This window comes from Megascapheus bottae, chromosome 19 (assembly GCF_031878675.1).
Source record: "Megascapheus bottae isolate mThoBot1 chromosome 19, mThoBot2.hap1, whole genome shotgun sequence".
NCBI lineage: Eukaryota > Metazoa > Chordata > Mammalia > Rodentia > Geomyidae > Megascapheus > Megascapheus bottae.
In genome coordinates, this window is record NC_143527.1 from 19,333,636 (window position 1) to 19,621,993 (window position 288,358).

The 288,358-nt window shown below is 44.4% G+C and overlaps 3 protein-coding genes across 7 annotated transcripts in view; 2 read left to right on the forward strand and 1 right to left on the reverse strand.

The window, feature by feature from the left end:
- The first annotated feature begins 15,412 nt into the window (after nt 1–15,412).
- Nucleotides 15,413–63,152, forward strand: St8sia5 (ST8 alpha-N-acetyl-neuraminide alpha-2,8-sialyltransferase 5). Of its 3 annotated transcripts, XM_090353159.1 has the most exons (8): nt 15,413–15,640; nt 25,737–25,850; nt 41,201–41,293; nt 50,873–50,959; nt 53,897–54,041; nt 55,740–55,852; nt 59,682–59,774; nt 61,135–63,152. In XM_090353159.1, exons 1-8 carry the CDS (start codon nt 15,510–15,512, stop codon nt 61,601–61,603), a joined length of 1,245 nt encoding a protein of 414 aa, XP_090209285.1. In that variant the 5' UTR covers nt 15,413–15,509; the 3' UTR covers nt 61,604–63,152. The 3 variants fall into 3 exon arrangements, with proteins under 3 accessions (XP_090209285.1, XP_090209286.1, XP_090209287.1); XM_090353160.1 differs by lacking the exon at nt 59,682–59,774; XM_090353161.1 differs by lacking the exon at nt 25,737–25,850.
- A 15,445-nt stretch (nt 63,153–78,597) lies between these two features.
- On the forward strand, nt 78,598–206,943 carry Loxhd1 (lipoxygenase homology PLAT domains 1). 3 transcript variants are annotated; one of them, XM_090353573.1, is made up of 41 exons: nt 78,598–78,727; nt 82,114–82,228; nt 89,185–89,265; nt 90,643–90,827; nt 102,106–102,204; nt 110,551–110,699; nt 112,173–112,296; nt 114,454–114,704; nt 117,669–117,804; nt 118,906–119,066; nt 120,363–120,449; nt 120,949–121,084; nt 129,508–129,662; nt 131,566–131,726; nt 135,890–135,966; nt 138,553–138,749; nt 142,843–143,035; nt 150,358–150,518; nt 152,559–153,033; nt 153,449–153,603; nt 155,837–155,970; nt 160,946–161,112; nt 162,100–162,204; nt 163,854–163,982; nt 165,041–165,205; nt 166,639–166,820; nt 169,769–169,885; nt 170,512–170,674; nt 174,194–174,348; nt 175,425–175,634; nt 175,749–175,884; nt 178,491–178,699; nt 179,503–179,688; nt 182,140–182,267; nt 184,989–185,106; nt 185,577–185,751; nt 187,949–188,134; nt 198,206–198,376; nt 202,613–202,745; nt 203,891–204,049; nt 206,318–206,943. In XM_090353573.1, exons 1-41 carry the CDS (start codon nt 78,598–78,600, stop codon nt 206,796–206,798), a joined length of 6,837 nt encoding a protein of 2,278 aa, XP_090209699.1. In that variant the 3' UTR covers nt 206,799–206,943. The 3 variants fall into 3 exon arrangements, with proteins under 3 accessions (XP_090209699.1, XP_090209700.1, XP_090209701.1); XM_090353574.1 differs by lacking the exon at nt 179,503–179,688; XM_090353575.1 differs by lacking the exons at nt 152,559–153,033; nt 153,449–153,603.
- Nucleotides 206,944–215,580: 8,637 nt separating this feature from the next.
- The window catches only part of Ark2c (arkadia (RNF111) C-terminal like ring finger ubiquitin ligase 2C), a 94,052-nt gene continuing 21,274 nt past the window's right edge, over nt 215,581–288,358 (reverse strand). Inside the window, exons 2-8 of the mRNA XM_090353162.1 lie at nt 233,153–233,468; nt 232,461–232,571; nt 224,906–225,035; nt 223,266–223,370; nt 222,920–223,015; nt 221,183–221,289; nt 215,581–220,759 (exon numbers count right to left, since the gene is read on the reverse strand). Of these exons, the coding sequence (XP_090209288.1) occupies nt 220,642–220,759; nt 221,183–221,289; nt 222,920–223,015; nt 223,266–223,370; nt 224,906–225,035; nt 232,461–232,571; nt 233,153–233,468 (983 nt within the window). The 3' untranslated portion in view covers nt 215,581–220,641. The remainder of the gene's footprint in view (nt 220,760–221,182; nt 221,290–222,919; nt 223,016–223,265; nt 223,371–224,905; nt 225,036–232,460; nt 232,572–233,152; nt 233,469–288,358) is intronic.

Genomic DNA, 288,358 nt, shown 5'->3' on the forward strand with positions numbered 1-288,358 from the left:
GCAGGAGATTCTTACATCCAGTTAACCACCTAAAAATCCAAAAGTGGAGAAGGGTCTCAATTGGTAAAGTGCTAGGGTTGAACACAAAAGCTCAGGGACAGTGTTCAGATCCTGAGTTCAAGCTCCAGGACTCACTCACTCTCTCACACAAATTATAAACATTTCTATCTTATGACCCATCAGCCATGTTCTTCAGTATTTACCCAAATGAATTAAAAACTTACAGCCTACAAAACCTGCATGTGGATATTTATAACAGCTTTACTAGGAATTGCCAAAACTTGAATGCGATTAAGATGTCCTTCAGGAGGACAGTGGATGAATAGTGGTACATTCAGATGATGGGGAACTATTCAGCATTTAAAAGAAGTGAACTATTATGCTACAAAAAGGCAGTATGAGGGAAAGAAGCCAAACTCCAAAGGGCGCATAGAGTAGGATTCCAATGATATGACATTCAGGAAAAGATAAAACTATGGTGACAGTAAAAAAGTTAGTGCTTGCCAGGGGTTAGTGCAAGGAAGGGATGAAAAGGCAGAATGCAGAGGATTGTTAAGGTGGATATTGTAATGTTGGATACAGGGCATTATACATCTGTCAGAAACCCACTGGACACAACACGAAGAGTAAACAAACCCTGATGGAAACTGGACTTGAGGTGTGTGATATGTCATCATATTTGTGATTTATGTAGCATTTGAAGAGTCTGAGGCCCCGAGACTGAAAGCAATATAATCATTACCACATGGCGTGCTGACTATTGAATAAAATTTACGTCCTGTCTCTGATCAGATGCTGTCTCCATGTCAGCTTACCTGCATTCCTCTTACTACTAACCAGGCTTGTCCTCTGCAATAGCCAATATTATCCAGGAAAAGTCCCCATATATCCCCTCTCAGCACTATCTGTAACTGCTGCTGGCCAGCTGACAATGGACAGACAGGACATGGAGGCTTCACTCAGGCTCATCCATGCCCTAGAACAGCTTTCTACTGCACATGGCTGTCAGGCTGACTCTGAGAGACAGCATAAGTTTGATCCTAAGTACTATGGGGCAAGTTTCGTGTCGAATAGTCAACATCCTGTGTCAGATCTCTAGAGCTGCACCTTGAAATCTTCTGTTGCCTAAACCTGCAGTGGTCTTGGATTCCAGGAATAACACGCCTACATGTAGATTTTCCGTGATGCCACTGCTCCCTTAAAGAGAGACAATTACCTCAGGATGAGAGCTGGGGCTCTACCACTGAGCTACATAGTTATTCTTCAGTGGGTGCCTTCAACTATAAGTAGAGATGAGAGACCAGGTGAATTTAGGGCTATTAACATATTACTAGTTTTTACACGGATACTACTTAAATGATTAATATGTCTATGTTCCAAATTGAGCAGCACTCTGCTACAAAGTTTTAAGGCAAAGGGGACAGCTATCCATTGGGTATCTGCAGGAACCAGCGAAGAATCAGTACTATTTAGCAAAGAGCCTCTACATCCTTGTTATACTGTTTGGAATGCAGACTTTGTGGCTGGAGCTCATGCTGTCATTTTGGACAAGTCAGTGTGCTAAGAATGGTCAAACAGCAAGAGTCTAGGAGCGTGGGTCCCTGGCAGACTTAGAGCTGATGCAAAATCCCTGGGTTCACTACCTCTGGGTTTGTTTTATTTGAAATAAACTCTCAAGAGTTTAAGAATTACTATTTTGAATAATCTGTTATATGCTTCTGAATCACGCCCAGACACCAGCAGACCAAGTGTGAGGGAACTATAGATAATTATAGTGTCAGATTACCATGAGGTCTCTACAAAATAATTGAGACAGAAAGCCAGGAAGCAAATCATTCACTGAAGAATGGAGACTTTGGGATGGGCGGGACAAATACAACAGAGTAGAAGGTCTTTTAAAGTAGAAAACTGGAAGTGTGATTTTAGGAGGTAGAATCCTTGATTTTAAGGTTGCAGATTTGCTTCGACAATATGTGAATTTAGTCCCTAAACTCCTTCTGTGTAGCCAGCTTCTTCTATCCTTTTTGGTTTTTGGTGGAACTGGGATTTGAACTCATGTCCCAGCACTTGGTATTTACCTTTTCTGTGCTGGCTGTTTTTTGACATATGGTCTCAGTTTGTGCCTGGGCTATTTGAGGCTTCTTCCCATAGCTGAGATGTCAAGTGACTACTATGTCCCACTACTTCCACTGAGGTCAACTCTGGGGACTGTTCAGCCTGGCCTGAAAACACAGTCCTCCTGATCTCAATCTTCCATGATGCTAGGATAAAAGAAACACATCACTGTGTCTAGCTAGGAGCTGAGAAGGTGGTCTCATGAACATTTTGCCTGGACTGGTCTTGAACTGCATTCCTCCTGTCTTTAGCATCTCAAGAAGCTAGGTGTCAGTAGTTTCTTTTATTGACATATTCCATAAATGAAGGGATGGAGGTTCAGAGTGGCCAAGAAACTTATCCTCGGGGACAAAACTGGTAACTAAGAAGGTTAACATTAGATTTCTCAGTGTGATTTTGCAGCCCAAATTCTTTACCATGCTGGCTTCTCTGTCCTGCAATCACCAGGTATGGCTAGGGACAAGGAGCCAATGACAGGCTCAGAGGAAGAGGAGACTAGTAAGGCTAGCCACTGGCTGCAGCTTCCAGGTGAGTGGAACCTCTAGAATGCTCAAACCCCTAGAAGGGAAATAGAACGTATAGAACCACAACATACTCTGAGTGCAAAGTCTGGGGCAAGCATGGAGTATCAAGTTGCATGACAGAGCCCTTCAGGGGGATACAAAATAGATCTTGCCATTCAGATCAGCGCATCAAAGCCACCCCAGGCCCTGAGATGACCTTGGCCTGTAAAAATGACCTCGAGCGCAAGGAAGCAATGTCTGCAAGGTGGACAAAACCCTGACTAAAGCAGAAGCATGTAGGTTTTGAATTCAGATCACATTTCCCGCTCTTACTCACTGGGTCATCTTGGCTAAATGACACGTAAGCTTTTGTGCCTCCATTTCCACATGTATGGGGGCATAATTGTAACGCTACCTCACCAAATTATGCGCACCATATGAACTGAGCAAGGGAGTTGGGCAGGAGTGGTCAGTCCATAGGGAGCCCTCAGTGCTGTTGTGTGTGCATTCCCAGAGCTCCATAGAGCAGACAGGGAGCTAAGCCAAGGGGAGCAAGAAAGTGGGGGGCAGTTGAACAGGAGAAGCTGCTGGAGGGGACACCAAATGCAGTACTGTGCCTCCCTTCCCTCAGCCAGCCTCTCCAGACTCTCTCCAGGACCCACCTCCAGACCTCCCTTCCAGGGTTATCCCATTGTCAGTTTGTGTATTTAAGAAAGGACTTAACCTGCATCTTAATATCTAAACTCCTTGGGAAGAGGTAAGGAACTCTCAACTCCCAAATGACACATAGCCATTTTACTGAGTGCCTGTTTCAGGGTAATTGTCTGGTAATATTTACTGAGTGCCTGTTTCAGGGTGATGGTCTGGTAACATTTACTGAGTGCCTGTTTCAGGGTGATGGTCTGGTAACATTTCCTGGACAGTGACATGAACTGTGAGGTGCTCATTTATAGCTCGAAGCTTGTCTACCACCAGTACTGATTGAAGACCCTGCCTTTGATGGTGGCTGCCTCAACCTTCCATTAGGCCTGTGCTCTCTTTGCATTCCCAGCTGTGACTTCATGCATGTCTGCAACTATTATTAGGCCTCACTGGAACCCAATCCTGCTGAGATAGTTGGTTTTTATTAGCAAGTGTCGTAAGACTGGCATTTGTGTGCTTATTTAGGAAGCATTGCAAGGGTATGCAGGTAAATATTAGTGAGGATGATGGTGAATCTTCTAAGGAACCAGGCAGTCTGGCCCCAAACCAGCATGCGGACAGCCAGGGGAACTGGGGGTGAATCTGAATCCCCTTGCTTCCATGGTAGCACCTTGGATCATACAGGTAAGTCTCAGAACCCAGCAACAGTCTCTGCTCTGCCATGACCACTGGATGATGCTGGGGGAGTTGTGGCATCTCTGTGAATGATGCAGTGGGCACGGTGAAGATTCCCAACAAGGGTGAGGGGTTCACACAAAGGCATATGTCACACTGTAGTGACTGTACAGGGGTGTGAAAAAGGCCAAAATGGATCTGCAGGTGAAGTGGCAGCCTTGAACAACAAGAAAAATATTCAGGGACAGAACCCAGGCCCAGTGCTGCACAACACATGTGCAAAGGCGCATGCTCTTATCTTCAATTAACTACTTGAAAAAGGCCAAAAGGGTTCTATAGCTAAAGTGGTACTCTTCAACAATAAGAACAAGTACTTAGGGACAGGACACAGGGCCAATACTTCTGATGCGTGGGCAAAGGCACAGGCCCAAAGGTGCATGCTCTTATCTCCAATTAACTATTTTAAAAAGGCCCAGAGGATCTGTAGCTCAATTGGTAGTCGTGAATAGCAACAAGGAAAAATATTCAGGGACAGCACCCAGGCCCAGTACTACACGGCAAATGCGCAAAGGCAAGAGGTCGTATCTACAATTAAATATTTGAAAAAGGCCAAAATGGATTGGTAGTTCAAGTGGTAGTCGTAAACAACAACAAAAAAAATAAGGACAGCACCCAGGCCCAGTACTGCATGGCGAGTGCACAAAGGCGTGAGCTTTTATCTCCAACTATCTGAAAAAGACCAAAGTGGATCTGTAGCTCCAGTGGTAGACTTCAACAACAACAAGAACAAATATGTAGGGACAGCACCTAGGCCCCGTATTGCACGGCGCACGCTCTTATCTCCAAATAACTATCTGAATAAGCTCCAAATGCTTCTATAGCTCGAGTGGTAGTCTTGAACAACAGTAAGAGCAAATATTCATTGACAGCACCCAGGCTCACAGTGTGTTCAAGACTACCACTTGAGGTACAGATCCATTTTGGGCATTTTCAAATAATTACTTAAAGATAAGAGCTTGAGCCTTTGCCCTCATACCTTTGGGCCCACACTAAGGAGTACTGGCCCTGGGTGCTGTCTGTGAATATTTTTTCTTGTTATTTAATATTACCACTTGAGCTCCAGATCCATTTTGGGCTTTTTTCAAATATTTAATTGGAGATAAGAACACCCGCTTTTGCACATGCTCGTTTTTGCATGGGCAGGGCAGTATTGGGCCTGGGTGCTGTCCCTGAATATTTTGTGTTGTTGTTTTCAAGACTACCATTTGAGCTACAGATCCATTTTGGCCTTTTTCAAATAGTTAATTGGAGATAAGAGCACATGCCTTTGCTAACACGACAAGCAGTTCTCAGCCTGGGTGCTGTCGCTGAATTTTTTTTTTTCTTGTTGTTCTAGACTACCACTTGTGCGCAGACTCCTGCCATGGTTCAGGCCCTATGGGAAGTACACATAAGGCCAGATACACAGGATAGTAGCTGGTGTTACTGAGAAGGTGGCCTGCATTGCCCTGAGCCCCAAAGCTAGAAAGAAGCTGCGGTTAAAGGCAGGTCTTAGGAACTGTGGCTCCAGTGTATATCCTTTTCCTATTGTACCAGACTACAGTCAGCCTCTGGGAAGCAGCCCTGGTTGGGATCAGGTGCATACAGGACTGAGATAGTCTTGGAGAGTTTGATGAAGAAGAGGAAAGGACTCATGATGGCACCAGAAACTGGGGAGATGGGAGGTGGTGGGGGGCTCCAGGAGCTGCTGGTTCCTTTCTTGTTTTCCTTCCATGGATGGCTTTACTTCATGATAATTCATGGAGAGGGTACGCTGTGATTTATGTGCTTTGTTGAACATACGTTATACTTTTATTTTTACAAAGGTTATAAAGGAAGAGAACTTTGTAACATATAGTTATTGCATCCTTATGTATTTTTGAAGTTCACTTATGCAGCTCTCATTTGCATCTATGCAAATGTCACTAAAGGTTATGTTTAAGCATCTGAAGACAGGTACAATTCCAAAGTTGAAAAAAAAAATCCAAAGCTAATCAGTCCTTATTCAGATGACCAGTCAATGCCAGCCATAGCATTCAGGCTTATTTTGGCTCTACTGTTCTGTCTTTCCTAGGTTAGCTCTAGACATGTGTTAAGGAGATGAGAAAGTGAGACTCAAGGTAGGAAGGTGTTGATGGCAGAGGGAAAGCCACGGACTGAGCTTCATTTAGGACATTGGAGTATCATACTGGGTGACAGGTTAGGACAAGTTTTCATGACCAGTGCCACGGGCTGGTTGCCAAGTCTGTGAAATTTCAGCCCCTTTCTAAGGTCATAGGAAATAATCAGGTTTAGGAGATGGATGCAGTGGTTCATGCCTATAATACCAGTAGCTTAGGTCATGGAGATGGGCAGGATCAAAGTTTGAGATCAGCGCTTGAAAAAAGTTATCAAGACCCCATGTCAACTTAGAGTTGGCATAGATAGTGGTATACACCTATCATCCCAGCTATGGAGGAAATGTAAATAGGATTGTGGTCTAGAGTGATGAGGCAAAAGCATGAAACTCTATTTGAAAAATAACTAAAGGAAGAAGAGTTGAGGTGCCTGCCTAACAAATGTGAGGCCCTTAGTTTAAGCCCCAGTACTGCCAAAAAATAAAATATGTGGTTTCCTTAGGGGCTGTATCGCATCTTTAGTTGCAAACGGCTGTGACATTTGATACTCACACATTCATACTTGGAGAGCTAGCTTACATGTGAGAAAGTCAGCAGGTGACAGCAGGTGTCTTTCCTGTCCTCTATCAGGCTCTGAAGCACTGCTACTTACCTCCTTCATGGTGTCACAGTTTTGTGCCAAACATCAAGGCATCGAAACAAAAAACCCAAAGTTGGTTCCATACCTGTTACCTGTTTTATTTTACTATGAATTTGGTGATTATACTCACAGTGTGTATATGTGTGTGTTGGACAGGAGACAGGGCCACAGGTGATGCTATTCATGGTTCTGAACCATGTTTGTGGGATGCTGGAGGCATCATTCTCCCCATTGTCTTATTTCTGTGCCATCAGCGCTCCTCCTCGGCACAGCACCAGGGTTCCATGGGAAGGAGGAGAGGAGGAAAGATGGGGGATAATGTGATTCTCCTGACGTGGACCTGGGGGTGACACTCCAGTACCCACTCCACTGCCATCTGTATAGCAGCCTGTGGTAACTGCATTTGTCTTAGCACTTGAGCCAATTCTGCCCTCTCATCCCAGTTGAAGCCAGAAAGTTGTTGGCCCCAGATTGGAGCAGGTCAGAGTTAGTACCTCTCCCCACTCAGTCTTCCCATCTCTTCTCTCTTGTACTGTTGTGTCCTAGTTATTTCTGTAGTCATCATGACTCCGAGGTCAGTTCCCTTAGGGAGAAGTCATCCCAGAGATGGAAAGATCTTGGGTCCTAGGAATTTTGAGAAGCCCATGTGTGACTCTTGGCCAGACTTCCTCGACTTCCTCGTGTGTGAGACAATAATGAATGCCTCAATAGTTCCTCTTCCTTTAGTTACAAGCTCTTTAGTTACTGACCTTCAAAACAATAATTTGTTGTCTGTAGAAGTAGAGATGAAGTCTTACCAAGCAACCCAACAAATCTATGCTCCATGACCCAAGATGGCCAGGGACATGCCCTTATGGGTGACTTATGCACTGAAAGGGTCTCCAGTTCTGCTTCAAGGACAGTCGAGTCTAGGCTGATATGTTGGACAAAATATCATGTAATAATCTATCTTTGTAGATGTTGTGCCTAAGGGCAGAGGAAGTCTCTTGTAGAGACCCATTAGGTCCCTGGTGTGGAACTGCGTGCATGGGCCCTGAATACCACACAGTGTGTGGACTATATGTTAGCAACACAGCCTGTGGGCCAACTCTGGCCACACCCACTGGCTTCCATAGCCCTTCTGCAGAAAGGGCAGAAACTGTATGATCCACAAACCCTGCTGCATTTACTGCCTGGCCTTTCAGGAACTTTGCTGGTTTTGGTGGCCCCCTTGTTCTCTTGGCCTATGAGTAATGACAATCTGAGATCCCCTGTAGACAGTGGGCTCTCCTCACATCCTTAGGCAGAATATAACAATTGTGTTTTATGTCTGTAATCATGAATAAGTATTGATGTAGTTAAATGGCAATAAATCTGTACAAATCCTATTTATTCTGTTATAAAAGCATATATATATGTATACATATATATATATATATGTATGTATGTATTCCTTAGGAAAACCATTCCCCAGCACATTGAATTTGAAATATTTGAGGATGTGGTTGAGATGACTGCCACTTATCTGTTTCTTGCAGTACACTGAACACAGTTTTAATAAGATACCACATCTATTCAGGATACTTCAGGTTAAATTTTTCTCTATCAAGTACAACAAAGCTTAAATGAAAGCCAGAAAAGCCTTTTCCAAGAGCAGAGATTATAAAGAGAAGGGAAAAATGTGGATTTGCATCAGGAGCCTGGAGGGCTCAGGGGGCCCAAGAATATGTGAAATGTCTGTACCAAAGACATGCTCTGCCAAGTACACAAATTTGCAGTGGACGGGCTCTAACCATGCTTAACCTATTTCCACGAATCTCAAATGAATTGAATAATGAGGCACTTAATATGGTGACAGCTTTTATAAAGTAGTGATCATATTTCTCTTTCTCTGCTCCTCTGGAAAGAAGCAGAGAATTGTCTCAAATTGGTACAAAAATGAGAGCTCAGTGGCAGAGCCACGTGACAGTGCGTTGGGGGTGGGAGTCTGACGCCTACAGGGAAAAGAAAATGAAGCCAGTCCATCCATACCCATCAGGCATCACTCCCTCAGGCACTTTTCTACCAGCTTGCAGATTAGTAAAGATGCAGAGACAATCATATCATTCTCTATCTGAAACCTTGCAATGGTTCCATGGAAGAAATTCCAAGTCCCTGGCCTCTGCTCCCCTACCTACCCCTCAGCCTTAGCCACATTGAGTGTCATGCACATCTCTTGCCCAGAGCCTCCCTGTATACCATCTCTACCTGGCTGATCATCCTTATGCATCACAGTGCAGGCCAAACTTCACTTACCAGACTACCTACCCACTACCCTCTCTGTCACCTCTGATTGGATCAGAGGCATACTTTTCTCCATAGTCTATCTTCCTCAATGAATTCCTGTTAGGGCACAACTGAATCACTGGACCTTGTTTTCCTCCCGCATTGTATAATGTCTACCACACAGTGGTCATTCTTTTCCTGCCTGCCAAATGCATAGAGCTTTCACTTAAGCTGGTGTTGAAAATGACACATATCATTAGTGAACCTGGCATCAGGATTGGGACCATTCCTTGGTGACTTAGAACCCTCATCCTTTTCCTCTCATACACTAGAGGAACAATAAGCATTCCAGGAAGCTATATTTATAGATCATGCTCTTGAAAGCCATATACAGATTACCAGGAAAAATGAGTCTAGAGGCCTGTATTGGCTTTGAGATGAAAACCTGTCAGCTGAATTCCTTCCTCTAAGGATAGACCTGGATCCCCATGTTTCTCCCCAAGGGAAAACATGATGAAGCACTTACTATAGAGAGAGCTTTTATTAAGGAGCATTTAAGGAGACTCAGGATCCATTTTGGTCACCATGTCATCTAAATGTGGAGACCTTGTGATAGTGATGTAGTTTCTGCCTCTCTGTGGGGTACAGCTCACCCAAAGTGGAACAGAATCTGTACTCTGGTGCCTTTGGTTTATGGAATATTGATGATGTCTCCACCCTTTGAAACAAATTAAGTTGGAAGAAATTCAGGGGAGACTTGCCTAGCAGGAAGTCCTAGGACAGAGGAGGGTGCTCTCAGATTGGAGATTTGAGGGCCAAGAGTTCAAAAGATGATAAAGAACTTATCATAAATTTTATGAACTACAACTCATCCTTCATAAGGAAATGGAACAAGGGGTTGAAACTGCCATGCCATTATTGTTTAAGTTAATAAAAACAGGACTGGTGCAGTGAAGTCCAGTCTCTGTAGGTACCATACAGGGCAGACCCCAATACTTGGATTGCAAGACTATAATGAGGGCATTTCTACTCACCAGGCAATGCATTGCTTTTTGCCACAGTGTCTCAAAGTTGCAAGTCAGCCTTCTGAAGGCCTGGCTGGTTAACACAAATGTAAAGTGGTCCAGAACAGCATGTACTTATCACACACTTCTTGAACACATGGGTGGAATGCCGCTTACATAATCTGGCAGGCTGCAGTTGTGCTGTATGAAGCAACAGCAACAAAAAAGCTGCCTTAAAGCCGAAAAAAAAAACCCTCTAAATTCTTTTTCCTTTCTTTCTTTTAAAGCCTTTCTATTTTATATTGGGAGACAATGCTCACAGTATGGTAATGCCCATCAGTTATCAGTAATTTAGCAGATTGTGTGCCAGTGTTGACATTTGTTCTTGGCTTAATTGCGCGTGAGTGTGTGTTTTAAACAATGATACAGCTGTCCCCACTCCTGGCAATTACAGCATAAAAATGGTGCTCACTGAATCTGGCATCTTGATCACTTAGCCATGTGTTTTACTCTTTTGTTTGCAAGGCCTCGTGAGTGTTTGCTACAGTTCTATGATCAGAATATAAATTCAGCTTGGAATAGAACCTGGCTCAATCCTGATAGCAAAAGCAAGCACTACAGACTGTGTTTCACTGCCTTTGCTACATCTCTGACTCTACCACAGAGACTTCGCGAGTTAAAGATACCTCTTTGAGGAATGTTCCATGGATTCCTAGCTTCTTGATTGGATAGGAAGAAGTCAGGTTTAAAACATCATCAGGATAAAAGAACAATGTCAGCAAAGTCACCTGGAGTTGTTGCTGGTCATTTCCAGAGTGTCAAAAGATGAAGACACATCCTTGACAGAGGCAGAGTGTTGCTATAAAGCCCCATCATTGGTTCTATTCTCTGCTAATTCATGCAACCGAGGAGAGGAAGTACCACCTCCACAGAGAGTAAGGATCTCTGGGGTTGTTTTTTTCCTTCAAGTATGTTGCTTTTGGCTTTGTGGGCTTTTGCTATTAGCCAATTCATGTTTATGTCACCTAAGATGGGGGACTAATTCCTTATTTAGCCATGGCAAGTCTGAACAAAATGTCTATGAAAAATGGAAAACTCTGGCAGTAGCCTCTAAAGCTGAACATACATACACCATGGTCTGAGTTGGTAGCTTCCCTTCCAGATACAGATGCCCACCAGTATGCAGCAGTGTGTATGCATTTATTCACCAAAGAAGCACGTGACTAAACGGAGCATGGTGGCAGCAATGCCCACATGTCCAGTAGGAAAGATAAATACATGGTTCTATAGCCATACAAGAGGAGTACAATTGAGAAAACTCTCACTTTACATGAGGCATTAGTTTTCTATGAAACAAACGACTACACACTTAGTAGCCTGAGTAATACTTGTGAACTCCTAGTTGTGTAGTTTTTTTTTTTTTTTTTTGGTTGGTTGTGGGGCTTGAACTTGGGCCTGGGCAATATCGCTGAGCTCTTCAGCTCAAGGCTATTACCCTACCCCTTGAGCCACAGTACCACTTCCAGTTTTCTAGTGGTTAATTGGAGATAAGAGTCTCATGGACTTTAATGCTTGGGCTAGCTTTGAACCCTGATCCTCAGATTTTAGCCTCCTGAGTAGTTAGGATTACAGGCGTGATCCACTGTACCTGGTTAGTTGTATGGCTTTTTTGTTGTTGTTGTTTTGTTTTATTTTGCTAGTCCTGGGGCATGAACTGTTTTCTCAAGGCTAGAGCTCTACCACATGAGCCACAGCACCACTTCCAGCTTTTTTTCTCTATATATGTGGTACTGAGGAATCAAACCTGGGTCTTCATGCATACTAGGCAAACATTCTACCATTAGGCCAAACTCCCAGCCCCTAGTTGTTTGGGTTTTAAATCTGGGTGCAATTTTATTTGGAGTTTCTGCTGAGGGAGTCTCAAAGGTCAAAATCAAGTATGAAGCAATTGGAGCTCAAGACTTTCCTGGAAGGTCATTGGTGTTGGTAGACTTCAGGGTCTTTCTTGTGATTGGTACATTGGGTCCCTCATTTCCTTACTGGCTGTCATTCAGAAGCCAGTATCTGAGAGGCCATCTGCATCCTTCACCAATTGGTCTCTTCTGTTTCCAAAGTCTATAATGAAGAGCCCATCATATCAATCCCTCTTATACTTCCTTTACAAGAATCCTGGTCTTCCTTCTAGCTTATTTCCAACTAATTACAACTTCCTTACCCAGAAGCACCTAGATTAACACCTATTGAATGGATGGGTAAAGATGGATGAATAAGAGAGGATGAGGATCATGGGGGTCATTGAGAAGTCTACCCACTACGTACGATGGCATGGAGACTTTCACAATACACTGAGTTGAAGAAGCTACACATAAAGACTATATACCATATGATTTCATTTAAGGGAACTAGAAGAGCAGGAAGTACATTTACCTTTGGTGTTGGAAGTCAGAATGGTTGTTAACCTTGACGACTTAGTAACTAGAAAAGAGCCTGGCAAAGAGGTTGAACAAGTTTTCCTTCCTTCCTTCCTTCCTTCCTTCCTTCCTTCCTTCCTTCCTTCCTTTCTTCCCTCCTCCTATTCTCCCTCCATCCCTTTCCTCCTGTCCCTTTCAAAGTGCTGGGGTTTAAGCTCAGGACCTGGCACTAGCTAGGCTACAGTTCTACTATTTTGTCCATGTCCACCCATAAGCCATTGTTTTTGTTTGTTTGTTTTTTGCCAGTCCTGGGGCTTGGACTCAAGGCCTTGAGCACTGTCCTTGGATACTTTTTGCTCAAGGCTAGCATTCTACCACTTGAGCCATAGCACCACTTCAAGCTTTTTCTGTGTATGTTGCACCAAGGAATTGAACCCTCATCTTTGTAAATGCTAGGCAAGCACTCTACCACTAGGCTATGCTCCTGGCCCAGCCCACATTTCTTGTTTCTGAAGTATGTGCTGGCCACATGATTGTACTCAGTTTCTGAAAACACAGCCAGCTGGACATTTTTGACTCGTACTTTTTGTAATTGCATTATACTAAAATTATAAAGTTCTGAAAATAAGCCAAGGTGGGGGCTGAGGCCTGGAATGCCAGCTACTTGGGAAACAAAGACCCTAGACCAAGGTCTAGGCTGGCCTAGGAAACTCAAGAACCCACTTGAAAACTCTAGCAAATTTTTAAAAGGGAGGGGGCAATGGGTTGAAGATCACGTGGTGGAACACTTGTCAAGCAAATTCAAGGCCCCGAGTTCAAACTCCAGTACTGTAAAAAAAAAAAAAAGAATTCTTAGCCTTTAACTGGATTACTCTTAAGAGTTGGTAGGACCTGACAGGAGGAAGACTGAAAAGGAAATGACAGGGTCTTGCATGCAGTGGAGAAAACAGATCCTAACTGATTCTACAAGTGAGTGCCAACTACGTGAAAAGTAGAACTTCTCTCATCAACTTGGGACCTGTATGCAGAAACTGCAACATAACTTATGTGGCCCAGTGCAAAGTGACATGCAGGATGTGTCTCCCTGTTAACAGTCTGAAGACAGATGTGGCTGCACACATCTATAATTCCAACATTCAGGGGGCAAGGGCAGGCTTGTGAGCTACAATTGTGAGCTACTGTGGGCCACAAAGGAAAATGTCTCAAGATGCAAAACAACAATAACAAGTCCCCCCCCCCACTGAAATTTGAAGATAACCAGGAGTGGAGCAATAAAACCAGTAGTGTGGGTGAAGGAGTGCGCATGCACACAACAGATCACTCAGAACACTCGCTCTGAGAAGTCTGTCCTTGCCTGAGTGTATGAGAGAAAACTGCAGCTCAGACTCCAAGGATTCCTTGGTAGGTGAATTGCTTTGAACAACTAGCTCTTTGGTACACACATCTGTAAAGAAGGTTAGTCAACAACAAGAATCGTCACATTACAACGATAGATTTTTCCAACTGTCTGGATTATTTTAGTTTAATCAATTAATTGTTTTAAAATTCCACACTCGTGGCCTTTCGGATAATTAAATACACAAATTCTCCAAATACAGCGCAAGATCTACTTTGGCTTTGCGAATTAACAAATTACGGATGGAGTCCGAAGGAATGTGCTGTGCGTTCTTTGTTTTTCTCCAATTCCAGGAGAAAAATTCCAAATGGCAGGTACGAGTTGATTGGAAGCTGGGTATTTCCCAGTAAAGTTGTTCTTGATGAGGTCTGGAGTTGGAGCACAATTCTAGTTTGACTCTGAGACCTCCCAGAGTGTGTGGAAGGCCTGGGGTAGGGTGCCTGGAATCATCCGGCTGGGGATGAGGGGCGAAGGCCCCAAAACACCTGATTCCAGGCGCTGCATTTGGTGTGAGGGTGGCAGGGCTGGAGCAGGGTAGGGGGTGGCATTTTTTCCTGGTGAGGATTTCTGCAGAAGCCAGGCCTTCTCCTGTGGTTATCTTCCTTGCCGCACACTCTGAAGCACAGAGTACTTCCAGACGTGGTGACTTACTAAAGCTTTCGGGGACCAACGTACCCTGAGGCAGCAGGCTGCCTGACCTGTGATTCAAGAGTGGCTCCAAGGATGAGACTGGGATCCTGTCTTGGTGGTGGGCAGCAGAGGGGGGACAGCCAGGAGCTGTAGGGGAGAAGGAAGAGGCCTGTGGTGGGAGGCAAGCAAATCCCTGAATGTCTAGTTAGCTGAACTTGGGCGCCAGGGGACACAGGACGGCCAGCGCCGCAAGGCCATTAGCTTGCCAGAGCGATGCGCGCCGTCCTTGAAGGGCCGCTGGGTTGACCTTGCTCCCCGATTTCTCCATTGAAATCTCTAGGAGCGCGCGAGGACGCGGCGGCGGCGGTGACTCAGTTCCCCGCTCGCGGCATGCAAATACACGCTCCTCTCCGGCAGGCCCAGGGCGGCAGCCTGGGCTACCCCGTCCCGCCCTCCTTTCCAGCCCACCCTTTTAGCCCGCTGTCCCCTCCCCCTCTCCACGGGCCACCCGTCATTAGACCATCCCGGAGCTTTTGTCCCTCACCTCGCCAACTGCCAGACCCCGAAGCCACCCTTCCCCAGCCGCAGGCCGGAAGATCTGAATCTGAGTCTCCCCGGGCGAGCCCCTGGCGCCCGCTCGCCCGCCCGGACACCGCGATCTGGAGCACGCCTGGAGAGGGCGGTGCGCGCCGCCGGAGCGCACCCGCGGGGCGAGCCCGGCCCGGCTCCCCATTGGCCGCCACCTTAGCGGGAGGAGCCGGGGCCCCGGGTCGGGGGCACCTGCCGTCGTCCTTCCGCGGGGACATTGGCTGCTGCCGGGCAGTGGCGCCCGGAGGTAAAAGCTGAGGGAAGGCCTGGCACCGCGGCGAGCTTCCCCTGGCCGCCCGTGCCCAGCTGCCGCCGCGGCTCCACCAACGTGTGGATGCGGCTTGCTTTGGCTGCGCCAGCCGGAAACTTTGCCCCGCGAAGTCCTCCGCCCGCTTAACCGCACCGTGACACGTCTGAACCGCCGTGCGCCCCCCGGGGTCCCCGAACCCAGCGCGTGATTGCCGGGCCGCCCCGCGTCCCGCCTCCGCGGCGACCAGCCGCCAGGATGCGCTACGCAGACCCCTCGGCCAACCGAGATTTGTTGGGGAACCGAACTTTGCTCTTCATCTTCATCTGCGCTTTTGCCTTGGTGACCTTGCTGCAACAGATCCTGTATGGCAGGAACTACATCAAGAGGTAAGAAAGTCTGAGAGGGAGAGTGGGATATGCGGAGCCCACGGAGCCCACGGGCGGTCGCGCAAGTGGCCAACGCTGCGGCTGCAGCGCCCACAGCAGTGAGGAGCTGGGAGGGGGGGGTCTCCACTTAGCCACAAGCACCGCTGCGTTAGGCTAGAGTTCCCCCGCCCTCCCCATCTCTGCTGCTAGGAAAAGGAGAGCCCCTGCTTCATGCCGCTGGGGACAGGGAAGGGTTGGGGGAGACAACTTTGATCTGCTGTGAAAAATGGGGAGCAGTTTGGAATTCTAAACAGCCACGTTGACTGGAAACTCACGTGAATGCCCTGAATATCTATATCTATATCTATATCTATCTATCTATCTATCTATCTATCTATCTATCTATCTGTATTAGCCTGATGTGTCTTAAATGATTGTAGGGACCCTTGGTAGAGATGCCTTTTTCAACCCACAGGAATGTTGGGTTAGTGTGTGGGAGGTAGTGGTAGTGGATTGTGATGCAGAGGGAATAATGAGTTGTTGTAATCACACAGCCACTGGATCTGTGAAACTCACAACCTGGTTCCTTCAGAAGCCAGGGCAACCTTAGTACCAAAGGGCAGAGATGCAGCAGAAGTTGGGCCCTTCTCACCTTGCCCCCAGCCAGAGGAAAACTCCATAACAGAAAGGGCACAGTAAGAGTTGTTATTCAGAAATCCAGGCAGAGCTTGTCTATTGTGTGAAGAAGATACAGGGAAATGCCTAATGCATCCTTAAGGGTAACACTGGGTTTCTCTGTTTGGTTGGGGACCTTGGGGTTAGGCTTTCTGCTGATGTGGTATTAGAACCTCTGGTGCTCAGAGAGTCGGTCCTTCCTGGCTCCTTGCTGGAGGCCCTTTTTTGCTGACAGCATCTCCCCGGCTTCACAGTCCTTTCCCCAGTCAGGAAAGAAAATGTATCTCCAGCATCCTATAATCTTTTCAAAATTTCCAAAATAGTGGAACAGTTTTGTTTCCATCTTCTGGGGTCTGTATCTTTCATGTGCTCACAGCCTGGGCTGCTGCTGCTGGTCTTGCTCCTGGCAGGAAATCTATTTCCCACCTATAAACTGCCCCCCAGCTGCCGAGTATGAGACCTCTCATCCCAAACATTTATTTCCAGCCACTTGTTACCCTTGACTTTTCCAGAGAGCTTTTTCTTCCTCGGAGCTTATGTGCTAGATGTGGCACTGGAAGCTTTAAAGGATATTTTCAGAGCCTCTTATCTTCTTGGATCCTATCAGGTCTGTCTCCTCTTTCTGTGACTATTGTTCCCTCTCCCCTACCTCTAAATTATACCTTAGATATCAATACCAGGGAAAAAGACAGCTGCAGTAACCTGCTTATTCTGGCAAGACTGCCTGGGCATGGGTAGATGGGCTGTCTTACCTTTACCAGTTGTTTTCCATTCTCCTTCTTTCAGAGACCCTGTTTCTAAATTATCTAGATGCCCCCTTGCAGGCTTCACTCTAGGGACTAGGTGTAATCCAACCAAGAAACTAAAATCTACCTATAGCCAATTTCTGAAGGAAGCCTGGAGTGCTATAAAGAAGCCAATGATGAACTGGGCACTGGTGGCACATGCCTGTAATCCTAGCTACTAAAGAGGCTGAGATCTGAGGATCATGGTTTGAAGCCAGCCTTGTCAGGAAAGTCTGTGAGATTCTTACCTCCAATAAATCACTCAGAAAAGGCTGCAAGTGGCACTGTGTAGAGTGCTAGCCTTGAGCAAAAGGAGCTCAGCAACAGTGCCAAAGCCCTGAGTTCAGGCCTTGGAACAGGCAAAACAAAAACAAAACAAAAAGTAAACAAGAAGCCAATGAGTGGTCCTAGTGTTAGGGTGGGGACGGGGCGGGGGAGGGATGTTGAAGTCAATTTGTAGAAATAAAAGGCCACAAATGAGATAAGAATTAAGTGTTGAGGTAGTGATGAGCTGCAGAAAGAGTGCCAGGAGGAGGCATACCTTTAGTGGGCCTTGAAGGAGGATTAAGATTTGGCTAGAAGAGGGAACTTGCATATCCAGAACTGAAGAAACCAAGTAATGTGGCTTGGATCCTTTCATCTTTCCCATGCCTGACTATCAGTCCAGACTGGCATATGCTTTCCACATCAGTTGCATTTTGTCACAGTGCTTATACACAGCTCTTGCTCACCAATCCTGTTTCTCACACACATCATTAATCATCATGAGCTGACCTTAGGAATGTGTGACATGATTGCAACACTGGACCAGGATTTCTGTACCCTGGAGGCCTTAAGATTGGCCTTTATAGGGTGTGATCTAGCAGGGCCCCTAAAATGGATTGTAGCAACAGGTTTCCCTGGACATGTCAGTTGGTTGGTTCCCCTAGGCAATGAGAAGAGACATTTTTGGTTGTCACATAGGCCTTACTGGCATCCAGTCGAAGGTGGTACAGATGCTGGGAAGATCCCCCGTGAGCAGTCTACCTCCTGCAACAAAGAATGATTCGCCCTAGATGTCATGGGCCAAGGCTGAGAAATCCTGTTCTCAGTGTCAAGCTCTGAGACTGCTTGCTTTCTAGCTGTACCCTGGGGGACATCTATGTGTCTGGCCTATAATATATATAAATATAAATAGAGATAGTGGAGAACTGACTGAAGGTGAGGGAAGATGCATGTGTGCAGGGCTAGTAATTGGAAGAAAGAAAGAAATGGATCTTGGAGTGTAAGAAAGAATGTAGGAAAGCAGCAGTCATATGCAACGGTGGCCAGAGCCTTCAATGAAATGCTTGAGTGACTGGAAAGGAACTTGTTTATTCTACCATAGGGAGCCACATGTGGTTCTTGAGCAGGATACTGACTTGACAGAAGCCACTGGGAAGGAAAGTTATGTGGACTTCATACAAGAGAGTCTGGGAGGTATTTTTCAAGTCCAGTCAAAAGTGAGGAGAACTTGACTCAGGAAATAGAGCCACTTTAGAGTCCAGGGATTTCTGAAGGCTGCACCTCTGAGCTGCTGCAGAAGCGAAGCCATCAAGGACATAGAAATAGTGGGTTCTTCCAATAAGCATTTGTCTGGACCCTTGGCCTCTACCTTGAGTTGTGCAGTGAGGCATATCTGAGAAGGCCCATTTTGAGTTGTCAGAACTCTGGGAACCAACCTTAGTCAGGATGGAAGAAGGAAGCACACTACAATGTCCTAGGAAGTTCTGTGCCTCTCCTGGAGAAAGCACAGGCGGTGTGGTTTAGGAAAAAAGGGAGGAACAAAGCTGGGACATTTGTCTGGATCGTCTGCTTCCCTTGTCTGGTTCATACTTGATGAAGATTTACTATGCTGAGCACTACTGGAAATGCAAGATGATTCAGGTCAAGGTATTGGGACTGTTGGAAAGACAGGAAGGCACAAAACCGAAATGTGGTCTATGTCTAGAGGAGTAGGCAAAGGAGGGAGCCACAGGGAGGTATGGTTCAGCGTTCATGGAGGTGTTTGAAGGAGAACATAAAGAGGAATATCGCACAGAACGGATGGAGGTAGAAGGAAAGAGTTGTGAGTGGGGAAGGTGTGAGGAGCTCAGGGAGGAGGTAAGTGCAGGATTCAAGTTGTTCAGCAAAGTACAGGGGTGAAGGGGACAGGAATACAAAGTAGAAATGTGTTGAGTAGGGGCATGATCTCCGTGAACAGAGGATCTCAAGGTTGAGTCTGAATCTGCTCATATCTAGAAAGCTGTCCACATAGAACCATCCAGCAGCTCTTTGGAAGTGAATTCCAGCTCTGGAATTCATTAACAAAGAGCTGCCCAAGGACAAGACCCAGGATAGCAGAACCAGCTTTCGAATCACCAATGATCAAAATTGGTGGGTTTTAAACGTTTGTGATTTAAGTCTGTTACATCTGGGGAATAGAAAACCATTCCTATTCCATAGTATATCCTAAGGAGAAGTATGTAGTACATAATAGCTCAAAAAGTGTTATATTAATTGAATGAAAAATAACTTTTCTATTGTTATTGCAGAGGGGCTTTACAGTTAAATGAGTAAGGTAATAAGTACAATTCTTCTTGAACCATGTCTTCCTTTCCCTTGCTCTCTTAGTTTTCCTTCCCATCCCATCCATAATCCATTTTCCACCTCATGTCTAGTGAGTACCACAGTTGTGTGTTTTCACCCTTTGTCCCACCTTTTCTGTATTCCCCTTACCCTCCAAACAAAGACAAACAAGACAAAAGGAAAGCAAAAGCAGCAACTTTAAAAAAATCTTGTGTTTCCTTTTCTTGGAGTTCATTTCATAAAATATTATTTTATATGATCATATGCACATAGCATATGTGCCTTGAGCCTTTGTCATCCACTCCTATTCGTGTCCTCCTTTGGCTTCAGTGTATAAATATATATACATATATACATATATAACTTATTATGTCTGTGTGTGTATACAAATATGTAAATTCATAGATTAAAAAAAATAGCTGGAATTGGGCCAGGGGAGTTTGGCCTAGTGGTAGAGAGCTTGGCTAGTATACCTGAATATCTGGGTTCAATTCCTCGGCACTACATACACACAAAAAGCTGGAAGTGGTGCTGTGGCCCAGGTAGTAGGGCTCTAGCCCTGAGAAAGCCCAGGGACAGTGCTCAGACCATGAGTTCAAGCCCCAGGACTGGCAGAAAAAAATACCTGGAATCATCTCACTATATTTGACTGTATAAACAATTTATGTCAACCCTTAGGAGAATACTGGTCTATGGGACTCAGAATGTAGCTCAGTGGTAGAGTGCTTGCCTACTATGGGGTAAGGCCCTGGTTTGGGTCTTCAGCTTTACACACACACACACACACACACACATACACAAATACAATCACACAAATTGCTGACCTGTGTGATGGGGTTGGATAAGACAGGGAGCAGAGTGGAAAATGACAGTGGATAGAGCATGAGGGAAAGTTGAGGGATGTCTACACCCATAGGGGAGGAGAGGCACTGGCTATGAAGTCTCAGGCTGTGTGAAGTGGAAGGGAATTAGGAGGCTTCATTCATTCATTCATTTATCATTTCATGGACATTGGGGTTATTTCTATATTTTTGCTGTCCTGAATGACATTGTGATGAGCATTTCTGTGTGAGCATTTGCATAGACATATGCTTCCATTTCTCTTGGGTTTTTATCTGTGAGTAGAGTTGCTGGGTCATTTGGCAACCCTGTTTTTATCATCTGATCATTTTCCAGAGTGTTTTTGAAAGTGGCTACATCCTTGTACACTCTTTCTGCAGTATATAAAGGTTCTAATTTCTCCACAATATTCATGATTGGCAATATTCACTATTACCTGTCTTTTTGACCTATCATTATGACCTATCTGGTGGTATCTCATTATGGTTTTGTTGTGCATCTCACTGATGACTAATTATGTGTATCATCTTCATTACTTTCATTCTTTGGGCAGTACTGGATTTGAAGCTGGGCCCTCAATTGCTAAGCAGGCTCAGTTGCTAGAGTTATGCCTCCAGCTGATGTACACTATATTTCTTATGTTCTCTTTTAGTGGTATCAAAGTTTGAGTTTAGGACCTTCTACTTGCTGGCTTTGTCATTTGAAGCATTCACTAGCCCTTCTGCCTGTAGTTTGTTTTAGATAGCGTTGTATGTTTCTCCTTGAAATAGGATTTTTGTTACCACTGCATAGCTGGGATTACAGGCATGTACCACTGTGTGGCCCTGGAATATCCTTTTCCCTCCTGTACTGGGCTTTCAATTCAGGGTCTCACACTTGCTGTGCAGGTACTCTGCTGGTAAGTCATGCCTGTAGCCTGTAGTACCTTTTATATGCTTATTGTCTTATCCCTTCTTTGGAAAAAATGCCTATTTCAATCATTTGTCTGTACTTGAATTATCTTTTTTTCTTATCTACTTGTGAGAACTCGTTATGGATTCTAAATTTAAGTGTCACCAGATATATGATGAACAAAACATGTCTCTTGTTCTGTGACTTATCCCCCTCCTTTGTGTGGTGTTAATTATCAAACTCAGGACTTCACGCATGCTAATCAGGTGCTCTACTGCATAGTTGTATTTCTAGCCCATTCTTTTACTTTCTTTTTGGTATTTTTGAAGTACAAAAAGTCTAAAAATGTGATGAAGTACAGTTTATCTATTTTTGTTGTTTGGCTGGTTGTCTGTACTTTAGATTTCATATTTAAGGAACCATTGCCTCATCCAAGATCATGATTCACACCTATGCTTTTTTTTTCTGAGAGTGTTATTTTTCTCCCCTTCCCTTCCCTTTCCTTCCCTTTCTTTCTCCCCACCCCTCCCTTCCCCTCCCCTCCCTTCCCTTCCCCTCCCCTCCCTTCCCTTCCCCTCCTCTCTCTTCCTTTCTTCCCTTCTTTTTCTTTTTCTTGTCCTGGGACATGAATTCTGGCCCTGGGTGTTGTCCATGAGCTCCTTTTGTTCAAGGTTAACTCTTTACCACTTAAAGCACAACTCCACTTACAGTTTTTTTTCTGTGACTAATTAGAGGGAAGAGATAAGTCTCTAATTAGAGTCTAACTAGAGACTTCCTTCCTCTGGGCTGGCTTCAAACTGTGATCCTCAGATCTCAGCCTCCCGAGTAGCTAGGATCACAGGTATGAGCCACTGTGCCTGGCTTGTTTTATTTCTTTAATTTTTTTTTTGCTTGTCCTTTAATTTTTTTTTTGAACTCAGGACCTGAACACTTGCCTTTGGCTTTCTCAAAGCTAGAGCTCTATAGCACCATTTCTGACCTTTTCTATGTTTGTGGTACCCAGGAATTAAACCCTGGTCTTCGTGCATGCTAGGCAGTCACTGTACCATTAGGCCAAACTTCCAGCCCCTAAAATTATTTTTATTAACTTAATCAAGCTGGGTGCCAGTGGCTCATGCCTGTGATCCTACCTACCAAAGAGGCTGAGCTCTAAGGATCATAGTTCAAAGCCGGCACAGGCAGAAAAGTCAGTTACTGTGAGACTTATCTCCAATTAACCACTCAAAAACCAGAAATGGCAGTGTGGCTAAAGTGGTAGAGCACTAGTCTTGAACATAAAAAGGCTCCAGGACAGTGCCCCAGGCCCTGAGTTCAAGTCCCACAACCACTACTACCACCCATAACAACAAAAATTTACTCAATTTTTTAGTAACTCAAAAGTTGATATTGGTCTTCCATCATAACCAGAATATAGTTACAGTTTTTACCTACTTACCTGGAGAATTTAGAACATTTATTGTGATTATTTATTTCTACCTCTGTGTGTCATCATGCCTTTCCTCCCTTTTTTCTTTTTGATTATTAGTGTTTTCCTGGCTTTAGTGGCAGATTTCTACTGTGACCTTGGAGAGGTCCTGTGACCTCCCTTACAAAGGGAGCAGAAATATGTGGGATTGGCTGATGCCCCTTGAACAGCCTCAGGCTTTAGGTTTTTCCCACTTCTATCGTCACCAGTTTTTGGAAGATGCTTTAGTTGTTATTTTAGTGTTTTTGTAGTGAGAAGGTAATGCAAATTGGGTTCTCTGGAAAACAACTCTGAGCCAGAGATTAGAGTGAAGGATGTTAAAATAAGAAGCTCTGTAGTGATAAACAACTGGAAAAGGGAGGGAAATGTAATTGGGCAGAGGGTGACATTGAGCGGTAATATAATCCCAGAGAACGCTTCAGCGATCCCATAGATAGCCCTGGAATTGCTTGCCCTCCAGACTTGCCCAAAGTTAGGATAGCAGTTAAACTAGGAGTTCTAGATTGTTCATTCATTGGATGAGGTATGGGGGCTACCCAGAAAGGGTTATGACTTTGGGGAAGGTGTCTTTCCTTATCTAGTTGAAAGCTGAAGTCTCTCAGCATATGGTATCCCCAACAAGTCAGAAAGAAGGCCTTCATTTCTGAAGGGAGGGGAGATGTAGGGTGCATAGCGCCTGTCACAGAGGGATTCTCAGTCTTCCATGTTGTCAGAAATAGAAATTCTTGAATGACTGTGATCCCCTCCCCAGACCAAAAGGAAAAAAGAAAAGAAAAGAAATCTCACTGCAAATATTCAGCCTGAAGCCCACGCTCAAGCTGAGCATTTCTTCTGTCAGCCCAGGGTCGTTTTCATATGTGACATCTGTCTAAACACTGTGCTTGTCCTCATGCTGTTGTTTGTGCCTGCTGTTTCTTCCTGCCTGCCCTTCAGTCCAAATCCTGCCTCTCTGTATCCAGCCTATAGACTTCTTTCTTTCCCCTGAATTCCTAGCAAGCTCTCTGCACTTAGCCAGCACTGTCCTATTGCTTTCTATGAGAAGCTGGGCCTGTTCTATTCTGTACCAAGTACAAAGGACTCCTGTACTCTGTCTCTCTGCTGCCTTCCTCCTCCCACACCTCCAGGGTCTAGATCTGGGTTGCTTTGTGTGAGTGGTACAAGCCTGAGATTTGAGGATTTGAAATTGGGTCAAGGAAAAGGAGAGCCTGACTTTGTGCTGTCTTCATATGTGCATTTGAAGGCTCTCATCACTGAGCCAGAGCTCCTCCCTCCCCCCAGGGGACCAAGCCTACTATTCCAGTGCCCTGAGAAATTGAGAGCTCCTGGAAATTGAAAGCATGGGAAGCTGAAGATCCTCTTCTCTAGAGCGTGGCTCTTGGGAAAGGGGCCTAGAAAGGAGACAGGGTGCTGGGGTGTCTGCAGCTTGGGGTGTCACCAGTTCTGCTGGAAGATAAGCTTGATAGCCTTGCTGGTCCTGGCCAGCAGCTGTTGAGCACCTGCTGCAGGGTTGGGATAAAGATGAGATACATAAAGGATCCAAGGAACAGAATTTAAGAGACCCTCACTCGCTTGTGCCAATCCTAGACTTGCATGAGGGCTGAGGGCCTCCTTAAATGTGCCTTTAGACCTGTCCTTCCCTGTATGCCCATTTCTGCTTTAGGCAAAGGGTAGTTGTTTCTTGCCCCTCTTCTAAGGTCTCAGATATTTCTTCACTCCTAGATGTTTCTAATTCCCTGCTTGCCCTTCCTCTACCATCAGATTTTAAGATGAATCAACAAACCTTGCTAAAACAAAAGAAAGAATAAACTCTAGTTCCATATATAAATATAACTGCCTTTTTGGTCTAAAACCGTATAAAAGTATAGCTACTAATGCATATCTCTTTTTGTTGACTGCTTTTATAGACTAATGCATATTTCTTTCTGTAGCTTTGAACTCAGGGCCAGGGCACTATCCTTGGGTTTCTCAAGGCTAGCACTTTTACAACTAGGCTATGCCCCGGGCCCCTAGACTGCTTTTTTAAGTTTTATTTTTTAATGAGCACCTTTCTACACCATAACATTTCCTTCTCAAAGACTGTGATGCATGCTTAGTGATTCCCTACTTTTGCCACACACTGTGTGTGTGTGTGTGTGTGTGTAAAGGGTGTCTAACTGCCCCCTTGCCCAGTCTTAACACAGTTCTGCTTTTGATACAGTCTTGCACACTCATTTGACATGTCTTTGGCTCTTCTCATGCCCAAGTCTTTGGTGTGCTCCCTTTGTTTCTTGGAGGCTGTTATGATTCCACTCTCTTTGTTCTAAATCAATTATCCATCAGCTTGTCATCTTCCAAAATGTTGTTGCTAATCCCTTCTATTACTTCCTTACTTATTGCTTTGTGGTTATTTTCATCAAGTTTGGGGAAGGAGTAGAGATAAATGTGGGTTAAAGTCCATCATCTTAAACCAGAAATAGTATCATGTGTTGGATAAAAATCCTTGAAATGTGCCTGGCCTTGGAGAAAGAGAAAGTGCTGGCTGCTAGAGATCTTAGCTTAACTTTCTAGAAACCAGAATTGGGGGCTGGCCACACATAGGAGTCAGAAGAGCCCGATGGCCTTACTCTCCCGAAGCCTTGGCTTCCCTGAGTGTCAAGGGTGTGATCTCAACAGGGGTGAAGATGAAGCGAAGGGCGGTTACAGGAGGGCGAGTCCCAGGAGAGGGCTGTGGTTTGCGATTGCAATCCTTTGGCTAGGACCATCACCATCATCTCCCTCAGGAAAGTAAAATCGAGGTTACATATCGTATGGGTGCAGTGATAGTCTGTGGCTCTCTGGTAGACTGGCTTCACCCAGCAGATGAGCGTGTATACCGACTGCCTCATTTTCTTGCCAGAGGCCTCCAGTTTGGTTGGCAGAATGGTGATCCGCTGGCCAATTGGACGGGGTTCTTTAATGTCACCGACGACCCAGCAGTGGCAGTGCAGAGCGGCAGTGACTCCAACTCCAGGTACAGACCCCAGGAAATGGCTTGAGGGGGGGAGCCCCATCTGGGAATCATTCAGTTCCTGCCCATGGCCTGCCCTTAGAGGTGTAATACCTTGGTCCAGTAACTCATAGCTGCTGTGTTTTGGAATCCCACCTATCTCCTTTAACTGGAAGGGTGAGTGGATGTGAAGTGGGAAGATTAGGTCCCAGCCTCAATAATGTAGTGACTCTCTGGCTCCTTCTGGGTAAGGTAGCCTAGGGCTTTTGGGTCTCAAATTTACCTTGGAAGGTGGAAGCTACAGCAGGGAATTCAGATGTCAGCTGGAATGTGGATGGTACCAGGGGTGAGTGTTGTCTGCTCCTCTGAAGTGTAGCACCTAGTGAGACTGCTGTTGGCTGGGACAAAACCACTCCCATCTAGATGTGACATTTATACCATTACACAGTTATTTCCTCTGGTTCTGTAATAGCATTTTTGAGTTCCAATCCATAATAAAGGAAGGACATACTGCCTACTCAGAAACTGGAGCTCAGTGATGTTTGTTGGATGAGTGAAGATGGACTATCCTTAGGTAAAACCACTTGCAGGAATGGACTGTGGACAATTTCTGTGGACAAGCAGGATTTTCTAGTTACTTCGAGTTAGAGATGGCTGGAACTAGCTAGCTAAGGGTTTTTAGGGGCTGATTAGCTATTAACTTCTCTAATTTTTTATTCCTAAGGATGGGCTAACTTTCAGGTTCACTTTCTGAGCATGAAGCTTGGGTTTTCCTATAGGTTGCTTTTGATGTTTAAGCTAGATTTTTCAGGAAAGAAGTAATATCAGGGGCTCCCTAATAAGTGTGTTTTTTGCTTACTGTCTTCAAAGAGTAAGAAGTGACTATAATGTCAGAAAGTAGAGCATACAGAAGGCCCTGTAAGGGTGGCGGGGTGGTGGTGAGATGGCTCAAGGTTCTGATTGTGGCCTCTTGGGAGCATCTTACTATATATGAGCTTTTAAGTATGGCTAGTCACATGACAGGCCTGAATATCATGGGAAGAGTGATTTGTCCTCCAGATGTTGAGCAGCCTATATTGGCTTGTCTGCTATGTGTGTTACCTGCCAGATGGAAGGTGGTCTAAGCAACTGAGCCAAGTGTCCACCTTCACGGGAACCGGGATTAAATAGATACCTGAGAAGCCATGGTTAGAAAATGTTAGAGCAGGTAGAACAAAGGCCCCTGAAAGGCTGTTTCTGGACATACATCCTGGTCAGTGGCTGATGCCGTTGCATGGGCTCTGTCTCCAGCTTTCTGTGCCATCAGTATCTCCCTCTTCTTCCTCAATATTGCCTCTTGTTCTTTTCCCTCCTTACTCTACCTGTCTTCCTCTTCCTTTCTCTTGCCACTTTTCTTGACTCACTTTTCATTCTCCTTTCCATTCTCACCTCTTAATTTTCTCTTCTTCTCCTCCTCCTCATAACTGACTGAAGCTAGCCTCCCCTTTCCTGTCACTGGGATCCCTCAGGGTCAGAGATACCACTGGCTTCTATCCCTTTGGTTTTGGAATTCAAGTGTGCCCTCTATCCAAAGTCATTACTAGCTGACTTGACTTCCTTCTGGAGTGCTGCCATTTGACCAAGAATTCCCTTAGTCACAGAATAAATGTCATGACCATACATCCTAAATTTCTCTTAAGGACAATTTCCATTTCAAATATCAATTGCTTGTTAGCCCCCAGAGTACCTGCATTTGGGGAAAACTGTACTATGTATTGTTTCCATGTGTGGGCAGTGAAGGGTAAAGGAACCAAAATGGAGCTACATGTGGGAGATTATTTGATCTTGGTGAGTGAACAGCTTGTGCCTTCTTTAAAATGGGTTGGACAGCTCCTGGCAGGAGATTTTTCAGGGCCTGGGGGAGGATCTTAATGAGGATATCATGTACATCATTCCAGTTAACAACTCTCCATGTTGGGGATATAGAATGCTCTTTATGGTATTATTCACCTATTGAATAATTCAGTGTATGCCATATTTTTCTATCTATAGTTGTGTGGTATGTGGAAGTGTGGTACAACCTGTTATCATTTATTATTAACTGGGCCGGAAGGGAAGTCAGGAGATACCAAATATAACCAAAGGATAAAGCGGGGCAAAACAGCAAATAATTCATATAGCTTATGCTCAAGCAGGAGCCACAAGGGGAAGGAGTCAGTCCAAATGATTAGTCTGAAACTCCCAATGGGACCGCAAGGAAAGTCCAGGCAAGATAGTACACTTTATGGCTGTGGTCAGATCTTCTCATTCAGTTCATACTTGGGGAAAGGCCAGGCTGAATTGCACAATATGTGAGTTAGAAAATGAACATTGATGTATAGCTTTGTGAAGTCAAATCTAGTTCTACAAAGTATTGTCTAATAAGCATACTTAAGGGAATTACTTTATTGAGCAGATTGGAACAATTTTTGATCAGCAAATGTTTCTATTTAAGTGACTGCTTTGAACAGTAGGAAGGTCTTTGAAGACAGTTCTTGGCAAGTTCAGCTTTAGGGTTTTTGTTTGTATCACCTCAGTGAGACGGTGATTATGCCTCATCTTTAAGTTCTTAGCACTCAGGATGGCATCTGCCATGTAAGAGATGCTCAATACATTTTAGTTGAATGAAAGAATGAATTAATTAGCGAACTAGAAAAGTATCGGTAATAAAAACCTCAGTGCTTCCAAATCTTCCCTTAGAGATTTATTCTTTTGGAATCAACCTTGCCTTCTGGCACTATCACTGAAAAACTGTCTCTGGAAAGGAGAAACACTTTAGAGTCATCAACTTACTCATGACTTGCAACAGTTAGAGAATTTTCTCTTGGGAAGAGCAGATGGCAGTGCAACCTGAGTTCTGGACCACTAGGCAAAGAACAGGAAACTGGAAGATGGGAGTGGGAGAGTGAGTAAAATGCAGAAGGTGTAGAAAGGGAGAAATGTAGTTCTTTGGTAACAAAGGAGATACCGAAATAACCTGCACAGCCCGGGCATGGCAGTTGTGAGAAGCAGACAGAGTACATGTCTTCCCTAATCAGCTCAGTGTCTTCCAGCCTACCCCGGGGGCCTGTCTTCTAGGGACTGCTCTGAAGTGGAAGCAACTGCCCCCTCAATGGTCTCAGTCTTACAAAGTGAACACATATTCCTTGAGATTCTGCATTGGGAAAGTGCAGCCCCAGATTCCATAGTGGATTCCATAGTGGGATTCCAGCTATGGTGGTGAGGTGGGCATTGGGCCCCATGATGTGAGCCCAACGTGACAGAAGTGACGGAGCTCCGTCCATCTGAGAAGAATTTGTAGAGTCAGGTCTGGCAGAAGATTCTAGATAGGGTGCTAGAAAAAGAAGCGCAATTAAAACAGTGGCTTCTCCTTTTCCTCCTATTCACCTGGTAGGGGCAAGACTTCAGGAAGATTTGGTTGTTTGAAGTAGAGCTTGATATGGGGAGATTTCAGATGTTTGCTTCATGAGTAACCTAAACTGTGATATATGGAGACTTCACTTGAATCTTAATGAGTTGAAATCTTCTGGGCAAATAACTGCCTACATGAACTTTCTGTGTCTCTGTTTCTTCATCTGTAAACTGGGGATATAAAATCATCTCAGGCTGATATGCTCTGTAGCTAGCATTATCACAGGTCACTGCCATTCAGTCCCCTGAATAAGGTCCCCTGTCTGGGCCTTCTAGGTAGAGCCTGCTTTCAGACTTGCTTCACACACTGGGCATTGTCGTGGGGAAGTGGCATCACTTCTCTAGGTTTTGTCTCTTGGAAACAAAAGGAAGGACTGAGTTAAACTCTCAACTTCACTTGCCTTTTGTTGACTATAAAATTACTAATTTTGGAGGTCACCTAGCTGAATAATATATTCTTAGTTTCCTGCTAGCTTTGTTGTAGATAGCACCTCTGAGGTGTGGGTCATGGTGATAATGGTTGCCTCGGTTACTTTTCAGGTTCTTGAAGGCTGCTTTTGTGAAAACCACCAGCTCTTCACTTGGGCCTGCACAGTTGTCTCATGGGTGACTTTTTGACATCAGGAGGCCAAAATCTCCGATCATAGGAACACTGCTATTTTCTAAAGCTTCATCTTAAGAAGGGCCATTATGTATTCACAGATCACTGATTACTTTCCTTCCATCACTTTCCTCCTTGCCTTAAATTACACTCCATCATCCATAAATATGCCCAAACTCTATCCTTGAGCAAGGTGGATTTTTAATCCGTCATCTCCATTTTTCATATTTGGCTGCCTTACAAACAAAGTCTTTTGGAAAAATTCATCATTTCAGGATTGGCATGTTCTGTGATGTGAGCAATAGTGCAGGTGTGGTAGCATCCTCCGTTAAAGGGAGGAGGTCAGCTCATCGTCCTCACTCTACCTAGCTGTCTTAACCTTTCTGCCATTAGTCACCATCACCCACTCTCTGGCTTCCCCTTTCTCATATTTTGGACTTCCTGTCTCTTCCACTGTTGTTCAGAGCATTGTACCAGGCATTTGGCAAGGTAAAGGCTTTGAGAGGGAGTTAGGATTAAAATAAATAGAGAATGGAAAGAAGGAATGATGTTTGGGTTTGAGAAAACCAGTAGCTTGGAGAACTCTTGGAATTTCCACTAGAAACTAGAAGTTCTAGAAGCACCTAGTATCACATAACTGGCATAGCACTGCCACCTCTCCAATCAGTGGTCACTAAGTGTCTTAGGATAGAAGGTGATGGAGGCTCACAAAGCCATCTTTTACCTTGTGGATGGACCGCCTTGTTAGAATGTGCTTTCTTAGACTGAGTGTGGACTTTCCTCCTTAATGCTTGCCTGGACTTGGACTTGGAACTTTTGAGAATTTAAGTCTGTCTTCTTTCTCCCACTGGCCTTCCGTATATTGAAGCACATCTTCTTCCCCCGACTCTCCTGGAGTTCTCTACTTCCCTGCAGGGCCTCAGTTCTCTTTCTCTTGGAGACTACAAGGTCACCATTGCCTTGCGTCAGTTTGTGCCAATGGACCCACTTTTGTCAAGGTTACTGATGGCCTTTGCGTCACTAAGTCAGTTGTGCCTGTCTTTCTTTCTTAACCTTGATGCCTTTCTTGGATGGAGTTTATCTTCGTATCCTGGAAAACGTTCCCCTTTGAGTTTCCCATCTCTGGGCAGTATGCCTGGGATTTCCTGAAGGCCTCCTTCTCAGTTCCTTCTTAGTTTCTACTGTCTGAATGTCAGAGCTAATCTCAGGCCTGTCCCCCACACCCATTTCTTTTATCTCATGGAGAGGACAGCCTCTCCATTGAGTTCTTGGTATTTTGACTCTGGAACATCTGGTCTCTAGCCTCATCCTCTGCTCTGTCATTTCACTCACTTATGTAATTTTTACCTATTACTTCTTGGATATCTGTCCCACAGCTACCTCCTTTTCCATTCACACCCAAGACTATCACTCTACTCCTTTGTGTGGCTTCATTGCCCGAGTCATTGTTTAAGCTGGAGTTCTAAAATTTCCCATGGATTGTTCCCTCTTTTACTTACTAAACCTTAGCAATCCCCACATGCTGCAGGCTCCATCTCCCAGGTGTTTCTTTGTCTCCTTCTCCACACTTGCTTTGCTACCTTTTTTTTACCTCTTTGACATCCTCAATCCTCACGATTTCCTTTCCAACCTTCAGAATTCCTTTTTCAGACAAGGTAAAATGTGGAGTGCCTAAGTGCTCAGTGAGTCCCCATCCTGCTGGGTAGCCCATAAGTCCATAATGGTGGGTGGCACATGTCCCTCTGGCTTCCACTGCTCTCTGCCTCAGCAGCCCTGGCAGGGGCCGTGTCTGCAGCTACAGGTGCTTGTCCTCAGATCATTTGTATCTCCTCACTGTTCTCTCTCTGGAAAGTTCTTCTTGCACATCTGTTGTCTGGAGTCTAGATCGTGCACCCCTTTCCTCATGTCTCCTGTCCAGAAAGGCCTTCTTTGGCTATCCTACCACATTCAGTTTCGCTGTAGTCTCCCGCACTGAATTATTTTGTTTGTTTTGTAGTGCTCATGGTTACTTGGCACTGTGGTAAATGAAAATGTTATTGTCTCCTCGCATGGAAGCTGGATGAGGGTGGGAAATTTTGCCCAGAAACGTCACTACTGTGTTCTGCCTAAAACCTGGCACAGCACACAGTAACAGATCAGAAAATTGTCAGTGAGTGGAAGAGAGAAAAGCCCTCTGGCACAGGATGGCTGTGGAGCTCTGTGAGAGTAGGTGCCAACAGGCCAAGCAGTTGCTGACTAGTGCAGGCCACAGCTGCAGGAGGGACAGAGGACAAGAAGGAAAGAGGGAGAGAAGACAGGAAGCTGAGAAAGCTGACACCGGGCTGACCTCTGATGAGTGAATCAGTAGTAATTAGGAAGACACATGGAAGAAGAATATCCCAGTCTCAGACATTAATGCAGGAGATACAGGAAGATCAAATCATCACCTTGTATTAGGATGGAGATAGGGGTGACTAAGCAGGTACAAGTGGGGAGATTTTATGGGAGATGAAGGAGAAAAAGATGCTGCTGTGGGCTTGAGCCCTGGGGGAATCGTCAGAATCCACCAGGAGCAGATGGGGCACAAACCAGTACCTGGATGTAGTGTATCAAGCTGAGATGATTTTTTTTTTCTGGTGCTGGAACTGTAAGCCTAAGCACTGTCCCAGAGCTCCTTTTGCTCAGGTCTGGCACTCTACCATTTGAGCCATAGTGCCATTTCTGTGATTAATTGGTGATAAGAGTCTCATAGACTTTCCTGCCTGGCCTGGCTTCGGACCAAGATCCACAGATTTCAGCTTCCTGAGTAGCTATGATTAGAGGTGTGAGCCACTAGCACCTGATTTCTGAGATAAATTTGACAAAGGTCATTGCTGGCAACAGATGAGAAAATGGTGATCCTGAAAGGTCAGGTAAAATCTGAGGCTGTTGAGCAAGGCCAGTCCATCAGGGCTTCCTAGCAGTATGACAGTGTCCCTTCCTGCAGCTATGGCCTCACTAGTTAACAATTGAGTCCTTCTGCCATCTCTGGACTTATTTAGGAAGATACTCCATCCTTGGACTTGTTAGGCTGTGATTTTCCAATTCTGATTCTTAAACGTTTGCTGATGGGTGGTGTGCTAACTCCAGACAGCAGCTGTTCTGGCTCCAGGAATAGCGCTGAGCTCACTGAAGGGCTGCCACTCTTGGGAAGAGAAGGGGGCTGCTTGCTTAGAAAACCCCCAGGAAACTATGGATACCGCAGTTGGAGGGGGAAGAATTCACAAATATGATGAAGACCCTGGCTCTGGGCTTTTGAAAGCCTCACTTTTCTTTTCCAGTGCCACCGCTTATTGGCTGAATGACCTTGGGCAAGTTGCCCAATCTGAGTTTCAGATGAATGAGTACTTCTCAGAGCTATTGGGAGGATTAAATGAGATGCAGTTCAGTGGTCTGGGATCAGGCTAACTTGTGGACCTGTACAGGATGGGAAGTGCACAAAGATAGAGGAGTAAAAGAAAGCTGAAATTCAGCTTGCCTTCACTCCATCAGCATTATTCACTGGCAAAAAAGTATTTTTTTCCCTCATTTACCCAAAGGCATCATATGAGCTCATGGCATTCTTACCAATGTCCAATAAACCAGTCACTGTGAGGGTCATTGAGACTGCCTCAGGCATGACAGGAGCGCAGGGGTTCAGACTGCTCAGCTGGCACGGCTTCCCTTCTCCCTGCACCTGCCTAGACAGGTGGCTACGCCTACCACGTGTGCTCTTGCATGGTCCAGAGGTCTCTGGATGATATCAGACACTGGGTAGGGTAAGGGCATGAATGGAGAGTGGAACATGGACCCTCATCTCTTGCCAGCTAGTGATCTCTGGGGCCCAGAAGCTTGTGTCCCCGAGGAAGACACACTGACCCCTGAGAGATCCCGGAGATGGAACAGGGCCACCTCTGCAGGTGGCTTCTGGGAAAGGGCTGGTGGGACTTGCTCAGGGGCGCATAGCAGGCTCCTTGTAGGCCAGCTTGAAGCCTGCTGAGAATGGCTTCCTCAGCTCTCAGAGCTTGTGCCCATGTGTGGGTGGGAAGTGGGCCACTCTACCCAGGACCACCAGCCTTCAGCATTTGTCTCCATGGGTTGCAGAGGCTGCTGACCAGGCAGCTGTAGCTACCCTAACCCACTCCCTTTCCCTTCACCTCAGTGACCACAAGGGCAGGATAGAGGCGGCCTGGCATCAGCATCACATTTGGCTCCTGGAAGCCAAATGGTATCAGAGAGGAACTGGGCTCCTGATATCGCCTACTGGCCAGGACTATTTATACCTGCAGAAGCCTAGTGTAGTGCCAGGTTCCCTCCCTCCCTTTGAGCTGGGTATATTCTTTCCAGAGTTGAAAGAAGAGATGGTAATGATATGTAAGAAGATTAGAGAGATGTTCTCTCAGACTCCTTTCGGATAAAAGAGAAGCATTCGAAGGGGAATCCATAATGCACATTTATCAGTGATTTCCAGCAATGAAAGAGTGCTAACTCTACAGAAAGCACAGAAAAAAATGTTTTTGTTCCAAGACTCTTAAGAAGTCCCTGTAAACACCTCATCCTCCTTCTCTGCTTTCTTCAGGCTTGGCTTTATGTTTTTGAAGTTCCTTCTGAGGATTGTAGTTTTTTACCTTGTATTTTGCGATTCACAACATCATGTTAGCGTCTTGTAATGTCATCACGCACAGCTATGTGAGATCCTTTTCCTGGCTGTCTTCAAGGTGGGTTGTTTTGGACCACACAAAGATTTATGTAATTTTACCTAGGCCCAGTCTCTTGGGTGTCTCCTCAGAGGCAGGATCTTGGAGAGACCCACTGCAGCAGTGCTTCTCATAATTGAAAGTTCCCCAAAGCCCAGGAAAGATGGAGAAGGAACAAGGGTTATTAAAACTGTGATTTCCAGATGGGCAAACTGAGGTATTAAACCCAGGTATAGAGCAGTTTTGATGAACTGGTTGAGTGTATTTTCGGGAATGTGGGGTTTGAGTTAGTTGGGTGATGACAGTCCATGGATGTGGAGATGGCTGATGTGAATCAAATGTGTGTAGTGGTGTGGGGCAGGGAGGGTGTTGTTCATAGTTCCTTGAAGACAAGAGGCTTGGCACAGGGCCATATGGGAAGTACCAGAGCCAGTCAGGAGGCAGTAGAAATGTGTATGTTGGGAAGGAAGGGAAGAGTTTTTCAAGGGCAAGAATGGTGAGGTAAGGTTGGCAGGAATGATGGACTTCTTTGGATCTTTCTATAGGCTCTGGGGTGTTGGGACCAGTCTGGTAACCTAGTACCCAGCCCTCAGGTAATAAGGACAGGGGATAGTAGACCAGAGTGGGGAAGCCAGAGGGCGAAGGGGATCTTGGCTCAGCTCTGTATTGGTTGGGCTGCATATGATAGGTAGGCTCCTGTGCTCTTTGTTACTGTCTGTAGGACCCAGCAGGCCAGAGCCTCAGGAATACATGCTTTGTAGACTACATGCTGTAGTCTACAAAAGGGGATAGGTTGATCAAGGACATCCTCATACCCATGCAAGACTTCATATTGACTCTATCTGCAGGGCGGTGGATGGGAAGGGGGCTGGTTTACTAAACTCAGCAGAAGCAAGTCACTGGAACAGATGGTAGAGACTTCCAGAGTTATTCATCCCTGACTCAACTCTGCCATCATCCAGCTGAGGGACTCGGTGCAACTATCTGAATCCCAGTGGCATCTGCTGGCAATACTTGCCCTTTAGTTATAGGAGAAAGGAGCCGGTGGGAGTGAACCTGTTTTGTATTTCCCGTGTGCTAGTGCTTTCCTGGGAATGACTATGACTGCTGTCAGAGAAATGACTGTGTTGGTTCACTTGGGCTGCTTTCATCGAATACCATAGTCTAGGTAACCCAGACAAAATGTTAATTTCTCACAGTTCTGGATGCTGAGAGTCCATCGTTCAGGTGAAGGCTACTTCCTGGTTCATAGATAGCACTTTCTTGCTGTATTTTCACATGATTGGAGGGGCAAAAGGTCTTTCCTTTCCCAGGCCTTATACAAAAATAAAGGATACTAATTCCATTTTTGAGGGTTCTGTTCCATCACCTCTCAAAGGCCCCATCCCCTAATAAGTATAACACCATTGGGTGCTAGGATTTCAATGTAGGAAGTGAGGGGCACAAACAAATCAGTGGCTAATGAGATATGTGAGCCCAATTCTGAAATTAACTTCAGCTAATAACCATTAGACATATGTCTTGAAACCATTTGGAATCACTGACCTGACTGGTTGGTATGTGACTGATGCTAGGATTCACAAGAAAGGAAGGCCAAGTGGTGGCTGATGGGGCAAGGCCGGGTGATTTTGTGGAAGCAATGGAAGGGCTGCTGGACAGAGGGAGGATACGGCCCTTAAAGAGAGAAAAAAGAAACAGAGAAAGGGGAAGTTATAGGAGACTTATCCAAAGTCACACAAAGCTATTTTATAGCCACACAGAAGATATGTCTACAAGTCTCCCAGCTCCCAAAGGATGTTAGTTTTCTAATTATCTCCAGCATCTCTTGCATCTGGAGCTTTTCTTAGTAACAGCCTGGGTCTGTGACTTCACTGAACCCAGTGGATTCCAGAGGCTTGGTTGCAAACCAGGCTATTTGTAACAAAACACTAGATCACACATACTGCTCTGTGAGAACTAAGTGAGCTAGCGCCAAGGTCATGGACTTGTGTGGTAGCCCCGGGACGATCCCTGGTTCTTAGTTGGATAACATGGGTAACAGAATCCAAGTCAGTTAGTTGAAGGAGAAAGGGATTTATGAAGGGCAGAGCTAGCTCAGAATCTTTAGGAAAGCTGAAGAAATGACTGAACAAGCACACTGTCAAGTGGGGCCCCTGATACAATCACACAAATACTACCACGGCTGCCGTTTACAAAAGCCGTGCGGCCTGTGCTATATGCATTCTGCACCAGTGAAACCAGGCCTTTGACTCTGCCATCCTTCTCATAGAACAGCTTGGAATTTGCTCCTGTGAATGATTCTGATTGGTTGAACCAAAATTGCATCCCAAACCGTTGCTGCAAAGTCGTCTGGGAAATGTAGTCTTTTGCTTTCTTACAGCTGTAGTGTAGAAGGTAAAGAAATAACAAGGACATAGACTCTGTCCAAGAAACTCATAAGAGCCACAGATGCATAAAAGGCTTGTAGTACAGTGTTATTTGCCCTATGATAGAATACAGAGGAGACCCAGAGCTAGGGATCAGAGAAAGATCCCAGAAGTGTAGGCAGTAAAGCTAAGTACCAAAGGATCAATTTGAGTTTTCCAGGTGAGAAGGATGAAGAAAGTAGTTCCAAAACATAGGAGAAACAAGGGATAGAAGACATGTTTGATACCTCAAGAGTCCTTGGTTGTATGAATGCTATCTGAATTATTTGATGATAACACCAAAGAGCCAATTTATTTTGTGAAGAGGAACCAGTTTGCTGGACAAGTATTTTTTGTTGTTGTTGTTTGTTTGTTTTGTTTTTTGTTTTTTGCCAGTCCAGGGGCTTGAACTCAGGGCCGAAGCACTGTCCTTGGACAGTTTTTGCTCAAGGCTAGCTAGCGCTCTACCCCTTGAGTCACAGCACCACTTCCAGCTTTTTCTGTGTATGTGGTACTGAGGACTTGAACCCAGGCCTTCATGCATGCTAGGTGAGCAGTCTTACCACTAGGCCAAACTCTGGGCCCTGGATAAGTTTTTTTTTTTTTTTAAGGAAGAATGTGTTTGAGTTATTTTATTATTGGAGAGGTCAAACCGAGCAATTTCTTTCAGCTTCTTGTTTTTGTTTCTACACAAAAACATATTCCATTCTCTCTGAGGCAATTCTGATTCCCTTGGGACAATATTAGTATGCACATTTCTTCCCTGGGAAGTACATAGTCTTGCATTTCACATGCAGAACCATACATCAATTCATGGGTCACACGTACCACACCCACAAAATTTTAACAGAATCAGAATTCCAAGGAAAGTCTTATAATGTAACAAATACTGGGTTGATCCCCAGCACCACAACCCCTCCCCCCAAAACTGATACAATGAAAACTCAAGGCATGTGGATTATATCTGTAATCCTAGCTACTCAGGAAGCTGAGATCAGAGGATCGAGGTTTGAAGCCAGTTTGGGTAGCCAGACGAATCTGAGACATTCTTATCTCTGGATAAGAATCAATATAAAATTGGGGTGTGTGTGTGTGGGGGAAATGGGTACCAAGACATGTGAAAGGGTATCAATGTATGTGAATTAATGCACCTTCTATCTGGCAAATATCATGTAACCCTTTTACTAATTACAATAAAAAAATAAAATAAAATAAAAATAAATAAATTAAAAAAAATCAATGTAAAATTATATTAATGTGTGATTGTATTACTTAAAATCGAGTATTAGGCTATAGTAGAATTACTCAATGAAATTTTAAGATATAACTTTGAAAGTATTAAATATGTAATTACATTTTTTTGTACTGGTCCTGGGGCTTGATCTCAAGTCCTAGAGCTGTTGCTTGGCTCTTTTGCTCAAGGTGGGATCTACCACTTGAGCCATATCTTCACTGATAGCTTTTTGCTAGGTTATTGGAGGTAAGAGTCTTGTGGATTTGTCTGTATGGGCTGACTTTGAACTGCAGTCCTCAGATCTTAGTCTCTGGAATAGCCAGGAATACAGGTGTAAGCCACTGACATCTGGCTTGAAATTATATTCTTAAAATTATTTAAAAATATAAATATTTTGAAATAGAAGCTGACACTAGGTAAAATGTTTTGAGGCCTCTGTCTGTGTCTCCCCTATGATGCTGGCATGGAACCCATGGTCTGTGCATGCTAGGCAAGTCTTCCACCACCAAGAGCCTATGTTTTCGGATCTCTTGTTATTATAACTATTATTTCTATTACACTTATTGATGGTTTTTATTATTTTAACTAGTGTACAAAGGTGTACAAATTCAACCTGTCAGTTTATGTGAACAGTATGTCTTGACCACCATCAGCCCTTCCATCATTCTCCCTGTCATGTTTTAGGAGTTCTGATGCAGCATGTGCACACAGATCTATCAGCTCATTGTGTAAGGAAACAGGCAATGACTGCTCTCGTGTGTTGGGGATGTACTGGTACATTTCCATCTTGGTCCTGGCCCTAGGACACCTCTCTCATTTCTGATTCTTGAACACTACCTGTCCTAAGACAACCAACTCTGCCTTTACAGGAGAGCCTCAGTAGCATTCTTGGTTCAGAGTGGGGGTGGTCCATCAGTATCAACTGCTGTCCACCTTGGGAGAAAGAGGCCATGGGGAGTCTTCTACCCAAGGAGACCGTGTCTTCTACCCAAGGAGACCGTTTCTTACTCGGTGGCTGTGTAAGATACCAGCTGTCCTTTGTAGGCAAGTGAGAAGTTGGAAAAAGGCAAGAGAAGTCTGGAGCCAAGGCAGGTTCACATCCCCGATTTGCCACTTGGCAGTTACTGGGACTCTGGACAAGTCAGCTCATTTCCAGGGCCCTTGCCGGCTCCTACCTTCTTTAGAAGGTAGTTGGAAAGATTAAAAGCTATCTGGGAATCATGACTACACTTGTAATCCCAGGTACTTGAGAGGTGGAAATAGGAAGATTGTGGTTTGAGGCTAATGAGGACAAAAGAGTTGGCAAGACTCTGTCACGAAAACAAGTCAGTCTGCTTACAGTAAAGACATACTCATACCTCTGTTTCCTGCAACCTTATTTATAAGGAATCAGCCTCACTGTCCATCAGTTCATGAATGGGTTAAAAATGTGATATATATATATATGTACAATAGGGTATTATTTGTCTGTAAAAAATATTGTGTAGTTATGCCATTTGCAGGAAAATGAATGGATGGGAAGATCCTCACGTTAAGTGAAATAAGCCAGACTGAAAAGACAAGTATCACATACGTTTTGTCACATACAGAATCTAGACCTAACAAACAAACAAACCAACAACCCAAGTGAATGACACAAGTATAAAACAGGGAGACTGCTTGGGAATGGAGGCCAATGGGAGTAGAGAGAATGAAAGTAGAGGACAAAAGGGCAAAATGATTGAAGTACGTCATATACATGTATGAAAATAGAAAAAATGAAACTGTTGAAAAAGAGGTAAGGGAGAAGAAACAATAGCAGAAGTGAATTTGATCGAAGTGCATGCATGATAATATGAAAATGAAACTCCTTTGTACAATCAATGTACTACAAAAAGAAAGAGTGTGTGTGGGGGGAGGGGGTGGGTAACAAGCCAGACATAATGACGCATACCTATAATCTCAGCTATGTAAGAAGTATAGATAGGAGGGTTGGGATCTGAGCCCAGGGTAAAAATGTGAGATACTATAGAGATTCTCTTCTTGAATACTTGTTTGTTAAATACGTCATTTGAAATATGATGTAAAAATCAATGTTAATAAATTCTTTAATAAAAAATGTGAGATACTATCTGAAAAATAAAAGGGCTAGAGGTATGACTTATATGTAGAATACCTTTTAATCAGATAAAAGGCCTTTATTCAAACTCAGTACTTAAAATAAAAGAAGGAAGGAAGGAAGAAAAAAAAGGAAAGAAGAAATGTGAATGCTTGACTGAGTATGTGGCCCATAGTAAGAACTCAGAGCTCAGTGAGTGTTGGCTGATAATGGTATTGTTATTCTGCATGATATTGGCCAAGGGACTGCATAGAGGCTCTGAGCACCTGGGGCTGGCGATAGCCCATTTTCTAGACCAATATCTCCTCTTGCTGCTTATTTTGCCCCACACTGACACTGACTCCAGTGTCTGTCTTAACTGCAGTTCTCAACTGCAAAGTAGAAAGATGTTCTGTCTCAGGACATCAGAACATGAGTAGCAAGAGAGCTTATGGGAATGGAAATGGTTTGTGAATAGAAAAGGCAGCGGATGTCTCTGCTTTGCTGTGGCTGTTGCAGGACATCTTCCCAAGGATGGGAGACAAGAGGAAAAGACAGGAAAGGGCGAGCAGCCTGGAGGCCTCTAGGCTCATTGCCTCTTCCCAATGCTGCTGCTTCTAGCCTCTCTCCCCCACTTTGTCTGCTCACAGTTCACAGAGCATCTCTCTGACCTCGTCCCCTTCACCACCACACACTGGGACCCAAGGCTACATCTGCATGTCCCTGTTGGATGAAGCGAACTCCTGCTCTTGTAGTTGCTCCTGGTCCCTGGGTTGCTCACACATGGAGCCTCCACAAGGCTTTCTGCTGGGGTGGGGTTAGTTGGCTTCATTTGTTGGACTGGGATGAACCCTTTTCCCCAATGGGACCCTTGTCAGACTTTGGGGAACCTGAGCTGCTTCTCCATGTAACCTCTGTCCCTGTTGGTTCTCAGGTACTTTGAATTTTACGAGGGGCCTTTTGAATATAACTCCACGAGATGCCTGGAGCTGAGGCACGAGATCCTGGAGGTGAAGGTGCTGTCCATGTGAGTAGAGCTGGGCTAGATGGAGGTGGGCGGGCCAGGGACAGGGGGGAGCCCGACATAGGCAGATAGATCTCTGGGAGTGAGAATATCTCCAGTCTGCTGGCATCTGAAAGTCCTGGGAGCTGTTTTATGACAGAAGGCCAGGTTGCAAGGTCACCTCTGATAACTTAGGTGTTAATGTCCTGGGTTCAGTTTCTAGTCTTCTTGATTATCATCTTTGGGCTCTCCTCATGTAGAAATCGTAGAGGGCATGGGAGAGTCTGTTCTGAAATTCAGTACTTTGCACTTCAGGAGTATACATTGCCCTCCTGTTATTGCCTTTAACATTTTAATGTCATTAGAAGTTTTGATTTTTAAAATATTTAAACGATATGCTATTCAACTGGTACTAAAGGATATACAGTGAAGTGTTTTATTGTTACAGCTACTGGTTTTTCCTTCTGGAGGCCCACTTGTCCTTATGTGTCCTTCTAGAGTACATCTAGACATAAACCATCATCTGTGTCTGGAGATTCTTCAAATAGATTTCTCACACACAGGGCAAAAGAACAGGGCTGAGGAGGGTGATAGTGGCTCACACTTATAATCCTAAATATTCAGGAGGCTGAGATCTGAGGATCCGGGCTCGAAGCCAGATCAGGCAGGAAATTCCATGAGACTCTTATCTCCAGTCAATTACTCAATAAAGCCAGAAGTGGAGCTGTGGTTCAAGTGATAGAGTGTTAACCTTGAGCAAAAAAGTTCAGGGACAGCACTCAGACTCTGAGTTTAAGCTCCAGGACTGGCAAAAGAAATAACAACAACAACAAAACAGACTTCTTCAGTAGCACATCACCTAGGCTCATATCTCACCAGTAGGAGGAAAAACTGAACAGTTTAGCATGTCTGTGCCCACCTCAGTTTCCCCCTCCTGCATAGAACTGGCATGAATTCAGCAGAGGAATTCTTTAGAAGAATGTATATTACAGTATCATTGTAGCATCTGTATTGGTTTGAGAGCAGTAGATGTTAATGTGGAAAATAGCGTTTATTCAGAAGTAGCTATGTTAGGAACTCATATGAACTCATGGCCTCTTTACTCTACCACATGACCGACAGGCAAGACCAAAGTCTTTGGTAGCCATGTGATGTGATGCCAGGTGGCGCAGGCCATGTGAACAGAATGGGCCCAGGCAGATCTGAGGTTCTGAAGCTGGCCTTATTAGCTCTGAATTGCTAGGAAAATTACCTGATCTTTTTGAGCCTTTTATTCCCTCTAAAAATAGACATAATATTGCAAACCCTTAAGGGCTACTATTAACTAGCTGAAATCATATATGTGAAGTGGGCAGCCCAGCAGTTTGCATACACAGTGACTGGAAATATGAATGCCTGGCTCTCTTTCATGCTATTTCTTTCTTGCCTTTCTGGAAGCAGCAGCTGCAGGGATTGTTGCTGAGATGTCATGCCTAGAGTCTTGTTAGCCAGCTGTCACTCTAACGAGCAAACACCTGAGATCATTAACTCACAGAAAGAAAAGGTTTATTTTGGTTCATTGTTTTAGAAGTTTCAGTCCTTGGTCGGTTTGCCCTGTTGCTTTTGGGCCTGTGGAGAGGCAGTGTATCATGGCAGGGAGCAAATGCTCACTTCATGGTCAGGATATGAAGGGAGAAAGAACAAAAGACTAGGCTACCAAAATCCCCTTCAAGGTCAGACTGCCAGTGACCTTGGCAGACTTGGAGTTCCACTAGGACCTGCCTCTTAAAGGTTCTGAAGCTGCTCACTAACACCACTCTTGGATCCTGTGTTGGCCAGTGGTCTGTGGACTCCCTAGAGATGGACATAGGAAGCAGCTCACCTCTTATGCAGTCTGTCCATCCCTGGGCCAAGCACATAATACTGTGGTCCGAGCCTTCATGGAGCTCTCAGCTCAGCAGATGAAAGAGACATGAGTAACTAATTTCCCTAGAGGAAACAATGGCTGATGGGCAACTTGACCCAGGCTGGGTAGGAAGGGGTTTGCCAGGCAAGGGACAGTGGAGCTACCGTCTGCAGAGCAACAGACATTAACTAGGTTAGGATGATCCCAGATTGAACAGTTTTTCCAAGGCCCCTAGCCAAGATGGAGCCTGCTGTGTCTGGGCTCTGAAGAACCAGAGCAGCTTGATGGGCAGCTTGAGCAGAAGGCACAGGAACTGTGCCATGAAAAGTGCCTCTTAATGCAGACCCACATTGGGATTTTTGTCTTCTTCCAAGGATCAGGAAACACAGGGAGGGCATGGAAGTGTGATCTGTTTGGTGTTTTGAAACACTGCTGAGGAATTATGTGACAGAGACCTCCCTGACCTCAGTCTGGAGCCAAATTCACAGCCCATACACGGAGAGTCTCTTGTCTTTTCTCACAATTCAATTAGTTTAGATCCTACACGTTTGACTCCTACATGTTTGACTAGAAATTTAGAGTATACCTTAGAGTTTTGAAAAGGAAAATAGTTCTGTTTTGTTTTTCCCAGTCTTGGGGCTTGAACTCAGGGTCTGAGCACTATCCTTGGCTTTCTCAAGGCCAAGTGGTCTGCCACTTGAGCCACAGCACCACTTTCAGCTTTTTTCTCTGTATGTGGTATGAAGGAATCGAACCCAGGTTTTCATGCATGCTACCACTCTACCACTAGGTCAGATTCCCAGCCCCAGGAAAATAGTTTTTTTTTAAATATATATATATTTTAAAAAATTTATTAATGTTGATTTTTACATCATATTTTAAATGACAAGTTTAACAAACAAGTGTTCAAGGAGGGAATTTCTATTTACAATCACTGGGACTTAGTATTTAGAACTTAATCAAAATTAGGCTTAGGGTTTGTATGTCATAGAAACATATTAATTTAAGAAATAAAACATGTCTATAGAGTCATAGGTTTTTATGTCTATATAGTTATGTTTATATTTCCATTACCATGTCCATAGCTTTGGGTATGTAGTTATTGAGTCCTCGCTCTTGTACTCTTTGGATTTAATAGCCACATATTAAGGATACCATGCGCCTTTTGTTCCTTAGGTCTTGACTTGTCTCACTCAATATGATTCGCTCTAGATTCATCCATTTCCCTGTGAATGCTATTATTTTATCTTGTCTGTTGGCTAAGTAGAATTCCATTGTGTATATATTCCACATTTTCAGTATCCATTCATCTGCAGTAGGGCATCTGGCTTGTTTCCATTGCCTAGCTATTGTAAATAGTGCAGAGATGAACATAGCTGAACAGGTGTCCTTATCATATCTTGGGTCATGATATTCAGGATAGATGCCCAGAAGTGGTATGGTGGGATCGTAGGGAAGGTCTATTTTCAGCTCCTTAAGAAACCTCCACACTGCTTTCCAGAGTGGCTGAACTAGTTTACATTCCCACCAGCAGTGCAGTAGGGTTCCTTTTTCTCCACAACCCTGCCAGCAACTGTAATTGTCTGAGTTCAAAATCTTGGCCATTCTTGTTGGGGTAAGGTGGTATCTTAGGGTTGTTTTTATTTGCATTTCCTTTATGACCATAGATGATGAACATTTTCTCATATGTTTTTTTTGCCATTTTAATCTCTTCTTCTGATAAGTCTCTCTTTAGTTCCCTTGCCCATTTAGTGAATGATTTATTGGGTTTGGGGGGATTAGTTTCTTGAGTTCCCTGTAGATACTGGATATTAAGCATTTGTCAGATGTATTGTTGGTGAATATCTTTTCCCAGTTGGTTGGCTGTCTCTCTATTTTTGCAACTATGTTTTTATCTGTACAGAAACTTTTTATTTTTAGGTAGTCCCATTTATCAAGTCTCTCTCCAATCTGTTGTGACCCTGGGATTCTGTTTAGGAATCTTTTGCCTGTGCCTGTGAGTTCCAGTGTCTCTCCTACTTTATCATGTACCAGTTTCACGGTTTCCGGTCTGACGTTGAGGTCTTTGGTCCACTTTGAGTTAATGCTTGTGCATGGCGACAGGCTAGGGTCAATTTTTAGTTTTCTGCATGTGGCTGCCCAGTTTTGCCAGCACCAATAATTGAATAGACTGTGTTTGTTCCACTGTATATCTTTGGCTCCTTTGTCAAATACAAGTTGATTGTAGGTATGTGGTTCTAGGAAAATAGCTTTTTAAGAAATATATACTATTTCTTCCTTAGCTTGCTGATGGTCATCTTTTCATTGGATCCCTACATGGCTGGTCTTTGGTTTGTGCCTTTTGTCCAATCTCCTCCTCTTATTAGGACATCAGTCATACAATGGCTTCACTTTATTTAATTACCTCTTTAAAGATTCTCAGAATATAGTCACACTATGAAGTACTGGAGGTTCAAATGGTAACATATAAGTTTGGGGGAGACACAATTTAGCTAGTGACAGTGCCCATCTCGGCTTCTGTTTGGGGATCAGATGAGAAATTACTCAGGCCCTGTAGTTGGATCCTAAACACAAACACCATAAGAAGGAACCGACAACTGCACAAATAATATGTGCCAATTACCATGGCTAGACATGTCTTATTTAGCCTTATCCAGGGGGTCTAGTGTGAGAAGAAAGGTGAGGACTGGTCCTCAGGGGTCATTATGAGTCAGTTTCGAGGATGTTGGGGGATAGCAGCCTCATGCCTCCGTTCAGAGCTGATGATCCATGAACCCTCAAGTGATGAAATCAAGCCCATCAGAGGCTGATCCCTGATTCAAGTGGCCTTGACATCATCTAGGAACCTGCAGGCTTGGCTGTGCTCCAGCTCAGTACCGTGACTGGGCTCATGGCATGTCCAGCCTTGAGTCAGGGGGAGAAGGTCAAATCTCCATTTGTGGATGGAGGCGGCTAGATGGAAGCGCTCCTGTCCCTTCAGGCACACAGAATGTCAGCTGGTGTTCTGTCTGAGGAAACAGGGAGGCGTGTGATTCATCTGGGAATAATTGTGATCCAACATTGCTCGAATCAATGGTAAAAATCAGTCAGCCAGAAAATTCCCACATGGAAAGCGCCTCTCTTTCTGACATTGTCAGCTACATGAGGAATTATTCTATGGTGATTTGCTATGAAAATGCATTGTTCCTGATTCTTGTTAAAAGTATTTACACTTGATTTTAGTCATTCTAAAGCATGTACTTAAAATCTTTGTTTCTGCCTGTGCATGTAACCAGATAAGGATATGCCTGAGAAGTCCCTAGCTGAAGCCCTTAGAAAATCCCTGGTTGCCTCTTCCAGGAACCCCCACCCCTGCCACTTTTCCATGGCTAGGAACCCAGAATGTGGCTCAACAGTGAAACCAAGAGAGAACTAAGCTGGGAGGCCTAGCAGCTGGGCAGATGTCCACTCTGAGCCTAGATGCCCTTTGTGTGTCTTGAACCTGAAGTCTAGGACAGCATTCACAACTCTGTGTCCTCCTGGGCTGGAGCTCCTTGAGGGCAGACCCTGGATTTAGATCTCTGTGTCTTGCCATGCATGGGCTCGGGACATAATTGTGCAGTGAATGAGTAGGCAGACAGTGTGGGTGGGACTTGGGTACAAGCAGAGGACATGGAAGAAAAGGGAACAAAGGAGGAGGCTGAGTAAGTCATTGTCTCTCCCGTGATCACTGTGTCTCACGCATGAAAAGCAAGTAGATCACAAAAGCTTATCATAATAAAAAGCTAGTCCTCTGCCCCATGCCCTCTCACACTAGCTTGATTCCTTTGATTCTTAACTATTTCTTGTAATTTCCTCCACTCCTCTCAGTAAGACATGCCTGCTGCTGCCTCAGTTCACCACTTCTCTCTAGTTTAAGGTGTCTTGCCTTGGTAGATGCAGTTTCCCCCATCCTTACAACAGTCTTGGCCTTCAACCTATATTTTCCCATTTGAAGGTTTGGACATAGTTTGCTCTAGAGTGCTTAATACTGGAGGCTTGGCCCCAATATTAAGTTGGAAACTTGTAAGGGGGTAGGAGTTTAGTGGGTCATTTAGATCATTTAGGTCATTGGAGGTATCACTGTTGGAAGAGCTTTAGGCTGGTTTTGTGCAGCGAGTTCATTACTGTGAGGGCAGGTTGTTTTAAAAGAGTGAGCTTAGCTCCTAAGTCTGCTTTCCTAATTTGTCATATGATCTTTGTGTTTTTGTTTTTTGTTTTGCCAATCCTGGGACTTAAACTCAAGGCCTGGGCACTATACAGCACCAATTCCGGCTTTTTCTGTGTATGTATCAAGGAATCAAACCCAGGGTTTCGTGCATGTTAGGCAATCATTCTGCTACTAGGCCACTCTCCCAGCCCATATGATCTTTTTGGATATGGCCCTTTTCACTGGGTCCACACACGGCTGGTCTTTGAGCTGTGCCTTTTGTCCAATCTCCTTCTCTTAGAAGGGCATCAGTCATGTTTATTATTCACTCCAATGGCTTCACTTTACTTAATTACCTCTCTGAAGACCCTTGGAACACAGTCACACTATGAAGTATGTCTGGGGACACGGAGTAGAATAGTTTTGAGTCTCTTTTGTTCTTTCCCCTTGTTTGTGGTCTTCTCATCTGATGGTTTATCTTGGTCTGGCTCTCATAGGTAGACCAAGTGACCCTTAGTTGCCTATCTATATTTAAACTGGAAATAATTAAAGGCTGATCAGAGTTGTAGGTATGAAGTTATTCAAGATACTGCTTACCTGTTTGCTGCTATAATGTTTAGGTCTTTTACCTGGGAACACCAGTTTTGAGGAGGAATAGATGTTTGATTTATCCTTCCTCTTCTGCTGGGTGTGAAGTATTGGTTGGAGCAGGTGGTAGGATGAACTTGATGGTTCTTCTCACATACTTACAACTGGTTTTGTTTTGGAGGGCCATAACCTTCCACTCCTTAGCCCCCTTTTGGAATTTTTCTCTGGGTGGTGTTAATTCCCATTTGTCAAGATCTCTCTTCCACTGAGACACCTGTCCTGTCATTCTAATAATCTGGTAGGTGTATACCATTTTTATTCCTCTACTGGACTGTTAGTAATGCCTTGGAGAAAGGAGTCACGGGGCTAGAGACAACTCTGCATCCTTTAAGCAAAGGTGACCTCTGAAGTTATAGAGCAATCTATAAAGTATTTTTACATATATGAGTCTGTTGATCTCTCAGATAGTCCTTGAGATTGGCTATGCTATCCATGTTACAGCTGAGTCCCAGAAAGATTAAATGACTTTCCCAGGTCATATTGCAAAGCTGGAGATGGAGCCAGGAATCAAGTCTGGTTGTCCAGGCTCTAACTGTGGTTCAGGGTGTAGCAAGGTCACTGGAAGCAAAGAAGATAGGATCCTGTGAACTACTGAGTCAAGACTCTGGCCTAGAGCATTGGCTGGGCAGTGTTCCCAAAGGTATTTGAGGCAGCAGATATTTAGGATGCTACTCTAGGGGTCTGTGAAATACAGGGAGGTGCAGGGAAGGGGAGCAGTGAGTAAGCCAGGGTACTGCTGTGCAATGGCACCTCTCTTCTGATGTGCTATTAGCTCCTGAGAGGGGGAACTTAAGAAGCTCCTCCAAAGTTTGTGGAATCCAGAGAAAGGCTTCTGTGCTGAGGATGAGAAGAAGGACTCCTTCCAGTTCCTTAACTGCACAGAAATCCCCTTCACCAAAGCCTTTGCAGCGTGGTGAAACAAGATAGGTAAAAGGGGCTAATCAAGCTGTGTTACCAGTTTGCAGAAATGATTAACATGACAAAGTGCTCAGCTGAGTAGAAATCTCTCCTGAAGTTTAAGACTAGGGAGACAGATATAAAATGAAGTCAGGAATGACAAGTTTTGTCCTGTTTAGTTACCCATTGGGCATCTGCCTATCCAAATAGAGTCAGAGCAATTTTTTTTAAAACAAAAGCAGCCCCTCAGTCTTTATGACATAGAATTTATATGATTTGTTACTGTTAGCATTGCTATACTAGGGACCAAACCCAAAGCCTGTATATGCTCAGCAAGTGTTATACTGCTGAATTGTCTCCCCAGCCACATTTTTCACTTTTTTATTTCTAAATTTTCTTTTTTAAAGGTGATATACAGAGGTGATATAAAGTTAAATAAGGTAATAAATAAGGTAATGAGTATATACATATGTAATTTTGAATGTGTTACCCCCTACTCTGATTTCTCTCACTTTCTCTTAAACGGTATCTTGCTATATAGTTCAGGCTATCTTCTAACGCTGAACCTTCTCAGCCTCTTCAGTGTTGGTATTATAGGTGTATACACTTATGCTAGGGTCTGGAATTTATACATTATTGTTGGCAATACTGAGGTTTGAATTCTAGGGACTCATACTTACTAGAAAGGTACCCTGAGCCATCAGTCTTCCTATTTACACTTCTCACTGCAGCTGAGATGACATACATATACAACCATAGCTTATTCTGTTGAGATGGAGGAATATCACAGCTGTTTTTGATCAAGCTGACTTGAAACAATGTTTCACCATATTCAAGTGGATGACAGGCATGTATGTGCCCAGCTATTGGTTGAGACATTTTGCTTCAAACTGTTATCTTTCTGATCTGTGCCTCTTGAGTAACCAGGATTACAGACATGAGCCACCAACACCCAGCTGGAATTTGTATTTTTAATTTGATTCATTCATTCGTTCATTCAATGGTACTTATCAAGTATCTATATTTTTCTAGGCATTGTTCTGGGAGCTTGAGATCTTGCATGGAATATAAGAATACATGACTATAAATATATAATTGCAAATTTAGATGCTGGTTCTTTTTATAGAGCTTCAGTTGAAGAGAGAATTGTCCATGATTTTGAGACTCCCCTTTTTGAGAGTGCTTGGGCACGTCCCACTGCTGAGATCTGCCTGGCAGGTGATGCTTAGAGGGAAGAAGAGACCCTTAAGTTTCTCTTCTTTGCTTGCCTGATACTGGAAACTCACAATTTCCTATTGGATGTGCCACGGTACTGAGACCTACTGTGTGCCCTAGCCAGTGTGGAGGGTTCTAACGGCATTCTGCTAGGCAGTCCTGTTCCCTCTGGAGAAAGATATTTCCGAGAGAACTATGCTAGCCACGGAGAATAGGCTAGCATAGCATGGTTTGAGTCAGGTCTGATAGGACATGCAGACTTGGAGAGATATCCTGAGTAAGAACATGGGTTTGTTTGTTTGGTTTTTGGAAGTACTGGCATTTGAACTCAGTGCCACTTGAGTCACTCTTACAGGCCTTTTTTACTTTTGTTCTTTCTCAGGAAGGATCCTGCATTTTTTTCCCCCTGGACTGCTTCAAATAACAATCCTCCTCCCACATGCCTGAGATAATAGGTATTCTCCACCAAGCTGAACTTGTTGGTTGAGATATGGTCTTGCTAACTTTTGCCCCAGCTGAGCTCAAGCTATGATCTTTCCAGGCTGTTCCTCCTGCATGGTTGTTTTGGTTTTGGTGGGAGAACAGCATCTTGCCATGTAATCCAGGCTTACCTTGAATTCCTCATCCTACAGCTTCTGCCTCCCAAATGCTGGATTACCGGCATTCGCTACCAGGTCTGACAATAAGAAGATTTTATACGTACACACTCCTAGAAACGAGAAACCATTCACTGTGTGCAGGGCCACTTGGTCAAGTGACTCCTCATTTGCTCTGTCCTCCCCTCCCACAGGGTGAAGCAATCAGAGCTGTTTGACAGGTGGAAAAGCCTCCAGACATGCAAGTGGGCGATGAACATCTCTGAAGCCAACCAGTTCAAGTATTTATCGCTCATATGTCCTCCTTCCTCCTGGTGTGGGGCCCCCACTGCTACCTCTGCAGGTCTCAATTGTCCTGCAAAGCCCTTGTCTTAGTGGGCATCTGCTTCAGAGCTGCCCCAATGGGCTTAGGCATCTGGTAAGAGGCATAATTGGAACCTGGCTGACCACTGCCCTTCATGCTCTCCCCAAATCCTTGCCACAGCTCTGAGAGGCCACTGCTGTCATCTCCAATCATGCTGAGAATCCTAGCAGCAAGGCACTTGTTCCAGGTGTCCTTGCAGTGAGGCCCGCATGGCCTCACTGTCCTCCCCTTCTGCTCCTGGGGCAGTGCAGCCTTATGCTGGCACTCTGACAGCTTGTAATAGACTCCTGAGCCTAAGCACTTTGGCTACTCAGGTTCAAGTTTAAATATGCTGAAGAACTACCAGAAAAAAAATAAAAGAAATTCTGTACTGGAGATTGTGTGTATGTGTAGGGGAGAAGAAGGTCACCAGCAGTTTGTACTTTCTTTATAAGTCATTTGTTCCCATTTATGGCAATTCCAGGCCAAGGCCAAGAACAGCATCTTGAAGTGGCTCATGTTAAGCCCTGAAGACCACAGAAATGCAGCGTGGGCCTGCTAGCGGTTTGCAGATAGCCTAGAAGCCAGATGATAAAACAGCACGGATGACGAATGAACCCAGTGAGATAAGAGGATGTGGTGTAGGAAGAGATGGAACATGGGTCTCATTAATGAGACTCATTTGTCTAAAGCAATAGTGAAGAATGGAAAAAATGAGGCAGCAAGAGAAACTTACTCAGTGCAAGAGTCTGGGGAAGCGATAGAGAAGCACTATCCACGGGGGAGGTAGGGGGATGGAAGGGGATAGGGAAGGTAGTGTGGTTTCAGGTGTAGGAAAGGCAGATGACATCAGGCCTTGCCGAACTCTAAATGGAAAAACCTTGAGAGCCAATCAGTTGCCTCCTCTGCTCTCATTTCAAGTTCTTGGAACAGTGATGAGCTTCTTCCTTTAGTTGGCGGGAACCTGGTGCAGAGAGGAGACAGGCACAAGCATTTCAGTGACAGGAAATGAGCCCTGTAACAGGGGCCTTTCCTACCCTGCTGCCTACAAATAAGACACGTTGGCGTTCTCATTTAAATATCAGTTACTTGTAAGGTTGATTCATGTGAGTCCATGTTCCTCGATGGAAATACTCTTCAGTGGGCCAGCAGGATTGAGTTCCTGCACCAGCAAAGCTCAAAGTTCTGGAGGCTAGCTAGTTCATGGTGCTGATCTTTGCCTTCTTTGCCAAGCTTCTGTCCCCCCACCCCCCCGGTTGGAAGCCTCAGTCATGCTCCAGTGTTCAACTGTTCATAGAAAAAGATTGCTCTGAAACTAGCAGCCAGTTGAGCTCCTAAGTAAAGCCCTTGAAAGAGACAGAATCTTGAAAAAGAAAAAAATCCTATGTCTTAATTTTCTATCTTTTGGCAGGCTAGAGGGTCAATAGTAGAGGATCCATCCTTGCATTTTACATACAAGGAAACAAAGGTCCAGAGAGGAAAATAATCTGCCTGGAGCCCCATAACTGTGGGAGAATCCAGGGCACTTTTTTTGTTTTTGCCAGTCCTGGGGCTTGAACTCAGGGCCTGAGCACTGTTCCTGGACCTTCCTCAAGGCTAGAGCTCTACCACTTGAGCCATAGCACCACTTCTGGCTTTTTTCTATGTATATGGTATGGAGGAATGGAACCCAGGTCTTTGTGCATGCTAGGCAAGCACTCTACCACTAGGCCAAACTCCTGGCTGCAAATCTAGGATTCTTGATACCAAGCTGTCAATCTGTTCCCACCCTGACGGAGCTATCAAAACCTTTGTTAGTGGTCACTTCAGGGTTTTGTGGGGAAAGTGATCTGGACCCTAGAGAGCAGCCAGCAACTTTGGGAGGGGTAGATCTCATAGGCTCAGAGTCCCGAGTGAGAGGGGCAGTGAACTGTACCCCTGGTCAATTCCAGTACTCTCTGTGGCCTGGCTTTTTGGTCCCCAGGAAGAGGGAACAAGATGAGCCAGGATCTGACCCTACCCCACAACCCCCTCATTCCCAGTAGCATGCACTGCCAGGTGAAGCACCTGCTGCAGAGAAAATCACCTGCCTTGCCTGGTTGGTTCTGTGGCTGCCTCATCAGTCCTATTTTCTCTGGCAACTAAACTTCATCCTATCTGAAGCTCAGCTTTCTGAGATGAAAACCAAAGGGATTAAAGAAATAATGAACTTCTGAAAACTTTCTGTAGCCAGATCCCACTTTCTATAGGCAGCCAGCTAGCCAGGATTAATTCCCTATTTGATGTTGGAGTCTGCCTCATCCTTAAATCTGTTTCTCGAAGATTGAAATGACATCTTTTGTTGATTCCATGAATTTTGAGTTTGGGGAGCCCACAGTCAGCATCCGTGGCAAGTAGGCTATGGGACTGAGACCTCCAGGAGGAGTTTGCTCCCTCGTCTTCAGCTGTGACCAGCAAATGAAGCATAGAATGCATCCACGCTTAAAGATCCTGATCAAGCTGGGTAGAATGGTCGATCCCTTATGCAGTAGGCACAGGCTGGCTGAACCCACATGAATGCCAAGCACTGTTCAGGAGAGGCAGAAGTCCCGCCCTCTGGGCTGACTCCCAGCCAGTGCCACAACCTTTGAGACAAATACATTTGGGAGGGGGGGTGCACGAAGCTGGGGCAGCTGGGACTTCCCGGGGTTCTGGCTGGGGGGAAACTTGGCCTGGGCCCTGGAAGAGTATGGAGGCCTAGAAATAGGAGGACAACCGAAGTGGGCAGGGAAGCACTGGCAGAGGAGGGGATGGTTGGGTGGCTAGATGGGAACGAGAGGTTCTATCTCTGTGACCCTTCTGTTCTAGCTGAGGCTGTACTTTACCTCACATACCTCCCTGTCTCCCTACCCCACAGGTCTACTCTATCCAGGTGCTGCAATGCCCCCGCCTTTCTCTTCACCACCCAGAAGAACACTCCACTGGGGACGAAGCTCAAGTATGAGGTAGAGACCAGCGGCATCTACCACATCAACCAGGAGATCTTCCGCATGTTCCCCAAGGTGAGACTCTGTCCAGGGCGGTCTGGGTGGGCCTGGGAGCTGCCCTAGCTTGGTCTGTGGGGCAGCACCCTGGGGACGGCAGATTCATAACCACATTGTGGAGAGATCTAGGCCCAGGGAAGGACTTTGTTCTCCAGTTTGCAGCCATGCTGAGTGGAGGTGTGCACAGATCTTTCTGCATGAACCCTAGGTCTGCACCATGAGGCAAAGCCAGCATCTCCTTGCTTTCTGTTACTGGTACTGGAGCCCTCTGATAAGATTCAGCCTCCTGGGGGCTTCCGCAAGTCACTAAAGGTCACAGGTCCCCACATGTGTCCTCCCACATCACAATGATGGAAAGAATGGCACTGAGCCTCCTTTAACAAGGTGTGTCTTTCAGGCCCTGAAGCATCACACAGATGATAGATGAGTTTGCACTTCCCCCCATAACACTGGCTCTGTGAAACAGCCTGGCCTGGCCTATGGCTCCAAAGAAAGCCAGGGTACACACTGCTGAGACTCCAGAAAGTAGAACAGGGTCAGCTGATGTTCCCTGGAAAGGGCCAGGTAATGTTTTGTGCCTTTTCTCTGTCGAAACTCCTCACCACTTGTCATCTCAGCACAAAAGCAGCCATAGGTGTGAGTAGACCATAGGTGTAAGTCTCCATGACCTAGAAATCTGAATTTCATATGATCTTCATATGTCCTAAAATAGTGTCCTTTGGGGTGTTGTATGTGTGGGTATGTGCATGCATGCATGCACACAGAGGAAGGGGCTGATATTGTGGGGCTTGAACACAGGGCCTGGGGCTGGGCTTTTGTGGTAGTGCTCTGTCAGTTGAGGCACAGCTCCATTTCTGGCTTGTGGGAGTTAATTGGATGTAAGCGTGTCAGGGTCTTTCTTGCTTTGGCTGCCTTTGAACCATTATTTTCAGGTATTCATCTCCCTAGTAGCTAGGTTTACAGGCATGAGTTACCACTCCCAGCTAGTTTCCACTCATTTAAAAATATAAAACCCATCCTCAGCGTACAGGCGTATTAAAACAGATGGTAGGCCAGTTGTGCTGGTTCCTAAATAAGAACATGTGGTATAGGGTGGCATTTCCTCAATTTTTCCTAAGTGAACTATTTATTGAGGTTTGTAAAGTGTTTTCAGCTACCCAGCCCTGTAGATCCTGATTCCATGGTTCTTGGGTGAAGCCTAGCAATGGCTATTTTCATGTAGTTCCTGATTTACAGGAGTCTGGGAAATAACTCATACAATTGTAAGTCTTTGATGATTTTTTTCCCAAATATAATGTTGGCTTTTCACCTTCTTCCTCTGGTAAAAGCTGAGCCCTGCAGCTTCCCCCAGACTGTGAGTTGCCTGTGCTCTCTCTGTCCTGGCCCTGTGAGCCTGTCCCTGAAGGGAAAATGGACCATGGATATGCTCAGAATCCCACAGAGGAGCACAGCATTATTTCTGACAGTCCCATTGCAGTGTAGTCTCCATGGGACCCCCACATGGAAGCTGCCCACTGGAATGTGGATGTACCCTAGTAGCCTCCTGGGTGGCAGAGATGGAAGAGACTAATAACAGGTCTCTTGATCACACTTCTTGTCTGTTCGGTGGAAACCACTCTCCCCCCACCTTTCCTATGTGGCTGTCTTGTGGGGCCCACCCAGGTGCGGGCTCCCGAGGAAGGCGCTGGCTTTGACTCTGGGCTTGTGTCTCCCCAGGACATGCCCTATTACCGGTCCCAGTTTAAGAAGTGTGCGGTGGTGGGCAATGGAGGAATCTTGAAGAACAGTCGCTGTGGGAAGGAGATCAACAGTGCCGACTTTGTCTTCCGGTAAGAGAGCCACCTGGGCCTGCACCTGCCATTTGCCTCATGATTCTCCCTCTGTGCACCTGCCCTGGGGAGCCCTGCCCCGTGCCTTGCTGCTGCCTTCAAGTGCTTCCTCCACTACTCCCTGCCCCTGCGTACACTCAGGACCCCAGGAATCCCTTCCTCTCCCGTCCCATGCCTTTGAGAAGGGTATGTTGCACTCTCATATATACCCTCAGTTTCCACATCTGTACAATGGGAGGCATGTAAAGAGAAAATAGCACTCTGGATGTAAGGCCCTGAGGACTTGTAGGTCATCAGATGATAAAGGAGTCCTTGGGGTATCACATCCTTGGATGAGTTGTCCCCTTCCATAAGCACTGATGTGAACTAGTGGCTTCAGTCTTGCTCCCACTCAGCTTGAGATGGATCCTTGTATTTCTTTCTCCTATTGGAAGCCTTCTTTATCTCTTTGGGAATCTTTGCTTTCCTTTTTAGCCTGGGTAAAGAAGAAGGGTTGAAAATAAAAGCAACAGAAGGGTTGATATTGTTTAAAAAGAAATGTACTTTTACCTGACTTACATAGCTGTAACCCCTCTATATTTCACCATTATAATTAATATTTTTTAAAAGCTTCAGTTGAACCCATAGCGTGGGTCCACTGACGATTGGTGACCAGTCAGTGGTGAGAATGAGAGGGCAGAGGAAGTTTGATGTCACTAGCAGTATTAAAAATGTCTACATATTTTGGGTTCTTGGCAGTGCCACCCCCAGGCTTCTAGAAGAAGGAAGTCAACAGTGCCCAGCTCTAAGCTTGAAAGTAGATGGGTGGGTACTTATAGTGTCACACCCATGTGTGACAAAACCACCCTCTGCTGGCTAAGTCATTGCTTGTGCTCCCTGTGGCTGCCCTGTGCATCAGGAGTTAAGAATCCTCTGGCCTCAAAGCCGCCTTACCTGACTCTAGCTATACCTCTGAGATAGGAGGCAGGAAACCTTTTGTAAGATAGGGAGCTTCACAGGTCCTGGGATTTACCCAAACTTTCATCCAGGCAATGGCTTCAAGAAATTCACCTTACCCATCTGCAAAATGGGTTTTCCTCAGAATTTGAGGATTAAATGAGATAATCCCTCAAAGCTGTCAGTGCCTATTACATTGGACATACTATAGAACCTTGTACGGCATTTGACACCTACCCCTATAGCCAAAACCAGATGGGTTGGCTTGCTGTATTACAGTAAGTAAGATATCCTAGGCATCCAGACAGTGAGTGTGACATGAAAAGGCAAAAGAGCAGGCAGGAGGATGGTTTGCAGGACCCTCAGGAAGCAGCAGCAGGTGGGAGAGTGGTAGGAGCCCCAGGCTGAGCAGCCAGGCAGCCTGACTTTGAATAAGGGGCTGAGTTGCCTTCAATGAGTGACCCAATCATTCTTCTTTTGCTTTCTCAAATGTAAGGTAAAGTGACAAGATGATATTGTTTATTTTGGGTGAGTGGAATAAACAATGTAGAGCACACTAAGTTCTGCTATAGTTTTTTTGAATACCTTTATCTTTCTTTCTTTTTTTTTTGTGGGTCATGGGGCTTGGACTTTGGGCCTGGGTGCTGTCCCTGAGCTCTTTAGCTCAAGGTTATTGCCCTACCCCTTGAGCCACAGCCACACTTCCCATTTTCTAGAGATTAATTGGAAATAAGAGTCTCATGGCTTTGTAGTGCCTGGGCTGGCTTTGAACTGTGATCTTCAGATCTCCGCCTCCTGAGAAGCTAGGATAGCAGGTGTGAGCCACCATGCCCGGCTCACCTTTAAGTGTCTTTTTTATAAATAAAACAAATTTGTGGGGAAAGGATGACATTCTATGCCAAGATCATGTGGCTGGTCACAGTCAGAAATGAGGACACAGGCCTGGATTTGACTTCTTCCTGTTAGTCCACATTATCTCTTTCTTAAGGCTATATCAATGAACTTTTATCTTGGGAACTCACGGTCCTTCCACCCCACACCTGTTATAGCACATCACATTTTTCACTAGTTTTGGAGCCTCCATGAATCTTTCATCACTGTCACTGTCTTTTTGTCCCAGAAGTGTAGCAGTGACAAATCTCATAGAATACCCACCCTGCGTCCTCAAGATGCAGGGATCTCAACTGGATTCCAGGAAGTGTCTCTACTCTATTGGGAAAGAGCCCTAGGCTCAAGGTCAGACAGGTCTGTCCTTTGCCCTACTTCCACCACTCCAAACCATCAGGTCCCTTGACCTTTCCAAATTCTTGATTTCTCCATTACAAGTCAGGGGCTTTAATATCTGTCCCTAAAGGTTATTGATATTGTATATAATGCTATGAGAAATGTTGGCACATCATAGCAGCTCACTAAATGCCACCTCTCACCCACTCCCACCTTTAAAGAAAACATAAAACTTGCCCTCCCTAGCGTGTTGATTTAAGAGGTATGGCAGACCTGGTTCTGTTATAAAGATTTCTTCTCTGTAGTTATTTCTTGTATCCATGCACTTCTGGATGAGGGACAGAGCCTTCCCAGGGCCTGCATCCTTTAGCGTCTAGCTTCCTCTTCCCTCTCTACTCTTACCTGTGCCACTCTTCTCCTGAGCTTTAGTCCCTAGGCTTTAGTCATCCTCACTGCTACCTGGTTCCTTCCTCTATGGCCTTTGCCTAAGACTTCTACCAAAAATGTACAGTAGCCTCCTGATTCACCAGGTAACATTCTCCTTCTCAAAGTTATTATTTGTTATGTAATGTTTGCTACGAAGAAATATTTATATGAAGCAGAACAATCTAGCTATTGTATCAGCTGATTTGCTTTTTCCCTTCAAACTAATCCACACCTTTAATTTTTTTACCGATTCCTTTCTCATTCTTTTATATGTGTCTCTCTCTATATATGCATATATATATATATATCTTACGCTTTATTGTTCAACTTGACTTCTTTGGGTCTGTATTAGTTTCCTATTTCTGTTGTAACAAATGACCACAAAAATCTGTGGCTTAATGTATCACAAGTTATACCATCTTATATCAAAAGTCTCAGGTAAGGTATTAATAGGATTGTGTTCCTTACTGGAGGGTCTAAGAAAGAATTTTTTTTCTCCCCAAAGCTGTCTACATTCCTGAGCTCATGACCCCCCTCAATGCCAGTAGTTTAGCATCATCTGTATTCTCTCTGGTTCTAATTCTGGTGCCATGTGTTATCTCTTTCCTTTACTGTTCCATAATTGCCCTGGGTCCACCTTGATAATCTAGAATAATATCCCCATCTCAAGATCCTTAAGTTAATGTTCACTTTCTGTTTGGGAAGGCACCTATTCAGAAACACTCTCTTTCTCTCCCTCCTTCCCCCCCCTTCTTCTCTCCTCCCCTCCCCCTTCCTGTCAGTCTTGATCTCAGAGTATGATCCCTGTGGGTTTTTTGCCCAAGGTTAATAACACTCTACCACTTGGAGCCACAGTTCCATTTCTGATTTTTAGGTGGTTAATTGGAGATAAAAGTCTCACTGCCTTCCCAGCCTGAGCTGGCTTCAAATCAGGATCCTCAAATCTCAGCCTCCTGAATAGCTAGGATCACAGGTGTCACAGGATTTCAGAGCCACCAGAGCCCAGCTGTACAGAGCCATCTCTTAACAGAGTAGAATTATTTAAGCAAACACTATACTTTGTTAAAGTAGAAGTGACTATAAAGTGCATGCCAAGAGAAAACTAAGAGTGGTGGCTTGACCATCAAGGCCTCAATCTTAGATATTTTTATGAGTAGGGTTTCATGATTATGCTAATGATTGTTTTAAGAAGATGTACATAATTGTAGAGCCGAGGGGCTATCCTATCTTATCTCTTCCTCAGGTGTAACCTGCCCCCCATCTCAGAGAAGTATACTGTGGATGTGGGGGTGAAGACAGATGTGGTCACTGTGAACCCCAGCATCATCACTGAGAGGTCAGTGGCCCTCGTTCTAGAACTTGTGTTGGTCTTTGTTGGCCAGCAGTGACCAGCAGCCACTGGACACTGCAAATGTGGCTGGTCCAGATCAGGTCGTGCTGGCTGTTCACCAAAGAAACTAGACATACCAGGTTTCAAAGACATACTGGGAACATGATGGTGAAACATATCTCATTTATGTTTTTATAATTGTACATTGAAATGATAGCATTTTAATATATTGGGTTAAATATTAAAAATTATGTTCATCATTTCTACTTTTCAAAATGTGCTTATTAGGAAACTTTGTCAAGCTTTTATTAGCATACACTGTATAAGAGAGTTACTTTGTGATATTTCCAAATATGAATATGCTGTACCCCACGCTCACCCTATTTCTCTCATCTTTTCTTAAAACAATTCCAATGAGTTTCATTATTCCATTTTCCTATGTGCATATAAAACACATCTACCCCACCCATCCTCCTTCATCCTCTCCATTTTCCCTCTCCCTCCTGCTGATACTTATCCCTCGACAGAGTCTGTTTTACTTTATTATATTTTGCCAGTACTGAGCCTTGAATTCAAGCCTTGCACTCTTGCCTGGCTTTTTCCCTCAAGGCTGGCTCTCTGCCACTTGAGCCACACGCTGCCATCCAGCATTTCCCAGGCAGAGAAACATAAGGGTTGTGAGTTTAAGGCCAGCCTGTGGCTGCATCGTGAGATCTTATCTCAAAACAAAAACAAGCAAAGCCCCAAAACAGAAACCCTCCACTCTGGCTTCAGGGGGAGGGGAGGAGAGTGTGTGGAATGTCTTAGGGGAGGGCACTTCCAAGGCAGGTGACTGGCAGGATGAGTTGTTCAGTTGCATCTGATGCCCAACAGAGAGAGCCATGGTGTGAAGGAGGTCCAGAGAGGAGTGAGAGGCCATCAGGGGGGAGGCTGTTCCCTGTGTGTGAGATAGGCCAAGAGGCCAGGGGCGGGATGGAGCCAGGCCAGGTGGCTGTTGTGTTGAGCCATGATTGGGGGGAAGATTGAGAGTAATGGCTAGACTCTTCAACTCCCTCCCATACAATGCCTGCTCTGGGCAGGCTCTGGGTTGCCCTTTGGGGTTAAGCTCTCTCCAAGCAGCCACACCATCAGTATGCACCCACTCACAAAAACACAATTATTGCAGAGAAAGGCCCCTACCTCCCTCTGCTAAGTTGCAAGAGGCGGAGAAAGAAGGGACAGGTGGCTTCGTGAGCCCCATCTCATCTCTTGGAAAGCTCCCTGGATGTGGGAGTGGGGAAGCAGAGGACCTTGAGACTTGGGGGCAGGGTACCTCCTGAGCCACTCACTCTGTGACTCCCTCCCCCCCCCCGCCTGCTTTGCACAGGTTCCACAAGCTGGAGAAGTGGCGGCGACCTTTCTACCGTGTGCTGCAGGTTTACGAGAACGCGTCTGTGCTGCTGCCCGCCTTCTACAACACGCGCAACACCGATGTGTCCATCCGTGTCAAGTACGTGCTGGACGACTTCGAGTCCTCACAGGCCGTCTACTATTTCCATCCGCAGTACCTGGTCAACGTGTCTCGGTACTGGCTCAGCCTGGGGGTGCGGGCCAAGCGCATCAGCACGGGCCTCATTCTGGTCACGGCTGCCCTGGAGCTCTGTGAGGAGGTGCACCTGTTCGGCTTCTGGGCTTTCCCCATGAACCCCTCAGGTCTCTATATCACTCACCATTACTATGACAACGTCAAGCCCCGCCCCGGCTTCCACGCCATGCCCTCTGAGATCTTCAACTTCCTGCACTTGCACAGCCGGGGCATCCTCCGTGTGCACACTGGCATCTGCAGCTGCTGCTGATGCTGGAGGCAGGCAGACCAGCTGTGCATCTCAAGGGCCCCCACTCCTTCTCCATCTCCTGGTGCAACTGGGGGTCTCTGGTTGGACAGGCATTCAAGCTGTGTCTCCTTCCATAGTTTGGCTTCGTGCTTAGGTCCTGGGGCAGCCCAGGAAGGATGGAGCCTGAATAGGGACAGCTCTGTCCTAAGTCTCCTAGGGCCCTTCCCCATTTCTCTTCTCTCCCCGCCCCCCAAGGACATACAGCTGGTCCATGCCCCAAGATCATGGGGCCTGGACATTGCAAGTGAATAAGCACATTTCCATTCAATTCTGGCTTCTGAGAGAGCACAAACTGTCCAAAAGGCAGGCCTGCTGGAGAACGGCCTGGAGGGAGGAGACAGACACTTGACCTTGGAACACAGTCAAGACTGAATTCAGGACTCAGCTGTGAATTACTGTCCAGATCCTCAGAGCTGAGAGGCCAGACCAGTGGCCAGACCTCCAGTGAAGTGTGGCTCAGAGCCTCTGGGGACTTCATCTTGTTACACCATCCAGTTAAGCTCAAAATGCCCCAGTGGCATCTGATGAAGACTTGTGTTTGCGTCTCCCTGAGATGCTCACTGCTGAGATCCACACCCTTTCAAACCACCCTCTGACACACAGCCTTGGTGCCTCTAGGTTCCATCCTGCATTTGACCTTTTGACAAGAAGGAAATAAACCAGACCAGCCATTTGCACTCAAGTTTCCAAGCCAATGTTATCGACTCGATAAGTGCTTAGCAATTTGCTTCCTTTTCTGTCTCCCTATTTTCAGCTCCATTTTAACCAGGAGTTATTTATAAAGATCTGTTCCTCTTTATGTTATTGAGTACTGCAGAATTCTGCTAAATTGTGTTCCCAAATGGGAACTGAAAGCTGGAAGGCACTGACTTGTTATGTGAGCTTAGCAGCAGAAGCCAGTTGGAGCCTCTGACACTAACCTAGCGGAGGTTTCTACGCTGTGGAGGGATCCCCAGCCCCCAGCATCTCCAGGCTGGGGCTCACTAGGCCTGGACTTTTGGAATTTACTACACCTGGGCTGAGAAGACTTATGTGTCATTTCCATATCTGAAGTTCCCTCCCTTTGTTTTCCCATGTGTGTGTTCCTGTCCTCAGAGTGACTGCTTGGTTGTTATTGTTGATGACTTAGATTTAGTTGTGTGGCATTGTAGGAAATTAACACGGGGAGGTCTTCAACCTGCCAGCTCTCCTTTTCTTGTTCTCTCCTTCCTTTCTTTATTCTCTCCTTCAAACATTTCTGAAATGCCTATCCTGCTCTGCTCTATGGTCGGACTGGGGAAGATATGGTGTCAGAGTTACTATCTCTGTCTTCTAGGATAGAGGCAGATCTGTTCCTTGTGCCAAATAGGTGTCTTAGAAAGACCTTCGTGTCCATGCCCAGTGCTGTGCTAGCTAAGTTTTAAAAAGATCTCTAGCATATCTCCAGTATCCATTTGTTGAGGCATTCATGATGTATGGATCTAAGCCATAAATAATACTTATTAAAGTAGCTGAGATTTGTTTGCTTTCATTCTGTCAAGCCCTGCGTGGATCATTTTCCGTACTCAACTCCCATCATTTCCCTAAGACCCCTTCAAGAAAGAAGTTCTGATGACCAAAATAGGAGATTGAGGCTCAGAGTGACTCAGGAACTCACCCAGGGTCAGGTACCCCGTGGAGGGCACTGTCCTACAGTGACAGAACCCTGGTACTGCCCCAGGTCTACACAGCCTAAGTGTTCAACCTCTCTCTATCAGCGAGCATCAACAGGGCCGGAGCAGAAGAGATTCTAACCAAAATGTCTCCACAACATGGTACTGGGCCCTGCCCAATGGAAAAACACTGAGAGAGATATCCTGGGTCCTTCTCCCAGCATTACCCCTTACCTCAGTACTAACCCGCTCACAGTGGTCCCTGGTAGGAACCAAGGTCCCTAGTGAGGAGAGATGCACCAAAAGGGTACATGTTAAGTGGTGACATGAGTACTTTTCCCAATTTCACATGGTTAGCTAGAGGCTGACATTAAGACCACATGCTTGTTCCTGCAGCCAGCATTTGTAATAGTTTTTCCAAAGCCTCGAGAGACCTTGGTACTTACTTCAGAAGCTCTCATGTTCTTCTGCAATCCTGTCACTGTCCTGTGTACTGCAGACTAGCAGTTAAATTTGTATGTAAGTGACATTGATTCCCCACAAACAAAACTGCCATTTGTGCTGAAACCACAGCTTCAAGCTGGAAAAGCAGCAGGAGCAAGTACACAATTCAGCACTTAGCCAAGCAGGAAGGAGGGTGGTTTGAAGTCAGGCTGGCCTGTGGGACCATTCATCTACCTAGAGTTGAAGAGAACAGATAGGTATCTGCTGTTGTTCAGTGTTGGGAGGGAGCGCAGGGAGTGCTCCCTCCCAACCAGGGAGAGTAGATGGAGGGTTTCAGCTAGCCATTGCCTGTGTGCTCATGTTGTGCCAGACATTGCAGTAATATAAGGGAAAAGGTGATGAAGAAAACATAATCCCTGTTCTCCTGGCATTAGGTATATACAGTCATTAACACAGAGCTCGCTGTGTACAGGGTTGTCAAGTTCAGGTTCAGGGACAGTTAGCAAGGAGAAGCTGGTGCAGAAGTTGATTCTGGATCCTCAAGGTTGGCAGCATAAGGGTTGTAACTGCCAAAGCAGAAGCGACTTCTCAGATCTTCTTGACAAATAGAACATTTGACAGGGCTGGCCTTTCGGCTCTTGCATTTCTGTTCTCCAGCTCCTAACAAGCTGTTTCTTCCTGACATGCCTCTTGTCTCTCGGATGCACCTCCTCAGGCTCCTTCATGACTCATCTTCCGTGAAGCTTCCTCAGGGTTTCCTTTCTTACTAGGAGCACTCAAGTTGAAATCCCTTTTCCCAGCCTCCTGTACCTCCTGTCCTTATCTCAGAGTCCTCACTTGCAGCCCAGCACCCCTACTTGCAGCCTAGCGCTTGCCAGGAACAGGAGCATGAATGCCAGTCTCTAGTGGGACTGCCTCAGCACTGCCTCTCAGACCTCAGCCTCAACTCAGAGAGATAAATGAATAATCTGGATCTAGACTCTCCTACTACTGCTTAGTAGTGATGGGACCTTGCAGAGCCTCTATAGGCCCCAAAGGGCTCTGACTAATCCTCTGAAAAATAAGGAAGAGACAGTAAGCTCAGGTTTCCTCTGTCCAGCCTCAGGTCACTCCTGCCTCCCAACTTACTCATTCTCTGTGTTTATGCACTAAATCTGGAGAACTCCAACTCATAAATATCTCCTGAGTTCATTTCCTCCTCTGCTTATCTGAATGACCTGAGCATTAACAACTGAAAATATCTTGGGGGGGGGGTCCTATCGCATACCTGGCGCCATGAACTTCAGGCTCTTTACCAAGTCATACAAGCCATGTCTCAAGTAGGCCCTTTTATCTCCCCAGAGCCCTTCTGTCACCCATCCTCCTGCACTTCTTCAGGCTCTGTGCCTTTGTTCAAGTGATTCCAAAGGCCTGGGATGGCTCCACACTCCTCTTTCCCCCACTCCTTCCTCTCATCTGACCAATTTTGCAGATGATGAAAAATTAAGGCTCCTACTCTCTCCCTCTGAACCCAGGCTGGGAACCCGCTTCTCTGGACTTCTCTAGTCACCATCACGTTCCTGACTTTTGCTAGGATACATTCAGAGCACACAGCATAAATGCCTCTCTGTCTTTGGTGGGTGGTCTGTCTTTAACTCAGGAAAGGCCCAGAATCTAGGTCATTTCTGTGCCACTAACACTGACACCGAGCTGGAGGATGTTGTGTGTTTACTCCATCAGCGAGGTCTTCGGTTACCTAGTGGGTTCCAGCAGTTCAGGAAAGCCTATTAATTAAGCACCACCAAAGGGATATTGTTAACTGCTATTGATTATTTTTTCCCCAAGACAGGCCAAGACTCCCCACTGAATATTCTTGGTGAACTTTGGGCCCCAGAGTGAGTGGTGGCCTGGAGCCTCTATTCCCCAGTCTCTGCCATCCTCTTCTTGTTGTTGATTCTCCCATTATAATCTTCTTGCTCATCTACTTCCTTGCTAACTAATCTGCTTTCTCTAACTTAAACAAAAGAATGGAATGACACACTCTGTTTTTCTTCCTTTCCCTCTCTCAGCACCCTGCCATTCTATTAGGATCTTGCATCTCTATAGCTAGAGTGAATGGTGGGCCATAGCACATGAGGGGTTCACCAACAGCACCTCAAAATCCATAAGAAAAATGCTTAATTTTTTTGACTGGGACACCAATGAGATAGACTTATAATGTCCACTGGAAACCTGGGAGTGGGGGCGGTTCTGCAGAGTGGTAGGTAGGTGCTTCTTTTGGGTCCCACACACCTGCTTGCTACATCTCTGCAACCAGGACACCCTGTAGGTTCAGGTGAAGTCAGGCTAGGGATGTACCCACAGCTAGCTTGTGCCTTCTATTCCTGAGAAGTCTAATCCAATGAAGCTAGTTTGTGACAGTTATATCTTCAGAGCTTCTTAGTAAAGTAGCGTGTTTCTCAATGGCAGCCTGTAAACCACTTACATCAGAACTAACTGGGTACTTATTAAAATGGTGGACTGCAGAGAAATAGTGTTTCTTGGCCACTGGCCCATGTGACATTCCACCAGAGCCTTGAACGCACAACTGCTGTGGCTCAGCGACTGCCCCACTTCATTAGCCACAGCTACCTTGAAGTGCACATTGCAATCTTGAGTAGAGAGAGAGGGAGAAAAGAATCTGGCATACAACCCAATTTCTGTGTGTTCTGCAAATACAAAATATAATCAATTGTTAACCTAGAAACAAAAGTAAATGTTTGGCAATCTGTAATATTGCAAAATCTTTTACTCAACATCAAAGATATATTTTTTAAAAAACATGAATGCTTGTTTATGTTTTATTTTTAATTATGGCAAAATCCATATAACATGAAATTTACCACCTTAACTCTTTTCAAGGGATGTTAAGAACATTTATGGCTGGGCATAAAGCTTATGTCTGTAATCCCAGCACTAAAGAAGATGAGGCAGTTTGAGTGTAGCTAGAACTATATAGCAACTTAAAGGGTAGCCTGGATTCTCCCCAGCCAAGTGTGATAAAGGTCAGACTTTTTAAAAGTACCAAGCAGCTTTTCTTCCTAATTTAAATACTTAAACATCCTGTAATGTTTTGATTTTTTTTTAAAAAAAAAAACAGAGTAACAGATTTCTTCTCCAGTGTTCAGAGGCCTAAATAAAGAATTCATCTGTTTCCAGGAGAAGGGTACATTTTGTGAACATAGCTAAGGAGTTGGTGTTTCTGGAGGTTGAGACTCAGGTGAGAAATTTGTGGCAAGGGCTGAGGCTCCGAGTACCACATTGCACTCTGAAGTACAGGAAGGACCTACCTGACACACTTGTGTGAAACAGACTGCACTACCACAGCCGAGGCCACCACAGCTATTTCAGTATGCTTTCCTCCCTTTCTACTTGTCTTTGGAAAAGGCTTAGGTTGAAGGTAGCTAGCGAGTGTCTGGTTTTCTGCTTGAGCTTTTCTCCCTCCAGCCAAATTTCCTAATCTTCTTTCTAAAGATGTCTCTAAAAAAGTTAAACATTATGGCAGCTCATATAATCATGAACATGGTTTCCAATAATAAACTCAAAAGAACGATAACAGGTGCTAGACAGAGCAAGAAACGGCAGCTAATAGTCTAATAATAGTGAGGGCATCACAAATACCACATCCATGTACCTCAGAAACCAGCCAGGGAGTCGTGGCCATCTGGTGGAAGAGCAACTGTCTTGTAGTGAACTTGAGGACCAAAAGAATTTGCTCTTACTTCACCCTGTGATGTCTACAGCTGGACAGAGATGAATGAAAACCTGTCAAACACTGATGTACTGTCTTTAAGAGAGACATCTCATGAACTTCAGAATTATTTCTGACTTCAAACACACAGAATGATTTATTAACCTTGGTTTCTTAAGTAATTAGTCCTCAGTTTCCAACATTTATGTGAATGAAATAGTTCAAATCTTAATGCTGTTGAATACTTAAAGGGGAACTCTCTATTTCCAACTTGCTTTTCCTTTTGACTTGGACAGTTCTGTCCTGTGACCTCTACCCCAAGAATAAAGGCCAGGAGGACAGGGAGACAGCCTTCCCACTCCAAAAGGACTTGATAAGCGGTTGGTAGCACGGTCAGGGCATCCTCTCTGCACCTACCACTACATGGCATCCCTAATGTGTACAGAGGTGCCAGGACCTGAGCTGGAGCTGCAGCTGGCTCTGCAGTGACCAGCCCAAGTTAATTTCCAAATTTAAGCATATGAGTGAATGTGTCTGTTTTCTAATACCTTTACCATCCATTTCTCCCTTCCCCTCCACTGGGATTCACTGTTCCCTACGAAGAGGCTAGGGCAGAACAAACTTGTGTGAGGGAAGACCAGGAAGATGGTAGTGGCATATCCCAAGTCACGGTGATGGGTGTTGGAGGGCTTATGTTGGGTGTCTTGAGCAGAGGTGAGGAGAGGGGTTGGGATATGCCCTTGCTCTAGCCCTCTGAGGTACTTATTTCTTCCTACTAGGGTTATCTGGCTGGTGTGGAGTCTAGTCGGGGCCTCAGCTTTACCCCTGGCCTCACACTCTGCCCAGCATCTGTGTGGAGAGGCCTGTTTGATATTTGTTCCTGTCTGAGAGCCCAGCTTAGCACACCAGAACCAGCAGCACTGAGGGCATATATGTGGTGGGGAGAGGGGAAGCAGTTTTACATGGCCATCCCCCAGGCTGGAGGTCCAAACAAAATGAGAGTGTGCAAAGAGCCATAACAGGTCTGTGGTCTTATGGAAGAGGCTGGTGGGATAACAGTTCTTGCAAGCTTCCTACTCCGCCCCACCCCCTTCAGCTAGCCCTCCTGTACACTTTTCCCAAGGACACGAGATCCTTACTGTGGCTGATTTCTGAGCAGATTGCTCTGTGACAGTTTTCCCTGGGACTCCTGGGACTCCCACATCCTGTATGTTGGCCTGAAGCTTTTCTTTCTGGACCAAACTGACTTCCCTGCAGAAAGAACTTATACAATGCCACATGGCTGGGACTGTGAAATAATGTGTTTTCTTTTAATGGACATGTCATCTCAGTAAGCAGGTACTTGCTTAGTGGTTTGTCTGGAGTCACTCTGTTTCCCCCTTCCCCAAGTAAAGTCAAGACAGAAGGGAGGGGAGCAGCAGTGGAGCCATGGAAGCTGCTTGCCCTGGGCCAAGTGCACATTGAATCTGGTGTGGCTGCAATTCAACATGGAACCCTTTCCCAAAGGGAATCCCCAGGGGATCACTGTCTAGATTAGGAGAAGGCAAAGGAGTTTGCCCCTCAGAGGTTAGTGGCAGGAACTAAACCTTTAGTAGCCCTTGTTGTTCCTGCAACCCATCCTTCCTTGCCTTGCAAGTTATGCTCCATGGAGCTTCCTTGACTGAGAGAGAAAGGGAGTCTGAGGCCCAGAGGTGGGGATGTGGACACACGCTTTGTGTCATAATCACTTCTCTTGTTCTGTTGAATTGCTTTCCCTGGCCCCAGAGAGAGATGCTGTGCCATTCTGAGAGATGTGGGGGAGGAGAAACTACAGTGGCCCTTCATTTTATGAAAATACTTCTCTGGAATTCTAGGCATAATTCTAGTTGCCTGTAGCTGTCCTGGAGTAGTGATTCTGCAGTGTCGGCTGGGACTCTAGATGTAAAAACATCATTATGTTTTATGTCTATCATTATTTGAAAAGTCCTCAATTTCTACCAATAAAACCAATCAAATGTTCATCTGGCAAAAGACTCTGGCTGCACATCTCTGTGTGTGCGTGCATGTGTGTTCATTTCCATGTGGATGGGGCTGGACTGATACCACTTCCCAATGTGGGGAGATTGGAAGATATTCCAAGGACTTCAATGCCACTTTGGGCCTGTGTTTGAGCAACATAGGGGTACATAAAGATCATAAGACCTGTGGGTGTCTGATGAGCTGCAGCCCAACCAGGGGAGGAAGTGGTATCACAGGAAATGCTTAAAGACTATATGAGGACAATTTCAAGCAGATTGTAACTTGACATTGTACAGTGACATAGGAGAGAGGCCTCAATAGGAGAAGGATAACCTCGTAGGGACTGGAGTTGCCTGAAGCAAGTGAGGTGTGCAAAGGGCTCATGTCTAGAAAGGTTACCAAAGTCCTACAGCATAGGCGATCTGGCTTCAGGGAATCTCGGCAAATCTGATCCAGCTATTCACCCCAGAAATCAAGTGGAAAAGTGTAGTTACAAAACTGAAAGGCAGGGAAAGAATGTAATCATCTTGGGGAAATGGAGGAGATCATCTCAGCTCTATGCTTTGTAGGCACTGACCTGAGCTCTTAGATTATAAAGGGAAGGGACAGGGATATGGGCATCCATACTTTATTAGTCTTGGTAAGATGGTGGTCTGGCTTCCATTTCAGTTGTGAGGTGGCTCTGGAGAAGTTATCCAAGTCATTAGCACGGTCATCACTTGAAGGGACAATCTGGTTTCCTTGAGAGATGACTATTTTTTTGGAGGTTGTGCTGAGTTTTGCTCAGAGGAAGTCATGAGGTGATCTGCCTGTAGCCATAGGACTTTTGAAATACAAGGTGATGTCAGGTTTAATGTAATAATTGCAGACTTTCAGTCTCTCTTACTGGTGTATGGAACACAACTCTAAATGGCTTATGTTGATATTTGTCTTGAAGGAAGATTACAGAAATTAGGTAAAATGAGAGCTAACCAACCTTTATTACCAGTTTTTAGACTTCTTAAATGATTAACATGGCTCTATGTAGAGAGCTAGGCAGGAATCTGGCCTGAAGGAAAGTAGAAAGATAAAAAGACACAAATAAAAACAAAGGTGTCACGATTTATCCTTTCTGTTATCATTCAGATATCCACAAGTCCAAGTAAAGAATCAGTACTTTTGGAAAAGTCAGCCTTGAAGTCCCTGTTACAGAAACAGATCCTACAGCTCCTCAGGTTTGCTTCTCCTTAAGCAAAGCACTCTATTGAGGCTGGGAGTCACATCAAAGTGCTGGATGTGAGCAGTAGGAACCTTCTTAGAAGAAAGTGAAAAGTGTAAATTCCAACCTCTGGAGTGCACTTATGATACACACACACACACACACACACACACATATGGAGAGAGAGAGAGAGAGAGAGAGAGAGAGAGAGAGAGAGAGAGAGAGAGAGAGAGAGAGAGAGAGAGAGAGAGAGGCACATACCCGTTTCCAGCTAGGCAGAAGGAAGGAATAAGAAAATGATGGTCCCAATCGTCCAGAAACAAGGACATACTAAACCCACTAGCACAACAATGTTCATTGCAGCACTATTTACCATAGCAAAGATATGGAACCAACCCAGATGCCCCTCAGTTGATGAGTGGTTCAACAAGTTGTGGTATTTATACACAATGGAATTCTATGCTGCTGTCAGAATGACATTGCCCCATTTGTTAGGAAATGGAAAGACTTAGGAAAAAATTATATTAAGTGAAGTAAGCCAGACTCAAAGGAACATAGGCTCAATGGTTTCCCTCATTTGTCATAATCAGTAGAAACCTTGGGCTCTCCTAGCAGAGATTTACAATAGAGCAAAACCTAGATACATAAGGCCATATAGAATGACACTAAATGAAAGGACCTCCAGGATATAGAAACATAAGCCATACAATGAGTGATTGTTGTCCTTAATGTACTATGTTATCTCTCATCTCTTTTGCTGCCCTTTGGTTATCTCATATTGTTACAGTATTTCACCTTGTTATCTGATATATTGTATATATGCATATTTGAAATTGGATAGGGAAGGGGGGAAAACAAGATGAGGGACAGGGATGGGGGGAGGGAAACGTGGACCAAGACATGAGAAAGGGTATCAATGTTTATGAAGTAATGCACCTTCTATCTGGTGAATATAATGCAACCCTTCTATTAATTACAATAAAAATATATGGAAAAAAGAAAATAATGGTCCCAAGCTGGCACCAGACCTTATCTGAAAAATAAAACTGAAAGCAAAAGGGTTTTGGGGTATGATTCAAGTGGTAGAGTGCCTGCCTAGCAAGCACAAGGCCCTAACTTCATACTTATACTGAAAATAAATGATTAATTCATGTATAAAGCATCTGGTTATGGCCTGTCTGCCTTGTAACATGTAGATAATATGGCTTTTGTTCTCTAAATCTGTTCTTTGGAATGATGGAAACCTTCCCCATGAAAACACTCAACAACGAACATTTTCCATGTCCCTTGTTGCCTTCAGAGTCCTGCTGTAGAGCTTGGGTTTTCTATAGGATGTGTTAGACACAGTCCTATTCTTGCTGTCAATGGTCACGCAATGGGTTCTAGGGTTTGGTGAGTAGTGATAGGGAGTGCCAGAACCACTTCCAAAGGAGAAGTCTTCCAGTGGAGACACTGTAGCCATTGGCCAGTGCCTCATAATGCAGCCCCATCCTACTTCTCTGGCCTCTGCCTTCCACCCCTACTTTCTCTGACTTCCTGTGCTCATTTCCACAACTCCCTCTCAAAGCAGAAAAGATCACTCCATTTTCTCCTGTTGCCATGTATAAATCCTTCAAGCTGGGGCCTTAACTCACAATCTTGCACTTTCCAAAGATGTATACACAATCACTGCACTTATGGAACACAGTATCTGGAGAAATGGAGGTTTAAAAACAAGCAAGCAAGCAAACAAACAAACAAACAATTCCCCCCCCCCCCAAGCAAATGCTCAGCTAGGCAGAGCAAACCTGGAGTTCAGCACCACGGAGAGCTCCATGCACAGTGGCCATTTGGGGATGGGAAATGCAAGCCTTGCGAAAGGAGAGCTGAAGACTCTTAAGGAAGGTCTATGAGACTCTGCTAAGAAAAGGATGGGACCACAGCCAGCCAGATGGAGATACAGCTGAAGGCTGGAAAGGTACACTAACATGTTGATTTAAAATCCCTTTGTACTTCTTCTTAAAGATAACATATATATGTACTATCTATCCATCTATCTATCTATCTATCTATCTATCTATCTATCTATCTACCTACCTACCTACCTACAGGCAGAGGGCTTAGCTGAACACAGGGTGACCCATTAGGAAGCTTCTGATGGTAGTTAGGACCAGGATGATGGGTGCCTTGAGGATGGGATAACAAGGGCAGAGCTCCACAGGAGATACTGGAATGAATGGATAAATCCAGAAGGTCTGCTGATTGGGACAGAGTAAGAAAGGGCAGAGTCAAGGATGAAGGCACTACAAGATATCCAGCAAGTTTCAGCAAGGCTTATCGAGTCTCAGCTCTGGTGGCAGTGGGGCCCTCACAGAACCAGCACAATTTTTGAGGCTTAGGGGCCTTAGTTGCTTATGATCTAGAATCCTGGCTGCTAAAATGCAGTTGCATTAGACTGTAGGGGAATGTTTCTGAATCTAACATATATATATATATATATATATATATACACATATATTCAAAGTCATTCAGAAGGTGGAGAAGACTGAGGAATGAGATTATTTTGTACATTTGTGTTTGTATGCATGTGCACAACTGAGAATGGTCCATGAGATAAACAGATCTTTATTATTATTAACCTCTCTTAGTAGAGGTTTTATTTCAGCAATCACATGATCTGCCCACTGAGTCTTATCAGGGCACAAAGCTGGCTGGAAATCCAGGATTCAGAGTTAGTGACAAGGACTCCTAAACAGGTTGTGCAGTTCAGAACCTTGTGTCAAGTAAATCTAGATGAGAGCATGTGGCTGGTGCCGCATCTAGTCATTGGCTTTGCCTGGGATAAAGTGGGTCTATAAGACAGGCCCTGAGCATCCTTTCCTTCTAACCATTTGCAAGATCCTTACACCAAAGAGCCTCAGATGGAGGTATAGTCCATGGCCATGCCTGTATTACAGCCTGAACCCAGCTAGGGTGTCACAGCTACAGGAAAATGTGAGAGTAACAAATGGAATCCAGTCCTGTTACTGGGCTCACCACCTCTTCATACTTCCTGGTCACCCATTCTTGCTCCAACCAGCCTTTGGTCACCACTGGCCTGTTTTCTGATCCAATAGTTTTGTTTTTTAAAGAATATTATGTGGTCAATTCTACAGTGTGAAGGTTCTTATGCCTATTTTCCTTCATGTAATTTAATTCTTTTGAGACTCATCTATGTAGAAGTGTGTGTGTCCTTACTTCCTTTTTGTTGACAAGTGTTCTTCTGTATATATGTACCTTGATTTGTTCAGTTACCACTGGCTAGTTGGTGGGATTCTGAGTTATTTCTGCTTTGGGTCTATTATGAATAAAACCTCCATGAACACTCACATGCAGGTCTTGTATGGACCCAGGGATGAAATTCTGGGTTGTGGGGGACGTGTTAGTTTAGTTAGATAAGAAAATCTTGCCCCCACAGCAAGTGGCTGGACCACTGTGCATGCTCATGTCCTTGTCAGTGTCTGGTTTTAATTCACATCTTGCTTTTATTGTTGTTGTTCATGTGTTCTTATGCCATGGGATTCTCTAAAAAATTTTAACTGCTATTTCTTGAAAAGCATTCCAATTAATATTTTTACTTGGATGGGACTTCATTAAAATTAAAGTTTTATTATTATTTTATCTCAGCGGATCCTCAGGCAAAATATTTCTTCAGGCCATAATTTTTTTTTCTAGTAATTTCCTAGTTATCATCAAGATCCCGAGGTCAAACCACATGGTGCCAGCAGGGGGCGTATGTCACCTACCATTAAACTTCATTTCTGTTTCTCAGCTCCTGCTCAGTAAGTTCTTTTCAGTGAGGCAGAGGAGGAAATGGAGTTGGTCTTTCCTGAGTGAGGATGTTCGGGATCACAGATGCTCTTCCCCCTTGATTGGAGCCAAGGAGGAGTTTCTGGTTGTTCCAAAATGCAAGTAGAAGCAAAACTGCCCCCAAAGTGCTTCTACTCCGATGCTCCCTCTATTCAGAAGTGGCCCTCTCTTCTGTTCCCTATGAAATCCTCTTTTACTGGCCCTCTTTTGGCTTAATGCTCCTATTAACTTACACACTTCTGTTTCTTGAGGACAGGTGCAGTGATACTCAGTATGGCACATTTGCATCACTGGGAGCTTTGGAGTTTGTGCCTTAGACTACGAAAAGTCTGTCTCCCAATCTGGGACCCATGCCTTCACATTTACAAGGCTTGGCTGAGCAGAGTTTGACTAGAAGGCTATCAGTTACTGATATTTCCTAATTTCAGTATAAATGAAAATGACAGAGGCAGGGCAGGGCATAGGAGTCACTGAAAAGGCTTAATCCTGTGTTACCTGCAGAAGATATGATTCAATAGGCCTGCAATGAGGACTTCCACATCTTTATTTTGATAAGCCTCATCCAGCTGGCCCTGGCCTCACACTTCAGAAATTACTGACCAGGACAGATGTGCTATGCTAAGAATTGGAAGACCCAGAGAAGGGAGGTGCTGGCTGGGGTCCTAGCCACCTAAGCCCAGAGACAAGAATATGGTTATCCAGTTCGGGGCAGATAGGCAGTGGGGAAGAAGGCAGAAATGAAGTACTAGAGAAGTCTTGTGTTAGTGACAGATCAGCTTCCTCCTGCCTTCTGAACTCTGCCATAGGCTTACAGAGGCTTCTCGGTCCACATTCTGACCCTCAGAGTGGCCACCAAGGGCATAGCAGGCCTTACAGCGGTGCCTGTAGCTGGTTAGTATTCTTCCTCAGCCCTGACTAATTATAGGGGCTACTGGGTGAGTGAACTGTCCCACTCTCACCATAGTCTGCCTGTACCTGCAATCTGGAAACATAGATGTCCAAGTGAATGGGCAAAGAGGGGACCACATCCAAACTCGAGATTGCCCCTGGAGTGTGTCCTTCTGTAGGCCGGTGAGCAAGGCCATTCTGCTGTCTGAATGCCTATGACACTCTGACCTAGCAGCATGCTATGTCCAAGCGTCCTACCTAGATTGAGAGGAAGTCTTCCTTTCTGACATCACCCCCAGTTACAGGAGTGTTCTTAAAGGCTAGTGCAGCTCTTGCTCTACACACCAAGCATTACGTGTGTGAAGGCAGCTTGCACAGACTCCCAAACACCTATTTCTCCAGGCCAAAGGTGTTAAAAAAAAGTGTCTGTTCTAGAACATTTACTTCACCTTAAAGTGTGGTTCAGCCTGTACTGCTCTCCTTCAGGACTCTGGACTTTGAATCCAATGGCTTTATGGACTGGCCTGCAATTTCTACACAAACATACACACATTCATTCATTCATCCATTTATTGAACAAATGTTTTTACTGAGGTCTCTGCATGCCACATCCAGGGAATGTGAGAATAAACAGCTGATATAATCCTTGCCATCCCAGAGCTCACAGCTGCAGATGACCAGGGAGGGACAGACAGTTTAGCAAGCCCTTCCTGGATAGTGCATCCAGAAAACTGAGAGGAAGCAGCAGCTCAGCCTTTGGGCTGCTGTGGCACACCAGTAGGAGAACGTATGTCTGACCCAAAGGAAGTCTTCTGAAACAATTTACAATGGCAATAAGTCATGAAACTCTCCAGAGGAAAATAAGAAAGAGAAAAATCCTGACGAGAAGCAGTCTTGGTCTATTCAGTTCCCAATAACAAATACCAGAGGCTGCATGGCTTACAAGCAAGAGAAATGCATTTTTCCCAGTTCTGGAGGCTGGAAGTCCAAGTTCAGGGTGTCAGCAGGTTTAAGTGGACAAGAGTCCTCTTTTTTTTTTTTTTTGCCAGTCCTGGGCTTGGGCTCAGGGCTTGAGCACTGTCCTTGGATTTTCTCAAGGCTAGCAATCTACCACTTGAGCCTCAGCACCACTTCCGGCTTTTTGCTATGTATCTGGTACCAAGGAATCGAACCCGGGTCTTCATGCATGCTGGGCAAGCACTCTATGACTAGGCCAAACTCCCGGCCCCACAAGAGTCCTCTTTCTTTCCATAGGTAGCTGTTTTCCTTTGTATCTTTGCAAAGCAGGAAGGGAAAGACAACTCTCTGGAATCTCTGAGGCGCTAATTCCACCCATTCAAGACCTAATCACCCCCAAAGGCTCTATTACCTTGATATAGGATTGAGCCAAGCCCACTTCCTATTTTCTAGAGGTTAATTGGAGATAAGAGTCTCAGGTCCTTTTGTGCCCAGGCTGGCTTTGAACCTTGATGCTCAGATCTCAGGCTCCTGAGTAGCTAGGATTACAGGTTGTTGGGGACCGACTGTGGGGTCAATGACCTTGGACCTGACCTTGGACCTACACAACTGTATACACAAGGAAGTAACTCTTATCATGATGACTTTAAGCAATGTCAATCAGTTCTTATCATGATGACTTTAAGCAATGTCAGTTCTTATCATGATGACTTTAAGCAATGTTAATCCTTTCTCATTTATCCTATATGTGATTTGTTTACTATTTTGTATGAATGTAGCCTCTGGCAACTCCCTAGTTTTAAGAAGAGTATTTAAGGTCGGAACTTAAAATAAACGACAGAGTCTCTTAGGCGGCAGTCTGGAGCTCACAGTCTTCTTGGACTGCTGACTTGAGCTGTAGTCCTCCCGAACTCCATCTGTTTGTCTCTCTTCTATTTTTTCCTAGTCCTTGCCCCTATTTCAGGAATCCCAATCCGCGAACCCTGGTTTGCTGCCGGCTGGCCCCGGCAACAGGTGTGAGCCACCATGCCCAGCTAAGAAATATTAATAAAAATTCTTCAGTGCCTTAATGCAATCTTTATGAAATAAGCTACAGGCCAGGAGCATATCCTAGTGGTAAAGTGCTTGCCTACCATGCATAAATCCCTGGGTTCGATTCCTTGGTACCACATACACAGAAAAGGCCAGAAATGGTGCTGTGGCTCAAGTGGTAGAGTGCTAGCCTTGAGAAAGTCCAAGGACAGTGCCCAGGATCTGAGTTCAAGCCCCAGGACTGGCAATAAATTAAATAAATAAGCTATTGGGAACTCTCCTAGCTGATTGATAGCCCATCAGCTGATGGATAGCAGCCTCTAGGGACAGAGTTGGACTGAAGGATGCTGAAGAGTGGACCATTTCATTTAAATATACAGAGATCCATACGAGGTGAATAAAACTTTTTTACTAGGGTAAGTGAATCCTGGGTATTGTTGGGGGTCACCTGAACATAAGTGAGCTTCCCCAAGCTCCTGGGCTTTGGCCTAGCAAGGCCAGTAACTCAGTAACTGCCATGGAGATCTGCATGCCTACAAAGGGCATCCATTCTCCCCTGGTGAAAGTAGCAGTCTTGCAGGGAGGGAGGTCAAGAGAGACTGAGAAAGATCCGGTAAGAACCTTGCCTGCTGCATGGTAAGATGATCAGAGTTCATGAATAATGGAGAGAAATGGATCCTCGAACTGAGAGCTAGGCTGATTCCAGGGCTCTGCCCTGCTCAGGAGGGACCCAGGCTTGGGGTGTTATTCAGAGACCTTGTTGGGTACGTGGCTTGGATGTCTCCTTGGTAGAGGGCCCCTACTTGACCCAAGAGTGACCTGGAGGGGTTGCAGGTTGCTTCTCCTGTTCTAAGTTCAGGTGGGAAATGGATGCCAAGAACTTTGCGTCACCTGAGTCTCCATGAAGGGAGGAGAGGAGCTGGAGCTGGGGCAAGAGGAAGGAGTCAGCCTTTCTCCTCTTCATAAATAAGTGAGAAGGCCCAAGGAGAACCCCGGGGCAGGTGCAGAGCGGGAGGGGGTAGGGAAGAAGGAAAAGACAGCAACAGCAGGGGCAAAGAAGAAGTATTCACACTGGCTCAGGAGCTGGAGACGAGAAAGAAGAGTGGAGCCATTTGGGCCAAGGTGACAGGAAAGAGACCCAGTGTGACCCAGCTGGACCTGAAGCCATAGGAGAATTCTAGCACTCTGAGAAGTGAGGATCACAGGTCCAAGGAGGCCTGAGATGGTGGGTGCATGAGTCTTTGAGCACTGGGCAAGGGAAGCTGGCAAGATGATGCCCCAGAAGAAGAAGAGGAGGAAAAAAGACATTGACTTCCTGCGCCTGTATGAGGAGGAGCTTCTCAACTACGCCTCGGAGGATGATGAGGATGAACTGCAACATGAATACTACAAGGCTAAGGGTAGGTGGCTCTGCAAGGCCAGGGTGGAGCTCGTGGCTGCCAGATCTGCCCCTCTCTCTGGGTAGTGATTTTAGGATTCTGGCCCACAGGTCACTCTGTGTGTCTGTTCTTTATCTCTATGGAAGAAGCAGGGTGGGCATCATGCCACAAACTCTATGGCACTGCAGAGAAGGTGATATACCCTTAGGTAGAGTTCTAGTGGGGCACAATAGACCAGGAGCTCGGTTCCTGAAGATTCCAAGTGCAGCCTGTCCCCCAGAAACATCATCTTTACTATGATTGTTCAAAGAAGAAATGTCCATTTCATGGATGAGAAAACTTAGACTTAATAAGAAATTCAGTTGAGATGATAGGGTGACGCAATTGCGTCATAGCACGATGACCATCCAGGCCCACTCGGTTCTGGGGTCTTATTTACTTCAGTGATTCCTTTAGCCATTTATTGGTGCTCTGTAGCTAACTCTTCATCCAGGTAAACCTTCGCTGAGTCCCTCCTGTGTTCCAGGCTGTGTGCTAAGAGCAATACTACATGGCCTTTGACAATTCATTTCAAAGGACTTTATGAGTTGGGGTTCTCCTTTGGTAGTCAAACAGAATTTTGCATTTTCTGCAACTTACCAGATTTTTATCAGATTGTTCTTCAGCCGCCCAAATTGCATTTTATTTAGAATTTTTACATCAAGGAATAGTGTATCTATGGTGGAAAATTCACAAGGGTACAGCATGATAGATTGTTATCTCATGGCTGGCTGTGCTTTTAGGATCCTGTTCTACAAAATCCTTCACATCACTTCCCAGAGCTAACGGCTATCCTGGATCTACCATCAGAATTCAGTTGTTTCTGTTTTTGAACTTCATACAAATGAAATTGTGTAGTGTGTACTTTTTTTGTGGCTATCTTCTCTTTCATTCAACAATACAACAGAGAGATTTAATCATGATGTGGATGTGTTTATTATATAGCTTGTTCCTTTTATTGCCACTATGGGGGCTTCCATCTAGAGCTTCACTCTCTTGCTTAGCTCCCTCCCCTCACCTCCTGCCTGACTTTCCCACAAGGCTGTGCTCTACCACATGAAAACACCTTCATTTTCAGCTTTTTGTGGGTCAACTGGAGATAAGAGTCTCTTGGATTTGTCTGCCTAGACTGACTTTCAACTGTGATTCTTACATCTAGCTTCCTAATTATCTAGGATTATAAGCCACGGGCATCCAGCTTAGTTTATTCTTTTTAGGTTGTTCAGCACTGCATTTATAAACATATCATTTACTTAATTTTTTGTTGATAGACATTTGATTATTTCTCCTTTTTTCCACTGTATGGATAGACCATGATTTATTTATCCATTCACCTGTTGATAGACATTTACATTGTTTTCAATTTGGCTCTATTAGAGATAAAGTTACTATGAACATTTGTGTTCAGAGGTCTTTGTGTGAACATATTTTCACCTTTTGAGTCAACATCTAAAAGTGGAAAGTTTAGAGCTTACAGTAAGTGTATATTTATCTTTTTATTGTTGGGAATATATAGAGGGGTAACAGTTACATTCGTCAGGTAGTAGGTACATTACTTCTCACACATTGAGACCTCCCCTCGTTATATTTATCTTTTAAAGAAATTTTATTTAAAACTTATAGGACTTCCATTTTTCTTATGTTTGTATGAATTCTCTTTTTTGTGTGAGCAGGGTCTTGCTATACTGTAGCCTATATTGTCCTTGAACTCGAGATCCTCCTGCCTTACCTTGGGATTATAGATGTGTGCCACCATGTCTGGCTATTTTTTGTCAATTCTTTATATCTTCTAGGCATTAGTCCTTTGTTGGCGATGAGTTGCAAATGCCATTTCATACTCTAAGGCTCCCCTTGCCATTCTCTTAGCTATAATTAAATCCAATGGATCAGTTTAATTAAGGTCCATGCCCTATTTCAAAAGCAGCTATCTACTCCTTATTGAGATAGATTTATCATTCCTCTCTTATGGCACCAGAGTCTCTTCTTCTCCAAACTAGCCCACTCAGGCTTCTTCATCTTCACTCATGTGATATGGTCTTAGAATTTCCATCAGACTTGGCTATTCTCCTGTGGACATTTAATTTGGAAATTCCCTGTGTACATACAAGCCTGGTAGCCACACTCCAAGCCCAAGAGTTGTCCATAGAGGATCAGAAGAGAGCTTCAGGGGGCATTAGTAGATCAGGCTTCTCTTTGGCGTAGACTATGAAGAATCAAGGCTCTGGTTCAAGAGATGGGGACTTATACACACGTCCTGCTATCCTTTATGATTTGGGAGTTGGTTAGATACAGTGACATCCCAAGGTCCACTCACCCCTAAATACTATAGTTACTGAGCGTCCCAGGCCTAGAAGGGAACATGTTAGGATTAGAGATGCTCCTCACAGGCTCTGGAGTACCATGCAGCATGTGCTTGTCAGTTGAGCTACCACCATGTCTGCCAAAGGAACTGGCTGGTAGCTCCTAGAATTGAAATAGGCTATTGAAACAACAATAGTTTTTTTTTAAAAAAAAAAAGAAAGAAAAGCTATTTATTGAGTATCTTCTGCATGCCAGAGCCTTTAGATCTATCATCTTCACTCTTCAGAGCAGCCTGGCAAAGTAAGCATTCTTGTCCAGTGTTACAGGCAGGTTGATTCTTGCCCAAGGTCATTGTGCATCTATGTGATGAGTCAGTGGCACTGAGGTCCAGCACTTTTGCTCAACCATGCACATGTTGTAGGATGAGGAAGTAATGCCTGCATCATATCTTCCACAGACCTGCCACACAGAAGTTGCTCAAAGGTGTTCAGGTGTTCATATCTCCATCCTCTGGCACCAAACATTGCCATTTTCACCTGCAACTGCCCCCCCCCCCCAGCCCCGGGAGAGATGCTGAGTTGATAGGTTTGAATAGTCACTCAATTTTTTCAGTAGATTTGATTGTCTCCAAGAATCCAAATGGATTCTTGTCCTCATTCTCCATAAGATAGGCAGGGCTGTCATGAGTCTGATGCCCCGGCAGGAAATATAAACAAGGAAGATGAACAAGTTCCAAGAAAATCAAGAGAGGAAGCTCAGCATCCCTGCAAAGTGCTTTACAACCAGTGCTGCCTTGACTTATCTTGGGTAGGGTGTGACCAGATTCCCCTTCCATTCCTGTTTCAGAGTCCTCCCCCATAAAGGGGTGTTTGGTATTAAGGGTGAGGTTTAGATCTTTCAAAAGGAAGTGTTAAGGTATCTGATCCTGGCCTGAAACTTTGTAGCGGGTTCCCAGAGTCCTCTGAAATGAACATCCCTGTAGGGCAGACAGGAGCCCTTTTTTCTCCAAGCCCACACAGGGTTCTGGATTCTCTTTGGAGCTTACATCCTGTCTTCTCTCTCCTCAGTGTATGAGGTGGTCATAGCCACCGGGGATGTGCGTGGTGCAGGGACAGATGCCAATGTCTTCATCACGATATTTGGAGAGAATGGGCTTTCTCCCAAGCTCCATCTCACCAGCAAGTGAGTAGCACCTAGGCCCTGGTGGGGAACTGGGACACTAATTGGGTTGATGCAGTTCTGGGGCAGCACAGGGATGGCCTTCTGCTATGTGAAGAAGACGCTACTGACCACAGGGCTTTTTAAGTGGTGAGGATTCTAACAACACACTATGTATCAGCTAGGGATTGTCCCACAATCTCCTTCAACTTTCCTCTGTCCCTTTCTCAATTTTTCAAGCAGTAATATTTTATCATACACCTGTCCCTTGATATAGGAGAATAAATGCCATGCAACTTTGGTGAAACTCACCAGATCCAAGGCCTTCTTTTCCTCATATACCACTGCAGTCACCATAGCCATATGATGGTATATATCGCTAACAGTCATTGGGAGAAGGAATGTTGGGAAAATTGTGAATGCAAAGGATCATAGAACTGCTTTATGCTCTCAATTATGCCAGGCACTGGTGATTGACACCTGCAATCCTAGCTACTTAGAAAGCTGGGATCAGAAGACTGCAGTTTGAAACCAGTCCATTCAGGAAAGTCTGTGGTGTTCTCATCTCCAGTTAACCACAAAAAAGCCAGAAGTAGAGCTGTGGCTTAAGTGGTAAAGCACTAGCCTTGAGAGAAAAAACTTAGAGATAGCACCCACATCCTGAGTTCAAGTCCCAGGACTAATGCACAGGCACACATACACACACACACACACACACACACACACACACACACGCACGTGCACACACACACACAAACACGCACACACACACACATACCAGCTTTATGGAGATCAATATTGTGAACACAGCCATGTGGATCATGGTGTATGAACACATCATGTCCTCCACTTTGTTGTAAGCCCCTGAGGGTGGGGTCTGCCATCTAAGCTTTGATCCCCCCCTTCTACACAAACATACACAAGCATACATAACAAAGCCAGGGGACAAGTTAGCACACAGAATTTCAGAGATGGCTAAAGACCTTGGGAGCAGTGCAGTTCCCCGCTTTTCAGTCTTCGCTGTGAGTACAAGGACTTGACCAGTTGGTTCTCAGACGACCAGGCCTCCACCTTTCAGAGCAGCTCTACTTAGAATTATTTTACTCTCTGAGTTTCTGGGTAAGATTCTGCGTTAGCCAACATTTCCATAGCCATGAAACATGAAACCTTTGGTCTATTTTAACCTGGTTGGGGGAAACTGAGGCCTAGAGAGGAGCAGCGAGTAGTTCAGAGTCCTGGGAGAGCTGGTCCTCCATCCAGGTAAACCTTTAAATGGACTGTGTGGCCCCAGTATATTGAGGAGCCTGTGCTTGAGGCCCACTGGGTCCCTAGCCTATGACCTGAAAGGTTTATGTCCTGGCACTTCCAGGGGAGATGAGTGAAGCTATAGAGGGGTGGATGACCAAGCCACAAGGCTGTAGACTCTGCCTTGCAGGCTTACAAGGACTATGACATGTGCTGGCTCCTACTGGGGGCCTATGAGGTAGTGGTAAAGCAGGCATAACATGCTCTTTTATCCGTTTCTACAGAACAGGGTACCTGGCTCTTTGCACTGCGTGTGACATGGAAGTTTTTTCCCTCCAGTGATGTGGGCACGGTAAAGGGAATACATGAAATGCCCATCCTCCTTGCCATGTGTCCTCCCAGAATGCACGAGGGGAGGGAGATGCCACCAGTACAGGGGAGATGGCTAAATGGAATCTCAAAGTACCTTTTTAAGAAACAAGCAAGCAAACTATTTCTACTTCTGTGGTAGATCCTCACTGTCCTTCCTTCTGTTATGCACCCATCATCCTCAGATCCTTCTCCTTGACCTTAGATTCCTCCCCTTAGCCCTGTTTGTTTGTCCCATCTCAGGTAGGCCCCTACGGTTACTGATATGGTATGGTATGAAGGATGCTACTTAGTCTTCATCTCAGCCATCTGGGTGTCAGCCTTCCCACCAATGGAAAAAGAAAGACTGCATCCTGAAGAGGAGTGGCTAGGAGTCAACAGCCCACAGCTTCTCAGGAGGTTGCTGATAGGGAGTCTGGTTGGGTCTGTTATGCTCTAGATTGGGAAGCAAGGGTACAAGTCTAGCCAAGACTCTCATCAGGCTGGTTAGGAGGCTCAACCTTAGCCATTTAGGCATAGAGTAACAGCTGGGCCCTAAGAGGTAATGGAGAATGCTGTGACAGGAGGTGATAGAGCTGCCAGCTAAGGGGCCCAGGGCTAGGGCTACTTGAGCTTCCAGCATCTACCTTGGTTCACAGTGAATAGTTAAAGCTCAGCAAATGTTGGAAATTTCATGTGACCAAGATTGAGCCATCATAGGGAAGGAAAGGATTTCTTTTTTTACCTCCAGTGGTGAAAAAAAATGGTCTTAGGTAAGAGAGGGGCATGAAAGGATCAGTGAGTCCAAGGGAAGCAACTTATAAAACTTTGTAAATAGTTGAGACACCACATGTAGACATGGAGGAGGCCTGTAGCTGGTTGTGCTGGTTGTGATTTAGGGGAAAAGGGGAGGCAGATGGGAAAGCAATAGATGCCAAATTTGCAATGGTGGCCAAGATCATCTGACTGTAGTAGGCACCACAGATGGGGAAGAAGGAGCCCGAGTCTGGTGGACTCATCTGAGAGCCCTTCAGATCAGTACGGAAACTCTGGGTCTGGAAGGTGAACACTGCTTTGTTCACTGCTGAAGCAGTTCAGTCACCTTGCTGTGAGACACAGATGCAGTTCAGGTCTGTGCCACCTCCACCCTGTTCCTGGGTTTCACAATCTTCATATACCTCACTATCTGCAGTTCCTTCCTCTCACACCCAAACCTACCCTAAACCCAAACCACATGTCAGATAAAGCCCCCTCCCCACATTTTTGTGTGTAACAGACCTGATTGATATCTTTAGGCCCTAGAAATTCACCCTTAGCAACATCAACAGCTTAGGATAGATACTAGATCCCTTGTCTTCAAATTCAGCCCCTGCACTTCCTGGAATTTTCCTACTCTTTTCTTTGCCACCTTTAGCTGTATCTCTTGTTCATTTCTGTACTTTGTCTTCTGGGATGCTACAGGATTTCACCTTCTATTTCTAAATGTCTTAGCAGGATGTTTTTCCTAATATAGCATAACTGCTATTTCAAGAAGAATACTGGTGTCTAATATTAAAATGCTGATTGTCAGCTAGGCACTGGTGGTTCATGCTTGTAATCCTAGCTACTCAGGAAGCTGGGATGTGAAGATCATGATCTGAAGCTAGCTTGGTTAGGAAAATCTGTGAGACTCTTATTTTCAGTTAAACAAAAAGCCAGACATGGAACTGTGTCTCAAGTGGTAGAGCTTCAACCTTAAGCAAAAAAGCCACGCAAGAGTGCTAGGTCCTGATTTCAAACTCCACTACAGACACAAAAGAAAAAATGCTGATTCTGGCCACTGTAATGGACATGGTACCCACTGGACCTTCTCCTAGGTTGAAAGTTGGTGATACTTTCTTAGACTTTCCTATTAGTGAACCTCCACTCAGACCCCCTCCTAATAAGATATGGCTCTCAGTAATATCTCCCAGAGGAAGCCCAGAGGGGAACCCAGGGGGGTTCCTTTCTCTTGTCCTATTAGATAGGGCCACCCCAACAGAGAGTGTGCACAATATGGCAAAAGGATGGGATCTCATGTATTTTCTGGAACACAATTTCCTGCTGAGAACTCACAACCTGAGAGTGTCACAGAGTGTCTGGCATTTTAGCCCAATGGCTCTGCCTGATTGGTTGCTAAAATGTCCTCCGCAGCCTCTAGAGACTATTCTTCCAGTAAGAACCCTGCTGCATGGTGGGTATGGGCCAGGCTGTGCACTGTATTAACCTTCAGCTTGATGATGAGGAGCCATGACGAGACCTGGCTTTCTACAAGATGAGAAGAGCCTGCTTTGGCAATGTTTCCACTCCCCATTTGCTAATTCCTCTCCAGATCCAAATTTCTGAGACCCATAAGCATTTGTACATGACTTATCAGAAATGGGTATTCTGGGATGAGATCTCAGGGTGGGTGGGGGTAAGAGATTATTTAGGATGATCTCAGTTTGCAGAGAGTAGGTGGAGCCTGTCTCTGCAACCTTCTCAGGAGGGGCATGGGGCACTTCCTGTCTTTCAGAGAGCTTGATCCCCATTTGCCAAACACTGTGGAAGCTTTCTACATAACCAATACTATCCTGAAACCACCAAGTATGGACCCTAAGGTGGCCTGGGGTGTTTGTTTCCTCCATCTTTGGCTCTGCTGCCTCTACAGATCTTTCTCCTTGATCTCCCTGCTTACACAAACCTCTCCCAGCCCTTTGCTGAGGGCTGGTTATTTAATGAACACACTAAAACTGGAATGTGGCACGAGTGCAAGGTTCCCCTTCCATGGAGGGGAATGCTCTCTGTGAGAGCATTTATTCAGGAACTCTCTTCAAGAGGGTCCCAGAAAGCCAGCTGCTTTCAAAGGCATATGTCATCTGTGGCTAAAATGAAGGCCTGTGCCATCCTCTTGTCTGGTCACTGGTAGTGACTATTTCCTAGCCTTCATGGACCATCAAAAGATGGAACCCAGAAATCCCCAAACCTTCTAAAATATTTGCCCCTGGCAGTGGGGTTGCAGGGCATGAGCTTTGTGAGTTTTTTTTTAAATAATTGCAAAAGAAATATGTCTTCTTTTTTGGAAAACTTAAAAACAATATAGACAATAACAGATAAGCAGCACTTTATCACAATCTTAGCATCTAGATATATTTTTATATAAATCCCTCAGGTTTTTTATTATTTTTTTGAATAAAGATGATAACCCATTTGTGTTTATTATTTTTTCATGATTGCGTTTAGTCTGTTTTTAAAATCATTCTTTTAAGTCTATATCATAAGGTTGCTTTTCTTTTATTAAATATTCTTTATAACAGGATTTTTAATGGTTGCCAAATATTCCCAGCATAGAGCTTCCCAGGGTGATTATCCTTAGTGTATTTATTTGATATAGAAACTCTTCTCTGTTTATTCTTTTAAAAATCAGTTATTTTGTCTTATATATTGAAAGAAAATTTCATTTATTCATTTCTTTGTTTCTCATTCACTTAGATTATACATTTGGGGTCTCTTTTCCCCAACAAGACAGGCTCAGTGAACATTGCATGAGTTCAGCTCCATTATAAGAGGCTTAGACACCTATTGCATGACATCTCACCTCAAGGAAACTTCTCCTTGGGGCAGATTTTTTTTTTTCTCAAAGTAGGTCCATTCTCAGAATACCAGCTTCTGGACTCTGCAGATTCTAAAAGGACTTCTGTCACTGATTTTGAGTCCTTGGTGAGGAGGCCCCTTACATCCTCTTTTATTTGGAATACTTGAATGGCTAGTAAATAGGCTGTGTTAGTTAGCATTCGGTTGCTGTAACAGGTAACTGAGATAAGTCAACTTAAAAAGAGGGAGCGGTTTGCTTTGTTTCACAGTTTGAGAGGGTTCAGTCCATGCTTATTGACACCCTTGCTTTGAGACTGTGGTGAGACAGCACATTCTGGTGAGAGTTTGTGGTGGGAGAACCTGCTCCCTTCATGGCAACTAGAAAGTATAGAGAGGAACAGAAAGGGGTAGGGTCACAATTTCCTTTCAAAGACACATCTCTGTTGACAACTTCTTTCTGTTAGGTTCTGCTTCTTATTTTTGTCCAGTGCTGAGAAAGGAACTCAAGACCTCACACATGTTAGACAAGTACTCTCCCAGTAAGCTGCATCCCCAGTCCTAAGTCCCACCTTTTACAAGCCTCCCCTACACCCAATCAGTAGCACCAAGGCTGGGAACTAAGACTTTAATACATGGAGAGTTTTAAGATCACAGCTATATCATGGGTATTTTTTTTTGTGACCTTCGTTCTCCTTAAGCTTTGTGCTGGTTCTGAGAATCCTGGCTGAGAGCACAAGGAGAGGTCTATTCTTTCAAGCCAAAAGGGTAGGTAGTGGGGCAGGAAGAATTGCTAGCAGACCTGGACTCCATTGACAGCAGTACTGGCCTGTACAGGTCTCAGAACAGTTGTCAAAGTGAGACTCATTTTCTACTACTGAAGGATTATGAGGCAAGATGGCTTTAGCCCTCCTGTCTGAGCTGCTTTAATGTAAGATGCTCTGTAGTGAGCCTGGAGTTTAGCCTAGTGGTAGAGTGCTTGCCTAGCATGCACGAGGACCCGGGTTCAATTCCTTGGTACCACATACATAGAAAAAGCCAGAAGTGGTGCTGTGGCTCAAGTGGTAGAGCTCTAGCCTTGAGAAAGTCCAAGGACAGTGCCCAGGCCCTGAGTTCATGGCCCAGGATTGGCCAAAAAAAAAAAAAGATGCTCTGTAGTTTGGACTCACCTAGGTATTGGATTGCTGAATGTCTGTCTCAATGACTTTACTCTGTTTACACCATTTCAAGATGCCAGACATACATTTTCTTCACTGCCTTCCACTTACCTGGTTGCTGGTTTGGGATGGAGCTTGCTTCTTGTTCACATGGCACGACCAGGTGCCACTCAGGTCTGTACGCACTTGGGGCTTCTGTTACAATTCTTCTGACAAGGAGGGGAAGAGACAAAGAGGCTGAAGATCCAAATGCACCTTCCTTCCTCCTCTATGCTTTCAACCTGGAGTAACCAGCAGGTATGGGATCGTGCCTTTGGAGGGCCACATGCTAATTCTCACTCTGCTACCAATTAGCAGTTTAATTGTCTATATAATGGGGTGAATAGTGCCCACAATTATCTCAGTGACTCACAGCAGGGATCAAATGAAAACTTAGACATGAGAGCAAGAAGTAGTATCACCCACTCTTGCCCTTGCCCTCTCTAGCCACATTGGAGAGGAATTTCAAGATGGGATCCAGTTACATGTAGCACTTTCCAGAAGTGAGCTGATGGAGGAGGAAGAGGACACAGCCCTCTGCTCTGCTCCAGGTCCTGTGAACCATATGCTGGTCTAGACTAACTGTGTACATGTTCATTGCAGGAGTGAGTCTGCTTTTGAGAAAGCCAATGTCGATGTGTTCCGAGTCAGAACCAACAACGTGGGCCTCATCTATAAAATCAGGTGAAAAGCAACTCCTGATCAAATAAGGGGTGAAGATGAAGGCATAAGTGATATTTCCTGGGTATTGATTACTCTTCAGGTTCCATTTGAAGGATTATTAAAGATTCAGATCTTACTCCTTCATTCAGAGTTAGAGTCCTAAACTTCTCAATTGAAAACAGATTTCTATTTTGTTGTTGTTGTTGGTGGTGGTGGTGGTGGTGGTCACAGGGCTTGAACTCTGGGCCTGGGCACTGTACTCTACCACTTGGAGCCAAGTGCCACTTGGTGGTTAATTGGAGATAAGTGTCTCATGGACTTTTTGTGTCCAGTCTGGTTTTGAAATGTGATTCTCAGATATCAGCCTTCTGAGTAGCTAGGATTACAGGCACAAGCCACCGGTGCCTGGAAGAATATAGATTTCTTAGACTGAGACATTTTGAGACTTTTTTTTTTACAAAGTTGAGACCTATACTATAGATATCTATGCTCCTCAATATAGCCAGTTCTGGACTTGCATGGTTATTGTGTACTTGAAATGCAGCTAATCCACACTGAGATATGCTGGGTGGAAAAAACAGACTCTGCATGCAGACTGAGCATAAGGAAAAGAATATATGATGTATTACTAATAAGTATATCATTATATGTTGAAATGATAAGTGGAATGAACTGCAGTACAATATTAACATTAGTTCCACCAGTTTCTTTGTGTCTTTTAAAACACAGATACTTGAAAAGTCAAATTGTATCTGCTACTCATCGTGCATATCTAGGAGAGAGGAATAGTCTAGATGGTTTGTGGTGGGACTCAGGATAGTATCTGCTAGTTGTGAATGACTGGAAGTTATGAAGAAAGGGAATTAATGAATTTGATCAATGGGAGAAGGAGATGCAGTCTAGAGGACAAGCCATGTTCTGCAAGTCAGATGGTCTAGTCAGCTTTTGCTTTCTGACTAATCCCTTATCACCTCTGTCTTGAGTAAGGTCCTCATGAACTGCACTTTTTGACCTGGAATAAGTTGGGTTTCAGGAAGTGGTGTGTGGGTGGCAGTGTAGGGCAGAGCAGGAACAGAGAGAAATGCCACCACAGACCAAGGTGAGGAAATAGCTCTGATCAGACAGGACCTGCATGGTCTGTGGATCAAGATGGTTCCACTTAGAGTCCTGAATTTGTCCATAAAAGAACATATTTCCATGAAAGCAGTGTGGCAGTTGTACATATGTATAGCTACCTTGTAAAGCATCCCCATGTCATACTCAAGGGAACTGTGGTAAAGTAACAAAAACAACAAACTGATGGGGCCTCTGTCTGGATCAGTAACTGGGGCATTTCCCCATGGAGGGGAATCATCTTGGTTCTGTCAGTAAGATCGTGAGTGTTGGCTTGTGCCCCAGGATCGAACATGACAACACTGGTTTGAACGCCAGCTGGTATCTGGACCGTGTGATTGTGACCGATATGAAGAGGCCTCATCTCCGTTACTACTTCAACTGCAACAACTGGTTGAGCAAGGTGGAAGGGGACCGTCAGTGGTGCCGGGATCTGCTGGCCAGCTTCAACCCCATGGACATGCCCAGAGGTCAGTAGCTACACTGCACTGTGCACCATCCCTCCTTGCTTGAACTGGGCTCATCCAGACATCTGGACAGTCCAGTTGTCCACTTGTGTTTTTGTTGTCTAAGGATAGTGAAAACCTATTGTTTTCCCATGAGAAAGCTGTGATTGTGAGGTTCAAAGGAGTGAAAGTACAAGAGGACCTGCAGGCGTGGTAGAGGGATGAGCTTGCTTGGAAGTGAATTTCCTTCTCAATGATTCTCATTGGTGAATGTCTGCCAAGACCTTTGGGTGGGAGGGAGGGTCAAGGAAAGCTTTCCTGGCTTCCCACTGCCTTCCCTTTCTTATAATGTCCAAGGAAGGTCAAATTTAAAAAAAATCCTGATGGGGAAGAATGATAATTTTCATCTTCCGAAGATCCATCATACTGATTCTGGTTCCTCTTGGTGTTTTCAAGAGCAAAACAACACATTTCAAAAGGTATCTGTGGTACCCAAAGTCTTCATTCATCTTAATTCTACAGGAATGGGAGATGATAGAGCAACGTATAAATCACACACTAAGGGCCTGGTACAGTGGTTCAAGCCTGTAATCCTAGTGACTTGGGGGGGTAAGGAAGAAGAATCATAATCGAGAGCTGGCCTTCCTAATGAAAGCTGGTAAGAAGTACTGAAAAACAAACTAACCAAAATGGGGACAGAGCTCAAGTGGTAAAGCACTTGTCCTGACCATGCCTGGTCCAGCTTTCTGAACAGACATTCATGGTGGTGTTATTTCATATACAGACAAGACCCTGTTAACCCCTTCTAGGTGTTTGTCTGTGCCCAGCCCCTGGATGAGCTGTGTGATATTATGCTTTGGTATTTCTAGGCTGGATTCCTGAAAAAAATATAAATCTTTAAATTTGAAATGACTATTTTGGAAAACAAAAGGTTAACTTTCTTTGCTCTTCACTTGGAATTATACCAACTTAGTATTTGGCTGCTACTGGAGATCTTTGATGATAAAAATAGGGAAGATAATTAGTTCTTCATCCATTAATTTTGATTTTGCAGGTGGAATATTTCAAAACATGGGGAGGTCATAGAAGGAGGAGAGGGAGAGGGAACATTTTTAATGAGTATGCCTCCAATCTCCAATACTTTCCATGGGAGAAAGTATTGGGACTCTCACCACTGCAAAGGTTACCTCTAAAGTTCTTCCTATTCAAGATTGCTTAAATTATTCAGGGTTCTTTGATACCCCCACTTAAAAAATACATTTAAAATGATCACTCACTGTGTTTTTGTTTTGTTTACAGTCAATAGGCCATATTAACTTTGTAGTCAAAGAGTTCCTGTTAACCTGGACAAAAAAGGGCAAAATGACTGTTTTACCTCAAGCCTTGAGTTCTTGTTCAGGATTTCAAGGCCCCTGGAGAAGCCGCCTGGATTCTCCCAACCCATTCTTCCATGAATCACTAGGAGTAGGGTCGTATCTTGGCTGGCTCTCCCAGCATCTCCATAAAGTGATCCAGATAGACATCATGCACCATTAAGCATTACACATGCATAGAGCCTGCCCAGGGACTTAAGCTCCCATCTCCATTATTGTCTCCCACTTAGAGTAGGCGTCAGGGATCCTGGCATCTTCTGGAGCCTATGGAAGGCTGGCAGTTGCTTTTCTAGTATATCTGCATTTATTATCTCCGGGAACACAGGCTTGGCTACTGAAACACTCCAGAAGTGCCATGAATATTCCCTCCTGCCATCTGTTTCTTGGCATCTCTTCCATTTCTGTGGATGCCTGCCTCCCTTCCTGTAGGGTTTCTTCCATTCTGCCTGGAATGGCTCACCCTCTTGACAATCCAGAATCCAATGGGTCAAAGCAGCAGCAGCAGTGACATCTACACACTGGAGGCAGTCCTTGGCTGGAAGCTAAGCTTGGCCTCTCACACCTCAAGGAGAAATGTGTTCTTTAGTAGCTGTCAGAGTGAGCCACTCTGGCTGCTGGGGTGGGTGGAGTGTATTTCCCAGGTATTCTGTGTTGGATGCAGTTGGGAAATACCATATTGCATTCTTGGAATTTGATTACATTTATCTGTCTTTTGAACCAATTCAGGCTGCTGCAAGAGTAATACTAGGGTTTCCTGTTCCTGGTAATTGATCTTTCATATCCACCAGGGTGTGACTTAGGGACTAGTATAAATATTGGTTAACAAACGTGTTGTGTGCATATGGAGGAAGTGAGGCTCCTGTATGAAGTGGAAGGAGCTGAAGTAGAAAGAGCTGTCCTGGAAACAAAGGGCTGGGTTTTAATCTCACTCTTCAGCCACAAGTCACTTATCCTGTCTGGGTCACTGTTTCCTCATTTTATCATAGGGTTGGACTAGATAGCTTCGGACAAATCCCTTACTGCACTGGCTTTCTCTGGCACTCTACTGGTTAACAATTTCCTGGTCTTTCTTGCCTACCCCAAGGGCCCCTCCCATGATTTCAATACTCCATGTTGATGCTGTCATTCCTAGTGTGACAATCCTGAGAAATTTATAAGCATATTGAAGAATTGCAGGGAATGAAGTACCACCCAGCCCTTCCTGGTCCCAGGGAAGCCTAGGGGATTTCCCTGAAGCTGGGGTGATGTGCATGGAAGTACTGATGAATGAACTAGAGGGGCATCTTACAGAGGACAGGTCTAACCAAATGACGCAATCTCTCTGGGTAGATTTGGGAAGATCTAGTGTTGAGTCTTACATTCTTCACGACCTCATTGCCAACATCATGTCACGTGGTGTTTTCTGGCTCAGCAACTGCCCACAGCTCAGTGCCAACCTACAAACCCTCCCATCTTGAAAACTGAGATCTGATCAGTCGGGGTAGACTAAGAATGAGCCCACACCACATCATGTGGGGAAAAATTCTGCCAAATGGGCACAAGACAGGCCTCTGAAGTCCAGAGCTGTGTTCTAATTGGCCTGAGGTTCTTTACAGCTCAGGCTGTCAACACCTGGACATAATAGCTCACAAATATGTCAAATTCAGGCCAGGTCAGCAGAAGACATCCCTTGCATCCTGAGAGCCCAAACTTACCACCTCCCCAGGGGGCAGGATCCCAGGCTCCAAGCTGGAACTTGCTCCTTAGGCTGTGTTAAGGTCAAGCCTTCTTTTAGAGTGCATTTAATCTTCTTTAGTGGATTAATAACAAGGACGGCTGTAGCCAGTTTTGTCATAAGCTTCATAGAGACAAAAGGGCTGTTTGTTAGAGAGGAAAGAATGCTAACAAGAAATAGCAGTGCCTTGGTTAGGGAGGCCGGGAGCAGACTCATGGTGAGAGGAGTGAACAATACATTTGAATTTAAGACTCTCTTCTAGTCTGGGGCCAAGTGAATTAGATTTTTTTTTCTTTTGTGACTATGCCTAATGGAACAACCTGTGCTTTGTACTGAAGGTGGCCCAGAGAGTAAGGATGGATAGTAATGGGATTTTGTTTGTTCTTAGCATTCTTTCTCCCCTTGGCCACCTTATCAGGTAACGAGGCTACAACTGCATTGCAGTACAAACTGTGCAGTGATTATCACACAGCTCCAGATGTGCCCTGGATCTCAGCAAGACCACAGTGCCCATGGTACATGTGAGCAGAAGTCATAATAGGAGAGGATTTGTGATTAATATATTAAGGATGTGCCCAAGTTGTACTGAACTGAGGACTTTAGGAACCTTCCAGAGACTACATAATGCAAACATAAATGTCAAATAAAAATGGCCTGGATGACTGAGGAAGCACATAGATGCACACAGACACACATAGCCACAGACAGACACAGACACAGGCACACACACACACACACACACACACACACACACAGACACACACACACACACATCCATGGAGAGACTTCTGCCAAAGAGACAAGTATTTAGATTCTATTGGATGATACCATAGAGTAATTCATTCAATCACTAATTTCAAAACAGCTGTCAGAGCCAGAAAAGCACATGAATTTAGATTCTGCCACCCAGTACCAGTGAGAGCTGGAGCAGGAAGCAGGCAGATCCCCTATTTTGTTTCTCCCACTGTGGAGTGGCTGGATTAGGTGGCTGTTGAAGGTCCCTTAGGGATTTGTAGACTGTGAGTAGGTCTGGGGCCAGTACTCATCCACAGAGGCTGAGGAGATTGGCTTTGGTGCCTTCTCTGCTGGGGACACTTTTCTCTCATTTTACCCCTTTTCCTGCCTCCTACTTTCTGTAAAGGTTCCCAGGGGTCCCATGCTCTTTGGTAAAGACCTAGCTTTGCTATGTTACCACTTAGGCCAGAAGATACCTGACGTGCTGGGTCTCTGTCTTCCTGTCTGTGGAATGGGGAGTGACATGAACTATACCTCATATGGTTATAGGGGGATTAACATTAAGGTCTCAGTGCACCAGCTGCATGGAGGAAGTGCTGGGTAATTGACTCAGTATCAGGATGCTGTACCAGGGTTAGGTTTCTGATATTTCATTTTCTCTTCTTCTCTCATCCAAGCTGTTGTGATTCTGAGATGTACAGACTCCAGATTCTGGCTTCTCAGAACTGGGAAGGACTTTGGAGCTACTCTATGTTGGAATCCACTCTGGAATCTAGGGAGGTTCCAGATGATTGGAATAGGTTGGAATAGATACACAGCCTGCAAGAAGTCCCTCCCTACCTAATAGATCTCCTCTCCCTAACATTTACCCTTCACTGAGCTTTAAACCAGATCAAAGGCTCTGTTTGCTGTAGGTGCTGCTTGAGGGTCCTAATTCCTTGGAACCCTGAGAAGCTGACACCAAGACCATGGAGGTAGAGACAGCTAGAGCTGGACCAGCTCTGCCTGCAGCGTTTTCCTCCTCTGAACTCATGGCAGATTCCCGCCCACCCCATCTGCTCCTACCTCGCACTGCAGAAAATCATCTCCGGAAGGAGTGGGAAGGGAGAACCGGAACAGCTCAGAATGAGGCCTCAGTGAGGCATAGCAGAGAATTTTAGAACTAAAAGGGACTTTCTCTACTCCTCACCCATTCTGTAGAGAATGTAAAGGTCCAAGGAAGCCAAGCAACCCATTCTTCCTTATACAGCAGGACTCTGGGGCAGAGCTGGGCTCACAATATCAGCTCTTGCTCCTCTATCTTTGCCACTCATGAGCACATTTTCTCAGTGATCCAATGAATGGATGATTTTGGATCTTTTATGCACCAGACATTGTACTGGGGTGAAAATGTACAGTCCTGTCTTTCTAGGGGCTTAGAGTCTAGAGGGGAGAAGACTTAGTTTGGAGACTTGAATTTCAAACTGTGTAAGACTTAAGACTACTTTGAAGATATTCCTGTTAACATGTTGGTGAATTTCTTTCTCTTTCTCTCTCTCTTCTCTCTCACTCCTGTATTCATTATTAACTGCTCTATATTGATTGAAGTAGCATTTGAGGGTGTATGCCAATACTGGTCCAAAAGTCAGGCCTTAGATGCTATCCCTTAGTTTTTTGGCTCAAGGCTAGCAATCTACCACTTGAGCCATTGCTTCACTTCCAGCATTTTGATGCTTAATTGGTTACTTGGGTAGTTAAATGAGTCTTGTGGACTTTCCTGCCTGTATTGGCTTCCTCAGATTTCAATCTCTAGAGTAACTAGGATTGTAAGTGTGAATCACAGATGCCCAGGTTAACAGTATTGTTTTATACTCTATTTATAAATGTGTGGTCACTTAACATTTCAGTATAGAACTGATCTTCTAGACATTACTGTGTTTTATTTAAAAATGTTTGGATAGGGTTTAAATTTAGAGCCTGTTCTTGTTGGACAGACAGGTATTCTATCATTTGAGCCACATACACATAGTCTTTTTGCTTTAGGTATGTTTTGAACAGGATTTTGAACTTATGCTTAGACTGGCCTGGACCATGATTCTCCTATACAGGCTTCCTACAGATGCATGCTACCACACCCAGCTCCAATGACTGACACAGAAGTCTTACAAACTTTTGTGATCTTTCTGACTCTTACCTCTCAAGTAGCTTGGATTACAAGCATGAGCCGTTTTGCCCAGCCCTAACCATAATTTTAAATGGAAGTATAGTAGTCCATGAGTGAAAGAACACTATATATTTTTTCAAACAATCCCCCATGATGAATAATCTTGGGTTATTCCTAATTCTTTTATTGTTAATAATGCTTATGGTAGACATCCTTATAGATAGGACCTGAACATAATTGTTTTCCTACTAGAAACTTCAGTAAGTCTGTGTTATTCACAGATACATTACACACAGTTTTGACTATACATGGTGGAAAAAAACCTTTTAGTTAAAAACTAAAAGAAATTTCAAAACCGAAAGGTTGAAATTTTGCCCCCCATTACAAAGTGCAGTTGATTTGGAGAAGCACATGGTATCATGTTATTGTTAGCTGGGTTTGAATCATTGTGTAATCTGCCAGGGGTTTCCCTACCCTTAATTGAAGAAAAGAAACCTGCCTCCCAAGAAAGTAAAGGGCACCCAAAAAGTAAAATAAAAGGGCTTGATTTAAATGATGATGTGAAAATTTGAGATTTTGTTGAGTGGAAGTTGGTTGTTACTGCAGGAAGATGAATCAAACCTCCACAGGTCCTGAACTCTCTGCATCCTGAGCAGTTTTTCCTAAGAGGTTTTCTTGGAGCTACAGACCCACGGACAGCAAGTATCTGCTGTTACTGTTATGCATTGGGATTGCAGCACTGGTTCAAGAATTTTGCACAATGTAGACTGTGACTGGATTTACTTGTTCTCCAGCAGGCTAGGGGAATTTATTTCCTCTAGTGCTTTGAGGAAAGATCACCTCTTAACAGTGCAGAGGAGTCTGGGGAGGGGGGAGATGTAGCCAAAATCGCGGTGCTCAGGTAGATAGGAAGGTCTTATAGCATCAAGTGTGGGACCAAGAAGACAAGTGATGAAGGGGTGTGTGGAAATCGCTATCGCTGTTGGGCTTGGCAATGAGTGGACGAGAGACTGAGCAGAATGAGCTCAACAGCTGGACTAGCTGGTATCTGAACTGGACTAGCTACTACCTACTCCACACTATGTTTCAAAGCTGGAGAAAGGGCCATCAGGCTTACAGTGAACAGTTTCTTAGAAAATGTGCTCTCTCTACATTTATATGTCAGTAATGAAAAGGGTAGAGTGCTTTTTTTTTCTTGATGTTTTGCCCATGAACAACTATGAATCAGTGATGTCTTAATGTCACTGTCAACCAGGTTCAGCAGAGGTCAAATACTGGGCACATGTTAAGTGACAAAAGGGCACTCTGTTAGGGCACTGTGGGCTTGATAGGTGGGTACTTCTTAGGGACCTTGGCAAATGTGTGGGGGATGTCTTATATTAATACCACTGGAGTCCAAATCTGCTTTTGCTCTTTCTGTGGAAACTTGGCCAAGTTGCTTTCTTCTTAAACATAGCTTTATTTTTATTTATTTATTTATTTATTTATTATTTTGCCAGTCCTGGGCTTGAGCTCAGGCCTGAGCCCTGTCCTTGGATTTTCTCAAGGCTAGAGCTCTACCACTTGAGCCTCAGCACCACTTCTGGCTTTTTTTTTTTCTATGTATGTGGTACCAAGGAATCGAACCTGGGTCTTCGTGCATGTTAGGCAGGCACTCTACCACTAGGTCAAACTCCCGGCCGTCATAGCTTTATTTTTAAATTAATTTTCCCTCAAGGCTAATCTACTACTTGAAGGTCAGCTGCAGCTCCACTTCTTTGTCCAATTCTCTTAACCTCTTGATTCCATTGCCCCCTGAGTCAAACGGTGACAGCAGTAGCATTAAGCCCTAGCATCACTGCGGGGAAGACAGGAGGACAGATGTGGTTTGATCCCTCCCCTTTGAGGCTCAGTAACTCTTAGAAGTTCCTGTGATTTTTCAATAGTTGGGGATGTCTTCCAGAGCAATGGGTGAAGGATGTGCTAGGAAAAGCAGATGACTCTAGTCCTATTTACCAGAAGCGAGCTAGAGCGAAAGAAGAGATGTGGAGGAAGGCCACTGTGGAGAGACAGCTTGCAGTTTCCCTCCCCAGAATCCAGAGGGTGGACCGAGGAGTGAAGCGGATATCCCAGAGCCTGTGGGCAGCTTGGAAAGTCCAGGCCAGATAATGAAGACTTATAGCAGGTGGCAGAGCTGCGGGCAGCCCGGAGGGCAGTCACCAGGGCCAGGGGTTTGTGAGCAGGGGCCTTGTGAGCAGAGGAGAAGGATAGGGTAAGGAAGGGTTCTCCCAGCCCTGCGTGGCCTGCTGTCCCCAGTGCCTCACCTGGGTAGGCTGGCCTTGTCGCAGCTCTCCCTGGCTGGGAGAGAACATTCCTCCTCACCCCCGCCCCTCCCTGCCAGCCCCATTGTGGCTCTCGTCTCCATTTTCATCTCCGCCTCCACACCACCTGTGATACCTCCTTTCCAGCGCCGGGCGGGTGCGCGGGAGCGGGAGTGCGCGGAAGTGAGGGTGTCGGGTGTAAGCCACGCGGACTCACTCGTGGGTGGTGGAAAATCGAGCCCCCCCACCAGCCTCTTCCCACTCTTCCCTGCAGCCCTCACCTGCCAAGAAGACCAGGATGTGGGGAGGGGCGAAAGGAAAGGAGAGAAACGCCGAGGGGTGGGGTGGGGGGTTCATTCAGGATGGTGTTTCCTGGAAAAGCTCCACCAGGGCGCATCCCGGAGGCCGGGCGCGGGCCACCCCTTCCACCGAGACCCAGCCACCCGCTTGTGCTCAGCTTCTCCGGTGGGCTCAGCTGTGCAGGCTGGCACCGGGGTGTGGGGGGCCGCCCCCCATCCCTGAGTCTCCCCCGCCGTCTGGGGCCCTCTTGGGGACGTGTGCTTTGAATGCCACGTGATGACTTCCAGACAGGCTGCTGGGGAGCCTGGCACGCCAGCCTTTGCTGGGAGCCCACGCAGACGCTTCCGTGGGCCTCCCGGGACTGATTTCCTGTTGGAAGGAAATCAGACTTGTTTGTGTGTGCCTTTGCCACCGGCCTAGGACGCGTATGCGTTCACTGGGCCCGGTGGAAGGACACAAACAGCTCTCTGCTGTGGCCCAGAGACAGTTGTCCCTAGACTATGCAAAGACAACTGTCTCTCCAGACTACAGCTACCTCGCTCCATAGCACAGGTCTCCAGCTCAATTCTGTCTGGCTTAGCGGTAATCCCTGCTCCGTGTCCCTCACTGTGAATTGTTGAGGATAATGATCAATTAGTAAGACCTCCGAACCCCCACTGCCATTGAGTGGAAGTAGGTGATTGCATAGAAGCCACGGCTTGGATGTAAAGTACTCCACTGCACAAGTGGAATACTATGTAAGGAGATTGATGCTTTTCCCATCAGGGAAGCCTTAGGTCTGTGTACTTGTTAGGATTGTCCAACAGATGGCAGTAAAGTGTCTCAAGGAAGGGATTCTTCTAGCTCATTTGCACCAAGGCCCTGCATAGGCTAATAATGGTGGCCCTGCAGAGTTCCAAGGAGAATTTTCTAAAAGACAATACATCAAAGGGACAAATCACAGGTCAACTTTAAAGCTGACTTGGGGAGACAGAGCCCATAAGCCATGTCAGGTCCCGTGTCTCCCATCCCTGCTTACTCATCTTCTGAAGAGAAATGAACTTGCTAATTTTCCACCTTTTCCTTCACCTGTTTCCATTTCTGCCATCTGACAACTGCTTAGCCAGGCTATGAGCTAAAAGTACAATGCCTCGTGTGACAGGATTGGTGCTGTCATCATTGGTCTTTACCTTCGTAAAGCACCAGACCAGACCAGAGCCCCTTATTTATTCTACTTGCCGAACCATCAGGGTTTGCCTAGCCACACAGCCATATGGAGCAGAGAAAGCTGGCACAGGATATGTCCATGCTGATAGAAAGAAGGAGCTTATCACCTGTCTTCTGAGCCTTTGGATGCTTAGCCAATGGTTGGAATGTGTTCTAATTCAATGGTCAGCTGACTTTTTTTTTTAGATAGGATCTCACTATGTAGCCCTGGCTGGCTTTGAACTTTAGACCTCTTGCCTCAATGACTGCTTAGGATTATAGGTGTATACTACTACATCCTGATTTGGTTTTTACAGGTTTTTTTCCCTTTAAAAATGAAATTAGCCAGACTCCAGTGGTTCACACCTATAATCCTAGTTACACAGAAGGCTGAGATCTGAGGATCAAAGCCAGCTCAGGCAAGAAAGTCTGTGAGACTCTTACCACCAAATAAACCACCAGAAAACCAGAAGTGGTGCTGTGGGCCAACTGGTAGAGCACTAGCCTGGAGCTGAAGAGCTCAGGGACAGCACCCAGGCTGAAATCAAAAGAAGAAAATGCTAGGTGAAACATAAAAGTTCTAAGATTCCAATGTCCATAAATAAAGTTTCACGGGGATCCAGATGCACTCATTTGTCATACAGTATTGGAGTAGCTGTTTTTGTGCTCTACCTACAGGACTGAGTCATTGTAACTCAGTCCAAATAGTCCACCGAGCTGAAAATGTTTTCTATCTGGTACTTTACAGAAAAAGTTTGTTAATCTCTAGACAATGGCACTGAATATCTTAGGGTATCTTGGGAAGGGTCCTGGATTCCAAGACAAGGAGTCCAGGTTCCATCTCCTTTTTGCATTGTGTCACTGGCAAAGTCACCTTCTCCTCTGAATTGGGTTTTCTTCTGTGTAAATGATTTGCCCTGTGGCCATTGTATGGTCCTTGAGGCTGAGACTGAGACTAAAGTACTTGAAGATTTCTGAGAGCTAATCACTGTTAGATGAATGGAACATAGATACAGTATTTAAAAATAATTGCTCTTTCAATAAGCATTTGATGATTACCATTGATAAATCTAGTTCTTGCATTCATTACAGATTTGCAACATTACATATGTATTTTATTTTCCTCTACAGAATCAATGGATTTCTATACTATGGCACAGTGTAGAAATGGGCTAGAGAAGGCAAGAGAGATGAGGGAAGCCAGACAGAGATATTTCAGTTGTTCAAGGGGGATATGCTGATGGCCTGGTTGAGGATAACCTCTTGGGTGAAGGCTGAATCCGAAGAATATGCTCATCTATCCCAAGGATTGTGTTACTAGATGAAAATAGAAGGGTCCAATTCTCTTTGATTTATCCTTGCATTCTATATAGAAATGGCCTTTTGGAGCCAATGTTTTATGACTTGTTTCTGGCTCTGTTATTGATTGTAGTGATGAGAATTCATGCATTTCTGGGGAAATGGGTTTATGGTGGGATAGTGACTTAGGAGTCTCTGTTTTTCATTCTCTAAACCCTTGATGAGCTAAGATGTTCTCTGTCATTTTCCCCAGGTAACAAGTATGAAGTCAGGGTATACACTGGTGATGTCCTTGGTGCAGGGACAGATGCTGATGTCGTCATCAATATCTTTGGAGAGTATGGAGACACAGGTATGGATTTGGACACTTTCTTTACAAGTCATATCCTCTACTGCTTCTTAGATGGGATGTTTTCCTAGGAGAAACAGCATTGTAGACAAAGCCAGTGTGAGCCTCTTTAGTCTCCTCTTTTAAGCATCTTTTTTCTTGTGATGGTTTTTTTCATAGGTTCCTTTGGGCAACAAGGTGTCTATGTTTTTTTTTATTTTTTATTGTAATTAGTAAAAGGGATACATGATATTTGCCAGATAGAAGGTGCATTAATTCACATACACTGATACCCTTTCACATGTCTTGGTACCCATTACCCTCCCCCCCACAGGTGTCTATGTTGTGTTGTAAAAAATGTGTGTGTATAATAGGTTTACAGAATAAAGTTCATTCAACTTGTCCTGTAACTTAGACCATGAACAAACTCAAACTCTGTATCTCTAGGGAACTCATTTGCACTTAATTTCTTTATCTCCATGAGCAATATGTCCATCTCAGCTGAGGTTTGGGTTGTATCAGTGTATGGACTGAGCTAGAAAATTAGGTTAGTCTAGTATGAAACCAGGGGTTAGAATTCACAGATGAAGCAGGACTAGATCACAGACAACAGTAGGGGCTAAGAAGTTTAGGTCAGCAGAATTGAGACAGATGCCTTTCTCCTGCTTTTGATAATTTAGCAGAATAATATAGATATCATAAAAGGTAGAGAGGCCTGGGAATTTTGTGTACAGCATATTAAAGCATTTAAAATATATCACAGGATTTATAAGAAATAAAAAAGAACTCTCCAGGTACCAGAAATGAAGAGGGAACTCAAAACCAAAGTGTTAACTATGAATCGATGTTGTGGCTCTTAGAAGAAGGGAGCTTTCATGCTCAATAGCCTAGAGGATTGATTTTTATGCTCATTTAGGTTAGAAAATGAAACCTTGACCCTGCATGAGGCAAGAGATTTGAATTTAGAACTGCAAATAAAGACAAGAGTCCTGAAGGTTCACAGGGACATCTGTAGTACAAAAGTAGAACAGGAAAAAAAAATTCATCAGCACTGTAAGTCCATCTCCACAAGAGCTTTAAATTAAAAAATAAAGCAATATCTTAGGCATATATTTCAAAGCAATTTGAGGTCTGATTTTACACTGTAATGTGATTTGGGACACCCCACCCCATGTACAGAATATTTGACTTCATGGCAGTAATAAACACCTTTAGTTTTTAGTACTTCACAAAAGCCCTTGTAAGACTCCAGGTGATCCCTGTGGATGAAGTTCTGGAGATGAGTTTATTTTCCAAAACTGTAAGACTCAGGTGAAAAATCCTTCATTTATTAAAACAGCAAACAAGGTTTCATCCATAGATACCTCAAAAAAGGGAGTGATCTGGGAAAGCCTATAATTTCAATTGTTTCAACCTATTAAAGACCTGAAAATTTGAAGAAAACAAGGCAATGTGAAAAATAGCACATTTGTAGCGTCAAGAAGAAATAGAGGAAATGAAGCTCTGGTCATTAGAGACCAACATTTAGATTATATGTCAACCTATAATTCATATACAAGATAAGTTATCATTCTAGAGCGAGGTGAAACTAACTACTTTCCAAGCCAATAAAGAGAAATAGAATTTACCACTCCTAGGTCTATGTTTAAACAACCACTATATTCAGAAAAGGGAAGCTGGGCATACAAAGAGCAAAGCTAAGTAAAAAAAATGTGTGTAATAAATCTAAGCAAGCATTGACTTCACAAAACACAATAATATGACTAATATCAAGGCAAGATATCAATATCAATATTTGATAAGGAATATCGGTGATGGGAGTTAAAAATGATGATGGTTTGAACTGAAGCCCATCTCGTTACTTCTAGAAGAATAATTGTAGACCTTAAGAAGTCTACACTTAACTATTGACTTTAAGAAGTCAACTATGGGGTCAGGAGTTTGGCCTAGTGGTAGAGTGCTTGCCTAGCATGCACAAAGACCCGGGTTCAATTTCTCGGTGCCACATACATAGAAAAAGCTGGAAATGGTGCTGGGTCTAGCCTTGAGAAAGTCCAAGGACAGCACTCAGGCCCTGGGTTCAAGCTCCAGGATTGGCAAAAATAAAAAAAATTAAAAAAGAAGTCCAGTGCAAACAAAGTTTTAAGTTAAATACCAAAATGTATAAACTAGTAAAATGGATAGAAGGGATGAATATTCATTAACTCAGCACAAACAGATGAAGAAAGAGAAGGAAAGAGAAAGTATATATATATATATATATATATATATATGCTTATATAAACACATGTGTGTGCATATACACATACAAGCACACACACAAGCACACACACATATACGTGCATACATACATATACTGTAACATAGTAAACCAGGAAAAAAATAATAGAAAATAAGGAGGCTTTACTACCTTTCTATATGTTCACTTAAGTTTTTTCCTCTTTTTTTTTTTGCCAGTCCTGGGCTTGAGCTCAGGGTCTGAGCACTGTCCTTGAACTTTCTCAAAGATAGAGCTCTACCACTTGAGCCTCAGCACCACTTCCAGCTTTTTTTTCTATGTATGTGGTACCAAGGAATTGAACCCAGGTCTTCGTGCATGCTAGGCAAGCACTCTACCACTAGGCCAAACTCCCAGCCCTGTTCACTTAAGTTTTAAGGTAAACTTAACTTTATTAGAAATATAGACATGCTAAACAATGACAAAAACAATGACAGAATAATACAAGAAATCCAAACTTTTATTTTTAACAACATAGCACCACAATAATAACTAACAAAATTCTTATGGTAACTTAATAAATGCATAACCATCTGAGAACGTTCAATAATCGATAATGTCCAATGAATACAATTTTCTTATGAATGGAAAAGGTTATAACTACCTAGTTGATAAGCATTAGCTAATAGCAGTATGCCTATTACTGATACATAACACATATTCTTTTCAAGCACATAATGACCACATAGAAAACTACAAAGCAAGTTTAATAAACTCAAATAAATCAGTATGATAGACAGTATTCTTTGATTACAAAGTTATAAAAGTAGAAGAAACTTTGTCCTTTCAACTCACTTAGAAATTTAAAAATGATCAAGGAAGGAATAGTACTATGAATATTCTGATAGAATGTCATTGTCACAGCAGCAGAGGCAGTAGTGGCACTTGAAACAAAATTTACTGGAAGAAGTGAACAGAAACTGTGGCAATAGCAGGTTTTTGAGCCACTGGTACTTATTATATTCTGTGTCCTACCAGAAGGGAATGGCAGAGCAAGCCTGCAGTTTGGGAAACGACATTGACTCTGGGGCTGTGGACTCCTTAAGTTGCATTATTGGAGCTACATTACCCTCTTTCCTGGGGCCAGCGTGCAAATATGAATATGATATGGAGAATGTTGACTTCCAATCATCTTTGCTATAGTAATGTGTCTGCTCGGAAGAGTACAAAGCTCTGATAGCATAAAAATAATCCACATAAAATGAATCCTGGTGGTTTTCATTAGGCGGTATTGTGTAGTCTTGTATATCAGCATCTTGTAAGGATTGATTGTCTCAAGGACTGACACTAGCCAGTTTCCAGAAAATATTTAGTCATTAATGCAGCTACAGCAATGATTAAAAGACATTGGACACTCTGGGCATAGTATCTCAAGCTTGTAATTCTAGCTCCTGAAGAGACAGATCAGGGGATCTCCATTGCCGGTGAGCCTGGACAAAAAATATTTGTGAAACTCCATCTCCACCAAATGGCTAGGCAGAGTTGCCATGCCTGGTGTCTCAGCAACACAAGAATGCACAAACAGAAGGGTCAAAAATCCAGGCTGGGCCTGGAGCAGTGGCTCATGCCTGTAATCCCAGCTATTCAGGAGGCTGAGATCTGAGGATTACAGTTCAAAGCCAGCCTAGGCACTAAAATCCGTGAAACTCTTATCTCCAATTAATCACTAGAAAACCAGAGGTGATGCTGTGGCTCAAGTGTAGGGTGGCAGTCTTGAGCTGAAGAGCTCAGGGACAATGCCCAGGCCCAGGGGGAGGGCCTTGAGCAGAAGAGCACCTAGGCCCAGAGTTCAAGCTCCATGTCTGAAAAAAAAGAATCAAATCCAGGCTGGACCAGGTGAAAAATAAGACATTATCTCAAAAAATAATTAGATAGGGGACTGAGGGCCAAGAAGTAAATCACCTGCCTAACAAATAAGAGGCCTTGACTTCAGTAAGCCCCAGTTGTTTGGCAAAAATCTGCCAAATATTTACAAAATATTACTTTATCCAAATTATTAATTTGGATCTCTTTCTTATTTAATGTGTTTCAAAGAGGTTATGTTTACATCTGCTTCATTTTATGAGTTTTTCTTTCAAAATCAGGTAGGCACACATTAAAGGAAAGAAATGCAAGGTTGGTTTTATTTATGAACAATGACCCAAAGCTTCTAAATGAAACACTAACTTCCTGAATTTATAAATAAATCTATAGATAATTGATCAGTAATTGCTACTGTACAAGATTTACTCTAGGAGTTTACATTAGTTAACCTAACCACTTAATTTATCACAGTAATAGATTAAAGAGAAAGGAATAGAATAACCTCTAAAATATTATAGTTAATCATTATTTCTATTCATCACAGTACAGAAATCCCTAAGGACAGAAAAAGGGATGGCAAAGAAATAAGAGCTATGATTGTTGAAAAATGAACAATCTTCCTTCCCTTCCTCTCTCCCTTCCTTCCTTTCTCCCTCCTTTCCACTCTCAATAGGGTCTCCCCCTGTTTGATGGTCTCTGCCCTTGAACTCACTATATAGTTTAGACTCGCCTCAGACTTATAATCTGCAAGTGTATTATGATGGTCTGCTAACAAACTTTCATTTTCATTTTCATCATCTATCAAACCCAGGAATAATGATAGGTACCATTTAACAAAGGTCCTAGATATAAGATAATAGACCAAAAATTAATAACAAAACAACAATCTATTCAAACATTTAAATTTAAATATGTTACTTAAATTGTCAATTACATGGCACCTAAGCATAGCTTAAAAAGAACTCCCTGGAAAAATATAACTTTTATATTATATGGAAGAATATATAAATATAGAATTGTGTTCAAGGATCAGGAAAAAGCTCAAAGTTACTTAGATATTAAATTTTCAAGTTATAGTGGAGTTTGTGGGTCATATCTATAATCTCAGTATTCAGGAAGGTTGAAGTGCTAAGACCAATAGTTCAAGGCCAGCCTGGGCTAGATAATGAGAGACTGAATGAATACACACACACACACACACACACACACACACACACACACACACTCTCTCTCTCTCTCTCTCTCTCTCTCTAAATGAGCAACTAGGTAAATGAAAATTTCCTTAGGTTTTTTTTTTTATAAATGCAATGCAATTTTAATCAAATTTACAAAAAATATCCTGAGGCTTAAACTCCTACTAAAATGCATGTAGAGGTATGAATATTGTCAATATGGTTTTGAACAATGAAAAGAAAATGAGTAATATTAATAATCTGGTGACATTTATCCCTCCAGCTATCAAGGAATTGTAGATCTCTACAAACTAAATCAATGTGGTAGAATAAACAAAACAGACTAATGGAACAAAATAAATAATGTAGAAAGAGACAAGGTTTGGCATTATAAATCAGAGTTTGAAAATGAGATGTCTAATTACTGGTGTTTGAACAGTTGTCTAACCATTTGGATAAAATTATATCCTTACCTTTCACTAAGCACAAAAATAGCTTCCAGATAGGCTATAACTTAAATGTAAAGAATCAATTCCATAAAATTTTTAGAAGAAATTTTAAGAAGATGTCTTTTTTAAGTTTTTAAATTTTTTTATTAAAGAATTTATTAACATTGATTTTTTCACCATATTTCAAATGACATGTTTAGCAAACAAGTATTCAAGAAGGGAATCTCAGGGGATGTGGCCAAGAGGGATCACTACTACACTGTTGGTGGGAGTGCAAACTCGTTCAACCACTATGGAAAGCAGTGTGGCAGTGCCTCAAAAGGCTAAACATAGAACTCCCCTATGACCCAGCAATTCCACTACTTGGCATTTACCCAACCATCCAGAAACAAGGACATACTAAATCCACTAGCACAACAATGTTCATTGCAGCACTATTCACCATAGCAAAGATATGGAACCAACCTAGATGTCCCTCAGTTGATGAGTGGATCAACAAGTTGTGGTATTTGTACACAATGGAATTCTATGCTGCTGTCAGAAAGAATGCCATCGCCCCATTTGTTAGGAAATGGAAAGACTTAGAAAAAATCATATTAAGTGAAGTAAGCCAGACTCAAAGGAACTTAGGCTCAATGGCTTCCCTCATTCGTCATAATCAGTAGAAACCTTGGGCTCTACTAGCAGAGATCTGCAATAGAGCAAAATCTTGATACATAAGGCCATATAATGTGAAGCTAATTGACAGGACCTCCAGGATATTGAAACAAAAGCCATATAATGAATGATTGTTGTCCTTAATGTACTATGTTGTCTCTCATCTCCTTTGCTGTCCCTTGGTTATCTCATATTGGTGTAGTATCTCACTTTGTTATCTGATATATTGAATTTATTTGTATTTGGATATTTGAAATTTGATAGGGAAGGGGGGGGAAAAGCAAGACGGGTGGGGGGTGTGGGGGGGAGGAATGGGTACCAAGACATGTGAAAGGGTATCAATGTATGTGAATTAATGCACCTTCTATCTGGCAAATATCATGTAACCCTTTTACTAATTACAATAAAAAAATAGATGTCAAAAAAAAGAAGGGAATCTCTCTATACTAAGAAGATGTCTTTTAAGATTTTTAATTTAGGGATGAGGCTTTTAGAGTGATTCAAAAAAAGTAAAAAATAGTAATAAGAGCCAAAATGCCTGCATTATTAAAAATAGACAAAAGAAAGACAATAGAAAAATAAAGATTACAAACAAAAATTACCAAAGAGCAATATGTATGTACATATATTATTATACACAGACATATATGGGTATAAATAGAACACATGCTCAGTCTCTTCAAATAAGTAAGGCAATACAAACTAAAATCACCATAAATATTATTTTACACACACTAATAAAAACTTCAAATTGTGTATGCTAATAATACTGTGCAAAGGGACCTCCAAAGCCCACAGGAATAGCTATACCCATATCTGATGACGTTAATTTCAAATAAAAATCAGCCAAAAAGACACAGAAGTCACTTTAACACAGGGGACAATCTGTCAGAGGAAATAATCATTGCTAACATCTATGTGCCAAATATCACTGCACTCAATATCATTAAACAAACACACCTGGACTTAAAAGCAGAGATAAACTGCTGCAGTTGAGTGGGAAACGTTAAAACCCCATTCACAGTAATAGGCCAGACAAAACATCAGCAAAGAAATCCCAGAATTAAGTGACACTTCAGACCAAATGGACTTGACAGGCATTTACAGAATATTTCATGCAACTGCTGCTCAATATCCATGCTTTTCAGCAACCTATGTTCCTTTCTCCCAAATAGCACATATTTTATGATATAAAAGCAAATGCTAGCAAATGTAAAGAAGTGAAAATGATTTCTTATATTCTATTGGACCATAATGGAACAAAAGTAGAGAGTGGAAAAAAGAGATGGCAAAAATATGCAAACTCATAGAAACCAAACCACACATTGTTGAATGATGTCGAAGAAATCAGTGGGGAAAGGTAAAAGTTCCTCAGATCTGATGAAAAATGTGTTGAGCCTGTACATTAAAAAAAACAACACCAGAGTGGTCTCAAAGAAATAACCTGATGAACACCCAAAGCACTTAGAAAAACAAGAATTAGCCAAACCCCAAATTAGCATATAAAATAAGATTCAGGGCAAAGCTCAATGAGGCAGAGGCTAAAAATAGTCAAAGAAGCAATGAAACAAATAGTTGGCTCTTTGAAAAGATAAGGTAAGTGGATCTTTAGCCAACCTGAACAAAAGGAGAAGGGAAATGGAGTCAACACTGCTAAAGAAATCTGTTACCTGACGTCATGTTCTAGCCAGAGCTCTTACACCAGTCATCACAGTTTGGGATAAGCAGTGCGCAGAAGCAGGAAGGCCTCAGAGCAAGGGATGGGGAAGGAGATCTGTTTATGGGGACAAGGACTCCAGTAATAAGCCCAGTTATAAGACTTTGGCACCAGCCACACAAAGGCAAACCAGGCCTTGCCGGAGGCTGGAGGATATAAGGAGTCTTTAGATCTCAGTAGAGAGCCGCCCTTGACTTTTCAAGAGGTCTTTCAGTGGGTGGACCATGAAGGCCTGGAGTTAGCTCTCTCTTCTCTTCTGGTCTTTTTGTGGCTTTCTTGCATCGATGCATACAGGGGAGCGTAGGCTGGAAAACGAAAAGGACAACTTTGAAAAGGGAGCTGAAGATAAGTTCACGCTGGATGCCCCGGATTTGGGGCAGCTGATGAAGATCAATGTGGGCCACAACAACAAGGGGAATTCTGCGGGCTGGTTCCTGTCCAAGGTGGGTTCAGCAGATTGTTTATGGTCTCTGGGGCCTGGGAGGTGGGCTTCTGATGTTCACAGGGTCATATCTCAGCCCAACTTCCCTCTTGCCTTTGTTAACACCTAGAAATCCAACCTTACTCATCTGACCCAATCAGGGCTTAACCATCCTTCAAGACTCTACCATGACTGGATCTACCCGAGCCTGTCCCTCCACTGAGCTCACCAGTTTCCTAGTACGTGAGGGAGGGCTTACCTGTTTTCTGCGCAGAACAAGCCCCTGCTTAAGTGGGTTATGTCAAGTTGGTAAAAGTAACTCCAGCATTAAAGAAGAAAAGCTGCTCACTCACACCGGGCACTCTGAATCAACCTGCAAGTACTGACTGCACGTATTCCCTTTTGTTCTGAGCTTCAGCTGGTGGATGTGAGGCGGCAAGACCCAGAGAATGACCTATCTAGGAGGGAAAAGGGAGAAATGACCTCTGTTTGGGCTCATCTTTTCCTTCCCTCCCACTTCTTTGGGAATATTTGGTCCTTTCTGATCTTATTGGGCCAACCTGCGTTGTGATGCTGATATGTGCCTGCCACCATAGAATACAGAGCCAGCTTTACCATGGACAAGCCTCTTTCTGTGGCATGCCTCATCTAGAAGGGCTCAGCTCATCACCTTTGATTTGCCTCTCACCTCTTGGCAGGATAGCTTTGCTGGTGGGCATGTTAACAGGTGAAGAATTCCTCAAGGTGCGAATGGTTCTTGCTTTATGTTAGATCGTTGCTCCTCTCATTCTGTTTCTCTGTCACTCTTATCCTTCCAGCTTTGTTTTATAGCTGCGTTTTCTAACCGGTTTTCAGGGACTCCTGCTATTTAATCTCACCCTCACCACTAAAGTTCACACAGGACTTCCTATAGTGTGCATAGCTGACCACTGTTACTCACCACCCTGCCACTGACTGACCTTCTCTGATCAGTGTCTCATTTAGGACTTGTGATTCCTCTTGCCTGCACTCTGCTTCTCAGGCTTCCAATTCTCAAATCCCAATCTTCCAGGGGTATGTTTTGTGTGTTTGTTTTTTTTTTATGACTTTGAGTAGTAGTTGTACGAAGATGTTTTGATTCCACGTGACACTTTATAAGTAAATGGCTCTTGATGCATGTCTCTCCTTCTGTGGTTCTCTCCCCACCCTGCCCATCTCCTACCGTCACTGGTTCCATCTTCACATAGGCAGGGCCACATTTCTAGCTTCAATTTTCTGAAATGTCCTGCAGCAGTAGAGGGAATCCCAGCCATGGGGAAAGGGAGAGTCACTCCTGGATGATTCTGTGAGCTTTGCCTGGAAACAGCCGTGTCCTGTGAACAGCTCTCCTTGGGCCAGAAGGAGAGAAACATTACCATTAATGGAGGATACTCCAGTAACTGGAGGGATTGGATAGATCATCAAGTATATCCTGGATGACACTTAAGTATACTGTGTTATTTCTTCTTCTTCTTAGATTGTCATTGAAGACATTGGGAATAAAAGGAAATATGACTTCCCCCTTAACCGTTGGCTGGCTTTGGATGAAGATGATGGCAAAATCCAAAGGGATATCTTAGTGGGTGGAGCTGAAACCACAGGTAGGACTGAGAAGGGAGAGGCCTCCTGGCCTCCCCTGGCTTTCAGCTTGAGGGTCAATGCTCCCCATCTCTGACCTGGGCAAGCTGTTATTGAGCAGGAGCCTGGTAGGCTTCAAGACAACATTCCTGCTATTCATGAATTGATCTGTCCCTCTGGGCTTAAGGCGCCACTGATACCAAAGCATCCAGAAGAGTGGCCCTGAGTAACACTTAACTGTTTAGGCAAAAGAAGCCCTTCACAGGAGGAAGCCAGACTGCAAACTTCTGACCTGCCTCATTTCCTGCACTCATCATGACCACTTAGAGTTCAGGCACTGTAATTTCCCCAATAGTCAGATGCTGAAGTCGAGGCATGTAGAAGAAGCCCATCCATTGTCACACACCTTACAAATAACAGATTTCCTACTCGATCTCCCTGCCCACAAATTCCACAGAAAGCCTTCAGTTCCAAGCCTTAGTTGGTGAGGGATGTTCCAGAAAACCCTCATAGGTCATTGTACACATCTGAGAATGTGTCCTGTTGCTGAAACCTAAAGCTCACCCTGGCCTGGAGATAAAATTCGAGTTCTGTAGTATAATGTTCAGTTCATTCCACCATTTGGCTCTAGTTCATCCTATCAGAAATCTCTTCCAACACTTCTGCTTCCACAAGCTCCCCTACTGTGTCTGCACACTTTGCTCTTTCTAGTCCTCAACTCCCGTCATTCTCCCCACCACCACTAGTACCACCACCACATTAACACACTTCCCTCTTTTCCCTACTCTCCCAGCTTTCTTCACACATGTCTCTCCTTTTGTCCCAAGAACCAGCTTAAAACCTCTTGTTGCTTCTTCTCAAATCCCTGCTTCCAGTTACTTCCCCTGAGCCTTTCCTGACCTCAGAACTGGGTGACTTCTCCTTTTCTTGCTCCTTGAATCCTGGACAGCTTCACTGCTATTCAAGACAGTTAAAGGTCTTTTGCTTCATCACTTTCCATCCTAAGCTTTGGGGGCACCTTGGTGTGGCTTGCCTACTGGGAGGTGCCATAAGCCATTGCAACAAAAGTTTTCAAAATTTTCACTAGAACAGATTTGCTATGATCCAACTGACTGTGTTCAGATGTGATGGAGGAAGAGGAGAAACGACAGCAGGTGGGAATCTCTCCTCATCCAGGCTGTGGAAGTGTGTCTGGCGTGAGAAAGCCACCCTTCCAAGTGATTTGGAAAAAGAAAGCTTGAGACTCAGTTTCTTAGAACAGTGCCTTTTCTTTTGGTTTTCATCTACTCCCAAAAGCTTGGCATTTGGTAGATGTTTGCTGAACTAAAGAAAGTGTGAATGCACGAATGAATAATGCATCCATGCAAATTGCTTCACAATTTGGCTTCAATTTATCTCCCATGTCTGTCTCCCAAATAAGCTTGGGATATTTATTCTGTGGAGTCACAAGATGAGGGCATAGGGTAAGGTAGAGTAAGGGATGGGTGGAGAAAGTTAAAAGCTTAAAATGTCAATTGCCTTAGATTCTAGGACAGAATGAATGAATGCAGGCCAGCAGAATTTCTGATCTGAATGGTTGTTTACCTTTGGTATTTTCTCCTATTTTACCTCTTTTAGAGGTTAAACCCACCACTCCTCTTTACTCCATCTTCTTCAGAATTTCAGTTCATTACTATGCTTTCTGATTGACCTAACACGTCCTCTCTTCCCTTCAGTATTTTCATACCCACCAATGAGGTGGGAAGAAAGACGTGATTTTTCTGTAAAAACTCATGTTTTTTCAGTTATCATCTAAAGCACAAGCTAAATGCCTAAAGTAGTTCCGGATCTAAATCTCCATGAACAGAGTTGACTATTATAATTAAATTAGACATAAATAGAATTCATCTGGCAGCTACTAATGATGTACACATGGTAATTAACATTCATAATAAGTATATTCTCATCTAGCCCAAGTTCCTCCTTGTCTTTGTTAGCCTCCTGTAATCATCACTGGCTGTCAGTTTCCTGTGGTAATAGATGGACTTTATTCTCTACCTCAGGCACACCGACACATGCACTTGACAAAGATGAAGTGGTGAGGGACATTGGATATGGTGAATGACAGGGCCAGGGTGGGAGAAGGGGAGCGATCACAATGCAGCTCATCTGAACCCTCTTCTCCCCTGTTTCCACAACAGCGGTCACCTATATTGTCACCGTCTTCACTGGGGATATCCGGGGAGCTGGGACCAAATCCAAGATCTACTTGGTTATGTATGGAGCCAGAGGGAATAAGAATAGTGGGAAGATCTTCTTGGAGGGAGGCGTGTTTGACAGAGGTCGCACAGATATCTTCAACATTGAGCTGGCTGTCCTTCTCAGCCCCCTCAGCCGGGTTTCCATTGGGCATGGCAATGTGGGCGTCAACAGAGGCTGGTACTGTGAGAAGGTGAGAAGTGGCTATAGGAGAGCGTTCCCTGATGCAGCCCCTCTTCTGTCACCTTAGAGTACAAGCTTTAACCTGAATCCTATTCCCTACTTCCTTTAGAAACAATGACAGAGCACACGAGCAATCTCTTTCATGGGTCATTTGGGGGGAAACATGCCCATCCGCCTGGATTTGCTGGCAGTCAGGAATGGGGGCCATTTTCTGAACACAGGGTGGCTATAATTTCTGGCTTCCTGGTGCAGTGTTTTACCTCAGCTTATTAAACCCTTCCAAGATGTAAATGATAAATATATACATTTTAAATACACGTACTTACATACATATATTATAGGCCTTGTGCTCTTAGCTGGCTTTTGCTTTCCCCGCAAGGCTTGGTGCCTTACCAATGAAGTCACTTCCCACTTTCTAGATAATGATTTTTAAAGCTTCAATTATTTTTCTATATCTAGATTAAGCAGTAGAATACTTCCATGCTTCTGGAACTCCTCTATGTCCCTTCCCTGTTATAAAATTCTCTTCCCTCAAGAGAAAATGTTCTTATGAATTTTTCTTCTTATCTTTTTTTAAATTTTGTGATTCAAAACAGTTTACGAATGCAATGCATCTTGATCAGTGTCTCCCTTTTCAACTCCATCTTGTCTTTAATTGGTAGTTTCCATTCAACGTTACACATTAGGGATTTATCCAAATAATAGCAAAAGCCATAGCTTATCCAGTTCCCTGCTGTGATGTAGTCCATTTATTTAGTCATTCTTCCATTGGTGGATATTTTGGGGTTATTTCTTAGTTATTTACTATGATGCCATGAAAAACTTTGAACCATGGGGTTATTTCTTGGTTTTTGAACCATGAAAAGTTTGCAGCTTTATCTTTCCACATACATGCAAGGGCTTTTCAAGACAGAAGTTCTCTGTCACAGGGCTTTCAGAACCATTATTGCCAAAACATTCTAGATTATTTCCAACCATTTTCATTCTTAATTGGTTTTAATCCCAGAATGATTATTTTGTTTTAAATATCAGCTCTGTGGGGTATAGTTAATATAATCATATTTAGAAAGCAATCGGTATGATACCATTTTTAATTGTTGATATTTATTTTACAATGCATGATTAATTTTTGTATAAGTTTCAAGAGTTGGATAAAAGATTTTGACTTTGTTTACTAATTTTCACTAGTTAAATGTATTAGAGTTTCATCTGCCCTTCCCTCCCTCCCTCCCTTCCTTCCTTCTTTCCTTCCTTCCTTTCTTCCCTCTCTCTGGCTCTTTGTCTCTTTCTTTTTTCCTTCCTTCCCTCTTTCTTCTGTTTTGTTTCTTGTTTGGGGGACAGAGTCTCCCACTATGATGCTGGTTTGGAACTCACTATATAGCTCAGGTCTCAGACTCACAATCCTCTTACCTCTACCTGGAATTGCAGGTATGAACCATCACACTGGCAATAATGTGTATCTTAGTGTAGAAATGGTATAGTTTGAGGCTATGTTATTAGCCATTGTTATTATAGCCTCTTAGTGAATTCAATCTTTACCATAACAAAACTGATGTAATCTGTATGTTAAGCAGCACTTTAATCTACTTATTGGAATTACTGATATATTTGTTCTGCTTTTTTCCCCTATTTCTTTTCAGTCAACTACTTCTCCTCATTTTATTTTTTCTCAACCTTAGATGGGTTTATGTTGCTACCAGACTAGCAATTAACAAAAATAAAATATTTATTTAGCTCTCAGAAGTCTGAGTTTTGGCATCTGGGGAGCGCCTTCTTGTAGGTTCATGATGCTACAGGGACACATGTGATGAAATGGAAGGTTCTAGCTCAGATCTTCCTTCTTCCTCTTATAAAGCCACAGCTGGTTGAATTAGGGTTTCACTCTTATGTCCTCCTTTAACTTAACTATCCCCCAAAGGTCCCACCTCCAAACATCATAGTTAACTTAATTTTCTACCTTTTAAATATCTTACAACAGGGATTCAATTTCAACATGTGTTTGGAGGTAGGGCATTTAAATCATGGCATTCTTTTTTTTTTTTTTGTGCCAGTCCTGGGCTTGGACTCAGGGCCTGAGCACTGTCCCTGGATTTTCTCAAGGCTGGGGCTCTACCACTTGAGCCACAGCACTACTTCTGGCTTTTTGTTATGTATATGGTACTGAGGAATCAAACCCAGGTCTTCGTGCATGCTAGGCAAGCACTCTACCACTATGCCAAACTCCCGGCCCCAAATCATGGCATTCTTTTATGGTGATTTTGCAGTACAGGCTTAATGCGGAAAACCTTATTTATTTATTTATTTTTTTGCCAGTCCTGGGCTTGAGCTCAGGGCCTGAGCACTGTCCTTGGACTTTCTCAAGGCTAGAGCTCTACCACTTGAGCCTCAGCACCACTTCTGGCTTTTTTTTTAAATGTATGTGGTACCAAGGAATTGAACCTGGGTCTTTGTTCATGCTAGGCAAGCACTCTACCACTAGGCCAAACTCCCAGTCCTGGTTAACTAGCTGTTTCTACATCTACATGAGTCAATTTTCTTTTTCCTTAAGTAAATCCTCTGGAAGTTCCTTTGATAAAGGACTACTGTTGGCAAACTCTGTTTTGGGAGTTTTATTTGAAAATGTTTTTATTTCCTTCTCTCGTTCTTGAAAGATAATTTTAGAATATAGACCAACTCCTCCTCCCTGCCTCCTCACTCACGATATCTTCTGGTCTCTATTAGTCTAATTGCTATTATCTATTTTTTCCTCTCTCCAAAAAAAGCTTTGAGATTGGAGCTGGAAGTTGGAGGATGCACGGCACCTATTTGAAAGACTTCTTGGAGGAGGTATTTCTTGATTGTCATTGAAAGAGCTAGGTCATGGAAGGGCCTTTGCATTTATTCATGTGTGACTGAGGAGGCTGAGAAGCGTGGTGAGCAGCTTCCCTGGGGAATGTGATACAAGCCCCGATGCTTGTGTTATGCCCTCCCACAGGTGGTAATCCTGTGCCCCTTCACTGGCATCCAGCAGACCTTCCCCTGCAGCAACTGGCTGGATGAGAAGAAAGCAGATGGGCTGATTGAGAGGCAGCTCTACGAGATGGTGTCTCTCAGGAAGAAGCGGCTGAAAAGTGAGTGTAGGGACTCAGACAAGTCAGCAGAGACCATGGCGTGAAAGCTTCAAGGGATTCCATTTCCACTCCTCAATTCTCTAGAACAAAAAAGGAAAGGGCCCTCCAGAGTATTCAGTACCCTAAAGCACAGACCATATTTGGTTGTATACCTGGTACTGTGGTTTAACTCTCATGACCCCCAAATTGAAGAGGCTACTATTATGGACAAAGGGTTAAATGGAGTGTTCCACTACAGTATACCTGCATGTACCAGACATGGTGTGGGTAGAGTCAACTCTTCCCCTTGTAAACCATGCTAATACACTGTAGCCATTAAGGAGAACATTAGGACGTCTTAGTTTTAATAATAAGGAATCTTTAGCTTTCTAAGTTTAGCAGTTGTTCTAACAGGCTTCTGAGAGTAGGACATATGTGCATATAACTTGCCCTTCAGTCCTGATCACCTTTTTTGTTTCAAATTTAAATTTTTTATTATATTCTTATACCTCAAGGTTCATTGAGCCGGGGGTAGCATTTTCCTGTACCTATCTGTCCCTCAGGGAGAACAATAGCTCAAGACCATCTCTGTTCTCTCTCAGTTCTCTGTGGATCTGTAATATGTTTGTGTCAAGACTGAGTTCTCCATTCCCAAACATTCTTTATTCCTAACATTCTGTCCATGGCACTCTGACTAGAGAATTCAGCTTTTTGGAGGTAAAAGACATTTACATCTTGGTATTTAATCTTATGCTTATCAATGTTACATAGTCAACTAGTTATAGTTTCATTTGTATATTAAATCAAGACATGTTGAATTCAAAAACTGCTTTGCTGAAGACTATCTTCGATGTTCAATAAGTAATGTACCCACTACCTGATAAATGTAACTGTAACCTCTCTATACATTACCCTGGCAATAAAATACAACTATTTAAAAAGATAAATAAAAAAGAAGAAAGGATGAAATTGAGTGAGGAAAATATAATGGCACCATACACCATCATTCATTAAGGGAAATACTGGTATTTACCTGATCACCTTTTTTATTCTCTCCTCTTCCTTACTGGTAATAATTTCTTCACATGGAGTTTATGGTGTAACCTTGGCCTTGTCTTGTAGAATTTCCTTGGTCCCTGTGGGTCTGGACAACTGACCTGAAGAAAGCTGGTACCAACTCACCCATCTTCATCCAGATTTATGGGCAGAAAGGGCGGACGGATGAGATTCTCCTGAATCCCAATAACAAGTGGTTCAAACCAGGCATCATTGAGAAGTTCAGGGTAGGACAGAAATGCGGTAGGGTTGGGAGATGTAGGGGGAAAGGAGCCTGTAGGAGATATATGCCATATTCTAACTTGGTTTCCTAAGCCAGGTTTGGGACCACACTGGGAGATGAAAAGGGAAAACAGAGACTTCAGGGCTCTGTAAAAGAAGAAACAATTTGATGATTTATAGGCAGTGTATTAAAAAGAATACAATTGCATATGTGTGTGTGTGTGTGTGTGTGTGTGTGTGTGTGTGTGCACGCATGCGTACCCACACAGCTTTGGGGCTTGAACTCAGGAACCCAGGGCCTTGAACTCTAGCATAGCTTTTCTGTTCAAGATTGGTGCTCTACCACCTGAACCAGTTTTTTTAGAGAAGAGTCTCATAGACTTTTCTTCCTGGGCTGGCTTTAGACATCAGTCTTCAGATCCTTTGAACAGTTAGGATTACAAGCGAAAGCCACTAGCACTCAACTGAAAGGAATAAGCTTTAGATTTAGCACTTCATCTGAAATCAACAGACCAGTCCCAAACCTGGAGAAAGACGCAGCATGAAATGCCTTGAGACATGTAGTAATGGGGTGACTTAGGAATCATTCTAGAGCAGAGTTCCTAAACACAGTTAATGTCAGACTGCCCAGTCTGGCTGCATTTGAAAGTAAGGCCCAATTTTAACAGAAAGTATGACTTTTATAAAGCATTTGAAAGGAAATTCAGCTTTCAAACTTTCCAGTATGTATGTAACTAGTACAGAGCTCCCCCCACTCCCAGAAGTGCTGCTTTGACCTTTACGAAGGAATAATTTGCAATTTGTTGCTGTCTTCTTAGAGCAGCCTATCAGTGCTTCTGTTCTACCAAGTTCATTGCTCTTTATGTATTTGTCTTCCTGCCAGACTTGAGCCCCCGGGGAAAGGGCATGACTGCTGTATTGATCTTTTTGTCTGTTTCAGTGCCTGGCAGAGTCCTGGGGCTGTGGGCCTGCGCTAATTTGTAGGGCTGCCGTATATATTTTGTTCCTGGAAATTTATTGCTTGGAAGATCTTCTTTAGGTTGGATCCCACTGTGGGTCAGTTATTTTTGTTCACTTTCACCATCCCAGATTGAACCCTTGTTCCACATGGCTGTCTTGGCTCTGTGTGCTGCTGGTTACCAGAAACATGAGAGGCAAGAACATTGTGAGGAGGGCTCAATGCAAACCTAGCCTCATTCTGAAGAAGCATCTCAAAGCAGCACCCACCTGCCTGTAGTCAGTTATGAGAATAAATGTATTTTCTGCATTGGGCCATTTTGCCTTTTTTTTCCCTTTTATAGATTGAGCTCCCAGATCTCGGCAGATTTTATAAGATTCGAGCATGGCATGATAGAAGGAATCCTAGCTCTGGATGGCACTTAGAAAGGGTGAGATGCACCTTGGAGGGGGGTGGAGGGGGAAAAGTCAGAAATAGTGTCCTTTTTCATGGCTGTGGTATCTATCTATCTATCTATCTATCTATCTATCTATCTATCTGTCTATCTCTATCTATCTATCTATCCATCCATCCAGCTACATACCTACCTATCTACCTACCCATCTGCCTCTGTATTTGTTAGGAAATGGATTAGACAAGTGTGGATATAGTTAACAGGTACTTACAGATGGGGCAAGATAAGCAGAGGCCTTCCCAAGGAGACAGAGAATGTTCAAGAGCCCATGGGACTTGTGTTTTGTCCAGTTACCTGGATGTTAGGCAGGTGTAGATTCATCAGGGACTAGTTGGATAAATATCAATCTGGCCCTCTACCTTCCACAAGGGCTATCTCTAGAAGATGGCCTTTGTCCTACCAAGATGTATAGCAGAATGGGGACTCCAGGACATGGATGGCACACCCACCTACTCACATCAGGACTTCATTTTAGATGACACTGATGAACACTCTGAACAAGGACAAATATAACTTCAATTGCAATCGCTGGCTGGATGCCAATGAGGATGATAATGAGATTGTGAGGGAAATGACTGCAGAGGGCCCAACAGTGCGGAGGATAATGGGCAGTAAGTACTGACCGGCTCTCCATCTTGGGGGAGACAGTGGAGTTCCAGCTTGACATGCCAATGGGATCCTGACCCATGAGCTGACGGTTTTGTCTACTGGGCACCAGAAGTATCTCTGAATGCCGCAGTATTCTGAAGGCCACAGCCTCAAGACTAGATTGAGGTAGTCATCTTCAGGGCATGTAATACTGACACTCTACCATGACAGCTATGGTGTGGAGGGAGGGGACACTGATGGGTATTCCATTTGGCCATGGAGGAATGAGAGGAATCTGCGTAAAGCAATAGTTCTGTAGGGCTTCCTTGAAATGAAATAGCGCTTAGACCATTCAAATTAAAAAAAAATTGAAACTGTCTTCCCAAAAGGAAGATTAGATCAAAATATCGTAGCCCCAATTTGACTACTCTCTAGTGAGATTTCTATTTCTATGTTAGTCCAGCAGGGATTAAACTTGATATGTGGAGTCTAACATTCACTTCCAAAAAATCCAAAAGGAAGTGATTTGCCTCTACATTCTAATACTAGAGTACTGGCAAATGTTTCATTCTTTTCCCATGGCAGATATTCCTCAATGATCACAGCATTCTCTCTCACTGAATCTGAAATGGGCTTACAGCCCTCAGTATAGCACTGCAACAGATATTAAAATTGGCCTTCAAAATGATGAATCCATTTATTATCCTTGTGGCAGTCCTTAATTTTTTCCAATAGTCAAGTAACATGGCAAAAATCACGAAAGGTTAAGAAGATACAGCAAATGAGGTCGCCCATGGTTTTGTAGCCCTACTAAATATTTCAACTATGTCACTTACTCTTGATACTTGTGAGAACTCCATTTTCAGAGTAAAATATTTATATGTATTTGTTGAGATGGTTTGTTTAGAGTTATACTCAAATACACACACACACACACACACACACACACACACACACACACACACACACACACATCTCCCAAATAGCTAATACCTAAAATAAGACCAGCTAGTCTATCAGTTTAACTAGGTAAGCTTGCAATCATGTTTACTCTATTTGATGGTTAATATTCATTCTTAAATATATGACTGAAGAATGTTTGCACTTGGACTGGAAGCACAGCTAAACAGTAGAGTACCAGCTGAGAAAATAAATTGAGCAAGCACAAGGATCTGATTCAAACCCCCAGTCTGTCTGTCAATGTATGTATGTATGAATGTATGCATATATGTATGTATGCATCTATCTATCTATCTATCTATCTATCTATCTATCTATCTATCTATCTATCTATCCATCCACCCATCCTTCTATCTATCTATCTATCTATCTATCTATCTATCTATCTATCTATCTATCCATCCACCCATCCTTCTATCTATCTATCTATCTATCTATCTATCTATCTATCTATCTATCTATCTATCTATCTATCTATCCATCCATCCACCCATCCTTCTATCTATCTATCTATCTATCTATCTATCTATCTATCTATCTATCTATCTATCTGTCTGTCTGTCTGTCTGTCTGTCTGTCTGTCTGTCTGTCTGTCTGTCTATCTGATAGCCTGGTGAAGAACTGAGAAAGTTATTTGCCATGGTTAAGCTATCAACATTAGTGGCAGCATGACCTTTAATAGGTCTTTTGCTTCGTGACTGTGTCTATTGTATCCACCTGTTTACAGTTTAGCTAGTCTTTATTACAGTCTATCTTTTGTAGCCAATTATACTTGCCTTTGAAACAAAGCTGTCATGGCCTATCTGTAAATATGATAACACCATATGAACCTACATACCCACCCACCCACTCACCCATCTAATCGGAACTTTCTGTGATCTATAGTCCGTCAAGGCAGAAATTCAACAACTCTTGCCTAATCTATCCATGTAGTGTGCCTACCGATATAAAAAACTGGAAATAGGTCTTGGAACTTAATTGCTTTCTATACTTTCTTATCATCACTAATGATTTGGCCTTTTGTTTTTCCTAAGCTCTTTTGTCAGTTGATTCTCAATTTTATAGCTGCAGCTCTGGACCAGTTTTCTCTAGTCTGCTACATTAAGTGTTCTCAAACTTCAGGGTGCCTTGTCATTTGGAGGGCTTCTGGGTTCCACTGCAGTTATGGATTCAGTAGGTGTTTTTTTTTGTTTTTTGTTTTTGTTTTTGTTTTTTTGTAGGTCATGGGGCTTGAACTTGGCCTGGGTGCTATCCCTGAGCTCTTCAGCTCAAGGCTATCACCCTACCCTTAAGCCAAGCCCCACTTCCTGTTTTCTAGAGGTTAATTGGAGATAAGAGTCTCAGGTCCTTTTGTGTGGGGGCTGGCTTTGAACTTTGATCCTCAGATCTCAGCCTCCTGAGTAGGATTACAAGCGTGAGCCACTGCGCCCGGCTTGGATTCAGTAGTTCTATAGAGGAGCCCAAGAATCTGATTATCTAATAAATTCGTTGGGACACCCACACTTTGAAAACCATTATGATAATGAACTGACCATTTTCCAGCTGCTCTTCACATCCCAGAGTCTTATTGCTGTTTCTATACTTGCTTCTCTACCCCAAGTCTTGAATAAGAAAGAAAGTAAGAAAGAAAGAAAGAAAGAAAGAAAGAAAGAAAGAAAGAAAGAAAGAGCAAACTGGTTGAAATCTTTAAAGTCCCTTGTAAGTTTGTTGATTTAGTGAGTTTTTGCTAAGAGAACTTCGTGCCCCCCTCTTTTGTTTTTACTTAGAATGCCCCAAATTTTTATATCTGTTTTGTCTTTGGCATAACTGAATGCAGGATGCTCCCTCCAGAACCCTATTTGCCCATCATAAAGTGTGGGAGGAGACATCTTCCTGACCCACTCTGTACTTCTGAACTGTTGCTGTGGGTACCATGAAATTGTCTGCTACTCCAGCTTAGTTGCCCAGTGACCTCTAGTTGTCTACCCCAACTTACCAAAGGTTGTGTAATGTACCCTGTTCTTCAGACAGCAACCCCTTCCACAGTCCTGGGGCAATACATTAACTTCCTAGGATGTCCACAACAAATCACTCTAATATGAATGGTTTGGCTTAGATAAGGAAATTTGTTTACTATTTACTGGACTCAGGCTTGCTAGGCCAGCATGATACCACTTGAGCTATGTTCCTAGCCATTTTTTTGCCTTCATATTTAAAATAAGGTATTGCTCTTTTTCTAAGATGAGCGACACTGTGATTCTTCCATTTATGTTCCCTACATTGCTGGAAGACAGGCATACTCATACTGTGCCCAGATTCTTATTGGTTGAGATGAGGTCTTACGAATCTTTTTTTGGCATTGAACTCTGATCCTTCCAACCTCTTGAGTAGCTAGGATTTCAGAAGTCAGACACTGTATCCAGCTTCCAAATCTCTCAAAGCTGAATTCCAAGATGAAGTTGGTGTAGGGTTGTTTTTTTTTTATTTTCTTAAGATCTTTTTCCTTGACTTGTATCCTTACATTATCTTCCTTCTGGGTACATGAGTGTCTGTATCCTAATCTTTTCTTCTATAAGAATACCAGTAATAACAGGTTAGGGATTACCATATGATCTCATTTTACCTTAATTACTTATTACAAAGCCTGTTTCCAAACACAGTCATATGCTAAGGTACTGAGGATTAGGATCTAAACATATGTATTCAAGACAAGAGTCATAATTCAACCCAGAACCATCTCTCAAAATGCAGTGAAAGAACCATCTGTATAAAAACTGATCACAATGACACCAATCCTAGAAGGGAAAGACAGGTTAAATGCAGTCTAGAAGAGAGAAGGGCCAAGAGGACACCTAGTTCCACCCCCGTCTACCGCTGTTCAGCTCTGATCATAGATGGTGGTCAGTCAGAATCTGTACCTATATGTTCATGTGTGTGCATGTGTGTATTCCACAAACTGATCTAAGAATTTATTTGCAAATGTTTTGGTGGATAGGTAAGATGATCTGATATGCTGGAGCTGAAATTAGGACATGTGGTAAACCTGGCATAGAGCAGAGTGGTCGAACATACTTTCTAAAATCTCTGGTCTTCATTATCATTTATTGTACTGCTTGTTAAGTTTCAGCTACATCAATCTTTTCTCTGTTAGCAAATTTAAATTTTTATCTTTGAAAACAAAATAAATTGGCCTGGATTATTTATTAAAATCCAGATTCCTAGATTCAGTCATGGCTGTGCTGACTAGGTTCCTTCAGGATTGTGCCCAGGAATGTGTCTTTTGTCATGCTTGCCTCTCTGACTCAAGCCTTTGCCCTCCAACCCTCCCTTGACTTAATCTACTTCACCTTGCCCTGGAAATCCTTACTGATCCCCATATTTCTGCTAGTCTGTCACTGCCATCCCATTCATGGGTATGCACAGGGCAGATTTGTGGGTCATCTAGGGGAGAGGAAGAGGCCTTGAAATTGGGCAGGAGTTGAGTAGCCCAGAGAGGAAACAGTAAACTCAAAAATTATTTTGAGGGGCCGGGAGTTTGGCCTAATGGTAGAGGGCTTGCCTAGCATGCACAAAGACCTGGGTTTGATTCCTCGGTACCACATACACAGAAAAAGCTGGAAGTGGTGCTGAGGCTCAAGTGGTAGAGCTCTAGCCTTGGGAAAGTCCAAAGCCAGTGCTCAGGTCCTGAGTTCAAGCCCCAAGACTGGCAAAAACAAACAAACAAAAGAAATGATTTGAAGGTGGCACTGGTACGGCTTGGTCAGTGAATGCTAAGAAAATTCAGCTGAGGTAACCTTCCTGCCCAGGCAGGAAGACTTTGCAGATGAAATGATAGCTGAGTCAGGTCTGCTATGGGTGTTGACAGGAAGGAGACGCCCTAGGAAGAACATTTTTACAGATAATGTACAATATGCAGAATTTGGGAGGGTATCATTGGTACTATTTGGTTTTAGTTAAGTTTGTCTTTGTTCTCTATGATTCAATTGAAGAACCATTTCAATGAGAAAGAAATATTCTGGCTGGGCAGAGTGGCTCATGCCTGTAATCCTCACTACTCAGGAGGCTGAGGTATGAGGATCGCTGTTCAAAGCCAGCCCAGGCACTAAACTCCATGAGACTTCTTATCTCCAATGAATCCCTAGAAAACCAGAAGTGTCACTGTGGTTCAAGGGTAGCCTTGAGCTAAAGAGCTCAGGGACAGCACCCAGGCCTAGAGTTCAAGCCCCATGACAGACAAAAAGAAAAAAAATTATGGTGGTTAGCATAACTAGAAGGGCCTAATATAGTTCCAATTATAAGGGCAGTTTTTGCCTTCTGGGGGATCCCTGAAAATTATTTTAGTTCCCACTAACTCCAATTACTTTCTCTCAACTGCTCTTTCTGCCCCCCCACACACAAAAATTCTTTTGTTCTTGGAACACACCTGTGTCCTCACTCAGATATTATTTTTCCATCCTGTGTTATAACACTAAACCACGCTCATGGCAACAGCAACATTCTCCCTGCCATTACCCCCAATTGGTAACGGTGCCTAATGAATAATGGGCATAGTTTCCTAGAAATCATTTAAGTACTGAGTCTTGGGATCATGAACAATAAGTAAATATCAATTAAAAATCAATTCTCTGAGCTTGAAGTTGTGTGTGCCCATTTCACTTACAAAAGAATGGTCTGCCAAATAAGCAATTAATGCCATGTCTGAAAATCCCCAAGGTTTGGGGGAGTGATTGTTCTGATTGACAGAGACCAGGAGACATGGACAAAACATAGATGAGCTCATAATTAGTTTTGTACCTTGCCTTTCCTTCATGAGCTACTGGAGATAGTTAAACAAAAGAGATCTGTGTTCTTCACTGTGATTACATACCACTGATGAGTGGGCAAGAGGCCCTAAACGGACTGGAGTGTCAAACAGCAGTGCCTATCGTTAATGAGACTGAGCTATAATTTTGAAATTAAATCCCAAGAGGCTCTGGTACTTACTCATCTGTTTGAAGTCTTTCACTGCTGCTATGTAACAACATAGTGATTTTTAATTGTCCACAGACTTCTGGCCAGCGCTTAGGGTCTTACTGTCTGTGAGGCCTAGAGGGGCTCCTAACAAGGAAAGGATCTGTGAGGCCTCTAACTGAGCGGACCTTAGCACTGCCAGGCATTTCTGAATACAGTCATCATTTGGCTTCTGGGAATTTCCCAACAGTGACAGCAAGAGAATAGGACTGACCTCCATCTTCATCACAATTTGCAGTGAAGTGTATTTGACTTCCCCTTTGTGCCTCCTTTCTACTGGTGAGTTTCTATGTTGGTCAGTGCTGTTCATTCTCTTCTTCCTGTCTCCACCCCCATATCATTGAGACTAGCACACAGAGTCAACTTCTTTCTACAAAGGCTAAAGATGGAGTACCTGTAGGACTGAACTTTCAAAAAGAATTAATTAAAGAAGGCAGGGATAGTTTAATTGTCTCCCAGTGAGTAGACAGTGTTAGGGAGCAGGAGAGTTTGTTTTTTCAGCTTCAACTCATGGTTCGAGTGCTGGCCTTTGCCAGCTCAGTTCAAGGAGGCCTCCATGTTTTCCTCCAACAGGTGCTTTTGGCCATTCACATTTTAAATGGTAGATTTTTTTAATGTTAACTGTCACTATCTCTAAATGTCATACTGAAGAAATAATTTGTGCACGGAATTAAACTCCTTGGTGATTTGTCTCATTCCTAATATACTTTATATTCATTTTTTGATGGACTACTAATGAATAGAGTCCATTAAAAAAACAACGTTCTTCAGATGTAATTCATTTGTCAGATAATTCACCCCATTAAGCAATACAATCTCTGTGTAATAAAGAGTTGAGTTTCTTCTTAATTATTTGACTACTGACAGCTTTCAAACCACGTCAGTCCTCTTTCCCTTTCTGCCTCCTATCACAAGCTGGTAAGAAAGTCTGGATCCCCCATCCTTTGGCACTGCTAGAATTTCAAATCACATAAGTGATTGAAACACGGGAGCCCTCATTTCAATCTCTCCACTTACTCACTATCCATCTTCCTGCTGCTTAGACCATCATTGAACTTTCTTGAAGGCCTACCAAGCTCTTGTGAGGACTCTTCACTGTGAGAATAATACATCTTAAGTTTGCTCTTGTGGATGTATTGCTTCGTTATTCTTGACATCGAGTAACTTTGCTGGAGGCAGAGCCATCCCATCCCTGAGCGATGACCACCAGACTCTCCCTTTTGATTGAAATGTTTGCAAGCTTGCATTAGTTAGTTTTCATTAGAGGGGGATCTCATTGCTACATTTCCACATATTTATAGTGTGCCCTGATCAACCTCATCTCATCTTAGCACTTTTCCCTCCCCTCCTTCCCTAGTCCCAAAATAATGTCGATAGTTTTCCTTGTGTAATTTTCATAGTTGCAAATCATCTCTTTAGATGGTATCCATCCTTTCAAAATATATTTGAAAATTCTTCACCCCCTACTATTCTTTTTCCCATCTCCTCCTTACTTAGACTCATGTTTTGTGTTTGCCTAATAAAGATATGTAAATGGACATATATGTACATGTCTATGAATATGTAAGTCTTTTAGATCTCGCTTCCACATATGAGTGAAAACATGTAATATCTTGAGCTTGTCCTCTTCAATGTGATGTTCTCTGATATGCATCCATTTTCCTGCAAATAATTTAATTTAATTTTTTCTTATGGCTATGTAATATTCCATAGTAAGTATATATATAATGTTTTCTTTTTCTATCCATCTGTTGTTGGGCACCTTCAATGAACTATTGTTAATAGTACCACAACAAACAGATATGCAGGTGTCTTTATTGCATTTTAACCTATCCTCCTTTAGATTTATGCCTGATAGTGGTATGGTGGAGTCATAGGTTAGGTCTATTTTTCCCTTTTTGAAGATCCTCCTTACTGACTTCCACAGTGGTTATATAAAGTTACATTTCCATTGAGAGTGTCTGAGTGTACCTTTTTCTCCACATCCTTGCCAGCACTTGGTGTTGTTTGTTTTCTTGATGGCTCATTCTGACTAGGGTAAGAGACAATCTCCCCTGAAGGAGCTTATGAACATTCATTTCATGAACATTTATGAGGCTTGTCTCTGAAATTTTAGAGTTAGGGAACCTAAAGTGGGGTATAGGAAGCTGAATTTTATAGTCTTATGTATAAGAGAGGGAGATTTTACCATCTCCACACCTGATTACACTGCATTCCAGTCAATTTTACCCCATTTATCCACATTTCCTGTCACCCTCTTCCTGAAAGGAATCTGAACTCCTACAGATGTTTACCATGGGATTCTGACAATTGGCCGTGAGTGGGAACATTTGGCTTGTCCAGGCTGAGGGTCTTGGGATGTGCCAGCCTATTCTCACAGTGGAATTTGGATCATCATCAGGCCAAGGGTCAGCTGGAAGAGAGGAGGACAGAAAGCTTAGAGATGGAAACAGATGCTGTCAGCCAATGGTGTCCCTTTCTTTGTCCCATCTTCCAGTGGCCCGGTACCGTGTGACTGTATGCACAGGGGAACTTGAAGGTGCAGGGACTGATGCCAACGTCTACCTCTGCCTTTACGGTGATGTGGGGGACACGGGGGAGCGGCTGCTCTACAACTGCAGGAACAACACAGACCTGTTTGAGAAAGGCAATGTAAGTGGCAACCACGTGCCATCCCTCCCTCTGCCCTGCCTGCCGCCTGTCTTCTCTGCACTTTTATGATAGAGCTGATGGCTGATGTTGGGGTCTTGTAGAGCACAGATCACCCTCTCTGGGCGAGAGGAATGGAAGGCTGGACATTCCTGCAGGAGACACTAGTGGGGCATAGCAGTGTCTGGTCTACTTGGACCAGGAGTTTTTGGTCCACCATGACTCACTAACGTGTGAGATATCTACATGGTCCTTGAACTATGCCATGAGAGCTCGAGAAACATCCCAGAGAAGTTATGGTCTCCCCTTCCCAAAGCTTTAGGAAGAAGGGAGAGAGGAGAAGCACTTTTCTGATCTCAGGGTTGGAAGAAGGGGAGGAGTGCCAGGCATCTTAGCTGTGCACTGGAGGAATCAGGCTGGAGAAAAGCTTGGCAAGTGCTCAAGGGCTGAGGGAGTTTTATATTCTCTACTAGGCAACTTATTCATGTCTTTTATTGAAAGAGGAGATAAGATGTTAAGTACAGATGTGGGAGAACTGGGGCCTGCTGCTAGACTCACCAGATGTGTTTCATTTTCCTTTCAGTAAACCACTGAGTGGCTAAATGGTGCAAGGGGAGCATTCACTTCCTCATGCCTCCAGTGAAAGGATGCTGCTCTGATAGCTTGGGAGAGTTGTAGTACTGCTGCTAGGGTCAGATATGGCTCATGGTGCACAGTAGGTATTCAGTAAAGAGTCACTGCTGCAATACTGTGAGGCTTGAAGGTGATAGGGATTTGCAGACGTCTTTACTCTGCTTCCTCTCACCACTGCTTCCTTGGTGAAGTGGAATGTGAGCCCTGGAAGATGAAGGGAGACTTCTCTGTGAGTCAATCCAAGCTGGCCTGCTTCTTGGGATCATGGGCAAAGACCCTCTGAACGGGACACTATGGCTTGGCTCAGGCACATTTGAAGAGGGGATCCCTTTTCATACTTCCTTCCCAGACACCTTTTTCTTTATGCTTTCCTACTATTTTCCTTCTGTGCCTTCAGACTACACTATGCCTTTCTCCTACTCTAGTCTCTCTTTTTGTTCTTGTCCCTGAAGGTGCCCATCTGCATTAATGTAGACTCAAAATCTTCCAGTCCCTACCATATATTTTGCAGTCTCAGTGGTGGGCAAAACCGCAAAGTTAGTAAGACAATCCTCCTAAACAATTTTCTTGTTTTAGAAGACGACCAATGATTCTCCATAGGGGAAAAAAAACAGAGCAGATTAACCAGGGAGTAAATTCATGCTACCTAATGGCTGATAATGTCTTCATATATTTGTACTTTAGAGGAAGCTCCCATTCAAAAGAAGATCACAGGTCTGGGAATTGTGATACATACAATCCTAGCTACTCAAGAGATAGGTAGATGTAGCAAGATCTTGAATTTGAGGCCATTCCAAGAAGATGGTGGCAATATTCTGTCTGAAAATAAAAGAAAAATGAAAGAATTATGAGCATAGCTTGCTTCCCTTACTGAGTGCTTGCCTAGTATGTGCAAGACCAAGGCTTCAATTCTCAGGAGTGTGAAAAAAAATGAAGCCTGGGATGACATCTAATGGAGACCAGAATTCAATAACAGGTACTATTTTCACCAACAAGGCCACCAACAGGTATAGATATAGATATAGACATAGATGCATAAATATGAAAGTCACTTGCTTCACTGAAACCTACAGGCACAAATTGTTTGGGTCTTGAGTTTAGTGATGTTCCAGCAGGAAGAATTGAGAGTGGGGAGCACAGGCTCTCGGTACCTGTGGAAGATCGGTAGCCCAGCCCCACCCCTACTTTTCTGACCTTTGGATATGTGCCTTCTCTTGGTGTTTGGGTCTCACAGTAGCCACTGTGCCTGAAGGCTGTTTTTCCCTCCCTGAAGGCAGATGAGTTCACCATCGAGTCAGTTACCATGCGGAAGGTGAGGCGGGTGAGGGTCCGGCATGATGGCAAAGGCTCCGGCAGTGGCTGGTACTTGGAGCGGGTGCTGGTGAGAGAGGAAGGACAGCCTGAGAGTGACAATGTGGAGTATCCATGTCTCAGGTATGTGACTCCTGACTGTGTTCACTTTCTACGGTTTGAGTTGTAGTCCCTAAATTTGAGGAAGAACCAGCCCTATGCTCAGTGAGGAAAGAAAAATAGTGATTTGAGGCTGGAGTTGGTGCCTTGTTAATGGCACTTAGGCCCGAGGCTCACCTGCACACTCCACCCGCATTGGGCATTCAGTGCACATCTAGTTTGCTTTGTTTGCCTTTTACTGATCGGTGGTATTGTGAGGTGTTATCTCAGGACTTTGGTGTCTCAAACAAAGAATGGTGCAAAATGCACAGGACTGATGAGAGAAGCATGGGTGTATTGAAGCCTAAGTAAAGGAGGAGTAACGTGGGAATACATCTCACAGCATGAGAGCTGGTCTGACCATGGCCCTGAGGATTGGTTTCTGAGATGGAAAGAGGGAGGGTCCCTCTCACAGAAGAGGTGCAATGTGATGGACAGTTTGAAGTGGCCGATTGTGGCTACATAACAGTTTTCCAACTGTACATGCTCATTCCCACAATATATTCTGTTAAAATGATAATCAGTTCCTAAATATGAGGCCCTAATTAATGTTTTCTTCTTAGAAACTCACTGAAGGGCAACCAAGGGCAATACTGTGTATGTGTCATGAAGAGGAATTGTGTGTGTGTGTGTGCGTGTGTGTGCGTGTGTGTGTGTGTGTGTGTGCGTGTGTGTGCGTGTGTGTGTGTGTGTGTGTGTGTGTGTGTGTGTGTGTGATAGTTCTGAGGTTTGAGCTCATGGCCTGGGCACTGTCCCTGAGCTTTGTTGCTCAAACCTAGTGCACTGTCACTTAAGCCACACCTCCATTTCTGGGTTTTGAGTGGTTAATTGGACCCAAGAGTCTCACAAGCTTTCCTGCCCACACTTGTTTCTAATTGCAATCCTTAACTCCCAGCCTCCTGAATAGCTAGGATTACAGGCATGAGCCATGGTTGCCTGGATTTTTATTTTGCTCAAGCAACCTTCTGATAGGGATGTGCTGTCTCTTTGGCTTAAGGTCATTTATCCATACTTTTTCATGATCATGAAGGGGAGTTAGGAAGGATCTTGGGAGTGAGATTAGAGCAGAGTCAGGTTGGTGGTCTGGCCTTATAAGTGGCTATGGCAACAAGAGGCCCTGTTTTGTCTGCTTGCCTCAGAACCAACACATCAGTCCTTTTTCATAATAAAATCCAACAATTTCTGAATTTAAATAAAGGTTACTAAGAAGATTGCATGTTAACTTAAACTTGTGAAGCAAAGGCATGATTTCATTGGAATAGCCACCATTCTTCCTTGTTAATGTATTTTCAAAGGATATTATTTAGTTTTCACTTTCTTTTCTCAACTGCAAATTGAAATACAATTTCTCTACTTTAAAAAAATTGTTATTGTAAAGATGCTGAACAGAGGGGTTAGAGTTACACAAGTCAGGTACATTAATGTCTTTTTGAGCAGTGTCATTTCTTCCCTCCTTTTCTCCCAGGTTTTTCCCTTCCCCCTTTTCCTACAAGTTCATTTTCAACACAGTGTCTGATGAGTATCAGTGCTACATTTGTTTATCCTTTCTCTCATCACTTCTGAGCTCCTTCTTGCCTTCCCCCAAACAAATAAACATACTCAAGATAAAAAATACAGAAAATGAAAACAGTAACAAACTGGCTTTCCAATATAGCCTGTTTGGACTTGCACTGATGTCAAGGTCACTGGTGGAGACACTAGAGAACAGGGAGGAGGGGCAGTGCCGTCTAGGTGCCGTTCACATTCACCTGCAGCTGCGCCTGGGAGGTGTATGCTATATGATCAGCTTAAGGCCTGAGACTGTGCACTGCTTTCTTCACCTAAGGTGTTACAGTACTTTAACTCCCCTGATGAGGAGCACAAAGCAGGAAGAGTTTGGGCTATGGCAGGTGGTGTGTGTGTGTGTGTGTGTGTGTGTGTGTGTGTGTGTGTGTGTGTGTGTGAAAGAGTTATGAAGCCACCAGCAGACTGACTTATCTATTTAGCAACATCGCACTGTGAAACTAGGCTGGAGTATTTGAAGCTGAAAGGAAATGACTTTTTGGGGGGAAGTGTCTATTATTATCCTGCAAGTATTTAGAGTGGAGACGACAGAACACGTCATGGTTTCCTTTTACCACTGGAGTGGAAACTGAGGATGGGACAGTGTAGGAGAGAAGGGAGGATGGGGTTTTCCAAGCCTGCCAACTTCTCTCTCTGCAGGCATATGAGCAGGTGACATTGAAGTGCTCATCCCTTCCTTCTCCATCACTGTGGGTGATGCTAGGTTACCTCCGTAGGACAGACATGGGAAGGTCCCAGTGGGTCAATTTAAGGGGCTCTGGCTAGCAGTTCCCTGTTCCCCAAGTCCTTGTCGTTCATACTCAGAGTTCTACCCTGTGTTCTCATATCTCAGTGTTAGGGATTCATAGCCTCGAAGAAACAGGAAGAATCAATTTAGTTACTGATTAATAGACAACCAAAAGCAAATTCCCATGGGAATGTGAGGTTGCGTGATGGAGGAGGAGAAGGCGGGGGAAGGGATAAGGAAGCCAAAGTGGCTTTTCTGGCTGCAGGAAAGTGTACTGATTTGGGAGCTCCCTTTCAGGAGGTGAGAGAAGAAGCAGTGCCTCAGCTTCCTTTACAGGCTCAGTGGCCTGAGAGTAATGCCCTCTCTTAAGTGTGATGGGATAAACCAAAGGCAAGCACTAAGATTTTAAGGTGGGTAGATGCTTTAATAAAGGACACATGTCTTGGTTTCTACAACATTCTTGGAAAATACTGAGACTATTTCTGCTGCCATTGACACCAGATTAAAACCAGCCTAGAGCAGTCTTTTGGACTCAGTAGGAAAGGTACTTTGCAGGTAGATGGTCACATGTCTTTATCTCTGGGGACTGACCAGCAGAAAGATGAGGACATGGCTCACAAAGTTACAGCTATCAAACCCTAGCCTTGCTTGAGCACAAATCTATTTTTTCCTGAAGGCACATCTCATCCATCTTTGAGGACCCATGTTCAAGCCCTCTTACCATGAGTCCTTATCCTTTTACTAAATACCCGTAGCACTTACTTTGGTCCAATTCCATTTTATCTTGGTGATCAGTGATGCATTTACCTTGTCACGTCCTTTCCAGCAATATGTAAGCCTCTGACTGTATGGGTTTCTGTCTTTTTCCAGCTGGAGCCCTGGCACAATGCCATGAACATGACTGGCTCTAACAAGAGATGATGGGTCTTTATTTCCTCCCTCCCTTCCTCCCTCCCTTTCTCCCTCCCTTCCTCCCTCCCTCCCTCTTGTCTCTGTGTCTGTCTGTGTCTGTCTGTCTGTCTGTCTGTCTGTCTGTCTCTGTCTCTCTCTCTCTGTCTCTGTCTGTCTGTCTCTCTCTTCTCTCTTTCTCTCTCTCTCTTTCTCTGTCTGTCTGTCTCTCTCTCCTCTCTCTCTCTCTCTCTCTCTCTCTCTCTCTCTCTCTCTCTCTCTCTCTCTTTCCCCCACCCCTTATTCTTTTTTCTGTTCCTCTGGGCTTGGATGTTGTCTCTGAACTTCTTTTGCTTAAGGCAACCCTGCTCCCACTTCAGCCACAGCACCACTTCCAGCTTTTTCTGAGTAGTTTATTGGAGAGAAGAGTGTCACAGAGTTTCCTGCCGAAGCTGGTTCTGAATCTCAGTCCTCAGATCTCAGCCTTCTGCATAGCTAATCTGGTGGCATGAGCCACCAGCACCCAGCTGAGTTGTTTTTCTTTAATAGTGATGGTGTTTTACTATGACAACCTAACATCCTATGGCCTTTTCCCCTCTGCCAGCACTGTGTCCCTCATTCTCTGTATTCCATCCACAGAGATCTCTCATTGACTCCTTGTCTTCCATCCCAGGATGTGTTATTCCTTCTGAGATGGTCTTCCTTCTAGTCAGCTCCTTGCCTCTTCCCAGTCTCAGCCAGTGATTGCTTGCTCAAGAAGTCCTCCTTACCTCGTCCAAGTTAGGATGCTTTCCTACGGTTGCTGGTAGACTCACTCTCATTCCTACGATTGCTTGTAGACTCACTCTGCTTGTAGACTCACTCTCACTTATTGAGTCAAACCTCTGGGCCTCCCTAAGACTTGATGAATGGTGTGATGGTTGGGACATTCTCCTGTATCACTTAAAGAACTAATACACTCTGCCCACAGGTGGCTGGACAAGGATAAAGACGATGGGCAGCTGGTCCGAGAGTTGCTGCCCAGTGACAGCAGTGCCACACTGAAGAGTGAGTCATCCCAGCCGGGCACGGTGGCTCACACCTGTAATCCTAGCTCCTCAGGAGGCTGAGATCAGAGGATCAGGGTTCAAAGCCAGCCTGGGCACTAAAGACCATGGGACTCTTATCTCCAATTCACTACTAGAAAACTGGAAGTGGTGCTTGTGGCTCAAGGGGTAGGGCAGTAGCCTGGAGCTGAGGATCTCAGGGACAATGCCCAGACCCAGAGTTCAAGTCTCATACCCCACCCCCCTCCAAAAAAAAGAGTGAGTCATCCTAATGGCCAGGTGGTGGCAGTGCCTTGGTGTGACAATTGCTTTCTGTCAGATACACAGGAATTGTCAAATTGAGCAAACACATGCTCTTCACTTCATTTCATGGAATCAGCATGGAGAAAGTGGAGAGGAGAGACCTGAGGGAGGGAGAAATTTCTCCTGTGTCTCAGCTTGTGTGCACAGACCTATATGGCTGTGACTGTAAGGCCCTGCATGCATGTGAGTCAACAAGTAACAAGTAACACAGACAATAACATCAGCTAATGCTGCCAAGCACAGAGGTACCTACCATTCCTTGTGTGGGTGGACTGTAAAATGAGGATTTTGAAATTTTCTTTCTTTTTTATTTTGCCAGTCCTGGGGCTTGAACTCAAGGCCTGACCACTGTCCCTGAGCTTCTTTTGCTCAAAGCTAGCACTCTACCACTTGAGCCACAACACCTCTTCTGGATTTTTGTTTTAATGTGGTACTGGGGCTTCGTGCATGGTAGGCAAGGCAAGCACTCTACCACCAAACCTTATTCCCAGTCTGATTTTGAAAATTTCTGAGTACTGTCTGGAAAGGCTCATAGTTTTCCTTACTAGTGATATTTCTTCATATGCTGTGGTTTGATCAGGAGCCTAAGACAAAATTCAAAAGAAACATATCTACAGAATCCCATCAATGCTAGCACTTGAGGTTTACCATTTCGTTCTCGGTCTGAACTAAGGTTGTCTGTTAATCTGATAGGGAAGATGAGATATGGTCTGGTCTTTCTTCAGAACTAGAGAGTCCAGTGTCTATGCTCAGAATCACAGAACTTAAGAACTCGGAAGGACCCCAGGAGATGCAGTAATCACACCTATAGCAAGAGAAGCATTCTCATACACCACCAAACACCCAAACCTGTGGTTGAATGGAGCTGGGACTAGTTCCTAGACCATTCCTTTTCTTCCTCCTCTGCAGGCCCCTGCCCCACCTAGTAGACAAGGCTTCCACCTTGCTGTTTGCCTAGTCAGAACTTTTCAAAAGGTTTTAGATAGAACTTGCTGTGTGGGAGAGTTCCAGTTTTTGGCTGCATTTTTTTTTTAGCAGCAAAGCCAAAGCCTCTTTTCAACTGTCCTTAGATGACCTTGGAAGAGCTGATCTGGCCTAGGCTAGACAAGGTGTGCTTTGCGCACTTTGTCTAGATGCTTCTTCACAGCAGGAAGACCTTAAGGGAACAGTAAGAGATGGGCCTCAAAATTAACACATTAGCGTATGTCTCTCTGATTCCTTCTCTTTTTCCAAGACACACATCTAACCAACCTGTAGTACTTGGAATACTGGCTCATGTTTTCAGTAGATCTTCCTCTTCCTTGGGTGTCTTTTCTTTGTATACAGGCAATGAAGACCTTTGCTAGATGAAAAAAAAAATGGTGCCATGGATGTGGTGTCCCATTCAGAACAGAGGCCTTTAAATCCCTGTTAGTATATTGACTTCATTTTTTTTTGCCAGTCCTAGGGCTTGAACTCAGGGCCTGAGCACTGTCCTTGGACTTTCTCGAGGATAGAGCTCTGCCACTTGAGCCATACTACCACTTCCAGTTTTTTCTGTGTATGTGGTACTGAGGAATCGAACCCGGGTCTTGGTGCATACTAGGCAAGTGCTCTACTACTAGGCTAAACTCCTGGACTGATTTCATTTTTTTTTTTATGCTGCTGGGGTTTGAACTCAAGGCATTGATAGTCACTCTACCACTTGAGCCACACTCTCCTACGTTTTGGTTTGGTCATTTTTTCAGTCTTAAGATTTATTGTTGTTGTTTTCCACCCAGAACCTGCAACTGATGCTAACCCTGCTATCTTGGCCTCCCATACAGCTAGGACAAAGGCATGGGGCAGTACTCCTGGGTCCTGGCTCCTTAACTGGCGTCAACCATATGACCTTTCACACTTCACATTCCTTACTAATAGAGCCATAATTAGAATACTTAGCAATAATACCATGTGTATAATCTGCTAAAATACTATTTAGAAAGTGTGAGCACATTTAGCCTCAATTTTTCCTCACTTATCAGAGGGGAATTTGACTAGGTGATAGCTGATCTCTGAAACTTGTTATTTGTTTTCATTGCCAGCCCAATCACTCATTATGGAGACAGTAGGGAACCTATCAGAATTCTACTTTGTACATGAAGGGGCTCCACTGAATTGAGGGCAGAGTGACAAAGTCCAGGTTCTGACTCCTAGCTTCTGTCCTCTGTGACTACAGCCCCTCCTCCCCCCCCCCCCCTTCCTGCTCCTTATCACCAAACCTACACTAACCTGCTGCTTTCTCCCTCTACCTGGCACTATTTAGACTTCCGCTATCACATCAGCGTGAAGACTGGAGATGTCTCTGGGGCCAGCACAGATTCTAAGGTCTACATCAAGCTCTATGGGGAAAAATCAAACACCATCAAGCAAGTGCTTCTTGTCTCTGATAATAACCTCAAAGACTACTTTGAACGTGGTCGGGTGGATGAGTTTACTCTTGAGACCCTGAACATTGGAACTGTAAGTGACCTTCCTAAGATTGTATGCATCCGCACATGTGTCTACACATACGGGCACACACATGCTTGTGTACATAGGAATGAGCTCATTTGGAAAGAAACTCCATTTTGGTTGTTACTGGGATATGTCACTTCCAGTTACTAGCCGGAGCAGCATAGGATATGTGGAAAGTGTCTGAGCTTTGACAGCTTCTTTTGTGTGTTTGTAGTAACTTTGACCCCAATATTTTTTCCTAAATGGCCAGAACAGTTCTTCCTGGGTCATAGACACTGGAGAAAGGGACACAAGGTACAGGGAAGGGAGAGAGACAAAGAAGAGAAAAAAAAGAAGCTGAAAGTTTGTTCACTTCTATATTTCAGTGGGCATCTGAATTATGTTTCTGGACTACTGCTAAGAGATGGGGTGCTATGGAGGGTACCTGAAAATCTCCATCTCTCAGGGGTCCAGGAAGCCCGGCTGTAAGCTTTGTTCGTCTTTATGTTTTACCGATAAAGTGATAAGATAGATTAATCAGTAATACACTACTGCAAAATAAGAAAACAGCCAGCATTAAAGAAGCTCACCTTTCATTGAATTAGAGGTATAAAAAGATTTTAGAGGGAGAATGAGAGTATAGGAGGTGAGTGAATAAATGCCCCACTGAGTCCAGGAAGTAAAAAAAAAACTCACAAGAATCAGTAAAGATTGGGGGGATTGGACCATGTAAAATGTATCAGAGTTTGCTCATTGGTGCCTATCAGAGTTAAGCTTCTATCCTTCCAAAACCTGGAGACTGGAGTCCTCTTTTCCCAGGTATAAATACTGACAGCTTTGAATTTTCTCAGATAACATGGTTTCAGATCTTATGGGTGTGGCTTTGAGAAGTAGGAAATTGTTAGTATTTTATTCAAATGTATAGGCCGAGGCAGATGCATAGTCAAGAAAGATCTCAGAGTAGGATTTGGTCAAGTTGAGGCTTCTTTTAAATTAGATTTTGTTGTTTAGGTTTTCTTTTAGTATTTGTATTCATGCATTTTTATTGTTAGTATAAAGGTAAGGTACAGAGGGGTTACAGTTATATAAGTCAGATAAAGAGTATATATCTCTTTGAACAAAATCACCCCTTCCCTTGCTCTGTTCCAGTTTTTCCATCCCATTCCTGCTATTCCCATTCAAGTATCTACTAAATACTACTGCTGTATTTATTTGTTCACCCTTTGTCCCACCATTTCTGTGCCCCCTTACTTTCCCCAAACAGATAAACAAACAAGACAAAAGGAAAAGAAAACAAAAATAGCAACAAAGAAAAAAAACTTTTGTCTCCATTTTCTGGAGTTCATTTTGATAAATATTATTTTGTATAATCAGATACCCATAGGTATCATTCCTCTCCTAAGAAAATCCTCATTTGCTCTTGCTATGTGGATGACTAGAGACTTGTATAATTTATCATATTCCATTTTTTTAAACCATCCAGTGTGTTTACTTGTAGATTTATAAGCACTTTCTAGCTTCCACAAGTTAGGGAAACCATGCAACTTATGTTTCTCTGGGTCTGGCTTACTTCACTTAATATGATTTATTGCAAGTCTTTTCATTTCCATACAAATGGCACAATGTCATTCTTTCTGGTGCATGAGTAGAATTCCATTGTGTATATGTATACCACATTTTCTTGATCCATTTGTCCGTGGGTCATCAATTCTAGAGAGTCTTTCTTGACTCTTGGAGAAACACAGGTGTAAGCCTTTGTCCAGAGCCCTGGAGGCATTTCCAAAAGTGCTGTGATGTGTATTATACCTGTTACTCTGGGGGAGTTCCTTGGGGCAAAGTGTAATTATAACAGCCTTTGTCTGTAACCTCTTCTTCCCTGTCCCCTCCTTGTCTGTGGGCCCCCACCCTATCTTAGGCAGCCTGGTTCTCCCTACTCCCATCAGCATACATTCTAGGGAACAATCTTGTGTCTCTCACTCATTCCTTGAAGCTAATGAACTTCAATCAAGCTTTTTCTTGATCAAAATGTATTTATATTTTATGCTGAGTCAATAATTGCAGAGTGAAAAATGCTGTTCTCCTTACTGATAGCATCCACCAGAACTGAAAGAGGCTGCTGAGAGGAGTAGTGGGGGTGATGGGCTCCAGAGGCTCCCATGTGCTGTTGAAATCTCCTTAGTGAGCATTACAACCCATAGCTTGGGGCTGAGTCCCACGACAGCTGCCAGGTCTGGGGTCAACATTTCCACTTACTTGCCATGAGCAAGTTAATTGACCTACACACATTTCCTCCTTCACAACAGGGAATGGAATACAAATGTAATGCTTTCATTACAAATATTTTTATTATCTTTAATTAGTTGTACAAAAAGAGTTGCTATTCACCAAAATAGTTTGTGAATACAGTGTGTTGATTAGTGTCACCTCTTTCGACACTCTCACCCCAGCCCCAACCCATCTCTTCCCTTATTTGTCTTAATTTTAGGTTATGTATTAATGGCTTTTGCCATTTAACTAAGTGCTTTATGTGTATAATGAATCTTGGTCTGTGTCATTACTTCCACATCTTCACCCCCTACAACCCACCCTCTTCCTTATATTTCTCAGTTCTGTGTATATCCAGTGTGTATATGTGTATATCCAATGAATTTTTGCCTGCATTCTCCCCATTTCCCTCCTTCATTCTTCTATCTCTCTCTCCTTGGCCCCACCATACCCTCTTGAAAGTGCCCATTTGTTGCTACTTACTTTGCTTGGCTTTGAGCTAGTCTTTTAAAAGAATTACACTATTTGAACTCTATAGAGTTTATTACATTTCAGTTAAACACCCAGTGTGTTTTCTTGTAGATTTATAGGCACATTCTAGGCTAGGGAAACCATGCAAACTATGTTTCTCTGGGGCTAGCTTACTCAGCTTCATGAAATTCTTACTAACACTGGCTATGGGCCATATGCCCTGATTGTAGCCAGGAGCTTCTGGTCACAAGAACACAGAACCATGAGAAGTTGTCTGCACATTCTTCCACCTACAGAATGGGAATGCAAAGAAGAAATGCACAAACATAAGCTGGGTACTAATGGCTCATGCCTGTAAACCTGGCTACTCAGGAGGCTGAAATCTGAGGATTACAGTTTAAAGCCAGCCCAGTCGGGAACATCTGTGAGACTCTTACTTCCAATTAACCACCAACCAACCACCAGACAACCAGAAGTGGTGGTGTGGCTTAAAGTAGTAGAGCACTAGCCTTGAGCAAAAGAGTTCAGGGATAGTACCCAGATTGTGTGTTCAAGCCTCATGACAAAAATAAAAAGCCCAAACATATACAGTAGTGTATGGTTTAAAACAAAACCAAATCAATAACACAGCTGTTAGAGGGTGATGTCAGACATGGGAGTATCTGATTTCTTGTGCAGCATTTTTAAGTACCTAATGGAGCTTGGAAAGCTAGCAGCACATCTACTCTGCATTTAGTTGTCCAGTGGTCTCAGGAGACAGGAAGGAGGGGATAGAGGGTCCAAGAGAGGACCCACCACCTGAGAGAAGAGCCAAGTGGCCACAGCAGGCCTATGGTCTAGTCTCTCCTAAAATCCTCCCTGTTCTAGTGTACTGGAGGCCCTGGTTGAGGGGACTTGCTTGTACTGGTGCCAGGGAAGATGGAGGAGGGGCTTGGAAATTTCTGAACCATTCCATACACTGACTGGAAGTGATAATTTGAATGTGAAAATACCCTCCACAGATTCACCAATTGCAGGCTTGGTTTCCAGCTCATGAATTTTAGAAAGTGAGTATATCCTGAGGGTTCTGCCTGAATCACTCCTGATGTATTCATAATAAGAAGACATTATGGGAAGTGCTGAAAAGTAGGGATGAGCCTGCTGGGAGGAGCTAGTTCACTAGGGACAGATCCTTGGGAGATGTATGTTGCCCTGAGTTCCCTTTTCCTTTTTGTCCACCATAAATCCAATAAGTCTGCTTCATCACCACCACCCGCCCACCATGATAGATTTGAAAGCTCTGAAACTGAGCTAAAGTAAATCCATTGCCATTCAAAAGTTGCTTGAGTCAAGTATATTGTTACCACAATGAAAGTCAGATGCACACATGTGGGTTTCCTTCCAGATCAACCGGCTGGTGATCGGGCATGATAGCACAGGCATGCATGCAGGTTGGTTCCTGGGCAGTGTCCAGGTCCGAGTTCCTCGCCAAGGCAAACAGTACACCTTTCCTGCCAACCGCTGGCTTGACAAGAACCAGGCTGATGGGCGCCTGGAGGTGGAGCTGTATCCGAGTGAGGTCGTGGAGATCCAGAAATGTATGGAGGAGGCCGGGTGGGACCTTCAGCATTATTTTCCTGTGGGGGGAGGAGAAGGGACACTGGGGTATATGGGTCTTATCTACAGATAGCGGGAGAGAGGGATGCTGGGTGTTGATAATGGGCTACCTGTTCCACTAGGGAGACATAAAATCTAATGCTAAAGGAGAGGCCAGAAGAAAAAGAGGCAGTGTTCAGGGCTGATGTGTGTGGAGGAGCTTACTTTTCTGAGATGCTGAGAGTCAGTGGGAGCTGCCCCCCATGATTTAGGGCATGTGATACGTGCCGTAAACCCTAGTGGGCTAGAGAGTTTTGACTTAGAGGATGAGGAAGACATTGGGTCAACAGCCCAGCAGGGGAATGCCCCTGCCTCATCTCTGTATGTCAACATCTATCCTGAGAGTAGCTGCTCACTGATCTTTCCATAGGAGTCCAAGTAACCCTAGGCCAAACTCTCCCCTCTCTGGCTAGGATTCCTCTAGTCTTTTCCTGGTGCATTTTATCTCCCTATGCTACAAAGTCTCTTGAATGATTCAAGCATTAGTCAAGAGCATAAATAAGCAGTAGTTCAAGATAAAGATAAAAATTAAGAGCCAGGCACCAGTGGTTCGTGCTTATAAACCTACTTAGGAGGTTTGGATCTGACGATCATGGTTCAAAGGCAGCCCAAGCAGAAAAGTCCCTGTGACACTCTTATCTCAAAAACTAGAAGTGGAGCTGTGGCTCAAAGTAGTAGAGAACTAGCCTTGAGCAAAAGAGCTCAGAGACAGTGCCAGGCCCTGAGTTCAAGCTCCACAATCAACAAAATAATAAGATAAAAAAATAGTTCTCTTCCCTTTCTTTTTCCCCTGTCCATTCCCATTATTATTCAGAGGTAACGACTTTAATAACTTTAGCTCATTCCTCAGATACTCTTTCTCATCACTCTTTAATACTATGTATGCTTCTCCATTTGTTGATCTTTCAACATTAGGCATCATCCACTGATATCCTTTTATAAGAAAAAAGATTTAGTGTATCTAGTGCACACACATGTGTACGTATATACACATCTCTTTCCAGTCTTCAGTATTCAGTCTTTACATTCTTAAGACTCTGTAAAATTACTCACTGCTGAGTCACCTGCTGTATGATATTTACATGTCATTTTATACACCATCACCTTTAAATCTGTGTTGTTTCCTCTGTAGCCGTTATTGCCTGTTAGTCTGCAATGGCTACCGTCACAACAAAGTTCTCTGGGCTGCAGATGGTCACCTCCTTGCTGTATTATGCTCTTCTCACAATCACACCACTCCTGGTGTCTCTCTGTGGGTCTGAATTTCCTCTTCTTAAAGGAGTCACATTGGATTATAGCCCACACTAAAAGTTGTATTTAAACTCAATCACCTCTTTATAATCTCATCTCTAAATAAAGTTATATTCTGAGGCCCTGGGGGAAAGAATTGGAAGGGGTTGATGTAATTTAGTACATGGCTCAATCTTATCTTGAGAAAACTCTGGAGGAATAGAAGTTCTTCCCATATGTTCTGACTCAGTGGGCATCCTGATGTTTATCTTCCTTCTATTCCATTCAAGGTACCGTTCTGGAGCCCTCTATCCCTGCTTTAGGCTATTATGCAACTGCCATCCTTACCATCTTTTAAATTTTTCCTTTCTTTGTTCTCATTTTTTTTGGACCCTGTGGCTTCCTCTTTTTAATCAATACATCTTTCACTAGCAGACTCCTGTGAAGGTACATTGAGGAAAACCAGGACCTGTCAGTCTGCAAGTGTCTTTCATTAAATCTCACAATCAATCCATAGTTGGGATTGTTCTCAGATTCTGAATTTTCACTTTCATTGGAATTTAGAAAAGAATTATTTTGCAGAATAAGATTTATTACTCCTTTATATTACACTTGAGAAATTCAGTGATATTCTGTTTTTCATCTTTTTTATTTTTTTTAAATTAATAAAATTGTCTTTTTTTTTTTGCCAGTCCTGGGCTTGAGCTCAGGGTCTGAGCACTGTCCTTGGACTTTCTCAAGGCTAGAGCTCTACCCCTTGAGCCTCAGCACCACTTCTGGCTTTTTTCTATGTATGTGGTACCAAGGAATCGAACCCGGGTCTTCATGCGTGCTAGGCAAGCACTTTAACCACTAGGCGAAACTCCCGGCCCAATAAAATTGTCTTTATTGGAGTTAAATTACCAAAATATTTAAAAAGTCTTGTTTTAGTATTTGTATTTTCTTACATGCTTGCTTTCTTTTTTCATATATTTTTATTGTAATTAATAGAAGGGTTACATTATATTCACCATATAGAAGGTGCACTACTTCACAAACATTGATACCCTTTCTCATGTCTTGGTCCCCATTTCCCTCCCCCCTACCCCTCATCTTATTTCCCCCCCTTCCCTATCCAATTTAAAATAACCAAATACGCATTTATCCAATATATCAGATAACAAAGTGAAATACTATAACAATATGAGATAACCAAGGGACAGCAAAAGAGATGAGAGATAACATAGTACATTAAGGGCAACAATCACTCATTATATGGCTTTTGTTTTTATATTCTAGAGGCCCTTTCATTTAGCATCATACTGTATGGCCTTATGTATCTAGGTTTTGCTCTATTGCAAATCTCTGCTAGGAGCGGCCAAGGTTTCTACTGATTATGACAAATGAGGAAAACCATTGAGACTATGTTCCTTTGAGTCTGGCTTACTTCATTTAATATGATTTTTTTTCTAAGATTTTCCATTTCCTTACAAATGGGGTGATGTCATTCTTTCTGACAGCAGCATAGAATTCCATTGTATATAAATACCACAACTTGTTGATCCACTCATCAACTGAGGGGCATCTGTGTTGGTTCCATATCTTTGCTATGGTAAATAGTGCTGCAATGAACATCACTGTGCTAGTGGATTTAGTATGCCCTTGTTTCTGGATGGTTGGGTAAATGCCAAGTAGTGGAATTGCTGGGTCATAGGGGAGCTCTATATTTAGTCTATTGAGGAACTGCCATACTGCTTTCCATAGTGGTTGAACGAGTTTGCACTCCCACCAACAGTGTAGTAGTGATCCCTCCTGGCTACATCCCCTCCAGCATCTGTTGTTATTAGATTTTTTGATCCTGGCCATTCTAACTGGAGTGAGGTGGAATCTTAAGAGTTGTTTTGATTTGCATTTCTTTTATGACCAGAGATATCAAGCATTTCTTCATGTGTCTATAGGCCATTTTTATTTCTTCTTCAGAGAAGACTCTCTTTAAGTCTTTGGCTCATCTTTTAAATGGATGAATTTCTAGCCAATATTAATATATCCACACTGAACCAAGAAGACCTAACCCAACTAAACAGGCCTATTTCAAGCTCTGAAATAAAAATTGCAATAAGAGACCCTCCACCTAAGAAAAGCCCAGGGCTAGATGGATTCACAGCTGAATTCTACAAGGTCTTCAAAGCACAGCTCACACCAATATTCCTCAAGCTCTTCAACGAAATTGAAAACGAAGGCTATTTGCCAAACTCATTCTATGAAGCCAGTATAACCCTCATCCCCAAACCAGACAGAGATTCATCAAAGAAAGAGAACTATAGACCAATTTCTTTGATGAATATTGATGCAAAACTTCTCAACAAAATACTGGCCAACCGTCTATAGACTCATCAAAAAAAATCATACACTGTGATCAAACAGGATTAATCACAGGGAGGCAAAGCTGGTTCAACATACACAAATCAATTAATATAATTCAACACATCAACAGGAGTAAAGATAAAAATCACATGATTGTCTCAATAGATGCAGAAAAGGCATTTGACAAGATCCAACACCCCTTTATGCTAAAAGCTCTGGAGAAACTAGGAATCCATGGAACATTGCCCAGTATAAAAAAGGCTGTGTATGACAAACCCACAGCTAGTATTATACTTAATGGCAAAAAGCTGAAGCCATTCCCTCTAAAATCAGGAATGAGACAAGGATGCCCACACTCTCCACTCCTCTTTAACATAGTATTAGAATTCCTAGCCAGAGCAATAAGGCAAGAAGGAAGCATAAAGGGGACCCAAATAGGGAAAGAGGAAGTGAAATTCTCCCTCTTTGCAGATGACATGATTCTGTATTTAAAGAACCCTATAGACACCTCTCCCAAGCTCCTTGAGCTGATTCAAAACTTTGGAAAGGTAGCAGGATATAAAATTAATCCTCAAAAATCAACTGCCTTCCTCTATGCCAACAGTGAGAGGAACGAGGCAATAATCAGGAAAGCAACTCCTTTTGCAATAGCCCCAAAGAAAATAAAGTACCTAGGAATTATCTTAACTAAGAATGTAAAGGACCTTTTTGATGAAAACTTTAAAACTCTGAAAAAGTAAATTAAAGCAGAACTGAGGAAATGGAAAAACCTCCCATGCTCCTGGATTGGAAGAATCAACATCATGAAAATGACAATCTTGCCAAGGGCTATCTACAAATTCAACGCAATACCCATCAATATTCCAATGTCATTTTTTAAAGAAATAGAAGAGGCAATCCAAAATTTCACATGGAATAATAAAAGATCCCGTTTAGCAAAAACACTTCTTAGCAGAAAGAACAGCGCAGGAGGAATTTCAATACCAAGCTTTATTTTTTTTTCTAAAAGCTTGCTAGACCCCATCATTGTCCCAGACACGTTGAATTTTGTGATGCCTCCATCCTGGAAACTCATGGACTCTTCAGTTCAGAGACATTTCTGGGTTTTTTTTTAATTCCTGCTGTCCTCCCCCCTTCTCCATCTTCTCTTCTTCCTCCTCCTGTCCCTCCACTTTTTCTCCTCTCCCTTCTTTCTCTTCTCTTTTTCTTTCTCCTTTTCTCTCTCTTTCTCTTTCTGTCTTTCTCACTCTCTTCTCTCTTGCAGTACAGAGGTTTGGACTTAGGTTTGCTAGGCAAGTGTTCCTATCACTTGGTAGAACACTCAGTCTTGATTTTGCAGTATTTACGAGTTCATTTGTTTTAGGTAGGGTCTTGTAATTATTTCCCAGGCCAGCTTTGGACCACAATCCTCCTAATACTGCCTCTCAAGTAGCTGATGTTTGGTTTGACATCGTGCCTGCTCCTCATTCATCTTTTATTCTTAGGGGATTTCCTTTCTTCTTTTAGGACATATTCTTGACTTTAGGCTATTGCCTTTAGGCTGTCCTATTTTAGTTCCCAGTAGCTCATTCTTATTTTCCAAAGATTCCTTATTCTCCTGCCTCATTTTATAGAACCCTGACTGCCTGTTGTGCTGAGTACTGACAGAAGGCAGGATCACTGCTGTCACCCAAGCTCCTGTCATCCATGTACTATTCAAGCTTTGCTCTTAGCTGAGCCCAGTTTTTGTAGTTCAGCATCTTCAGGTTGTCAGCTAGTCCTCTCATTTTCAATCCTCAGTTTCTCACATTGGAAGATCCTCGTATTGGAAAAGAAATCATAGTATTATCTAATAGGTTTGCCAGGAGGAGAAGTGTTTTAACAGTCATGTGGACAGATGCCACAGTTCTTCTGGGAGACACCTTGCACTTCGTTGAGAAGTGCCTTCTACGGGCACATACCTATAACTCGTGTTTGTCCTCTTAACATCTTGATAAGTAGTCCCGTATTGTGTCATGCATTTGTTGGTATGTTCTGAAAGGTGCCTATATTTAAATGAGCACTATCATTCCAACCCCTTTTCCTTTACTGAAAAGAAGCCAAATAAGTGAACAGATCTTTTTTGCCAGTCCTGGGGCTTGAACTCAGGGCCTGGGCACTATACTTGGGCTTTCTTGAGGCTAGCTCCCTATTACTTGAGCTACAGCACCACTTCTGGCTTTTTCTTTTTTTTCTTTATTTTTTATTGTAATTAGTAAAAGGGTTACACGATATTTGCCAGATAGAAGGTGCATTAATTCACATACATTGATACCCTTTCACATGTCTTGGTACCCATTTCCCTCCCCCCCCACACCCCACACCCGTCTTGGTTTTCCCCCCTTCCCTATCAAATTTCAAATATCCAAATACAAATAAATTCAATATATCAGATAACAAAGTGAGATACTATAACAATATGAGATAACCAAGGGACAGCAAAGGAGATGAGAGACAACATACTACATTAAGGACAACAATCATTCATTATATGGCTTTTGTTTCAATATCCTGGAGGTCCTTTCAATTAGCTTCATACTATGTGGCCTTATGTATCAAGATTTTGCTCTATTGCAGATCTCTGCTAGTAGAGCCCAAGGTTTCTACTGATTATGACGGATGAGGGAAACCATTGAGCCTAAGTTCCCTTGAGTCTGGCTTACTTCACTTAATATGATTTTTTTCTAAGTCTTTCCATTTCCTAACAAATGGGGCGATGTCGTTCTTTCTGACAGAAGCATAGAATTCCATTGTGTACAAATACCACAACTTGTTGATCCACTCATCAACTGAGGGACATCTAGGTTGGTTCCATATCTTTGCTATGGTGAATAGTGCTGCAATGCACATTGTTGTGCTAGTGGATTTAGTATGTCCTTGTTTCTGGATGGTTGGGTAAATGACTTTTTTTTTTCCACTTCTGGCTTTTTCTACATATATGGTACTGAGGAATTGAACCAAGGGCTTCATGCATGCTAGGCAAATACTTTACCATGAGGCCACATTCCAGGCACTGTGAACTTATGTTTTGTTCCCTTCTTCTCTACAGTGTCTGTCTTAGTTCTTTTGTCTGTTTGGTTGGTTTTCCTCTTTGACTGCTATACTAGAATATTATAGACTGGATTAAATAAAGAGCAGAAATATCTTGGCTCACAGCTTTGTAGATCAGAAAGCCCAGTATCAGGTGAGGGCCTTCACCCTTCGTAAGAAAATAACAGAAGTATAAAGATAAGAACGAAGAAGGTAAAGAAACTCATATGATTCCCACTCACAAGGATGGAGGCCTCATGGAAACTATTCAAGGCCTCACTTCCTGCAATGGCAAGTTTCAACATGAGTTTTGAAGAGATCATTCAAAGTTTAGCTAGTAGGAAGACAGAAGGGTACATTAACTGACAAACTGAGTCACCTTCATTCCTGATACCTGAGGACACAAGTGACTGGACACTGGAGTCTGATAGCTTAGACTTCTCATTTTCACCACTTACTCAGTTTCCCATTTGTCCAGCTATGAAATGGGAATAATGTTACTTACTTATGATATTAGGAAGAATGTTTGATAAAATGGTGCCTATGAGGTACCAGGCATGTGGAACAGGTTTGAGAGGGCTTGTTTTATTGTTCATTGTTATTATTACTGAACGTCCCATTTTTCCCCTGTGTGCCTGCCCAGTGGTTCATTACGAGGTGGAGATTTGGACCGGGGATATAGGTGGTGCTGGCACTACTTCCCGAGTCTTCATGCAGATCTATGGTGAGGAAGGCAAGACTGAAGTGCTGTTCCTCTCCAGCCGTTCCAAAGTTTTTGATCGGGCATCCAAGGATATCTTCCAGGTATGTGTTGAGGAGACAATTGGGTGCCCACAGAAATGCGGACATCACTGTGTTGCCTTGTATGATTGTATTTCCTCAGCTAATGCCTACTCAAGAATGGGGTACATATCTCCCCAGCTGTGGGGAGACATCATCTGGAGGACAGATTATGTCAGGACTCCCTTGGCATCCTAGAGGGGGGCTTCTTAGGGGCAACTAAGCACGGTGAACTTAGGGAGAGAATACCTGGATGCTTGGCTGAGTTCTACTTTGTGGACTTGAAAAGTAGCTTCTCTCCCCAGACTTGAGATTGAAATGAAAGGATAGGGCTAGACCCAGGGTTTTTATCTGTGCCTCATGTTCAAATCACCTCCTATTGGAAGTTCACTGGGGATCTTTATTAAAATGATTAAGTCCTCAGGCTTGGATATCTTTCTTTCAAAAAGCTCTACCAAAAATACAAACATACTGCTAATTCTGGGAACCACTGGAATGGGTGGTTCTCATTTGACCAAGATGGTAGCAGGGCCAAGTGCCTTATGTACTCCCCAGAACGGGGCCTCTGATTCCCAAGCTTGGTGACAGGGTCATGCTTTTTAGGCAATGCCTTGAGCCATGGTGGAGCTTCATGCTGTGTTGTAAGTGTTCTAGTTCTCTTCTCTTCCATGTTTGCAAACCTATAAGGGGAAAAGATGCAAATCTGGGCATGTTGTCCACAGGAAGCAAGGATGCAAGGTGAAGGGTTAGTCCCTTGAGTCTCATGTTGGACATGAGAACATGCTTGTGAATGCACATGTGCATCAGCAGATATGTGTGTGCACAAGAGGCATGCAGTATGTATTCATAGAATGCTCACAGGGAGGCTATGGGAGAGTGAATAAGTTGAAGATATGAGTTAACAGACCGAGCTCCTACATCCTCTTAAGTAGCTGAGAAGGATGAATTCCACTCCCCCTTACCTCTGGGCTCCATCTTGGCTGTTAATTTTCTCACAGAGGTGTTTGTTTGACCACATTGTGGATTCATGAAGAGAATATCCTGGTTAAGAGACCTGTGCTTTCACCTAGGCCTGGAATCAAATCGTAGAATACCTGAGTAACTATGGACTGCCTACACCTCAGTTTCCCCTGGCACTAAAAGGGGATAACTGGTGAGACTGGGTTGCAGGAAGGTTCAAACACCACAAACAGAGGCTCACCAGTATTAAGGTGTCCATGAGAAGACTGAATATCAAGGATGCTGTGTGAGCCTCCTTCCAAGGTCTGCAAGGACAGTCCTCAGCTCAAGTGAGGTCCTTCCTGAGAAGGAAGACTCAGGCCTCTCAGACTGAGGCAGAATCCATCTACATGTCCAGCCAGCCAGTGCCCACTATGCCCAGGGGGGAGAAACACAAAATGAAGGTCTTTGCCCTTAGGCAATTCACAACTCCAGAAGACAGGTGGCCAGGATTAGAGCTAGGTTGTGAATACCCTCTGAGCTCTCAGATTGCAGGAAAAACACAATCAGGCTGTGTGCTTGGGAGGGAGGGACCTGGGGCCTGAGGATGTGGGCTAATTTTTTTTAAAGCTTACTACAAAAGTTCTATCTGCTTAATGCTGAATCTATTACTGAAAGAGAACACAGAAAGGCACCAAGATTTTTTAAAAGAAAAAGTCATAATAAAGCATAGTGATTCGACTTCAGTTAGGAGAAAGGTGGAAATAAAGGCAGACCAGGGCAAAGAAACAGCCTTCGCAAAGATAGAAATAGGACTGGTAAAAATAATGTGTGTGTGTGTGTGTGTGTGTGTGTGTGTGTGTGTGTGTGTGTGTGTGTGTTTGATAGATAGAAATAGGAGACTGACATGGCCACAACTGAGTAGAGGATGAAAGAAGTGTGGGTGGGGTTGGAGTCAGGCTGGAGGAGCCAGTCTGGATATGGTGGGAGAGGGAGCGGGAGAGCCTCAGAGGCTTCGGAATGTGGGTGTGGGCATCTCCAGCTGCAGTTCAGCACCATGGCCAGTTCTTGGCTCCCCAGGGAAGGCAGGGAGCCACCCCAGCCACTGCCCTGCCCTTTGCACAGCTGGAGGCAGCAGATGTGGGTGCGATCTACAAGATCCGACTGGGCCACACTGGTGAGGGCTTCGGGCCCAGCTGGTTCGTGGACACGGTGTGGCTGCGGCACCTGGTAGTGCGGGAGGAGGACCTCACACCAGAGGAGGAGGCCAGGAAGAAGAAAGAGAAAGATAAGCTGCGGCAGCTGCTCAAGAAGGAGCGTCTGAAGGCCAAGCTGCAGAGGAAGAAAAAGAAGAAAAAGAAAGGCAGTGATGAGGAGGATGAGAGTGGGGAGGAGGAGTCCTCATCAGAGGAATCGTCCTCTGAAGAGGAGGAAGAGGAGGAGGAGACTGAAGATGAGGAGGAGGAGGAAGAGTATGGACCTGGGATGCAGGCAGTAATTGAACAGTACAAGTTTGAAGCTCATCGTTGGCTGGCCCGGGGCAAGGAGGACAACGAACTTGTCGTGGAGTTGACACCATCGGGCCAGTCGGGTCCTGAGCGTAAGCCTTAAGAGGGGATTGGGAGTGGGAGGGAAGGCTGCCTCTCTCATATGGAGCAAATAGGTTGGAACCCATCATGGTGCCTCGATAGCTCTCCTAACCTGCATCTGGAAAGCCACTACTAACCATTCTGTTTGGGCCAAGCAGTGCCCTTGTCCCAAGGTTCTCAGGAAGAAGCAAAGGCTTTTGGTGGTGCTTAATATAACCAAATGTGGGGGGTAATGGTGGGAGACATTGCTGAGGTCCAAGGCTGCTCTTGGTTTTACGGTGAAGGTGGGAGAAAGGGTGATTCCAGGCTGGTGTAGACCTACCTGTAGGTTCTTTTTGCTCACAGAATTAGCCTGGATCTGAGAGGCTGGGCCCAGGTCCACCTCAGAGCTCAGATATCCTCAGTGTTGCACTTCTCTGTCTCCAGCTAATACTTACGAAGTCCAAGTGATCACAGGGAATGTACCTAAGGCCGGCACTGATGCTAACGTCTACCTGACCATCTATGGTGAAGAGTATGGAGACACAGGAGAGCGGCCCCTGAAGAAGTCAGACAAAGCCAACAAGTTTGAGCAGGGACAGGTAAAGTGAGGGCTTTCTGGACACTTAGGTGGATGGGAGGAAGTGACTCAGACATGAAGTGTGGTGGTTCCCATCGTAATCCTATCCAGAAACCTGTCTACTTCATTCAGTCTGCTCAAGTTTGATGACAGGGCCTCTTGTGTAATCACCAGTGCCTCCTATGGAGGAACAAAAGAATTTAGATGGTCTCCTCCATGTGGAGCCCAACGTGGATCCTCAGAAACAGCCAGGGCAGAGTATCAGGGGCTGAGTGGACTGGGCAGAAGTTTGTGGAGAAAGACTCTCTGTAAAATGGAACCGGGGAGGACTGAACCCTGGCAGATAGCTCTTGGGTAGACATACACAGGACAGTGAGTGAAGAGGTAGAGGTGAGAAAATGGGAGGTCAGCGTGAGGACAGAGCATCTCCTTACTGTGCTGTGGCTGGTACAAACTAGTACTTCGCAGAGAAGCGCGTGTGATCGTGACCTTGAACATCAGGCTGGGAATCTTTCACTGTTCCCTGAGGCACTGGGACACTGGAAGCAGTGAGCACACCTTCTAAACCTTCAGATTTAACACTTAGAAGGAAAAGCATGAAGAAATTAAGCTGTCATTTTTATACTTGGAAGTTTTACAGACTCCCTGCCCTTTCTTCTACCCTTCCTATTTCTGCCTCACCCCCACATCAGGTTCACTCAACAACTGAGGAAAGAAAATAGTAAGCAAAACCCATTAAAATACTCCTTGCTTAATTTCTTTGCAATCATTACTTTTCAGCCCTCCTAATCACAGCTTGATGATCTGAGCTTGTTTCTGGGTTTAAGTGCTCTCCTTGAATGCTATAGCAATTCTATTTACATACTGAGGAAATTTGATTATGGTTTGCATATTGGAAAATAGTGCAGTCATAGCAAGAGGCCTTAAGTTCAAATCCCAGCCCCACCAAGCAAAAAGACAATGTTAAAACCATAATAGTCATCTGCTATGTAAGGACATTTCATAGTCAATGACAAATGACATCTATGGTGATGGTCTCCTAAGATGATCTTACCTAGTGACTTCACAGCCATCTTACGTTGTATAATTACACTCTCTGGTGTTCACATGATGGTGAAGATTATATATTTCTCAGAATGTGTCCTCATCATTAATTGACCCATGACTGTTGTGTTGTTTCCTAATTAAATGATTTGACTACAATTATGTGGAATGTCCTTATCTTGGAAAATTCATGTTGAAATATGTAAGGATAAAAGATTGTGGTAGGCTGAGTGTGGTGGCTCACGCCTGTAATCCTAGCTACTCAGGAGGCTGAGATCTGAGGATCATGGTTCAAAGCTAGCCAGGGCACTAAAGTCTATGAGACTCTTATCTCCAATTAACCACTAAAAAATGGGAAGTGGGACTGTGGCTCAGGTGTAGGGCAGTAGCTTAAGCTGAGGAGCTCAGGGTGGTCACCTTGAACTGAGGAGCTCAGGGACTGCACCCAGGCCCACAGTTCAAGCCCAATGACCCACACGTACACACACAAAAAAGATTGTGGTATCTGGTACTTACTTTTAACTCATCCAGTAAAAAAAAAAGTAAGCAGGAGAGAGAGAGTAATCAAGACAGAGAAAGAGTCATTCAGGGAAAAAAAGGCACCCAAGTGCAGAATTTAAGTGAAAGTGTGCAAACTTGCAGTTGTATTATTTCTGTAAGATTTCTGAAGGTTTGAAACAGTTTTCTAAATAAAGAGTTAAAAAAGTATAAGTAGAACATTCCATCCACTTGTGAAGGCCCAGTACTGTCCCTGTCCTCCATGCACTCGGCACTTCTAGACATATGTGTAATTCCATCTTCCCAAGAAAGGGGGAACAAGTTCAAGACTTCTGTTACTTTGGATTTTTACCTGACTGGTAGCAGGTGCTTAATTTAAAAAAAATTGTGTTTGGACCCATATAAGCTACAGAGACATTCTCTGCAAACATGGGTACTCACACAAGCTGTCTTCTCTGCCCTCTTCTCAAGGTCACATCACCTTTCTTCTCCTTTCACCTTGCTGGATACAATCAGAGTGAGAATGTCCCCTGGCAGGAGCAGTTTTAAGAAAATCACAATATTCAACAAATGCCAAGCTAATAAGCTCTGCATATTCCATCATCCCCATCCTGATGGTTTTGTGTCTGGAGACGTAGGAGAGTAGTCCTGACAGTCAGGAGACGAGAGGGTAGTTCTCAGGCCCCTCTGACTGCTACTTCCACCCTTCCTAGACAGACACCTTCACCATCTATGCCATTGACCTGGGGGCTCTGACGAAGATTCGAATTCGCCATGACAATACAGGCAGCAGACCAGGCTGGTTTCTGGACAGAATAGACATCACTGATACGAACAATGAGATCACGTGAGTAAGCTTGAGAGAAGGGAAAGAGACCATATATAGGTTTATTTGTATATACATATATGGAGGTTTATAGGTTTTATATATGTATATAGGTTATATATAGGTTTATAGATACACAAATATAAATGTATAGATATATGTCATTAACTACTAGCACCTGGTTTTATCATGATATATATATATATATATATATATACATATGTAAGAAGCAGATGTCAGGTTCTTCCTAATGAATGTTCGAGTGGGACCATCAATATACAATCTGTTGTGCTTCCCACCCTCAGGCCACATTGCCTCCTCTCCAAGAAGGGCCCATCAATAACTGAGAGGCCAAGGAGCCCCTCCATGAGGAGTAAAATGAGCAGAGGATGGCATCCCAGTTCCTAGGAGGGATTCAGGGTGGCTGAGGGCCTGCCAGTACCTGAAATTCAACATTCGTTGAATGCACTCTTGGCCTGTAGCTTGTCTCTCGGAGGATAGCTTCTTATTGGGCTCTCCTTGGTGCTAAGAGGTGCAAGGGACAACAGCCTTAGCCCGTCTCTCACCCCACTTGTCCCAGCATTCCAAAGGGGCACAAAGCTCAGCGTATAGATGGTCCAGGGTATGATTGCCCATGAGATTATTGTGGTGGCACACAGGAGCCCATGACTGGAAAACCAGAGTCTGGCCTGGATGCCTTCCTTAAGCTTTTGTGCTCGAAGCTAGCACTCTACCACTTGAGCCACACCTTCATTTCCAGCCTTTTGGGAGATAAGAGTCTCACTGACTTTCCTTCCTGAGCTGGCTTTGAACTGAGCCTCTCAGATCTCAGCCTCCTGTGTAGTTAGGATTACAGGTGTGAGCCATGGATGCCTGGCTTTATTTCCTCTCCTGATAAATGCACTTAATTATGCCAGCCTGGATTATTTCTTGAACTGTTCTGAAAATCTCAGGCTTGAAAAAAGATAAAGTTCTGTTGAAATATAAGGCTAGAAACAAACTGAGAACATCCCACTCCCCTTCTAGCTTGGTCAGTGCTAGTTATTCTCTGCCATTGATTTGACATTCTGGTCCAGCCCAGAATAATTTAGAATAATTTAAAAATTATTGTAGCTTTGTAATCCATTTGAGTATCTGTCAGTACTTGTCCTCTTTCTTTATTCTTTAAAAATATTAGCTGTTCTTACCTTTTTCAAATTAAGACATTAAGTGACTTGGGGAAAAAAAGAAAAAGGTAAAGAGAATAGAAAAAAAAAAACCCTGTTGGAATTTAGATTACTCTGCCATTAAATGTATGTGTGAAGGACTTCAAATTTAGAATGTTAAGTGCTACCTCCCAGGTTGCCTTTTCTTCTTACCCAGCTGGTCCTTCATATATCTTGATAATGCCTTATAATTTTCTACACATAATGGCTACACATCCTTGTTAAGTTTGTGTTACATTTTTATTGCTTTTCTGAATGAAATCTCATTACTCTCCTCTCTCTCTTTTTTGCCCTTTCCCCTTATCCTTCTGTACTCTGCTCTTTCTTTCTTCCTTTCCTCTTCCTCTAGCCTCATTCTTTCTGTAGGTTTCACTGGTTTAGACTTGGTTAATGAAGATAAAACAAAACAAAAACTTCTCCAGTAAGGCTCTTGGTAAGCCAGCTTCATACAAAGAGACTCAGAGCCAAGCTTACTTTAAGAGGTAGATATAAAATCACAGAAGACTAGGAAAATAGAATTTCAATGGCAAATCTCTTATCTTCTGGAGAGAGACTGTCTCTGCAGTGTTCTGGGCTCCCTGAGGTCTCTCTGGCCTAGCCCGGCATGGTGGCTCACGTCTGGAGTCCTAGCTACACAGGAGGCTGAGATGTGAGGATCATAGTTTAAAGCCAGCCCGGGCACTATAGTCTATGAGACTCTTATCTCCAATTAACCACTAGAAAATGGGAAGTAAGGCTGTGACTCAAGGGTTAGGGTGGTAGCTTTGGGCCAAAGAGCTCAGTGATAACACCCAACCCAGAGGTAGGGCTGCAGCCTTGAGCTGAAGAGCTCAGGTATAGCACCCAGGCCCAGAGATCAAGCCCCATGACTGACAAAAAAAAAGAGAAAAATAAACCAAACCACATCCTTAGAGTAATCTGAATACCATAAATGAATATAACTTACAATACAGACTAAGCTCGATGTTTCACTTGGAAGTGAGGATTTTATCCATAGTCCCAAGCTCTGACACAAAACTTGAATAAACCTCCAGCTCACTCTGGGCCATGTACTTTCTTCCCCTTAACATACTCTAAGCATTGTGGTATGCACTGAGCATACCTAGCCCCAAGCACCTGCATGCCTCTCTCATTTGTTTCTCAAAACACGCCTGCCTGCTCCCTTCCATAAGCCCTGAGACTTGCTTGGGCAGGATTGATTCTTATGAGAGGCCTGGATGGAATCACAAGGCCCATCTCCTCTAACGTCCACATGTTTGTTGGCAATGAGAAGGAGGCCAAGCTTCTAGCACCTGCTCTGGTTCTGTCTATGAACTGGTATTGCAGCTGTGTGCATGATGGGGGCCTTTGCAGGCCTTCTGCAGGTGTCTCTGGGACAATGGAACTTGTGCTCCACAAAAGCCAGCAAGCTTCTCTGCATGTGTTCACTAGGTGTGAGTGGGAGGACTTGTGCTTTTCCTTTCTGTCTTTTTTACTTTATTCCCTCTCTCCCAGGTTCTCCTCCCTAGGCCTTTCTTTGTGAGTGTCCCCCCCCCCCCCCGTCCTTTTCCTCACTGACTTCCCTTTCTCATTGTGTCTGCCTTACCCTGACTCCACCCCTCTTTTATCTCTTCTCTCTCCTATAATTTAGAGCTACAGCCTATTATTCAGAAGTTATTTGGATGAATAAAATTTTATGTTCCCATTCATACATTTAAAAGCCAAGAAGTGGAACAGTATTCATTTTACATGGAAACACTGATTTAATGGCCATTTCACTCCTCTTACTCTGAGTTCCTCCTGCCTTTTCAGTTATGTCCATCTCCCACCCATCTGAGCCCACATTCTGACTGTTGCCATAGCCTTGCCCATTGACTCTGCGAAAGTGCCGACATCAATGGTGTTAGAAAGCAGGAGGAGAAAGGAAAAGGCTGGACTGTTTAGGACTGTTTATTGAGGCACAGCAGCAAGGCTCAGCAGGCTTCCCACGGGAATGGAGGTTATGTGAGGGGGTGGATTTGGGGGTCAGGATTATATGGGTCTTAATGAGGAAGCAGAAAATAAAAACCAGGCTATAGTTTCTTGGTGGCCAAAGGTGGCTGCATGCTTGGCCAGGCCCAGAATGGAATGTCCCCCCTGTGGTGAGGAGCTTTGGCTAAAGCAAGATCAGCACACAAACATGCACCTGGTGCTTTGATTGGCCCAGAGTGGTACTGAATACCTTAGGAAAAATGAAGCCCCAGTCAGAGTGGAGCCCCAATCAGAGGCCAGATCCTCAGAGTAAATTGTCCACCCTCAGACTTGGGCTAGTTCTCAGTGGGCCTTTATACATTAGGGCAAGCGGGTCGGGGGAGGGGGAGCTCAAATGAAGTGCAATGAGGGCTGATTCTTGGAGCTTGGGAGCTAGAGGGGAGGTGCCTAGCCCATAACCGTGTGGAAAGTCCAGGCCTGGCTGAGGAGAAAGAAAAGGAAGGGAAATAATACCCATTACCACAATAGCATTACAGATTCTTAAAGTAGCCTTCTTTTAGCTAGAAAGTATGTTCCAACTATTGGATAGAACATTCATGAAAACAAGAGCCATAAGTTTGTCCAAAAAGATAATATTTTTGAGAGTTTCCAAAGGCTAAATCTGGCAACCCTAGCACATAGAGGAAAAGGGACTTGCTCAAGATCACAAAATGTTACAAGGGAATTCAGTTGTGAGATACAGAGAAGCCACACTTTGAGAAGCTGAATCACCAGTCGTTATTAGAAAGCTAGTGACTATAGGTAGTCACATGACCCCAAAAACCTTGAAGCCTCCAATGTGCTGAGTTAAGTTAGGAAACTGAGGGTAGTAAAGAAAGAGCAGAAAAACAGTCTCAACAAACCAGATTAACTCTAATAGAGAGATGAAGAGGGATGCCATGGTGACCCAAGGAGAGTCAGGAGACAGGAGGCATGGCTCAAAATGGCAGCAGAGGTGGTTGGAGGCTAAAGAAGGTCATGGTCAGAGGGTAGTGTCACAGTGAGCTCAAGAGTTCAAAGGTACAGGTGCAGGTCTGGCAGGTCCAGTAACTAATTACTCAAGTCCCTATCCCTCTCTAGGAATTCAGGCAGGCCCAGCCCCTGGGGGTGGAACTCCACCTCCAAGAACTTTTGGAAATTACCTATCATCTATCCCCATCTGCACCAGTTAGACCCGGTATCCTTACTTCAGTAGAAGAGCTGGGATTTATACCAAGATGGTCTGGTTGTAAGGACAAGTTCTTGGTTGCCTGCTCTACTGCTTCCCTCATCCTGTTCTAACTTGCTTCTATCCAGTCACTTCTATCATGAATGGGTCCTGTCTTTTCTTGGAAGTTTCAGACTTTTACCTCCCTTCCCTAGATGGCCCATCTCTGCCGCTCCTTAACCACATTTTATATGATCCAAAGGCAAAATTGGTTCCTTTAATCAGAAGCCATGAACTCAGCATATGTACATAAATCATCTCTGTGCACGACACTCTCTGTTAAAGTAGTTCTGACTCACAGATTGATTCCAGAAAGGAAGTCCTTCTCTGAGATTTCTATGTGGGTTTCTATGCTCCAGGCATGTAACACAGCCATCTTTAATGAGGTATTTGGAGACAGTCTCTCCATGTTTGTTCTCTACTCTAGACAAGTGACTCATGGCTAATTCCCAGTGTGGGTAGAATGGGAGGGTGATGCTGTCAGGGGCAGATGGGGAAAGTTTAGGCTTCACAAAGGGTGCCTCATTCTCAGCCTGAGACTGCTCTTTCACGAGACCTTTCTAGAACATGGCCAACCTTTCCTTCCCCTCCACAGGTACTACTTCCCGTGCCAACGCTGGCTGGCAGTGGAAGAGGATGATGGCCAGCTATCCAGGGAGTTGTTGCCAGTGGATGAGTCCTGTGTCCTGCCCAGTGAGGATGAGGAGGGTGGGGGGCATGGTGACAATAACCCCCTGGACAACCTGGCACTGGAGCAAAAAGGTTTTCTAGACAAGAGCCGATTTTTTTCCCTTTAGCATCCTTCTTCTATCTCTCTTCCTCTCTGAGTCTTCCATCTGTCCTTCCTTGCTCTGGGCTCTAGCTACTTCCTCCTCTAACAGGCAAGCTATCTTGCCTTCATTTCCCTATGGCAAAATTGGTGAGGTCAGGGGCCAGGAGTGGAGGTTCACAATGTTTCTCCTGCTACTCTGGTGGCATGGATAGGAAGACTGTAGTTTGAGGCGAGGTCAGGAACATCTTAAGACCCTACCTGCAAAATGAAGCAAACAAGGGTTTGGTGTTATGATAGAATAGTGCAAGGACCTGCCTAACAAGTGTATGATACCGAGTTCAAACTCTATTTCTGCAAAGAAAAGTAAAAGTATAAAAGAACATCACAGGGAGGTTGAGGTAGGAATACATGTTCGCATGTGTGTAGCATGAGGTTTGGTATAAGGCCCGTGGCTGTGAATGGAGATATTGTCAGGAAAGGAATGATTGAGCTATTCTGCTCTGGCTTCAGCTTCCTCCCTCCAGTCATCTTTAGGCTGCAGATGCATTTGGATCTTGGGAAACTATAAAGCAGCTTTCCAAAGCCCCATTGTGTTTGAGCTCCCTTCCCTGAAACTTCTCCCAGCCTGGAGGAGTCACAGAGGGCAGCTTGCTATGAATCTCTGACTCTTGTCGTTTATTTTTCTCCCCTAATTATCCTGTCACCTCTGATGGTTGAGAGTTTCCTATGTTAGCTGAGTCTACCATCTGTAAATTTGCAATGAAAGATAACTGCTGAACAACACATACCACAAGGAAAGCTATTTATTGAATGGGCTCACATGACTGTAGATCCACGCTGACTGGATTACGAGGCTCACAGTAGGATTGGAAGAGCTGGAGCAATGAAGACAGAAGGACAAAGACACGAAGACTCTTCCATTCATGGAACCTCAGAGCCATTCTCCAGGTCATTTCTCTATGCTTTTCTCCTGCCAGATAAGTCAACAACATTCTCAGTGACTATAAAGACAGGGGACAAGAAGAATGCAGGCACAGATGCCAACGTCTTCATCACACTCTTTGGCACACAAGATGACACTGGTGAGAAAGTATGCAGGGCCCAGGGTCACTCATATTCCTCCCCTGTGGCAGGAGCCATCTCAGCAGAAGTTTCCCAGGGGGCTCTGGTCAAATCTCCATCTTCCAATGATTACAGCCCTTGATCCTACCAGGTTTTTTCTACAAAATCTGCTTTGTTGCTTGCCAACTTTTTCCTCTTGTTCTAGTGGTAATGAAACTCTAGCCCTAACCTCACCCTGTAACAACCTTCTTGGAGACCCCAAGGTATTCCCTCTGTGAGATGTACAGGAAATCCTAGAGTTATTCTAGAGCTTCTGCATAGGGACACAGAAAAGGCAGTGTTTAAGTTGTGGCTGCTACCCACTCATGCTCAGACTGCCTGAGTGTAGCAGAGGTCAGTTTCTCAAGAAGTCATTATTGGTTAGTATGATGCCCATGAGTCCAGAGCCCTGGAGAATGAATGGCCCTGTGCTCTACCATGAGCTGCTTGTGTTCTACTATAATCATGTGGAGATGCTGGCTTTGGGGTTTGGGAGATTAGGTCAAACTTACACATCATTAGCTATGTGACCATGAGCAAGATGCCTGACCATTTTGAAACTTCATTCAGAACATGTGTAAGGTAAAGACAAAACTAGATTCCTAGAGTTTTTATAGAGTTAATGAAATAGAACATGAAAAATATTTGAATCAAATTTACACTCAATAGACAGTGATCATTATTATTTGATAGAGTACATAAAGCAAATCATGTATAATTAGACAATTAGGACATGATGATGGTTCCCAAACCATGGCAAAGAAGCTGATGAGCCCAAACAGCTGTATTTATTTGCTTAGGATTTTCCCTGTGTCACACACATTTGTGAGCACTCAGCAAGAATTACCTTATTAATTTTTCACAATAATCCCACAGACAAGACACCAAAATCACCTCTTCTTGACATTTTGGAAAACCAAATCTCAGCAACATAGTGATTTGTCTAAGACCACCAGATGGTAGGAGAGAGGGCCAGGCATTGAGTCAAAGCCCTCCTGAGTTTGTGTACTTAAGCCAATCTACAATGAGACTGTCAAAAGATTTTTTCTGCATGTGCTGGCTGAAAAGGAAAGGATATTGTAAGTCTGAGACCATCTCAGATTTCAGACTATTACCTGAGCCCAATCCTAGGCAGAGTCTATGTGAGAGTTTGCTAGTGGCTTGCAATTGACCTCATCTTTCTCTGTCCATGTAAGTCTCCAGAGTATTCTCATATTCCCTATTTCCCCAGGAGATCCCTGTTTTTTGTTTTTGTTTTTCTAGTGAGTGTGGCAAGCACAGCCCTCTTCATAGGGAGAATTGTGAAGGGCATGGAAAGAGCAGATTTTGACATGGAGCCTTACCACTCCCTCCTGGATTGTTGTGGATACGGTATTTCTTTAGCTATAAACTAGACATGAACATGCTTACTTCATACAGAAGCTATTTTTTAAGCTCAGCAAAAGAAACACCCATAATACACCACACAGGCCTAACACTCAAAGTAGCCCAGGGGATGATAATTGCGAGTCTGGATTTGATAGAAATTCAACAAGCTTGTCATTACGACATGAGGCAAGAAGGGTTAGGTCCCGCCAGATTGGAAAGGTCTCAGGGCTACCAAGTCATTCTGGAATCATCTTGTTGGCAGGAATGACCCTCCTGAAATCCTCAAAGACCAACAGCAACAAATTTGAGAGGGACAGCATTGAAATCTTCACCGTGGAAGCACTGGATCTGGGAGACCTGTGGAGAGTTCGGATTGGCCATGACAACACAGGTCTGGCTTTCCTCCCTTCCCTCTGCTAGAACCTTAAGGACCATGGACAGGTCTCTGTGGCCATCAGGGAAAGATTTGGACATCACTTGTCTTCCACACTGCTACAGCTTCTCATTCTCCTAGCTCAGGGAAGCTCTGGCTGCACACAGAAATTCTAATTGGTCGGGAGCAGGACCTGGATGCTGGCAGTTTTTCAAGCCAGTTTCTAACAGTTAGATTGGAAAGTCTCTGATGGAACTCAGTGGTTCCGTAACTTGAATGTGTATCAGAATCACCTTCAGTGGAGTAGGTAGAGTATTTAGCATATAGATGTTTAGGCCTCATTTCAGAGCCATCAATTCAGTAGGTCTGGGAAATTCCTTAAAACATGGAAATTGTGCAGAGCCCTATTTAGTACAGAGGCTGCTGGTCTGGGGACCTCATTTTGGGAACCAATGATCTAACAGGTCTTTTGCAAAACCCACAAACACATCGGCCAAATTAAAAATGTGCCTGTATTTATTCTCTGTGCATAAAGAAGGATTTGTTCTTGGTCCTTAAGCCTGGAAGGGATCTTCCTCCTAGAACTCAGAATTGTCAGCATTGTAGGTATCGGGTTATCTAACTTCCATTTCCTTCTGTAACTTTGAGTGCTCAGATTTCCCCCAGGGAAATCAAACACACCTCCACGTACTCTCCTTCCCTTCATCCATCGTAAATGGAGCCAGAGGTCTGTGAGCATCACCCATGCCACTGGGTGAAATAATAAAGCCTTCTAGGGCATAGGTTGTCTTTGACATTTCTGGACTTCCTGTTTGGAGTTACTTCCACCCCACATAGCACATCCCTTGCTCAGATTCCCTACCCTCCTACCACTTCTCCATTGTTGTTAATTTCACTTCTAGAGCCCAAAGTGTAAGCCACCTCTACCACATCACATTTTCACAGGAGTAGGAGTGATGCAGGATTGGGGGGCGGGGTCTAGGTGGGAAGAATGTTTGAAATTTCTGAAGATACTCACAGGAAGATATCTCTGTACAAGCCTTTGATAAGTTCTCTGTGTGTGTCTCTCTCTCCAGGAAAGGCCCCAGGCTGGTTTGTAGACTGGGTAGAGGTGGATGCTCCCTCTCTTGGAAAGTGCATGACATTTCCCTGTGGCCGCTGGTTGGCCAAGAATGAAGATGATGGATCCATCATCAGGGACCTTTTCCACGCGGAGCTTCAGACAAGGCTGTACACACCATGTAGGGCCATGCATAGAAGGCTGGCCTTCTTCAGGGACCCCATCACCTATCATCTCCCCCTCCACTTCCTTACCAGAGTTGACTGGGCAGGGATCACTTTGAAAATTGGACTCTCTTGTTCCTTTCCCAAATTTACTGAGTTGTACAAGGGAACAGAAAGCACTATAACCTACTTAGTCTTGAACTGAAAAATTAAAACAAATATGAGATTTATTCCAAACTCCATTCCAAGCTAGCTAGTGATTGATAGCACATAGAAAGCCTAACTTCTCCAGGCATCAGTTTTTCTCCTGTGCAAAATAGAGATAATAATGCAGGGTAAATGGAATATTCCAGAAGAATAGTCTATTAGTGAGGAATTAAGATCAAACCCATTCACATTATTCTAGATTTCATGTGAAAGAAATACCTACCATAAGAGTTTACTGCAGCTGACGATGGTGGCAGGGAGAAATACAAAAGGAGGACAAATGTAATTTCCTTTAGTGGATAATGCAAAGGAGAAAAGAGGGTTCAGGGATATTTTATACTTCCTCTCCATTGTTATTAACCAAATGTTCATATTAAATCTTTTCATATGTATAAATGCATATTAAACATTAATCAAATTGAAATCAATCAAATAGTAAAATAGTCTGTTTGAACTTGTAGGCCAGGCATGGCTCATACATGTAATTCAAGTTACTTCAGAAGTGAAGACAAAATGAACTTGGTTTGAGGTAGCCCAAGCAAAGTTAGTATGAGGCTCTATCCAAAAAATAACCAGCAATAACAAAAAACAACCCATCTCAAGTAAAAGGGTTGAGAGCCTGGCTTAAGTGATAGGAAGCACAGAGTTCTGAGTTCAGTTTTCTGTTTATAATGATCCAGAGTATATACATTCATATACAGATACCACAAACATTAAGTGTTGCAAAAATTCATCCTTACTTTGTGATAAACGATGATATTTGTTCATTTGATTCTATTCAATGCCATGTGCTTTCAACCTGCAGTTGATAATACATTGTTTTTGACAACTGGTTTCAAACTTCAGTGCTAAAGGATGTCTTGGACCCATTATGCAGACAGCTGAGCATCAGGCTGTTTTTTTAATGGAACCTGTGGCTTATAAGTAGCTGAGGTCACATTGATAGTTGAGGATCAGGCTTGTTGAATCCCATATACTATATCTTCACCAGTGTGCTGCATTCGTCCTGTAGTGTGTAAAGCTCAGAGACCCTGGCCAGAGGGGCCAGGGCTTTCTGAAGACATTTGTCAAGTCAGGACCCTCCCCATGGTTTCTAGGCAACTACATATGGTCCAAGTCCATGGATAGCACTTTCCCAAGAAAGGGTCCAGAGAAGTGATGCTGATGCAGAACTTGACCTCATCTGTATTTGTCTTCTGTTCTCTGCTCCCCTCTGACCTTGCCCTCTGACCACCTCCCTCAGTTGTCCCTTACGAGATCACCCTCTACACCAGTGATGTCTTTGCTGCTGGGACAGATGCCAACATCTTCATTGTCATCTATGGTTGTGATGCTGTGTGCACCAGTCAGAAGTTCCTGTGCACCAACAAGAGGGAGCAGAAGCTGTTCTTTGAGAGGAAGTCTGCCTCCCGCTTCATTGTGGAGGTACCTGAATCAGCAGGCTATCCACAGAGAGCATGGAAGGCAGGACAGAATGGGCAACTTTACCAATTTCTCTGGGCTCAGCAACTCTAGCCAGCCTAAAGAACAGTGAAACTTGCCCTCACTCTCCAGTCATGTCAGAATCAAAGGCATGATGGGTAGCCAGCACTTGGGGAGATGAGAAGTATAAGGCTAGCAGCATCTCCAGTATTTCTACTGCACATCCATGGATGGAGCAAGGCTTCCAGACAGATGAAGGATGGGTTGTGGTGGGTTTGAATCTTACCACCAGGACCACACAGAGATCGATCTCAGCTTTCAAGCTTCAACTTCTTGGCTTTTAGTCTTTAGATGAAAAATCTGGCACATGTTCCACAGTATCCCCTCAGGTCTGGACAAATAGGACTTCTGTTCTTCCACATTTACTCTGTACGTTGGGACCCGCAGCTCAGCTGCCCAAGTGCTTTTCTTCAATGCAAACTTGGGGTTCCTGCCCCGAGTCTCCTGCCATGTGTTGGCTGAGTGGGAACTACAAAAGAAGGAGACTCGTTTTGTCTCTCCTGTCTATGTTGTTGTTCCTCTCTCCTTCTGATGGGTCTTCACGTCTATGCAGAGGGTCCATGCCATGGGGGACTTTAGATCTCCACACAAAGCTAAATCATCTGCTGATTGATACCATTATTAACCCTGTGGGTGAGAAAAACTAACATAGTAGGTGGATCTATAGCTACTCGCTGAACTCTCACAACCGTCCAGTGCTGGGCTGATCTCCAGGTGCAGTCAGAGAAACGGAAGCACAGGGGAGTTTAGTGGCTAGGATGAAATGAGAGGAGGAGCTAAGCCCAAGAGGACTGACTCTGCAATATAGATTCTTGGCCATAGAGTAGCAAATGAGGCTGCTGACAGTGTTTAGAGAAGGAAGAAGCTTCCCAAAAAGGTGGCTTTCAGCTGAATGTGGAAGTGGATATACACAGAACAAGGAGGAAAGGCATACTTGACAGAAAACAGCATTCCCAGTGGCCCAGATGTGGAAACATGAAAGAGACATAGCCTGTGGTTGAGGGTTGTCCAGAGGCCACAGAGTAGCATGACAGGAGTCAGGAAGCCTAGGGCCTCTCTCAGGTGGAGAGAGACACATGCCTTATTTTTTGGTGGGAAATATCCTTATCCTTGGTCCTTGTCTATTCTCTCACTGAGAGCAATCAGTATTTGTGGGAAATTCTGTCACCTTAATTGAGTCTTAACAAAGAAAACACAAGGCTGATTCATTTGTTCACACAAAGCTAACATTTCACCACTCGAGATGGCGTGGTACATCACATGAGTCATCGGAGCCTAATGCCGTCAGAGACCAAGGCTGTGGTTACACTTCTGCAGAACACCTGGGCCTTTCATCAATGAAGTCCTCATTAACAGACAGCTATGATTTGCCAGTAATTTGTTGCTATTTTTTTCTTTTCACATATCTCAGGAGTTTGGGAAGTATGAGAGCTTGGAACCCAATGTAAAAGCTTTGATTTTTAGCCTCTGTCTCTCCTACCTAGGTCCCTCTCCTGTTCTTTTCTGATGGATTTTTCACTTGAAAGGTAGAACACTGGATGGAAAATCATCCCTGACTCTTAATTTTGCCACTAATCCCTAACCAAGCCATTCCTTTTCTCTGTGGCCCACTTTAAGAGGAAAAGGTTAACCAGAAAGAGGACAAACAGTAAGAGCTAGGAGATGCAGAGCCATTTGTACCTACTAGTCTTGTTCTACGACCTTGATATGGATGAACTCATGAATGCTTGGGCATTTCCAAGAGGGTAGCCCCTAATCATTCCACATCATGGATAAGCAGACAGTGGAAGGAAGATTAGAAATGTGCTCATTGTGGACATCAAATGATAGAGCTGGATTTGGACTCAACAGTTCAGCTTCAGAGCCTTTTCTGCGAATGCTGGCATGTCCCAGGGGAATGTCAGGGTCTCTTGTAATGCTGATGATGTCCGCTAAGCCCATCTCTCAGGGCCCTGTCTGTGAGTATCAGTTCCCTGAAGGCCTCTAGGCTTTCTGAAAGGTAATGGTTAAGACAGCCACCCAGTACCTACAGCTGACTGGCTGTAGATTAAGATCATGGAAGATCCATCAACAGCAGAGATCCCAAACTATAAAAAGATGTGACAGGGAAGGAGGAGAAGACCCCTGTGAACAGAGGGAAGAAAGTGACCCTTCACTGGCCTTACCAGGCAGCTGAGAACTCCCTCTGTGGAGATCTTGAGTACCACAGACATGGCCCAGGTATCTACGCTTCCCAGAGAGGGAAGGCCTAGTAAAAGTATGCTTGCCACTTATCATAGCCTGACAGCACTGGTATTTGTTTAGTGACTCAAAACCTTCTTGAGGCTTACAACCCTCTATAGATCATGCTCTGCGAGAACTCTATAGAGAGATTTAACCTTCCTAGAGAAGTAAAAAGGGTTTTCTGGAGGAATCAATAAGAAACAACACTGGAGCTGAGATCCAAATGATGAAATTGGTGGTCATTAGATCAAATAAAGAAAAGGAAAGTGCAGGGGCTGGCAGCACATGTGCAAAGACCCCATAGCAAAAGACTATCAAGCTGAGAGGGGAGGCTATTAGGGGTTGGAAATTAGCCTGACAAAACAGGAGCATAGACAGAAACAGAACTCCTCTTAACACCCAATTCAGTGTTAGAACATGAAACAAGCTGCTATCATAACAAGTCATAGAAGAGAGTGCTAGGGTCAGGGATGGCTAAGTGGAGAACAGTAAGAGAAGCATGGGCATAGGGTGTGCAGGGGTTGGCATGGTGGCCAGGCTGGAGAGTGAAGATGTATTAGGAAGAGGGGTTCCTGGCAGTTCAAAGAGACATGAAAATGGATGCCCTGGGGAGGTGTGTATGGTGGAGGCCTTTCTCCTAACATCTGGTGTCTTTTCTCCTTTCCAAGTTAGAGGATGTGGGTGAAATCATTGAAAAAATTCGGATTGGCCATGATAATACAGGCATGAATCCTGGATGGCACTGTTCACACGTGGACATCCGCAGGCTCCTCCCAGATAAAGATGTAAGTTTATGATGAGTCTCTCCTTCTCTTCTTTGTGTCCAATTCCAGTTCAGGCAGACTCCCCCACTGATAACTCGCACTTTATTGAGGTCAAATATGAGGGAAAAATTCACTCCCTTTATTCAGAATGCAAGAACTGGCTCAGGTGGCAGGAAGAACCCTCTAGAACCTGATTTGGTGGTCAAGGAGGAAAGCCAGGTCTCTGCTCCCAGAGACTATGCTACTAAAGAGTGGCCAGTATGTTGCTGCTACTCCAGATCCACTCCAGAAGAAAACCTGCCTCAAACGACTTGGGATACATTCTGGAAACAACAATATTCTATATCTTGATCACAGCTGCGGAGAGAACTTAAAAGCACAGAGGTCTTGCTCACTGAATTGGAGTCTCTAGGGATGGGATTTAGATATTTATTTTGTAGTGACCTTGAGAACTCCATCCTTCAAGTATCATTTCCTGATGCAGTGTATGCATCCTTAGGTTGAGATATATTTGGGCAGAAAAAGTGCCTCACACTTCTGCAGAGTGAGGCACCTATGGCCCTTGTACTTGGTCCTTACAAGTATCAATGTGCTAATGAACCAGAGATTGGCAGACGCTACATGCGTGGCTTTCATCCTCACCCCAGGGTACAGAGACCTTGACTTTCCCATGTGATCGATGGCTCGCCGCTTCCGAGGATGACAAAAAGACCATTCGAGAGCTGGTCCCTTATGACATCTTCACTGAGAAATACATGAAAGATGGCTCCTTAAGGCAAGTCTACAAGGAAGTGGAGGAGCCTCTGGACAGTAAGTGTGTATGGAGAGGTTCCTTACCATCACAGGCAGCTCTAAGAACATGGCCTCTTTGTAGAACATGTGTCTGTGCCAGGCAGAGCCTCGTCATGTACAAAGATGCTCTGATTGTTACATTCAGGCTGGAGAGAGGGAAGGTTACCTAACCTGCCTAAGGTCACATAGCTAAAAATGGCAGAGCTAGCCTTCATCTCCCTTATTTCCCTTCAAGGTTTGTACTCCACTCCCATCCACACCCAACATTATGATAATACATCCAAATTGGGGTTACTCCATGCCTGAGTTATACTGGTTAACTGACTCTGTTTTTTGGTGACCAGTTCACACATGTTCTCTGCTGTCACTGGGTCCAGCTGCTCTCAATATGAATTAAAGAACATTCTTGAGGTTGAACTAAGTGCCTACTTGACATGCAAGACCCTGGATTCCATCTCTAATGCTGGAAATTAAAAAAAAAAAAGAATGGAGAGAAAAGGACAGTAAGAAAAGAAAGCTTTTGACATAGCTGGAATCATCATGTACTTTCAGCTTTTGCATACAGATGTTATGCTTTCAAGGCTATTGGCTGGTTCCTTGCTTGATTTTAATTTTGTGCAAGTCCTGAAGCTTGAACTCAGGACCTGGGCACTGTTCTTGAGCTTTCATGCTCAAGGCTAACCCTTTACCCCTTGAGTCAGAGCTCCACTCTGGTTTACTGGTAACTAATTGGAGATAAAAGTCTCCCTGACTTTATTGCCCAGGCTGGCTTTGAACTGCGATACTCAGCTTCCTGCGTAGTTAGCATTACAGACATGAACTGCTAATGCCCAGCTTGTTTGAGCCACCGAAGTCCAGCTTTTTACACATGGGAGTCACCTTTGTCTATTTTTCATGGATGTGGTATTTGCAGAATGTGCACCAGTCTCATCACTTACCTCTTATGCTTCATCCTCCTTCATTGTTGGTGACCCCATTCTGAATCTCTTTCTCTCTAATGAGTCCACTGAGTGCTAGGTTCCTTTCTGTGTCCAGTGGTTTTCTCCAAATCTCATTTCTCAGTCTTCTTCTCTCTTAACATTGTATGTATGGGTGTGGGTACACATACATACATATTCTTCCTGCACCACCAGTGGCGCCTCTATTTTGACCACCAGCAGCACTGCCCAGGTCAACCCCTGTAGCCCACTTGCCATTCGGCTCTGCACGAATTTTAGCCATTTAAAAACAAATCAAATCCACCTGCAAAAACCACATTTTTTTCTGCCACAGATGAGGGTCCAGTGATTTCTGTGGGCTTCTCAAGCAGGGTATGTATACTGACCAGAGAAGCTTGGGAAATCTACCTGAAATGTGTCTAAAAGTGCTTTCTTAGAAACACTGGAGCAGAATCCAAGATTCCTCAGAAGTCTCTACCTCCATGCTCAAAAAGTTAAGAAACAAAAAATAGCCAGGCATGGGTGATTCACATCCATAATCCTCGTACTCAGGGGGCTGAGATCTAAGGATAGTAATTAAAAGCCAATCCAGGCAGGGAAGTCCAAGAGACATTTACCTTCAACTAACTGAAAAATGTAGAAGTAGCCAGGCATGGTGGCTCACGCCTGTAATCCTAGCTACTCAGGGGGCTGAGATCTGAGGATCGCTGCCCAAAGCCAGCCCTCGCACTTAAGTCTGTGTGACTCTAATCTCCAATTAACCACTAGAAAACCAGAAGTGACACTGTGGCTCAAGGGGTAGGGCAGTAGCCTTGAGCTGAAGAGCTCAGGGACAGTGCCCACGCCAGAGTTTAAGCCCCACAACCAACCAAAAAGAAAAAAAAAAAAGATGGAAATAGAGCTGTGACTTAAGTGGTAGAATACCAGCAAAGCTTTATCTAGAAGACTCCTTTTCTAAGGGCCCTTGTCCAAGGGGGGGATGCTGTGTCCTCAAGGGCTATAACTAAATGGCTTTCTAACTTGAGTTCCTTGAGTTCAAGTCTCAGGACTGGCAAACACACAAATAGACAGCCAGGTGCCTATAATCTTAGCAACTCAAGAGGCTGAGATCTGAGATCTGGGCAAGCTGGCACAGAAAAGTTAATCAAGAAAAGATGTGAGGTGGAGGTGTGACTCAAGTGACAGAGCACCAGCCTTGAGTGAAGGAGCCAAGTGCAAGTACAGCCCTGAGTTCAAGGCCCGGGACACATAAAAAGACATAATTTCCCTTTTTAATCATGGAAAGTAAACACCTATAGTTACTGCCATTAGTTTGAGGCGCCTTGCTTAGCAATGACACATGTGGCACGGTAGCACACCTCTCCCCACCCATATCCCAATCGCCAAATTTTCTTTGCTATCCAGTCAAGAGCTGAGTCTCTGGTCTTCCTGGACCCTGAGGACACTCTGGACAGCTGTCCCGGCGGCACACTTGGGCTGTTCTGGATGAATCACACACCACAGAACCCACTCTGCACTTGGAGATGTTTCTAAGGAAACATCTTTTTCCCTGACGAGCTGTGTGGCCTGGGTGGGATGGGGAGGGAGGAGGATCCAGAAATAGCTAGATCTGGTCTAACCGCATTGCTCAGCACCCAGAAGCTGAATCAGTTTTTCTAATTCCCAGAGGGCTGGAGAAAGCAGTGGGGGTGGAGTGGGGGAGTTAGAAAGCCATTTAGTCATAGCCCCTGGGGACACAGTATCCCACCCTGGGACAAGGGCCCTTAGAAAAGGAGTCCTCACAGGTCCACCCACCCATGATGATTCTGCATGGGGAGCAGGCCCAAATGCCACCAGAAGTGTGACTTAGACACTGTTGTGTCTAAGCTGTGACAAGATTCCTAATGTTACCTCATATCAGTGTTAGTCTGGCAGACTTGGGTAAGGCTGGCTCTTTTAAGCAACAAAGAGATGATTTCATCTATTCATGCACCACTCAGAATGCTGGCTGGGCTCTACGGGGAGCTGAGTGGGGGTGGGTTGACAGTGCTCTGGCTCCTACTTGTACTGGGAGATTCATGATGAATCAAAAGACTTTGGAGACTTGGGGTCTAAGAGAAGAGAGAGAGAGAGATGGTGGGTGGGGAGGTTTGGTTAAAAAAAAGTGGAAGAATAGGAGGATCAGAGTTCAATTTGGATGTGTGAACTTGTGATGTAGGGTCTTATCAAAGTGGAGAGGGCTACAAGTGAGAAGAACTGAATTGTCCTTAAGAGCCAGGAACTCAAGAAAGATGCTCTAGGCTGTGAAAGTTGAGAGCTAAGGGATGGTGTGTGTGTGTGTGTGTGTGAACAGGGAGAACATAGGCTAAAGTGAGGAACTCATAAAATGAAGCAACATCCTAGGAGGTGGGGGTAGGGGAGGGCATGATGCTACTGCAGCACCCAGGAATCATATCCTGCATTCTGTAACCATCGGTAAAAGCAGCTAACACATCTTGCTTCTCTACAGCAGATAGAGGTACCTGTGCAGCTAATCTTAAGCAGGACCAGAACTTCATGGGCTTGTAGATCTATTTTCTCAGACCTTTCTCTTCCCTATGTTTGTCTTTCTGCTGTCCAGTTGTGCTGTATTCAGTGCAGATCTTCACAGGGAATGTCCCCGGGGCAGGGACGGATGCTAAGGTCTACATCACCATCTATGGAGACCTAGGAGACACAGGGGAGCGCTACCTTGGCAAGTCGGAGAACCGCCTCAACAAGTTCGAGAGAGGAACGGTAGGCAGGGCTCTCTGGGTTTACCTCACTTTCCTTCCCCTTCCTACGTCCAGTCATCTAGGGGCCAGCACTTCTGGGGATGTGTAGAAACTTTGATTATCCACTCAAAGCTGATGGAGCCATTCTTCCCTTCAGCACTTTGGGGTTCTCACAGATTCTGGATATCACCTCAGTCCTTCATGCTAGTTGCCAATCTTCATAACTGGCCTAGTAGGGCCTGTCAGTTATGTGCGCAGCAGACCACTGGGCCTATTTCTACAATGTCTCACTCTTTCTCCAAATGTTTGCTCACTTATATGCCCATAAGCTGATAGAAAATAGATAGTACGGTGTCATATTTCACATAGAAGGCATCATGACATAAAAATAGTTCTTCAGCTTGCCTTTGATATTCAGCAGGATGTCCTGGAAATCTTTCTATATTGTATTACTCAACCATAGATGGATCTGGCTCTTCTTTGTAACAAGCATACACATCCAACCCCCAGAGGAGGCTGTGACATTTATGAAGCTCTTCCCCAACTGGTAGACCCCCAGATGGCTTCCACTTTCTCACTGTGAATGCTAGCCTACAATAAACACCATGTGACCATCCTCCTCTAGGACAGAGGTGAACAAGTGGAATTGTTTGTCTCTAAGTGTGCCTACTTTTACTCTAAGGAACTCAGCTAGTAGCTAGTGCTTCAGGTCATTAGAACTGAGCCAAGCACCCTTCATTTGACACTGTCATGACCCCAGGTCCCATACTCACTCTCACATAGACCCCATCCTCCAAACCCTATAAGAGGGCTGGGGATGTGGCTCAGTAAATACCTATAGGTTTATCTCAAGAGAATTGTGAGCAAAGGCAATTTGCTCCAAGAAGTTACACACACAAGTGCACTGTAAAATAGGGCCACGTTGGAGATGAGGCCTTGAATTTGAATGCCCAACAAGTTCTAGGGATTTGGGCTTGGTGGGCTCCTTGGCTGGGAAGGTCCCCTTAGCCTCCAAATCAAGGTGAATGGATGATCCTGAAGTTGGGGGGATTGAGGTGAGGCTCACCTCACCAAAGTCCTCACATTTGGTTTCTCCAGGCTGATACCTTCATCATTGAGGCCGCTGACCTTGGTGTCATCTACAAAATCAAGCTCCGCCATGACAACACCAAATGGTATGCAGACTGGTATGTGGAGAAGGTGGAAATCTGGAATGATACCAATGAGGATGAGTTCCTGTTCCTCTGTGGGCGCTGGCTATCTTTGAAGAAGGAGGATGGCAGACTGGAGAGGCTCTTTTATGAGAAGGTACAGGCGAGGTGGTTGGGACTTCGGCTCCACCATCTTGATAGCTGAAGGGTGGTTCATTGGGCAGAAGGTACTGGAACTATAATGGGCTGGGACCATGCTTTTTTGGAACAGGAGTACACTGGGGACCGAAGTAGCAACTGCAGCAGCCCCGCTGACTTCTGGGAGATTGCCCTGAGCTCCAAGATGGCTGATGTAGACATTGCCACAGTGACAGGGCCCATGGTTGACTATGTTCAGGAGGGCCCAGGTAAGCTGAACAGGGAGCTTTTTAGAAGAGGAACAGGAAACATGGAATAAGTTTGAGGCTGTTCTTGGAAAAGCTGTCCTTTAGCCCAAATGTTGATGACAAATTCAGTTAGTGCTTTATAATTAACAGAGTGTTCATATGGAAACAATGCCTGTTTTCATCTCACAACAACCTTTGCAGAAATAAGCCCCCTATTCAAATGGAGACGCAAAGGCTGAAAGACACCGGGCAATGAATGATGTTCCTAATCCACTGAAGAGTGGATTAGGAGAGTGTCCTGGTACATTTTGCCCTCATTCAGACTTTCACCTAGAGAACCTGTGACCACCAGACACAGCCAATAGCAATGGTGGAATCCTCACATGTCACCAGCCCACCACTCAAAACCTTCAGCCACACAAAACAGGGAGTGGACAGGAAATTCCAGGCCAGTCATTGGGAGACTCAAGCTCCATTTCTGATTCTGACAACAAAGCCATCTTTGAGCAAGTCAATGTCTTAGCTTCAGTTTTTTTTTCTTTCTTCATGAAACAGTACCACAGGCTAGGCACCAGTGGCTCACGTCTCTAATCATAACTACTGGGAGGCTGAGAATGTGGAGGGCACCATTTGTGGCCAGCTTGGGCAGAAGAGTTTATGAGAATGTTTCTCAACTCCTAGCTAGATGCAGCTCATACTGGTAAGACTGAAAACCCATGCTCAACTGAGGGAAGGTTAGACGCAGTGGTAAGCACCTGTGATCCCAGAACACATAGAGCTGGAAGATCACAGCTCAGGTACATGGCTTAGACAGCAGAATAAATCAGGGCTGAAAGTGTCTCAGCAGTAGAATATCAGACTAGCAAGAATAATGTCCTAAGTTCAAAATCCAGCAGCATTAAAAAAACAAAACAGCAAAAGGAAGGAAGGAAAGACAAGCAAGCAGCAACAACAAAACCAATGTTACAATTAATTTCTGGTAAGCTTATTTTATATGACAGAATTTTGAGGTAAGGCAGCTCCATGTTTGTCTATAAGTGCCTGCCTTCCTACTCAGGTGTGTTAAATGAGAGTATGACCGCCATCATATCCCCCTCCAGGATGTCACTGGGGGGACCTATGGGAGTCAGAAAGAGAATGCTAGTCTGTACATCCCACCATCTCACTGTGAATAAGACCCTATTGGGGCCTTCACAAGGCTGAAAATAAATAAATTAAACAAGGCCACTCACAGGTGCCAGATGCAATTCAGGTAACTCCAGTCAGGAAGGACTGATTTAGAAACTTTCCGAAGAGATGCAGGTCACGTAACCTTGCCCAACTATACAGGCCAGTGTCTCCCACTCCACAGAGGCAGATGAGCCACTTTATCAGTTACTAATTGCAAAGGACAGAGACTACGAGATAGTAGCTTAAATAAAAATCAGACTTTTATTTTTCTCCTGTATAAAAGATCAAAGGTAGATCACCTGGGGTTCATTCATCGTTCCTGTAAACTCAGGGCTCTAAGGTTCTTTCAACCTGGATACTCTGGAAACCTTAAATATGACTTCCATTCTCAAGATAACTATTAGAGCTCCAGCTATCACATCCACATTCCAAGCTGAATAAATAGGATAGGGGCACAAGGGTGTTCCTTCCAAGAGAGTCAGACTCAGATTTTCCCAGAAATCTACTTAACAACAGCTACTTGTGTATTAGAATCACCCTATGCCAGGAGATTGGACCCTGAGTAGATACCTAAAAATCTAAGCCATATTATCAGAACAAGTTCTTTTTTTAATATAATCTTAATGTCATTATTAAGGTGTTGTACAGAGGTGTTACCATTTCCTAAGTCAGGTAATGAGAACATTTCTATTTTGGACAATGTCACAGCAGGCATTTGTTGCTGTTGTTTGTTCATTTTTATGCTGGTACTGGGGATTGAACTCAAAGCCTGGGCTTTTTCACTCTAGGTTGGTCCTCTACCATGTGGGTCACAGCTCAACTTCTGGCTTTTTGGTGGTTGATGGGAGATAAGAGACTCATGGACTTTTATGCATAGGCTGGCTTCCAGCCACAGTTCTCAGATCTCAGCCTTTTGAGTTGCTAGGATTACAGGCATGAGCCACTGGTACTTGGCTACTGAACACATTTTTTTGCTGACTAATCTGGTTTGACTCAGAAACAAATGTCTCCCAGCACTCTCACTCACCATGTTACATATAGGAGACATTTTTTATTATTTCTTCCCCAGACTCCTACTTTTATGAGACCTTCCTCTTGCCAAGTGTGATAAGCTTCTCGGGCATCTCACTCCCCATGTTAGTGAATGGTTCTTGTTGTTACTCTCCTTTACCTCACGGAGCTAATTTCAATCAACAGAATTAGTTAGGAAAGCTTTTGGAAGCTCGACTCACACTCGAGGGTGATAAGCAGGGTTTCCTGCTTATCTTCCCACTCCCTTCATCCTAGAGAATAGATGGGCACCACAGTGAGAGCCCCGCCCATCTGGGAGGTTTCTCATTGCTTTGATTGCTGAACTGGAAGCCAAGGGCAGGGCACAGAGGTCATTTCCAAGTCGACAAGTGCCCTTTGCCCAGCCACAGTGCCCTAGTACAAGTGGGCCTCCAAATCTCTTGTAGTTATTCCCTACTACGTGTCAGTTACCACTGGAAAGCACAAGGACGCAGCCACCGACAGCCGAGCCTTCATCTTACTCATCGGGGAGGACGATGAGCGCAGCAACCGAATCTGGCTGGACTACCCTCAAGGGAAGAGGGGCTTCAGCTGCGGCTCTGTGGAAGAGTTCTATGTCGGAGGCTTAGATGTGGGCATCATTAAGAAAATAGAGGTACTGGCCTTGGGGATCTCTCATGATGACCATCCCAGGAAAGGAAGGAGCTGACCAGTATCCAAGGGTAGATAGTACAGGACAGGTGAGAGAATGACTGGAACCTTTCAGAGCAGGAAGGGAAGAAACTTAAGAGTTTCTTCCCAGAGTTCATCTTAGAGTTACCCACCCTCTTTGGGTCTCTACTTTCCACACACCCAATCGAGGGGCTGTGTGTTTCATTTTCTTAGGCTGTCTAACAAGTTACCTCCAACGTAGCAACTTAAAATATACAAATGTATGATCTTTTATGGACCAGAGTGTGGATTCACTGGAGGGGAGGGACACTTCTCAAGGTCTTTGGGGAAGAATGTATGCTAAATCCATGGCTGCCATCTTGTCTGAGTCTTGGGGGTCTTCTTCCAAGCCAACTGATTGTTGTCCAAATCCATTTTCTCAGGAGACCTTCAGTTCCCACTATTCCTGTCCATGTAGCACTTTCCAGAGTCTTGCAGAGAACTAGTTCCAGGCCAGGAAGAAGAGAGCTCATCAGTTTCAAAGCTCCTCCATCTTCCATCTCTGACTCAGGCCCAGAGTCAACTTGATTAACTCAGGTCATCTGCGTAGGGGCTTTAGTACTATTTGCAAAAATCTCCTCTCCCTTGTGGGAGAAGTGAGGGAAGGCCAAGAAATGCCCATTACATTAGAAGAAAACATGGAGGATGGGGGTACACAACAGCAAGGGGAACTCTGAGCAGGTAGATCTTCTGAGTTGTACCAAGATCCTTACACGGTTTATGTGCCCATTGCACCCATACACACAGCTGGGCCATGACGGAGCTTCCCCTGAGAGCTGCTGGCTGGTGGAAGAGCTGGGTTTGGCAGTGCCAACCCAAGGCACCAAGTACACATTGCGTTGTAACTGCTGGCTCGCCAAGGACCGAGGAGATGGCATAACCTCCCGTGTGTTTGACCTCCTGGATGCCATGGTGGTGAATATTGGAGTGAAGGTATGTGGATGTACCTGCTGGTGGGGACAGCAGGAGAGAGAGAGAGAAGTGAAGGAGTGGAAAGGTTGTCACTGCAGTGTTGGAAGGCACAGCCTGGTATACTGGCTAGTATCACTTTGCTAGGAGCCAGGAGGCCATACTGTCTGCTGCTGTGTGAACCTGAGCCTCTGAGTCTCACAATGTGGTGAGTATTGTCCATGCCTTTACCAATGGAAGAGCCTAAAGGACAAGAACCTTGGACTCCTTTCCTTGTTCTTGATCTTGCTAGCCAAATGACCCGGGCACATGTAAATTCACAGGTCAGGGCCAAGCAGAAGGGAGGCAGGTTGGCTGAGTAGCTGCAGCCCCAGTACACATAACCTATCGGTGGACCACAAACCTTCAGGTCATAATCCTATGGGCTTCTATTTCTCTCTCGTCAGTGTGAGACTATCAGAAGACTCTACCAGTGGGATGCTCAAGGTAGGTTTGAGGCCACTCCACCAAAGTGAGAAGATGAGTAGCTCTGCCTGGGTTGTGTATAGAAATAGAAAGAATGGGGGTGCCTTCTCCTCCCACCGTGGGAGAGCAGAACTCCACAGCACAGCCAGCCTCCTCCTTCCCAGACAGCTCCATCTGTGGCCAGATATGCCATGTGGGTGTGGGCGCCATTCATGCAGGGCCTCTACCCTGACCCACATCCCAGCCTCTATGTGTTAGTGTGTATGCCACCCCCCCCCCAGCACACATCACACCCCACTCAGGGCATCTGCACCCCTCCTCTCTCTAGGCCATGAAAATCCACATCCACATCCTTGCTATTCACGGAACAAAAGAACACAGGCTGGTTACTTTACAAAGAAGCACAGGGCCATTGGATTTGGCCTTCTCCCCAGGATATCTGATAGCAGGCTGGAATTACAGGAGACCTGCTTCTGTCTCTTTTTGGAAATATTCTGGTTACATAAAGAGGGATGCGGTGGCTATGCAAAAGGGGAGAAAGATGGACACAGAACATGGGGGCCAGAAGAGCCACCAAAGCGCTTATTTTGACCACTCTATTTTCTGTGTCAGGATGACAGCGAGAAAGGGTGAGGCTTCCTGTTCCCAGTAGCCCCTCTTGCTCACCCCATGTGCTATTGGAGAATTCTCTACAGTGTTCCTGGTAAAGTAAGAGCTCTTCACGCTGAGTCAGGCACCAGTGGCTCATACCTGTAATCTTAACTACTCAGGAGGCTGAGATCTGAAGATCAGAATTTGAAGGCAGTCTGGGGAGTAAGGATCCTGAGATTGTTATCTCCAAATAACCACCAGAAAGCTGGAAGTGGACTTGTGGCTCAAGTGGTAGAGCACCAGATTGGAGCAAAAAAGCTAAGGGAGAGTTCCCAGGCCTTGAACTCAAACCCCAGTACCAACACACACACACACACACACACACACACACACACACACACACACACACACGAACTCTTCATACATTCCCTCACAAGGATGTCCTGAGTTCTCTGAGAGCCAGGTCTGCACATAATATAACCTTTCAGTCTTCTAGAGAAGATTCTAGATCCTACTAGAAAAACACTACTTTGCACAATGTTGTGACTACTGCAACCCAGTCCTCTTGGGATAGGATGCTATGGGTGCTAGAGTCCAAGTACCTGTACAAGAGAAACAAGGAATGGCAGCTATGGGAGATGAGAGGGGCCAGAGACATTCAAAGGGGATGGACAGTCTGCCCAGACATTCCTCTGCCTCTCCTGTACCTTTAGACTTGCTTGCCTATGGAAATTTGGTGAGAGGGAATAGAATGAAGATCTGGGGCCACAGAATACTACTCTGGAACATGGAAATGGGTGCACTCCTTGCCCAAGGCTTCCTGTCAAAAGAGCAAGGCAGGATCTCAGTGTGTATGCTCCAGTAATCACAGGCAAAGGGAACTCAGCCCTCTGGGGAACCCATCTTGGGCAAAATGATGATCTACCATGAAAATTGGATAAACAGACAACTACCCTACTTGAGTGGCTTGAGGTGGTGTTCCCTTTAATTCACCCCCAGGGGACCTCCTGATTCTGACGTCAGGGTGTGAACTGACTAGAACTGGAAGTGGGGACCGTGCAGAAGCACTGCTGCTTCCTAAGGCAATACACATGACAGGCAGGCCCAGAGCTGGCATCCATACAAATTGCCTGTGGTTCTCATAACTCTGTCAAGAGTGTCGTTTCAGGACAGGAAAGACAGAGGCCAGTAAGGGACACTGAGGGCACCTACCCAGCAGAAGCAGCTCTGGGATTCAAATGGAGCCTGAGTGGCTCATGATACACTGTTCCACCACCATGCACAGTCTAAGAGAGAAAGGTCAACTGAGGGTTTTGCTGACCCTAGAGACCACATCTGTACTCCCAGCACAGGGAGGCTAAGGTGGGATGGGGTATTGTGTGTGAACTCAAGGCTCAGGCCATGCCACTTTCATGGCAGGTACTTTATGAAATGACAGTCTGGACAGGAGATGTGGTTGGTGGAGGCACTGACTCCAACATCTTCATGACACTCTACGGCATCAATGGGAGTACAGAAGAGGTGCAGCTGGACAAGAAGAAGGCCAGGTACCCCAAGTGGACCAGTCCCAGACCCAGCTTATATCCACCCCTCTATCCTATCCTTCCTACAACCTGACTAGGTCTATTACACTCCCTGCACACCAACAAAGGGAGATTCCAGCCACTACATCTTTGTTCCTTCTGTTTCAACCCCTTTCCCTTTCTAATTTTCTTTCTTCAGGAAGCCTATAACCCATAACTATAGACCATAACCCATAGTTATGGCCAACCCATAGCAACTTTCTCATCTCTCCTTCCTTTGTTCATGCAGTCCTGTGAAGTCTGCAGCTTGCTTGACAATGTTGCTTCATTGTTCATTTCCTGGCCTTGTCCACTGTCTTGTAGCAATATAAGATGTTGACGCTAGGGAGGCTGGGTGAGAGAACACAGACTCTTCTATGTGCTAAGGACCAGGGCAGTCTATGTGATCAAGTAAGAAAACATATTTGATTCTTCTGGTTGAACCTAAGTTGGAAATAGGAACAACACGGGGAAGATGGCAGACCCTGCCCAATTCCTGACCATTCTGAGCTGATTGTGGGAGAGGCTGTGCAGTTTCCTGGTACAGTGGCTGTAGAGGTTATATGTCAGAGTTCAGTTGTTATGCATAGCCTGGATCTTGTCCCTTTGCAGTTCAATTCCAAAACATTTTCCTGTGCAACACCCTAAGCTCTACTCACCTCCAATTCTCAGATATTTTTCCCACCTAATTATCTCACACCCATATTCAACTTTATTTTTCAAATATCCAAGGCATCATCATTGCTGAAGGGAGCAAGCTAGGGGGGAGAGAGAGAGAGAGAGAGAGAGAGAGAGAGAGAGAGAGAGAGAGAGAGAGAGAGAGAGAGAGAGAGAAGAGAGAAAGTTTTCTAGAGTATCAGAATCCTAAAACCTGTATGCTTATAACTCCATTACAATAAACAAAACCGCAGTGTAAATATTCCTGTTAAAATACTTTCTTTTTCTGCATAAAGATTGATTCGTGGTCTGGTTTACAACCTTGGGGCTTGCTCTTTCCCAGGGTGGGGTGTTTGACTTATCTAATATGCATATAGTAGAATAATTTACCTGCACCTTGGAGGACTCATTCTGAGATCCCACATTTTTTTACCTCTTTAAATTTTTTTTAGTAATTCTCCAAATTAATACTTTTACCACTTGAGCCACATTCCTGCCACTTTTTTTGCATTGGTTTTGTTTGAGGCAGGGTCTACCTTTATTCCCTGCCAGTCTGGATTATAGTCCTTCTACTTGTGCATCTCCACATTGCTAGGGATGACAACCATGTGCCAGCCATTGTGTTTCCCACCTAGCTGGGATAGTAGGTGTCAGCCACTGCACCCAGACATTAGTTGAGGTAGAATATCACAAACAATTCCTGGGCTGCTTTCAAACCATAATCCACTGATCTCCATCTCCACGTAGCTAGGCTAGCAGGCTTGAGCCACCACACCCAGTGACTGCCTGCATTTTGATTGGGGGCAAATCCTGTGTCAGAGGAACAGATTGGTGGTGTACAAGGTGAAACTTTCCTTGGAAAGGTAAAGTAACATGGTAGAGGCTGGAATACACACACACACACACACAGAGAGAGAGAGAGAGAGAGAGAGAGAGAGAGAGAGAGAGAGAGAGAGAGAGAGAGAGAGAGAGAGAGAGAGAGAGAGAGAGAGAGGTATTGCGAGATTTGTCTGCTATGACATTCCTTGTCAGATACTAAAACTAAAAACCAAAGGGCAACAGTCACTAGTAACTAACTCAGCTAGACTCCGCAGCTAAACTTCCTAACCTTGAATAGATTTTCTACCTCTGTTAATCATAAACGCACACAGTTACCAAAACAGCATCATCTGTGTTTGACCACAAAGAACTGAGCTCAGAGGAGGACTGCTTTAGCTCTCACTTGTCAGCACTGGTAATCTTACTTCCCACTGGCTGTGGCATACTTTTTTAAATGTGTCTTGTATCCAAGGAAGCATGACAATTGCCATTTGGCATCATCTCATCAGGGCCACCTGCACATCCCCAGAGGCTTGTCAGCAGTGTCATCTGGAATCAGTCACCATTGAAGGTCGTGCTGTACAGGTGGCGCCGTGGGAAGAGCAATAAAGATAGAGCAGCCCTGAGATGATGAGATCATTCAGCAGGAAAAAAAATAGTGACAGCAACAAAAGCAGCATTATCTTCTGTCTGCTACCACATTCCAGTTGTCAGAAAACCTCCTGATCTGGGGCCACTGTGTTCAACTGTACATATGGCACATAGAAAACTGTGAGAGATGCCTTTTAGACTTGTGCAGTACATGACCTACCTCTCCATTCCTGGTAGCTCTGCTGGGCACAGAATCTCATTTAAAGCTTCTCAGATATGAAAGCCTCTTTGGCTTTAAAGAGGATTTCATATCCAGTTGGTCTCCACAACAGTTGTAGGTCATTGCAGGGTGAGTGACCATAGGTAAGGAAACCCAGACCAAAGAAAAGAACTGTTCAGATGACTAGCAATTTAAATTAGAACCCAGAACCACCAGCTCTTCCAAGCCATTTCTATCAGCTAAACCTGCTTAACCAAGATTTTGAGGAACACGGTGTCCAAAGGTGGGCTGATGGGGGGCGGTTTCTGAGAGCAGAGACTGGCCTGAGTGAAGACTCCATCTGCCTACTCTCTTTGTCCCAAATCCGGTTTCTAAGGGAGGCAGTTTCTCCTCCTTCACACTCTCCCTCTTGCCCCCAGGTTTGAGAGGGAACAGAATGACACCTTCATCATGGAGATCCTGGACATCGCTCCTTTCACCAAGATGCGCATCCGCATCGATGGCCTGGGCAGCCGGCCAGAGTGGTTCCTGGAGAGGGTACAGAGCCGGGGCCCGCCCACCCTTCCATGCCACGCCCACCTGTAGCAGTCACTTAACAGAGTTATTACAGAACCCCAGCTATATAATCCCATATGCCCAAATTAAGCAGATTGTAGGTTTATTTGTGTCCAGTGGATCTAAATGCTGCCTATGGAACACAGTATGATGTGGAGGCAGCTTGAGTCCCGAGGCCTGGTGTGCCTTCTCTGCCAATGTGAGTTGTAGGGAATGGGAGAGATGTGAAACAATTGGGACAGAGAGAATCCTGTGAATCCGGCCTGTGAACATGGTGGATTTTCATTTCCCAAATCCTGTGGGGCTTTTCAGACACAGATCTGAAAGACTCATGGAGCAGGGCCCTCTCCATATCAGATTCAGAGTTCACAGAGCTTTGGGTCCTTGGGTGGCTGGGACTGGCTAGGGATGATGGGATCCGGGAGGGTATATCCACTAGGGTCCCTCTACAGATCATGCTGAAGAACATGAACACTGGAGACCTGACCATGTTCTACTATGGAGACTGGCTGTCTCAGCGGAAAGGCAAGAAGACCCTGGTGTGTGAGATGTGTGCTGTCATCGATGGAGAGGAAATGATGGAGTGGACATCTTACACTGTTACAGTGAAGACCAGCAACATCCTAGGTGAGTTGAATGCCCCACTTCTCACTATTCTGGACCCTTGCTCTCAAGTTGTGGCTCAGGACTTGGGCTCTGGTGCCACAATGTGTCTCTTTCTGTTGGGGCAAAACATTTCCTTCCACTCACTGAATTGGTGAGGAGAATGTTTTGGGGTTTTCTTGGGGGGGAGGAGGTAGAGGTGGTCCATGACTTTGAGCTTGTGTCCTCTCCTTTCCCACATGCTGTCATCTTGGGTACATCTATGTCGTTATTGTATCATCTCTGTCCTGGCAAGGTCTCTCTTGAGGACCTTGCAGGTCTGACATTCTGGTGGGGTCACCACAATGTATATGGCAAAGCTCTGACTAATTGGTGCTGGCTCAGATGCTTCTGGGGAACCCAGAGAGGGTGGCTTTGTACCTAAGTCAGGAATGAGAGTCATGGGAACTTCCCAATGGTGATGCCAAAGTTAAGTCGAAAAACCTTAAACAGAGCCTTGACACAGAGGGTCCATTCAGAGAAAGAGCTCGCAAGAAGTACTACCACTGTCTGCCATCCCAGTGCCCCTGCCTACCTTCCCTACATCAAACCCCCTCTCAGGGGCCATTGCAAAGAACTGGACAAACCCATTCACACTCATTGCAAACAAAGACTTAAGGATTAACTTGTTGGCCATGGTTTCCAAGTGAAAAACCTTTAGTTAAGGGATTGGAGCTCTGATGGTAGAAGCTCTGTCTCTGTCTCTCTGTCTCTGTGTCTCTGTCTGTCTGTCTGTCTGTCTGTCTGTCTGTCTCTCTCTCTCTCTCTCTTTGTGTGTCTGTGTGTGTGTGTGTCTGTGTGCTGGTCATTGGCTTAAACTTGGAGCATCTCATTTGACTTTTTAAATTTTTTTTCTTATCTTTAAGTAGTTGTACAAAGGAGTTATCATTTAATACAGCAGTTTGTGGATACAATGCATTTTGTGGATCAATGTCTTGCCTTTCAGCATTCTCACTCATCCTTCCCCAAACCATACCTTCCCACACCCTTCTTAATTTTAAAGGATATACATTGAATTCTTTTTTATTGTATTTTATTGTTGGAGAAGTGTGTAGAGGGTTTGCAGTTACATTCGTCAGGTAGTGGGTGCATTACTTCTTGAACATTGATGCCCATTCTCATGTTTTTGTCTCCCTCATCCCCTTTCCCCATCCCCTTTCATTTCTTTTTTTAAATTGAATTCTTGACTATATTCTTCCCATCTTCTCCTCTTCATTCATCTACCTCTTTCCCCAACCTCATTTACCCCTTTCAAGTACCTACTTCCTGAAATTTATTCATGTTTATTTTGCCTTTTTAAGTAATTACACTATTTGAGCTCTCCTTTGACTCTGCCATATATCTCATTTCTCATTTTTGCACTCAGATGGCACTCAACCACTTGAGCCAGAACTTCAATTCCAGCTTTTGCTGGTTAACCAGAGATGACTCATGGATTTGTCTGCCTGGATTTGTCTGTCAAACCATAACCCTCAGCTCTCAGCCTCCTGAATAGCTGGGATTATATGTATGAGCCGCTGGTGCCAAGCTTTCATATATATATATATTTGCCAGACCTGGGGCTTTAACTCAGTCCTTGAGCTTTTTCAAGGCTCTACCACTTGAAACACAGCACCACTTCTGGCCTTTTCTACGTATATAGTACCAAGGAATCAAACCCCGGGCCTTTGTGCATGCTAGGCAAGCACCAGGCCAAACTCCTGGCCTAGCACTAGCTTTTTAGCTGAGACCAATACCTGTAAAGTAAATGACATAAAATTCCAGAAGAATGTCCATCAGAGGTAGAACAAACCTTCCTGTTTCCTGCTCAACCCACCTGTGCAGGAGGCAGCCTGTATTATTAAAGTAAAGTCAGTGTACCTGGCATGGCTTTTAAATTTGGGAGCATTTTCCCAGAAATAGACACATTTTTGTACTAAAAAAACTAAAGTCATAGTTGCTATGACTACAGTTAGACCCACAGCCTATGTAAGACACAAAGAGAAGCTGAAGTATAGAATTGAAGACCCAAGAGTTCCAGGACACATTACAACCCCTTTTTGAACTACTTCTGGCCTTGTCAACTCTGAACTCTGTCCCCACTCCACCCCTGGGTCCTCTGAGGTGTCTAGGACCAAGCTCAGAGCAGAAGGGCTATGTATGTGAGCAACTGGTACCCAATACCTCACTTATGCTCCCCCAGGAGCAGGTACCGATGCAAACGTGAGCATCATCATCTTCGGAGAGAATGGGGACAGTGGGACACTGGCTCTGAAGCAGTCAGCCAACTGGAACAAGTTTGAGCGGAACAACACAGACACCTTCAACTTCCCTGACATGCTAAGCCTGGGCCATCTCTGCAAGCTGAGGGTCTGGCATGACAACAAAGGTAGCTATGGGTCACGACTGGGGTGGTGAAGGGAGCCCTCAGCTCTCCCTGAGAGGTGTCTCTGTCCCCCTGACAATATGTAGACACTGCCTACCCAGCAAGGAAGTGATGGAACAAGGTTTGTTGTCACCATTCTAATGTTCTTATCAGTTAGAGAGCAGATGCTTCTGGGCCAGTGCTAGAGATGGAGCTTAATTTCTTCTGCTTTCTCCCTAGGTGATAAGTGGCTTTTTAAAAATGTCTACTTAGTTCAGGCATAAAAAGGGAAAATGGTTGAGCTAAGGGCTGGGAGTATAGCTCAGTGGCAGAGTGCTTGCCTAGCATTTGTAAGACCCTGAGTTCAGTCCTCAGGACTGCAAAAGAGAAAGGGAGACAAGGAAGAAAAAAGACAGAGGTGGGAGGTAGGCAAGAAGAGGCAAACTCACCAAAATCACTTCCAATGGATGTTCTTTAAGGGATTCTGTTTGTTCACAAATAACAGTAAACTTAAGAGTGGCTTCTCCACTGATAACTATAAGCTATGACATAGGATAAATACCAAGTGAGAACTTGCCTAAGGAAGACTTGGTCACACCTGCAACTGTGCTGAAGTTCTATCCTCTGCATTGCTTCACCATTTTCTGGTCTTCATTTTTGTTCTCTCTATTTTCTCTGGCTTGGCGTCTTCAACATCTATGTGACATATTAGAGTTGAAATGGTTTCACTTCCTTCATGTTTACTACTCCCCGAATCATCTTCCTTGCCTTAGGTTGGAAGCAACCTTTGCCAAGCTGCTCACAGAAGGCCTTCAGCCTTTGCTCAATCTCCCCAACCCCAGGCTCCAGAGCTTTCTGGAGGTTGTGCTTCTCTTCCCTTCTTCCAAACCCTACTGCAGAGCAGCCTAAGCATTTCAGTCACTGGTGAACCCCAACTCAGCACTGCCAGCCAGTTTCTTGAACTGTCAACAACATATTGTGAGGCCAGAGAGTAAAGGGTTCCCTCCCTCCCTCCAAGGAGGCCAAAAAAAGTGAGTAGGAGAGAATTCCATGGAAACTAGAATAAATCTCTCTTTTTCCAGATGAGAAGACAATATCAGAGACACTTATGGTGCAAGACTCCATTTTCCTAGATTGTGTACCTTTCCTTTCAGTCTAGGAAAGTAGAAGCATTGATATTTGAGGATGCTCCAAAACAGTAGTCACATTTCAGTAACTAGAGATCCTGTTTGTCTCCAGAAACATCTAAGCTTTCTTGTTTCTCTCCTCCTCCCTGATATGACCAGACCTTTGACAAAACAAGTAGTTCAGATCATACACTAAAACCTGACAATCCCCAAAACAAGTTATAGTAGTTATTCACTGTAAGTGTGTTGTTTTGAAGTTCAAGCTCATGATAGATTAGCCAAATTTATTTGGACCTAAGGTGAAGTGTACACCATGGAGGAAGTAAATGGCATAAAAAAACACTCACATTAGGACCCAGGGAGCTAAGAAACAAGCAGCTGAAGTCCCATGAGCACTGTCATGGTCACATCCTCAATGACATAATGAGCTCCTATCAAGCTCTACCTCTTAAAGATTCATCTACCTCCTACTACCAACCTGGAGACCAAGTTTTCAACACATGAGTCTTTGCCAGTCATTGAAGATCCAGACTATAGCAGACAATATTGAAATCAAAACAAATGAGAATGAGAAATCTGTGGAGGAAGACCAACTTAAGGGAAATAAGACTATCTTAGAACTGAGAACCCCCAAATTTGATTAGTCTGTTGAATAACAAGATGTTAGATAATGAAAAGGAAAGGAGGGGAGGGTGAAGAATTGATCACTATATGGCCGGGAATTTGGCCTAGTGATAGAGTGCTTGCCTAGCATGCATGAAAATGCAGGTTTGATTCCTTGGTACCACATACATAGAAAAAAACAAGAAGTGGTGCTGAGGTTCAAGTGGTAGAGCTCTGGCCTTGAGAAGTACAAGGACAGTTCTCAGGCCTTGAGCTCAAGCCCAGGACTAGCAAAAAAAAAAAAAAGAATTGATCACTATATTTTGTACTTGTAAATTCAAGTGTGTTTGGGGAGGAGATCCTCATCTGAAAATCTGCCACTCTGAAGACCATCCACTGTCCATGAAATCCCAAGTGACAGTGTCCTCATTCCAGAGTTCCTTGGATATAAATTTAGTAGAGGAAACAGGAAGCTACATGTTTCTCAAATAGCAAAGCAATTGGAGAAATTTTTTTGTTTCTTCCTAATGAATTCCTAGCACACCTTGCTAAGGACTTTGTTATACAACCAAACACTTAAGTCATTGTAACATGGAGAAAGGAGGGGGAGATAAAGAGTCTTTTTGTCATTTATGGATTTGGTGGCTTAAAGCACAATACTGAATGTCCCAGAACCATAAACCCTGTGATAGGTGATATCTGCTTGGCTAACATATTGCTCCAGGCTCTCCACAGTCTTGAGTTCTGCTTGGTAGTAACTGGGGCAAAAAAACAACTGGTCTCTAGGAATGAAAATTGGAAAACTTAGGAAAAGTCTACAGCTGGCAGGCATCATAAACAAACTTCTGACCCCACCAGCATCCTACCAGAATGCCTAAGGTTAGCCAGCTCTCTTATGTCCTCACCTTCTCACTGAAAGTTCTTATTACCATACCTTATTTGAATGCCCTTCTAATCAGCCTGTTTTTAGGTCAATTTTGTATCTTTTACTCTTTCAGCTTCATGAGTATGTTTGTCTTGTTCTTTTCCTGGTGCCTATCAGATTATCTGCAGTATCCTAGGGATACAATTCAGTTTAATAAAATTTAATTATGCTTTCTTCCAGTATCCCATATCCTTCCCTGAATCTTCATGCCTGTGTCATAAGGAACTTGGTTTTCTCCAGAAACAATTTTGGTGTGCCTTGGTGTGTTCAAAAAAAAAAAAAAAAGATGAGTCCTGGCCATAAACCTCAGGTTCCTAACCAAATTCTTTAAAACCAGCCAGTTCTCCTCCTAATCACGGATTGTGCACACATCTGTGTATTTCTCAGTTGCCTTGATGCATTTTTCCACTATGCAAAAACCTGACAGCCAATTAGTTCATTCCTTCTATCCCATCACTGTCAAAATGCTGCAAGAAGAGGGAGGCTGTTCAGCACCGTGGCAGTTCTATGCCTTAAATGCTAGATTCTCCAAAGAGCTTGACAGTTACTCCATGATTACCTTGGATATCAAAGACCCATGACCTGACCATATGGCTCTGACACATAAATAAATACCCTATCATTCATATGACTTATGAGCAGACAAGTAGGCTTTCTCAACTTGAGCCAAACTTAGGGTAGATCTTGAGGAAAGAAAGGAAGATTTCTGAATCTTCACTGAGCTTATATGGTTGAGATACTAGGGTCAAGAAGATCTACAGAAGAGTGATTCTGTGCCTTTCTTTTTTATAGTAACTTCAGGGATGGAAGTTTAGAAGTTAATACAAGCTGAGACCTCCAAACCTGTCTTCAAAGCTGCCTCTTTGCCATATTTTCTTTGCATTTAGTTCATAAATCTTCCAGCTACATTATTCTTTTCCTTGCACAGAAATTTATGAGGATAAATAAATTTTGTTTGAAGAATCTTTCAGGAAAAGGTGAGAATTCCTGAACAAATATTATAGAAGTCAAGAGTTAAGTTATGGCAATCTTCTTTTTCCCTGAACCTACCCTTCCATTGTTTGTTGTTATTGTTATTGTTTTGTTGTGAAGGAAATAATAAAATGACCTCCTACTTATATATCTCCTGAGTTCAACTATCATTGTTTTATCACATCAGTTTGAACCTTTTCACTTTTTCTTTTTTTTTTTTTTTTTGCCAGTCCTGGGCTTGAGCTCAGGGCCTGAGCACTGTCCTTGGACTTTCTCAAGGCTAGAGCTCTACCACTTGAGCCTCAGCACCACTTCCAGCTTTTTTCTTTGTATGTGGTACCGAGGAATCGAACCCGGGTCTTCATGTATGCTAGGCAAGCACTTTAACCACTAGGCCAAACTCCCGGCCCTCACTTTTTCTTTTAGTTACTTAAGGATATGAACTTAAATCTTCTACTTTGTGTCATTTCACCCCACATATACTTATTATGATTCTCTTTTCTATTTTATTTGTTTGTGCTGGCCTTTTGGGCTTAAGGCTAGTGCTCTGCCATTTGAACCACAGTTCCATTTCTGATGTTTTGGAAGGGTTTAATCAGAGATAAAAGGCTCACAGACTTTCCTTCCCAGGCTAGCTTCAAGTCATGATCCTCAGAACTCAGTCACCTGAGTAACTAGGACAGGCACAAGCCACAAACACCTGGGTTATGCTTCTCTTTCTAAATAGGCATTTTTCTTAAAAAAATTATACCACCATTATTATGGTGAACCACAATTTCTTTGTATTATTTAATTTGTACTTCATAACAAATTTTTGCAATCTGTGTGATAAGCACATGCCCTCAGTCTGTGTACTTCATTACGCAGTAAATATGTACATTTCTTCAGTGCTGTTTACTGTGTATTTATGTGATCAGAAGTAGACAGAAGTCTTTTTGTGTTTGTGGGTCATGGGGCTTGAACTCGGCCTGGTTGCTGTCCCTGAGCTCTTCAGCTCAAGGCTACTGCCCTACCCTTGAGCCAAGCCCCACTTCCCGTTTTCTAGAGGTTAATTAGAGATAAGAGTCTCCAGTCCTTTTGTGCCCTGGCTGGCTTTGAACCTTGATCCTCAGATCTCAGCCTCCTGAGTAGCTAGGATTACAGGCATAAGCCACTGTGCCAGATTAGAAGTCTTTTCTTCCTGAGGCTCAGATCAATAGCTGGATTTAGCAGCTGCCAACCTGCTTACTCCATTGTGATTCTCCTTCATAACTCCTCATCTAATGGCTTCATCCAGTAATGACCAATTAGTTACAATGTGATTTTACAAGTCTGTTATTTCTTAGCCACTTACTAATTGAAATTTTTCTTTTAAATAATTGTTCTTGAGGCTATTTGGTTACCAGGAAATATAGTTCAAAGAAGAAAATCAAGATGAAAGATTAATTATTCACTTTAATTCCAGTTACCCAGATAGCATTTATAATACCGAACAAATTATAACCAAAGTAGTTACTTTCTAATTTATTCTGCTCTTCTTAGCTTTTTGTGGTTAAATTAAAACCCTGGTGAGTAAAAACAGTTTTTAACCACAAAATGAGTTGTTATGTTTTACTTCTTACAGTATACATTCAGAAAAATAAAAAGGATATAAAAAAATATCCATTTTTACCCTCAAGTTGTACAAGTGAAGGTATTGAGGCATGGAGATGTTATTACATTTTTAGTGAGGAGCATTGTAGAGACTGGAACCTATGTCTGTCAAATCCCTAAATCTTATCTCTTAGGTAACATACCCACGAAAGTGTTTTTCCAAAGGCAAAGAGTTAGATTCTTATATTCTTTTATAACTAGAGCTCTGTGAAGGTTCTTACTTCATATCATCCACTGATCCTCCCCCTGTGTTCTATGTTTGTCTGGGGATTAAATAAAGGGTTTAGTACATGCTAGGCAAGTGCTCTATCACTTGAGCTATGCTTGTGATTCCTTTAGGTCTTTCTGTTTTCTGTTTTGTTTGTTAAATAGAATCTTACTAACTTTACCCAGGCTGACCTTCAACTTGTGATTCTCTTGACTCTGCTGCCTCCAAGTAAGAGAGATTATAGGTATGCACCACCACACTTGGCCCGACCATTTCTCTTGCTGAAGACATGTAAGTCACCAAGATGGGCCCTCAAGTTGCCAGTCCTGAGTCTGGAACTCAGGGCCTGAGTACTGTCCTTGGGCTTTCTCAAGGCTAGAGCTCTACCACTTGAGCCACAGCTGAAAAGTACCTAGGAATCAAACTCAGGTCTTCCTGAATGCTAGGCAAGCACTCTACCACTAGGCCAAACTCCTGGTCCCCCAAAGGTTATATTAAAGGTTATTATTTTCACTTCACTTAATAAAGTGATTTTTTTCTACCTGGGAAAAAAATCTCAATGGCTTGCACTGGAATAAAAATGATGGCTCTTGCTTTTGAAAGTAAAGGATTTAGCACTTCTATCTTCATTGAATGCTAAGTGCATAACTCTATAGTATAGTTAAGAGGTTCTAAGAGACCATTCCCACTTCCTACAATCTAACTAGAAAAGTCAGGCATACATTAAAACTAGTTCTAAAAGAGTTAGGGTGCAGATGTGGACTCAGTAGCAAAGATTTCTTGAGAAATCTGGGCTCATGGCTGAGCACAGAGTAGACAAGGAAAGAACAGTGGAGCTGGAGATCCCAGAGGGCCTCGTGGAGAAGCTAGGAGCTAAGCTGTTGAGAAAGTAAGTTGGCATTTGGGCTAGAGAATAGCTTGGACCCATAATGAGAAGGAAGAAAAATGCCATCTTCCTCAGATAAAAGATTTGGTGAAATTCTTCCTTACTGAGTGGAATCAGACTGAAGAAGGCCCAAAGTATATAAATGCAGAGCAGCAGACACAGAGCCTTTCATCTCACTAAATGTGGCAATCACAGGTGGTATACTAAATCCAGGGCCACCCTGCTGCCAGCCTCATTGCCTTTTGGAGTCTACCATCTCCTACTTGGGAAGACTGGGACCTCATATTGGTTTGGGGTTTCTATACCTTTGTTCCAGAAGTCAATTTTAGGACATCTGAAATAAAGCAATCATTTCTACTGGAATAGGCCAGGAAGGGCTATAAATTACCCCCCAACCTACCACCACCACCATTCTTCTTCATTCTACCCTATTCTATGCTAGTGCATACTTATGTGTTAATAAGCGTTTACTGCTTAACATGCTGAGCACTGCTTAAGCCTGTAAGCCCTGGAATATGGTGATGGATAGATCAGACAAATCTCTTGATCTCATGGTGTTTACAACTTACTGGATGGAGACAAGATAGACAATACAACATACAAGGAAATAAAAATGAAATTTTTTCAGATTGTCAAGTTGATATATGGTGATTGATAGCAAGTAAATGGGAATGAGGAAACTCCTGCAAATTGAGCCATTAATAAGGACTTTCCCAACAACAGAATACTTGATCTAACACCTCAGTGACAACAGAGCACAGGCATTTAGGGCCCAGGGAGAATTACTCCAGACAGAACAGTAAATGCAAAGTTCTCTAGGGAAAACATAGTTTGAGGTAAAGAAAGAAGTTCAGTGTAGGTAGACTATAGTAAGTGAAGTTATAAATAGTCTGCAATAAGATGAGAGGGGAAGATGCAGATTAGAGCAAACAGTCCATTCACTTCTTGGTGAGCACTTTGTGTTTTATTGTGAGAGTGGTGAGAAGTCACTGAGGACTTTTTATGGAAAAGGGGCAATGCCTGCTTTATGATTTTCAAGGATCACTATGTTGCCATGGAAGGATATTAATCATAGCACTTCGTGCAGGATCAAAAGTCTGAAGAATAGCTAGCTCTCCATCACCAGAGACCAGATAAATAATGTGTTCTGTGTGCATACAATGGAACACCAGGCTGGTAGGTTGAACAATGGATAGACATCTTTGTTCTGATATTCATTCAATGCGTGCAAAAGAAGAGTGACTCTCAAGGTGGAGTGTTTGATATCTTTGGGCTAAAAGAATAAAGGAGAATTCTAAAGGAATTATCTTAACAGCCACTTTCAGATGGTATTCTGTTGATTCACCTGGTTCAGGTATAATGGCTACTACCCAACTAGTGCTGGCTGCAAAGTTAGCCAGGCTGTAACTGCAGGTCTGTATACTGTCCTGCTGTTTTCACTAGCAAACTTCTAGTGACATCAATCTGTCCAGAACTGCCACCTGCATATTGGGTAGGTTCTTTGCAGGAGATAGTTGGGATAAAAACCTGTCCATCACACCCAAACAGAACAAGGCAATCAGCAGTGAGCACAAAGCTGATGAGGAATTCTAATTGAAAAAGATAATTGGGTATAGGATGATACTAGTACATGTACACACACACACACACTCACACACACACACACACACACACACACACACACACTCCACCGGATGAGAGTAGAGCACTGGATCATGGGAGGACAACTAATCTTTTCCATTGGAACATTTTACAATATGGTCAGGGTATATCTTTTTCGCAGTCTTTTCTTTACCTGCTTCTATTCCACTAGAAATTTTGGAGGAAAAAAAAGCCTTCAATAGTCAGCCTTATTGGAATTCTTTCTAGACTGAACCTGTTAAGGACTTTACGCAGTTCTATGATACTATCAGGAACCATCTCTAATAGCAGCCAATTTGCAGACTTACGGATAGGATTGGCTCTGATGCAAAAAAAAAATGAAAAAGATTTATTGAGTTATAAAACAAGCCTGAGATAAATGAGCTCACCACTCTACATCTCAACAGAAGTGTTTTGAAATTTATCTTAATTGTTTTAGCATTCACTGTTTTCCCCTTCAGTAAAACTCTATGTTTACAAAAAAAAAGAGTAAGAAGTGCTTTTAAAATGTGGAATCATTTAGTACATATATCCTAACCAGAAGCCTTCATCTGCCTCCTGCAGATGTGAATGGTTACAAGTACGTGTCCATCTGTGTGTGCCTCTGTGTGACGAAAGACCTTTGAGACCAGAGACACAATCTCTCTGCAGTTGTTGGGCAGTGGGTGATCCTAGAGAAAACAGGGGGTTTTTTTTGATGGAGATATGGGGCTGCTCTCACAGTCCAAGGGGTGGATGAGAAGAAAGGGAATGAGAATAGACTCCATCTGTGTGTTCTTTGTGAGGGGCCCTTGTGGACACATTGTATACAGCAAATATCATCACCATAACTTGCCAGAGCACTAGATTTCCTCCCTATAAGGGGCTTTTTTTGGTGTTCAGTTACCAGGGACTTTGAAGAGAGGAGAGTAATGGAAGTCATGCACAGTGTAAAGAACACGCAGCTGTCACTGTAAGTGCACATCGGTTCACACTTGCTAGCTTTGCTATGGTGGGAACACTGCAGAAGGAATCACTGCCAATTACAACCGAGCTACTCCTGTGCTCACGATCAGACTAAGACTTGTCAAATTTAGCAACACACCCTAAAGAAACGGCAGCATCTATGGTTATTGAATGGCTGAGCCAAAGACCTCAAAGTCAAAGTCAGAACATATTTCTTCCTTCAGCATTCATTGAGAAAGTACTTACCTGCTGGTTGCATGCTAGTCATTAGGGAAAGAAAAACCCAGTAAGACCAGTCACTGTCCTTAAGCATTTCTAGCCTGGGGAGAAGACATAGACAAGAAAAGGCTAGTCAGGGGATAAGCCAGGAATATGCAGGGAGTTACAGAGGTGGAGGAGGGCAGCAGATACAGGCACAGTAAGCAAATGGAAGATATGGCTGGAGGCTTGCAGGAGGAGCTGGTATCTGAACTGACTCTGGAAGAATCATGAGCATGAGCTTGTAAACGCCAGTGTCAAAAGATGGAAGAATTCGCTCTTCAGCTTTGGGAGTGCCACAAAGGTCTGTTTCTCGGATCAAATGCAAGCTAGCCTTTCCTACTTCAGCATCTATGCTGGAAAGGCTTTCAGTGAGGAAAAAATTGCAGTAAGCAACAAACACAATTTCTTGACACACACCAAGTCTGAACTCCCATGCACAAACCCTCTCAGGATGTATGAAAAAAAAAAGAGTGTTGGAAAAGGAGTGAAATTCTTCTGTGCACTGGTGATTCATGCTTCGAATCCTAGCTACTCAGAAGCCTGAGATCTAAGGATGGGGTTTCAAAGTCAGCCCCAGCAACAAAATCTATAAGACTTTTAATCTACAATTAACCAGCAAAAAGCCAGAAATGGAGCTGTTGTTCAAGTGGTAGAACATCAGCCTTGAGGAAAAAAAAAAAAAGCTAGGGAACACTGAGAACCCTGAGCTGGGAAAACTCTCAAGGAATACCTAATTCAATGGAGATCCATCACCATTCAATGGTGACTCATCAACAAAGAGGCCCACAGAGGACAGGGACCTTGTCTGGTGCCACACACACCATAGGGAAGGGAGGTCTGGATGGGAGAGACTGTACCTCCTGCTTCTTCATATCCCACGCTATCTCTTCCTCAGGAATGTTTCCTGGCTGGCACCTGAGCTATGTTGATGTGAAGGACAACTCCCGTGATGAGACCTTCCGCTTCCAATGTGACTGCTGGCTCTCCAAAAGCGAGGGTGACAGGCAGACAGTCCGTGACTTTGCGTGTGCCAACAATGAAATCCGGGATGAGCTGGAAGAGACCAGTATGTGGGGAGATGGCATGGGCTCAGCTTAGCTGTGATGCCTGGGCTAACTCTTCTAGTTGAAGGAGGAGGGCTGGCTGGGGCAGAGGTGGGAGTGAGAAGACCCTCACACCGCTTCAGCTTGAAGGAAATCCTTTGTGAAGATGCCTGAGTAGAAATTTGGAATGGCCAAAATACTGATGCCAATACTAACAGGCTTAAGTCATGAGTCTAATTAGGTAACAAGAAAACTGTTGTGCTAGGCTGGACAATGCAGCATGGTGTGATTGGCCTTTCTGGTTCGTTTTTATATCATGAACTAAGTTCAATTGATGTTTTTAGTAATGGCTACCAATCCAGCCTTCCTAGAAAGAGAAGCAGGGGGAGCAAGGATCTCCACCAGCCACGTTCCCTTCATCCCTTCCTTAAGAGAGACTTCTAAAAATAAATAAATAAAAAGACTGAATTGATCCCCTACGCCCCCTAAAGTAATGGCCATCAAGGCCTAGGGAAATGTGACTAAATTACAGGGCAGGTTCTGGGTCCAATGAATTAGAAGGTTCATCCAAAACAGAAGCAATATAAAGAAGGAAATTATTGGTTATTAAGATAGCACTGGATGTGCTAGAGGCAATTCCTCAAATCTCAGTGTCTTTCTCACCTCTGCAAAAGGTAGTCCAGTGTGGGTGTTTGAAGGGAGGCCTTGCATGGTATGACTTAGAGACTCAAGCTCTTTCCCTCCCTCCCTCCTTGCTTTCCTCCCTCCCTCCCTCCTTCCCTTCTTCCCTCCTGTCCCTCCTTTCCTCCTTCCTTCCTTTTTTCTTTCGTTCTTTCTTTCCTTCCCCCCCCCCCAATTCTGAGGCTTGAACTCTGGGCCTGCTTGCTGTTCCTGAGCTTCTTTTGTTCAAGATGAACACTCTACCACAGTGCCACTTCCAGCTTTTTGAGTAGTTTGAGATAAGAATCTCACGGAGTTTCCTGCCTGGGCTGGCTTTGAACCACAGTCTTCAGATCTTAGCCTCCTGAGTAGCTACAGGCATAAGCCACAAGTGCCTGGCTGGCTTGCACATTTCTTGCAGAAGGGAAGGAACCTGGTGAAGGTCCTTCACTACTTATCATACGAGCTACACCCTATACTGGTGAGGAATAGTCATGTGGCTCTAACCGAGCCTCTGGTCGGGTGGCTCTTCTGAGAGACTGTTACATGTAGAAGTATTTGTGCATCTTTGATGGAAAGCCATCTGACCATCTCTGCCAGGCCATGCTAACTGCCCAAAGATGAAATTGATGGTTCTGAAAGGTAATGAGTACTATGTGTTCGGGAGCATTCAAATGAGAGCCAAGAACCCATTTGTGGACTTTTCTAAAGGGGGTAAACCCTGCTCAGTTGATGTATTTCCATCACCTTTTGTGTGTGTGTGGGGGGGGTGTCATGGGGCTTGAACTTGGCCTGGGCGCTGCCCCTGAGCTCTTCAGCTCAAGGCTACGCCCTACCCTTGAGCCAAGCTCCACTTCCCTTTTTCTAGAGGCTGATTGGAGATAAGAGTCTCCGGTCCTTTTGTGCCCCAGCTGGCTTTGACACTCAATCCTCAGATCTCAGCCTCCAGAGCAGCTAGGATTACAGACGTGAACCCCTGCTCGTGGCCTAATGGCTCTTTCTTAGGAATGACTGGGTTCTATGTTTCTTCTGGAACCAGGTCAGAGATAAAATGTTTGTCATCCTCTTTTTAAGCACTGTGTGGCTTGGGACTTGGTAGGGACTCAGAGAATGGATTAAGAGAATGGTTGAGCCTCTGACTAGAGGGAGAAACTTAAGACCCTCTCACAGAAGCTACGTGAGCCACAGAGGCTCTGAGGAGGAAAGATCTGTAAGGCTTCAAGCCAAACTGCTGAGTATCCTCCTCTGATTTCCAAACAGCTACACAGCTATATCTCTGCGGAGACCTGCTGGATCCAGGTTGCTAAAGTGAGGTTAGTTCTGTAGGTGTGGGAGACAGGAGGGCAGGGTCACAGAGCTGTCACTGATTCAAGCCAGCAGAGGGCAACATCGCATGCCCTGAGATGCCCATGACATACAGGTACCATACTTCAGTTCTCACAGGAGGCTTGCTCTGAAGGTGTCCTGGACTAAATCTGGTCTCAGTCCTCAGTTACCTGTGCATCTCTATTCTGTGAGCACAAGCACTGCCTTATGCTTGAACAGAGCTTTGTATGTGTGAAAACCCTCTGTCCTGTGGTCCCATAAGGCCCTCAAAACTCATCCCCATCATGACATTCCTGTCATGAATAGGAAAAAAGAAGAAGAAGAAAAAAAGGAAAACCAGAAAGGTCAAATGCACAATGAACATCTGCCGCAGCGCCAGGTCTTTCTTGGGCCTGGTTGGTACTCCAGACTGATAGATTGCTCCATCCTGCTTAGCCTCCTGTTCCCAGCCTTTACCTCCAAGCCCTCTGAAAGCATTTGCCTTTGCAGGAGATTCTGAGGTGCAGCCAAAGCAGAGAGACATTGGCAAGGCTTATATATAATCCTGGTGCCTGAACCTATGGAGATTCTGCTGTCCTCGATCCATGGTTAGGATTAAACACCTGGATAATAACTATGTTTCTCCCTGAACACACACGCACACACACACACACACACACACACACACACACACACGCATGCACATACACTCTTGTGATATTCTCTAGCTGACTGAGCAGCGCCTCCCCTCCCCCACATCGCTCTTACAGCCTTTCTTCCCTTTCCAGAGTAGTCTTTTAGGACTACTCTGAAAGACTACTCTCTCAGCCTTCTCTGCAACATGTTCAGCCCCAATCAAGTCTGACCCTCTGGCCAGTCTTCAGAGACAGAACACTCATAGATGCCCCTGAAAATTCTCTTAGAGAATCCATCTCCATGCTTGTGTTTACAAAATACCTCTCCTTTCGTAGTCTCAATAGAGTCAAACAGAAATTTTCAGGAATGACATTTGGGGGTCTGTGAGGGAACAAAATAAAGTTCCTTTACCTTCATGCTGCTTACTCATACTTAAATGGGGAGAGAAATACAATAAACAATAAAATGAAAAGTAAACAAATGGCAGAGACTGTTAGATGATGACAAGGACAAGTAGAGTTAGGCAGACCAGAAATGCAATGGGGATCAGGTTGTGATGATTTTAACTAGAGTTCGGGGAAAATATCTCCCCCAAAGTGACCTTTGACCTAAGGAGAAGGAGGTAAGGATTGACTCTAGCCATAGCAGGGCGGAGGGGAGTGTTCCAAGCAAAGCAGAGGAATATTTCAAAGCACTTAGGCAGAACTAATGAGGTAAGAAGCTGGAAAGTGGGGCCGGGAGTTTGGCCTAGCAGTAGAGTGCTTGCCTAGCATGCACGAAGACCCAGGTTCGATTCCTCTGCACCACATACATAGAAAAAAGCTGCTGGAAGTGGTGCTGTGACTCAATTGGTAGAGCACTAGCTTTGAGAAAGTCCAAGGACAGTGCTCAGGCCCTGAGCTCAAGCTCGACTGGCAAAAAAAAAAATCCAGGAACATGCTAGAGAGAAGCTGCTGGTAACTGAGACGGGAGAGGTCATGGCAGCCTGGCTCCTTTCTTACCTCATGGAACCTCTCTTCTTTGCTTTGAGCTTTTCACATTCCAGTGTCTGGGTGGCCAGCATTTGTGCCTGTGGCTAGAAAGGGAACTCTGAGGTCATCTGAGTCTGGTCCCTCTGACCCTTGACCCTTGCTGGATGAAGGATGGTCAAAAGATGCTAGTGTAGACATTCTTGGCCGAGTGGTTGCTATGAGGCTAACGGAGTGACCACTGAGGCAGACAGGGTGAGACCCTCTGAGGTCTCTGACTTGCAGGGTCTCTGTCTTCTGCTTCCCATAGCTTGGCCTGCCTCTCCTGCTTACTCTTCTCCACATATAATTCATTTGCTATGTCCTGGAGAATGGTGTAGCTCTGAGAGCCAGACCCCAGCATCTCCCAAGAACTCACCCCCCACCACCTGCTTCATGCTCTATGGCTCTCACGTTCCATATTCTTGGGCACGAAAGTTGCTATTAGGAATAAAATGGGAAGGATTGCTCTAGCTCCAGAATTGGCAGTTCTGCTCACAGGTCTGGAATACAGCTAAACTAAATTGCCTTTCAGTCCCCACAGTCTGTCACCTAAGACCCACCCAAAGGCCCCAAGGGAATAGCCTTATGTGGGTGGCTGCTTCTTCCCACCCTCACCCCACTGACCCTTTCCCATCTCCTCCTTTACAGCCTATGAAATTGTCATAGAAACGGGCAACAGAGGTGAAACCAGGGAGAATGTCTGGCTCATCCTGGAAGGCAGGAAAAACCGATCCAAAGAGTTCCTTGTGGAGAATTCTTCCAGACAACGAGCTTTTAGGAAGTAAGGACAGAAGTGTCCATGGGGGAGTGAGGGTGGGGTGGTAAATGAGGAACTCTTCCAAACCTTCCCCTTGGAAAAGCCATAACTGCACAAATGGGCATGACCAGCAATAGCTTTATTGAGTTCTGTGTGCTTCCCTGCGCCACCTGCTACAAACACCATTCCACATCCAGGTAGACGTGGCACTCACCTCCCACATTCCCCAGTCCACCTCAGCCGCCACCTCATCTCTGCTCCTCCAGAACTGCTTACATATAGCTTCTATCTCCCCTCTAACCCCGTTCTTCCCTTGTCTTTAGCCCATCCAGGATGCCATAACAGGCTATCGCAGTAAGTGGCTTCTAAATAAGGAAAGTTTGTTTCTCACAGTACTGGAGACTGAGCATCTAAGACTGAGCGTTCAGTGCTGCAAGATTCAGTGTCTTGTGAGGGTCTGGTTCCTGGTTCATTGACAGCCATCCTCTCCTTTTGTCTTCACACAGCACAGGGGGGTTAGGGAGCTCACTGAGAACTCCTGTAAGGGGCGCGATCCCACTCGTGACATTTCCACGTTCATCATCTAATCACTTCCCAATGTTCCCACTTGCAAATGCCCTCACACTGGGGATTAAGTGTCAACACAGGAATTTGGGAGGGACACAAACATTCCATTTACATTCCCTTTCCATACAGACGAAGCCAGAACTCTCCTTAGACTGGTAATTTACCACCCAGACCTCCCTAATTCCCACCTTCTCCATTGTCATTTCCCCTCCATACCCAGCTTTCACATAGGCCCAAATTCCATCACAGCCTACTGTGCCCATCCTAGGTTTTGAGTAAGGAGGATCTGCCTCAGAGGACTCTTCCCTTTCTCTCCTCCTTCTGCTCTTTGGATCTCACCACCCTCAGCTCAACAGCAGGGCCTCACCCTCCTCCAGTCTGTTTAATGATACCTTACCATCCATTGGTACTGAGTGCAGGCAGTGAAAGAATGGCTTCGTAGTGATTGACTTGTCCTCAAACTAGACTAGACTTCTCAAGGAATGTAGGACCCTCCTCATGTCTTGACTGCTGTACTACCATGGACTGTAGCAAGCACTTGATGATACTTACCCACTCAGTGGGCATGGGCAGCTCATCAGCCACACCTTTGTTTCCTGCAGGGACACCACAGACACATTCGAGTTTGATAGCATCTTCTTGGGGGACATTGCCTCTGTGTGTGTGGGCCACTTGGCCAGGGAAGATAAGTTCATCCCAAAGAGGGAGCTGGCCTGGCATGTCAAGACTATCACCATCACCGAGATGGAATATGGCAATGTGTATGTACGGTTTACCCTCCCGCCTTCCCATGCTGTCTTCCAGCCTTTTCCAATTCAGATCTTGGGTTTACAGTAAGCTTTCTATCTTTCATACCAGTTTTTGTGCATCATCATTGAACTCAGGATTTCAGCAGGTCATCTTTTAACTAAAACAGGTGCTTCTTGTTTTATTCCAATAGCATATCTAGTACATAAAGGCAGAAATTCAAGTAAAGGGCTGAGAGTTTGGCCTAGTGGTAGAGTGCTTGCCTAGCATGCACAATGACCAGGGTTTGATTCTTCAGTACCACATACATAGAAAAGTCAAAAGTGGTGCTGTGTCTCCAGTGATAGGCTTTAGCCTTGAGAAAGCCCAAGGACAGTGCTCAGGCCCTGAGTTCAAGGCCCAAGACTGGCAAAAAAAACAATTCAAGTAAAGCAGAAAAGTAGGTAAAAGGAAGTAAAATTTCCTTAAATGCCTAACTGCAAGAGATAGCTACCAGGAATAATAACCAAAAAAAAAGGCTCATGTCCCTGGCATGAGACTTTTTCTAATACCTTACCTACACAATGTTCACAGAAGGGTAATTGCATTATTCCAGATCGCTTTGTGCTCATCATCCTGTGCTTTTGTCCTCATTCTTATGGACTACCCCACTCCCATTTCCATAAGGCTTTGACTCCACTAAGTCCTTGAGTTCCGCATTTTGGCACTCTTCTAAAATTATGTCTATTAGAAAACATTTCCTTGTATCGGCACCAGGAAATATTTCTTAGCCATTCAAAATAATGAATTAAATATGTACCAGATGACTCGGAGCAATTCCCAGGAAGTATTGTTGAGTGAGAAAAGCAAAATGCAGGAAAACATGTCATATATGATGCTGCTGAGAAAAGGGAACACTGGTGTCCCCATATGTCTATGTGTGGCCTGAGTGGGATGGAAGGAAATTTGGCAGTCGGCACCCTCAACTGCAGCATGGGTTATCTGAGGTAAAGGTGGGGTGCTGACGTGGAAAGGAGAGAAAAAGAGAAGATAGAGCCAAACAAAAAGAAAGAGAGCTAGAACACATTTAGGAACAGCCTGTATATATGATCATGTGTTTTGTGCATATACATAAAATTATGTATATTGGTGGGTATGTGCATTTAAAAACCGTTTTAAAATTTTCAAGACAAAGAATGCAAGTGTGTCTTTCATGAACAGATTGCGGTATGTAATAGCAACCTCACGAGTAATACACTGAGAGGAGGAAGATCTCAAAACAGAATCAAGATTTCTTGTGGAAAGTCTTACATGCCTTCCTCTTCAGGGTCAGACAGGCCCTGAGTTGAGTCACTTTAAACAGTGACTTTTCTCCATCAAATGTCTTTTCTCTCCCCAAAATAGAAGGATGAGACCGAGGGTTTATGTGAAAGCTAGTAAGATGCAAGAATACAACATCCTGGCCTTTGGTAAATATACAGACAATTTAAGTTCTTTTGGCTGTTAAATTTTTTTGTGTAGAGACTGGGGTGTGCTTCAGTGGCACAGCTTATGTTTAGAATACCTGAGGCCTGTGTTCAATCTCCAACACACACACACACACACACACACACACACACACACACACACACAGCATTTGCATTATCATCTAAGATTACGGTTGGTTTTCCTCCCTTGGGCACACCCTTCTGTTGTTGAAGTCATTAGCCTGTGCAAGACCACTTATTTCCAACGCCAGTAAGATACTAGCACTCTAGGGCTGCAAGCGGTAGTGGGCATGGCTGAAGTAGTAGAGCACTTACATGCCTAGCAAAGCTCAAGGCAGAGATCAAACACAAGTAGTACAAAACTAACCAACTAAATAAATAAAATACTAGCAAATTTGGAATGGAAAGAAACCACAGCAATTGTTCATTTCAAATTTAGAATGCAAGAAATGAAGACCAGTTAGGAGAACCTTGATTTGGGAACCCGAGAAGGAAAGAAAGTATACCAGTAGGTATTGTTCCTAAAGGAGCTCATTTCCAGACACATTTTTCGGGCTGAGGCCAACAGGTTTTACTTATGGATTGGATGTGGCATACAAGGGATTTAAAAAAAAAGAAATAGAAGCATAGGGCAACTGGAAGGCTGAGATGTCACTCCACTTGAATCTTAAACAAAGTTGATATTCACATTCGAATCTAGACAATCCCAACCTCCATATCTTGGGGGAAATTATGGGAGGAACTCTCACAACTTGGGTGTATAATAGAGGGAGTAAGCTGGGCTGGTGTTTACCTTTGCTCTCACTCTTCTGCCAGGTACTTCTTTAACTGTGACTCCCTCATCCCCCTCAAAAGGAAGAGGAAGTACTTCAAGGTATTTGAAGTTACCAAGACTACTGAAAGCTTCGCCAGCAAGATCCAGAGTCTGGTGCCCATCAAGTACGAAGTCATCGTGACAACAGGTTATGAACTAGGGGCTGGCACTGATGCTAACGTCTTTGTGACCATCTTTGGGTCCAATGGGGACACAGGCAAAAGGGAGCTGAAGCAGAAAATGCGCAACCTCTTTGAGAGAGGCAGCACAGACCGCTTCTTCCTGGAGACGCTGGAGCTGGGTGAGCTGCGAAAGGTGCGGCTGGAGCATGACAGCAGTGGCTACTACTCGGGCTGGCTGGTGGAGAAGGTGGAAGTCACCAACACAAGCACTGGGGTGGCCACAATCTTCACCTGTGGCAGGTGGCTGGACAAGTCTCGGGGGGATGGGCTCACCTGGAGGGACCTCTTCCCTTCTGTCTGAGAAGACGGTCTTGGCTACACCTTTCTGTTTTCACTCAGCTCAGCTGCCCTCTCTGGAGACCTCCAGAATTAGGGCCTGGGGCAGGCAGACACCAACAGCCTCATGGCTCATCAGGAACCATTATTTGAGATTCTCCCTGGGGCACTTCTTCACACTCTCCTCCTCTCTTGGACCGACAGAATCGTAATTACAATGTGTCATAATCCATGGTGGCATACCAAAAAATACTTTTTCACATGTCTTTTTTCTGTAACAGTGGTAGCCAGGCTGGGATGTGCTGCAGGGTGTGGATGGAAATTGGGGCCTCACCCAGGGGAGAAAAGTGGGGAAGGAAATGGTGTATTTTAAGCAAAAGGCTAATTAACACTTTTTTCCCAGGGGAACAAAAAGCTGGGCTAATTAAATTATTATCAACCACACCCCACAAAGAACTCATCTTAGCATCTGCTTGCTAAGAAATACATGCTTTTTTTCCCCCAGTTTCAATAAATCTAGTGACAAGTGGAGAGAACTATCAGGAAGAAGGGGGGTGGGTATAGAAGCCTGTGGAAAGTAGATCATTCTTTCCTTCACTTTACAGCAAGATTCTGCTGGGCGGGACAGACTCAAGGCCCCTAGAACATCCTGGTCACTTCCAGTGCAAGGCTAGGAGTCTACTTAGCTACAGTTACCTATCACTTCTATGGGCAATGTTTGGACTGAGAGCTGAGAAGAGAATCAGTGACAATATGAAAACATGGTCTCTGCTCTCACAGGATAGAACACTGATGGAGAGATGGCAGGAGAAACACATGCATGCAGATACATACAACATTCATATATGCACATATCAGTATATACAACCCACATATATGACTCTCCCTAGTCAACAGCCAGACAGTGCTCTATCAGGCTCAGCAAAGTTCAGCCCCTGATCTCTGACTTTCCTGAAGGGAAGGGACCACAGTAGGAGGACTGCAGGAAGTCTTTCTGCAAGAGGGCATCAGTTTACCATTCCCTGCCCTGCAGTATCAACTGTGTTCTCCACTGATCTGTTCTTGGTGAGACTTCATGACTTCAGAAAGCTCTGAGAGACTCATCATGGACGGGTTAACCACACAGGCCCCAAGGGCAATCTGTCTGCCCTGCACTTACATTCCAACTCTGCCTCATAGCACCCTTGACACCTTGGGCAGGTAATTTCATCTCTCTGGGCCATAGCTTTTTCACCTGTGAAACAGGGTGAATGCTAATGAAGCCTACCTCCCGGGTTGTTATGAGATCAAAGGAGTTAATATTGGTGCAATTTTGTGCATGTAGCACTCACACTAAACACTGAGTAAATCTATCAAGTCCAACCTGAAGGCCTCAAAGGACATGGGTACCAAAAGAAAACTTGATTTCTGTGGATGGCTCCATCCCCTTGGTCTGATGAAAACTCAGACAGCCTTTGCATCTCCTTAGATAAGAGGAAGTCCAATTAACATTGGAAGTCACAAGACCTATTTCCAGTCTATGATCGAATGTTCAGCCTTAATAGAAAGTTTAAAACATCCCCCTATCTCCCAGTTCCCTTCAGTTTGATGGAGGCTAGACTACTGATGATTGGATATGCCCATGTGCAGTGGAGAAGGGAGAGGCAAGACAGGAGGGAAGGAGGGAAGGAGAGAGGGAGGTAGAGAAAAAGAGAGACAGAGATAGAGATGCAATCTTAGCATCCCTCATCCAGGGAGGAGCAGAGGCAAAGGTAGCTTCTTATCAGGAGGTGTTATTGTGCTTGTCTTTTGTTTTGGATCTGGTGGGTATTTAGAGTTGCTTACATTGTGTGTGTTCACCCATTCCATACATTGACGTGGCGTGTGTGTGTGTGTGTGTGTGTGTGTGTGTGTGTGTGTTGGAGATATGATGAATGAATGGAGAGATTGAAGGAAATATGTCTGGGTGAGTGGGTGAGTAGATGGATGGAAGGAGGGATGGATGGATGGATGACAGACAGATGGATGGATAAATGGATGATGGTAGATGGTTGAATAGGTGGATGGTGGATGGATGGGTAGCTAGGTGGGTGAGTGTATGATTAAGTGGCTAGTGGTTCTTACCAGGATGGTAGTAATGAAAGTTGTCAGCTTCTGGGACTACTTTCAGGATTTGCTGAGGGGTTTGAATGAGAAATGTAAAATGAAGAGAGGAACTGATATTAACAAAAGGTTTTACCTATGTGCCCTGAAGACTTGAACTGCCACCTCTTGAGCTAGAGAAGAAAATGGAGTTTAGAGTTTGTTTTATAGGTGGGAAGAAAGTAGCAGCTTACAGAGAATTGTTTCTTAGATATTTTGGACAGGGATATAGTTGAGAAGCTGAGTAGACACAGCATGTTCAATACAGAGATGGGATGCCTTAGATGACATACTCTGAGGAGACCTTCCCTGAGTCTTCTACTTCCCTTGAGCATTCCTTAACATACTTGGCACAGTGCCAAAAGATCATGGACTGTGACTTAGGGACCTGAACCCTAGGGGAAAGAGCATGGAGAACTTGAGTGCAACCCCCTCCTCCTTCCTAGTTGTGTGTGGCACTGATAGTCATGACATTACCTGTGCCTCCCTTTCTCATGGAAATTGATCCTACTACCACAGGGACTGTTAGAAAGATGAATAAGGAGTCAGTGTGGACAACTTAATATGGTATGGTACCTGGTTCCAAGGAAGAGTTTGGGAAATGGAACCATCATCACCTTCAGCCTACTTTCCACCTGGTAGATGAGTGATTAGAAGCCTTCCCAGTTCCTTTCTTGCTCTGCTCCACTATGGTTCCTGTAAGCACACATGTCTCAAACTGAGTCTCTCCTGTAGGAGAACTGCTGCCATCTTTGGGGGCCACCCCAGCACTGTGGATGAAGAGGCTGCCATGCAGTTACCAGGGCAACTTCAACCTGGCAAATAATGGGTTGAAACAGGACTGCTAGAGCTAAACTATAAAAGGGAATCCAGCTGTCCCTAGAGCTCACCCCAAACCTTGGCCTTATCTTCTCAGATGCTTCTAATCCTCCCAGAGCTCTTACCTGTGTAGTCTACTCTGGGCACAGGCTTCCAATTCAGGAGCTGACTCTTCCCGTAACTAATGACATGGAATCCATCCTTCTTTCTATCTTTTCTGTGCAAATTTCCTAGCTCTTACTTGGAAAGGCTCTAGTCACAATGCTAAGTACCTGTGCTGTGAGCCTAGGCAAAGGAACATATCAGCTTAGCCTGTACTGCTGAATTCTGATCACAAACTAGTTTATTATTTGGGCCAAGATGTAAGATTTCCTTCTGCTCTTCCAGGTCACTCACAGATCAGAGTCAGCCCCCAGGGAATGGAGGGTTTTGACTTCATATTCCTTGCTCTCTGCAGAATTGCCCCAACTTCTGCTCCCAAAGACATGTTCCCATTTACTGAAGGAAACCAAATGCCTCTGACACCTGCTGGGGGTATCACTGAGACTCTGGCTTGTTCCTGTCAGTGTCTCCCACCCCACAAAAGGTCTTGCAATGTCCGTGCAGGATTTAGAGAAGCTCTCCACACTGGGAAAGCAAGCATGAGGAGAGTGTATGTTAGTCATGGAGCTCTGGGTGAGGGCTGGAATGTCAACAGCCAGTGTGTAGCATCTCCCACCAGCCCTGTGTCTACTGTTCCCAGCACAGTGTCCCATTGAGCTCTCTACAGAGGAGACCCGCTCTCTTTAGCATTATGAGTAGTTGCCCAGGAGAGGGAGGGAAAAGGATCTGAAGCTTTAACTGTCCACTGGACTTCATCTCCTGGTTTGTAGCTCCTCATCTCTTAAAGTGTTTACTGCACATTGAACTCCTTGGGCTCTTGGGGTTGTTAACTTTCTTCTCTCTGCCGATTGGCTTCATCTCATTTCGTCTTCTTTCATCTTGAAATACTTTGTTGATATCTCTTGACTCCTATGCCCAGTGGATTTAAGCATTTCTAAATTCTTTTGTGATCTTCTGAGTGAAGTTCCCAGAACAAATATTTTAATCTTCTAATTTAAAGGCGCCATCTCCAACTTTTCTACAATTGGCTTTAGATGAATAATAAGTAAGTGCAGCTTAAGCATCTCCCTAACCTGAAAATTTTAAATCAAAACTGCTTCAGAATCTGAAAGTTTTTGAGTTAGGTATGAGGTCACAAGTGGAAAGTTCCTCACTTGACTCTGTGGTATATTGCAGTCAAAAGGCAGCATGCTAGAGATATTGTATAACATTACCTGAAGGTGGTCTGTGCTGGGTGTATATGAAACAGAAATGAAGTTTACGCTGAGGCTTTGAGTCCCAATCTGACTCTTCCCCCCACCCCCGATATGTGCGTGTGCAAATATTCTAAAATCTGAAAAAGAATCCAAAATTGAAAACAGAACTTCCAAACATTTAAATAATGGATATAAACTTGAATATATGCATCTGTATATTCAACTATATAATTGTCATGTATTTATTATCATAGATAGTTCAAAGTCTTAAGGCCATAAATTCAGAAACACATAAATAAAATACTCCTCTCTCCTTTCCCTCACCTTTCCTCCCTTCCCCTTCCCTCTCTTCCCAGACTACATGCACCAGGGCAGTTGACTCCCATTATATCCCATTATGCAGATGGAACCCTGTGTGGATCAGGACTTGAACAGAAATGGAGGTGGGAGGACGGGAAAGTGGTGGTGGAGAGAATCATAAGAGATGCCAGAGAGTAGCCAGAATTTGTCATTTGTGAGGTCTCATCGCCAAGGTTTTTTGAGAATAAGCTAACTTCCTTTGAGCTAGGTACCACCCTTTCTTTCCTGTGGAATCCTGAACAATGGGAAAGTATTGCTTGAGGCTGTATACCTCCTCCCCCAAACAAGGCCATAGGAAGGAAAGGGAGAACTACTCACCAGACATACTAAGAACAGGGTGGTTAAAGTTTTGTTCTGTTCTCACCTCACTATTGCCTCCATCCCTGTTCTCTATCCTAAGGAGGAACTGAGGACCACCCATGAAAAGAGCACAGGAAGGAGCCTTGCTCCACACCGATGGTCTGCCTTGGCTTTTCAATAAATTCCCTTCCCCAGACAGGGAACTCAAGTCCACCAAGCAAAGTATCAGGGTGCAAAGTTTAAGGAAATGCCGAAGCTCAGATTCGTACCAGTGCAGGACTGGTCTCTAAAAGGGAGAATCAGCTCAAATTTTATGTCTGGAGCATCTCGCTGGTCTTACGACAGCCCAGGCCACAGCAGAAAGATGTTCTTACACACACTTGCAGCCCCACAAATGCTCTACACCCCAATAGTGAGTCTTAAATTGTCACAGTGAGATCCAACAGCCAGCCATGGTGAGAGTGCATCGCCTCTTGTGTGGGAAACACAGCGACCTAAAGGGCCCTGCTCTAAGGTGGGAAAAGTGTGCTGGCATGCCATGTCTCCACTGATTAAGCCCCTCCTTAGGGATCAGAGTGAAGGAAACAAAGGAATAAGTATGTCTCTTTGCCCTATCACTGCTTTACTTTTTCTGCAGTCCCAGGAAGAGAATCATTCCCTCCTGAGTCCCCTGGGTATTGACAACTTACACTGTGGGAAATTTCTTCCTTATAAGGGCACCTGATTGAATGATAAGCCCCATCTTTCCTCACTTGATTTAGAGACAAGTCTGCACTGAATGGTCTTTGGAGAGAACCACAATTGTATTGCTTCCTAGTAAGTGCTAACAAAGTATTTCCAAATAAATATCCCTAGAGATCCCCTTGAAAGAAAAAAAAATAAGACTTGTTCGAAATTAGTGCATGCCATTTATAAGCAAACTATTGAACAAAGTCTCTTATGTAGCTTAAACAAAAGCCTTCTAATCTGATTTTCTTAGTCTTTGGCTAAATAACTCCAAAATGTTGGTAAAAGTAAACTCAACCCAGTCTGTTCCACACTTTCTGTGCTCTGGTTATGTGGGGGTCTAAATAAAAGAGGTATCTTACTTCCTTAGATGCTCGAGGGTGTCCGTTCTGACAAGACATCCCATGACCTCATACTTTTGCAGATTGAAGCACATCCCTAAATGCCCTGAGCAAGGGCAAGGTTAGGGGCCTTTGGGAAGCAGATGGAAGAGCTCAGCTTTGGACATGGGGAGGAACAGAGACTGGAGAGAAGGAAATTTCAGAAAGAAGAATCTGGAAAATGACTGATTCCTTACTAAGGAAAGGGGTATTTGGAGTGGAGTTATTGACAGTTATTGACTATGACAATCACTAAGGGACAGTGTGTTGTCAGCATTCACGTAGTGATCTCATAGTGGTAGACAAGGTCTAAGTAGCCTGGATCATGGACCAAAAAACAACCAAGTAGAAAGTCAGGGAATACTACATTCTATGGTTCATCTAACACTGAGCTAGAAATGTAAACTGTTCATTAACACAATGTAAAGTATAAACTTTTTGTTTGCTGTTTATTGAGAAAAAGGTCTTAAGTAGAAGAGATTTTATCCACTGTAAGACCATCTTTTCTATAAACTTAAATTGCTTTAAAAATGATTCATTCATAGGGTTGTGTTTTCAGCTTATGAAAGAAGGCAGTTTTTCAATCACTGAACCCACATTTCTGCAAGAACAGACCTTGGATCATAGAGAGTGCATGAGTTGGGCTCCAGTAACAGAATAGAAACCCATGCCAATTGCAGAAATCAAATTTCTTCTCCGAAGAAATTAATTAATGAATAGATTTAACTATTTAAAAACAAACAAAAAGAACACATTTCTTCTCTACTATAGTAAATATGAGCAGTCTTCCAGTTCAAACACAAAAGAATTGAGTTACATCCAAATGTGGATCCAAAACGGCAAACTACTACTTGCAGATACACAACTAAAGTTTAGACTATAGGTCAATTAGATGATTGAGTCATGCCCCTAAAAGAGTCTTTAAGAAACAAAGATACAAGAGAGTAATTACATGAGTCAGCTTCCCTTCATTGTGACAAAATACCTGAGATAATGGACATCTAAGGAGGATAGGTTTATTTTGCCTTACAGTTTTGGAGGCTTCAGTCTGTAGTTGGTTGACCTGTTGCTTTAGGCCTGTGATAAAGTAATAAGTGCTTCATGATGGGTTTGGGGTTAAGGGGTGAGCATATGGTGGGGAACATTGTTCACCTTGTAACTGGGAAGCAAATAGAAAAAAAACACCAGGTAGCCCCTTCAAGGCAAGCCACAGGGACCTAACTTCCTCCTCCAAGGCTGCACATGTGAAAAGTTCCACTACCTCCACATAGTAACTCACTGGTGTCCAAGTTTTAATACATGAGATTCAGGGGGACATTCCAGCTCCAAACTACAATAGAAATGGCTGAGACAAGTCGGGTGCCAGAAGCTCACACTTGTAATTCTAGCTACTCAGGAGGCTGAGATCTGAGGATCATAGTTCAAATCTAGCCTGGGCACAAAAGTCTGACAGACTTTTTTTTTTTTTTGCCAGTCCTGGGCTTGAGCTCAGGGCTTGAGTACTGTCCTTGGACTTTCTCAAGGCTAGAGCTCTACCACTGAGCCTCAGCACCACTTCCAGCTTTTTTTTTTCTGTGTATGTGGTGCCAGGAATCGAACCCGGGTCTTCATGCATGCTAGGCAAGCACTTTAACCACTAGGCCAAACTCCCGGCCCCCAGATTTTTTCTCCAATTATCCACCAGAAAAATCAGAAGTGGAGCTATGGCAAGTGCTAGCCTAGGGCTGAAGAGCTCAGGGACAGTGCCCAAGCCCAGAGTTCAAGCCTCACAACTGACCAAAAAAAAAAAGGAAAAGAAAAGGGAAGGAAGGAAGGAGACAAGCAAAAGGAAGATGAGAGGAGGAGGGAAAGGAGAAGAAGGAGGATGGAAGGGAAGAAGAAATAGAAGATGATCAAAGGTAGGTGATGGAAAAAGACAAAAGTCTCTCACAGTCTTCCCTCAGGCATGCCCCAGGTTGGCAAAGAAATAAATACCCTGCACAAGTAAGGTGTAGTTAGCAATGCAGTTCATTTTATTAGTTATAAATAAAGTACAAAAAATCCACCAAAAGTGAATCTAAGCATTTACACAATTCCTAATGTCTCCGCCTTTTCATTGATGCACTATTGCTTTAATATTCATAATAAATATTCTTCTAGCTTTCTGCTATAAAATAGTCTATGTAGCAAAATGTTGCACAGCACAACAGAACAGAACAGCAGGAGGATTACAAAAAAGGACAATCAACACTGAGGATAATCCTTTCACTTACCAGGGGCAACCAAATTACCCCCTCAAGAGCCTGGTATGAGCCACTCCATAGCTAAGAAATGAGCCATATCCATGGTCAAGGGTGGGGCTGTGGGAGGGGAGGAGGAAGCTCACAGGTGGGGCACAGGCCAGCCAGGGCATAGGGTTCCATCACCTGACCCCACACAGTAACATAAGGCAGACCTATCCCAGAACCTCACTGGAAGCAATGCCTTCCAGATCTCCTAATATGGGAGGCATGGTCTCACTGGCATGGTCCAGGAAAACAGGATTCCAGGTTGGAGGTGGAAGAAGCTGGACAACAGCAAGCAAAAAGCTCCAGGAAGTGCCCTATCATCAAGCTAGAATAGAGATGGGGCTGAGAGACTACTTCCAGACCAGGCAGTATAGCCACTCTACGTCTCCATGTCCTCTCCCCACACCAGCACCATGCAACCCCCTGGGGCCTCAGGTGGAGGTGGAGCTCCCCACCAGGCAAAGGCAGTGATGTCAAGAGGCAGGGGTGGACTGGAAGGGAAAGGAAGGAGAGAGGAGGGAAGGAGGCAGTGTTCTTTCTAGGGGTTTCCTCTCTTCTTTTGGTTCAAAAGCACCCGGACTCACCATTCTGTCAGCTTTTGATGCCACTGCTTTTCCAAGGCCTCTCCTCCATCTCCTCTATGGGGCAGTGAGTAAGGATGTCCCGTCTCCATCTCCATAGCAACCACTCCTGCCCACAGCAGCAGAAAGGGAAGGAAGGAAGGAAGGCTGGGGAAGGGAGATGTAATCTAAACTGGGTCCCATGCTGTTGTTATGGTGCCAGGTTCCCACCACCACAGAAGTGATAGAATGGAGAGCCAATTCCAAACATTATCATCTATGCTGTCAAACCTATCCCCATACCTAATAAGGCATAGATTCCATCTCAACCTCTGAGTAGGCACCTGAACCTCGGGTGGCCATGTCCCACAGAGAAGACTATGTCCACCTATCTTTTGGTCACCTGCATGATATTCCATTTAAAAGGACAATAATGCTTAAGGACATCTATACTCTGAGTAAACCTGTTGGATAAGTCTTCAGGCTACTTTATCTAATTTTCTTTCCTTTCCTTCCCCCTCTCTCTTCTTGCTTCTTTTATCCTGAGAGGGGAAGACAAGTCCAGCACAGGGGTCTCCCTGGGATCCTTGTTATAGTCTATATAAATCAGATGAACCCCAGAGATGCCCTACTCACTTCCTTTCTCTTTATGCATCATGACCAAGATCTTGTTCAAGGTCATAGAGTCTACACTAGAGCTGGTCAAAAAACTCATGCTTCGGGAGTGGTGCTGTAGCTTAAGGGGTAGGGTGGTAGCCTTAATCTAAAGAGCACATGGTCAGCACCCAGGCCCAGAGTTCAAGCCCAATGACCAGCAAAAAAAAAACCCCAAAACCCTCAATCCTCCTGGCACCTATTTGAAGTTTGTCTTTGAGACCTTTCTCAGGGGATAGAGGTCCACTCCACAAAGATTACTAGAAGAGGAAGAGTATGAGGGAGGGGAGGACAGATTGGTGGGAGGGTGCCAAGGGTAGCAAGTGAAAGGATTACCCCAGTCTGCTGACGAGTGCAAATTATATTTATATATGTGCTAAATACAGTCACTATATTGGAGTTTTTCACTAGATCACAGCATACAGAATCAAAGATTTGCATTTCGTATGGAATGTATCCAAAGAGGCCAGCACCACAGCAGGACAGCTTGCAATCACACACCCTGATAGTTTGAACGAAATAAAGTTCGCGGAATTTTATTTAATTTTTTTTTTGTATTTGTAGTTGTCATCGTACCAATGCATGCAAAGCATTCCACTCCCAGAAACAACGCCAAAATGAGGTAATAGGAGTAATAAAAAAAATTAGTATCCTTTCTAAATAAATAAATTATAATTAAAAATGCAAAACAACTATAAAAATAATTAAATAAGAACCCACGATATCTACAAGTTAGTCATAAATTATGATTGTTAAATATAAGGCATTTAAACTCACAAAACCCTGTAAACTAGCAACGTGCCATGTTTTTTGTTTTTTTTGTGTTTTTTTTTTCATTTTTGTTTTTCTATCAGCTGAAATCGCTCTAGCATTTGCTCTACGCGCGCAGGAGATGAAACACAAAAGGGCCTGACAGACGTTGCTACAGCCCCACAAGGGGTGTGTTTGTCCCGCCAGAAGGCGGAGGGCTGGGGGGAGGATTTCTTCAGGAAAAAAAAGAATAGTCTGGTGCTTTTTTTTTTTTTCACCATTGAAAAAACTGTGCTTGTTCATTAGGCGTAAAGAGTTAAGAATGCTTGCAAGGAGGCTGGGGACTTTTGCAGAGAGGAGCTTGAGTCCTGCCACAGGTGATGGGCGGAGAGTGACAGAGGAGCCAGAGGTCCTGGCCAGAAGGAGGTGCTCCAGGCCCCTGCCACCTTCTGCCTGGGTCCAGCAGGGCTTCAGTTGATTGGTGACCTCGGTGGACCCGCAGGCTGCGGTTAGGAGGCCCAACTTGTACCTGGGGCCACTCTCACCCCAGAAGGCACTCATGCATCCCAGTCAAGAAAGGGTCGGAGGCCCTTGAGTTGAGCAGGAGGACTACAGGTGTCTCCCTCCTGGTGGTGGTAGATGTGAGTTGCTGAGGCCTGACTCTGCCTCTTCTCGACTCTTCCCAGGCTCCCTGACAGTAGGAAACAAGAGCCAAGAGGGTTCTGAGTGCCCATCCCCTCCTGTCCCTATCATCAGGGTTCCAAAACCCCAGACAGATGGGAGACGATGGAGGTTTCAACCAACCCCCTCCCCAGCTCAATTCCTAATCTCAGCTGGGGCACTCAGAGAACCTCCAGGGACTGGGAAGGATGGCAGGACTAGGTCCCACTGTCACTCAGCACATGTGCTCTCAGCCTCTGAGTCAGATGCTTATGCCTGTAGAAGTCCTTTGGCACAGCCCGGTCAGTACACAGCTCTATGACTTGAAAGATGTGTTGATGTTGGGGAGGGTCACAGAATGTGTGTTGGGAGAAATTCAGCAAGCATCTCATCCAACCTGTTGTGTAAGAGCTGAGGAAGCCAAGGCCCGGAAAGGAAAGGGGAGAAGAAAAGAGCTATAGCATCACTTGGTTTATCAGTAAAGAACTAGGACTAGAACCTGAAACAGCAGCTCCAGTTCCATCCTGGCTCCCCCCAACTCCCTTCCTCTGTAGCTTGTTAGGCAAGCCTCAGAGGAAGCAACAGAAGATGGATGGAAGAGAGGAGCAACCTGCCTAGACCACCTTACTAACTCCAGGCCAAAGCCATCTTCTAATGAGATCTTGGTTTTGAACCCCATATTGAGTGGAAGCCGGGAGAGTTTCCAATTTTCTGTGGCTATTGGTAAGAAGTTTTTCCCACTGGGGGAATGTCCTGGAGACACTGTTCAGGTATTGGATTATGTAATGCACAGCATAGCAGCAAACCCCAAATCTCAGATTATTTACCATTTTGGTATGATATTTGCATCTGCTCCGGACAGGGATAGTGCCTTCTTAGCTAGAGCCTTTTCTAGAACCTGCAGCCATAGAAACTCCATGGACATAAAATTGGCACTGGAAGTAGACCTTGTCTAGCTATGGCTCTGGAGTAACCACCTTCCGAAAGGGAGCTATTTCTTCTGACTACAGGTGCCTGGAGCAGCAGTTCTTCCAAGATAGTGTTGTTATACTAGAGGGTTCTATGGCAAGACAAAATTGGCTTCCTTGTCATTTTTACCCATTGGTCTGGTTTTAATCTCTGGCACAGTCATACAGGCTCACAGGCTTTCCTCATTTATGTGGTAAGTGTCCTGTCTCCTGGACCTGCTGCTATGAGGGCACTGAGACTGGCTAGGGCTCAGGGGAGGGCAGTTTGGGGGAGCATTGCAAGTGAGGGAAGAGAAGGAGGGCAAAAGAGGGCTGCAGAATTCCTGGTGTTTTTCCACATATGGATAAAGAGAGTTGCATTTGGGTTGGAATCTGGTGGATTTTCTCTACCTCTGATCTTTTCTCCCATCTCTTTGTTCCCTTTGGGGTGAGAAAAAACTGTGGGGTATGCAGAAAGACACACTGTATTGTGACACTTAGAACTGTCTTTCTTGGCACCCCTTTTCCCAAATCCTGTAAGGTTTCCAGAAGAAAGCAGAGAGCAAGGCGTGTACTTAGCAGAGGAAGAGGGGGCAGAAATGGGGATGTGCTGTTATTTCTCCCCACTGGAAGGAAAAAGAAACTGAGGCACAGAGAAAGAAAGGGACTTTAGCAAGGTTTTTAAAGAGACAGAGGAACCAGAGGCTAGGGACATGGGGTCTCTTAATTTAGCCAATGTGGTCTCAGAGCCAGGGCCATCTTTGAGGGACTGGTTGAAACTTGAGATATCCTAGTGGAAGGTCAAGTTCATCTCAAGGTCCATGGTGCTTGATCTCAGCCCTGAGTGCTAGCTGAAAACACTTTGACCATAACCAAGTGTCCATTGCCTTTGCTGTGTATCTGCATTATCTTGTTAATTTTTTGCATAGGGAGGCAGTGGCTACATTTGCCTCTTTGTGAAGAAGAGCCCAGCCTAAAGAAAGGAGCTGGAGTGAGCAGGGGACCTGCTGGCTCCTAGGAACACAGGGGCAGTTGTAGTTTGAAGCTATGTCCCCTCTGGTTCAATGTGGAACCAGGGAGAAACAGCTAGAGCCAAGCAGTGAGCCTGGAAAAGGGGAGTGCAGCCTCTAAGTCAAAACTCCTCACCTGCTGTGGCTCTACCTTCCTCCCCTTGCCTGAATCCTTCAGAAACCTCAGCAAGACACCCCTCCATCTGCATTTTTACCCAATGCTCCCATCCCCAGTTGCCCCTTCCACACTCCATGCACTGTAAACATGAGAAAACAAAAGTGAAAAAAATAACAAAACAACAACAAAAAAACAAGAGTCACACCCCTCCCGCCTCCCAACCTGGGTGAAAAAAGTCATCTTTTTTTCACCGTAAACATGATTTTGGCTCTTTTTTTCCCCCCCTCTCCTTTGATTCCTTTTCTCTCCTAAAGACGGGAAGATTTGGGGCTGTCATTGATTGGTTCAGTCAGGCACCAAAACAAGAAACTCAATGAGAAATATTTGGTGCAAATTCGGTAATAGCGACATGTCCACCACAGATGACTAGAGCACCACACACGACATTTTTCTTAAGCTAACATGCTCTGGCTGCCATCCACAGAAATAGCTAGAGACCCCTACATGGTTTCTACGTGGTCGAGAGGTATATACACAATCCTTCAAAGGGCAGGATTGAGGGGCTGGTCTACCATCTAGTACCCTCGGGGATCTAGTTCTTAGCATCTAGTTCTTAGCAGCTGGGCCCCCCCTTCTCGCCCCTGCTCTGGGCACAGCCAGCTCCCTCCCTCCTGCTCAGCAAGGTGGATGGGGCAGTTGCCATTCTGGGTGGGTGGGTCTCTCCCACCCTTCCCTCCCCCTCAGACACGGATACCACCAACTCCTCTTTTCCACAAAATGTGCTTGCAGGCTTCTCCTCTATGTCAAATGGCTCAGAAGGCAAAGTTTGGCTGCAAGGGCTATGGCCGTGGGGGGGACCTGGTGAAGGAAATGGGGCATCCACTGGCAAACTCCTCCCTCAGCTGTCGGCTCCCAATTGTGTCTCAATGTCCACTCGGCAGATGGGGCATTTCTTGCTCATGGCGAGCCACTGGTCCACGCAGAGTTGGTGGAAGAGATGCATACAGGGTAGGCGCCTAGAAGAGAGAAGAGCCAGGTGACCAGCAGAAGAGGGGGGGCAAATGGGATGAGGGGCATTGAGGGGACCAGAACCACTGAGAAATTGTCAAGAGTGAGGCTATAGCTGAGTTGGGGAACCATGACAAGGAATAAGTCTCGGAGCTCTCCTCCTCCTGGAAACCTTTTCTGATCAGCCTCACCCAAAGCTGTGACTCTGTCTTAGATCCACTTTGTCTCCATGAGTTCATATAGATGGGTACCATATCTAGAACAAGCCATGCCCTACTTTCTCACTCAGTGCAAAAATAAAACACACTGTCGCACACCTGGTACACTCACATGCACACACAAGCCAGCACCCTCACCTCCTAGACACCAATATGGTGAGTAGTCACCAACACTCATGGAAAAAGGAGAAGAGACTTAGAACTGTGGCCTACCGCACATCTTCTCCATCCTCCAGCATAGACAGGCAAATTGTGCATTTCTCATCTGTGTCTGACTCCTCCCCTTCATCCTTCTTGCCCTTGCCATCCTGGGGTCTTCGCTGTAAGAAGCAAAGAGAGGAGCAGTTGTTACCTGGGATAGCTGGCTAATGGCCACCTTCCAGCCTCCTTGCACCCTTGCAACATCCTCTTCTCCTTAGGATCAGTCTCTTTGAGGTACTCTTTCCCATGCCCTCCCCCTTGCTGCAAAAGAGGAGGGGCTAAAGCCAGGGGGCTTCATGTTTGCTATACCAGAACTGTCAAGTGGCTGAGAGTTTGTAAAGGTATCCGGTTCCTAATAAGTCTACCATTTGCAAAGCTGTGGATTGTGTTCAACCACGCAGTGTACTCTTCCTCACATCTGTCCAACCTAGAGCCCTCCAAGGCTTCATTGTTCACTTTCCACTCCAAAATGCTTGCTTCATTCCCTCAATAATTTATTCATACATTTTTAATACATTCATTCAGTCTGCCACTCAAATAATATCCTTTCACTCATTCTCTAATCTTAAAGATCTAATTTAACTGCCAGGATTCCTGTATTTGTTATGAGCTATTTTGTATTGTTAGGGTTTCTCTTCCTATCCAGAAAGTTTCCTTAAGATAGGCTCTCAATCCAGCAAGAGATTAGTCATCAGGCAGGCAGACTATAGATACTCGTTGACTTTTACATTAATCTTTTAAATTCTAATCATTTGAAAATAGTCAATGGCCAAGTATAAGGCATATCTTTGCTACCTGATAAATATCTCTGGGAAAGAGGATTCTAATCTGTGAATGAAATCACCCTACCTACCAAGTTCTCCACTACAACCATAGCTAATTTACAACCTATCATTTTGTGTTTCCCAGAAGTCATGCAAGTATACAGTATGCAGCTTTGGAGAGTTCATTTCTTTCACTTAGTAATATACATGTAAGTTTCTCCTACATCTTCTCATGGCTTATCAGCTCATTTCTTTCTATTGTGTAATAATTTTCCATTGTATGGACATACCACAATGTATCCATTCACTCACTGTAAGACTGCATAGCTCCTTTAGAGTTTTCATTTCTTTTAATTTTTTTTAAGTTTTATAAACTCAGATTCCTGGGCTTCCATCCTGATCCAGATTTTTAGGTAATAACCCTACGATTTCTACATCTATAAAAAGAAGAGCTTGAGATTCTATGGCTTTAAAAGCTCCCCAGAGGATTCTAGTGCTCAGTCAGATTTAGAAAACTCTACTGAGAAGCCTTCATTGCTCATTTGTCCTTATTAGAAAGTTGCCTTGGAATTATTTTTTTAAGGTGAACATTTAAAACCTTAGCTTTCCTGCAAGAGCCTTTCTTCCCACTTCATTGAGGTCTAACATGCATGTGCCTCTAAATCCACATGTGAACACATACATACATGTCACACACACATACACAGCTCTCCTCATTCACTGATAAAGCAGCCCCCATCTTCCCTCCAGACTATGTTCTACACCAGCAAATGAGAAGATCCGAGGGACATAGCCCAACTTGGAGAATCTAATCAGAACAATGGCTTTGGGACTTGGGACTCTGTCTCTCTTAGACAGCCAGACCAGGAACATGTAAACAAATTGACAACTCTCTTCCCACTCCCTAACGATGATGATGATGATGATGATGATGATGACGATGACGATGATGATGATGATGCAGGCTGGCCTGCCACAGCCTCACCTTCTTGTACTTGTGGGGGAAAGTGAACCTCTCGATGGTGTTCTGCACAGCTCCCCGAGTCACATTTCCCAACCTATCCTCAAGCTGCAGCAGCTCCTGCAAAGAGAACAAAAGTGGATATGGGCTCTTAGCCACGCAAACACACCCATGCACACATGACAAACATGGGAGAGGAAGTGCTCATGTAGTCATCAGAAAGACCTCGGATGCTGAAAGGCCACAGTTCCTCTTTCACCCCGAGGCTTCCCCACACTTGTGCCTGGTATTCCTGAGTGGGGACAGAAACACGGGGATGATGAACAGTCATTGTCTCCAGAACCCAACCGAGCCAGGAAGAGCACCATACCTCATAACTCTCCCTCACGGCAGAGGTGTGTCTAATGGGATTTAGCCCCTGGAGTGCAAGGAAGTGAAGCTGGGGGTAAGGGTAGTTTCGGATTTCATGGACGACCTGTTGGAAAGAGAATGAATGGCTTGCTCAGAGTGAGGATGTTAGGTGTTCCCATGAACCAAGCAGACAATTCCTCCTTCCACGACCACCAGCCAACACACCCCACCCTCACGGGGAAGTTGTGGGCAACCTGAATGCTCCTCCTATTCTCTTTTCATTAAGAACCAGGCTTGTAGAACTAGTCTACAAAGGATGGCAACATCAATAAAGTAACTACAAAGCCTGACTGGGCACCCACTTCATAGCAGGCACTGCTCTGAGCATGTCACATGGCTACCCAATTTAATTACCTTGCCCGATTTAAAATGTGGGTGCAAGTACAATCCTCATTTACTGATGGAATAAGCGAGGCCCAGCCAGGTTAAGTAACTAGCTCAAGTGATGCAGCCAAAGATAGCACCAGGACGCAAACTCAGGCAGTTGGACAGCAGAACAAGTTTCCTCTCATGGCTCTATGGGCGATGGCAGAGGCCAGAGCCGAAGTAAAGCACAAAGAGTCAGGAACAGGAAAGATGACTTTTTTTTTTAAGTCAAAACGAGTGCAAATAATTCCACACTGAAAAATAATCCATAAAAAAGACTTTCCGCCCTGAACTTGCTCATCCCTGTCTTCTCACTTCTCTCCCTAATTCTCTGGAGTAGAAGTCAGAGGAACCAGACTTCACCAAGCTCCTCAACCTATTCACTGCATGCCCCAGGAGCAGTTCCATAACCTCTCTAGGCCTCCGTTTGCCAGTCTGTAGAAGTTAATGTGAGATTCTTAGTGTGAGGATGAAATAAAAGAAGCTATGTAAAGTGCTCAGAGAAGTGCCTGGTTTGCAGTAAGTGCTTTGTAATCATTCTTTCAGGCTCAGAAGATGGCGCCTCACATACGAGCCATGGAATCTCAGATCTGATCAGAACTGAGAGGCTAAAAAATTAGGTGACAGACCTGGGTCAGAGGGGCGCGATCATGCTTTAAGGTAGCAATATGAAGCTGCCTGCAAATATGATTTTCAGTGTTTTGCACTTCAGTGGAATCATTGCAAGCAGCTTACAATCCCAAACCCAGCTCAACACCCACCCCACTCACACACACAATTTCAGGACTGTATGGTCACAAAAGGGCATCCTGCAGGAGGTGGTAAGCCTGATCTGCAGGCCAGGTCCAAGGGTTTCCTCTGGAATCTTTGATCCTCACAGAAGGTTTTTAAGATGAGCAAGGCAGACATATACACACACACACACACACACACACACACACACACACACACACACACACACACACACACACACAGAGATATTCTCATTTCACAGCTAAACAAAACCAAAGCATAGAAGTCATGGCCACAGGAAGTTAAATGAGGCCACAGGAAGGACAGAGTCCATTCTGCCTGACTTTGCCCAGGTCTTTCCCCACAGTCAGCTTACCATGCTTCCTCTTTCCATGGGGCATGAAGGAATCAGAGACACAGGGGAGCCACAGAACATGGCCCACCATTGGTGCCCACTATATAGCCAGAAGGTTCATTTCCCAGCAGGGTCCTTGCACTCACCATCTGCGTGGAGGAGGAGTTTCTGGGGAAGTGGTGCATTCGAGGAGTCGCTAGATAATGCTGATAATGCTGAGGGATGGGCCGCACTTGGAAGTGAGCGGGACTCAGGCCGGCATCCACACTGAGGTCCCTGCAGGAACACAGCTTCAGTGAACCTTGAGGTGGAAGGATGCACCATTGGGCAGAAGGGAATTCAGGTATCAAGCCCATGAGGTGGAATTGGAGGCGCACACTGTCAGACCCAGTTCTGCCCCTCTCTTTAGAGGAAGAAAACTGAGCCAGAGAGGAAAGCGGTCAGCATGGCCTGAAGAACCTGGAGCAGTCTGTGCACTGTAAACAAGTACCTGAAGCTCCTTACTGCCAGGCACTGAAGCTCACACCTCTGTGCGAGCTACTCCAGAAGCTGAGATTAAGAGAACTGTGGTTTGAGGTCCGTCCTGGCAAAAAGTTAATGAGAGCCTATCTCAGCCAATGAACAGCTAAGCACAATGGTGTGCATCTGTCATCCTGGAATATGGGAAGCCTAAACAGGAGGCTGACAGTCCAGGCTGGCTTGGGCAGGAGGACATGAAAGCACAAAGACCTGGAAGCATGGCTCAAGTGATAGAGCTCCCATCTATCCTTGATTTCAAACCCCATTACTGCAAAGAAAAAGAAATGGACAGAAAGCAGAATGAAAAAGAAAAATGTCTTCTCAAGATAAAATCCTTCTCAGTTAGTAAATTCAAATGGATGAACAAATGCAGGAATTTACAGCATAGGGAGGGTGGAGCCCAGGGTGAGGCAAAGGCCACATTTTAAAAACTCATTTTGAGAAAACAACTATATGGAGCTGCATAACTGCCCCTGTAGTCTAAGAAACTACCCCGTAGTCTACAACCCCCACTCCCTATGGAGAAACTCATTTATCTTAAACATGCTTAATTACACTGACATTTTTTTTAAATTTTATTTTAAATAAATTCATAGTTTTAAAAAACTTAACTTCAAACAGAATTAACACATATACATAAAAAGAAATGACCTCAAAGTACATCATAATCAAATTTCTAGAAAATATTAATAAGGGCAAACATTAAAATCCAGTCCAAGCTTGGAAAGATGTAAAAGAGACCCATTAGATCATTAGAATACAGGTAAAAAATATCACAGATTTCTCAGTAGAAACAAGCAAGCCAGAAGACATTGAGGTGACATCTTTAAACAACTGAAGGGGCAAAAAAAAAAAACAAAAACAAAAACCTGTCAACCCTAAAATTCTGTACATAACAAAAATACCTTCTAGGGCCAGGAGTTTGGCCTAGTGGTAGAGTGCTTGCCTAGCATGCACGAAGACCCAGGTTCGATTCCTCGGTGCCACATACATAAGAAAAAGCCGGAAATAGTGCTGATGCTCAAGTAGTAGAGCTCTAGCCTTGAGAAAGTACAAGGCCAGTGCTCAGGCCCTGAGCTCAAGCCCAGGACTGGCAAAAAAATACCTTCTAAAATGAAGGTGATATAAGACTTTTTTCCAAAGTTGAAATAACATGCTACCAGCAGAACAGCACTACAGGAAATATTAAAGGAAGTTCTCCCTCCAAAAAGAAAAATTACATGGCTAGAAACCTAGATGTACACAAAGGAATAAAGAGGTACCCGTAGCTCATTTGGAAAGTAGCTTATTTCATGTGTGTGGAGAAACCATACAAGATGAGATGGGAACACTTTGCCATAACTGAAAGCAAGAAAGCTACCAAGGTCATGGCAAAAGAGTCCAAGAACTACCCTGTAGAGGCTCCCATAAACTACATTAGGATAAGTTGCAAGTATAACTATAATAAACTGTAACACAGATACTGAAAGACACATGAGCAAGTGTAAACTCAGAGGGAGAGAGGATGGATGGTAAAGAGGATAGGAAAAAAATATTTTAGAGAATAATGGGCTGAAAATTTCCCTAACAATGAAAATTATAAACTCATAGATTCAAAATATTCAAACTGGTACAGAATATCACAAAGAAAATTACCTAAAGGCACATAATAGTAAAATCCCTGGAAAACATTAAGGAAGATAAAAAATTTAAATCAGCCCAAAGGGGAGAAATCCATTAAGTACAGAAGAATGTGCACAGGAACTATCACAGGCTTCCAGATATGAACAAAGGATGCTGGGCTCACACTTATAATCCCAGCCACTTGGGAAGTAAAGATCAGCAGGATCAGTGTAGTCTAGGCAATGTGTTAGGGAGACAGACTCCTGTCAATCAATAGCTGGGAGGAGGGGCCTGATGCCTGTCATCTCAGCCATCCTAGAGCACCAAGTATAAAAAAGGAGGATTGTGGTCTAGGCTAGACCAGATGTAAAGCATTAGACCCTATCCTAGGTATAAGTAAAGCAAAATGTCAGGGTTTTTATTTGTTAAATATGTCATTTGAAATATGATGTAAAAATCAATGTTAATAAATTTTTTAATAAAAAAATTTAAAAAGATGTCAGGGCTTGACTTAAATGGTACAGAACCTGCTTAACAAGCACAAAACTCTCAGTTCAAACTTGAGCATCTCAAAAAAAAAGTGTGACAGATGATAATTACATGGGAAACATAAAAGATTTCTATCCATTTAAAAACTTTTAAATTTTGACTGTTTGGAGCATAAATTGACAAATACCTGCAGTTTCAGACATTCCAAAGACTTTTCAAAGGCCACACATTCTCTATCACAACCATTCTAATGCCTAATACAGTATCAAAGTGGCCACAGACCATATATAAACAAGTAAGTGTGGCAAAGTCTCAATAAAATGAGACAAGTTTGATCTTTTGCCAGGCTTCTGGTTTAAAGGAAAAAAATTGCAGTGACAAATTGCAGGGATCATCACATATAGATAAGTAAAACCTACAAAAGGAATGGCAAAGAATGGAGTACTGGAAACATACTGTTTAATCCTAAGCATTTTACACTCAAACAATTCAAATTAAGCAGAAAATAGACAAAAGCAGAATTTAAACTTGAGTAAAGACAAAGAGATGACTGAATCCTAACTATACACATAATTTCATTAAATGTAAATTGTCTAATCATTCCCATTAGCAGAGATTGTCCTTTGTAAAACAATAACTAACTATATGCCTTTTATTGGAAAACATTTGCCTAGCTACTTGCCTAGTAAGAAATTGGAAGTTTCAGGAGCATGGTTCTGGGCAAAAAGAAGTTCACAGACTCTATCTCATTCAATAGCTGGGAGCAGTGGTCTGTGTCTATTTTCCCAGGTACAGAGGGAGAATGATGGCTGTACAAGTGAAGAGCCTGCCATGCCCAGTAACCTGGGAAAGCACATATAGGAGAATTAAAGCCCAGATTGGCCCAGGCACAAAATGAGACCCTAGTGCGAAAAAACCAAGGCAAAAATGGGCAAGAAGTGTGACTTAAGTTAATGAATGCCTGACTGGTAAGCATAAGATCTTGAGTCCAAACCCCAGTACTTCCCCCACCAAGAAATAAATATAAAGACATAAGTTAAATGTAAAGGAAGGAAAGAGATATACCATGTGAACACTAATTGGAAGAAATTTAGAAAAACTATATTAATATTAGACAAAGTAAGACTTGTCAAGGACCATTACCACAGATAAAGAGCAATATTTATAATGATTATGGTGTCAACTCATTTGAGGTATATTAATCAAAATAAATGAAGCAAGGCTGACAGAACTCAAGGAAGAAACAAATACATAATCATAAATGTAGATTTTAACTCATTCATAGAACAAGCATATGAATAAAACAATTCAGTACTGTGGAAGACCTAAACAACATTATTAACCAGCTTGATCTTGACAACACTACGTGAGAAAAGAATATACATTCTCTTAAATATATATATGTATATATATACATATATATATATAGAGAGAGAGAGAGAGAGAGAACATTTATGTAGAACACATGCTAGAACACATGCTGGGCCATAAAGCAACTCTTAATGAGTTTAAAAGGACTAAAATTATGCAGGACTTCTTTTTATCACACCAGTATTACATTAGAAATCAATATCAAAAGATTTTTAAAATTCCAAATATGCAAAAGTTTAACAATATACTTCTACATAGCCCAAAGTGAAAAATAAAAATAATGGACATTAGAAAAAGTCCAATACTTAAAGAAAAAGACATAGCTTTATTTTTCATGTGAAGGGTGGATTGGGATTTGAATTCAAGGTCTCATGCTTGTTAGGCAGGCACACTTCTACTTAAGCCCAGCCCTTTGTGCTTTGTTTTTCCAAATAGGTGCTCACATTTTTTTTTGTGAGACCATCCATGATTTTCCTACTGACAACTTCTATATGGCTAGGATCACAGATCTGTATAATCACATCTGGCTTATTTGGAAAAATGGGATCTCACAAGTTTTTTGCTGGGGCTGGCCTTAAACCTTAATGATCCTGATTTCTGCCCCTCAAGTAGCTGAGATTACAGGTATGAACTGCTGCGCCTGGTCTAATATTCATAGGTTTTATATGCTCATGTTAGAAATGAAGAAAGATATAAGTCATGGTCTAAGGCTCCATCTTAGGTAGCAACAAAGAAGAAAAGTAATAATAGAATCATCACAAAATTCCTTCTAACACCCAGGTGCACTAAGCCAGGAATGAAGGTTCACACACCTTTAAGATGTCTGGGTCAGTCTTATCCCTGAGACACTAGCATCTACAGGAGCCAAGTACCTTACTGTTTACTCTTGCCACCAGCCTGCAAGAGTCTCTCTGAGTTTAGGGGCTCCCAGAGCTGATCCCAAACTGTTTTGGAGATTTCTTGTAGACATTGTCTCCATGCGTATTTTTTTCCATTTGTGTTAAAGCATCAAGTTCAACCTAGCTTTCCATGGGTCTGGTTGCTATGCAGACCCTTAAGTTCCTGCCAGGGAACTGGCCCTAAAAGCCTGGGTGAATGTGGCTTCTGGTGCTTCAGGGACAGAAGTGGAATGACAGAGATGGAAACACACTGGGGCTGGGGCTCAAGATCAAGGTTAAGTTACAGGACAGGGACCAAAGAAGAATATTTGGGATTTTTTCCCCCAATTTCTGCTAGTTCTACCCCTTCTCAGTCCAGGAGTTCAGCTGGAGTAGCTGGAGGTTCCCAGAAAGACAAAAGTGGGCAGCCTAAGGCCCTGAAGTCCTACGGCAAAACTCAGTGGCTTCCAGGATTAACTAAAGGAAAGCTAAAGGGAGCTGCTGCACACAGACTTCCCCTCTCTCCTAATAGCTCCAAACAAAGTGAATGTAGTCCCTCCTACAATGTATTTTCTGTATCTTATCTCCAGATTCCTGCCTCCTAGAAGTAGAGGCCTCTCCAGGAAAGAAGTGTGGGATACTCTTAGAATAATGGCAATGACAAAAAATTCTCCCTTGCTGTGACAGAGCACATCGGGAGGGAGGAAAAACCGTGGACTTCATGGCAAATACTTTCTTACTTGGGAATTGGGTTTAGGACAGACAGGAGAGACTCCAGTGGGACTGTGGGACATGAACTGGCCCCTCAAGATCTCATTTTCTAGGTTTTTCTGGGCAGTAAGAACAGAGAGGAAGAAGGGAGAAGGGAGAAGGGAGAAGGGAGAAGGGAGATGGGAGGGGGAGATAGCTCAATGAAGCAAGTGAGAACAGGGCTAATATTTGAACTGCTCTCCCTGGATCCTCTCCTTCAGTATTACCTATCCAGCCCACATGTCTTATTGGATAGTGTGTGTGTGTGTGTGTGTGTGTGTGTGTGTGTGTGTGTGTGTGTGTGTAAATCACTCATCTGTGTGAAAGGTCCCTAGGTGTTCCATGGGTGCTGAATTGAAGCAAATTGAATTGACTTGACTGTGAAGGGAGCGAATTTAATCCAACAGCAATTAAATCTTCCTATTTTGAATCTGTTAATTAGTACAAGTCTGAGCTGAAGCTGGCAGCAGTGTAATCTATCTTTTGAGGGATTGTCCAATTTAATGAAGAATGTACACGAGGATTAACAGAGGGCTGAGGGCAATAGAACAAGCCAAAACCCACTCTTTCTGGCACCTAGAAGCATAGGTAGTCTTCATCCAACTGGAACAACACCTGTGAATCATTCCAGGTGATCCTGGAAGGGGCTCCAAGAACCATCCTGATGAAGCCAAATGGCTGGAAAAGGACACAACTGTACATCTGGGTTTGAAAAAGTTCCATCCCTTTTCACTGAGGGACTTTTTTTTTCCACTCAGGTTCCCAGTCTTTTTTGGTTTTTAATTTTCCACTAGGACTTCATGCAAATCGTGCCAGGGTTGGCTTAGAACTGTGCCTGATCTTCATACCACAGCTTCCCTAGTAGTTAGGATTACAGGTATATACCACCATACTCAGCCTCAGAATTTTTTTAAATGTATTTTTGATCTAAAAGTAATCGCAACAATAGCATAATTTCTGCGTACTCTTCACTCACATTCTCCAAATGTTACCATTTTACTGCCTTTCTATTTTTCCCTCACTCTATAAATATAGATACATGTATATATGTATAAATGCATATGTATAATACACATATTTATATAGAAATATATACACATAAATTATACACACATACGCACCATGCCTTTCTGCGGAGAAAGAGAATGTTTTTTACTGAACTAATAGGAAATAAGCCAGGCTCTGGTGACTCACGACTGTAATCCTAGCTATTCAGGAAGCTGAGCTCTGAGAATCATAGTTTGAAGCCAGCCCAGACAGTAAAGGCTGTGAGACCCTTATCTATAATTAACTGCCAGACAGTTGAAAGTGAAGCTGTGGTTCAAAGTGTTAGGACACTAACCTTGAGCAACAAAAGCTCATGAATAGTGCCCAGGTCCTAAGTTCAAGCCCTGTGACACACACACAAAAAAAGTACTAATGCATTTCTCATTGATGATGCTGCTTCTAAATTCTTAGTGAACTGCACTCCTTTAAAAAATATTCCAAGGTTCTGGTCTGACCCTAGTTAAGAACAGTCCTCTCCTGAGCTCTAGCCAGAAAGTTGGGTGGATCTTAGGATTCAAAACCAAGCAACTCTGAATCACAGAATGAAGTCCTGGGTCTCAAGTGCAGGCGCCGTGGCCCTTGCCCACAGGATGCCTCAAAACCCTCCACAACTCTCCCTAGCTTCTCTCTGCAGTCCTTGCCTCCAACCTAAGTGCATTCTCTCCATCCTCCAGGATACACTACTCCATCCTGAACTGCCCGACTCGCATGCTCTGGACCCTTCCACAACACCTCCTCCAGGAAGCCTCCCTACCCCAGCTCCTGGGAATTCTGGCTGCTTTTCCTCCAGGGGCCATTGGCACATACCATTGAACCTGGAAATGTTTTACATCCTAACCACTCCCCTCCCTTAGAGAACCATGAACACTGATGCCCAGGCTGGGTATATGGTGGTTCCCAGTTGCACAGAGCAAATTGCTAAAACAGCCCAGGTTGGGCCCTGTTCTCCGTGCTAGGGGCAGGCACAAAGGCTAAGAACTGAAACCTAAGTTCTTTCCCATTCATAGGGAAGGAAAACAAGCTCCATGGGCCCCCTGAGACTTACCAGTCAGTGCCCTCAGCCAGATACCTGGGCTGAGGTGTCTGCAGTTGGTGGCCAAAGTCGAAGCTGGGGTGGAGGCGGTGGGGGTGGACAGACACACGCTCCTGACTCCGCCTGCATGAGAAGGGACCAGGGCAGCTGAATCCGTGAGACCAGCTCAGTTCCTAGGAGCTGTGAGTGACTTTTGCCAACCTGAGGACACCTCAGTCCCACAGTTCGCCACAGAGCCCACAGTACAGAGGGCTTTACCACTCTCCTCAAACTCTAATGAAGTTCCCAGATGAACAGCAAACCCCATGCCTCCTCCACGCCCACCATTCTCTTCTTTATCCCACCCTTCCCTACATCCTTCCTGAACACCTCAGATCATGGTAGCCTCTTCCCTCTGATCTCCAACACTCACCTGCTGTCGCAGCACCACACGCCACATAGACACAGCGACTCTCAAAATGCTACAAACACCCTTGGGAGGCCCCGAAACCCTTTCAGATGGTTCAAGAGGTCAAAACTATTTTTCCTAATAAGACTTCCATGTGATCTGCCTTTTATCCCCATTCTCTCAGTCCAACATGGCATGCGGAGAAACAGGAAGACAGAGGATACCGTGTTGCCTTCTACTAAGCTGTGCAGCACAGACTTGGAAATTTGAAGGAAAAGAAAATCTGAGGACTCCCATGCTAGTCCAATTCACCTACCTGGGGTGCGCAACGAGCCTGCGGTGCTGGGCTTCCAGGAGCTGCTGCTGCAGGAGGTATTGCTGGTGCAGGGCCTGAGGTAGGAAAGAGGGACCTGTGACGTCCTGGAACTGCAGGGCGGGCAGTGGGGTCAACGACTGGTGCAGCGCACCACTGTGCTGGTGGGCCGGGGCCATGTGGGCGTTGAGGCCGGCCTGTGACTGCACCGGGTGGGCTAGCGGGAAATCCGGGGTGAGCTGTTGCGGCTGCGGGGGCCCCAGGTGGAAGTGGCGGCAGGAGGTAGCGTGAGGATGCTGAGACCTTTGAAAGGGGGCACCTGGAGAGACAGGACAGAGAAGTCTCCGTGAGGACTATGGCCGGGCCCTGCCATACAACCCCATCTCCACCTCTGCAGCCAGTGAAACTTACATCACTTGTAAAGAAATGGATAGACCTGGAAGAAATGATGTTAAGCGTAGTAACCCAGGCCCAGAGAGACAAAGGATGTGTGTTCTCTCTCATTTCTGGAAGCCAGATCTAATTTACAATTATACAGGTAAACACACGGCTGTGTACGGAAACGTAATACAAACGTGTTAACTGAGGTGTGGCATACGCAGGGGAGAAATCAAATGGTGTAATTTCTTAGAAAAATGAATTCTCAGTCCAGCAAAATGAGATATGGAGGGACCATTCAAGGGAGGAGGCAAGAGAAGAAGGTTGGGAGAATGCACTCATCCCTATCAATGCATATCCTATGAAACTAGGAAAACTGAGAGGGATGTGGGAGAACGATGAAAGGAATGGCATTGGTCCAGATGTATTGCACTTTATAAACAGATTTACTAAACAGTAACCCCTTGTACAGCTACTTAAAGATTAATTTTTAAAATGAGTTAAAAATCCCTCAAGACCTCCATCACAGCCATTCCATTCATTTAGGTATATGGTATGTTAGGGATATGGTCATTTTTTTTTCATGGTATGTTGGTGGTAGGGAGAATGTTTGCTTAATGAACAGGTAAGCTTGCTCTTATAATTAACACACCCGTCAAAGTTCCTAAAGGCCGTTTGGTTTTCTTGAGTTAAGATTCCTCCCTCTCAGTCTTATACCTGCCATACAGAGAAAATTTAAGGCAACCGAGCTAATACCTTGACTAACCCAAACCAAACCTAAGGAAGTCCTATTGTAGAGATAAAGCAATCAGAAGTTATTTTGCATTGTGGTTTTCAGAGATTAAAAAACTAGATAAAAGTATTTATTTAGATAATAACTAACCATATAATAGCATTAACTTAAAGACAAACATACCCAAGTATGTGATAGACCTTTGGTTCTGGCTACATTTAATTTAGACTCCAGTACCTTTCTAAATAAAATTCATCCTGATGACAAGAAAGCTTTGCAGATAGATTCCCCATGATGAGAAACCCACCAGAGGAATCAGCTCTCCTGTGAAGCAAGAAAATAGATGAAGCCTTGTAGAAAGAGTTTTAAAGAAATTCTTGCTAACTCCTGGCAGATTTAGCATGCCTCTGCTCTTTTCCAAACCCCATTGAAATGAGAGCAAAGGAACGAGCACAAGATAAACAGACAAGGACAGAAGGAACAGGAGGACATCAGCAGGCAACAGATGTCAACAGATTTTCGGAAGACAGAAAACAAATGGAGGAATTAGCGGAGCTGAGAAGTCGGAAGCTAAGTGCCTACCGAAGGAGCGGTCAACAAGATGTGGACAGAGACCTTGCCACGTGGGGCTAGAAGGGTAAGGAGGGGAGGTAACAGCTACCTTGGAAGCCAGCAAGTGAAAATAATGGAATGATGACAGAGCAGTTATGCCCAAGGCTCCTCCCCTTTCCTAAGCAGGGCAGAGACCATCCTCCCAGAGAGGACCCAAAGGGAGAAGGTGACAGGGAGCAGGAGGTTGGGGTATAGCAGAATTTGCTGCAGTATTAGGTATCAGTCTGTTAATGGGACTTTGCAAATCCCTCCCTCTGGCTACTTGGTTCCAGCAATACTGTCATTAGGTATATGGCCCTTCCCTGACACCCTCCAACAGGTACAGTACTTCGGGGTAGGAGCTGGAGAATGCATCTGTAAATATCATTGGTCCCTGAAGGAACTGTACATATCATATGCTTCTGCTGAGAACACCCATATAAAATACCTGGGTCTCCACCAGCCACTATGTACCAAATGCAAAGAATTGAAAAGTCCACACTCCACAATGCACTTTAATACATGTCCATGTGTGCTCATCACACACACACACACACACACACACACACACAGCTTCTGGACAGCATTTAGCAACCTACTCTCTGACAGGATCAGAAAGCCCAAGGGAACCCAGGCTTAAGAAAGATTATAAAGTGAAAAGAGAGCAAACACAGAAGAAATTATAAAAGAGAAATGAAAATGAAATTCAGAGGAACAAAGAGTGATAATGCAGGGACCAGAAAACAAAGGTAAACTTTTTTAAATCCTTGGAGAATTAAGACGATGGATCCATGAAACAAGAGGAAACGCTTTCAAATGGAGAAATAAGAAAACAAGAAAGAGAGCTCTTGGAACTAAGTGTAAGGTGGGATTTGAAATTTAGTGAAACTGGAGATAAAGCTAGGGACATTTCCTGGTAAGCCAAATAAGACAAGGTTGATCAGAAGTTTCCAAGTTTTACTAAGAGAGAGAAAAAAAAAGAGAAATAGGAAAAAAATTACCATAAAACCCCCACCAAAACTGTAGGACTGTGTTTCTAGGTGGAAAAGGTAATATGAATGCCAGTAAAACAGATGGAGTCAAGAACTCTACACCAAGACATCAAACTATGAAATGTCCGTCCATGGAAACAAGGAGACAATTTCAGCATCTTACAGAAAGGAAGTATACACATCTCCTGAAGTCAGAAATCAGAATAGCATCAGGACTTCTGGAGGTGATGCTAGAAGCTTAAAGGCTATAGAGCAACTGACTTTGAAGTACTGGGGGAGGGGAATATTTTCAATCTACAACTTTCTGTCTAGTTAATTCATAAATCAAATGTGAAAAAAAGAAAATTGCATTTTAAACATTCATGCTACCCTTAATCTAAAAAACCAACACAAACTAAGCAATGACATAGGAGACTGTACCCCAAAAGGGTGGTTATGTTCCCATAGCTGTGCGTGGGTGCCACATATGTGTGAGGGCTCTTTAAGAGGATATTGAGGAGAGGAACCTAGAAACAACAAGGTTACAGATCATTTTGGCTGTATACAAATGTATTTGATGAAATGGTACATATTGATAGCTTGGAAAGAATTATAAAAATAGAGCCAGGAGTTAGGCCGAGTGGTAGAATGCTTGCCTAGCATGCATGAAGACCCGGGTTTGATTCCTCAGTACCACATATACATAGAAAAAGCCAGAAATAGTGCTATGGCTTAAGTGGTAGAGCTCTAGCCTTGAGAAAGCCCAAGGACAGTGCTCAGACCCTGAGTTCAAGGCCCAGGACTGGCAAAAAAATAGAGCAAATGGTTAATATTAGAACAAATAGTTATATTAGAAGAAAAAAGGATACTTTTTTGTAATAGGAAGATGTCAGAGATTTAATTTTTTTCACTAAAAAATTTTTAAAGAACAAAAAGTATCTTAATCATTTAGTTAAAAATGCACTCCATTGCTAGTGGAAGTACCTGAAAAGAGTGGGAAATGTTAAATTGAGGGAAGTCTGACTCTGACAGTGAGTAGTGTTAGGATCCAGTCCTCCAATATTAGGGTCTGTGATCAAAGGAATGAGTCTGACACAAAAGTGGAAGTTAAACAGAGTTTTATTCCATGCCTAGCATAGAGAATCAAACTGACAAGAGATACAGGAAATGAGAAACACACAATGAGGGGTAAGACACAGAGTCAGTACACAAAGACAGCGACCCCTGCTGGACAAGGAATCAGCTCTAAGATGCACAAATACTAAGATGAGTACAACTGTTGTACAAACACAAAACTACAGCAAACACAACTGTCGTACCTGGGAGACTCTCGCTCCCTAATCTCCAGATATCGTGCCCAGGAGACTCAAACTCCCTAACCTGCAACGACCCAGTGTTGCCTTGCCCGGGAGACCACGCCACGCTCCCTAATCTGCAACGGCCCGTGTGGAGTGGTGGGGCGTCCCGCGTTCACTCCGGCCCTGGGGAGCTATACTGCGTCCAGTTTCTCCCCAGTGGGCCACTCCCCTGGGGCTCCCCCACAGAACAGGCCCGGTTTTTCACAAACACAAAGAACAGAAAAGTTCTCCAAACATAAAGACCAAGCACAAAACTAGCGCTCAAGATCTTACCTCTGGAGGTTTTGTTCCAAATTCTGATGCTGGCTCAGTCCTCGTCTTTTGATCCTGGATGACCCCCAAATGTTAGGGTCCAGTCCCCCAATATTAGGGTCCTCGTGATCAAAGGAACGAGTCTGACACAAACGCGGAAGTTAAAGAGTTTTATCCCGTGCCTAGCATTGAGAATCATACTGACGGGTCAGGGCCACGAGAGAGTGACCCCGTCTAATCTCACAGGCTACTTTTATAGGCCACCAGCCATGTGGTTGGGCTTGGCCATACACAGGTGGCCAATGGAATCTCAACATACTTGCGTGATGGCTGGGGCAACCACTGACACTTTTGCTGTTTGAGCTGACCTATCATCTAGGTGGGCTTCTGGCCCACTGCTCTGGTGACAAAGGAAAGGGAGGGAGTTTCCTGGCAGGGAAAGAGGGTAAGGTGGGCGAGGAATTCTGGTAACTCCACCTGGTTAAGCTGCTCTTATAATCTGAGCTCTGTTATCAGGGAATTTACAGCTCCCAGCTTGAGTCAAGTACTCCTTTGTCATGAAGATGAGAAATGCCTATGGGGGTGGAAGAGGGGTCTTGAAGGGGGTCTCAATTTTAGGGGAAATAAAAAAAGGGGTCCCTTCAGGTAGAGAAGGTAGTAACTGTTCACTAAAAATGTATTCTGTTAGTTTACTCAACCTTGGAAGTGATATGTGTGTGTCATTTTAACATGAATTCAATTTAAAAATTACTGAGTGCTGTTATATTATTTGTTTCCAAACTGCCTCCAAGGTCCGCTTGAAGGTCTTATTCCTACAGCACCTCTCAGGGAATGTGTCCAGCCACATTCCTGGTGCCACATACCCACTTGTGGTTAGTACTTCCGTGTCTGAAGGATGAAAGCAAACTCTAAATATAGAACAAAAAACATAAACATCCTAGCCACATTTCCCAGTTGGTCTGCTCTGAAATGGGAAGCCTCTCATCTCTTACCAGTGACATCCAAGCCCCTTAGACTGATATTAGAGCTCTGTCCTTCCAGGGCTCCTCCAAGCTTTCCACATATCCCTCCTCCCGCCCCCTGCCCCATCCTCCCTATAGCCCCCCATCCTCTCCTACTGGTGGATCTGTAGCAGGGGCTCCCCTGAGCTGTCTTCATCCCTTTTACCAGCCAGGCTGAGCTATAGTCTCACTAAAAATTCTGGACACTACTCTCCTGCTCAGAACTGGCATTCAGGAGATACTTGGCTCTCTTTCTGGTTGTTGGAAGAAGTGAGGGGAAAGAGGTTCTGTGGTTAAAGGGGCTGAGGTACTGGGGCTGGCTGAAGACAAACTGGCTGGAACTTGAGTGGGAAAGACAGAGGGAAATAGATCTTGAGGAACCCTGGGTTTTATGCATAGTGAGGGACAGGCCAGATGTCCACCCCTTCCAATCATGGAATCTCTCCTACTAGCAGGACCAACAGCTACCTCTCTCCTTTCCCACAGGTCCTCCTGCACCAGAGGCTGCTCTGTGCAGGGGGCCTGCAGGTGCCCTTGGAGATGTGTGGAACAGAGTTCCCTCTCCTCTGGGGGTGGTGGGGGCGGGGGGGGGGAATTGTTCATTTCTGCAGCCTGAACCTTTCACTTGATGCACCAAAAAACAATTGAGAGCAGGAGCTGTCTCTCCAGAAAGATGGAAAAAAGAAAACCCTTTCCCATCCTAGCTTAGGAAATTTCTACAAGCAAAGGTCCTTTAACGTTCATTCTGGGATTCAGCTTCTCCCATCACCACCATCCCCAGAATGGATCTTGGCCTCAACGTACTATTCAGAAAGGAATTTAAAGCCAGAGAATCCTCATCCCAGGCCCCCTGGGCCCCTCCTGAGCTCTACTTCATGCAAGCTTTGTGACAATGCCAGTAAGCAACTGCTTTGCTTGGCCTCAAAGAGTAGAACTCTTTGGGGAATATTGGTTTATGACAAGTCAGTGAGCAGTGATGCCTGAACAGTGCTTGACATCTCCGAATACCCCATTAGTAGATGATAACCTGTAGCTTTTTCCCATTGCAGTTATTCTTTCCAGTTAAAAAAATAATTTCCAGATGTCCCTGATTATACTCTACATTTATCATATTTCCCTAGGGCTAAGATGCCACCAATTTAAGAATTCTTGATGAGCTAAATAACATTTTCAGAGAATGGGGAAAAATAAGGGTCTCCCAGAAAGAAAAAAAAAACCTAAAATCTACCATGCTAAATAAACACATCAATTATAAGGCATAAATTAGTTTCACAATTTTTAAAAAAAAATGTCCATTTTACAATTCTGGAAATGGATGTTGACAATCAGCTCCTCCAGAGACTTGGCCAGGCGCAGAGCTTTACCGCAGGAGGCTGATGCCGAGGCTGAGCAAGGCAGGTGCAGATTGAGTGCAACATGCCCAGCTGTGACCAGGGAAGCCCAGAGGTGTGCAGCTCACCGGCTGCCCACCTGGCCCACATAGGACACAGAACAGGTGTTCCTTAGATGCCTACTGGGGCTGCTACATGCCTTGTAGGCAAGAGGCTTTAAGAGACTGGCAGGCTGGAGAATGGGAGGATCAGAGGACAGAAACACACACACACACACACACACACACACACACACACACACACACACACACACACACACACACACATACAGGAGAGGATGGAATGGAGAGGCAGAAGGCCTGAAGCCAAAGGGTTGAGTAAAGTGGATGTAGTTAACCCTGAACCCATCTCCAAAAGGTTAACACTCATGTGTTAAGTAACAAGAATAGAAATTTGAACCTAGATGTTTCTTGAGAACCCTACTAAGGAAGCAAGGGAAGAGCAAGAACAAAACAGAAGTGGCAGTGAAGGATGAGATAGTGTGAGTGTCTGTGTCCCCACAAATTCATATGTTGAACAGCCCTCAATATGGTTCTATTACTAATAGGTAAGGCCTCTGGGAGGTGATTTGCCTTGGTGAAAGCTATTATTACCCTTATAAAAAGAAACCAGAGAGCTAGCTAGCCCCTTTACCCCTCGCTAGATGCTTTTCGTGAGCCAGAGGGTCTCCAGCAGGCAGTACCTTGACCTTGACTTTCAGCCTCCAGAACTGTGCACGATAAATGCCTGTTGTTTATGAGGTACAGCTTTTATGATATTCCAATATAGTAGCCTTAGGGGACTAAGACCAGGGGCTTCCAAAGGAGAACAGCGGTGGAGAAATAGGACACCCAGAAGACATCTGGGCTTTGTCTGAGGCTGCTTTCTCAACTGTGGATGAGAAGTCAGAGAAATGCCTCAGTGGGAGCAGAGAAGGGAAAGATAGGCCAGGCCAAACATCAGTGTGCTGAGATAGTTGACCAAGGAGAAGGCCAATTCTTGACTGCACACACAGACACACACAGAGCACACACACACACACACACACACACACACACACACACACACACACACACACACCAGTATTCATTCTACTCTGGAAACAATGGCCTTGCATGTTCAAGATTCCAGAACTAAGAGGCATTACCTTCAGGTCCTCAGACAAACATGGAGCTGAAGGAGGAGAGGACAGTGGGATGAAGGCTTCCCATGGGTACCTGACACCTTAGCCTAGCTGCTCTGTGGGAACTCCAGACCCAGACCTGCCCAGAGTCCTAGGCTCCTCCCCCAGGACATTAGGACCCTGGAGAGGAAAGTAGAAACAAAAACTCAGAGGTGCCTCCAGGGAGGCCTGAAGCCTGTTCCCTCCTCCCCAGGCCAGTTCTCAGGGTATCTGGTTTCCTGCTGTTCTTCGGCTGAATTTCCTAGTGTCACTTCCCTCAGTGCTGAGGCAGAGCAGGGGGAGGGGTGCACTGACAAAAGAAGGGGCAGCCAAAGAGACCCCTGCCAGCTGCATCCGAGAGCCATGGGGAGAGGACACAAGGCCAGCAGCACTTGCATATTTTTGAAAACCCACATGAGCAATCAAAAACTCCAGTCTTCTGCAAGGTAGATGTCAGTCTACAGAAGAAGGCCTTGTTGCTGAGAAGCTTCCAGAGGCAAGCAGAGATATATGGTATGGGGTGTCTCCAAGGTGAAAATGCCTCCCCTCACTGCCACAGTGGACTTCTGTAGCTCTGGAGTCCTCAGCTTGAAGCCCTCATAAGATTTCTGTTTGCAGGACCCCTGAATTCCTTCTGCCCAGGCTCCTCTTCTCATTCACAGAGAAGCCATGTTTAGAAACAAACAAACAACAACAACAACAAAAAACAACCGACAGGAAGATTCCAGTTAATTGAATGCTGCAGTTGACACCCAACCTTCTGGAAACTCCAGTCTCCTGATTTCATGGGCTTAGACCCCAGCTTCCTGGCTTCAGAGGCTGTGAAAAGCCTCCATAGCCTGCGGAGAAACTCTTGTTTCCTGCCTCCACACTATGCTGAGAAGAGCCTGTGATAGTACAATGTGACGTCCAACATCTGAAATGTGCCACAAGCAGCCGGGAGCCTGGACAGCCTTCAAGGTCCCTGTCCCCAAATGGCTGCCATGTTAATTTTCCTAAAGTCTAATTCTGAGCATCCCATTCCCCTCCTAAGCCTCCCCTTTGGGGAGGCTCTATGCTCTCCTCTCAACTGGCTCAGTCCCCCTGAAACACACCTGTCTCCAGATCCTCAAGGGCTGTTTTCTCCCACACTGCCATATTCCTTCACAGGCTGTCACATCCTGTCCACCCTTGACTTCCCAGGGCACATGGCAAGTCCCCTTAGGACTCTCCAAGGTCTTTCCAAGCAATGAAATTCCCCCTCTGCATTTGACTTGTGACACTCAGTCTATTAAGCTCAGCATTCCGTTTGTGTGAAAATTTTTATCTCCAATAATAAGCTGTGAAGTAAGTGTTCTCGGGGCAGAAATCATGTGGCTAATATGCTTTGTTCTCAGAAAGGGATCAGGCAAATTTAAAGAGGGGACAAGGAATGAGGGAATGAAGAAGGGACAAGAGAGAAAGAAAATGGAAGAAAGGAGAGGGAGAAGAGACAAGAAGCGTAAGGACTTGTATTATCTTACAAAAGGTAGGGATGAGCAGAGCACTGGTGGCTTGTCCCTGTAATTGTAGCTACTCAGGAGGCTGAGATCTGAGCATAGCAGCTCAAAGCCAACCCATGAAAGTCTATGAGACTCTTATCTCCAATTAACCAGAAGCAGATCTATGGCACAAGTGGTAGCACAAAAGCTCAGAGCCCAGGCACTGAGTTCAAGTTCCACAATTGACAAAAATAAAAAGGTAAGGATGGAGATTACTAGCTGGTAAGGAATATGGTCCTTCATGTATCATCAAGTATTCCAGCTGAAAGAGTTCAGAGACGGGGAGCTCTTCACTCCACAGATAAGGACCTGGGAAAGCTGAGACGGTACGTTGTAAGGGCTCTAGAGAGGTTCTGTCAGTATTGGAGTTAGACTCACAATGTAATGACTTCCTTCCCTGCTTGTCCTCTCCTCCCTGTGCAGCATCCTCATGCAGGCAGACATGTGAGAGCAGCTCACCTGCCTGAGCAGTTCACTGAACAGGGATGACATGCCTTCACCCTGCTGGCTTTCCCTCTCTTCTTTTCTTCCCTCTAGTGAGCTCCCCTAGGAATCATTGTTTCTGCCTAAGGACCTAAGGATGTGTCTGTGAGCTGGCAAGGTTCTGAGTGCCTCTGTGGAGATACTGAGGGATGGCTGTATGGTGAGATTGCTTTGGTTCTTGCCCTGGCCAACATGGCTGACAGTTTCAGGATCCCTTTCTGACATAAGCCCAAAGACAAAACCCAGCTTTAAAGAATAGAACCAGATTGGGGACCTGTATAAGATGATAAATCCTACAAAGCCTCTGTGAAGCCCCACACGAAAGGCCTTTACTTCTATAGAGTTTAACTGATGGGAAAAAATGGCAGATACTTTTGGGGTACTGGAACCAATACCTCTTGTTAAGGTGAATACTGATAAGCTAGACCTTAGTGATAGAGGATGGGGTTGTGAAAGGATTCAGGCCCTGTAGCATGAGGATGAGGTGGAAAATCTCAGTGTAAATAGAGGGGGGCTAAGCTGTAGTCAAAGGGTGAAGCTCTTCCAGGTAGGCAGATTTGGACATTTCTTAGATGGTGCTTTGATCCCCTAAAGTTCCTAACCAGTGTATAACTGCCCAATGGAGAAGCATGAATACCGGCCTGGGAAAGATTCCTCTAGACCATCCATGGTATGATACAGATTCTCTATGTCTATTCTCATTCTCCTTCTTTTACATGTGGTGGACTAATCATAGGCAAAGTTGCAAACTGGTCAGCTGCCATCTATAATGACCAAAGTGCTTAAGGGAGTAAGAAAGGAGCCTGGCCAAAAGGAGAGCGAGCGTGGAGTTCTCAGAGGCCAAACCTCAAGTGTGAGCCATGTGAGGAGACACAAGATGGACACAAGATTGGTGTCCAAAGACAGGCTTTGCATGTTCTCCTCCACAAACCACTGAGGAGCCTTGCTTCTCCCTACACCACCTGGCTCCAAATCCTGTTTCCTACACTGAACTGAGCAGCCTGAGGGACATGCAGACTCCTTGAGACCAGAGAATGCATCCTTTGTGATTCATTCAGAGGCTGGATGCTTGGGAGGGTCCACAGGAAAGGTGGGAGAAGGACACATTGTAAAGAGTCATGAATGACATGCCTGGAAATCAGAGCTACAATTCCCGAGAACCTACTTGCCTATCCACTAGACAAACTGGAGATGAAGAAAAAGAAAATGAGCCATCTGACCAGAAGCCACCTACCTAGGCTATTCTTGCTTCCCTTATCTCCTCCAGGTAGTTCTGTTTAACTTCTTTTGTTCTAACCAGTCCCTATTCTCTGGCTCAGCCTCATGGTTTACCAGATGTCTGCTTTCCTCCCTCTCCATATTTTGGTCCCTGGACTAATGGAGGTCTAAGTAGGAAACAATATGCCCAAAGGAATCTTCCACAACTCAGAGCAGCCTTGTGAAGCCTCCCCAGGGCCAGTCTTCGATCTCTGATGAAAAGCTCATCATCTTGCAAGGAACTGAATTCCAAATCTCAAAGCACTACTGGGAGAGACAGTTTTAAGACAATGAAATAGCAAGCCTCCAGCCACTAGCAAGGACCAGTGAGTAGCTCCACTTACCCAACAGACCAGACAGGAATGCCGAGAGTATAGGACAGATGGATGGTCAAAGACAAGGTATAGTCATGGAAGAGAGGATACATAGCTGGGCATTGGTAAGTCGTGCCTATAACTCCACCTATTCAGGAGGCTGAGATCTGAGGATCGCAGTTTAAGGCCAGCCCGGGCAAGAAAATCTGTGAGATTCTTATCTCTACTAAATTACAAACAAACAAAAAACATAAGTGGAGTAGTGGTTCAAGTGGTAGAGCACTAGCCTTGAGTACAAAAGCTCAGAGATAGCACTCAGGCCTAGAGTTCAAGCCTCAGGACTGGCTCACACACACACATACACACACACACACACACACACACACACACACACACACACACACACACACACACACACACAGAGGGGCTACTTTCTCCATTGAAAGCTGTTAAACCTCTGCAAACATTCCCACCACAACACACACAGGACATTTTTTTTTTTTAAGACATCCATGGTCAGAAGCCTGCTTGCTGTGAAGTAGGCCCTAGCCTAGGTCTGCCCACTCGTGCAGTACATAGCAAATTCCTGCTGACCAAAGGGCTGAACAGCGATGAATGTTTGAACATGGAGGAAACATCATCGTGCTTCCTCCCAGCATGGACTTGCAGGGTGGCAGAGGAACAAAAGTAATGTACTAGCCCTGAAACACTGTACACGGAAAGATGAGGCTCAAGACAGTGGCAAGTCTACCCTGAACCATGGAGGCCTCATGATCAATCAGTGTAAATACCATCAACAGATCTTGAAGAAGTGATTTCATACCCAGAACAGAGCCCTCACTGCCTCCCCCAACTGCTGAGAGCAGAGGTGTATGCAGTGACAAATTCTATAAACCATATACTCTTCCACTTAAGTCATCAGTTCAAAGATTCTCTTAATATGGTGTTCTTGATAAAGACTAGTGTGATGGTGCCTGCTTTTAATCCCAGCTACTTGGCAGATGAAGATAGGAAAAAAATGCATTTTTTAAAAAACAAAACAAAACAAAAAAACACGGGCCAGGAGTTTGGCCTAGTGGTAGAGTGCTTGCCTAGCATGCACGAAGACCCAGGTTTGATTCCTCGGTACCACATACATGGAAAAAAGCTGGAAGTGGTTCTGTGGCTCAAGGGGTAGAGCTCTAGGCCTGAGAAAGCCCAAGGACAGTGCTCAGGCCCTGAGTTCAAGCCCCAGGCAGGACTGGCAAAAAAAAAAATCTCAAGTGGCAGAGACAGAGTACTTTCTTAACATATAGCCCTAAGTTCAAACACCAGTAACTCAAAAAATGAAGCAAAACTAAAAAATAAAACTTCAAGTCAATATTGAAAAACCCAACCTCTCCAAATCCCAACACCTCTCTTTCAAGGTCTGCTCTGTGACTCCCTGGGCCACCTTACAAAAGGTCCCCCAAAATAGTAGAGCAACTCCAGAGGGCCGCTTCCACTTGCTCTCCCCAGAAGCTCCAGAGCGCACACCGTGCCCACAGCTGGCTCCGTGTAGCTTCTCTCCCCAGTAAACATCTAACAAGTCCTGGGGCTCCTCTGCCCCAGGCTGACCAAAACACAGCAACGGAGGAGAGAGGAACAGAGTTTAGGTTGGAGCCCTTCTCAGGAGTAGTGACATTATAAGGACATCATGTCCTGACATTCTAATGGTGGGATGGCAGGCTGATGCCTGAAGTGGGGCAAGCTCTGCCAGGCCCCCAAAACCAACTTGCATTAGTGGCTGGTTATGTGCTTGCTTCCAGAGGGAGCCAGAGATTGATTCCCAACCTGTACATGTGGCCAACACTCTGTCTAACACTCGTGTGTGTGTGTGTGTGTGTGTGTGTGTGTGTGTGTGTGTGTGTGTGTGTGTGTGTGAGAGAGAGAGAGAGAGAGAGAGAGAGAGAGAGAGAGAGAGAGAGAGAGAGAGAGAGAGAGAGAAATGAAATATAAGAAAGAACAAGGAGAAAGAAAGGCAGGAGATAAGGTTGTAAAAACCCAAGAAGGGAGGTAACAAAGGGAGAGCGATGAGCTGAGAGAAGGGGGAGGGAGTGGACCCCTGGGAACCACAGAGCTGCAGGTTTCTCAGAGCAAAGGCCCATCTCCAGCCATCTCACATGACTCCATCGACCCCTTGGCTGCCCACAGCTTAGCTGTGCCTGGCTTTATTGTCTCCTTCCCTGGCAAGCCAGGTCCAGCTGAGCCCCTGTCCCTTCTGCCCACGGCTTAGAATCCTGCAATTGTTTCAGCCTAGCAAACCTCCCCTTCGGGGGCAGCTGGAAAGCCTCTGCTCTCACGGAGAGGGGTCTTGAGTACTCCCTAAGGGCACATGTGTCCTAGCGCTGGGGCTTCAAACTTGGTGATTTTCAGAAAAAAACAGCATCTTACCTGCTCCTATGACAGGGTGGCACTGTGAAAGGCCACCTGTAAGCATGCCTTAAAAAGTGGTACTGCTCTTACCCTCCAGCCCCCTGGATTCTGAGAGGCCCTGTGCTCCCAAGTTCCCACTCTTCCCGCCAAGCCCCAACATGGCCTGGGTGAGGCATCAAGCAGATAGAGTAGGGCACCCAGCAAGGAAGCACCCAAGGGCTGCCTGCCAGAAGAAGCACCCTGGCTGGTACCCTATAGAGTCATGGTGCCCTAATCACGTTCTCAGTGGAGCCAGACACATTCAAAGTGTGGCTATGCCAGAGAGGGCAACACCTCTAGTCCCTACTGTTTAGAGCCAGTGAGCTGCAAGGCTTCTGTCTAGGCAGAGAGGAGGGAAGCCATGGAAATGCTGAATGATGGAGAGTCTGGGAGAGAAAGGCTGCCTTACGACGGCCCCATTCTCCCCTAGCCATGGGGAAAATGAGTGGAAACCTGGGCTGAGTCTTGCTACACAACTGCACCTGATTTAGAGCTTGACTTACTTCCCAAGTGTCGGTTGTAGGACTACATTGTGCCAGGCACTGTTCTAGATGAATAGATACAGCCGTGAATAGAACAGTCAAAACTCCTGGTCCTTGTGGTTGTGTGTGTGCCATTCTACATTGCCCAGGTAGTTCCAGTTAAAGATGCTGGCAATGTAGACACCAGACTTCAGAAACAGGAAGAAATTTTTAAAAATGAATGGCAAAGCCAGGCTCACGCCTGTAATCCTAACTACACAGGAGGCCAAGATATATATTGGGCTTGAAGTTGGGGCTTCAGGCTCGCTAGCCAAGCACTATATCATTTGAACCATGCCTCTACATCATATTTTTTTTTGGTCTGGGTAATGTATAGAAGGGTTATAGTTACATTCATCAGGTAGTAGGTGCATTACTTCTCACACATTGATACCCCTTCTCATGTTTTTATCCCTATTTCCCTCCCCTCTCCCCTCCCAATCATCTTGTTTTCCCCCCCTTCCCTTTCCTATCCACATTGTCTTTTTGTTTTACTTACATTTTTTTGAGAAGAATATGCATTTTTGTGACTGATACCTCCTGCTTATGCCTCCCATGTGGCTAGAGTTGCAGATATGAAACACCATGCTCAGCTTGTTAGTTGAGATGGGATCTCACTAGCTTTTTATCTTGGCTAGGCTCTGCCTCAAACTGTGATCTTTCCAATCTACCCCTCCCATGTAGCTGAGATTACAGGTACCCTGCCACACTCAGACAATAAAAAATAAATTTCACTTGTGTCTTTTTACTTTTTAAATGTAGCTGCCAAAAAACTTAAGTGATCCATGTTTCTTACATAGTACCTTCCTTACACTGTATTTGTACATACAATAAATAGTTTAAAACCTACGTCAGCCAGGCACTATGGCTTGCAACTGCAATCCTATTACTTAAGAAGCTGAGATTCAGATGATCACATCTCAAAAGTAGCCTAGACAGAAAACTCTTTGAGTCTCCATCTCCAAAATAACCAGCAAAAAATAGATCTGGAGGCATGGTTAAAGTGGTAGAATACCAAATAAACAAGCAAGCATGGGGCCATGTTCAAACTTCAGACTTGGAAAAATAACAAATAAGCAAACAAAAGATAGATGGAAAGGTGAGTGGATGGATGTGTTACTGGCAGCTTAATTGCTGTCTGATCAGTCACAAACCATTTCCCTGGGTCACCCTTTTCCTGACAAAGCCAGAAGAGCTTTAAATGCCTCCTCTCTCCCTGCCCACTTCTCCCTCAAGTGTTTGCAGGTGAACCTTGATTTCCTCGTTCTTTGATGACAGAGCTCCTGTGATGGCAGCCGAGCCTGAAACGCACAGATCCATGTGTTCCCTTGAGAATGCAAAGTGCTGATTTTGTAACCTCAGCTTTGACCTCCCACACCCGGCCTTCTCCCAGATGTGCTGGCAAATAGACAAATCAATTGTTTTGAATTTTTCTTCCTCTCCACCCCCATGACATGTTAATTAGCAGTGACAAATGCCAGCAGCAAAGTCAGGAAAGCTGAGGACAAACCCCAGCACTGCGTAGCCAGCCAGTGTAGTACTGGCTGGTCTAATGTTTGCTTCTTCTTGGCTTCCAGTTCCAGGGTTTTGGCCAGGGATCTTTTGTCCTCCTGCCCCAATGTGGTTGCTTTGACAAGGTGCCATTCATGCACTTGTACCTCTTGCAAAACTTCCCTGAAGTCTGCTCACAATCATCCATGCAGCAAACTAGGAAGATTATCCCAAGTCAGAGATGAAGAAACTGAGGTGCAGGGCCTGGGAAAGACCTGCCCAATGTCATGTGGCCCATCTAGGGATCTTCCAAGCCTGTTTTTCTCATGACAAGCCTGTCTTTCACACTATGACAGCACTAGCAAGTTAAATTCTCAATCAAGTGTCAAGTACACTGAAGAGAGGCTCCTGGAGCCAATTACCAGTAAGGTCATGGCCTTGGGTCTCTTATGTGGGCACATGTGTTTCATTCAATAGGTGGCAGACACTAGCCAAGGTCATCCAGGTACCAGAAAGTAACTCTCCTCAACCTCTGAAACAGTTGCTTCTCCAGAAAGGTGAGTTGGCCTCTGCCTCCTCCTCTACCTGGTATTCTAGGCTTCGGCACCAGGTGTACCTGAAGCTAGTGCAACACCCATGAAGTGAGAAGAGAGGCCCAACCCAACTGGTGGCCTAGGTGGTGCTTTGATCGCACCCACATTTTTCTGTACCCTGCAGGTGAATTCCTGTTTCCATCTGCAACGCTGAGACAACACAAAATGAAGATGTTTACTGGAGCCCTAACAAGCCCCAAAGAATTCAATATGGCTTCATTCAGACTTTCCTGAATACTACCTCTCCCCTCTCTGTCACTGGGAAGAAGGAGGTCATGGGAATTAGAACTGCAACATACTTATCCTTTGGGGGCCTGAGGACTATGTGTGCACATGTGTGTGGTGTGTGTGTGAATACATGTGGCACAGACAGGTGTGTATGAACATCAGAGCATGTATGTGTGCATGTGTGTGATACCTACCTATACATGGGCACTGTGGGTATATATGTGCATGGTACATGAGTGTGTGTGTGTAGTTCATAATGCATTTGTGCCTATATGCATATGTGTGCATGTGTGTGCATGTGTACACATACAGAGGGTGACTGTGATCTGCAAATCCACCTGCCCTGTGAACAGTTGGAATTACCAGGCTTGTCTGGTGGCAGTTCCTAATAAAGATCTGGTTTTCTAGGCCATTGATTAAAAAAAAATAATAACCAATGCTCTATGCCAACACAATATAGAAGCATTGACATGTTTTTCCTTGAAGAAGCAGAGGAAGCATCTGCCTTGGAGGTGAAGCAAGCTACAGTGAAATCCAGCCTCACCACCAGCTGCGCGCCCTTAGGAAAGTATCTTCATCTCTCTGAGCCTCAACTTCCCAACTTGGAAAATATACATAGGAACATTACCATCTCTACCTCCAAAACTGTTACGGCATCAGATAAGAAGAGCTTTGAAAGTTGTATGGTGACTTACAAGAACGGAGGCCTGATATTTCAGATAGTATGCAAGCATTTCTTAGAGAGGAGCCCAAGAGAGTGCTGCTGCAGCTTGAATTCAGTTGTATGGTTTGCATTGTGGTGTGGTGCGGCATAAGTAAATATACAAATGACTTCTGGAGAGGGCAGTGGTCTTGGGGAGAGACTGGGTGGCTGGGATCTGAGGAGGGAGAAGGGCATGTCTTTCTCTGATACCCACATCCTTTTGCACTGTATGAATCTTGTACTGTGTGCATATATTATGTGGTTTCAAAATATCACCAGCAGTTTTTGAAGTAATAATAATATTAATCATAATAATTAGTGGAAAAAGAGGGCTCTTCAGCCTTTGTCATCTCCCTGCCCCCTGACTCCAGGTGCTACGAGCTCCTGCTATTGACTCTTCACTCCTCTCCCCAAATTGCATGTTTTCCTTTTTACCTCAGTTGAGATACAAGAAAACTGAGACTCAAAGAACAAAAGTATACCAGTGACCTAATCCAGGACAAAAGACCCAGAGCACAAAACAAGGCAGCTCTGCTCTAAAGGACTTGAGGGCTCCAACACCTAGAAGGGCCCTGTTCACCTCAGAAATGCCAGGAAAACTAAAGGAAGGCCGGCACCATGGGTTCAGGCATAGGCAAGGGACTGGGGCAGGTGTGTTTGAGGTGCAGAGTGTCTTCTCCTCACCCTAGAATGTCACCACATGGTGATGCCCCCATAGTGCTGGGCCTGTGAGATGCTGTTTATAAAATTTGAGAATTAATGCCCTTGGAACAGCTCGAGGCAACCTGATAGAGAGGAGAGGTCCCGGCAGGGTTCCCAGCTTACGATGTTTTAACTAAACCATTCTGAAAAGCCAAAGCAACAGACGAACAGAATCTAGTTCCCTTCCCAAAGTGGGTAAAATCCTGAGGCTCTTGGTTTTTTTCAGCAAAGGGCCCTGTTGTTTTGGGTGAAAGATTCGTGAGTCTTTGCATCCAGAGAATAACAGTCAGGGAGAAGGAGGGCCTACCAGTAACCTTAACCAGGGCCTCAGTGTTTACCATTTATGTTCTCTTGTTCACTGGGTCCTCAGAGTGCCATCTGCAGCAGGGAAGATGGGTACTCCATGCTTCTTGTGAACCCCATCTCCCTATATGAAGGTTCATGCCCTATGGGATCCATCCTTCTCCAAGGGTGAGCAGTTAAGTCAGGATCTCCAGAAATTACCTTCTTTATCTGTTCCTATTTCCTGAGGAGAGGGCATCTCACAGATAGTAGCTACTGGGGTAGGATCTGGGGAGAGGAAGGCTGAAACAGACAACCAAGGCAGCTTGTCAGCCTCTCCCCTCCCTGGGCTGCACACCAATGGGTTCCCAGCAGGATGTATGACAGGAAGGTGGCTGCTCTCTGCTCTGTCTTCAGAGCCTGACAGGCAGCTATGAACTCTTGCCAATAATCACAGACACATGCACAGGGTGCATCCGCCTGTAGGCTGCAGGGTGAACCTCTAGGGCTATCAGGCAGCCAAGAGACCAGAGCTATATGCTTGCCTCTGGCCAGCTGGACAGTAAGTCCTAGTCATGATTTGTCCCTGACCCTGTGATACCCAGAGTCTACCCTTCCCCAAACCAGGCCATGTGATACTGGAGAGATTCATGGGTAGATGCTCAATTTGAGATGTGATGTGGAAGGATGGCAGGGCAAGAGCTGCCGCTTTGGGGGAAGGGGCTGTGCTTTTTGATTCCCAAGGCTCAGAATGAGCCATTCGCTCCCGCTGAGCTGGAGCTCTGCACTCAGGAGAGAGAGGGCGTTTAAAAATAGCCCCAACTGACTTGAATACCTCTGCTCCCTGCCTGCTGCAAGTCAGATCCAATTACTCTCTTGACAAGGAGCTTTTAGCCCTGGAAGCCTAGATCATCCATGCCTCTCCAGGGTGCCGGCCTCCACGGCACCCTCCTGCTCACACTAGGTGCCCCAGAGTCTGGACCCAGGGGAAGCAATGATACCTACACATGGCCCAGGCCACATTTTCTAAGCATTCACATGTGACTTCCTTGCCCCTCCATTCCCACTTTTGCTTGCATGTGGTGAATGGCTCCAAAAACAGACTCATGCTGGTGAGTCCACTAGGAGAGCGTCATACTTCTGGAATGCAAGTCCCCCTCTAAGATCCAAGCACCTTCCTTTGAACGGGTTCCTGGCCCCTGAAGGGAGCAAAAACCTACCAGACATGAAGAACATCAAGTCCCTGAGGGAGGATCTCAGTTACCCACCTCATAAGTTGTCAGTGTCTTGCTAGCGGTAGTCACGTGGTATCGCCTCATCCACAGAGGCTAAGTGCCGAGGCCTCACAGGAATTCTCTTTCTTCCAGCAATGCTCCTGTGCCATAGTTTTCATACAACCCCAAATTTCATGCCATCCAAAGCCACTTGCCAGTGACCCTAAGAATTTAGCAAATGGCCAGAGCTGAATCTCTTCCCTGAGAGCTACTTTTCTATAGACTTGTCTTCTTCCTACTCCAGTTCTCTGCCACAGTCAAACTTCCAGAATGATTAGAGCTGCTATTGAGGAAGTGTCTGTGTCCATTAGGCATGAAACCATGTCTTGTCATAACGCTTGCCATTTTCCACCCTGTGCCTTGCTATGGGGAGCCTGTCTTACCAAGTTCCCTAGGTTAAAGGCCAGGTCTTGGTCATCTGCTATCCATGTGCATCCTATACCTGCCACACACTGGGGCCAAGGAGCTGGTTTATTCATCAATAAATATGGGCATATGGGGAAGGAGGGGAGAGTCCTGTTAATGTCACAGGGCAAGGATTCCAGGATTGCTTACTGGCCACTTCATGAGCCTGGGCAACTGAAATGGTGCACTAAGCAAGTTTGCCACATCAATGGCAAGAATACGAAGAGAAGCTATATTCCTGTTTCACACATCTGTTTGTACTTTTCTTGGTGCTGGATTTGTTTGTTGTGGTTGCCCTCCCCATCGTTTTAGACCCAGAGATAGCTGGTGATGATAGATTTGGAGGTTCTGAGGCATGACTTCAAGATATAAGCAAAATTTAAGCCCTGCTGTACCTTTCTGGAGTAAAATCACATCAGATATCAGCAGTGTTATATAGGCTAATAAGTGATGATCCTTGGGCTGAAGCCTGCATGCCTTTCAGTCTCACTCCCTAAGAGTAAGGACCCTCTGGATGCCAGTGGCTGATGCCTATAATCCTAGCTACTCAAAAGGCCGAGATCTGAGGAATATGACTCAAAGGCAGCCCAGGCGGAGAAGTCCCCGGGAGACTCTTATCTCCAACGAGCCACTCAAAAAAAAAAAGGTGAATTAATTCACCTTCTGTCTGGCAAATATCATGTAACCCTTTTATTAATTACAATAAAAAATATCAAAAAAGAAAGAAAGAAAACAACAGAAAACAAGTGGTACTGTGGCTCAAAGTGGTAGAGCACTAACCTTGAGCAAAAGAAGCTCAAAGACAGCACCCAGACCCTGAGTTCAAGCCCTACAACTGACAAAAACATTTTAAACATTTTTTTAAAGACTAAGAACCCTAGGGTTCTAGCCTTTGACCATGACACTCAGTAAATACCTACCTTCTCCTCCTGTCCTCCTCCTTTCCCCTAAGTATAGAGAGCTAGGCGGGTGTACATAGAAGATAGTGGGAGAGATCTATGAGCTGTGGAAGCCTGACTTTCTGCCACATTTCCTGTGCCTCAATGCACATTCCAGTGTGTCTAGATACTGGAGGTACTGTCAGATCCACCTGAGACCAAATCTGGCTCAAGGTGGAAGGTATTGATGAGAGATAGTAGGCAGGACTTGCTCTTGGGCAACTAGCCTTGTCAATGTTGCTTAAAGCAGACCCTGATCTCTCATGTTCGCTGATGGAGACTTCATAGTTCCCCTACTAGGCCACTTCCTCTAGGAAGGCTTTCCCTGACCAGTAGATCTTTGTCATCTCGGATTCCTGAAGAACTTATCAATCTCTACATTTGTCAGTGGGCCAGATCTCCTAGCAGCCTTGTGACATTGATGACGGTGTCATACCTGTGGTGTCACCCCACTTTTTAGATGGTTGGATCTTGTCATCCCAATTGGTGTATACTCCTTACAAGCAAGAGTTACCCACTATGCCTCAAGGCTAGGGGCCCCATACTGCCTCCCAGCAAGTACTTCCCTGCTCTTGATTTGAAAATCCAACTATGAATAGCAGCTGTGACTCATTTTTCCCCTGCAAGCCACTGCCAGAGCTTCTGGTCTGAAAATGTCCTCTGCATTAAAAGGGATTAGCCTCCAGCATCAAAACAAAACAACAACAAAACAAAAACCCCACAAAACCAAGTAACACTTCATCTGCCTCGGGAGAAATCTTGAAGGAAGAAAGCTACAGGCGAACCTGATCCTGTGGAGTGATGCGATTAGAAATGATACTTTTCTTCCCTTGTTCTTTCCTTCTCACTCTTGCTTCCTTTTATGCCTGGGATTTGAACTTAGAGCCTGAGCACTGTCCCTTAGCTTTTTCATTCAAGGCTGACACTTTTCCCACTTGAGCCACAGTTCTACACATGACTTTTGGCGGTTAATTGAAGATAAGTCTCATAGACTTTCCTGCCCAGGCTGTGTTCAAACTGTGATCCTCAGATCTCAGACTCCTGAGTAGCTTTGATTACAGATGTGAACCTGTAATTGTTCTATGACTTTGTGGTGAAGAGAAATAAAACCGTGTAATAGCAATAATAAATAAAAAAGTAAATACATTTGAAAGTCGAGAGAGGGAACCAGAGCATAAGAGTCAATCCCCAGTCAGCTACTGGCTGCTATGCTTGAATTGTCAAGGCAAATGAAAGGAAATGCGACTTCGTTCAATAGGACACAATTTTCAGTACTCATTTTTCCCAAGGCAGTGATGAGCTAAGGGGCAAAAGTCAAGTTCAAGAAAGCTTTGGGTATGTCTTAAATAAGGACTCCATAAATGGTTATTCTCCAAGGGACCCTAGGCTGTGGAGGAGGTCATGACAAAGGTGATGCCACCCTGTGCCTACCTGCCTTTGTGTGTTCCCATCGGGATTCTGCACTAGAGGAGCTTCCTGGGATCTGCCTTCAGTGCCTTCTACATAGCCTAGCCCAGGGAGGCATCTCCCTGTGGGACAAATGGGGAGCAGAGAGGCTCCCTGACCACCACTGAGGTAGCCTTGTGCTCCACCATACAACTTGGGACCACATTGGACCTCTCTGTGTTCTAAATCTGCTGGCCAGACATACTGAGGGCACTGGGGCTGGACAGACATATCCATGCTCTATTCCCTGGGCTGCTGCTTCCTGTCAAGGAGACCTTAGGCAATTCAGGTCCTCTCTGAACTTGGATCCTCTCATTTGTAGACAGATGGAAACATAAGGGGTTTTTACGGTTCTGATATTTGATCTACTCTAAGATCCTCTAGTGCCTAGAGGCCTGGAATGAAACAAACCACAAGTACTGAGATCCTTCATAAGTTTCACTGCAGCCAGCAGCCCTAGCCAACACTACAGGTGCTAAGGCTATCCCACCTGGATGTTGCCTCACCACCACCGGTCCTCTGATGACAGCCACTCCCTGGGGAAACTGAGAAAGGCTGACTTTGTAGAGAAAGAGTTCATGTGACCTGTAAGGATGCTCATGTGTGTATGAGTGTGTTTGAGTGAAGGATGAGTATGCACACGCATCAAAAGTTGAGTATATGAAGGATATGTATGAGGGGTCAATGAGAGCGGACACAAGAAAGCACAAGGTGAGGGCCATGCAGGTGTATGCACTAGAGAAGCATAGGAGTGTTACATGAGTGTGTTAAGGTGTACTCGTGAGGATGGTATGTGTGTGGGTGTGCATCTGAGTGTATATAGCATGTGTGTAGATGTGTGTGTAAGGGTGTGCACATGCACACAGGCCAGTAGTAGAACTCCAAGAAGGGAATCCTGTGAATAGGGCTATAGTAGGGGCTTCAAACAGCAGGACAGAAGGGCCTTCCTCCTAGCAGGTGTGCCAAGATCTGTGCCTGGATGGCCCACGTGCTCACCAGATTCTACCCACCCAACGCAAGTTTCTTCCTCCTCCCATCTCCTGGTCTTGCAGTTGGGGTGTATGGAGCTCAGGTCAGGACACTGGGGTCTTTCTTAATATCTGGCTTTTGCTGTCTCTCTTTCATACTTTCTGTTTAACCCTTTTCCCACTTCTGTGCTTTCCACCACCTCCTACCACCCCCCATCTCACCACTCCATCCCACTGTCTCAGCTATGTATGGCCCTTGCTGGCCCACGGCTACACACCTAGCACCCTCAGCTAGACCACCTTCTCCAAACCAGCTCTGTGGTGACAGAGCTTCTGGGGATCCTAACAACTTCACAGACCTCCTCTTTAGCCATGGCTGCCTCACATAAGACCCAGTACTTCCAGGGAGACTTCACAGCTAAAGGCTTATTCACTGACCCCCGAGCTAAAAATGCTGCCATGAGATACTGACTTAACCACTCAACAGCCCGGTGTCCCAATGAGTAGCACCCCTGATCTGCCATCTTGTACATGATAGAGGTGTTCAAAAGTAGTAAGTTATTGCTTGAGGAATCAGGTCTTACCTGAAAAGTATGTGATAAACCTTCCCTAAAATCTATGGAGCCTCGGATGAGTCACTGTTGCTGCACTGTACTTGCTCAGTTAGGTTCAGTGCTGTTCACTGGAAAGGACAGAAGCTTTGGAGCTACACAGAGCTCTGTGTCTGTCTCTGTCATCCAGCTTGAGAATTTTGCTTGCCTTCTCTGAACCTTCTCAGCCCAAATTTCTTCAAGTCTAAAATGGGACTGATTATCCTACTCCATCAAGTTCTACATGAGTGAAATGATGTAATAAATTATGAAAGCATTGTATGCCTGACACAAAATACATCTGTTGATATGTTCCTTTCACGCTCCCCCCTGTTCTTGACCTATGTCCACCAAAATTAGAGAAGTAGACAGGAATCAAAGTGCCATTTAGCATGCCAGCTGTACTACATTACACTCTAGTATAGCTCCAGAATTGCAGATGCGACCCTACAACCACTGAGCCATTTTTGAGAAAATGAGACTCGCAGCACAAGGGGTTGGGATCATAAATTGTATTGAAATTTTCCTATGAGGAAAACTATGAAACCCAGGACTTTCCATGGAAGTATAAAATACCCTGGCAAAGTTGTCGTGGATTTTAAATTGGTGGGTGACCATTTAGAAAAAGAAGGAAGAAGAAGGGACCGACAATCACCAGGGGCCAGTGGAACTCCTCAAAACTCCACTGAAGCTTTATGGTAGCATCTCCTAAGTGGTAGATGAAGAACACAAGAGGGTTATATATCTGATTTTTCATCAGTCATCTGGCATATTGTATAAGGCAGCTTTCAATAGATATTCACCAAAACAAATGAGTCAGAACATTGAAGAAGACTCATATGAAATGTTTGTGGATAGCAATGAGACATGTAGCCTGGATAATTGCTATTCTTAGGTCAATTGCCCAATGACTGTTGGTTGGTATCAATCTCCAGATGAGGAGGAAAGGAGAAGGGAGGAGAAGGAATGTGGGAGGGAAGGAAGGAGGCTATTTCCAGGTATATTGCAGGAACTGCTGTACTTAGCTTTATTTTGGTACATGTGTCCACCAGTGACTTCACTAAAGATCTAATAGTCCAGGCTGACCAGGTTTAAACATGTATTTAAATCTGGGAGACCTGGACATTTTGCTAAGCAACAGAGTCTGGCTCCCCTGAGGCTAATGACGCAGAAGCATGGCTGAACCAAATGGATGAAATATCACAGACACAGAAGGAAAGACTGAGGCTGAGTGTCAACTCTCCAAACATGGATCAACTGCCCCTGGGCTCAGGATGACCTACCCGAGAGCAACGAGGCATGTGTTTGATGGTGATAAGCTCGATGGGAGCTGTGTGACACAGTTTCACATGGTTAGCACAATCATACCAATGAAACTTGTGGTGTTGAGACCAGAGGAGGTGCTATTTGCACCCTGAGACACTAGAGGCACCGAAACTTGTCTTTAAACCTGAGCAGGTATGTCTTTAACCTAAAGAATGCATGGCAGCCTTGAGTTTAACATTCAGTCAAAGTTAACAAATAAAAACTCAGGATTTCCAGTTAAATTGGAATTCTATATGAAGAGTATCTCTAGTATACCCATTTGTAATAGGTAGGACATGCTTAAGCCCCCCTCCAAAAAATCTTTTGTTCTTTATCTAGATTTACATTTAAACTTTAACAGGCCATCTTGTATTGAATCTGAAAGACAATGGCTTTTGGTCCTGTTCAGACATCTAAGAAGAAGATACCTCTGAGACCTATTTAACATCTTGCAAGTCCCTGACTCCGGCAAGCTTGATAGAAAACTGAAAGCCCATGGAAATGACCTAAGGATTTATACTCAAAGATGGCACAGCATCATTTAACAGGGAGGTTGGGCTGAAGTGCGTGTAAGAGAGCTTAGAGGGTGGTCTCAAGATGCAGTGACATCAACTCTGCCAATGTATTCCTGGCCTGAGCCATGGTCCAGCCCTAGCTAGGGCCCGAGTAGCAGGGCCACCATAGCAGCGTCACTGTCTCTTCACAAGAGTATGAAACCCTGTCTAAGGTATTTTTGTAGCTCGTGTCCTTGGATACTGGTGGAAGTTGAATACAAAAAAAGAAATCTCCATTCTTAATTGAATGACACTAAAAGATTTGAACAATTCTACAGAAAGGAAATAAGTCTTCTTGACAGCCAATAGTGGAGAAATGGGGACAAAACATGTGTAATTCCTAGCCTTTGACATGGCTAGGAATTTGGTGAGCTGAGTTACCAAAAGTTTGGTCAACAGAACTTCAGTCATGAAGTTCCAGTCATGCTTGGGGTGTGTGGTAGAGTGACCTCCCTGGAACATGACCCAGGTCAGGTCCTCAGGTCTTTCCTCTTTCCCTTGGGAATCAAGGTCCCAGTATTTCTGGATTCCAAGCTGTGTCCCATGAACCTAAGGACAGTGGGCCTGGCACAGAATGTCCTTCCTTCCCTTGTGGGAAGGTCTGGTCTCTCCTGCATTTCTAGTACAAGGCTCAGCTTTCAGAAACATGCCCATCCCCCATTCCTTCCATCTGACCAATCAGAACCCAATAAACTCAAAGAGAGCAGGCTGTAAATAACTCCATAGACTTAATCTGAGACCCTTAAACAGATGAGTTCATGCTAATAGAAGACCAAGGGAAAAGTCAAATGGTGGAGCAGTAGGCATTGTGAGTAAAGGGACAGAGCAGCTTCAGAGCAAACACTATTCAGGGAAACCTTTACAAGCTTTTATGACCCCAGGTGAGGGTATGTGCTCAAGTGATGTGGAAAACCTGGCAGGTCAGCGTGGAATTTGAAATTCAAAAGCCAGAGAAGCAGTCAGGGCCAAGGGAAAACAGAACTGACCTGGCCAGTAAAGGAGGACAGCATGCTAAAGCCCCATGACCAGAGGTCACAAAATAGGAAACAAGATCTGAGCATGAACGGCATGATCTAGAGAGAGCCACTCTCCTCTCTGTTCTTCCCTCCTCCAGCCCCCATTTCCTCACCTATAAAATGAAATGCCTTGTGTTGCGTTAGTGGAGCTCTGGTGGATTCTCAGGCAGAATAAGGAATGGGCCAATGCCAGCCTCCAAGGCTTAATAGCATTGTGTCCTGCCAGTGGAACCTACCCCCTTTCCTCCTGTCAAAGCCCAACTGCCCTTGACCCAGTGCCCAGGGCTCTATTCACCACCATCCACAGTTCAGATAGGTTCAGAACACCTGCCAGACACCTGAGATTTTTTTTTCTTACTTTCCCATCTGCTTCCTTTAGCCCTGTCCCTGGCCCTTACCAGGACCACATGTACACACACACACACCACCATCCTCCTCCTCCTCTTCCTCCTCCTCCTCCTCCTCTTCCTCCTCCTCCTCCTCCTCTTCTTCCTCCTCCTCCTCATCATCATCATCTCACCATTATCTACACATTCTCCTCTGTCTCTACTCATCACTCTGTGAGAATCCCCACACCCCATACCTTACTGATATATCTTCACCGGGTCACCTCCATTCCCAGTTCCCATTACCTACCCCAGAAAGGTCTCAAGTTAGGGATGAGAGATGAAACCATGTCTAATTAAGGCCCTGCTCTCATCCTCTAAACTGGAGGGCAAGGAGAAGGGACACATCTAGAATGGTCCCTTTGGGCCAACACTAAGCCTGAGTCAGCCTGGCCCAAGGGAGATGAATCTCATTGACTCTTGGCAGAAGGCAGCTTCCTGTTTCTAAGAATCTGGGGCTTTGAAAGGCTCCAACACTCGGCTGTCCTGACACAGACAGCATTGTGGTAAATCTCAGGCACATCTCAGATTTCCCTTCCAGAGCTTTCAAAGGGAAAGGGAGCCAGCAGGCTGCTTAAGACACCTGCTGGAATGGGCTGAACTGAGCCAGTTGAAAATCAACAGAAAATCCACCCAAGCCTCTTCATGCCAAAGCCTGGGCAAGAGTTTCCAAAGACTAGGGTTCAGCCACACCCTTCCTTAGATGCCTCAAGTTGTCAAGGCTAGATAACGGTACAATAGGCCAACACTACCAAGGTTCAACCCCCTATTGACTATGGCTACACTTGATCTGTGGTCCTGACAAACAGGCTGAAGACTGAAAAAAGACTCAAGTCTTTTGCCCCTCTTGAATTAGATAGTGTTGAGTTCAACAGATGGAAAGCACTTGAAATAAGCTGCATAGAAATGAGTCATGAGTGAACTGAATTAAGCTCACATTCGGCCACTATTAGCTGAGACTCCACTATATGCCAGGTACACGCTTGGCCTTAGGACTCTGGTAGTGGGACTGGGGCTGGGGACAGGGTCACAGAGCCTGGATCTGTATCCAGGAAGCTAGAATCTCTCTGCAGAAGCTGTAACTTGCTGACACCTCCCTTCCTTCCCTTGTTGATGGAGCTAGAGTTTCCAGTGGCTAAGCCAGAAGGCCAAATACCAATATGGTCTCCCTGATCTCTCTTTTGTCTCTCCTTCCTTATAATGTGATTCTTCAGCACCTTTCACTAAAAGATAGTCTATTTCCCACCCTCAAATTTTGGCTGGTTTTGTGACTTGCTTTCACCAGTAGAAAAAGGAAACATAACTCTTTTAGTTCTGAGCCTAGGCCTTAGAATATCTCGTCCTGTCTCTTTGATTCTTGCCTCTTTCACTTGAGCAAAGGTTCAGCACCTACTGGGTCATGAGAGGCTCTGTGAAACAGAGCCAATTCAGCTTGATTGTCCCAGCCAAGACTATAGACATGAGAGAGCCCAGACAAGATCAATAAGCCACACATGCATAGTGGGCCTCGCTGAACATACGGGGTCCTGAAGAACTCTTGACTTTCCCCCAAAGAATAATGAGCAATAGTAAGTGTGGCTTTTAGCCACTGGCCCCTAGGTGGTTATTTTGTAGTATTATTATGATGACAGATACTACCACAAATCTAAAGCTAAGTGAGTAACTGTAGAAGGAAAGCAGCTTTTTGCCTCTGACTGCTTCTTCCCATCCCCACCTGGCTCCATAACTATATCTCCCAAGTCCAAGTTTGGGTGCATTCCTGAGATCCTCAGCTTCTTAGAGTTTCAGAGAGTGAATGAGAACTTTTCCTTTGCAGTGGGGATTATGGTTAAAATCAATGACTTTGAAGTCAGCCAGTCTCAGATGTGAATTCTGGCTCAGCCATTCATTAACTACAGAGAATTTGTTAAATTCACTTAGCTCTGGCAAAGTGATCTGTAAGGCAGGGATGATAATAAAGCTTATTTCTCCAAGAGCTGTTATAAAGATGTGTACACAGCATACAATGCTAATGCTGTACCCAAAGTAAGGATGTGACAATGTATTTCAAATGAGGGTAACATAGCCCCAACAGATATGTTTGGCAATACCTGGAGACATTTTTGACTGCCAAAACTGGTAACCACTGGCATCTAATGGAGAGAGAATAGGGAGGCTGCTAAGTATCCTTCAGTGAACATGAACAGCCCCTCAAATGAAGAATTACTTAAGGAAATAGCATTGTGGCTCAAGTAGTAGAGTGCTAGCTTTGAGCCCTAAGAGGCTCAGGGACAGTGGCTAGGCCTGTGTTCAAAACACAAAAAAATTACCTAGCCCAAAATGTTCATAGTGCCAAAATAGTAGAGGAACACAGTCTGTGGCCCCTACCTCCCATACAGCCTGCACTATCATGTGTCATTGTCACTGTCATGGAGATAAGACACACTCATCTATACATGTGGAGGTCGGGAACCTCTGTTTCCTGACAAAGAGTTTCTTGGAGAAATACTAATAGAAAACGCTGTGCTTTGTCACTTTCTGATTTTTAATCCATCCACCCTTGAGCTCTATTAAATGGGAATCCAGCTAATCTGGATTGATTCTAGGTACAAACTTAAGTCCCAACAGAAGGGTGGGCTGTATGGCACTGCTGAGTTCTAATAGCCAGGATTCTCGGGCCTCAAGAAGGCAGCCATTTCCAGCAGCTAAGCGAAGCTTTGTATGGACCTCATACCATATCCAGAGCAAAGCCTCCCAAATTAAAAAAAAAATTCTCATCTTCAATGAACGTTCCAGGTCCACAGAGTTCTCAGCATCCTTTACCAAGATAACTGTTTCCCAAAGAAGTGCTATAATAAAAATACACACAATAACCTCCTTTCTTCATTTAGAAAACCTTTGGCTCTTACAGGAACATCTCAGGGACCATTATTAAGTCCATCTACAACTGCCCTAGCTTAGTGATGGGACACAAGAAAGGCTCTGATTTCCAGCTTGCTGGCATGTGGGATGGTGAATGGAGGGGTTGCACTGTTAGAGGCAATTTCAAAGCAACTCCACTGGGGTTGTTTGGTTTGAATGTGTTTTAAGCCAATTGATGCCACGTTCTATTTGATCAATCCAGGCCTTGGCAGAAACTTCAGTAGCCTCATGAGCAGCAGCACTGAGCTGAGAGCTAATTGAGCTGGAGCACAGGCCTCCCTGGGAGAAGAGAAGGGTGGAGGCCTGGGGACCACAGCAGCAGATCTCCAAGTATCTCTTGGGCATTAGGCAGGGGACTATTTGGGAAGTGGGGATGGAGGGAGTCGTGGTGCCAGTAAGCCAAACAAAATTGAATTCCAGGTTAGACATAGCTGGCAGGCTAGAAGGTGGGGACCATTTCAGCTTGGGCAGGGGAAATGTCCAGGCAGGGCTGAAGCCTCACAACTACAGATCTCTTTCTCCCCACAAATACCCTGCTGATGCCATCAAATCAGGGCATCACAACATCCCTCTAGATCTATGATTCAAATTTTCCCTTTACAGGGAAGCCTTGCGTGTCTTACTACTTCTCATCACATGCAGCTAAGTGAGAAGGTTCTAGAGAAAGGAAATCAGTGACAACCTGGTCTACAGCAGAATGTACATTCTCAAGGGCCAGAAGCCATTGGGGAAGCTGGGTTTACCTAAGGCAGGCTCCATCTGCCTCCCATGGTGCTGAAAGCCAGCCCACTGGAGCTTTCCCACTAGGCAAGGAGATCCTTTGTTCTTTCAGGCTTCCCATCAATAAGGAGTCAGAAGGGTGAAGGTGCTCAAGGCAGGCTTCGAACCCCAGCCTGTCAGGATCCAAAGCCCAATTGTCTCACATAATCTCTCAGTACCTGCCAGTCTCTCCAACATGGCCGTTCATGTCCTTTCTACTTCCATCACTGTCTCCCAGCTCATCCCTGTGAACAGCCAGTACCTCTGAACATTGAGAGCTTGGATACCTCCTTGGGTAGAAGGTATGAAACACTTGGAGAACACCGCAAGGTGTGGGTTGGGGGGCTTTGGAAGCAGGTGATAAGGAGTCTATGACCTCACACTTTGATTGATCAAATGGCATGAGCACCAGTCCTGCCTAGAGAGAGGGGAGGGGAGCCTGGCCTGGGCAGGGAGTGAAGCCATGGAATAGAGGGATGTCCTCCAGCCACATCTGTGGAGGCCTGAAGAAGAGGAATCAATATGGGCTTCCAATCTGCCCTTTCCATGCCAAGAAGTTCTTGTCTAGGCAGCCTCCTGGGGAGAGCTCTAGGCAGGTCAGATGGGGTCTGGACAACTGCTCCATTCACCTGGGACTGTCTTCCACCAGCCTAGAACAAGAGGTAAAAAATATCCCCACCATGGAGTTTTCAACCTCAGCTGCAAGTAGTAAGGAAGAAGCCAGTGGATGTGTCTTCTTGGCATAGATTAGACCTCATAAGACAATGCTTTTCTAGATGCTGATTTTAAATACAGACCAATGACATAACCAACCTGACTTGTGGGAATTCTGTATGTGTGAGGTTGATCTGGCAGCCTATGAGGCCCCACATTTCAAAGGGTTCCATCTGTCACTCAGTGGCCAGGAGACTGAGCACATGCTTCCATCCCTCTGAGCCTCTGCACCAAGGAAATGCAAGCTTCCTCCAGAGCTCCTGCATGCAGTCTTTGGGTCCCTGGAGGCTGGGCACAGAGAGAAGTGACATTAGTAGTTCCTCTCTAAAGACCAGGCCTGGGTCTGCTCACCAACTCCACAAAGATGTGCTGTCCTCTTGGACATAGGAGCAGTGACGCCTGCACCTCTTGTTGCCACAGGAACTTGGTAGCTGCAGGAACTGAGCAAGGAATGAGGTCAAACTCAGGCCTGAGTCCACATCTTTGTCCACTCTGTCCTCATCCATGGGTCTCCCTGAGTAGAATGACCATAGTCCCAGAATGTTCAGCCTAAAGCAGCTTCTGAGGCCCTGTCTGCCACCTAGCAGGTCAGGCACCTGTCCCTGGTCATCAGAGGCCTTCAGGGACTCGTGGAGTGGTTCTCAAAATCTGGCAAACAGTCAAGTTCTATGCATCACTGTGTGCTTCCAGCACCTAAGGTCAGCACTGAGGACCCTCATAAAAAACACTGATGGGATGGATGCAGAGGACAGTTCTGAGAAGGAGTTCCCTGTTGAATTTCATCAAATTCTCCACTAAGCTCTGAAGGAAGCTGAGAGGTCAATACAGGCTAGAGTAATGCAGGGAGCTCTAGGAAGAGGCAGACATAAGAAAGCTAGGGTTGATAATAGGGTGACCAGAGTGACTTGAAGACAAGTATCAAAGCAGGAGTGGATGCTTCATGGAGAAAAGGTCAGGGGGCAGCTTGGGAAAAGGAAAATCGACAAATCCCAAGCTCTTTATGTGTCAGCACAGGGAGGCAGCTGGGTGATCAAGTTTGCTGTGTGCAAACTTATCTTAATATCCACAGTCCAAGAGCAGAATTGCTCAGACTTAGAAGCTCACTGTTCAAATCAGCAATTCCCTACAGGAGTTGGTGAGGAAGCTCCAGAGCCCAGGTCTCCCAAGAGTCCATGGCAATCCTGAGAGTGGACTCCACATCTAGACTATGTCAGAATGCTAGGGACACAGCAGGGACAGTCACACCAGTGAGGTCACTTCCCTTGGGTGGAAATCAGGGAGCATGCAGTAAGCCAGGCCCTGTGCTCAATCCTGCATCTCACATTTGATTCATGGGATAACCTAAAAGAGCCGCAAGAAAGAGGCAGAAAGAGAGCCTCCCAGAGCAAAATGAATGAAGGATTTGTTTCAGAGCACAACCTTCAAGAGAAGCAATTTGGTCTAGAATCTCAGTCTCCTACCTCAAGACTAAATGAAATTGTACATGTGAAATATGAGCCATGAGGAGGTGGTCTAGAAACCCTAAACTGAAAGAAGGGATGAAAAAGTAGTGAACACAGGCTGGGTATAGTGGCTCATGTCTGTGATGACAGACACTTAGGAGGTGGAGATAGGGGGATCAAAGTTTATGACCATCCTAGACAAAAAGTTAGCAAGATTCTATCTCAAAACAAACAACAACAACAATCCTAACTGCTCAGGAGTAGATGTAGGAGACTGTGATCTGAGTCTGGCTAGGGAAAAAGCATGAAACCCTATCTGAAAAAGAACTAAAGCAGAAAGGGCTGTGGATATGTCCCAAGTGGTAGAGTACCTGCCTAATAAGAAGGTCCTAAGTTCAAACCAAAGAATTGCAAGGCAGAGTGTGAAGGGATAGCCCCCCTATTCATGGAAAAGTGACTGACACCATCTTCTCCTCAACCCTGGAAGGCAGGGCCACTAAGCCACAGCCACCTTCCTGGCAAAAGCAAGAACATGAGTCAAAACCGGCTGGCTGAACTTTCACAACATTATGAAATGTGAGGGGATTTCATGTCATGTGTTTTCAAAAACTTCAATCACCACTGTTTAATGCATGGCAGAGGTACAGGTCCACAAATATCCCCTTTTGGAGAATAATCACTTTGGAGTGATGAGTTGAAATCAATTTCCCAAGTGCTTCCTAGGTGATTTACTAATTTAATAGTTTCATTTGATCCTCACACCACTATCAGGCCGTATATTCTTATTTTACAGATCACAGAAATTAAATACAAAGAAATTAAAGACAGAAGTACCCAAGTGAGAAGTATTCAACAGGAACATGAGCCCAGGCCTGTCTAGAATTCTGAGCTCATGTATCCTTCTAACTTCCTTAATCTCACTGTCCATATACACATACTATATGCAAAAAGCTACACTGTATCCATCACTCACAGAAGGGTCAGTGCTCCCTTTACAGAAGCTAAGGACTCCACCGGCTGTTAATTCCAATTCCACTGGAAGTAGATAGGAAATATATGCCAGCGCTACTGTGAGATGAAGCCTCCATGCCACCTGAGGACACAGGAGTGTTGACCCATCTCCAGTGAGTATCACTGGCTGTCAGGCTGGGGACAGCTGGGGGAGCCAGTGCAGCTCCCTAAAGGACCTTAGTCTCCCAACTTTATCCGTCCCACTAGCTCTATAAAGTGCCCTCCCCCTACAGCCAATACTACCCTGGGGGCAAGAAAAAGTCAAAGGGTCTGAATATAAGGCTGTGACATTCGGGAAGGAACATGGGGTGGACAGTGATGGAAAGAACTCAGTCAGCCCAGCTCACCTCTCAGGAGCGGTCCAGGGAAGTCAGGTGAGAAGACAGGCAGAAGGCAGGGAAGACTGATGGAGAGAAACAGAACACAGTGGTGACCACTGTGGTCAGAAATGGCCATTTCACTTCTTAGAGAGGTCTACACTGGCTTGAACAAAAGAGGAGAGCCTGAGAAACTGCTCAGGAGATTGTCCTGTGCACCTTTCCCCAAGTGGCTCCTTCCAACCCCTACAGAACATTTCTGTGTCTAAACAGCAAAGGATTGAATTTAGATGACTGGCATGCTTTGTTTTCTGTGTCACATTATGTGTCAAGTCTTGTGAGGATTTATACAGAATACTTACAGTGGATGGTGTTTCATTTATCAACATTCTTGAAAAAGATTTACATAAATGGATTTCTCCCCTAGCAGAAATTTGCTCAATTAATCATCATTGAGTGTGGAAACCTTTACTAAACACATAGGTACCTTCCTGTAAAGAGCATTCCTATTTCTTTGGAACCTTAATTACCTAACAGTGAATTATAATATAGGGAATTAATATAATATAGGATAAATATGCACCATTCCTTTTCCTTGATTAGTTCTGGGGTTTCTAAATCTACCCTTCTCTTTTCTATTGGTTATCCCCACTCTATTGTAAATCGTCAACCAAGAGAAATCCCCAGTCTGATAGAACTCCCTGTAAATAGTCAATAAACTCTTAAATCCAACAAATTCTCTTAGTGTTAAGAACATGGGAAATGGGAATTTCTCCAGTTGAACCCCAAAACTCCCTTCAAAAAGAATTGCCTTTTTGTTAACTAGGATATGCAGGCCCCCACCTTCCTCACGACCTCTAGTCTGAGAAGTCTAAGCCACTACAGTGAAAGAAGCCATAAAGACGTATTATGGGCACATCTGGAACCCTAGCATTTTAGAATCTGAGGCAGAAATATGAAGATTCCAGACTTATTGCCTATCTCCTGTTCAGCCTACAGGTTCTGCTTATCCCAGGAAGGAATCATGCCACAGGATGGAGCCACTTCTATGCCTCTGCTGGGTCCCAGGAGCAAATACATGTATGTCCCAATGATTTAAATTTATTAAATAGGTTTTCTTTCCAAAATTCTCCAATCCTTTACCATAACATACAAGTGGCATGTTAATACCACCTCAAATGGAGTTAGCATTGTGAACAAGATTTCTCAAGTTTACTTGGGAAGCTGAAGCCCTTTCTGAAAATTCTGCGTTTGCCACCTAGCTCAAAGGAACCCAGTTAAAAGGAACCGTGTGACCTTGAGCCAGCCACTTCTTATCTCATGGCCTCCCATTCCTTACAGGCTACATGAGGGAGTGCATCTAGACTGGAAATGGCAAAGAAGTCTCATGGGACTCGTGTCAACTTGCATCTTGTGAAGTCACAGCACTCAGTTATGTTCAGAAGAATTCTGATGCTGCTCGTTCGCTTGGGAATAGAGCTCCTGTGGTAGATTTGGACAGATGGATGGATGTAAAGGCAAAACATAAGGCATAAGGTAACATAAATACATGGATTCTACTACTGGCCCTAATACTCACTGGCCTTAAAAGAAAAATTATCAGAGGTTTATCTTTGTGATTGTTATTCTTTTTTTGCCAGTCCTGAGGCTTGAACTCAGGGCCTGAGCACTGTCCTTGGGCTTTTCCCTCAAGGCCGGAGCTCTGCCACTTCAGCCACAGAACCGCTTCCGCCTTTTCTATGTATGTGGTACCAAGGAATCAAACCCAGGTCTTTGTGCATGCTAGGCAAGCACTCTACCACTAGGGTAATCTCCCAGCCCTGTGATTATTATTCTTAATGTACTATGTGAAGTTATTTCTTCTCTCTTTTTTTCTCCCTTATGGCTAATCTCATGTGGTTACTGTATTTGACTTTGTTGGTCAGATACAGTATACAGATACTGGTATATTGTATTTCCGTTTATTAGTTTATTTGAAATAAGGAAGGGAAGGGGACAACAAGATGATTGGGAGGGGGTAGGGAGAAAAAGGGGACAAAAACATGAGAAGGGGTATCAATGTGCCAGAAGTAATGTACCCACTATCCGACAAGTGGAATATAACCCCTCTATATGTTACTCCAAAATAAAGCACAATAAAAATTTATGACAGTTTAAAAAAGAAAAGAAAAATGATCATCGATCCCTTTGAGCCTCTGCTTATGAAACATCCAGCTCCTTCACAGAGGGAAACTGTCTTAAGTGGAATGACTAAGTAAATGATGGTACTTGGTAAACTACTGCATTGTCCAAAGAGTAGAAGTGATGGTATGGGTGAAGCTGCTAATGAAACAGTAGCCATGTCAGAGCTGAGAGCATGTGGATCGGGAAGCCTTTCACTCAGGCTGTTTGCTGGTGCACACAAAGAGCCAAGGGAAAAGAAGTCCCAGCACAGGAGGTACCAGCGCATTCCCCTCTCACCCACGAGAACATTCTGCCTGAACTAAAGGTCCAAGGCATTTGCTGCTGAGGCCTCATGAAGCTGTGGGTGGAGCCCAATACCTCCTTTTTTGGCAAAACAACTGAAAGAGACCCAGATGGCAACTCCTTCCCGCAGACACAGAGTTCATAGAGCCAGCACGTCATAGCTGGCAGATGCCACCATGAGACTGTCTAGCCTCATCCCCTCATTTTATGGAGACAATATTATAGTCTTCTTGGCACAAATTAATAAAAGCAACTCCTCCAGCCCCAGACACCTCACCAGGCTCTGCTGAAATACTTATCACTTACAGAGGGGGGAAAAATCACTCTTCCGAGAGGAAGGCAAACACTGATTTATTAATTAATTACCTCGAGGGGGTGCTGCCAAACTGCAGGCAGAGAGCAAGGAGCCGAGAAGGTGCAGAGAAGTGGGGTGTTGGGGAGGACACTGGGCTCACACTCCAGGGGTGAGAGCTGACACTTCCAGATTGAAGACTTTAGGGTATGTGTGGAAGAGTTATTTCTCTGTACATTTGAAAGGAAGGCTTGCTCCAGCTGCCACTCATCAGCAGAAAGGAGCAGAGCTGAGGGATGTGGAGGGTTTCTGTATCTGTTACCATCAGCAGTACCACCATGGAAAACCTCCCAATCTTAAACTCAATGTCCTTGGGCCTTAGCTTCCCTTTCAACCCCACCTAACCACCCCCACACACACACATATAGAGTTCAAGAAAATTTATTATCAAACCTTTGCAGCCACTTGTGAAGATCAGCTCCCCACATATGTCTGTCAGGAGAATTGACTTTTATATCTGTGGTGTTGGGTTTCGAACCCAGGCAGTAACCTCATAGGTGATAGGTTGGGCATCCCATAGCCAGGCTATTGTCTCCTCTTGATATATCCTTGCTTATGTATCATACTAAAATAGTCATTGTCATCTCTGAGAACATAGACCAGCATTGGTTGGATCAATTCCCATTGAACTTAAAAAGATTGCCAACTGAGAGGTGGACGGAAACCCTAAAACCATTCTGTAAATCTCTGAGGGAAAGAGTAGAGCCACCACTTATGGGTCTGCTCAGAACACAAGACGCCCAGCAAGGGGCTTGTGAGGCCAAAGTAACTGTGTGGGCTGCATTTGCCAAGGGAAAGAGACCATTTTCTAATTTATACCAAAACAAAGAATGAGCCAGTCTTGGCCTAAGTCGAAAAGGTTGAAAGGTATAGGTAAGACTCTCTCTACTTCCACAAGGCTTTGTTTATAAGATAGAGGTGTATGTGTGTGTATGTGTGTGTGTGTGTGATCATGTGATGAGGGTGGGAGGGAGATGTCTAGCCATGGGAAATTTAAAGGAAAAAAAGCAATGGATGGAAAAGATACAAAATAGGAGCCAGCCAGCTCTGTACTTCTCTCTCTCTCTCTCTCTCTCTCTCTCTCTCTCTCTCTCTCTCTCTCTCTCTCTCTCTCACACACACACACACACACACACACACACACACACACACACACCAGCATGCAGGTCCTCCAAAGACCGGATACCTATAAGAATCCTAGATGAGGCCTTGGATATTTCCAGACTCAGGTCCATCAGGAGCTTTTAATGGCCAGAGTGGAATTCTAGATGGAGGAAGGAGCTAACCAAATAGAAAGCATAGGACTAGAAGTGAGGTTGAAAGCAGTCACTTTAGATAAAAGAGTTCTACACTGTACCAACTTGGTTGTGGCTATCGCTGTCCTGATCTCTCTCTGCCTGTAATCCCTCAGTTTTAATCTCTAATTCTGTTTCCTAAACCCTGAAATAAGACAGGAAATGATAAGAACTGTATCCTTTCGAGGCATGCTGGCCCATGGCCTAGCAGACCAGTCTAAGAGAAATCTTACCTTCCAGGGTGACATCACTTTGCTTGCTTACTGAACAGTAGCATCTAGACACAATGGCTCATGCCTGTAATGCCAGCTACTTGGGAGACTAAAATTAGGAGGCTCAGGGCCGGGAGTTTGACCTAGTGGTAGAGTGCTTGCCTAGCATGCATGAAGACCTGGGCTCGATTCCTCGGTACCACATACATAGCAAAAAGCTGGAAGTGGTGCTGAGGCTCAAGTGGTAGAGTGCTAGCCTTGAGAAAGTCAAGGACAGTGCTCAAGCCCTGAGCCCAAGCCCAGGACTGGCAAAAAAAAAAAAAGTAAAAAAATTAGGAGGCTCACTAGTGGAGGCTAGCCTGGAAGTTAGTGATCCCATCTCAATCAATAAGAAGGGTACACTGGCTTGCTCCGATAATTTAAGCTGTGCACTTTAAGGTGGGAAGATTGCTACAACTCAAGACCCTATGTGAAAAATAATGAAAACAAAAGAGGGCTGGGGCATAATGCAACTGATAGAGCGCCTTCCTAGCAAGCATGAGGCTCTGAGTTCAAACTCTAGTACCAAGAGACATAAAAAGAAAAAGAAAAGATAAAGGAAAGACAGATGTGGTAAGGCGTGTGGGGTGGTGACTAAAACACAGAAGGTAGTGTGAGTAGTTTAAAAACTTTATATCAGCATCCATTCTCTGTTAGCATGTGTGTCCACATGCCTCCATAGACATATGTTTCACTCTAATCCTGTTTTCAACTAGGACTATCATCCTGCAGGTTCCTCAACTGCAAATCACATACTGCAAATCCCTATCTGTTTGGAAAGTAATTATACTTTCTTTTTTTTTTTTTTCTGCCAGTCCTGGGCTTGAGCTCAGGGCCTGAGCACTGTCCTTGGACTTTCTCAAGGCTAGCACTCTACCACTTGAGCTTCAGCACCACTTCCAGCTTTTTTCTATGTATGTGGTACCGAGGAATCAAACTTGGGTCTTCGTGCATGCTAGGCAAGCACTCTGCTACTAGGCCAAACTCCTAGCCCAGTAATTATACTTTCTTAACACTTGAAAAGTTTACCTTTGGTGCTAATTTGACCTGACCTCAATCCTCATCCTCCACACCCACTGCCTCTCCTGAGTGGTTAACATCTGATCGCTCTTCTCACATGGGAAGTCATTATCTGGCACAGTCACCGCACCTCTTGGGTCTGGGCAAGGCCCTCATCCTAGTCTAGCCAGATGAGAGGAAGGGAGGCACAGGGAAAAGATGTCTTGATTTCTGGCTATGCTAAGTGAAGATCTAGACTTGAGAGGAGAAGAACAGCCAAGACTATGTCTGATTTTTGCCTCCTGCCCAGAACAGAAGCCTCCCGGCAGCACAAAAGCTCTGTGGCCTCTCTTTCCCTGCACACAGTGAAAATGATGCCTGGTGCAGCCTTGTGGGTTTGGAGTAGACTTCTGAGGAGACGGACAAGGATGAGAGATCTGAAAAGAGGAGATTGCAGATGTACAGGTGTCAAACATAGCCTGCTGGGATTTATGAGAGAGAGGATTGGACCCTCTTTAGTTGGCAAGAGCAATGGTGGGAAAATAGCAAGCAATGGATGAATGTTCATTTTTCAGCCATTAAATGTGGCTGGATACTGGTGGCTCAAGCCTATAATCCTAGTGACTCAGGAGGCTGAGATCTGACCACTACGGTTTGAAGTCACCCTAGGTAGATAAACCACAAGATTCTTATCTCCAATTAACCAGCAAAAAGATGAAAATGGTAGCATAACTCAAATGGTAGAGTGCCAGCTATGAGCAAAAACCTGTAAGTAGGAGCAAAGGGTCCTGAGTCCAAGCCTCAGGATCAGCCCAAAAATCTAACATTCGGTGTATACAAAAGGAGAGAAGGAGGAAGGCAAGGAGGGAGAGAAGGGAGAAGGCAAGAGGAGACAGTCTTGTCACTAAATCGATACAAAACCTATAGGTGTGTAGCCCCAAGCCCACTGAGGCCCATCTGCATCCCTGAGCTCTGCAGTGAAGCCAGTGGCCATAAAACATGGACAGCATCAGCCTGCTATGGTCATCCTTGTTTCCTCCCAGCTGCTGACCCAAGTGAGGAGCTCTGCAAAATTACCTTCTCTCCCACTTGCTTCACTGGTCCTGGCAATCTTAAAGGACAATTCTCCCTTCCAGGAGGACAATCTGGCAACAGCAGGACCCTGACACAGTTCACACCCCCACGAACCCTCTGTTAGGATTGCTTGTGACTACAGAGACAGTGAGCCAGGGAGAAGAAGAGGGCAGGGAAACAAAGTGATCTTCAAACTGATCTCTTTCTTCTTAGTCTGTGCCTGGCGCTTTAAACAAAGGGGCAAATAGGAAAGGTGGACTACTCAGACCCCATTGAAGGAACAGCAAGTCTGGGTGGGACCTCAGAGGAGAGAATACAGGAGAAAATGCCCCTCACTCCACTCTACACCAGCTGGCAGATATAGAAAACCCACTCCACTTTGCTATGGACTTTGTTGCCTTCATTCACGGAGAAGGAGAGGGAAGGGGTAAAGAATGGCAGTGAAAGAAGTACTTAAACTGCTTGCTGGTGAAAAGTAATGACTCCTTACTTGGGCCAGCAAATTAACTAAAGGTAAGCTACAAGTCCCAATCTCCAATACTGAAAGCAAACAGGGAACCAAGAGTTGAATGAGGAATGAAGGATTCACAGCACACACGGAACCTTGCCATTTGTCCCAGACATGGAGTGAGTGAGGCTCGACACAGGTCCCTTCCGATGAGAGGGAGAGGAGGTATCTGGATCAATGTGCGAATGAGGCCAATGGAAGCAGAGAACAGTGAAAGAAGGTGGAGGTGCGGAGAGCAGGCAGGGATGGGAGGATGTAAGATACATGAGAGGAATACCAGGGCCTCTCCTGTGCCCCAGAAAACACTCAAGTAGGTACAGATAATTCCAGCGTGTAAGGGAAAACCTCAGATCCCCATTTCACCTATCTCTGGACCGCTACATTGGTTAGAAGAACTGAAGCATGGCATATATGTGGGAGCACATGCAGCAGGAAGCACTGGATGAATCAAAGCCAACCCTGTAGTTGCTGGCAGCTGGACTCAAGGGGCTTCTCAAGCAGCGATCTGTGGCCACGCAAATCAACCTGCCTTTCTCCAGGACACATGAGTCTCCTGGGGGCAGAAGCCTAGGATCTCCCAAGAAGGGGCTCCAAGGATCCCACATAGGCACTTCTGCCGCTGAGCCTCTGAGCAACAGACAAGACACCAGGCTACCTGGCTGCAGAAAGTTCTGCCACCTGCTAGGGATGAAGGTCTCAGACATGATGCTGAGTGAAAACAGCCAGTCACAGAAAGCCGAATCATGTATGATTCCACTTGGGTGGGAATCTAGGGTAGGCAAATGTGTGGAGACAGAAAGCAGAATGAAGGTCTTCAAGGTCTGGGAGGAGGCAAGATAATGTTACACAAGTATAGTGTTTTAGTTTAGGATGATGAAGAGTTCTGAAGATGGACAACTCTATCAATATATTTAATGCCATTAAATCATAATGCTTTAAAATGGCCAATACAGTGAAGTATACATCATATATAATGTAATTTCACCACAATTAACTTAATGAATTAACACTAGTTTGAAGCTGGGCCTGGTGGCTCACGCCTATAATCCTAGCTACTCAGGAGGCTGAGATCTAAGGATCACGGTTCAAAGCCAGCATGGGCACTAAAGAATGTGAGACTCTTACCTCCAATTAATCACTAGAAAACCAGAAGTGGCGCTGTGGCTCAGGGCCAGAGCAGTGGCCTTGAGCTGAAGAGTGCAGGATCAGTGCCCAGGCCCAGAGTTCAAGCCCCATAACCCCGCCCCACCCCCCAAAAAAAACCCTAGTCTGAAGAAGTAAAAGTCATCCTGCTGGCCCCCAAGTCTTAATGACCTGAACAAGCGGTGGAACCAGCTTGATGTGAGAAAAGCTCCACAGGGGGACCCTCGCTGGGGAGAGGAGAAGAGAGGAGGGGAGAAGGGGACGGGTTGTGCTCACATCACGCAAAGAAAAGAACACCAGGAATAATTAGAAACACGAGGGGCCTGGGCTTGCCATGGGAACGGCAGCACGGGTGCCACAGCCCCTTTGTGGGAGCCACCGTCCATCTGCTCCTAGGAAAGCAGGCAGCTGCCAGGAGGGCTTGGGGACACTGGGTGGGGGGTGGGAGGCCTCAGTGAACCCCAGCTCTGCTGTCCCAGGCTCTGAGCCACTCTGAGCTAAGCTTTCCAAGAATGATGTAGGTAACATTCCCCTACCCCCAATCCCTCAGAGTCCTGGGGAGGGCCAAGTCCCTGGAAGAGCCATAAAGGGCCATCTCCACTCTGTCTGGCTCCGTGATAGGCTGTCCCTGCACACTATGCCCACCATAGCTAGACAATCAGCCCTCGTTTTAGGAGTCTGCAAGCACTGTAACTGCTCTATATCCAGACACTATGCTCTCAGTCATCACCACATCACTTTAAAAAGAATCACCTACTTCGAAATCTAACCCCGCAGTGACTGCTCTTAGAATGTACCCAGGGAGCCCAGTCTTTCTACCCCAGAGTGCTGTGGGTGCTGAAGTTCAGGCAGCCTAGAGACAGCCCACTTTCCCCTCACTTTTCCCAAGTGTCTAAAGGGCCAGCTACCTTTCTGGAAACTATCATGATAGAGGACAGAAATGAAACTGTGGCGAGCACGGTAAACTCTGTGGCAAGTACACTGATTACTTTCTCCTGGGGCTGAGCATGAGCCATGTTACAGCAGCAGCCATGCCAGCTGTCAAGCTCAAGGCCCCAGGGACCCTGGGTGGAGAGGATACCACGCAGGTGTTTTGTGATGGGGACAAGGAGGCTGTTGGGCTCACACTAGTGTATGCAGTGAGGAGGGTGAGAGAGTCCTCTGTCCACTTGTCCACTCAAGAGGATTTAGCCCACCCTTTATACATCCTTCTATATATACACACAGATCTGGGTTTCCAGGCGGGAGGGTCCCCTCCATCACTGGACTTGGTAGTAGTACCATTAGAGGGTTGTGGGAAAAGCAGGGAACAGTGGAAGGATGCAGAGAATGCTCCTTTTCCCCATGTCCCTGGCAGCTTCTTGGACACCATGTAAGCCTTATATAATAGACCTGCAATGTGGTCAGATTAAGAGAAGCATACAGATTTGAGCCTCTGAGAATGCACAAGACTGAACAGTATAGAGAAACAGCTTGGCCAGAGGTCCACAAAGATCTTTGTTTCTGTAGCCTGAGCATGAGAGGGTTCAGTCTCCTCCCCACGCGGCCCTCTGCAAGTCCCAGATGAGACTCGCAACTTCTCAAGTCAGCCCCTCCAAAGTCCCCACTCTGACACCTGCCTGTTACCATGGTAACATGGGTTTGGTTCTACAAATGACAGCCCTCCCTTCCAGGCATGCAATAAGCTAGAATGAGGGGTGAGCTGGAAGCAAGCCAAATAAGGGCCCACATACTGGTAAGTGCTATAGCAAACATTTTCTATACTTCATGCACTGCTCTAAACTCTCCATTTATTAACTCATCTGAATTCCCAATAGAATTCCCTTATAGAAGGTGGCCATTAAACATAAGGCCCCTTTAAACATAAGGCCACTGAGGTTCAAGGAGGCTAAATAATCTGCTTGAGGTCACAAAGCTGATAAATAACAGCAGAGATTGGGCTTGACCAGGAAACTCTCTCCACAATGTAATTCCAACCACTATGAAAGACTCTCAGAATACCCTGGGCTCACTTCTTTATTCTCAGCCAGGCTTTGGTATACTGTGACCCTCTGTGCATCTGAATAAGTTCAACTCCCTGAAGCTGTCCTAAAAGAACACAACTAAATGGCCTGAGAACCAGGTCCAGCTGCTTTCTCCTTATTGGCCAAGAGAGTCAAAAACAAAGCCCAGACCAGACTTTTGACAGGTAACCTGGGTACCCCTGATTCCCAGGAAGCTGGAGACACTCGGAGGTTTCTTCCTGTTCCCATCCCCCATGGCCAAGCCTTGTCCTAGAAATGTTCTTTTCCAATTTAACAGTCTACCACATTGAGGATGGTGATGGGGCAGAAAGGACAATAAGTAGAGAAAGAGTTGAATGAGTTACCTAATGTATTCTTATTTTTCTGTTTAGGTTTCACATTTCAAGCAAATCTCAGCTAACAGATGGAGATAGACAAGCTCAACATATATCTCTGTAGATAAACTCACTCCAGATAGATCAGGAAATAATGAGGCACGGGAACTGGGAGCCAGGGATACAGAGATAAACACTGTATTAATGAATAGATTTGATTAAAAAACATAACCATACTATTTTTAAAACCTTTACATTCTCTCAGTAAGCTGCAACATTTTATGAAAGGAAAAGAGCAGCTCTTTCCCTTTGACCTTGTCTGCTTGCCCAAATAATTAGTGTTCTCTAGAAACTAAGGATGTCTTAAAGAAAAAAACACTTATCCTGAGAAAAACTCTTAGAAAAATGACTGCTCTGGGCACAAAAAGTGCTTGCAAGGGAGAATATTTATTCAAAGGATGGATACTTGTCTTAAAGAGAGTATCTGACAATATTTGTGTACCCAATGCTATGGACATGGTATTGGAAATATAAGCACAACTACATAGACCTAAAAATTTATGACTATAGACATGTTTCATTACGTAGATTAATATGTATCTATGACATACAAACCCTCAGCCTAATTTTAATTATGTTCTAAAATCTAATTGCCAGTGATTGTATATAGAGATTCCCTTCCTGAATACTTGTTTGTTAAACATGTCATTTGAAATATGATATAAAAATCAATGTTAATAAATTCTTTAATAAAAAAAAACAGAGTATCTGACAAAATCTATCGTTGGTTTAAAGAGATGTCACCTTGACCCAATGTTAATGGGTGAATCAACTTGAAATCTCTGGGCCCAACTGGTAAAACAATATAACAGCAATAATCACTGAATATACTAGGTGTCAGATCAAAGGGGAGCACTTATACTAAGCCTAATCTGAGCTAAATCAGTCTACTTTTCACCATAAATATATGTGATATTAGAGCATTCATTGCACTTGTTATTAGTTGGGCCCACCTTTCTATATTTCCTTTGCTTCACTTACTTTACTAATGAACTTCATTGGTCTCTACTATCTCAATGTATCCTAAAATTTGTTTAAGGTGACAACATCATGAATTCACCACCCAAGAGCCAGGTGGGAGCATCTTCCCTTCGGAAGATCTCCTCCTTGGAACATGGCCAATTCTGATAGCAAATCCACGTATCACATTTATAATAAACAGGTTGTGAAGGATTTCTTTGCTCAAGCAGAAGTGTTCATAGACGTCCAAGGAAGCAGGCAAGGTCTACAGAAATGGTTCTCCATCATCAAAGTGGGTCAGAAATTCCAGGTAGAGCCTCAAATACAAACCCAGATTTTAATTTCGTTGCCCTGGGGAGGAGGCTAAGGAATCTACTTGTTTATGACTGTCCCCAGCTGAGAGTGCTACCTGGGAAACCACATTTAGAGACCCACTGGTATCAGGTAAGTGATTTTCACCCCTAATTGTATATCAGAGTGGTTGAAAGTAAAATGTACTACCCCTACCAGCCAGCTACAACAATTTGAATGGTTTCAAGCACTGAGTAGAAGGCTAGGGAACCAGCCAATCACTAATCATGCAAGATCAAAGGTTGCAGACAGAACCCAGACCAGTACAGTGGAGTGTGCTGCCAAAGGTCACGTGAACACAACTTACCTCAAGCCAGAAGTCTTAGGCAATGTGGGTTTTTAAGGCCCACATAAAGATCTACCTTTCCATTGAAACCATCTGATTGTGAGGACACCAGACAATGGGTCCACTAGACCTACCTGCCACAGTAACCAATTCTACCCTGCCTCAGAACACCAGGGCAGAACCAGAGTCACTTCTCTTCTAAGCAACAACTCATTTCCTTTCTATGTTACTACTGTGGACAAGTTCTCCTTTATCTCTCATGCCAAGCATTAATGCAAAATCCTCAACTTGAGCTCAGATCTTAAAATCTCCCAAAATCCCTGAAACTGATTTTCAGATGAAAACTGTAGGGGTCATCTGGTCTACCCAGCATCTGGAGAGGCAGATATGACAGTCAGGCCAGGAATGGGATAGAAAACAGGATTGAACCAGTTGAATAAGAAGCTAAATATCCCACAAAGCTCTTGGCAATGCCCCTCCACTCCTAAATTCTGCAATTCTAAGAAGAGATTCCATATCCCTCAGGAGACAGGCATCCTGCAGGAACCTTTCATCCACTAGGCTTCAGTCTTCCTGTTGTGTTCTCTTTATAAGATCCAGAGTGTTCTTTGGCTTTGTCATTTATTTCCTTTTTCTTGGAAGTTGAATATATGATGAATTTCCTCTTGGTGTAAAGCCCAGAAGCCCAACAGGAGGACTAGGTCCTAAGCCAGTGTTAGAAAGCCCTTTCTCTCCAGCAGAACACACAGCTTCATGTTCTGATATGATTGTGTTTGCTGTTGCTTTTCCAGTGCCCAGACCAGCTCCTGGATTACAGTGGACAGTCCTTATATGTAAGCTAAGTAAATGACTAAGTGAATGAATGAATGAATTTACCTAATCACAGGAAAAGAATGTTTTTCTCCCAGTTTAGGAACTTTCCAGAAATCCCATTGTTCCTCGCAGTCAGAACTCTTGCATTTAATAATCACCTCTCTGTGAAAAAGTTCTAAAATTTATCATCCCTAAGCACTGTCTAGATGTTACCATTTACTAAAGGCATTAAAAACTAGTGAGCAGCCCTCCAGACCAAGTTGTGTGAGCTCATCATATTACAGGGCCTCTGCAGGTACAACTGGAAAAAGCAGAAAGATGCCCCTGCTGAGGCTGGGCTGGGCTTGAGGTGGAGAGAGAGGTAGAATTGTTCTTTGTTCCAAAGGGCTTATTCCTATGTCATAGAGTTCTCTCTTAATTACACTCTAACTTGTACTATCTGCCAAAGTCACAAGATGTGACTTTGCCTTCACAAATGATTATCACTTCTTTCAGGCTGACTCCCAGGTTCACACCTCTCCAATAACCATTTCTATCATTGACCACATCCCATGCTCCCAGAAAAATCTAGCCACAAAGTTGAAGCTCTGGTTACTGAATGAGGATGTGGAAACCCACAAGGAAAGTGTCCAAGGTTACACAGCGAAAGGGACCACAGCCAGATCACAAATGTAGAGCCATTCATATACCTAAGTACCAGCATTCTTGTGAAGAAATAAGTTCACTTAGCTTAGAAAAAGTCTTCTCCATAGATTTCTTGAATCAGGCTTAGACCATCCCTAAATAGAATTTCTTGACTCTTGATCCTATGTAACCTTGACTCAAGGCTGTAAGTAGGTGGCACTTACAGGAGATATGGCTATCAAGAACCCACACAGGAGCCTGCAGACCTTAGATGGAGCCACCTAGCCCTCCTCCTGCCATTCCTACCCTCTCCTCTCCTTCCCAAGTCTGGTTCTAAGAAGCAACTCTACTCTTCCATCTTCAATAAGAAGGCAGGAAGCTGCCTGGAGAGATTGTAACAGAAATAGGGAAGTAGAAGATGAAGCAGAAATACTGGGAGAACAACAGATCAGATAGTAGTAGAAGCCAAGAGTCCAGAGACACCCTCAGACCACCCACTCTTCTCCTATCACAGTGGGGAAACAGGCCTCAAGAGCCTGAGAGGGACTTTGGTGGAACCAGAGGACCCAATTATCCTGAGTCCTGGATTAGAGCCCCTTCTACTCAGAAGTTCCAGGACACTTGGCTCAGGGAGTCACTGTATCTGTGTTTGAGGCAGAATCACAAGGAATCCTATGGGTACCCCTCAAAATCAACCTCGATCCAACTACTTAGAGCTATCTATAGAGCTCTTAATTCAATTCAATCTATTGGTTGTGTTGGAGCCTCACAAACAGTGAAAAACTGATGGAGTACTGGGGTATGTTCTTTCCAATATTGTTATCATCTAAAATGGCACCATCCATTTATTCATCCAAGAAGACTTGGCCTCAGATTCCTCTACAACCAAAGGAGATGAAAGGCTTAAAAGTGCTCAAGTTCAGGGCTACAACCAAGGACCTGTGGAGGTTACTCAGAAGAGCTCAGCCACATCTCTTCTGACTGCTAATTTAGACTATTATGATAGCTACTCATTTCAGTCTGCAAGTATATTGAGTATTTACCAGGTGCCAGCACCAAGCCAGGCACTGGGGATACAGTGGTGACAAAATAGCAAAACTCATGCATTTGTGAGCTTCCCTGCTGGTGGCAGTTGAGATCACCTATATGTGACTCTAAGTTCTTTCTGTAGTGTTAAAAGATCTCTGTGGACTCCACACAGAAGCCGTGGGTCCTGACTTTCCTTTTGCTATAATCCCATCCTATGATTCTCCCTTCTTAGGATTCAGTTGCCACAACTGCAAAGTGGAAGCCATGAGTGAGCACATTTGCAATGCCCTTTTAACTCTAGGACATTGTGCTTCTATCATTTAAAGAAAAGGAGCAGAGGGGGCTGTAGAAAAGAAGTTTACTCATCTATGTAAATGCAATTGGACTTACTGTGGACATTACAGTTCACTATTAGTTCTTCACAAATGCAGGCTCCAAAGTTTCATGGGACAAAGCCAAGACACCCACATCTATAAATAATAAAGCCACGAATACAATGTTCCTTAGTCCAAGAAGAAGAGTATGGCTGAGCCTTGATCTATTTGGAAAGCTTCTATGCTGCTTTTCAGGTCTTCCATGAACAGAAATTCTGGAGTCACAAGGAAGATGTCCAGGGTTAAATTCAGACTTTGCTGATGGACAGGCTAAATCCTATTGGAACCGCCACAAACACTCAAATCCCCAACATTCTCCATCACACAGATTCTTTTGTGAAACTTCTGCTGTTTCTTTTGACAGTGCCCTGAGAATATGCCTAATTGGACCTAAGACAGTGAACTGAGAAATCTAGGTAGAAACCATCTTTCTTGCAAGACACTGAAGAAGAAGCTGACTTTCCTAAGAACCCAGACCTAAAATCACCTTGGCCCAGCTCATGGCCTGCTGGACATATGACTGGCTTTGGATGGGGAAGCTAACTGTCTCCTGGCCTGCTTGTCACCTTGAACTTCCCTCCAAGTAGAGCCTAAGGCCTCCCTGTGACATTCTCCTCAAAAGCTTGTGATCTGGACATGCCTTTGAAATCCTTCAGGGACATCATCTCCAATGTTGCTGTATTTCTTAATTTCTTTAAAATCATGGAAAGTTGATCTCAAAGAAATCTTCAAAAGCCTATCACCCAACACCCTCATTTGCTAAATACAGCAGCCTGAGGTCTGAGTTGCATCAAAAATGCCATCACCCAGCAGCATACCAACAGCAAAAATGGAAGTGACCATGGCCTAAAAGAGGGAGCGGGAGGAAACTGAGTGCGTAGGCCCAGGGGAAGAAGCAGCTTCTCTTGTCACTACATTCACCACTATGCCTGTCTTTGCATCTTGTACCTTGTGGCTATAATTCCCAGCTAAACTGTTTTATACAAATGCATAACCTATATGTACACTAGGAAGTACAGTAATTTCACACAGCATCTTGAATTTTCTGAAATATGCTGCAAGACCTAGAGCTTTGGCAACCTTTGGTAGTGGGAATCATGCAAGACAGAGCAGTAAATAGAAGCAGCCTGGGTCACCATAGGATGCCACACCAGCTCTAGATTGCCACCTACACACCTCTTTTTTTTCCTTTTTTTCAACAAAATTTTATTGTAATTAATGGAAGGGTTACATTATATTCACCAGATAGAAGGTGCATTACTTCACAAACATTGATACCCTTTCTCATGTCTTGGTCCCCATTTCCCTCCTCCCACCCCGGCTCCTCATCTTTACACACCTCTTCTTAAGTGAGAGAAATAAACTGCAGATTTCACACCAAATGGAATGCTAGCTAATACAGTGGCCTTTTAGATGACATTTGGATAGTCTTTCTAGCCTCTGAAATTCCCATTGCTTCAGACACAATACTGCTGTCATTCTCAACCACAGGCAAGACAGCCTGGGAGCCTTCACCTCCTCCAAGATACTGGTTCCTCTGCTGAGTACTCTCCTCCTGCCTTAGCCCACTGAGGAAACTGAACTTTCTGTGGGCATTGCTCATCTTCTTTAGCTAAGTTCTCCCCTCCTGTGCCATCTCCATGGAAAATCTCTTTTTGACCACAAACCAGCTGAAACTGGTTATATCCTTCCACATCTGCCCATATGCCCCACCCTCATTGTTTATCATTTTATGAATTTCTTATAGATCATCTCTCACAGCAGACCAACCATAATCTCTACAGGCAGGGAGCAGCCAGCCTCATCCACCCTGAATCCCAATTGTGCCCAGCTGTTGGACAGGAGCTCAGATTGTCACCCTAAACGGAGCTGCATAATCTTAGTTTCTTATAGATGTTCAATTGTCCGTTTCTTATGGATGTTCAATTTTCCTTTTCTTTTCTTTTTTTTTTTTTTGCCAGTCCTGGGCTTGGGCTCAGGGCCTGAGCACTGTCCTTGGGTTTTCTCAAAGCTAGAGCTCCACCACTTGAGCCACAGTACCACTTCTGGCTTTTTCCTATGTATGTGTACCAAGGAATCAAACCTGGGTCCTCATGCCAAACTCCCAGCCCCTTAATTTTCTTTTCATGTAAGCCCTAGGATGCAAGTGGATATCTTACTGCATGATGACCACTTATGTCCAGGAAGGAAAAGGGATTGTCCCAGCTCCGTGCCAGAACTTAAACATTGGACCAGACTCATAGTGCTATGGATACAGGTATGAAAGACTAGAGCTGTGTAGGGACAAGATTCTGGAAGCTGCTTGATGGAGTCTCTTTCTGGTTGTAGTCTTTAAGTAAAGGCCAGCTTTATTCAGAGCTTGTTCTCAGCAGACTCTTCTATAGACCCCAGCAATGTAGTAATTCTCCAAGCTTGTGAGCAGGGAAAGAATGGAAAAAGAATCTAGCTGGTCCAGAGACCAGGAGAGAAAGGGATGGTCCTGGATGTTTGAAAGCATTTTATCAGGGATCCTATAAAGTCAGGTGACATTCTTTTTCTTCTTCTGCAGCCACTGCACCTAAACGTCAGAGTCAGGGAGCAGGAAAGGTCACAGAAGCAGCCTGAGGGAACCTACCACCTTCCCTAGATCCCTCAAAGGCTGCCTGCCCCACCCCCTGGGCCTGCATGATTCATCCAGAAGCAATCTAGCACCAGACCTCATGCCTATAACTTTGTTTGGAAATAGGATCTTCACAAAGGTAATCAAATTAAGATGCTGCCACACTGATGGATGCCATTATAAGTCTGTGTAAAGACAGATCCACAGAGACAGAGACAAGACAGCCACAAGTCAAGAAATTCTGAGGCTACCAACAATCCTTGGAAGAGTGAGGGCTCATAGATTTCCCCAGTACCTTCAGAGGAAGTTGGTCCTGTGAGTACTGTGATTTCATGTTCCTGGCCCCCAGGACTGGCAGAGAGCACACCTCTGTTGTCAAAGCCCTACAGCTTGTGACTTTTTTGTAGCAATTACTGAAAACAAGGACAAGTCTTATGGATGATGCCCCATGGTCCTAACTAGATGATGACCCCCCAAACATCAGGATGGGGGTCTTGCACTCCCACTCTAGACTCAGGGCTCAAAGCCACTCCTTAAGAAGTGAATGGAAGAGCTAGTATTTTGGCCAAAGATCCTAAGATCCCAAGGCTTCTTCACAACCCCTGAGAATCCTTCATAATCCCTAAGGCTCCTTCCTGCCACCTGGGATTCTGGAAAGGATATCAGGGAATTCTTATCCCCCTTGTCAATACTTCCTCCAGCACAGCCCCCCAAATTAGGTGGTCTTTGCTTTAATCTTTTCACAATGACATGGTTATCTGTGGATCATATGTTGTCTCTGCCAGGCTATCCAGAGCCTACAGAATCAACCATGTCTAGAACAGTACTGGGCACTTAATGAGTGGTGTTGACAACTGCCACATCTGGGCAAAAGACCGGTGGGCCAAGGGGAGTGGAGGGGAGCAGGGGAGAAAACTTCCTATTCAGCAATGAATTTCCATGGAAATTATGCTTTTCCTGTGTGCATTTCTTTCTTCTCTAATGACAAAACAAATAACATTTAAAATATTCTCAGATACAGGGCCAGGAGCATAGCCTAGTAGTAGTGTGTTCCTCTAACATGCACAAAGCCCTGGGTTCGATTCCTCGGTACCACATACACAGAAAAAGCCAGAACTGGTGCTGTGGCTAAAGTGACAGAGTGCTGGCCTTGAGCAAAAAGTGTCCAGGGACAGTGCCCAGGCCCTGAGTTCAAGCCCCAGGACTGGCAAAAGAAAAACAAAAGATAAAATAGTTTCAGATACATAAGATATCTGATCGATTCCTACCCCAGAAAAGTAAAGCTGGAGAAAGCCTGAGAAGATGGGCTTTTGAAAGTCCATTGACCCTAAGACTGGGCAGGAGTGAATACTGATCAAGCCAGTTTCCCCACCCCAAACCCGTTCCACAGCTCAGGGTACAAGGTTCTGTCCTTTGCCCAGGGATTCTCTGGATTGACAGAACCCTTCTGTACTCTGTGGAGTATCCATTTTCCTTGAGTTTAAACCTTCCCTTGATAAACATGAAATTAATACAGGAGAGAGTAAATGAGATGTGGATCCGAGGCCTGCACTGAGCTAGACTCCTCTTGGTGAAGGGTTAAAGGCCATGGGAATCCTGCCTAGACCAAAACCTAGACCTAAGGCAAGAAGTTGGAAGAAAAAAGATGACACCATGAGACAAGCATAAAGTAACACCATCGATCAAGAAGGGCCTGGAAGATAGGCAAAGTCCTAGCTACTCTGGAGACAAAGATCTGGATCATGTTTCAAAGCCAGCCTAGGCAAAAAAATTAGTGAGACTCTCAACTCAACTAATAATAAGCTGGACACGCATTGATCTTCCTATCATCACAGCTACATGGGAAACATAAGCGAAATCAAAGTTCAGTCCAGCCCAGGCAAAAAGAGAGTTCCCTCCTTGAAAAATAATAAAAGCATGAAGATCGAGGAGCATGGCTTATGTAGTAGAGCATCTGCTTAGCAAGCATGTGGTCCCCGAGTGCAAATTCCAGTGCCAGCACAAACAAAAGGAACAATAGCAGCCTGGGACACAAGGACCTAAAACTATGACAGAGGGAGAAAAGCCCAGCCCCTGCTTATGCCTCCATAAGAAAAGCTGGACATGTGAAAGCCTTGGTATACTCTGCATTTTCCTTCAGTGTATCCAGAGGGAGCACAGCTGCCCCTGGCTAGCATGGAAGAGGAAGGTGATGATTCCCAGAGGGCTGCAAAATCCACAAGGATGCTTAAATCCCTGTATCCATGGTGTAGTAATTGCATGTAACCTGCACACATCTGCCCACATGCCTCAAATCATTATAAATGATTATTTATAAGACCTAATAAAGTAAAAGTGCTGTGTAAATAGTTGCACTGCACTCTGTAGGGAATAATGACAAGAAAATAAGTCTGCACATGTTCTATACAGAAACAAGATTTTTTTTTTCCAAATGCAGATGGTGAAATCCAAGCATGTGGCCCCTGTGGCTATGGAGGGCTGAGTATATTGTGTTCTGAAGTATCGAGTCCATTGGCAGGAAGAATCTTTCCCATGCTATACTCCTGACAAGGGAGCTGAGACTCAAACCCAAGGTCTACTGGACTCCTCATCTCACTGCCTAAAACTTCAGGGCTCTGGTCAACAGTAAGGCTCTTCCTAAGTCTCAAGTTTGAGGCGCATGTCCCCTCCTCTTCTAACACCAGCATCACAGTTCCCTTTGCCCACTGCCATTTTGTACCATAGCATATGTCACTTCTGACACACTACCATTGGCTGCCTCCTTTCCTCCATTAGAATGTCAACTCCATAGGGTCAGGGGCTGTCCACTGCTGTATCCCCAGTACCAGAACATGCCTGGCACTGTGAGGGGGGTGGGGGTAGGGGAGGGAGCTCATCACTCAGATAACACGTGCATAATAACTGAGTGAAGCAATGACTGAGTGGACAATAAGACAATATATGACAATATGTTTCTGCTTCGCACAGTTCATGGCAGAGTAGAGCCTTGATAAACATGAAATTAATAAGAGAGAGAGTAAATGAGATGTAGACCAGAGGCTTGCATTGAGCTAGACTCATCTTGGTGAAGGTCAATGGCCATGAAAACCCTGCCTAGGACCACAATGGTGCCTGCTCTGGCAGGTCTGTCATCTGATCGTGCCTCACTCACCATAGAACCCTTCTGCACAATCATTACCATCATCATCATCATCTATGGTGGTCTTGTACATAATGTGACAGAGCCAGAGTAAATATTTAGGAATGAATACTTGGGTGTAAGCCCAGTGAAGCCATGCAAGGACTTGATCATAGGCAAAACTCCAGGTTAGAAAAGTG

Coding starts and splice junctions, on each gene's coding strand:
- St8sia5 (XM_090353159.1), top strand. CDS start 15,510: ATGCGCTACGCAGACCCCTCGGCCAACCGAGATTTGTTGGGGAACCGA. Junction 50,960..53,896: donor TCTGAAGCCAACCAGTTCAA/GTATTTATCGCT, acceptor CCTACCCCACAG/GTCTACTCTATCCAGGTGCT. Junction 59,775..61,134: donor CCCAGCATCATCACTGAGAG/GTCAGTGGCCCT, acceptor TGCTTTGCACAG/GTTCCACAAGCTGGAGAAGT.
- Loxhd1 (XM_090353573.1), top strand. CDS start 78,598: ATGATGCCCCAGAAGAAGAAGAGGAGGAAAAAAGACATTGACTTCCTG. Junction 161,113..162,099: donor CCTGGCACTGGAGCAAAAAG/GTTTTCTAGACA, acceptor TTCTCCTGCCAG/ATAAGTCAACAACATTCTCA. Junction 185,107..185,576: donor CAGAGTGGTTCCTGGAGAGG/GTACAGAGCCGG, acceptor GTCCCTCTACAG/ATCATGCTGAAGAACATGAA.